This window comes from Synchiropus splendidus, chromosome 19, assembly GCF_027744825.2.
Source record: "Synchiropus splendidus isolate RoL2022-P1 chromosome 19, RoL_Sspl_1.0, whole genome shotgun sequence".
Taxonomy (NCBI): Eukaryota; Metazoa; Chordata; class Actinopteri; order Syngnathiformes; family Callionymidae; genus Synchiropus; species Synchiropus splendidus.
In genome coordinates, this window is record NC_071352.1 from 14345964 (window position 1) to 14598938 (window position 252975).

General features: G+C 48.3%; 22 protein-coding genes across 43 annotated transcripts; 15 read left to right on the forward strand and 7 right to left on the reverse strand.

The window, feature by feature from the left end:
* The first annotated feature begins 825 nt into the window (after positions 1–825).
* On the forward strand, positions 826–3233 carry LOC128751334 (small integral membrane protein 44-like). 2 transcript variants are annotated; one of them, XM_053852296.1, is made up of 2 exons: positions 826–1356; positions 1958–3233. In XM_053852296.1, exons 1-2 carry the CDS (start codon positions 1128–1130, stop codon positions 2335–2337), a joined length of 609 nt encoding a protein of 202 aa, XP_053708271.1. In that variant the 5' UTR covers positions 826–1127; the 3' UTR covers positions 2338–3233. The 2 variants fall into 2 exon arrangements, with proteins under 2 accessions (XP_053708271.1, XP_053708272.1); XM_053852297.1 differs by having other exon boundaries at positions 983–1356; positions 2024–3233.
* An 846-nt stretch (positions 3234–4079) lies between these two features.
* Positions 4080–8196, reverse strand: farsa (phenylalanyl-tRNA synthetase subunit alpha). Its single transcript, XM_053851844.1, has 13 exons — positions 8032–8196; positions 7367–7504; positions 7200–7298; positions 7022–7137; positions 6727–6819; positions 6357–6485; positions 6115–6230; positions 5961–6045; positions 5735–5834; positions 5504–5672; positions 5350–5427; positions 5161–5275; positions 4080–4965 (listed from the first exon to the last, which is right to left on the reverse strand). The coding sequence occupies exons 1-13, from the start codon at positions 8176–8178 to the stop codon at positions 4860–4862; spliced, it is 1491 nt and encodes a 496-aa protein (XP_053707819.1). The 5' UTR covers positions 8179–8196; the 3' UTR covers positions 4080–4859.
* A 267-nt stretch (positions 8197–8463) lies between these two features.
* Positions 8464–19355, reverse strand: ilf3b (interleukin enhancer binding factor 3b). 2 transcript variants are annotated; one of them, XM_053851842.1, is made up of 17 exons: positions 19273–19355; positions 18031–18143; positions 16419–16639; positions 16174–16348; positions 15958–16105; positions 14788–14879; positions 13546–13641; positions 12046–12157; positions 11878–11975; positions 11692–11803; positions 11506–11619; positions 11227–11432; positions 10992–11159; positions 10643–10924; positions 10401–10572; positions 9119–9529; positions 8464–9056 (listed from the first exon to the last, which is right to left on the reverse strand). In XM_053851842.1, exons 2-17 carry the CDS (start codon positions 18031–18033, stop codon positions 8932–8934), a joined length of 2535 nt encoding a protein of 844 aa, XP_053707817.1. In that variant the 5' UTR covers positions 18034–18143; positions 19273–19355; the 3' UTR covers positions 8464–8931. The 2 variants fall into 2 exon arrangements, with proteins under 2 accessions (XP_053707817.1, XP_053707818.1); XM_053851843.1 differs by lacking the exons at positions 8464–9056; positions 9119–9529 and adding an exon at positions 9557–10127.
* A 464-nt stretch (positions 19356–19819) lies between these two features.
* LOC128751239 (prostaglandin E2 receptor EP1 subtype-like) lies at positions 19820–24228 on the reverse strand. Of its 2 annotated transcripts, XM_053852135.1 has the most exons (4): positions 24017–24228; positions 23701–23807; positions 21860–22718; positions 19820–21103 (listed from the first exon to the last, which is right to left on the reverse strand). In XM_053852135.1, exons 3-4 carry the CDS (start codon positions 22697–22699, stop codon positions 20819–20821), a joined length of 1125 nt encoding a protein of 374 aa, XP_053708110.1. In that variant the 5' UTR covers positions 22700–22718; positions 23701–23807; positions 24017–24228; the 3' UTR covers positions 19820–20818. The 2 variants fall into 2 exon arrangements, with proteins under 2 accessions (XP_053708110.1, XP_053708109.1); XM_053852134.1 differs by lacking the exon at positions 23701–23807.
* Positions 24229–37076: 12848 nt separating this feature from the next.
* Positions 37077–60860, reverse strand: wizb (WIZ zinc finger b). Of its 5 annotated transcripts, none has more exons than XM_053851493.1 (17): positions 60549–60858; positions 57195–57362; positions 56971–57118; positions 56762–56837; positions 55649–55767; positions 54262–55581; positions 53782–54177; positions 53142–53546; positions 47521–47598; positions 46032–46535; positions 45493–45954; positions 44899–45405; positions 43921–44451; positions 43648–43859; positions 40810–41032; positions 40536–40701; positions 37077–40399 (listed from the first exon to the last, which is right to left on the reverse strand). In XM_053851493.1, exons 2-17 carry the CDS (start codon positions 57285–57287, stop codon positions 40120–40122), a joined length of 5520 nt encoding a protein of 1839 aa, XP_053707468.1. In that variant the 5' UTR covers positions 57288–57362; positions 60549–60858; the 3' UTR covers positions 37077–40119. The 5 variants fall into 5 exon arrangements, with proteins under 5 accessions (XP_053707468.1, XP_053707471.1, XP_053707469.1 ...); XM_053851494.1 differs by having other exon boundaries at positions 37078–40399; positions 53788–54177; positions 60549–60857; XM_053851495.1 differs by having other exon boundaries at positions 37079–40399; positions 45493–45930; positions 60549–60854.
* Positions 60861–62086: 1226 nt separating this feature from the next.
* On the reverse strand, positions 62087–65100 carry pglyrp6 (peptidoglycan recognition protein 6). The gene is made up of 4 exons (XM_053852689.1): positions 64940–65100; positions 63928–64731; positions 63091–63301; positions 62087–62778 (listed from the first exon to the last, which is right to left on the reverse strand). The coding sequence occupies exons 1-4, from the start codon at positions 65004–65006 to the stop codon at positions 62478–62480; spliced, it is 1383 nt and encodes a 460-aa protein (XP_053708664.1). The 5' UTR covers positions 65007–65100; the 3' UTR covers positions 62087–62477.
* Positions 65101–66570: 1470 nt separating this feature from the next.
* Positions 66571–68623, reverse strand: LOC128751578 (uncharacterized). The gene is made up of 3 exons (XM_053852690.1): positions 68492–68623; positions 67310–67712; positions 66571–67156 (listed from the first exon to the last, which is right to left on the reverse strand). The coding sequence occupies exons 1-3, from the start codon at positions 68556–68558 to the stop codon at positions 66778–66780; spliced, it is 849 nt and encodes a 282-aa protein (XP_053708665.1). The 5' UTR covers positions 68559–68623; the 3' UTR covers positions 66571–66777.
* Positions 68624–69376: 753 nt separating this feature from the next.
* trappc5 (trafficking protein particle complex subunit 5) lies at positions 69377–71072 on the forward strand. 2 transcript variants are annotated; one of them, XM_053852691.1, is made up of 3 exons: positions 69377–69492; positions 70057–70363; positions 70429–71072. In XM_053852691.1, the coding sequence occupies exons 2-3, from the start codon at positions 70094–70096 to the stop codon at positions 70723–70725; spliced, it is 567 nt and encodes a 188-aa protein (XP_053708666.1). In that variant the 5' UTR covers positions 69377–69492; positions 70057–70093; the 3' UTR covers positions 70726–71072. The 2 variants fall into 2 exon arrangements, with proteins under 2 accessions (XP_053708666.1, XP_053708667.1); XM_053852692.1 differs by having other exon boundaries at positions 69425–69492; positions 70087–70363.
* A 577-nt stretch (positions 71073–71649) lies between these two features.
* On the forward strand, positions 71650–80192 carry LOC128751515 (mucolipin-1-like). Of its 2 annotated transcripts, XM_053852582.1 has the most exons (13): positions 71650–71844; positions 72181–72422; positions 72491–72652; positions 73826–73982; positions 74201–74282; positions 74363–74459; positions 75561–75660; positions 75730–75836; positions 76292–76441; positions 76494–76595; positions 76658–76780; positions 76877–77083; positions 78667–80192. In XM_053852582.1, exons 1-13 carry the CDS (start codon positions 71808–71810, stop codon positions 78796–78798), a joined length of 1698 nt encoding a protein of 565 aa, XP_053708557.1. In that variant the 5' UTR covers positions 71650–71807; the 3' UTR covers positions 78799–80192. The 2 variants fall into 2 exon arrangements, with proteins under 2 accessions (XP_053708557.1, XP_053708556.1); XM_053852581.1 differs by having other exon boundaries at positions 75561–75836.
* Positions 80193–86417: 6225 nt separating this feature from the next.
* prr36b (proline rich 36b) lies at positions 86418–115697 on the forward strand. Of its 2 annotated transcripts, none has more exons than XM_053851551.1 (6): positions 86418–86706; positions 98438–99085; positions 100301–100388; positions 105061–105278; positions 105402–108809; positions 111673–115697. In XM_053851551.1, the coding sequence occupies exons 2-6, from the start codon at positions 98506–98508 to the stop codon at positions 112632–112634; spliced, it is 5256 nt and encodes a 1751-aa protein (XP_053707526.1). In that variant the 5' UTR covers positions 86418–86706; positions 98438–98505; the 3' UTR covers positions 112635–115697. The 2 variants fall into 2 exon arrangements, with proteins under 2 accessions (XP_053707526.1, XP_053707527.1); XM_053851552.1 differs by lacking the exon at positions 86418–86706 and adding an exon at positions 91623–91833.
* Positions 115698–116609: 912 nt separating this feature from the next.
* On the forward strand, positions 116610–134054 carry LOC128751264 (serine/threonine-protein kinase N1-like). 3 transcript variants are annotated; one of them, XM_053852169.1, is made up of 22 exons: positions 116610–116934; positions 127099–127399; positions 127474–127619; positions 127941–128061; positions 128513–128661; positions 128729–128942; positions 129024–129218; positions 129751–129860; positions 129926–130069; positions 130136–130211; positions 130274–130409; positions 130468–130555; positions 131339–131427; positions 131513–131579; positions 131646–131737; positions 131808–131984; positions 132076–132138; positions 132714–132790; positions 132857–132999; positions 133062–133169; positions 133234–133314; positions 133377–134054. In XM_053852169.1, the coding sequence occupies exons 1-22, from the start codon at positions 116908–116910 to the stop codon at positions 133578–133580; spliced, it is 2808 nt and encodes a 935-aa protein (XP_053708144.1). In that variant the 5' UTR covers positions 116610–116907; the 3' UTR covers positions 133581–134054. The 3 variants fall into 3 exon arrangements, with proteins under 3 accessions (XP_053708144.1, XP_053708145.1, XP_053708143.1); XM_053852170.1 differs by lacking the exon at positions 116610–116934 and adding an exon at positions 117195–117330; XM_053852168.1 differs by lacking the exon at positions 116610–116934 and adding an exon at positions 124602–125100.
* A 137-nt stretch (positions 134055–134191) lies between these two features.
* engl (endoglin, like) lies at positions 134192–140847 on the forward strand. The gene is made up of 13 exons (XM_053852171.1): positions 134192–135715; positions 135802–135971; positions 136418–136546; positions 136605–136779; positions 136903–137071; positions 137125–137269; positions 137336–137737; positions 138375–138530; positions 138707–138766; positions 138823–139077; positions 139147–139548; positions 139987–140116; positions 140175–140847. Exons 1-13 carry the CDS (start codon positions 135649–135651, stop codon positions 140462–140464), a joined length of 2550 nt encoding a protein of 849 aa, XP_053708146.1. The 5' UTR covers positions 134192–135648; the 3' UTR covers positions 140465–140847.
* A 4984-nt stretch (positions 140848–145831) lies between these two features.
* Positions 145832–149511, forward strand: si:ch211-106h11.1 (volume-regulated anion channel subunit LRRC8D). The gene is made up of 5 exons (XM_053850690.1): positions 145832–146119; positions 146193–146594; positions 146672–146922; positions 146988–147347; positions 148203–149511. Exons 1-5 carry the CDS (start codon positions 145832–145834, stop codon positions 149308–149310), a joined length of 2409 nt encoding a protein of 802 aa, XP_053706665.1. The 3' UTR covers positions 149311–149511.
* Positions 149512–149896: 385 nt separating this feature from the next.
* On the forward strand, positions 149897–153605 carry ddx39ab (DEAD (Asp-Glu-Ala-Asp) box polypeptide 39Ab). The gene is made up of 10 exons (XM_053852418.1): positions 149897–150030; positions 150843–151059; positions 151177–151304; positions 151380–151656; positions 151734–151852; positions 151935–152066; positions 152167–152276; positions 152561–152705; positions 152865–153012; positions 153190–153605. Exons 2-10 carry the CDS (start codon positions 150852–150854, stop codon positions 153204–153206), a joined length of 1284 nt encoding a protein of 427 aa, XP_053708393.1. The 5' UTR covers positions 149897–150030; positions 150843–150851; the 3' UTR covers positions 153207–153605.
* si:ch211-106h11.3 (CCN family member 1) lies at positions 153506–158395 on the reverse strand. The gene is made up of 5 exons (XM_053852419.1): positions 158204–158395; positions 157320–157533; positions 156443–156883; positions 155941–156119; positions 153506–155230 (listed from the first exon to the last, which is right to left on the reverse strand). The coding sequence occupies exons 1-5, from the start codon at positions 158252–158254 to the stop codon at positions 154925–154927; spliced, it is 1191 nt and encodes a 396-aa protein (XP_053708394.1). The 5' UTR covers positions 158255–158395; the 3' UTR covers positions 153506–154924.
* Positions 158396–164042: 5647 nt separating this feature from the next.
* On the forward strand, positions 164043–167034 carry txn2 (thioredoxin 2). 4 transcript variants are annotated; one of them, XM_053851858.1, is made up of 4 exons: positions 164043–164107; positions 165031–165293; positions 165456–165579; positions 165641–167033. In XM_053851858.1, exons 2-4 carry the CDS (start codon positions 165031–165033, stop codon positions 165755–165757), a joined length of 504 nt encoding a protein of 167 aa, XP_053707833.1. In that variant the 5' UTR covers positions 164043–164107; the 3' UTR covers positions 165758–167033. The 4 variants fall into 4 exon arrangements, with proteins under 4 accessions (XP_053707833.1, XP_053707834.1, XP_053707832.1 ...); XM_053851859.1 differs by having other exon boundaries at positions 164057–164107; positions 164950–165293; XM_053851857.1 differs by lacking the exon at positions 164043–164107 and adding an exon at positions 164132–164956 and having other exon boundaries at positions 165641–167034.
* A 5855-nt stretch (positions 167035–172889) lies between these two features.
* LOC128751338 (myosin-9-like) lies at positions 172890–196079 on the forward strand. 2 transcript variants are annotated; one of them, XM_053852304.1, is made up of 41 exons: positions 172890–173118; positions 182918–183255; positions 184194–184350; positions 184723–184750; positions 184837–184930; positions 185220–185240; positions 186099–186191; positions 186258–186321; positions 186449–186547; positions 186621–186764; positions 186839–186934; positions 187008–187279; positions 187358–187531; positions 187632–187805; positions 187883–187997; positions 188853–189040; positions 189101–189222; positions 189295–189364; positions 189565–189725; positions 189804–189912; positions 189986–190117; positions 190180–190386; positions 190458–190595; positions 190674–190797; positions 190871–191042; positions 191146–191358; positions 191419–191563; positions 191638–191844; positions 191956–192060; positions 192146–192298; positions 192360–192608; positions 192680–192892; positions 192951–193163; positions 193246–193407; positions 193479–193607; positions 193909–193997; positions 194055–194178; positions 194244–194452; positions 194527–194635; positions 194705–194877; positions 194987–196079. In XM_053852304.1, exons 2-41 carry the CDS (start codon positions 182929–182931, stop codon positions 195093–195095), a joined length of 5883 nt encoding a protein of 1960 aa, XP_053708279.1. In that variant the 5' UTR covers positions 172890–173118; positions 182918–182928; the 3' UTR covers positions 195096–196079. The 2 variants fall into 2 exon arrangements, with proteins under 2 accessions (XP_053708279.1, XP_053708280.1); XM_053852305.1 differs by lacking the exon at positions 185220–185240.
* A 38-nt stretch (positions 196080–196117) lies between these two features.
* Positions 196118–200138, forward strand: LOC128751339 (mitochondrial glycine transporter A-like). Of its 2 annotated transcripts, none has more exons than XM_053852306.1 (8): positions 196118–196327; positions 197833–197860; positions 198253–198377; positions 198456–198540; positions 198618–198797; positions 198893–199061; positions 199136–199296; positions 199478–200138. In XM_053852306.1, the coding sequence occupies exons 1-8, from the start codon at positions 196275–196277 to the stop codon at positions 199598–199600; spliced, it is 924 nt and encodes a 307-aa protein (XP_053708281.1). In that variant the 5' UTR covers positions 196118–196274; the 3' UTR covers positions 199601–200138. The 2 variants fall into 2 exon arrangements, with proteins under 2 accessions (XP_053708281.1, XP_053708282.1); XM_053852307.1 differs by lacking the exon at positions 196118–196327 and adding an exon at positions 196354–197097.
* Positions 200139–201069: 931 nt separating this feature from the next.
* On the forward strand, positions 201070–203300 carry rpsa (ribosomal protein SA). Its single transcript, XM_053852308.1, has 7 exons — positions 201070–201184; positions 201652–201942; positions 202178–202423; positions 202644–202772; positions 202834–202993; positions 203056–203091; positions 203164–203300. The coding sequence occupies exons 2-7, from the start codon at positions 201691–201693 to the stop codon at positions 203256–203258; spliced, it is 918 nt and encodes a 305-aa protein (XP_053708283.1). The 5' UTR covers positions 201070–201184; positions 201652–201690; the 3' UTR covers positions 203259–203300.
* An 859-nt stretch (positions 203301–204159) lies between these two features.
* Positions 204160–211247, forward strand: ubn2b (ubinuclein 2b). Of its 2 annotated transcripts, XM_053851449.1 has the most exons (17): positions 204160–204747; positions 205355–205483; positions 205562–205663; positions 206015–206146; positions 206227–206333; positions 206579–207056; positions 207125–207195; positions 207268–207397; positions 207505–207611; positions 207681–207791; positions 207875–208018; positions 208090–208140; positions 208210–208252; positions 208369–209631; positions 209703–209910; positions 210488–210556; positions 210745–211247. In XM_053851449.1, exons 1-17 carry the CDS (start codon positions 204436–204438, stop codon positions 210789–210791), a joined length of 3504 nt encoding a protein of 1167 aa, XP_053707424.1. In that variant the 5' UTR covers positions 204160–204435; the 3' UTR covers positions 210792–211247. The 2 variants fall into 2 exon arrangements, with proteins under 2 accessions (XP_053707424.1, XP_053707425.1); XM_053851450.1 differs by lacking the exon at positions 210488–210556.
* Positions 211248–212113: 866 nt separating this feature from the next.
* LOC128751530 (protein Hook homolog 2-like) lies at positions 212114–222571 on the forward strand. 4 transcript variants are annotated; one of them, XM_053852611.1, is made up of 22 exons: positions 212114–212301; positions 213000–213082; positions 214118–214190; positions 214307–214357; positions 214471–214603; positions 215335–215402; positions 215462–215527; positions 215600–215680; positions 216937–217097; positions 217817–217957; positions 218466–218667; positions 218808–218918; positions 218996–219269; positions 219364–219427; positions 219576–219713; positions 220128–220215; positions 220497–220531; positions 220593–220675; positions 220753–220856; positions 220953–221057; positions 221389–221460; positions 221531–222571. In XM_053852611.1, exons 1-22 carry the CDS (start codon positions 212257–212259, stop codon positions 221657–221659), a joined length of 2307 nt encoding a protein of 768 aa, XP_053708586.1. In that variant the 5' UTR covers positions 212114–212256; the 3' UTR covers positions 221660–222571. The 4 variants fall into 4 exon arrangements, 3 of the variants coding, with proteins under 3 accessions (XP_053708586.1, XP_053708587.1, XP_053708588.1); XM_053852612.1 differs by having other exon boundaries at positions 219182–219269; XM_053852613.1 differs by lacking the exon at positions 214118–214190 and having other exon boundaries at positions 212251–212301.
* A 145-nt stretch (positions 222572–222716) lies between these two features.
* Positions 222717–224154, forward strand: trir (telomerase RNA component interacting RNase). Its single transcript, XM_053852118.1, has 3 exons — positions 222717–223428; positions 223668–223739; positions 223809–224154. The coding sequence occupies exons 1-3, from the start codon at positions 223189–223191 to the stop codon at positions 223914–223916; spliced, it is 420 nt and encodes a 139-aa protein (XP_053708093.1). The 5' UTR covers positions 222717–223188; the 3' UTR covers positions 223917–224154.
* Positions 224155–252975: the final 28821 nt, after the last annotated feature.

A 252975-nucleotide genomic window follows, 5' to 3' on the forward strand; every position in this document is an offset into this window, starting at 1 on the left:
CTGATCCTGTCATGGAGTCAGGTGGGACCTCTGGTGGGCATGACGAATCAGGGGTTCTTCAATGGTTCCTCTCACGATCTGATGCTCAATACTTTCAGCTTTGGTGAAGACCGGACAAAGGCTTGTGCTCCCTGAGTGTCTTTGGATTTATCAGGTCACTGCAAAACATTCAAACTCTTATATCATAATCACTTTGTTTATTTGAACCTAAATGAGACCCAAAACATTCACTTTGAAACGATTCTTTCAGGGCCGATCCAGGCCGACAGTAGAGATGAACTTCTGAACCGCTTCTAAGATTTCTGACCAAAACATTTGGAAGTGAATATATGAGCTACATCATTCATCATCACTTGTTTTTCTGAGGTCTAGGTTTCTTACACCCACGATAGCTTAGTTTAGACTTAGACTGTCTTTATTGTCATTGCACAAAAACATAACACTGTATTATGGCAACGAAATTTCGGTCTGAGGCCTCCGGTTTTTCAAAAACTATATGTCCAAAATAAATGAATATCAGATAAATAATAATATATATATATATATATATATATATATATATATATATATATATATATATATATATATATATATATATATATATATATATATATATATATATATATATATATGGTCATAATGTGATCAGCTGAATCGTATCAGCCCTTGTTTTATTTGATGTCATGACTAAAATTCCTGAAGTCTGAATGGCGTTACAGATCTCACCTTTACCTTGTTCACGCCATGGTGTCCCACGTGATTTAACCCACTTAACAGAAATGAAAATGATTCCAAACGTCGGAAAGTGCAGATGAATTGGTACTTGAAGAGGAGAAATCCTCGCCGATTCGCTTATTACTAGACGCCACTTAAAGCCAGTTTCCACTGTCCCGGGACGATTTAGAGATTAAAAAATACAGATAGACGCACGCGATTAGCTTTTCTCCGCAGCGCAGCTTCTCAGTAAAAGTGGCGCCTGCGCACAGAGGGTCCGGCGTCACTTATCTGAGCGCGCCGCTCTTCAGCACCGAGGAGAGAGCCGCGCGTCACACGCCAGCTGGACCGCCGGAACCCGAGTCCCGCCACCGGTTCTGACAGAGGCGGAGCCGCGCGATGCTCTGGTCGCCATGAACGGAGTCAACTTCTCCAGCTACAGTCTGTCCGGGGAAGCGCAGGCTGACGCCTACTCCGTGGACGCGGACGAGTCCCTGTACCGGCAGTTCAGGCCGGAGGTGAAGGAGCTGATCCAGCTGCCCAAGGCCGTCGTCTACCTGCTGATGGCCGCGATGGTGGTGGTGGGAGTCGCCTACGCCATCATCGGACACCTGATCAAGGACCTGGCCATCGACATCACAGGTACGCGCGCCGCTGCCTCGGCTTCCATTTCAGACGCAGCTGACGCACATCCAGAACACGCGGCTCCCCACACCATCAACACGGTTGAGTACTGAACCAAACAGCCACACGCCCGAGAGAGACAGTTCAAACTTAGGCTCGGCCCGTGCACGACCAAAAATGTGACGAAGAATCAGACAAACAAACAATAACTTTGGAGTGTGTGTTCAACGAACACACAGGTTTGTTTTCCCGGCCGAGTGAGGACCATCGCCCTTTCCCCAGCCTCTCCCCCTGAACCTAACCACCCGAAACACATGGCTCACCTGAGTCCCACTTACAATCATCCTGTTATTTTGAAACTCTGAGCCTCAAATTGAGGCTTAAACTGGTGGGGTTCAGCACAAGCACAGCTATACAAGGTACACACAGACACAGAATGGTGGCTCCCCGAAATACAATCGAATTGAATGGCTTGATTCACTTAAAAACACATCCATTCAGGGGCCAAACACTCCATACACACAGCAATTCAAGCAGAACCAAAGTCATAGAATGTAACCAACACACTGAAGCTGAGTTAACTGGCTTTTACAACCCACCGACTGTCTCACACACACAGCAAAACACAGTTGGGCTCCACCGGTGCTCCTGGTGATGACTCATCTTCCACCTTCTCTGGGTTCAGAGTGCGTTCTGGGTCCCACCGGGGACGAGGAAAATGAGAAGACCAACCCCCAGCGCCTGTGCTCCAGCTACCCTCCGCCTCTGCACCCCTTCGCTCACAACGCCTTCCACGTGTGGGACCAGGACGACGTGGTCATCCCACTGCCGCCGGCGGACGAGAGCCCCCAGACCAGCCCCCTGCTGCTGGCCGCCCTGCCCTACATCCCCGCCTTCTTCCCTCACTCTTACAGCTCCCCCACGTGTCACGGCTCCCCGGCCCTCTTCAGCAGCAGCCCGGGTCAGAACCCGGAGACCAGCATCCCCAGGGACGTGTGACTGGAGGTGGAGTAAATCTCAGCATGTGGACTGACGGAGTGTGGAGGAGCCTGGTCAGATTATTCTGGAACTGGCATGGAAAGCAGAGGTAGTTGCTTGACTCTGGATTCCTGGTCCTCCTTGTATACTTTGACCCGTAGCAGGCGTAATGTAGCATTTATACGTTGTGTGGTTGGTGCAAACACCAATGCACAAGTTATAGCCAGAGCTAGCAACAGGAGGGTCTTTGCCAGTTTGGCTCGATGACATTGAAAATCCGCAATGTTCAACGTTGTCCACCAAAAAACCTCGACCCCCCGAGTAGAATTAAGTGAGAGATTTGGGTAGGAAACTGGTTTGCGACATCAAAGCAAACTGAGAAACACAAACTGGTACCAACTGGACATGGCAGATGATAAGAGGCGGGGGCAGTGTTCACACACTAGTCTATCCTAGTCACCGATTCCAAGTCAGCGTGTGCGTCTGCCTAAATTTGGATGACTCAGACGTCTGCCTCTTGGGCGTCACAATTGGATTTGCCTCGATACGGAAAAGAATCTCAGGTGTTGCCAAGTGTGGTTTTCGTGGAGCGTAGCAACACGGCGCTTAATCTGCGCTGGCCGTCTCTCAACCATCTGTGCAGTCGGCGAAAGTGTGTCTCGAGAGCTTTGAGGGACGAGGAACTTTTGAACTACGGGAAGTTCCTTTTGCTCCTGGTGTCGCAGCCCGTGGAACACGGCAGAGCTCAAGCAAGTCCTGTGCCTTGGTTCAGCCGCCCCCACCCTCCACCCCCCGCCTCCCGTGAAGAGGATTACAGCAGAGGATCATTGTCTCAGTGTGCCTGAGCTTCAGTGAGAAGACACAGATCTAAACTTCACACCGCCACCTCCGTGGCTCTTCCTCTTGTGTAAATAAACTTTTTCAATGAAGAGGCCCTGTTTGAGTTTCTCCATATATCGGCCATTTTATCGGCCGGTTTATTTCAAGCAGGAGCAGAAAACCCTCCTGCTGGCCGCCGCGCACGCACCTGAGTAAAACGTTATTTCAAGACGCAGAGCGATTAAGTGGAAGACTTAGGGAGTTCCATGGATCCGAGCTGTACGAGATAATCCAGGAGCAGTCAGGGCAGGTGTCACGCTCGCGGCTTTCCCCATCGGCTGCATAACACAGCTTAGACATTCACAATTCTGCCGCATGCCTGAGGGCCACGAGGTCAGCCAGGACCACGACCTCTGTCCTAATCATGTTACCAGCACTTATGAAGCGGTGAGGGACGCTCTTTCGGATCAAGTGCTGACCTTTCCAGGCTGAAGGGCCCTGGAATATTTGAGCTTCATCCACAGTAAACCCTGACTCCTGCAGCCTGGTCGGAGGGTGTGAACCAGGCATCAGCCAATGGCTGCTGGGGGTCAATAGTTAAAGAGAAAGTCAGGACACAGTTGTGAGGAGCCTCCACCTTTTCACTTCTCTTGAACCACAAGGGGGGGGGACACCCTGGACAGCACCACAGTCCATCACCGGACACACAATTAAATTCATCTATTAATCTCAGTTTAAGCACAGTGGGAGGAAACCAGAGTTCCTTCAGGACTTGTGCGCAGTTAAAAACACAAAGAGCTGCCTGTTGAGTGGAGTCGAGCTGGAATCGAACCCGCGACCCTCGGGAGAGCCACGGTGCTGCCATCGTTCAGCATCAACATATTATTTATTCACTAAAATAATGTATACGCAATATTACAGTATAGGATACAGTAGAAATGAGATTAAAAATATAGAAAAGAAAACCAAAATGCGTAAACAAACTAATCTCTTTTCGCTGATAAACAACAGGTGGTTTGATCTGTTGGGGGAAAATAGTTTAACTCTGAAAACTTAATCCTAAATCCAAGGAAGCAGCCAAACACACAGACACCGGGCGGATTTATCCGACAACAAAATAACCAGGCGCGAGTCTGTCGGGAGCTGAAGCTACGGCGCTTAGCTTAGCAAACATAACAAGCTTACAATATTAAGCCTCTTGGCAAAATTGTCATCTTCAACCCCAACAACAACAGACAGTGCGGTCACCTTTCAGCTGTTCACTTGAAAACACGACTTATTGAGCCGCGAGAAGTCACTGAAAAACAAAACTAATATTTAGCATCAGTGTTTTAGCGCCGTTAGCATGTTTTTGCCTTATAATGACTGGGCTAAGCATAAAAAAGTGAAGCCACATTCAGTCATAAAAGTGGAACCAATGCTTTATAAGGCATCAGAGGCACATTGATCCGATCTTCTCAGAGATTTAGCGACCCACCTCAAGCCTTCAGGACGCAGCAGTTGCAGAAGTTGAAGTCACATTAATGGAGCGAGCAAACACCTGCTCCAGTTCTGCTGGGAAGCTCAACCCCGCCACACACGGTCTTTGGGAAAAGGTTTATTCTCATGATCCAGAATTCAATATTCATTAGAGTTATGGTTCTCGCCGCTTTCCTCGGCTCTGGTTCTGGGGCCGCTCACATGATCCATTTGGGTTTGTCTCTGACAGGAGTTGCGCGTGTCACTCAGGAGTCCAGTCGACACACGGGGCTGTCGTAGACCATCTGGAGGTTGACCTTGTGTCCCACCAGCTCTCGGATGTTGTTGATGCCATACTTGATCATGGTGGGCCTGCAGGGGGCGACAAAGATCAGGTCATCAAAGGAAGGAAAGTCAAACGCACAAGAAATCAATTCATTTAGAAAGGTGCCTTTTAAGCCAAATGTAACCACAAAATATGAAAGAAATACTGAGTTTCAATGAGACTAGGATGCGACACACGATGTTCCACATTCCTTATGCCACACAACACGACATGAGACTCGCCTCTCCAGAGAGAGACCCCAGGCGATCACCGACACGTCCTCAGGGAGACCCATGGGCAGCAGCATTTCAGGTCTGAAGACTCCAGAGTTGCCCACCTCCACCCACTTTTTAAGTCCTGTGAGCGAGGAAAGTGTCGTCGCAGTGAGTGAGTGGCACCTTGACAGTGTCCAGACACTCTCCGGGACGTACCTTCATGGTAGCTGAACACCTCCATGCTGGGTTCTGTGTACGGGTTGTAGGCCGGCTTGAAGCGCAGCTTGGTGATCCCTGTCCAGAGATGAGAACGTCAGAGGGAGCAGAACATTGAGAGGAGGAGGAGGCCTTCAGAGTGTCAAATCCAGACCCAGTTTGGTAAAGAACTGGTGCAGGACCCCCATGAGGTCGCCCAGGGTCAGCCCGTAGTCCGCCACCAAACCCTCGATCTGGTGGAACTCGGCCAGGTGGGTGGCGTCCAGGGTCTCGTTCCGGAAGACGCGGTCGATGGAGAAGTACTTGACGGGGGTGAACTTCTCCTGGTGGATTGGGGGAGGTGGGGGGTCAGCGTTGGGAGTGCTGAGTCGGCAGAAAGTCTCACCTGCTGAGCCAGTTTGTACAGCATCCTGGCGCTGACCGCTGTGGTGTGAGTGCGCAGCAGGTTCTTCTGAGCTTCCTCCAACTTCCACTCACACTTGTACCTGCAGCACCAGAAGCTCAGACACCGGTTCTGATGGAACCACCGACGGCAGCTTTAGCTCCATCCATGTTCTGGACCTCACGGGGACCGACCAGAACCAGACGTGGAAACGAGCGTCCACACTCACCCCTGAGACCCGTAGCCCCCCTCGGAGTGGACCCGTCTCACCCTCTCCAGGTACTCCTGAGGGAAGTGCCGCGCCTGCGCCGGGTCTGGAGACCACACTTTGGGTCACTGACAGGTCTGGCCGTGCGAGTGAGGGGAGGGGCCGATGCACTCACCGGACAGAAAGAAGGTGTCGTGCTGGTCCCGGGCCGGGTGCTGCTGAGGCTGGAAGAGCGAGTCGAAGTTCCAGAAGGAGCTTTCGATGAAGCTGTTGGTCGGCATCTCCGTGAACCTTCAGGAGGAACCAGCGTTTAGTCCACATCAGAGACTCATGCGGACTGTTGCAGTGCATGATGCGACTCAGTCAGAGAGCTTCTCTGCAGACAGCGCCGTGATGTGACTGTGCCTGGCAACGCACCCCATCTCCAGGAAGATCTGCCGGAACTGCGTCCGCACCTTCATCAGCGGGTGAAGATGCCCGCAGTCCGGGGCCACGCCCATGGCCTCGAAGTTGTACGGCTTGAATTTCTTGTCCTTCCAGCTGCCACTGCGACAGCAAACATGAATTAGCATCAATGAAACGCCTCGTCCAATAGATCAGAAGCTCTTGAGGTCAGACTTTGTTCCACCCTGCCTTTAGGACAGAGCCCCCCTCTGTGGACTCGTCCCCTGAAATGGGCGGAGCTTCCTCTACGTCTCACGTCGGAGCTCGTCCGCCGTCACCGTCAGACGGAGACGAGCCGACCAGACGGTTCCTGTGAGAAGTGCTGGGAGGCAGGTGGACTCACGAGGAGATCATCTCTGGGGTGAGCTCGGTCTCCTGCTTGGTGACGGAGGTGCTGAAGGACGGGCCCTTGGTGAGCCAGTAGGTCTTCACCGTCCTGAAGCAGAGCAGACCAAGTTACCTCAGTGTGAAGAACCTGACCGACTTTAGGAGGCATCAGACCTTCACTTCCGTGAGCTGATATTTCCAAAAAAAAGAACCTACATTTGGAGCCAGTTTGTGGAATAAAGGTCACTGACTTCTGCAGCTCAAGCGCATCAAACCCGCTGCTGCCCCCTGGTGGTATAACCGCCACTCACACTTCAGACAGAAGTTTCCTTTTCTTCAGCTCGTTCTTCTCCTTCTCGTCCAGGGATGTGCTTCCACTCTGAACCAGGAGGAGTTTCTCTCTGACCTGGTCGTCGATGTTCTCCACCTGAACACAAATACTTATAAGATCAAGGGCAGACGAAGACAAGAGATGTCCAGTTCACCTACGGCTCTGAATATCCTGGGGCCGCCCTCGTGACCTTTGTCCAGGCGGATCCATCTGTTGGACATGGCCTTGCTGAAGCCGATCTTCCCAAAGGACAGTTTCTGCATCGAGGAGGGAAGTCAGAACGGCTCCACATACAGGGCACAGTACACCCTCCACTGTCACTCACCATGAGGTCAGCCTGAGCAAGCCCCTCCGGCAGGACGGCGCTGAAGACCCTGGCTTCATGGCTGCCCTGCTCTGCGATCTCCGTCCCTTCCACCGTCAGTTCCCAGTGTTTGGAGGAGCGCAGGTCGGCTGAGATCACCTGGACACCAGCAACGAAATGTCAAGCAAGAAGAGGGCAATACATTTTAGTTTATTAACGAATTATTATTTTTTATTTTATTAATAACTTTGAGTTCTAACTAATGTTTTAACATGTTTAATCACTTTGTAAATGTACACAACGTTATCACAATAACACAATTATATCAGTGTCTTGAAGATCAATAAATATTTCATGAAATACCAGGTAAAAAACAGGTTTACAACTCCGACAGAAGACAAACCAACTTGACAAATCGGTCGGAGGAAAAGCAAAATGAATGATCAACAATAGCACGATGTAGCAAAACATTAGCTCAGGATTCGCTCATTTTTTCATCCATTATTTTTTTTCAGTATGCTTTGTGAAAGTGGGGGACATGTTTTTATACACCGGGGCACTGCCTTTGCGGGAAAAAAAAAGAAAAAACAAAGACGCGAGTCTGTCTGACAGCCGAGCTCCTGGAAACTAGTTGCATCAGTCGGAGAACCGGGAGCGAGTGCTGGACTTCCGACGGCCAAACTTACGTCACCGAGCGCCTGCAAACTCTTCACGGCACCGACGACAACCTGGTGGTCCACCCCGAGGCTGGTGGCCAGTTGGAGGCTGTCCACGCCGTCGTCCGCCTTCTCAACCTGCCGCAGAAGCGACTCTGCCACACCGGTGTCCGCCATGCTGGATCCCGGTGGACCTCCAACGGAAGCGGATGTGACGTCATATAACGCGACACTCGTCAGCTTTTTACGTTTGCGAAAAACAAATGAGCATTTTGGAAAAGACGTAGTAGAATTTATGATACAAGAATCTATGCAAGCTATTAATTGTATTAAATTATTGTATAAATACACAAATCGCCATACTGTGCAGCAGCATCTTAGATAAATCGTATCTATATAAATACATTTTTCTGCTGAATTTGACAGAATCATTCTGAAACACATCAGAAGCAAAATAGACTTTCTCCAAAATAAAAATCATTTATTCATACAAACAGCTGATGAGAAACAAATCCATCTGAGGCCATGTTCAGCAGTAACATTTCATAATTGCATTGTTTCCAGCAACCTCAAAAAAGTTCCTTCAAACAATCCGATCACAAACACGCCATAATTACAAGGTCAGCTTAAACGTATCTACACAACCCAACGAGTTTGTGTATGTCTATACCAGACGACGACGAAATAAAATGTCAAACTCTTGAGAGTTGAAGGTCTCCTCTGTCAGTGAGACAGGAGTCAAATGTTTATAAAAGAATGACCTGGAGTTCAGCACAGGACGGGGGGCCAGTGGCAGCCACAACATCACTTGCTACACAACAATGGGGAAACGGCGAGGATGTAGGAAGGCGGCGGCGGCGGCAGCAGCAGCAACGGACGTGTCCGACTGCGGGACGACTGGAGCCGATGGACCTCTCAGAGTCGTGCAGTCTATCTGTACTGGTAGCTCATGCTGCCGTCCGATTTCCCGTAACCTCCAGTGTGGTACGGAGAGTTCCCGAACCCTTGGTTGTTCCCTGCTCCTTGGGAGCTGTAGTTTGGCAGGCTTCCGAATCCTGCAGAGGAAAAAGCACCCGACGTCAGTAACAAAGCCTGAGACGACACGAGGCGGACTCACCATCATAGTTGTAGTTCTGGCTGCTTCCGGCTCCTCCCGTCACCTGACTTGGGTAGGCGGTGCTGTAGGCATACCCACCAGACCCCACCTGGCTCTGGTTGAAGCTCTTCTTCCCTTGCCCATAGCCGTACGGGCCGTAGGAGGCCGGTCCCGGTGAGCCTCCTGGCTGGAAGCCACCTGCGGGGACGCCGCTCACGCCCTGCGGTCCTGGGAAAGGCTTCACTCCTTTGTGCATGGGGGGCTTCTTTTTGGGCTTCACCGCGGGCGAGGGACTGTAGGCACCGTTGTTCTGGTAGAACGAACCGTAGGAGCTCTGTGAGGATCCAGAGACGGGGGACGCTGGGGGGCCGGCGGACGGACTGCTCGTGGTGCAAGCTCCTCCGTTTTGTCCAGCGTTGTTGTAGCTGTAACCTGTTAAACAGCAGCACATGCTTGAAGCATTCTTCCTAAGGAAACAGTTTCCGAAAAAAGACTTTATTACTCCACTCTTCACAACATGACATTGCTGTCAACTGTCAGTCAGCTAAAAACATGCATTCTCTTCAGCTTCACTCCAACCATGAACCAGAGTCTTTACTTATTACATTGAACAGAAGCAAAAAAATAAATCCATTTATTGTAGCTGCGACTCAGTGCAGTCGGTGGGATACAAGCATCTTCGTCCAAGTATAAAAACATACTTCAGAGTTAAATCTGAACAACAAAACAGGGAGTGGGGTCAAGAGTTCACAGGATGTGTGCGACAGGAGGCCCTGCAGAAAACTAGATGCAGCCAGGGCAGGTCCAGATGCTGGTCCTCAGCGAGTGGGAACAGACGGTGAGACTGAACATGCACCAGGCGTCTCCCCGAGGCTGCTGTCGCTTTAACTCCGTGGTTTGGACGTTGAAGAGAGTTCGTGACTCAGTGTGTGTGTTTCTTTTCTAGCAGAGCCTTTCTAGCTTTCTAAGAGTGGGGGGAGGGTCTATGTCGCAAACTCGTGGTAGCCATAGGAGTCTGACACAAAGTCACCTAAAGAGTGAGACAGGGCAGAGAAGAGAAAGATATATCAAAACCAGGTGGATTAGGATTGGTTCGCCATCAAAGTGGCAGCAAGGTGATTTGAATTGGTCAGATAGTTTCCATTTCTCTGCTCCTGTCACACTCTGAGCTAACAAGGGGGAGGGGTGGGAGGCAACCTTGTGTCCTAAAGCAGAGATATACATTTTCGCATCATCCTTTGTTTGAATTGTGCGACCCAGTGACCAGGTGGAATCTGACTCGGAGCAAGGACAAGACACTTACTGTATCCTGGGTTGGCGTTGTTCCCGTAACCGAAGGATCCAAAGCCTCCCTGGCCGTATCCTCCACTGTTGTTGAAGCCTCTGCCCCTGCCGCGCCCGCGGCCCCTCCCCCTGCCTCTAGGTGGCGCTCCGTTCCCGGGGGGTCCCATCATGCCGTAGCCTCCGGGGTTGTGCTGCAGAGACAATAATGAGGCCTGACACCAGGTGCTGCAGGGACAGGTGTGAGTTGTGAGTGGAGTCTACCATGGGCAGGCCCTTCTTCTTGGCCGGCGCCTCTGGCGCGCTGCCCTCAGGGAAGAGCTGCTCCAGGGCAGCCAGGGCGGCGTGAGCCTTGGCCACCTTCTTATTGGAGCCGGTCCCTTGGAACTTTTGGCCGTCGATGTCCACCTCCATGACGAAGCGCTTGTCGTGGCTGCCGCCCGTCTCGGAGATGAGCTCGTACTTGAGGCAGCGCCGCTTCTCGTTCAGCTCCATCACTGGGTTCTTGCCGTTCTTGGTGAGGATGGGCCCCTGCTGGCGGGGGGGCTGCGGAGAGCAGGCGGAGGGTGAGACCCACAGGTCGCTGCTGCAGCAGCCACGTGCTTCCACTCACCTCCGCTGCTTCAGCGGTTTCTGTGTTGGGCACGGCGTCGAGCGTCGGCTCTGCAGGTTCCACCTTCACTTTGGCAAGTTCTGCTGGGGCGGCTGCCACGGTGACTTCTGGTTTTGCGGGCTCAGTCTTCACCTCTACTCCAGTGGGGAGACCCATGTCCTGCAGGACCTGCATGGATCCACACCAACCGTCTTTACTCACCAGTCCCAGAGCCGGAGCCTTGAACCCGTCTCACCTTCACAGCCACATGCAGCTTGGCCGTCCTCTTCGATGGACCCGAGGCGTCAAACGTCTTCCCATCCACCTCCACCGACATGGTGAAGACTGGGACGTGCACCGGGCCGGTCTTGGAGATCAGCTTGTACTGAAGGCCGGGCCTCAGCTGGTTGAGTCGCATCAGAGCGTTCATGGCCTGAGGAGGCTCAGCTTTGTCGTCGGCAGCTGGAAGATTGAACCCACTTCAACCACAAACCTTCTCACCGGCAAACATCAGCCGCCTTCGGGATCCACTCACATTTCTTCTGCACCTTTTTCTTCTTCTTGTTGGGACTTTTGTCATCCGTGCCCTCCTCCTCCTCGATGGGCCTCTTCATCGGCGGCGCATACGCGGTGCTCGGAGGGATTTGGACTGGAACACAAGAGACAAACCTCAACACAACACCATCTAAAACGGATTTATACTTTTTCCATTTTTATGTACCGATGTAGTCAATAGGCGTCTCAGTACGAGTCTTTTTGGGAATCTTCGTGGGAAGTGGATCCATACCCAGCACTTTGTGAAGCTGCCCGAAAGCGGCCAGCCTTAAGGCATACTGGAAAATCAGAAACACACTGTCAAACTCGAACTTTTATGAGAAAGTGTGGGTTCTATTCCATCCATCTCCACCTGGGCACTGGATGTGATGTCCTCCCTCTGCTGGCGGTTCAGGTGACCGATGGCATCGGTGGGCTCCTTCTCACAGGGATCAGAGATCCCCGCAGATTCTACAAATCACAGGCTCGACTTCAGAACCAAGGAGGACAACTTTGAGCAGGAAATCAGATCCTCGACTACCTGGCATGAGGATCCCGGACGCCAGACACTCCAGAACCCTGCGCAGGGCTTCTCCAGCTCCCATCGGTCTGTTTGTGGTGCCAATGGCTTTTTCACAGATGAGCTCCAGAGGCTGCACAGCAGAAGACACTGGTCAGATCAGCGCCTCCATCTCAGGCCAACACACCTTCCAAGGCTGAAAGCTACTATCAACCCACTCAAACAGTTGATCAAAATATTCATAGCATTCATGTGACGGGCCTCCGTCCCACACAAATATCAAAATCAGAAGAGAAAAACCATCAAATCTGAGGACGGTTTCCAGCAGAAGAGGAATGGAACCGTGTTTGTCAGGGAAAGATGGTGGGCTGGAAGAAAACATTTTGAAGGAAGGAGGCACTGCTGAACGTTTGACAGACTTCAATGTTTCAACGACACATTGAATACGTTTTCTTAAAAAAAAAAAAAAAAAGAAAACCGAGGGGCGAGCCACTACAGTCTCCACCCGCTGGGTTCAGCTGAGCAAGAAAACATGGTTGATGTGAGCTTGCACCGACAGTGGCAACCTCAGCTACCATGACAATATCCGCTGCCATGACCTACATCCCTCATCTCTTAAACACACATATATACATACATTCCCTGCCTGAGGCAAAAGCCGCTCAGAGCTGATGAGGCGTAAGAGCCAAGCAGGTCACAGAGCGACCCAGTAGCTGTGAGCGGCCATTCATGTGTCGCCTGAGTCATACATTTCTTGTGATTGTCAAGTTACTGACGACACAGAAATGAAGTTTGCAGTTCACATTTTTCACATACCATCCCTTATGCCAGTGATTCTCAACCACAGGGCTGGGGCCCATGGTTGGGCCGCTAGAGGGTCACTAGAAGTTTTGTGTTTTACACCGTGAGACGCTCAGTTTTAAGACGCTTGCCACATATGGAGGCAGGAGTGAGTCATTGACTTGACAGCTGCACATTTGTGATGGTCACCAACTATGGAGAAGTTCTTGAAAAGAAAAAAGATAAAGAAAAAGATGGCGCCCCCAACAGTAAACACTTTGGATCTTTTGGAGCAGTTGTTAAATTAATTAGAACAGTTAATGGTGATACTTTACTTCACTTACACTTGTCTTCTTTAGAGTGTATGAAAAAGACAATGTAGACGTTTTATGACATTTATTTCATTCAGACTTTTCATATTCATGACGTATAGTTTTTCCAATTTTCTCAAAAGTCTGCATCAAGGGTATTTTTTTCTTCTCGTTTTCTTTTGCAAATTTGACGAACATGACTTGCACCTTTTGCTGCTGACAAATACCTTTGCGCTGATCACATGGTTTCATGCCATTTCACAAGGTTTTGGTTTATTGACATGTCTGGTTACTTGAATCAGTCCTATTGATTGGGCCCCAAGATCAAATAGGTTAAGAACCCCTGCTGTATGCCACATCTTCGCTCATTATTCATGGTTAAAAATGACCCCACCCGACCACAGGTCGCAGGTGAAGCGCCGTCTCTTACCCAGCCATGGAGTGGAGTCCACGTGGGGATGCGGGCGCAGAGGTCTCTCAGGATCCGGATGACGATGACGCAGGAGCGCAGCCCGTTGGCTCTGGCCTGGAGACACAAGCAGGGCGGGGAGGAGGGGCACGGGGAGGGCCAGCCACGTTCAGTCAACGGGATGCAACTCTGTGGCTCTTCTTCACCAACACATGAACCATCAACAGAAAGTAAAGCCACACGACTAGAACAGTCAAGCCTTATCATTAAGGAAGCATTCAGACAAAAAAGGGAGGAGTCGTATTGCTAAACCGTTGGACGTGAAAACAAGCATCATTGGCTGTAATATTGGGGTCTCATTAGTGGTGTGTCACGTCGAGACAGGGGCCTCCCAGCCAGGTGGGCCGTCTAAAGCAGTGTGGTTATCCAAAGCTATCAAACAGAAGGTGCAATATTCCTGATGATTTGTCGACACAGGCCGATGAGCAGCAGAAGCAGGAGAAAGTCAGGCTGCATGCTCCACAAAACAAACTGAAACATCTGCTGGGAGGGACGAGAGAGGATGTGGGGTGGGGGGTGATGTGAATAGAGCCAAGACACACTGGTTGGCAATGACGGAGCTCAGGTGGATGTGACGACAAAGGTGAAGCCTCGCGACACGGTTCCACTGACTAGATCAGAATACAAGCGCTTGCGAGCTGCGCTGACCACACGTGGACCACACTAGTGCTAAACAAGCCTGTCATGTATTTAACTGAGGCTCCGAACCAGAAAGAACCAAGCGATCACTTTAGCTCCATGCAAGACCCGAAGCGATCCGGGTCAGGGTTCAGCTGTAGTTCAACGTTTACTCATCATTAGCAGGGTGCTGGAGGAGCAATAGCTATGACGCACGCTTCCCCCGGCCCACGCTTCCCTTCAGGACCTGCTGCATACGCTCAGATTTGGACAATGGAAAGCACACAAGACTGGAGCTACCACACTGAGAAATATTGCACCTGTAGCTGCAGTTTAATTTAGCTCATTTTGAAATCAAAAACAACACATGGCCTGTTAGGTGAGCAAAGCCAATCTAAAAAGCGGTGTTAATTCAGAACATTTTCTGATCCAGACATCAAAGGACTTGCTACGGTAGGACGGTTTTCGAGTCGTAAATTAAAGGGTGGAGAAAAAGCACATGGTACTTAGGACAAAAAAGAACACAGCATAAAAACAAACTTAAAACTACTTTGTTTGAGAGACAAATAAAGACAAGATCCAAACCTGAAACCACTTAGCGTGGCGGAGAGACGCCAAGGCAGTTAGGCATTTCTGCCTGTCCAGAGCATCCGGAGGATCGTTGACTGAAAGCGATTCTATTGGCAGGTGGAATAAGAAGACAAGGTACAGTTTGACCAAGGGGAGTTCTGTCAGCCGGCCAGGGGGAACACAGGCAGCTTTCCCAAACCACAGGCTGGAGGGGGAAGGGAAGGGGGACCCCTCCCCTGCAGAACCACCAAAATACTCTCAACCTCCCCATTAATGCGGCTCTACTCCGAGGCGGCGGGGCTTTTGTGAGGGGAACAGTACCAAACGGGAGGTTTCTTTTTGACATTCAATGTTCATTTTTAATGGCGTAAACAGGAGGTAGAGCCCCTCCCCTTTCCCCCATATTCTGGGTACACTGCACTTTGCCCCTTCCGAGACAGAGAGCGGCCAGTTGGTCAAAGGTCCAGCGTCCCTAAAAATTGACAAACTAGAAGGCTTGACAGAGAGAATCAGAATTGGAACCACAGGTAGAAGTTATCAGATGCACAATAGTGGATATTCAAACAGGTCCACGCTGCAGCAAAACTGATGGCTTGAAGTCAAAAATCAGCACTGGGCTACAGATGAGGTCAAGGTCCTGTCCCTCTCCCGCCTGCTGGTCGTTCACCACAAGGCGACGGAGCACAATGTTTCGGTCGCTGGAGAGAACAGACCCAGGTGTCTTTGTCCTTATCTGCAGCCCAGAACACTCTCGGCTGAAGGACATGTCCGACAGCGTCTGGCTAGGAGCGTCCACCAAGACAGCTCTGCGATTTGTTGTGCTACTCATTTTTGCTGCAATGCAAACCGTTCATCATCATTGATAAAAACACATGCAACAAAGTGGTCTTTTTTTGGTTAACTTCTCAGTAAGCCTTCATTCCACTGTTCCTTATCGCTGCTTCGGCAGAGAAAGCCTCCAACAGCCTGCCCTCTACTGTATATTGGGCCATCAAAAATGTACAACAACATCACATGGAACTATGAGTGTGTCTGATAAGCTATAAACATAGCACAGCTTTGTTATCTGACAGTGTGTTCTCGCCCTCTAGCTCCATTGAAGGCCCAATAAACAATAAGTGTCTGACTTTCTGCCTGGTCCCCCTGCAGGAGGACAGATGCCTCTGAGCCAGTGTGTGCGCTCACCCCCAGCCGCCGCCTTCTCTATTTCCTCCCGGACCTGAGGCGAGGTCAGGTGAATGGTGAGGGACAGAGGAGGCTCCTTGGTGTTCTTGATGGTAATACTGGCATCCGGGATCTGCTGGCTCACCACATACTGCTCTTCCGTGATCGCCTACGAGCAAAGCAAGGCAGAGAACAGCTTAGAGTCACGGCACCTCTCAGCACCGCGGCGGCGCTCACCTTGAGCTGCGTGGTCAGATTCTCCGACACGGTGTTCAGCAGCGTTCCGGTCGGCTTTTCCTTACAGAGCAGCACCAGGTCAAGGTCCAGGTCGCCCTTCAAAAGCAGCCCCTTTGCCACGAGCCCCACCCTCATGACCCCCCGAAGAGTGCGGTGGGCTTGCTCTTTGTGTTCGCTGCAGAACAAGAAGAGAAGCAGGCTCTTGACTAGACTCCAGGAGGACTGGCGAGTCTTTCTAACTGTACCTGTCTTTTTCACTCTCTGCGGCGTCAACTTCAGTCTTTGTGCCTCCCTTCTCTTGCCTGTCCAGCCAGTCAGAGACTGCCTTCAGCCCCCGCTCTGTGTGGGACACCATGTTCTGGACATTTTCAAGCTCCTCTTGCGTTGGATAGATGGCAGAGTGCTTGGCCATGGCATGGCGGTCGTCATGCAAGAAGACACGCATTGATCTGTGGCGCATTGGAGGCTTGAAGAAAACAGGAGGAATTGAGTATGGTGGCTTCACAACTCCAAATACTGCAGTTGTTTACGACAAAATAAAACCCCTGAAACTGACTGGGAAATGTGAGTGAGATAAAAATGACCTTTCTGTGAAACAAGACACAGACATGAAACAAAATCCCTGCTCAGAGCAACTCCTGTATCATCTTTCCAGCTCCCGCCACAGGACGTGTCATAAACGACATCCCAGAAGCTTTACATCTACATCCATTTTGGGACTCCATCCACCATGACAAACAAGTCGGACGTCACAATTCGTTCAGGGTCAATGGTTACACAAGCAGGGTGTCCGCACAAGCAGAAAAAGTCAAATTAGAGGATGGCAGTGATGTGGAAGCCACAGCGTGTGTTGCTCAGGCCTGGAGCCTCGCAGGGTGAATAAACACAGCCACCAGCTGTGATCCGAGTGACTCCAATGAGACGTGACTTGCAGGGACGGCTGATATGGGCAACAAAACGATCACGATTTACAGATAAAAATCACAATAAATACATTTCCATTCTATTAATGCATGTTTCCAACGGTTTTGTGAAGAAACTCAGCAGTTACGGACTGATCAGCTATGTTCAATGCAGTTCTGGAGTTTGTCTCCAACAGTATCATTTGTTTACATTCAAATATGACAGAAGTATAGAGGTTCAATGTTTCGCGTGTGTGATGGAAAAACTATTGTTATTGTTCAGACCAATGGAAAGTTACTGGTGAAGGCTGTCTCGCTGTTTTTGGTCGTACCAGTCCTCCTTGTTTTCAGAACTCTGAGTGCAGATTGAGCGTCTCACAGATGCTCAAGGTTGTTGCTCCGTTCTTGTTTGTTATCGTCAATGCTGTTGTCCACAACCTTCAGTGAGAGTGTCAACTTCATACTGTGAACTTGTGTTCTCACTGTTCTTCAATACATATTTATAAAATACAATTCTCTTTTCACTGACGTCAGGAAACATGTGTCTCATAGAACCCTGTTGTCTTCAGAACCCAACTGTGTTCTGGTGGTTTTACATGGGGGTTAAATCATGGCTCGGTGAGACAGATTTTTGCGTTAATATTTCCATATCTGTTGAGACATGAAAACTTTTTGGGGGGTGAAGTCGAGGCATGGAGTGGCTTTAGCCTAGTTGCATGTGTTAATCCCCGATCACACTCATCTCATATCATATCTGTGAATGCCAATTGGAAAACATTGCACGTACAATGCTGCGAGTGTGTGTTCATCACATTTATCTTGAGCAGGTATCTAGTGTACGACAGGTTATTGTCCATCCCTAGTGACTCGTTTGTGTCATGAACAGAATAACTGAAATAAAAGACCAGCCTGTCACAGCTCAAAACAATTCAGGGGAAAAAAAACTTTGCCTTACCATGATGTTATATTTGCTCGCCAAAGAGTGTAGAATTGTTTATTTTGTGAACGGCAGACTTCACTACACCCCGTCTCTGCAGCCTTTGAAATGGATGGTAAATGTGCAGTCTTCTAAAGAAGAGAAGAGAGAGGTTCATGAATCACAGAGGTTCACGCATCGCACCTTCAAATCTGTGATAAGAGTTTAGGTCTGGCAGAGTTGAAAACAAAAGCACAACGCAAGAGTCAGAGCGGTGAATCGATGAGACTGACTGTAATTAGAAACGGTGTAAAACAACGTCAGACACATCGAGCTGCAATTTGACCTCAAGTGTAATTTCCAGCAAATACAATGGTTAATATTGATTTCCATTCACGCAGTCAAAACTGGGATGTTATTTCACCTCACATTTTAAATGGCCATAAATTAATATAGGGCATGCAGAACTACTAGCACGAGACACAAAATGATAGGTTGAAGTCAAACATAGAGGATGCAGACTGAATCATCACAATCCCAGCTACTCAGTAACATACAGATGGATGTCGAGACTGAGACTCTTGTGTGGATATGAAACGTTACACCCATTGGACCAGACAGTTATTGCTGTTTTTCAAAAGCAACTGTAACCCGTTCTCATTCCTTGACCCATGTGCGGATGCCACACAAGTTCTGACCCAGTTCCAGCCCACGGGCATCGATCTGCTCATTGCTTTCAATCGGAAACTGAAACCATTTCGATACAGCTGATTACAATATGTTGGTTAAGCGAAGGACGCCATGAATTGTGACGTACAAATCAACAGCAACAACCGTCGCACATCATATTTGGAGGGTTGCGTGTGGATAAAGGAACAATGAAAGCAAGGCTGCAAATAAATACTTTTAAAAGACGCCATTTTTATTGGCTGAAGCTGGAGAGCCGAACAAAAGCAGGCCACCCGTACGTGACGCAAGACAGAATCCCAGAATCCCAGCCTGGAATGCTGCCCCGACTGTTGCGATGAAAAGACGTGTATTTCATGAGTGTTTTTTTTAAATAAATGAATCCTGCGCATCAAACGCCAAAATGGTCGCGAGCCCATTGGACGCTCATCAGCAGTTAGCACGTTAGCTTAGCCGAACAAAGCCGAACGCATTTCTGAAACAAACCGACGTGAATTGGGAAATACCGAGGACTGTGATAAAATACATTTCTGTCCGAGTACAATTTGTCTCGCTTGTTTGGTTCAGACCCCTCGTTTTATTCGGGTAACTTACCGTCCGGTCTCCGAGCGATGTTGCACGCCTGAGTCCCGAGCCTCGGCAGGCAGCAACAGCACCGCGAGCCACGCCTACGGACGACGACACTGGATGAGAGCTGCGAGTGGCAGCCTCTTGGCCAATCAGATCAAAGAGCCACACTGATTCCGGGCGTGGTCATAAATGTGTTCCTTTCAATGGTCACAGACGGATTAGTTCAATGGATCAATCAGAATGAGTTTCATGAATCGAGTCAATATTTATTAACCCCTGAAGAACATAGGAAATAATAAATAAAAAGAAACAGCCATCGAAGTTACTTGATATAATATCTGGTATAGTTCTTAATATATATATATATATATATATATATATATATATATATATATATATATATATATATATATATATATATATATATATATATATATATATATATAGTGAGAGTTCACAAGGGCCACATGAAATACAGGCAAAGGGTGGCATGTGGTATATAAGGGCACTGAATGAAAAGGAAATACAGGCACTGGTTGAGTCAAATATATTTTATTTAGTATTTCACGTGTTTACAGCTTGGGGAACAAAGGACAGGCAATAAAATGAGAGGGTAAACAAGCCATTCTGCAGAACCCGTCATGTATTCTCACTGAGCCTTAGTCTGGTGTCGATGACATTACATCCCCTCAGAGGTTTTTAGCGGTAAAACCTAGTCAACCTGTTTCCTCTTTACCTTTTGCCTTCCACTTGACTGAATACAATTAGAAAAGTTTCCAGCAAACACATCCAAGAGTGTGCCTTGAAGATTGACACTTCAAATATTGACTATTGACGCTCATGCAGACGAAATTCACGTCAGAGACTCAATGTCAACAGCCGTGCTCGGTACCTCAACAAGAGGATGTTTGGTCAATCTTGTGTCACCAACACTGTTGAGTTCTTCCACTGAACTCAAGCGAGTAGAGAGACCGCGTCCATGATGAGATAAGATTAAAGGAACAGTGAATGGTCTCCCTGAGGCCTCCTTCATCCCACATCAGTAAACACTCTCCTCTCATTGTTCAGCTAACAGGAACATCCTCCAGGCCCTCTGGTTGGGACGGAGATGTTGAGGACATTTAAACCAGCCCTGCTTCACCACTACAAACAGTTCCTCGCAGCTGTGACTGCAAGTGATTCTGCAGCTTCCACAGAGGTCAAGGCGAGCGCTGCCACGCAGCTCTGCAGCTTCACCACCAGGGGGAGGACGGCTTGCTGTCCTCCTTCTTCCCACCAACACCTCCTTCACCTTCCTGTCCTCCTGATCTTCTCCTTCCTCCCAACAACCACCTTTTTCAGTTGGACTGCTCCATTTCTGTAGACAAAAGACTGCACTGTGTTGCACTCTTTATTTACACAACAGTATCTGGCCTTCCATCCACAGTCAGACCTCAGGATCAGCATCTGAACTCTGGATTTTCATTTTTTAAAACAAACTTAGAATCACTTGAGCTGCCTTGAAATACTTCATGGGTTCAGTTGAATTCTCACTTTCCGGTCCCAGAGTTCATCCAACCGCTGCTCGTGTTCAGGGGCTTTGATGAGCGATTTTGTTGCTCTTGTCTGAGCCCTGCAGGGAGCTGAGGTCCAGGCGCAGCGAGCGGAGGGTGCTCCTCTTGAAACTGGCCTGCTTCTTGGTGATGCGGTAGATCTTCTGCAGGACGGCTCGGCGCAGCAGGATGTAGACCCAGGGGTCCAGGATCTGGTTGCACGACGCCATCCTGACAAAGGTTAACATCAGGGTTTTGTAGTTCTCTCTGTTGTTGCCCAGGGTCCCTCTGTAGGACGAGGTGGCCAACATCAGCCCCAGGACCTGACGGACAGAAGAGTCAGAGATCAGTCCACTGCAAGTAGTTTTTAGCATTGCCATGCATATCGACTCAAAAAACGGAGACACGTGCATCAGGAAAAATCCAGATGAAACACAAGAACAGATTGAAAGATATTAAAAAAACAATGAAGGAAAGACACTGGAGCCTCTGACCTCTGACTGCATCTCAAGGCTATTATATGTATATATATACTTTATATATATATATTTTTTAATTTAATACTTCTTGCTCTTTCAGTTTAAGAACAGTTCAAAAGTGGATCGCAGTACTTTTGTTTAGAGCTCCTGTCTGAGTCTCTCCATGAGATGAGAACTGCGCTGCTCTTCATCTCAGCATCATCATCCTCACATCTGGCCAAACATCGTCACAGCGGGACGGCTCCGGGCCTCGGGCTGCCGCGCGCCCAACTTCAATAACAGCGCACATCTGAAGCACTTGGTGTTGGCCGTCCTCACTGAAGCCACCCCATGACGCCATGATCCACGCAGAGCATGAACGCTTGGGTCTCCTCTATTCGCTTCCTTGTATGATGAGCAATGGTTTGCTCATGACTCACTATAGCTGGGATTCAAGTGAGAAACGCAGCTGCGAGGCGTGAGGATGAGCAGGACAAACACAGTGTGTACATTCCAGAGATGTTCTCCAGGCATTTGGAATGTTTGTGGAACACGTGAAGAGATACATTGGAAAAACGTCGACTGAGGTTTGGACTCAGACGTGTGCAGAGGCAGACTCACCAGCAGGGGTCCCCAGCAGATGCAGCAGGCCACCATGATCCCCAGCAGCTGCACCACCATCTCCGTGTCATGTGACCTGGCCGAGCAGCGCTGGGCGGTCTTCGTGAGCCGGGCTTTGACCAGGGTGATCCCGCTGATGGTGTTGCAGACCAGCGCCATGGCCATGGAGCTGAAGGCCAGTGAGGAGAACAAGACCACAAAGATGAGGTCCATGCCCCGGGTGCCCTCCGTCACCCGGATGAAGCACCAGGTCCCCGGGTGCTGGTAGGTGTACGCTCCCAGGCTGAAGAAGGGAAGGACGGAGACGCCGAGGGCCAGCAGCCAGATGAAGGCCAGCGCCATCTTAGTCCGGGCGGTGGACACAAGGCGGGCGTGCAGCAGAGGCCTGGTCACGCCCATGCAGCGCTCGGTCGCCATGGCGCAGCCCAGGAAGAGAGGGCACAGCCCGAAAAACACCATGCAGCCGCCCATGAACATGCAAGAGGCGTCCGTCTCCCCCCAAGGACTGGGGTCTCCAGTGCCCGACGTGTATCTCCGCAGCACCAGCGCTCCCGCGATCAAGTGACCCGCCAGGTCGGTGGCCACCAGCGAGCTGGCGAAGAGCAAGAACGTGGCTTTGGAGCGTCGGCGGAAACGCTTGTAGGCCTTGGCCAGGATGATGAGGGCGGTGACGTTGAAGACCATGCCCAGAGTCATGGAGAGCACGGCGCCTGTGGCCGAGCTGGGGGGATGCGTGCCATTGGAAGACACGGCCTCCAGCAGCAGCAGCCTCTGGTCGGAGTGGTTCAGCGCGGGAGCGGGGAGACCGGCGGAGGCGTTGTGGCGCTGCATCGCCAGCATTACGGCCCGGCTCCTGAGGCTGAGGATCAAGCAGATGGGTTGAACGTTAGAGGAACCCTGCACAGCTCAACACAGAAGCAAGAGTCTGTCAGGAATGGTCAGTGAGAGACAGTCCACATGCTTCAGGGATCCATCTGATTTAAAGTGTGAGATTCTGAGAGCCGTTCACGTCTGTTCCGCCCACAGCAGAATCCGACATTCATTTTTTTCAACTCATCTGAGGGGTTGTGAGGAGGTCGTTCATGTTGTATTTTCGCATTTGCATGAGGTTTTTATGAGGAACGTGATGAAAAATAGTGGTTTTTAAAGCCGAGAAAAGGGGAGTGCAGCCCGCCCAAGTGACTCCTCAAACACAGGGATGAGGCAGGAATCAGGGAACGGTTTCATCATGCTCCAAACACACATTTGTTCTTGGACCAAAATGATTAATGAGGTGCATTCCAGACACCTTTGATGAGGTTTTTCCATGGAAGTCTCCAACAACCACAATAAACAGATAAAATCAGAATATGAAAGATTCCTTCAGAGTGCAAATCAAACTGACATTAAATCTCATGCAAATGCAAATAAATACATTTAAAGAATATTGCAAACAGAATGAAAACACATTGCAGATACAGAGAACCTCATGTAGATAAAGAGGAAAACTACAGATGTGGACATAAGACCTTAGATTTAAGGACTTACATGGACTTGAATTCATCGAAATAACGATCAATAAGTGAATATACATGGCACTGAAAATGGGAAATACATACTCAGAAGTAAAAGGAGAAACAACAACGATATTGCACAAGACTGAAGTGTGAAAGTCACAGGAGGTTCCCTGTTTTCTGAACTTGTAAAGGAAGAGTGGAAGTCTGGACACGCTCTGGCAGTTGCTGTTTGTTCCCAGCACATTCCATCAAATACGTGGATTTATAGCAGCGCAGGAGACTGTTGAGGCTTCGGTTTGACACATCGGTTGAGTTTATTCGCACCCTTTAATCATGCCAACTCACCGGAGCTAAACCCAGTAAATTAAGGGAGGTTTCTGAGCAGCACCGGAGTCCTCAGAAGTCCTCAGCAGACTCCACACACCGACCCAGGAGTGTGGCTTGAACGTGCCCTGGCAAGATTGACACTTCAAATATTGACTATTGACGCTCCGGCAGACGAAATTCACGTTCAATGTCAACAGTCGTACTCGGTTCCTCAGAAAGAGGATGTTTGGTGGAGCTCGTCTGGGATCACTCACTCACAGATTCTGCGTCTTCAAACATGGATTATTTGAAACACAGCAAATACTTGACTAAAACAGGACATCCTCGCTCTTACCTTCAACTGTAGAAATCCACAGGCTGAAGTCAGACAAGTCCCAGCGACTCATGGTATTTGATGCTGGCTGAAACACGGCAGCTATGAGACTGAACGACGGAGGGAGGGAAGCAGCTGGGCTCCCGGTCCCATCGCCCCAGCCGCTGCTGCCTCTCACGCTGACCCTGGCTGCTGCACACACCGAACTGCAGCCAGCTGACTTCACCTCTGAGTGTCTCTGTCCAATCAAAGCAGCCAGGGAGAGAGAGCGAGGAAGTCCTGTTATGAGAGCAGCACCAGCCGAAAAAAACAAACAGATTCTTCCAATGAGCAGCCAGCAGAGGAACTGGTTCCATGCTAAGTAGATGCACATAACTCCCTGAAGTCTTCTCCTAGACTTGATCGTCCCACATCAGTAAACACTCTCCTCTCATTGTTCAGCTCACAGGAACATCCTCCAGGCCCTGTGGTCGGGACGGAGATGTTGAGGACATTTAAACCAGCCCTGCTTCACCACTACAAACACTTCCTCGCTGTAAATGCAGCTGTGACTGCAAGTGATTCTGCAGCTTCCACTGAGGTCAGGGCGAGCGCTGCCACGCAGCTCTGCAGCTTCACCACCAGGGGGAGGATGGCATGAGGTCGTCCTTCTTCCCACCAACACCTCAATGTTCTCCTTCATCATGAACCTCACGGTCTTTCTCTCCTTCATCTCCAACACTGTTTCTCCTCCTAACTTTCTCCAGGCATGATTTGTCCCTCTGATGTACTCATATCCTCATGGCCTTCTCCTTCCTCCCCATACCCAGCTCAGTTTATCCTCCAGTGCTACGGTCATTTCCTTCCTTTCCTGAATATTGGATTTTTTATTCATTACTTCGAAAAGGTTTGATGTCAGTTCACAATAGCTGGCATCCCTGTAATTTTTTGAGTCACTGTGTCCCATGCATTTCCTCATTTCCAGGTATACATATGATTTAATTCCATATTTTTGCACTATTTATATCTTTATATATATCTTTATATATCTTCAGACATGACGCTCCCCTGATTTAGTCCACATTTATTTTTGCTGTAAACAGACTTGAGTCTTTGTAGAATGTCCAAATAAATAAAGAATTGACATTTTTTTAGTTTCCTTTCCCCTCCTCTGCATCCATGTTGAATAGGTCCTTTGTGCTGTGCTCGGCTGTTTGGAATGTGTTCACGTGTGCTCATGATATACACGAGCGCCTGGTGCGGGCGTCTGTCATCTAAAAGTCTATTTAAATGCCAACACCGGTCGGTAAAATGTGTTCCGAACGGGCGAGTCAGTCAGAATAATGGCCGCTGGTGACAGGTGCCGCCGCAATTATCAGCACTTCATGCATCTTTGTCCTGGAGCTGCAGTTCAAACTGACAGCTGAGCGACTCCACACCAGCAATTCTGCGTCGTGTGCCGCATACAAGCACTCTAACTCACAGAGAGAGGCTTTTACAGGCTCTTTTGGTATCGAAGGTTACAGGGAAAAACCTTTAATGCCATGAATTTGTAGAAATTCAGATCAAACTTCAAGGTTGTGAATCATGGAATGATTTCAGGAACAAAGAAGAATCCCATTATCAATGTATTGTTCTTTCACCATAATAAGGATTGTCACTCATAGAAATAGCGAGTTATACTTCAAGTTTAGAGCAGCAGTTCTCACATAATACAAGGAAATGGCGTGGTGGAAGGAGCCATAAACAGTTATTTAAACGCCATCACCGGCAGCTGACACTCTGCTTGAGTGTGCAGTCGCACTCTGTAAACAGAAACACAAGCATGATGTTGATGTTTTGAGCGCCGCGCTTCATTACTCACCAATTGGTGTGGTGGAGCTCAAAATACCTTTCACCCAGGTTTCTGGCATCTGCAGTTTGGGACGTATGAGCAGAGTTAGCACTCACTTAAGAGTCTCGCTCGGCATCGAATCAACTGCACGGATTACAGAGACGTGTTGATGCCTGGAAGTTGAGCAGAGATCAGCAGTTAGTGGTGGAGTGGCTTTTTTGGGACGTGAATGAAGAATGTTCAAAGTCAGTCGTTCGGGAGAAAAACACGGCTGGGAATGAAGGTCGGCTTTATACCGTCTGAGAACTCACCAGGTCACTTCAGTTCAGTACAGTTAAAAGTAAGACATACCACCAAGATGGAGTGGATTACAGCTTGGGTGTTTCTCACCCAAACACTGGGATGTGCGCGTCACGTGTCAGTGTAGTGTGTCCCAATACTCACGTTGTTCACCACTTGAAATGATCCCTTCAAACCGAGGACGCTCCGGAGCTGACTTGAAACCAAGTGTGGAGAGATGTCCAGGATGTTGGACAGGACAACAGGGATATTCTAGAAGCCAGGACTACTCTTCCATTTGTTGACTTTCTCCGGTGTCACACGTAGCATCCTCATACCTCGAACAGATCTATCACCGCAACATTCTCCGGTGGTTCACCAAACCAAGTGAGACGATCAGCGCCGATGCAAGAGGTTGCAAAAACGTTGGAGCTGGCATTTCCAAAACTTCGCCAACACTGGATATGCAGGAAACAAAACATAGCCAGTGACATTCAGTTTTGTTTCCCATTTAAAAGCACAACTTGTAAACAACACATCAACACCTGCGGGTTATTCAAGCCAGACAGGTGAACGACTGCGATGGCTTCAGGCACGGAAGATACTTCTGCTCTTGGTCCGAGCCCAGGAAGCTCCCGCCACCATGTGTTCCACAGCATCATTACACTCTCACTCGACTGGCTGGTCATTTCAGGACCTTGGAGTCAACAGCGACTCACATTGTCGGGTACCACTTGAAGGCAATTTTTGGCCGCAGTGTTTTGGGTAGCAGCCACCGCAAATACAACTGGCTCCCAAAAATCGCTAGACTGGCTGGATGAAGCTCAGTGTGGTGATGATGTTGGCTGTGGACGGATGTGTTTCAGCGTGGAAGAATAGCTCGAATTTCAGCTGCGAACATCTCGCACATGCTGACACAGTTGGGGTCTGCAGCATCCTACTGCTTCAGTGTAGAGTTTCTCCAGAAACAAGATCAACCCTCAAACATCTGTCTGACCTTCGTTCTCCAGGACCTTGCTACTGTCGTAAACAGCTGAAAGTGCTTGTCATTCTCAGAGTTACGTCTAGCAGTTTGGTGTCACATGGTTGCATGACTTCTCAGTGACCTTGCTCAGTGCCACCTCGGCGTCTCCACCCTGCTTATCACAGCGTTCAAGTCAGAGTCATGGACATCCGTCAGCCTTCCATCAGTTGGGCCTGTCCTTCATCACCCAGAGTAATGAGGCATAATTCCTGCGCTCGGCCAAGTGTGAAGCAGCCACTGCAGATGGAGACACGTCGGGGAGCGTGACTGTAGCCAAAGGCCAGTGTGGCTCGGATGGAGCTGTCTGGTTTCAGCCGTGCACTGCAGCACGAGCGAGTGACGTGGCCGGTGACCAACGCTGCTTATGTAACAGGGCATGTTCAGCCAGAGGTGCTTGGATGTTGCTGCCATGACTCCTGATGTCGCCTGCGCTAAAAATGGCCGACCATCTTCAAGTTTCCGAGATCCTTCCATCAACCTGTGGTCACCATCTACACGCTTTGTTCACTCACATGAAGGTAGATATTATCTGAGCTACTAAACACAAAGCACTTCACTGCTTTCCTCTCAACTGTCAACTCCCTCTTTCACACCCAGCACACGTCAGTCCTGGCCTCCATCGTGCTTCCTTCCATGTTTTCTGGAAAACTACTTAAGCGACGAATTGAACCTCACCCAGTCGCCGCCTCTTTTGAAAGCACTTCACTGTTTATTTACTGTAAACGGCCTCTCTGGCACAAACATGGGCTCAGTTGAGGTCCCACCAAGTAATGAGCGCCTCTTTTTGAATTCATTTTATCACGTCTACGTCCATATGCGGGGGAGCACTAGATTTCTGCTTGGAAGCTTCATGTTTCCTATTGAAGGTGGGGCACTACCTGGAAATCCTTGCCCTCTGCCCATGCTACTACAAGCCCCGTGCTCTGTCTTTGGTCACTCGCTTTCAACAAGTCAACCCCACCAGATCCTCCTCCTGTGTCCTGACTTGGTTAAACACGGGTGAGGAAAACCACAGGTCGAACTGAGAGGGGCAAACTAGACGAATATCAATGGTACAGACAAGATTACTGAGACGTACACTGTAAAAGGGAACTCAAAAAATATGGAGGTAATTCAAAACAAAGTGTTGTTTAGTGGATGAACTGCAAAATTTGATCGATAAATAAGGTTATATATCAGCTTTAAAAAACACAACTGGTGATACTAAGTTATGAAGAATGATGTTGTGTAATAACGTAACCCATATTAACTATTGATACTCTCATTCTTTACTGTTGATAATCAGTTTTTAGACTGTTTTTTCCAGGAAAAATACACTCAGAATTTGTTGCTAATACCCATATGAATATGTAGTTAGTAAAGGTGAATTTTTATGTTTGTGCAACTATAAAAACAATTATATGTAGTTAAGTACAATCCACACAAAAGTCATGACACTAAATTCATAATTTTAATCTTGAATTAAAAATCAGAACATGAAATAAATGATCATGTTGGACGAGGATGTTCGGGCCTTTAAATCGGGTGACCTTAAATCAGACTACTTATTTGTTTGCTTATTTATCGACTGTTTCAGAGGCAGACGACGCCCTTGACAGGCCACAGGACAGTGGCACGACGGGAAGAAAGCCGAGCGCTGGAGCAGAAGCACACGCAAACATGATCAACTGTACCTCACATGCTTCATAATGCCAGCCACACTGGGACTGAAACCAAAATCTAAATACTAAGGACGATCAACGGGAATCACAAGACGCGAGAAAGAAAGTAATCCTTGATGATAACTGCATAAAAAGCAAACATTTGTGGGGGAGTGAAACATGTGGTAAGCAGTTAGGTAAACCAGGAATGTGTTTGTCTTAGTGTCTGACACTTGGAGGGTTATTTGGCGAGCACCTTTAGAGGCATAAAACCACCAGATCCAGCGCCTCCCTCCCCGCGCCCCTCAGTCACACAGCGACTCACATGAGGGCATGTTTGCGGCACAGGACTCATTTAAGTGTCCGGGAGAGTTTGACCGGGTTGTTCTGGCGCACGCGCTCCGTCCAAGCCGCTCATAAAGGCCTCATTCACGGGTGCCAGTGTGAAAGTAAAAAGAAAGTACCCCCTGCATGTGGGCTCGATTGAGACCAGATGCTGCAGACACTTTCTTCTCCAGACCCACTTCTGTGAGATGCTGCTTCAATCTGAAATATTTTACAGCTGAATCTGGTTCGATTATGAGCTCATGGCGAACCACATGCATCGCAGTTGGTCACCTTGGCACCCAAGATGAGCCTTCTACCTCCAACAATCTTGGTCCAACATCTTCACCTCAAGTCCCTCATATATACTCACTGTCCTTTCCAGCCTCTCCCACAGACAACGTGAGGATCCAGCAACCTCATACAGACCCCAGTCCACGGCTGCCACCAGCTGGACAAGAACCTGAGGTTTGAAGCGACACTTTGGAGGGAGCATAGTGTCGCTCCCAAGTTGCACTTTTCATGGACGATAACTCAAAAATGTGACGGCAGAGTGACAAGGTCGTCTGAAGAACACAAGCTGCTCGTAATGTCAGCTCAAATCGGCTTCAAATCTGACACCCTGTCGGCACCAAATAAAACAATGACACGGCTTAAGATTCTATCTCACGGTTTCCTTCGCTGGCTTGGAAACTGTTTGCCTTCAGGACTGTTCACCGACCAGCAGCAGCTTCCCCTTCAAACAAAAGCCAAATGGATCTGTATCCTTATCTGCTCTGGCAAGAATAACACAGAGAGCTTGCCACGATTGTAAAACTCTCTCCGCCTCTGTGTTTGTCAGCACCGATAAGACAAATTAGGGGCAGTCATTTCTCCCACCGTGCTCGACTGGCCTCAAGAAAACAGGGCGGCGTGGGTCCTGCTCCCTCATTCTGGACGTTGGGATCCAGGGGCGGCTCGGAGCCTGGTTCTGGATGATGATAAAAGGCCTGTTGCTCACCATGCAGCGTCTTGTGAGTCCGCTTGTAAAGTCACCAAGGTCTATAAACAAAGTGCAGGGGAATCTTTGGGCCCTACACTGTGACTCAGTCCAGTCCCTGTGATGAACTGAGATTCTTCCGAATTTAGGCAGAATTCACTGTCATTTCTCCTACCACGGAACCGGGAACCATTTAGACAAAGTGGAGCTCTGGAAATTGTCCAACTGCAACATTTGGAAATTCTGGCAGCGATTCATGTCCTGAAGTACGGAGCCCTGGAAGTGACATGCTTGAGTTTATTTATTTATTTTTTTATCCCGAGATAACAATTATCACAAGATCATTTTTATCTTGTGATAATTCATATCGCGAGTTCATTTTTACCTCAAGATACAATCGTAAATGTCAGCAACTGCCTCTCCGGCAAAGCACTGTAGACATCCTCCTGTAACCACTATTGGCCAACACTCTCACTGTCTGCAAGTCAGAATGTAGAAGGAGTCGCTGCGCTTCAAGCATCTGATCAAGTGCCTCCTGCTCAAAATAACAGCGTATGTGACGAAGCCATAAAGACAATGACGAGATAAAAATGATCTCGAGATAACTGTTTGCTCAGGATGAAAAAACAAAGTCATGCATGACACATCCAGGGCTCCATAGACAAGACTCTCCATAGCGTGTTTCATGGCACCACATTCATATGAGCTTCCATCTTGAATACTTGTCATTTTTTCGCCTTATAAAGATCACTGAATCGCGCAGAAGGCACCCAGACATATATAGAAGTCAACATGTCAGCGACTGTTAACAAAAAATGATTGATTCAAAACACACAGTAGAACAGGACCAGCTCATGACAAGAGACAAGCAAATCACAGGTCAGGACACACGTTTCTAAACTTGTTTCTAAACTTGTTTCTAAACTGCGACTACAGTTTCTAAACTTCAGTCACCTTCCACGACCAACCTCAGGCCAGTGCCTGGACTTACAGCAGGAACAGTCAGAAATAAAGTAACAGTTGCGCCCCCCTGGTGGCGTCATCTGATCTCGGATTTACAACACAGAAAAGTCTACAAATCCACATCACCCCGAAGTACGCAATCCAAGATGGCCTCCCCGAAACAAGGACCGGAAATAGATGTTTCAAATCAAAGTATGGCAAAAGAAATAAGCACATTCTCCAAATGTGTGTTTCCTGGCGTAACCGTCTAGAAGTCCGTCCAGCCTTTGTGGACGTGGCCATTTTGCCTTCCGAAAGCTCTGAACTGGACTGTGACATCACTCCGGCAGCTTCCCACTGCCAAGACAAGAGCAAGGCAGCTTTAAAAACATGTTTTGATCGTTTTAATCCACCAACGGAGCCGCCCAGACTTCATCCGTGTTCTCACTGAAACGGGCCATGACAACTGAGACGGATCCAGGTGAGTATGATCCGTCGGAGCCTCCGTCTGTGTCTGGAGGACATTTCAACAAGACTCCTTCCAACTGGAGGGAAAACGCAGAGAGACTCCAGAGGACTCACAAGTTCCTGCTCAACCTCCTGGAATCCAAACACAGATTTTGTTCCCCAGGAGAGAAAAATGTATTTGTTTTCTGGCTCCTCTGATTCCAGACTCCTGAGCAGCGTGTTACTTCACTCTCTATTTTAAGTGGACGAGACCAAGATAAAAGAGCGTTCTCACAGCATGGGCCAGCGGGAGCAGACGACATCAACAATAGTCATTATGTGGAGACAATACGTACTTGGACAGTCCACTTGCAGGTCCAGCCAGACCTTGGGAGCTCACAATACCTGGGCGTCTCTTAGGAAGCGCAGCTCCCAGAGATGACCGCGGATAAATAAAGGAGCGCTCAGGGATTTGGATTTCACTCAGCACATCTTTGTTCAGCTGGAGGTGATGAGGGAGGAAGAGACGCTCCAGATTAGGCTTGGACCAAGTCAGAAAAAAAGAGTGGACTGAACTGCGAGAGGCAGATACCTGGTCGGATACACACCATTACTTGGTGAAAAGTTCTATTGAGTGGAACCTTCATCAGATCAATATTGGTGTCAACAGACGGGAGTTTGGTCAGGTACGGTGGGCTCGATCCCAGCGACCCGGGGTGACATCGTGAGAGCATCACTCTCAACTACCACTGGCCGGACCCCAGCTGGTTAGGGTCCTTTCGATTATCAAACACAATTCTCATTCATATATTCAATGGTCTACTTTTTATTCAATTTTTCCACTATATGAGACATTTTTCATTTTGTGACTTCATTGACATTTTTTTTAATTGTTTGGAATATTTTGTCCTCACTCGATTATAACAATTATATTTTATTATATCTTTTTTATATGTATTTTATTAAGCATATTAAAAATATTGCATATTACTTCATTTTTTTTCCCGTAAATACTTGCCATCACTTAAATTAATCTTTAAACTATAGATAAAATAACATAAAAAAATAAAAATAAAATAAAATTTAGTACAGTGACTATTCCCTGTAATAATCATAATAATAATAATAATAATAATATATTAATAATAACAGTTGATTGAGTAGCTCATATTTCCTGTCGTGCAGATTACTATATTTTCCCCCATAAATACTAGCTATATCTATCGATAAAATAAAACACAATATCAATTTAGTACAGTGATTATTAAGCAAGCTTTTTTGTTCATTTATTATTATTATTATTAATGCTAATAATAATAATAAGAGGTGATTGAATTGTCCACCATTATGAGTCATCAGGGAGGAAATCTGAGTGCAAAAGAGTGGGGGTGTAAAAGCGCACACGGAGGAAGGGATTCAATAAAAGCATGAGGTGGTGAACGTGTATTTGCTCTGAGGTGTTACCTTCATGTAACTGTTGATCACCTTTATAAATATTTGCTCTGCTTTAAGTCGACTTTAATTGGTGGACATTTTCTGCTTCCTCGGTTTGTTTTACTCAGCGTCTCCTCAGCGGCAGACACTGTGGAGCTGTTTTGATTGATGTGAAAAATCAATAAACTCAAGGAGATAATCGAGCAAAAGGTTATCTTCTTCAGTTCAGTTCAGTATAGATTTGCTTGGGTCCTGTAGGGACATTGGTGAGATGTTGGTATTTTGGATGGTTAGGTTTAGGGGGGGAGGCTGGAGAAAGGGTGATGGCCATGAGAGGTCCCCACAAGGATAGTGCGACAAGTGTGTGTGTGTGGGTGTGTGTGTGTGTGCTACCATAAATCCAGCTGGTGTCTTGCCTTTTGTGGAGTGTTCAGTCTCCCCATGTTCTTCCACACATCGGCAGAGTGAGCTCTCCTCCTCGTCCTCTCCTCAACATAAAACCTGTCACGTGGCAAAAGATAAATGGATCAACGTCAGATGGCAGATAGGAGCCTATTACTGGATCTGAGCGTCTCATATTTCCTGTCCTGCATATTTGTGGGAGCATCTTGTCATCGCTTCGAGATCATAATCGGGAAATCATTTGAAGCCCCCACAGTGAGGCGCACGAAGAGACCAGCAGACATCTGAGAAGATGTGGATTTGTTTTGGAGGAAAAAGGAACCAAAAGTACAAAGAGGTGAAATGAAGCAAACAAACTTCAATGACAGGAAGAACACATATTTAATGGTATAAATCAAAGGACTTGGAAGAAAGCGAGTCGCACCGACAAAAAAACAGGAAATAAAAATTATAATAAAAATCGAATCTTATTTATTATTCGAGGAGATTAGCTTTCTTCCTATGAATTTAATTTATATCAGTAAATATTTGTCATTCTTGTTATTGAAGAATGACAAATATTAAGTCAAGAATAACAAGCCAGGTTAAATAATGGTCATAGTTCAAGGAGATTGAAATAAACATTCACTCACTCATTCAGGTCAGACTTTCAAATATTAATACATAAACATGTATGTGAAATAAGGTCATTTAAAGATTGAAAAGTAGGACAAAACATAGACATCATAACAAAAAAACAACATTATGATTAATATTATTATTCAACTGAATGTGAAGTGAAATTTGAAAACAAGCTGCCAGACTTTGCTCCGGCCTCTGTGACCTTTCATCACCTCAGCTTCTGAACTGGAACCTGTCTGGGTCACACTGGCGTTTCTGGTGGCGGCGCCATGACAGAGCAATTTGCTTCTGCAATCGTGTCATTGTTGCATTCATCTTCCTCGTCTGACCACAGCCCCGCCTCTTCCTCGGACTCCAGGTCAAGTGAGGACAGCCGAGAAGCCCAGGAGGAGGCTGACTGATGCACCTGCTGGAGCGGCTCCTGCGACTGGGCCAGCCACCAACTTTCACACCTTTGATAAATTAGAAACAAGTCCGGCCAACGTTTGAGCAGACCTGGCGAGATTCAGTGAGGATGACGCGCAGCTGACTCAACACACCAATAAACATCTGAGGAGGGTGAAGTATTCACCCAGACATGAGGTCGGCTGCTTTCACAGCTGACGTTTGCACGGCCTGTTAATGTTACATGAAACACAGCGATCACAATTACGCCTTGCACTACTAAAAAGCTATTTCCCTCCCATTTGTTTCACTGATCCAAACAGCCAAACCAATGCATCCACGCAGAGTCACAGAATCATGGTGGCTCAGACTGCACCTGTGAGCTCCACAAAAACACCACCTCTCTGTCAAAGCACAGCTGCATAACACATGCAAAAACATTTATCTCTTTATTTACCTCTTTCAAAAGTTCAAAAGGATCCAGACTGACACGGTGAACGCCAGCGCCCCCCCTGACAAGCCTGGAAAAGTTCCTCATGTCAACCTGCGGGAACATATAGACTGTCATACGAACACATAAATAAACATATAAATAAATTATGATAAAAGTTTTCGAACTGGGGGCAAAAATTCACATTTATCAATATCAGTTGAAAAGCTTTTATTTTGTTTGAATTTTCAGACTGAGCTACAGTCCAGTCTTGTCATCGATGAGAGACTCAAAATAGAAGGCGGTGGCAGAGTGGTGGTTGTTTTTCAAGCGATGAGGATGAAATATGAGCCACACTTTTCATCGCCACAGCCCATAAACCCCCGGGCTGAGAGAACAACTTCGTCGTCCGCTCCTGGAAACGTGGCTTCCGAAATCGATCAGCTCTGTAAAGTGAAGTGAAATAGTCGCCGCAAACCACCACAAAATTCTGTTCATATTTGGGTGAGAGTGTTTTATATCTGCCTGCTGACTTCCTGAAACCTTCATCTCCACGGGTGTTTATTTCCCCACATGTGTCACGTGTGTGTCATCTTGTGGGTGACAGAATGGTTTTCCAACTCTGTGTTGTTCCTTGTTTTGCCTGTTAAATATCAAGCACATGAGATTGAAGGCGGAGCCTCTGTCCATGTACAACAGAATCACTAAAATCTTCTCAGCAGGAAGTTGTTGTATTTGAGGAGCGTGTGATGAACCCACGGCTTCCTGAGCCTCCGAGAGTGTGTTTGTTTGTGGCCCGGTTCTGCAGGACTTCAGGGGTCCAAAGATCAGAAACACAGAACATAAACTGGCTTCTTCCTCCGAAACCTTCCTGCTCTCCAGGATGTCTCGGAGATAAAGTTCAGAGAGAACAAGAGGATGTTTACACTTTAAGCTGCATAGCACTGGTGCGCTAAAGGCTACAGGGAAAAAACACATTTATAGATAATGACTCATTACATTTGATTATACTTATAAACAATGCTGTCAGGTGTCTGCACCAAGTGGTGTCAGAAGCGGGATGGTTGGATGACACATGCTGCTCAGTCAGGAAGCGCCTGTTATGACTTTTCTCTGACCTATGACCCAGAATTCCCAAGATATTCCAAGACTTGTCCCTAAATTTCCCCTGATGAAATGATCAGATTTTGCCATTCTTTCAGCAGTTTACAGTGCCTCCATATTTCCACCTAGAAACACCATTCAAAGCTTCAAACGTAGCTACACTCCTCCTCTGTAAGCGAGAAATCAAAAACCTGTGTAGTATTTCATCAAATCGTCTTCAAACAACAAGATATTAGGAGGAAAAGTCTGATTTAGAGCGTGTTATAGAACTCATCAGAGTGCGGAGGGGGAGGAAATTTTGGGGCAAACCTGGGTTTTTTTTCGTGTGCAATGAAAAAAAGATGCGTCACAAATGATTTTCTCCACTTTTCTTCACACACTCGTCCTGTTAGTCAGGATGTGATCAGAGAATCTGTAACTCATGCAGAGTTCTCGTGAGACTCAGCCAAACCCCATTGACTCCCATATAAAAATAGTGAGCTGGCTCTCGAAAAAAAGTTGAAACTGTTCCTCATTTTCAACTGGCTGCCAGTCGCAAACCTTAAACAGCGGAAATGTGAAAAGCGGCTCAGGCACAGAAGAAGCCCTCAGGATGCTCCCCACGTGTCATTTTTGCTCTATCTAGGACAGTTTTTGAGATATCGTGATTTGTTCAAGAGGTAGGACTTTGCTGCTCCCGGGCTGAGCAGGTGCGAAGGTGCTTTGCTATGACAGGTCAGACGGATAACAGACACTTTTTGATCTCCACAAAGAATTGAAGATGATGGAGAACCTTGAATTCAGGCTCAATCTTAAGCACAGGTTCTGTTCAGCCGATAAAATTTTTTTGTATGAATCACTACAAATGGTATGAGAAGGAGTTTGTTTGGAAGTAGAGTTGGACCAGCTGGTACCTGGACTTGTCCCCCACTTGGACATCAAGCCTGGATCTGTCAGTGAAGCACAAAACCAGATCAGGAGTCGCAGGGTTTAGGAGGACCGACGGAGCGCCTGGCCTTGTTACCGAGCTGGACTCCAGGAAACTGGGTCACACTCATCTGAACTGGCTTCATTTCCAACTCTCCTTCACCACAGGAGAATCCGCGACCCTGCTGGTCTCTCACCAAGATGGAGACTGTTCAGACGGATGTTTTTCTCTCCTCAACTTGGACACAAAGTGAATTCCCGCCGTGATCATCAACAGTGTTTTGGTGGAACACACAGCTGTCCAAAAAAAACTCACGTTGGGAGACTCTGGGTCCAGGAGCTCATCCATCATGCATCAGAGCGGCCCAAAACATGACTCATCATCCCCGCCATCGATCCTGAAGGATCCAATTCCGGGCAATAAGAATCGATTCTGCGGAGTCATCAAAGAGGAGAGAGACGACAACGTGGAGCCGTGAAAACCAGGACTTTGTAATATTTATCATATCTGATTATGGTCACTCGGGCTTCCTCCCACGGTCTACACCTGTAGACAGTATATCGAATTTAGCTTTTGAATATCTAAAAAGTGATTCCCATCATAAGTAACTTAAAAAAAATACAGCCCAGTCTCGTCACAAAACGTCGCTCTGGCTCCCTCTAGCGGTCAGGGGGGGAAACAGCCCCACAGTTTTCAAAATCAAGACAGGTGAATGTCTGAAACTCAAATCACATTTATTGTTTGTTCTGGATTGATTCACTTAACCCTTTTTGTGTACAGTACAGTATTTTTTTCTCAGTCTGTCCTCGTCTCTCGACACACTCACGCACGCACACGAACCGGCTCAGGCTTCCACTGGAGGGAAACCGGAGCCACAGGTGAAACAGCCAGGAGCCAGTGAGGGCCTGAACTCAGGGCTGAAATGACTCCTGGATCCAACAATCATTGGTCGACCGTGACTCCCAGGTGAAGTCGGGAGTCGGGGTAATGGTCAGCCATTCTGGATCTTACTCTGGAGGTTCAGGCCCGTCCCCTGTGAACGCGTCGGTTCCCCTCTCTCTCTCTCACACACCACACGCCAGTCACTCCCGCTCTCACCAGCACCAGAAGTTTCAGCTTTAAAAGTCTAAAAAAAATATCCTAGGATTCACTTTGCCGAACTGCAGTTACAGAAATGCACAGAGCAATAAAAAATACAAAGCATGGAAATCAAATCACGATAGAGAAATTAAGATCACTTATTTTCTTTTATCTACGTTTGCTAATAGAAGCGCTGAGCGCTCTCTACCAAGTGTCTTCAGCTCGTACATGTAGGTATATAGTAGTGTGTTTATACTCCATAAAAGGGCAACAGTCATGTTTCAACACTGCAACATCAGCATACATGGACACTTTAGAGGTCGATTATGAAGCGGCGTAGAAAGATCCGGCGTTTGGACTGGCAGTTCTTAAAAATCAAGTTTGGTTATTAGTCGGAATCATCTACGCGTGAAGCTACTCCAGTAGTCTTTAGGACTTGAAGGAACCAGGCGTTGCTTGTTGTTGGTTAAAACCCCTGCTAGCTGTCGGGTCCCCGTGTAAACAGCTCGAACAGGAGACCAGGAAGTAAACAGACTCTTTGGCACGTCCCGTCACCACGACGACGGGGTCCTGGTCCGCAGCTTCTCTGGTACTACTCGCACTAAGTGCTCGCTTGACCTACTTTTACACAAACTTACCACATTCAGGTGCGTAACAATAAATAAATATCTGCATTGCATTAAAAAAAAATAAAAAGGCGAGAAGAAGATGGCAACAGAGAAATGAAACATTAAAACGTGAAGCCGAGAACGTCGGAAGAAAACACGACAAAGTTGATGAAATGCGTTTGGAGTAGTTTCAGGGCTGGGAATATACTTGCACGTGACCTCGGGATTGACCTTAGTTTTCTGCTACAACTGGTGTCAGAAGTAGTGCGGCGTTTTGCCCAAAAGATGGCAACTTGAAAGGCTGCTACAAAGGAGTTCCATGAGGGGGAATAGGAGGGACATGATGGGATTCCACCGTGAGATGAGTGAGACTCCCATTCACCCCCTGGACTCCTCAAAATGTAGGTTTGAGTCTGCGGGGCATGTTGGCGTCCACCAGGGGGCTCCAACGTGCAAAGAACGGTGATGCTACAAGCTACTTTACAACTAGTGGAGTTTACATTTCTTAAAGTGAATGAAGCACAGAATAGGTTGAACCTCAAGTGAAATTAAAACCACAATGACGATACGGGGAGAGGATTCCCTCCCCTGAAGGGGGTCGACCATTTCACCACATTTAGCTCGGGGACGCGCTACTTTCCAGCCACGTGCACCACCAATCTGTCAGCAAGTATTTTCCCAGCCCGCGGCTACATTCATCTCTATTGAGGGGATGACATCACTTTTTAAAGTTGTCGAGTGTGCTTTTCTACATTTCTCCTACAACAATTTGGAGTAAGCAAAACTAGGCGAAGCCCAAGCTACACGCACACGACCAGGCGAGCGTTTGAGGAAGACGTGCGTCCACAAGACAAAACCTCCGATACACTAGGGGTTGGTTTGAATGGCAGGGAGGCAGGCTAGGCCCAGGGGTGGCGACCCATGAGGTGGGGAGCCGAGCGTGAGCCGGAGGGAGTCGGTTCAGAGGAAGCTCTTTGGTTAAAAAGGCCCTGTGTGTGCGCAGCCAACACCGCTGCAGCATCACCATCCATCCATGACACGCCTCCTCAGCAGTGAGGTAGGCGACCGGATCTTTCTCAGGTGCCCACATCCAAACCCTGGGAACAGTGAGGAGCCTCGCCCTCTTCACCACGCCGCTGTTTGACCTGGAAACTGGCTTGGTCGTGTGGACGCACGCCGCGCCTGACTCGTGTGGATGTGGTGGAGCGCTCGCCTCTAAAGTGCCGTTTCAAGTGTTTAAAGTCTCAACAGCCGACTTTTCAGACACATTAATCTCTTAAAGGACCCTAGAGCTACGAGCCCCGGCCTGTCAGGCCCATGATAATCCGGCTAAATGTTTGGCTAGAAAGAGTTGGACTGATGCAACATAAATAAAAAACGGGAAGTGCAGCGATGGTCCACGTCAACTCCAGGACATTCAATATAAAAGAAGGCAAACAGTCCATCTCTGCTCGTGACCTTGGACAGCTCCCACCATCGCCCGTCTCAGATAAGCCAGGAGAGTTGGGTTCCCATAGCAACGGGACCTAGTAACAGTCTCGAAAGCTGCTTCAAAGGTGCTTGGGGGCTGCAAGGGCTTTTTGGAGGGGACGCGCTCCTCCTCGAAAACACTTTGCAAAGGCCAAATAAAGACATGGATGGAAATTGGAAAAGGCAGAAGAAAAGTGGTGGAAAAAACGGGGGGGGAGTGGTGGACGAGGCTGAGCTCACGCCGTCTGAGGAGGGAGAGGTTTGAGGGCGGGCTGCCCCCCAGACACTTTGACGATCTCGATGGGGGGTGTGGGGGAGGGGCTGTCGGGAGCCGTGGAGCGGGTCTGGGTGGAGGTGGAGGGCGGGGCCTCGGGCTGCACCGCGTCCTCGCCGTCCGTCGCCGTCTCTTTAGGCTCCGCGGGCTTGTTGGAGTTCATCTTGAGGATGTGCTGCTGCAGGTGTCGGATCCAGTCCTCCTGCACCGACAGCGGACCGTGAAACTCCACCTCGCAGAAGCTGGTGGAGCAAAGAGGTGGACACATGACTGTCAGTGAAATCCCCACACGGGTCCAGATCTGGAGCAGCGAAGCAGAGAGGATGGGACCTGCTGGGGGATAGAACTGGACCCCTCTGAAGGGCTCCAGACACTCACCGGCACTTGAGGGTGTAGAACTTGCCCACCAGTTTGACCAGCGGATAGGAGGGAGGCTTGGGCACCAGGGCCGGGACCGTGCTGGAGCGCGGGGGCTTCGGCGGGCCACAGTCCCTTTCTGCTCCATCAGCGCAGGACGGGTGCTTCAGGGGTCGCCGCTCAAAACCTGCGGCAGCAGACGGCACACTGGGGTCAGACACACCGGTCCAGTCCAAACACACAGAGTCTGCAGTCTGACACCACCACCACCCTGGAGGGCGGCAGCTGCACGCACCTCTGGGCAGACGGACGTTCAGCTCGCTGCGGGCCACCTGTGCTTGAGGAGGGAGTCCGTCGGCAAGCCGGGAGGGGCTCCTGCTGCCAGCCGCCAACTGGGCAGCAGGGCTGGCGTCGGCGCCATCTTCAGCCGCGCTCGAGGTGCTGCGGGTGACTTCGCGGCTCAGCGGCCGCACCAGGCTGACCGGCAGGGAGGACGCCCAGTGGGAGGCCGAGGACTTCTGTCAGTAGAGGACCACCAGACTGTGAGAGCCGACTCTGCACATTGTGTTCTGTCGTGGTGTAGTTGCACACAAGTGTGTTCAAGTGTTGCATGTGTTTCGTTCTTACTGCATCAGTGTGAGCTTTAAGGGCTCCAGGTGTGACTAAAGTTGTCATTTTGTTGTGTTGGTTTGTAAGTATGTTGCATGTTTGTCAGTCTCTTCACCAGTGTTGTCTCTTGGTGATGAAGTACCAGTGTATTTTTTTAGTTTTTGATGGGGTGTTATGCCACACGCTTGATTCTCTGTAGCCGCGTATTTTTATTCTTTAGTATTCAAGTTTTTGTGCGTGTGTTTTCTGTGTTTCTTGTGAGCTCTCAGTGTTTTCATGCGTTTTGTTTTGCAGCTGTACTTTTGTGTGTCGTGTGTATATGAATGTGCGTTGTCTTTTCATCATAGTGTTGGAGCAGTTGTGTATGAAGGGTGTGGGTTTGTCTTGTCTTTTGCTGGGGTGATTTGAGGCACAAGTTTGGATTCTTTTTTTTATTAGTCTTTTTTTTAGCCACATTGTACAAGCATGACTTTTTCATTACTGTGTTTTCCGCACTGTCAATGTTTTTGGCGTATTTTGCTTTCTTTATTTATTCAGTTTGTCACCTTTGGAATTGAAATACTCTTTTTTTTAGGCTAAAAACTGACACTAGTTTTTTACTAACCCATTTGAAAAGGTCCATATTTCCCGTCATGTTGTGCCAGAACCATGAATGACTGCAACTTTCACCTCAATTTTTTTTTAAATCTGCCACAAAATAAGATATTTTTGGCTGCAACAATTAAAAAAAAATCGAAGAAATCCTGGAGGGATTGACTGGTGCCCCAAATTGCAGCTTTCATTTGGGGACAGGTGGATGTGCTTGGATGAAGGAAACACGCTGCAGAGGCCACTCTCTCTTCTCTCCCTTCCTCGCAACAATAAAAGCATTTCAGAGTAATTTACAAGGACGTTGAAGACAAATGTCTGTTCTGTATGTGTGTCACATCGCGGCTCGGGAAAAAAAGGTGCGACTGTGACGCAAATGCACCAGAAAACTAATTCTGCAGGGAAGAGATGAAAAAAAGAAGTACATTTTCTTCCATCAACAGCATGCCATAATTTATCTGGAGATGAAACATAAGCTGCCAGGCTCTCTGGTTACCATGGCAACTATCAAGTCAATAGCCGACTTCTGCTGGCATCTGTCCCCAGTCACTCTCTTTTTTTTACTGGGTGTAAAGACACAAGATCTACAGTTCAACTAAAAGCTGTGAGGCAGAACGTCAGACTCTTTCCAAGACATGAAATGTCTGCAGAGCTGCCAGCTGAGGGGCTTCAGATCTGCACCAGCGACGGCTTCTCTCTCACGCTGAGACAAAAGTGAGCGCGAGGGAAGCAAAGTGGGTTATCATTCTGGACTCCAGAACACAAGCAGCGCCGCAAGGGGCTAAGAAGGGGGCTCAGATGTATTTCTGCCCCAGTTAGAGACTTGAGAGGCCTTGAGAGGAAACGCACAGCCCCGGAATATTAACAACAACAGACACATCGCAAAACAACAACCAGGAACAGCAGCAGCCAACAGTTTCCTGTTGTCTGAAAGCTGGAGAGGTTGTCTGACGCAACTGTTTCTGGCTGGGCTGTCTGGAGTGCAGGAGTCACAACTGTAGCCATTAGCGCAGCAATGCTAGCAGGCCCAGAGCAGGGTTAGCTGTTCGCACACGGACGAAACATTGCTTCAGCTGCAGGATGGCGCACACTCCAGCCACTAATGCACTAATGCCACAAGTCCCGTGATGCACTGCCACAGTTCATAGTTTCCAATTTTAGCTATGTCCCGTTTTCCTGTTATAAAGACGAGTAAAAAAGTAATACCTGTTTGCATGCCTTTACCTTGTGTGGCAATATTGCATCAATTCATGTGTTTAACTAAAGCTTGCAAAGAAAAGGTATTGGCTCGGTTCTGGATCGGTATCAGAAAGACTTATCACCCCAAAAATCGGATCGGATCAGAGGCAGTAAGATTTGGATCGGGACATCCCGAGTTCCAATCTACATTGAACTGACAATAAAAATTAACTTCCTTCGTGTAGAAACTAGGGATGTACTGAATAGTCTGGCAACCCGCTGCACGGTAATTCACTTATATTGAAAGTTGTTCATGCTGCGATCTCGCTGTCATCACCGGCTTCAGCGAGACATTCCGCTCCATCCTTGCAGAACTGGAAAGTCAATAAATCATCCTTGAATCTGAAAGTTTGTTTTTGTTTAAGTGTGATCACAAGAAACAAGAAATTCTGCCTGTTTACAGATTTAGTTAAAAGGTCTATCCTAGTTTGACGTCATCCTCAGGGCTCCAGCCGAGCGGACCAGCTGAGGAGCACATTTGAGTATTTGTAACACGTTCTGTTGTCGGTTCAAAGCTAAATAATCATGACTGAGTCACACCTGGCCAGCTGAAGTCATGGTTCATGGCCAAATTCCTAGTAGAAACTCTTGACCTTCTTCCACTCTTGAGTGTAGAAGCAGAATTTGTGGTGCTGAAACGTTTCCAGCCCCGGGAGCTCATGCCCATCAGCTCACCACTTCCCAGGTGTGGCCTCACCTTCTTGACAGGGGTCCTGTTTCCCTGCATGTAGCTGCGGTGCATCTCCAGCACCTTCTGCGGCCTGCTGCGTATCCAGGCGCTGAGCGTCTCGATGGGGGATCCATTCACACACCACTCTGTCACGCCAAACTGCCGCAGGTGCGCTCGCGCGTGGCTGGCCAGAGCTTTCCGATTCTCAAAGTAGAACCCACACAGCTCGCAGCTGGGATCTGGAGCAGAGAGCAGAAGGATTAGAGACTGAGAGGAATGGCACGGCGTCATCAGGCTGACCTTGGCGGGTGTGCTTGTCAGGAGAGGGCTTCTTCTTCACCGAGAAATCCTGGGGCAGAGGTGAGAAGGTCTTGAGCTGATGCGGTGGGGACTGGGTGCTCTCCGCTTCCTCGGACTGAGGCCGTTTGCCCAGTGGGGACGTCCGGAAAAACTTCCCCGAAGGTGAAGCACCAGACAACACCCCCTGTTTGTGCAGCCTGGAGCCCAGTGGCACCAAACTGAGAGGAGATTTACGGAACTTGGAGGCCGGATACGCTGAGAAAGATAAGCCCTCCACGCTGCCGCTGTTCTCCCAGCGTGGGCTTTTGGCCAGCTCCGTCTTCACTCCCTTGTCAGTCTGAGGGGAGAGGCCTCTCTTGTGCATGACCTCCCTCAGGGTGTCGATGGGCGAGCCGTTGACAGACCACTCGGTGATGCCCATTTGGCGTAAGTGCGAGCGAGCGTGGCTGGAAAGGCCTTTGCGGTTCTCGAAATACTCCCCACAGAAGTCGCAGCGGATGTCCCGCGTGGGCTCTATCTCATGAGTCTTGGCTGCGGAGGCACGAAAGTAAACATTGAGAAAGGGCAGGCGCCAGATCCAGAACTTACTACACACTCCTGGAGATTGGAATATTTGGTCTCTGATTTCGACAGATCACAGACATTTTGTCTCGTTTATCTACTGTAGTCGGAGGTGGGCGGAGCTACGGAATCAAGCGATAACTCCTGTTTTGTTTGGCTGAAAGGGTATTTTATGCAGATAAAAACCTGTAGCCCCGCCCACTTCTGGCTCCATAACATGTAAGCAGACACTGCTTTTATAAGGGACCAGATCTATATATGGAACAGAACGACACTTCCTTCACTTTCACACGTTCAGACAGATGTGTGCACTGGTAAAGGACGAGCTCCAGGGAGCAAACAAATTCACAACTTGTACACACAAAGGACAGCAGTATCATTTAGGAGTAGAAACACAAACAGCAACAGAATCCTCACCAAGGTTGAGAGGGAAAGCGCTGTTGGTGCTGTTCCAGCTACAGTTGAGGGGCTCGGCCGAGAAGTTTGCAGCCCTGCCCACGGCCCCGGGCGAGGTGACCTCCACCTGCTCCGGCTCTGGCTTCACCTTCAGGATCAGCCCGGCGGAGGAGGTTGGCGTTGCTGAGCTGGACTTGGAAGCGGCAGACTTGGCAGGACTGGAGGGACGGGCGAAGGCGAAGGGGAGGCGGCTGAGCAGCGTCCCTGAAGGAGACGAGGAGGTGGACAGAGGGGAGCGCGGGGGCCCGGGGGAGGATGGCGGCGGCGTTTTGTGGGTTTTGAGAGGGAGGACGCAGGGCAGGCCGCGCCTCGTGATGGTCTCTCTCAGGGTGTCGATGGGCGAGCCGTTGACGGACCACTCGGTGATGCCCATCTGCCGCAGGTGGGAGCGCGCGTGGCTGGACAGGCCCTTTCGGTTCTCAAAGTACTCGCCGCAGAACTCACAAGCTATTTCCTTGGGCGGGTCACCTGAGCGGAGGAGGGGCAAAGATGTGACTGCGGTAAGCACCTTTTGAAGTGAGAATGAGGTCAGTGAATGCACCACCAGTTACTCACTGTGAGGAACAGCCATGAGCTCTCCACTACTCAAGCGGAAGACCTGCATGGAAGAGGTTTTGAGCCGCTTGGCAGGTGGAACGTAGGATGAGGAAGAGGTAGACCTGGACGAGGACCCGCTACCGGCTGTCGTCACCTTGTAGAGGAGGGAGGAGGACGAAGAGGAGGCGGAGGAGAGGCTGAGCAGCGGCTGCTTTGGCGAGGAGATCGTGGTGGCGGCCTGCTCCGAGTCCAACTGCAGCGCACTGGCTTTGTGCTTAAAGTCCTCAGAGTCCATGAGCTGGCTGAGGAGGGTGATAGGAGAACCCTTGGACTCGGAGTACTCCACGCCGAAATGCCGCAGGTGAGCTCGCGCGTGGCTGGAGAGGCCTTTCCGAGTCTCGAACCAGGCGCCACACAGCTGACAGACGATGTCACCGTTGGAGTCGTCTTCAAGAGCTGCAGAGAAAGAACGTTTTCTCACTGAACTCCACATTAGGATAGAAACGAGCTCATTTAATGGATAAATATTGGCGGGAAAATGGATGCACTTTTCTCACCCAGATTGAGTGGGGCATCGTTCTCCTGGGGGGCCCAGAGGGGTTTGGTGGCGGTCATGTTGGAGGTCAAGCTCTTCATCCCACCGACCTTGTGCTCTGCGGTGCGCAGAGGGGAAGACACAGGCAGTAAGGAGGAAATGGGGGCTTTCCTCACTATCGATGACGGCGAGCTGGAGTGAGTCGGCGCTGGAGAGGCACCGGGGGATGGCGAGGAGGAGGAGGCGGGCACTGCTTTGGCTAGGATTGGGAGGGAAATTGGTTTCACATCCTCGTCCATGTCGTCCAAGTCCTCGTCCTTCCCAGGGGATTTGCCGGCGGGATCCAGGAGCGACGAGCTCAGCTTGCTGCTCAGGTTATGCTCCTTTGCGATCTGGTAGAGCAGCTCGATTGGGGCCCCCCTCCCGTCCGAGACGCCCAGCTGGCGGAGGTGAGAGCGGGCGTGGATGGACATCCCCCGTCTGCTGGAAAAACGCGAGCCGCAAACCTCACACTTCCAGCCGTTCACTGAAACAGAGTGGAGGAAACAGCAATGAGAACTGAGGCCAGATGCTCATCCGTCCCAGAACCGTTAAATATTGCAATTTATGCTTCCATTAAGCGTTTTTCAGACGATTCAATGTTGTCATTTGTGGCAGCAGCTCCTGACGGACAGCGCAATCGAGCGTTCCTGGTGTGGCATTGAAGCAGATCAGTCTAAACACCTGGTTGGGAGACGCATTCCTCACCGCCTTTTACAAACAGAACTCGCACTGCACCTGCACTCACCGCCACACGCTTCAATTTTTATAAAATGTGTTGCAGTCGAAACTTGTAACTGTACTTCTGATGCTTTTGTTTTGTGAAAAAAGCCAGCTAATGCTAACAAACACATACAACTGACTGGAGCTGAAGTGAGTTTTGGGGGCGGGACTCATCAGGTGTCCGCAATTCATAAAACCGTGCTCGATTGTGTAAAACAAAACATCAGTGGCATCTTATTAAATAATCCCAACTGTACGACGGGGTGTGACATGCATGGCTCCGAAACCGCGCCCTGCTCACGCGTCTTTCCGGCTCCATTTCAAATCCCTTCCAGTCTCTGTCCCTGCTGCAGGATTTCTCTCTGCCCTCCTTCCTCTTAAGAACGTGAATTAGACCTGCACATTTTCATAAATCGGCGCTATAAATAGCATAAATTGAAATTGAGAAAGGAGCGAGAGCCGCCGTGTTTTGAAGCCGGCGCGCACAACAAAAGAAGCGCCATCTCCCCTGCTCCTGCGAGCAGCACTGTGAAAGATACTTTCCACTCTAAATACATGTGTCTGCCTCCTTGGCGACAATCCTCTCGGATGCACTGTTGCTATGCTTCAGTGCTGACCTCAGGTCTTTCATACAATTTCCCTCCCTGACAAGCTATCACAAGGCTCGGCTCGGAGCAAATCCAGTCCCCTGTCGGCGAGTGGGTGGGTGGGGGGGGGGGGTTAGCGTTCCCAGATTTCACGTGTCTCACCCTTGATGTCTGCTTCATCCCCGCTGTAGCCACAGACTTTGATCCCATCCTCTTCCTCAGCTGCATCTTGGTCCTCACCTACAATATCACACATTAATAACCTTCATTAACGACCGTGGCGGGATGGGTAATTACATCACAAATCAATTGGCCATTATAATGAAGTCCTTCATTACAAACACCAGATTAGAGGGGCATCTCCTCCACTGACGGAGGCAGACGCGAGAAACAAAGGGTTACAGCCCAAAAACTCCCTGAACAGACAAAGCCATCTCAATAAATCTGGTGGACGGGAGGAAGGATCATGGCAGGACAGAGGTGATTTGGCTGACACGGGCTGATGAAAGCTCAGGCAGCAAGATAGCACCTTCGTCTCCCCGCATCACACGCTCCCTGCAGGCTAATCCAGTTACGCATCCATGTTATTACCAGTCCATTATGATCCGGACTCTGGCATCCGCGGCAGATCCCTCACAGACCAGGTCATGGAGAAATTCTCTTTGTTCTTTCACAGACTGCACTTCAGTGTCTTGGTGGGCTTGTCTCACAACGTCCGGACAAGCGTGAGCCTCACAAACACAGCATCCAACGATTTCAGCTATCTTGTCAAGCATGCGCTCGCTCATCAATTATTCACCTCTCCTCTCTTTCCTTGAAGAGTTCCTCAAGTTCACATTTCTGAGGTTTAATATTTAGATCCGTTCTGGCTCGCCACGCAGTAACAAGTGTGTTATTATCTGGAATTCAGGACGCACCAGGCGTCACTTAACTGCAACGGAAACGTCTTTACAGAGAAGGTTTGGTTGAGACTCAGGGAGCTGGGCCCAGATCCACTGGTCCCACTCTATTTATTACCCTACATAAACTCCTTATTCATGTGTGCATTCACTGCATATAAGCCAGTAGTTCATCATAATAAAGTACTCACTACTGCCTAGTTGACTAGTCAGTCTAAACAACACCATAATTACCAGCTATTAAAATAAACACGTCCACTTCTGCTATATTCTGTATACATTAGTTACTCAAACATAATAATTAGCTCAGCGTTTGCACCAAATATCCTGTCATTTTAAATAATCTCAAGCGTATTGAGGATACAAATCTGGCGAGACATCACTGCCTCATGTAGTGGATGACGGATGTGACCTTATAAGGTGGTCCATCCTTGTCACGTATCTTAAAGACCCACAGCTCACACATGTACGGTGAGGGACGCTGGTCATTCTTGTAAAATATTGTTAATATATAGGGGTCGCGATCCTGAATCCTAAATGTCCAAATTAAAAAAAGAACTGACTAGTGCAGTGTCACCCGAACACTGTACGGGGCGAATGGAAACCGTCGCCAGGCTCCGCCCTTGTGAGGAGCTCCAGAAAAAAACAACCCTGTGAGCTACTCACGGAACATCATCCCGAAAAAGGGACTTATTTTAGCATCCATTTTTATTTCCCATCTATATTTATTCATTGATTTATGAGAGCATATTGTGTTAAAATCATTTCAGACTGGAGCTTTTTTGAGGCTAAAAACTTTTTTACTAGCTCATTTGCAAAGGTCCTTGTTCCAGAACCGTAAATGATCGCAACTCCACAGCTTTAAATCTGCCACAAAACCAGGCATTTTTGGATGCAACAAACCATCAAAAGAAATCCTGGAGTTGTGGGTGAAGGCTGTGACCATATAAGGAAGCCCACCCTCCTTGAGCATGTTGAAGACCCACCGCTGATCCAATCAAGTGTTCCTGGGGGAGAACAACTGCCTTCTTGTCTTGACACCGACATGCTGCCTTCTGCTTCAACCAGACTGCACATCATCTTCAAAACACTGAGGAGCGGAGTTTATGAACGGCTTCATAAGGTGTCGATTAAACACGTTTTCCCATGAAGAACACACCAGTTTCCAGACTCCCAAAGTGCTCAGGGGCCGTTCATCACCTGTGTCCATCACAGCCGCTCGCCAGCCAGACACAAACATGGTCGCCTGCAGTCAGACATGCCTGAGACCAAAGTGCCATTTTCTGCGACAAATCACTAAATCAGAGGAGACAATAGTGCGAGCGCGGTGGGCGTCTCTGCGCCTGTCAGCGGGCGCCTCTGTGACACCAGTGTCATTACACCGTCTATTAGAACGAGCACGAATACACGTCTGCGAGACGCCATCGAGTCAAACAAGTTGCGACGATCATCACAATAAAAGGAGCGAAAGTTGTGGCGTGAACACCGCGTTCCTTCTCCCCCCCCCCCAAAAAAAATGAAAGGAAAGTAAAATGGCGAGGATTTCAGCAACTGTAGGTAAATTTTCATGCCGCGTGAAAACAGTGGACGTCTGCCAAACAACAGCCGCCATTTACGCGAGAAATAAGAAATAATCAACGGCAAAACGGACGGTATGATCATTCCTAAACGCCACGGCGGGTATTCGTCTTCTGAGAGTTTGAATCGCTCCAGTCGGCGGCGGCTCCAGACGCCGCGGTGTGAGCCGAGGACAAGCCGGTTCTCGGGACCTCCCCCGCGGCGGTACTCACCGCTCCGCAGCCGCGCTGCATCCGAGTCCCGGCAGCTGAAGCCAGAGCGTTTCTCCGCTATTGTTTGGGTCTGCGGGGAGGTGGAAGCAGCCATTTTGCCCCCATATGCACCGTGGAGCTAAGGCGTGACCAATCGAGTGGAGGCAGAGGTTTGGGATAAAGCCACGAGTGGGTGCCAACATCCACCAGCAGCATCAGACAAACACGCCATCTCGCATCGTCTGCTCACTTGAACCGGATTTATTCCCACCCCCGGGCTCTGCTGCTTTTTATCAATCAAACTCTAGGAGCTGGGAACAGCGCATTCCAAACACTCACCGGGTCACTGTGTCACATAAGAAGAGCAGAAGATCCAGGTCAAATATTTCAGAGCCCTTTTGGACTGGACCCAGAACCGGAGTCTGAGCTCCACTGAGGCTGGCCTCATCGGACCAGGACCTTGCACTAGGGCGGTTAGCAGCCGAGTGTGAAGCGGCCGGGATGAGGATCAGCACCTCCAAGTCGGAGGCCATGGTTCTCGACCGGAATAAGGTGGTTTGCTCTCTCCAGGTCGGTGGAGAGTTCTTGCGTGGTGCCAAACAACAGCCGCCATTACAAGTTGAGGTAATCGAAGAAATACAAGAAATACAATCCCCACCCAAAAATAAATAAAACTAAAATAAACAAACCAACCCACCACCCACGCAAGCAGCCTAAAAACTATGCAAGATCACCGCAATATGGAGCACTTTCAGATGTTATCAAGTTGAGCTGGAGCGCAGGCTTTGTCATAGAAATATTATGTAGGAATATTGACCAAATTATAATAATAACAACTGTAAAAATAAAACTCAGAAAAACCAAATCAGAGATAAACAAAAGTAAAATCATGGAAGACTGAATTTCAGAGACTGAAAGAATGAAATGAAAGGACCAACCATCTTTTTTGATTTAACTGTGAGCTAAAATTCGGGTTACAAGCTTCAGAGACTTCATATCTCACACGTTAAACAGTGTGTCAGAATGAGTCGAACCCTGAGCAACCAGAGTGGTCAAGAACCTGACAGCTGCCTCTGTCTGTATCTGGCCTGGATGTACTCCGGGATCCGTCCCAGATCCGGCCACATGTCGTTTGAGCAGCGGGCCACATCTGGTACAGATCAGTTTGCCTGATCCGAAATGGATGTGGAGTAGAAAAGTCAAGTTACGAGACGGGCAAAATATACGGCGTCCGTGTGTGTGAGAGGGAGCCAAGTGGACAGGTGAAGTTACAGGATGCAGAGATAAAGAAGGTGGAGGATTTGAACTACTGAGGCTCAACTGTCCAGGGTGATAGAGAGTGCGAGAAAGAGGTGAAGAAGCGGGTGCAGGCAGGATGGAATCATTGGAGAAAAGTGTCAGGTGTGATGTGTGACAAAAGGCTGTCGGCAAGGATGAAAGGGAAAGTGTCCAAAAGGGTGGTGAGGCCAGCAATGTTGTATGGTTTGGAAACAGTGGCTCTGAGGAAAAGACAGGAGGCAGAGCTGGAGGTAGCAGAGATGAAGATGCTGAGCTTCTCTCTGGGAGTGAGCAGGATGATGATAGGATCAGAGGGACAGCACATGTGCTCAGGTGTTTAGGAGGCAAAGTCAGAGAGGCTGGATGGAGATGGTTTGGACATGTACAGAGGAGAGAGAGAGAGCCAGTACATTGGTAGATAAAGATGTTGAGGTTGGAACTGTAGAAGGTGGAGAGGAAGGCCACAGAGGAGATTGATGGAGGTGGTGAAGGAGGACGTGAGGTTTGTAGGTTTGAGAAAAGAGGAAGCAGAGGACAGGGAGAGATGGAGGAGGATGATCCGCTGTGGCCACCCCTGAAAGAAGGAGCCGGAAGGAAAAGAAGATTCCTTGGCATTAAAAAAAAAAATTAGATGAATATGTATGTTTTTTAAAGTGAGAAAAAAACATGCCAACACTGGCACGGTTTTGCATCCAAGGGCGACTGGGGGCAGCAAGTGAGCACGACCTGAGCCAAGGTCAGTCAAGAGGAAGAGAGCGACACAACAACCCAGACAACCCATTACGATCGGCGCCACACCTCCAGTCATTGAAGCTCAACCAAGCACTGAGCGCAAAGAACCGATCACACAGCCGTCAGCTGTGAGTCACCATGACCAAAACTGCATGAGAGAAAGAAATATTCAGCATTAGGATTCGGTGGCAAAGACAAATATTCAGTTCCTGGATCACAGCGTCTCAACAAGAGGGACACGACAGCAAAAGTGAGAGGGACGGACGCTGGCAGCCAAACGCCTTAGGTCTTATCACAGGCGACGTCATCACTCTATTATTTATGTTGTGAAACCACTGATTTAATAACCCGCTGCAGCCTGGGCCGAAGCTCTTTTGGAGGGAAATGTCACAACATTTGGTTACGTGAGCCGACGCCACCAACAGAGCAGGTTCAGAATCCAACATTCAGCAGGACACCAAAGATCATTGGTAGAGAGGAGTCGGAATCCATGAATTTTGATATTTTAACAAAGTAGCTTCAACAGCCACATGATTATTCTGGATTCATTCTGGAGCCTGTCCCAGCTACACAGGGTGCCAGGCAGGTCATCAAGGCACACATCCCAGACACAACTTCACTTCATCACTTCATCTGCAGGTTCTAGGCCAGTGGGAGGAATCCGGAGTGGCTAGAGGTTCCAGCTGGACCCAGCCCATAGATTATGCTCTGAAGAGGGGGTTCTGAACCTTTTTGGCCCCACCTTTCCCAGAACCAATGGATAATAACCATATTTAACCGACTTACAAGTAAACAAACATGTCAAAAATGACATGAAACCATGTGACCATTGCAAAGATATGTCAAGTCGAACCAGCAGCAGAACCAGGTGCAAGTCATGTTCATCAAATTTACTAAAGAAAAAAAGAAAAAAAAATAGTTGATGCAAACTGCTGAGAAATTTTGAAAAACTGAATAAAATGCTGAATGAAAATATTGGCCCCTTGCCCTCGGGTTAAGAATCATTGCTCTAAAGAGTCGGTTTCATATTTGACAAGGCTCTTGCCTCCACTTCACATCACAGGCATCGCTGGCACAAAAGGCAGAGAGAAGACTGAAACCTTACCTTCGAAACTGGTGACATCATCAGTCCAAGGCAGCTCAGCGTCCTCGTCTTCGCCGTCCTCGCTGAGCGTCCTCTCGTTCATCTCCAGCTTGATCTCGGTAACTCCATCATCTTCCTCCTCCTCCTCGTCCTCCTCCTCCTCTTCCTCCAGCCCGTTCTCCTCATCGCTCACCTCCTGGACCGAGGCGGAGCTGCGCGGGGGGGCGGTGGGGAGCACGAGGTCGGGTCTCCTGGAGAACAGCTCTCTCAGGATGTGGATGGGCGAGATGGAAACGTCCCAGTTGGTGATGCCGAAGTCCCGAAGGTGGGCCCGGGCGTGGCTGGACAGTCCGGCGCGGGTGTCGAACCCGGCACTGCAGAACTCGCAGTGCATCACGCTGAACGTGTCTGGGTCGAAGTTCGCCACTGTGGAGGCACAGCACAATATGGAGCACAGGTTAGAACCACAAATCTCAGCCTTTATTACAAACTGGGATGAGAGGACGAACTTTGGACTTAAATTGAAATGCAAATCAGTGGCTAACAGTCGCGATGACAAAAGGATGTGACCATATAAGGAGCTCTTCATGGTGCTACCCCGGGACCCCTCTATGACACAATAAAGCCAGCCATGCTTGAAAGAATACAGAACATTCTTCACCTTTACCTTTCTTCTTCTTCTTCTGATAGGAGAACTTCCTCTCGATGGCCTTGACCTCCTCGGGCGAGATGAAGTGGCGAACGTTGTAACTCACACCGACCCGGTTCAGGTGTCCTCTCACGTGATTGGCCAGCCCGATGCCGTTGTGAAACCTCTCGGGGCAGTAAGGGCACTTCCTCTCCACGCTCTTCAGCGCCTCCAAGTCCTCGTCGTCGGAGATGCCCTGCTCGGACAGGAACTGCCTGACGCGCTGCTGAGTGGCTTCGTCGTCATCGTCCTCGTCATCTTCATCGCTGTCCACCTCGATGGGCGCGGTGATGACTCGGTTTCGACTCCTCAGGAAGAAAACCTTCTCCACTTTGCCCTGCTTGTTGTCGCTGACTCCAGAACAGCCACCTGCAGGCGGAAACGTGGTACTGCGTTTAATGTTTGCCGCTGCTGAAGCCATTATTGTGGTGAAGTGTGACCAGTCCAGCTCACCTGAGTTGGATCGGGCTCTGGTGAGCCGAGCTGCTCTGCCGGGGGATTTATCGCCTTGCTGTGACAGGTCGACCTCTTCGTCCCGCAGCTCTCCGTCCACCTCCCTGGTCATCGGTGTCCAGCCCTTCCCCCTCCGACTGAACCTCCCACCAGCCAGGTCAGTCGCTGAGCCCCCCTCAGAGACCGGGTCCTCGCTGCGGTCTCGAGGCGACTCAGAGATCCGGTCGGACTCCGGATCCCGGGCGGCGGACGGCCGGCCCAGCTCCGGGTGAACTCGCTTCTGGTGCTCCCTCAGCACCATCCGACTGTAGGTCATGAAGGCACAGTGAGCACACGCCAGCGACGCCAAACTCGATCGGGAATTCGGAACCTTCTTCCGGTTGTGGGTTTTGGCGTGATTGGACAAGGCCTGTGGGGTCCTTACGCTGAAGTTGCATACGGGGCAGATGAAGCGGCGGCGATAGGCAGGCTGCGCTCGGGTGGGAGCCGGCGCCGGCTCAGACTCTGCTGCGTCCAACTCCACTGGTGCTTGTTCTCTGTCGGGTGCTATGAAGGCGACTGGCTCCGGCTCTTTGCTTTGAAGCAGGACTGGACTCACGCTTGAGGCCGCCTCCCCCTCCCCCTTGTCTTTCACCTTCCCCTTCTCGTTGAGCTTCTCTATCTCCTCCAGGATCTTGACACGAGACTCCTGGTGCCTTTTATGGTGGGCCGCTAAAGACAGCTGATCCGGCAGGCTCCAGCCACACTCCAAACATCGGAAGTCTTTGTCCTTTTCCGCGTCGGCGGCTCGCTCCGAGCAATGCTCCGCCATGTGCTCCTGCAGGTGGATCTGCTTATTGAAATAAATGCTACATTCCACGCAGGTGTATATTTCCTGGCCGGCCGCTACGTCCTCCTCCTCCTCTTTCCCTTCAGTACCTTTGTAATAAATCTGTTCCTCCTCCAAGTCCAGCGCGGCTCCATCTTGACTCTGAGGCTGGGATTTTGTGGGGCTGCCTTTTGGCTGCTTGCTAAACTCTGGCGAGGAGTCGGTCAGTGAGCCAAGTCCAGAGAAAGGCCGGAGCAAGACGCTCTTCTTTCTGCTCCGCTGAACGAATGTGCAATGAGCCCAGGGGGCCGGAGGGGGACTCTCAGGGTCGGAGTCTCCAGGGAAGGTGTAGACATCCCTGTCCTGATCCTTGCTTTCTGTTCCCTTGGGGCTTTTCTCGCCCTCATTGTCTGCTTCTTCCTCCTCCTCCATTTGGCTGCCTTCCTTTGGTTTCGTGTCAGACAGAAGCAGCTCATCCTCTTCAGATACATTCCCAGTCCCGCGGTCAGACACTGCTCAGGAATCACAGAAGAACAATCAGGAGGAGCACGGAAAATAAAAGGATCCTCTTTCACTCACATTCGGTTTGGCCAAGCTGCGAGGAGGTCAAGGCTTCCGTCTTTGTGCTCGGGCAGTCGTCCTGCAGCTTGGACTCGGACTCCTCATCAAGCTCAGGTGCAGCATCTCCCCCGTTCATTCTGGGAACACACACACGCTTAACTTTAGCACCTCAAACTGCGTGTTTGAAATGATAGACACGAACAGAGTCAAAAAATATATTTTTGCCTGCACCAATAGGAGGGTCCGAAAATATCGATACGCTCAAATATCACGATACTCGGGGCACAATATTGTGTCCATATTTTTGCTGAAATATTGGCGACATTGTGATATAGATGTGTCATATGATGCTTTTGTGCATTGCATTTGTGACGTGTGTTTAGAACTTTATATACACAAGATATTCAGTTAATTAATGTAACTCTTTATTCCTCTGCTGGACTGCAAAATTTGAGTCTAACTGGCTTGAGTTCATAGCAATAAACTTGTTTTCACACACGTAATATTGTACTTCTTCATCTCATTTCGCCCCTTTACAATGATGGCTCTTGTTTACAAGACAAAGCATCGCAATGTATCGCATCCTATATACCAAACCTTTTTTCACAAAGCTAGAAAATCAAAAGCTATGTTGTCACAACAAACAAAAGAGGATTACTACTGTCAGGAACATGTATTGTGAGTTCATTTCAAAGAAGGAAAAAAAATCTGAATGAAAGTATCCCTCTTATCTGATAACAGAAAGAGGTATGAAATCATTTTCTTTAGTTTTTCGCCCAAAAACGTCATGTTTGGCTAAGAAGTTAGCTCAACAAATTGGATCGCAGCACTACTTTTGCACAAATAAAGTCACAGTTTCCTCAATATGACCTGATACTGTATTTCCAAACATTAGCGTTGAGCTTGTTTATTATATATTCTATTTGTAGTTTATAAACCTCTTCATGAGACCAAATACGATAAAAAAGACTAGTCGCTCTTATCGTGTACCAAGGGGTTACAGTGGCATGTGGCTAATAATAACAACAAAAATGTAGCAATATCTAGAACTACATTGTGTTGTTTGGGCAACACACGCATGTCCTGGATTGTTCATTGAGCCTCACAAACCCCACAAACCCTGTGACACACCTGAGTCCTGAAGAAGGCGAGCCGGGACTGTGAGCCGCCAGACCGTGAGGGTTTGACAAGTGCTGCAGCTCTTCCTCTGACACACAAACACATGAAACAGCACTTCAAATTGTTGCAGTATTCGGTGAATATACTTGTTTTTTCAGAGGTGCAATGAATGTTGTTTTGATTATGTTTCAGTGGTTTTCAGGAAGATAAAGCAAAAGTACCGTCCGGCGTCTCCTTCTCAGAGTCAGAGTCCCAGTTCAGGGAGGAAGGGAAGGCTGAAGACTTGAATTTGGTCGGCAGGCATGGGTTTGAGTCCACGTCTTCAGCGTGGAGACCAGACGTCGAGGGGCCGTCTCGCTCATCTGAGGACTGGAGGCAGAGAGACAAAACAAGCGGCGCTTGAACAAATCTGTCCGATTCAAAATCAAACCCAGACGGAACTGACCTCTAAAGTGCAGCTCGGCGCGGTCGGGCTCTGCGCTGCGTTCAAGGGTAGGGGTGCAGAGCCGACCCCGGGGCTGAACGTTTCCGACTCCATCCGGTGACCCCGGCCTCCGCCCACAGAAACAGTATGGAGTCGCAGCGATGGCCAGCCCGGCTACATTGTGTTCTTCTGAGCAAACACAGAAGCACAGAGGCGCCGTTACTGGAGAAGCAGAGGCAGACAGCCATCTTTGATGTCAGGATTTTGAGCTAAAAACACAGCCAGTCTACGAGGATTTCTTTATCACAGCTGCTCATGCGATCGCTGTTGTTAACACAGAAACACATGGACAGATTTCAGCAAGAAAAGACATGGAAGGGCGGGAGTTCTGGATTTCCCTGGCGGCCATTTTGCAAACTGTGATCACTGTTAGAGCCAACAAGCCAAAAATCAGGTAGCATTACAAACATGAAAAAACAAATAGTGAAGATGAAATGAAAAATTAAATTGTCAAACACCGCATGACACAATTACTCCAAGAAAAAAAACATGGTTTTGAATTAATGTAATAATGTATGAGTCAATAATTCTTATTTTAGTTTTTTCTTTAATAGATTTTAGTGGACAACAGAAATATTTTTCCGTATCACAGCATCAGTGTGACTTTATGAGGACCACAAAGATCCAGGCCAAGGGCCGCATGTGGCCCCCAGGGCGCTCTCTGCCCAGGTCTAATCCAGAGTCACAGATCTCTGCCACTATGTCACTTCCTGTTGGAGCAGCAGCCACATTAGCTCCAACAATCTTCTCTCCTTGTGAGTTTGTTGTGTTTCCGAGGCTTTGCTGCCACCTGCTGTCCCAGTGAGCTCACTGCTATCAACGATATTTCAAACCCTAGAAGTATGGAGTAGTAAAAGATAATAAAGTGTAGGTAGTGGGCCTAAAATGTGGGGGCGAGGTGGAAGTGGAGTGCCACATCACATCCCACTAGAATCATCCATGCCTTGCTCAAGGGAGCTGCAACACTGCATGTAAATATGTTATATTCTCTAAGTTCTATCGTAGTTACCAGCCATCACCATTGCAGCCTTCCACGGTCTGAAACTATGTCCTGGAAATGACCCCGTGACCCTTTGGTCGGTCAACATTTCCAGGGAGAGATGAGATTTCACCCCGCACCAGTTCCAAGTCCTGTTCAAGGAGTGGAGCAAGAGCTACTTGAATCGGTGCTTAAAACTATTTGAGGTGGGTCAGAAGCCAAGATGAAGTGGCAAAGCTTTCCACCTCAGGTGGAGCCGCTGGTGGAGCGCCATCTACCTGTTCAGCCTGAAGATAACCCCGGACTTCTGGATTCTTTAGCGGAGCACTGCTGTCGAGAGATTGCTTCAGCGCTGCAGTAATACACCTGCAACTTCTCAGCTCCTGCCATCGCACATGTTGGTGGAAAATTCCACTCCCCCAGGCCGTGTTTACACCAGTTTCACTGGAAGGATGAAAAGAAGGCAACCAAAAGGGTGCTGAGTGATGCTTCCTCCTGGAACCAGGAGGGTGAAACTTGTCCTGATTTGACTGTGAATGGCTGAACAAATGATTGAGGCTTTCACTTGGCAACTCTGCAACCAAGCCGGTCGCTCTGCCAAGAAATAATTCCTCTGTCAGACATTACATTGGAATGACTGAGCGAGAACCGCGTCCGTCCATTTCGGAGCCATTCAGCTTTAAAAACAAGATGTTCATGACGTCTGTCCAAGAGTGAGGACAAGCAAACGCAGCACAGTGCTGCGTCCCACTCGGGAGCAAGAGTGACGTCACACGGTTTCCATCAACAAAGACGTGACACGTGACCCACTTTAGTTTCTGTGAACACGGGTCATTTAAGCTGCTCTAAATCCAAGCTCCGATGACCACAAACTGGAACGGAGTCACAGGAAGGGAGCACCTGCCATTTTTGTAGTCCCAATTTCAATGTAAAACAGAGCGGCCATTTTGTTAACTCAATATAACTTGGTAAATACAGACATTATACACTTGATTTTGGCGTGTAGCTGCTCTTCGGGTACCCGACATTCAATGACCGAGGAAAACAAAACACAACATGGACTCTGTCATTATCGTGTGAACTGTAAACTATGATCAACAGATTTCTCATCAGGACACTTTTTCTAGAGGTTTTTCAGTCATATTTCACCACCCCAGTCTAAACGCGGTGTAAATGCTCCACAGTGGCCCTGCAGTTTGGAGGTCGTGTGAAGAAGGAGGGTTAAAGTGGTGAGCTGCAACATTGTATCTGACTTTTGAAATTGTATCTGACTTTTGAAACAAGCTATCAGGATGTCAAGCCAGAACAACTACACGAAACCATTATCCAAGTCCAGCAAAAGTAGCAACATGTATCTTCTGAGCCTTCCTCAGATAGCTTCTGGATCTGGGTCGGATCGAGTTGTCAGATCCGCCAGATGGATGTGTGGCGTGGGAATCTGACATCAAATTTTGTCTGGATCTGGGCCGGATCCGGGCTGGATCTGGGCCGGATCCGGGCCGTATATGACCTTGGTTTTGCGACTCCTGGTCACACCTGGTCCACAAAGGTTTTGGATCCAGCAAACGGATCCGTTACCATTCATGACCCGCTACTCAGCCGCCATGCCGCGACCTGGAACGGCCCATATATATTCGGCCATCCGAGTCTAGTCAAGGTGTCTCCCATCAAGAAGATAAATGTAGCTCAGTTCGGTCACATGATGTGAAGAATCAGGTCGTCTCAAAACTTTGTGGGACTGTGGACAGTTAACTCATCTTCGTCTCTGTAACTATGAATGACACGATAACTGTGGCTGGATCCTGATAAAAAAAAGTGCATCAAAGTTGTGTTGCTGATTCATGAGCATCAGTTACTTCCATTATTCAGGAGCCCCGAGACACTCACTTGAATGCAACTGTTCAGTTGCATTATAACAGTGAGGTTTCTGTTATTACACAGCTATTACACTCACCACGGCGTTATTTTGGAACGAGAGTAAACACATCCACTAAGGACGGTGCGTGGATCGTGGACAGGTGGTGAATCGATATGTGGCTTCCATGTTTTCTGTCGTCATGTGTGTTGTGGCGCTGTGAGCCCGGGAACATGAATAGCAGCAGAAAAGGTGGCCTCGGTCTCCAGGCCCAGGTCCTCCTCCTGTCTGCCCCTCTCTCCGAGCAGCTACATGCCCGCGTACCTGACGCCGTCTGCGGGCTTTCCCCTCCACCCCAACCCCGCTGCTCAGCACCGCCAATCCCGCCAGACTCGCTGTCGCAGCTCCGCCCGCACGTCCGCGAGCGTTTCCACCTCAGACGAGATCGATTTGGGGTCTGTTTTGAGGCGGAAATACTCACCGATGTGGGCCTGGTCTGCGGGTCTCAGGGAGAGGCTGCTCTGCTCAGGCGCCGCTCGTCATAGTTGTGCCCCGAGCCGACGCTCTCGACGCCCGGACGCGACGCACTTCTGGCCGGATGAGCAGCTCCAGTCTCCCGCCGCTTACACGGAGGAACTCGCGGGCGAAATGGTGCTTGGTTGAGAGGTTCCAGCCCGGATCCCAGGAAGATGCCAGGCACCGGACTCCATGTTAGTTGGCTTGCAGGCACGCCACGGCGGCGTACGTAACGTGGTGACGAGGAGCTTCACCAAGTTGAAGAAGTTTCCCCTCGTTCACTGGGAGCTCAGATTCAAACAAAACCATCGTTCTCAAGCGTCTTCCTCGCGTTTCTGCGGCTTCGTTTCTCCGCAAACCCCCCCACACTGTCGTCTCTTTTGACTGAAATATCATCTGGAGCTGAAGTTCAAAACACGTTAGGAATAAACACAACTACAGAAAGAGATGCCATCGTTGACATCAGCTCACGGCGTCCCTGCTGTGGGTTACACGACGCGTTCCCAATGCGCCGTGACCACAGAGATATAAACTTCTCAATAGGTGTCTGTCGATCGCACTTTTTACGCGTGAAATCAATAATTAGTATGAACATCATGAGCTGGTCTGAGAGCGCCCTCTAGTGCTCGTGTGTGGTACTATTGCACAACCCTCCTGCGTGTCGTCAGAAAAACTATCGCAATATTAAAGACAAGTTCAACACCAGGCACGAATACGGTTTTGGACAGAACTTGTTTATTATGCGGCGCTCATGAGACCAGAGCAAGACAGCAAACGACGCACTTCTTCTCCCATCATTACTCGTCGAATTCTAGATATTTTTAATTTATTTTATTACCGGTTTTGATAGTATCCCCCCTTTAAGTGTCTGTTTTTCTTTTCCCAGTTAAATCCGATTTTTTTTCTCAATGAGTGACGCTCATTTTAGCATCTTACCCCTCAAAAATAATTAAATTGGCTATACAGAAAAAAATGCCTTGTAATAAAGTGCATTTAACCCTCAGTTGTGCTACCACTTATAAAAGATCTTCCAAAATGTATGATATATACTGAGATTCTTCAGTGAAAATAAAACAATGTATGGTCAAGCAGCATGTTTAAAGCATTTAATATCGTAGTGTATTGACATGTTTCTGCTTGTTTTACGCTGTTGGTAACTCTGTTTTGCTTCTGTTTTTTGGGCTTGACAGATCCTCGCAACAGTTCCAGTTTATAAATAATTTTGTATAAATATAATATCCTGCCCCTGGTTCAGAATAAAAGAGAACAAACACGTATGACTGGTTCCAGGTGAGGCAGGGCCTGATCACCCTCCTGAGACACCTGGTGGAAGTGTCTCTCAATTGGAAGGGACAAAAACCTGCACCCACTGTGGCCCTTTGTGGAACATCGTGGACAACCCAGGGGTCAGGTGGCCCTTCCAGGTGCCCAATCACATCACAGTTGGCGTGGCCAAGGAAGTAGGGCAAAAAAAATGTGTTAAAAAAGACAACTTTGCACCGTTCAGAAGTGTTTTATGAAGGAGACAGATTTAAAACCATTTGGAAGCATAGAAAAGTTTGACTCGTTCAGCTGGAGGTGAAAGGGTGGCGTTATATCAAGACCTATTGTGTCGGCTGAGATTTGGCTGCTGCTGGAACACGTCACAGAGTTGCACTGCGGCTCAACCACATTCCAAATGTTCAGGGAGAGTGGACAGAGGTCACCTGAGCCTCCAGTTTCATGTTCAAGAGAGTTGATTTCCTCGACTGATGTGGCAACACATAAACAGTTTTGGCTGCTTCTGGCTTCATGACGAACAAGAGGAGGTCAACACAAACTTCATTTTGAAAATACAGGATGAAAGCGCATGATTGAGCAGGGCTCCCCGTCATCTGTTCCCAGAGACAACGCTCTACTCCCCGAAATGCTCCCAGCTTTTGATTTCATTGAAGAGAGCGTCTCCAGGACAGTCCGTGTCCACCACCTGTCTGTGGCCCTGCAGGATGAAGTTGTCCACCAGTCGCCGGGAGCCCGTGGCGCAGGAGGCCAGCTTGTATCGAACCAGCCCCATGGCATTCTGGGTGGGCAGCACGTCGGTGTAGTTTCCAATGAAGGCGACGCCGTAGCCCACTGAGTTGTGCAGTCGAGTGTGAGCTCCTCTCCACAACCAACCCCGGCCTTCGTAGATGTAGCCGTCGGAGCCAGCCAGGAAGCTGCAGGTCAGAGGTCAGGGTCAGACGAACAAGCTCCTCGCTCGTAATTCGACTTTCTAGATAATTGGATGTCAGAGGGTTTAGTTCTGACAAGTGCATTTCCCAAAACACAACTCACTTTTCCCGCCTGTATCAACAGAATCTGAATCAACCCTGAGAAGGCTGTCGTTCTTTGGGGTCTTGCTCAGGAGTGCAGCTTTGGGCATTGACCAGAAATATGAATTATGCTTGGGATAAGAGCTCAGTCACCCTGGAGAGACTCAGACTGCAGCTCCTCCACACTGAGTGAAATGTCGGCCTCGGCAGACTGACCTGTAGCCGATGTCCGCCCAGCCCCTCTCGTCCTGGTGGTACCGCTGAATGGACCTCATGTCAGCCGAGCACTGCTCGAAGCTCAGGCAGGGTTTGCTGGGTGAGTCGGTGTGGTGGATGTACAGGTAGTGCAGGGGCAGCGTCAGGTTGGTGGGGGTTCCTTTGTAGGGCCGAGCCCCCCACATGCAGCGCGATATCATCGGCGGGCAGTCTGGAGAGGAGCATCAAGCTTTTTGTTGTTTTTGTTATGAGCTGCTGGGGGTCATTCAGCATAGTCATGTTTTCTTTTGCTTTCTTTGTAATTCTGTCTCTTTAAAAGTGTCATTTTCTGACTTCACCTTAGATATTTTCTCATTTTTGTTTGCTTTTGTTCAGGCATGTTTTTCGCTACACAATGGCCAGGGTTTCCACTTCTCTGAATTATAAGAATTGAAATTCTTATAAAATTGAAATTCTCATACAAATATTTTCAAGACATTAAAAGGGCTTTAGTTTAAATAAGGTGATATAAAAACTTGAATATAGCCACTGTTGTGATTTATTGTGCCATTGTCAAACTGATGCAAAATAAACAATATTTTGTTCTTTAAATATATGTATCTGTCCATCATTTGATTCAGTAATATACCAAATTCCTTTTTTATATATATATATATATATATATATATATATATATATATATATATATATATATATATATATATATATATATATATATATAGGAAATTAACAGAAAAAAATAGAAAATATCTGAAGGTGAAGTCAGGAAAAAAAAATATATATAATACAAATAATTCTGCACTGAGGTCAAAATACTTTCAAAATAAAAGAACTCACCAACAAACTTGACAACCAACTCCTTCACCCCTCTTTCCATCAGGAAGTGCAGCTGCCTCTTCTGCTTCAGCCCCAGCTCTGGATGTCCCCCCAGCTTCCTCTGCAGCTCCACGGCCTTCACCGCCTCCCTGACCACAACTGGAGGCGGAGCCAAAGTTCTGAAGTTCTCACGCCGCCGCCGGCTGATGAGCAGAGGAGCAGCGTCCAGTCCGTCGGCGTCCAGCTGGTGGCAGTAGTAGGACTTGAGCAGGCTGCTGAGCTTCAGAGGACGTCGGTTTGACGCCTCCAATCCCAGGATGAAGCCGTCCATGCCTCCGTTGATGGCTGCAGTGGTCAGCGCGGGGGAGTCGTCGGTGAGGGTGAAGACTCGAGGGCTGTCCAGGTCGTCCCAGCAGCCGTCAGCGCCCAGGAGGTCAACCTCTCCCTCGATCGCCATTCCCAGGTCTCCTGCCAGCGTGAGCTGGTGAACTTGACTCACGTTCCCGGTACTCAGACCGGCTTCCAGGCCCAAGACCACCGGCCTGAGGGCCACGGTGGTGCCGTCCGACGTCAGGACCACGCCTCCTTCTCGGGAATCCTCCGTCACCTGGTGATGCAGCACCTCCCTCAGGTAACGGGAGGCGCTGGCGACCATCTCCGAGCTGTCAGATTTGGGGGAGGCGAGGAAGTGTTGGAGGAAGACGTCGTCGAGCGCGGCCGCCTGCCGCAGGGCCCGCAGAACCGTCACCGGGTCTGACACTTGAACCCGGTCCTCCAGCCACTGCACGGCTCGGATGAAGTCGTTCATGTGGTTGGAAATCGAAGCTGCAAACACAACATGAATCAATGACTCAAAACTCCAACTTCATGAAAGGCTCTAAAACAGCTTAAAGAAGATGCCCAAAATAGCTCTGCTTCTTCAACTACCTAATGCCCCCTGTCAAGTACAGAAAGAAAGTCCCACCTGGTTCTGTGTGAATCTCTGAAGCATCTTTTCACTCGCCACCACAGACAGCACTAAAAACCTCCTCACCTTCTGTCTTCATGCTGAAGACGAGCACCAGAGCGAGCAGAGTCTTCTTCCAGGCTCCTTCGTCCATCGTATGGGGCTGTTTGTCGGGTTTTGTACAAGTGAAGTGCGCTGGCTGCTGCGTGCTCTGGTTAAAAGTCAGAACTATGAGGAAGTCCCCATCTGGTATGACATGTTCTACCGGCTGTCATTCAAGAATAAAAAGTGAACCGCATGATTTAATCCTGGCTCAACTTGACTTCCACGGGAAGTTAAAGTTGACATGAGGTATTTCCAGGTTCCGCACGACAGAATGAACAGACGAATCCACCCACTTTTACTGAAATCCCGCGGCTCAGCGAATGAGCCCAGAGACCTCTTACCCCCCACTGAACCCCCTCAGCTGGACACAGAGGCGACAGTGAGTCATGGTGTCCTGGAGACGCCTGCCAGGTGGACACACCAAAGACAAGCTGCCTGAACCACCTGGACTGGTTTCTCTCTGTTCCCTCGTGTGCTGCGGAGTCGCTCCTACAAGAAGAATTTCAAAAACTTTCCTTGTTATTCTCATTGTTCTTATCATCTGCAAATGTCATAATCACGGTGATGATCTGAATAGTTTGCGTATGAAGTCAATACTTAACAGCTCATATTCATATAATTGTCCATTTTTGTCATAAAACCCATGAAATATTTTTGGAATCTATGCCGAAAATTTAGTCTAAATCTAATCTTTATGTTGTTAAAGTGTTATTACTGTGCTGCACGGTCAAATCCAGTCTTAGAGTTACACTTTCAAGTATTAATTTCATCTCTACACAACATCGGTCTATGATGTTTCCTTCATGCCACGCCTGCTTTTGATACGTTTCTCCGCCCGAGGCAGGGACAAAGCTGAGGATCAGGTAGCAGATTCAGATCGACACAAAGGCGTGGTTTGTTGATGAAACTTCACCTCCTGTGATCTTTTGGAAATGATGAATTCATGACAGATTGCATTGTGTTCACCACTAAACAGATACCGAGAGTTCGTATGGAGGTTGGCAGTTTCCAGTCCAGGTTGGATGCGAGGTCCTCGGTGGAGGAAAATTTCTGGGGTCTTGGTCGCACAGCTGATGAAGAAAGAGCTGCGCCAAAAGACAAACCTCCAGCGCCGTCCCAGTGGACATGAACGCTGCTGCAGGGGCTTGGATGTTCACACCTGCACCTCCACCATGCCTGCTGAAGATGTTGAGAAAATAATTCTTCTCTACAGCTTCTCACAAAAATGAGTTTGTTTTGAAAAGTGAGGCGGGGGGGGGTGATTACACTGGGGTTTACTTCAGATTTGGAATAAAAGCATCTGCGACTCGCTTTAGTGAGACTTTAGTGAGACTTTCTGTCCACTTCAGGCCACTGTAGATCTACTTTCCCGACCTGTTTTAGTTAAATGGTTGATCAGGCTGAAATAAACAAGAAATATGAATCTTTTACACATAGCTTGCTTTGCTTTTGTTGCTCTTCTTCATCTCTTTCTTTCTCGGGTGATACACGCTGGTGCTGCCTTCATGAGTGCCGGCATTTCCCAAGCTACTGTTACTAAACTATGGCTGACAGCATTTGTTTGTGGTGGGGACGTGTCCCACTCATATCAAGAATAGAATAAGTGGCACAGACAATATTTCCGTCTTTATTCATTCATTCATTTAGATGGTACACACATTTGTGTTTTCAGCAGCATGTTTGGTTACATGGGAAAATGAAGCCCTTCACCCATAAAGGCCTTAGTGGAAAGATTTCATCATCGGGCCAATCACACGGCCTCGCTGAGGATCGGCTTACATGCGAGCGACCGACGTGGCGGCCGCTCATTTCTCCTGCCATCAAGCGAACAGGTAAAAGATGCAGGCAGAGAGCAGGCTGAGGGTGGAGCCGTGGAGCGCGCCAGAGCCGTTTTTGAACCAGGAATCATCATCATCATCATCATCGTCATCGTCATCATGAGACCTGATCATGTCCAGGACATGCATGATGTGCCTGTCTGCGTCCACGGGACATTTGTCCATGATCATGTGATGACGGATGCCGCACTCGATCACCTCTTCTTGAACCACCTTCAGCACCCCCCACCAGTGATGATCGGTCATCAACTTCCCGACGAGGCAGATGGTGAAGGTGGGGTTGTGCTCGACCGCACGGTCATGGCTTGTGTTGGACACTCGCTGGCTTTTGTACATGCGTGCGCAGGGAGTGACGAACAGGCTGCGGGTCAGAACAGACAGAGATATTTGGAATGCAACAATTCATTCCAGCGTTTTTGCCTTCGCTGGTCTGATACAGTGGGAGGAAACAAGCGTGAGCAGAACACACACGCTTTTTTTCCCCACACCAAAGCTTGTCCAAAAAGGTACTTACTCGCAATCCATCCATTTTTTACACGGCTTGCTGAGGACTTTTTGACACTCTTTATCGGTCACACAATCCTTTGTCTCACGGACCTGAATTTTGACTCCATGGAATTTCATTGATGGCCAAGCTGTCATTGGTGGCCAAGCTGTCATTGGTGGCCAAGCTGTCATTGGTGGCCTTGTTGAATTACCTCCCGACATGCCCCCATGGCCTGACATGTTCCCGTGGCCCGACATGTTCCCGTGGCCCGACATGCCCCCATGGCCCGACATGTTCCCGTGGCCCGACATGCCTCCGTGACCCCCTCTGTTCCCTGATCCGTGGCCCCACATGTCTCCGTGCTCCCCTCTGTGGCCTGGCATCCAGAGGTCGCGGGCATACATCAGGCATGGTCCCAGTGGTCCTCGTGCTGAGAGAGAAGAACAGGAAGAGACCAACGCTTGGATTGTGTTGCTCCTTATCAAGGTGAGCCACATTTACAAACTTGGCCCGGTCACCTTAGAGCGACTGCCGCACCTAGGTTGCTCGACATTGTTCGGCACATACAACTGGATACACTTTATTCCGATTAAAGGGTGTCTTTGTTTTGAGAAGTGTGGGGGGGAGCATCTCTGACTCAGGCTTATTTACAGAAGAGGATGAGGGCCACTGAAGAAAAAAAGGCAATAATTCTGACTTTAGTTTTAACTTTAAAGTCAGAATTCTGAGATTTTTTTTCTTCACTGGTCCTCATCCTCTTCCATACTTTTTACATGTAATCCTGCTTTGGTGAGACTTTCTTCAGGCCACCATAGATCAAGCTGCCAGCCACCTGCTCCCTCTCTAAACAGACACCTATGTCCCCACTCTAATAACCTTAATCTTTTTTTCCATCACTTTTGTTTTACAACTCCATTAACATACTACAGTTATGCAATTTAATATTCCATTCATCATCTCCTCTCTTGCGTTGTTGCTTGCATTTTTTTTTTGCTTTTGTGTCTTTCAAAAATTCAGAAATTGCATTTTGAATTTGATGTTTTATTTGTTTAACGAGAAAGTTAAAAAAAATGTTGTTTTTCTTTAAATATGAACAGAAAAACCCAAACAATTTTGCAATAAAGTTGTGATAACAAAGCGCTCTTTTTCTGCAACCCAGAAATCATTCTAGAGATGATGCTAAGGCATGAGAAATAAAAGATTTGTCACCTGCTGCATTCACGCTGATAAAAACCAGCAGGAGGGTCAGAGTCTGCATCCAGCGTCCTGCGTCCATCTTCTCTGGAGGCTGCAGCGTCTGACGGTCCACACTTTCTCATCCGTATTTATACGTCTGGACAGAGTGGGCAGGTGTCGAATAGAAGCTGTTATGAGCAGGATGTCAAAACATTTTGATTGAATCCGATCCAAGAAGCGTGAATGCAACCCGACCGGTTAAACATGAGCAGAGGTCGAGAATGATAAAGTTCAGGTATGACATCTTTTGTTCTCTGCTGCTTCTCACAGCTGCGGATGGAAATATAATAGAAATCTGAGTTCATGTAATCATGAGTCAGCAAATTTGAATCACAATTGATGTCTGCGTGATACATTGCATAAGTGTCATTAAACATGCTCCTCAAGCGGTTGTTTAAAATGTCATCTCTTCTTGCTATGCATTTCATCATATCATTTTCTTTAAGATATTTGTGGTCTGAATCACGTCTATATTACAGCTGGTACTTCCACATACTTTCCTTTCAACTTCATTCTTTTCATTTCAAAGTTGAAGATGCAATGCAATATTATCCATCAATAGATAATTTGAGATATATTGACATTTTCACAAAGTTTTCATGATTTAAATTTAGATGAAATCATGTCAAATAGCTTTATGATTAATATTCTTGCTGGGGTTTTCAGTATGTCAGTTATTATTACTGCGTATGAGGTTGAAAAACAAAGTGATCTGTGGTCAAATACTGTTTTTGTCATTGAAAAGTAGCGCTGAGAAAGACGTGCTACCTATCAACAGATAGATGTTTGGCTCGTCGCGCATTATTACATGGTTTGACGCCGGATCTGAATGTTGAGTTTGTACTTCACCACAGTCGTTACTTTTGTGATCGTTCGCTTGAGCTCCTCTAGAAGTCGCCGTCCACTCAAGTGATCGAGTGCAGTAGAAGAAGTAACTGAAGCGGAAGCCAGGCTGTTGACTTATTTCGGCAAAGGTAGGTATTATTCTGCACGATTCACACATTCATGCTGAATTGATTTACGCATATAATAGATATTTAACCCTCCAAACTCTGTTTAAACCTCCAAAATGACATACAGTGGAGGCGCTCCAGAGCTGCTAGCTGTTAGCCTTCCTGCTAACACCAGCAGCCTACTGAGGAAATGACAGATAAACGCTAAAATCGCTTGCATGTGTGCACATCAGACAGTATTAAGTTAGCGAAGATACAGGGTCACCTTGGTCTTTCATTGATTTACTTGTTCGTCGTCATTATTGTATTTGTTGTCTTCAAACTTGTGCATATTTTATTGTCGTTTTAATGTAAACGATCATTGAAGCCTTGAACCTTCCGCGTGTTTTGTATCTGTGTGTGGAATTATTTACTTTGCTGTCGTGCGTATATCGTGCAACATATTCAAGTGATATTATCATCTAAAATCTAAATGAAATCGTCATTTATTTAGTAGCTGTTTCCATTGTTTTTATCGTAATTTTGTGTGAAAAACGTTTTCATATCAATTGTTTTGACCATAAAAACCGGTTGGCACGATGCCAGGTGGGTTCTGTCGTCTTTGTCTCCCGCTAGGATCAAAATGGACACACGATTCACCCGAGGGAAGTCCAACATCTTGGAGCGACCTCTGACCCGGCCCAAGACTGAAGTGAGCCTGAGCGCCTTCGCCCTCCTGTTTTCCGAGATGGTCCAGTACTGCCAAAGCCGAGTTTACTCGGTGACCGAGCTCCAGACCCGACTGGCCGACATGGGTCAGAGTGTTGGCGCCAGCATGCTGGACGTGCTGGTGCTGAGAGAGAAAAACGGGAAGAGAGAGACCAAAGTGCTGAATATGTTGCTTTTTATCAAGGTGCGTTTACATTTCCAAGGATTATTTCACAAGCGCTGACGCTCCTGGCTCTTTTGCTCTCGCAGGTGAATGTGTGGAAGTCCTTGTTTGGCAAAGAGGCAGATAAGCTGGAGCAGGCCAATGACGACGACAAGACCTATTACATCATTGAGAAGGAGCCGCTCATTAATGCCTACATTTCCGTCCCCAGAGAGAACAGCAGCTTAAACTGCGCCGCATTCACGGCCGGCATCGTGGAGGCCATCCTCACTCACAGCGGCTTCCCTGCCAAAGTCACAGCCCACTGGCACAAAGGCACCACGCTGATGATCAAGTTCAACGAGTCGGTTATCGCCCGCGACAAAGCCCTGGATGGAAGATGAGAGAGATAAAGTGACTTTCACATGATTCCTTCATTCAGATGTTAAGTTTGTTTGTTTCTGTCTGCGGTTTTGTGTCTCTTCACTGGTTGAAATGTCTTCGCTTCATGTCACAGGTCAAAAGTCATCAACTTAACTGATTCAAAACAGTTATATTTACTTTATAGGAAATAGAAATCTATTATCAATTTTGTTTGGGTGGACCTGTTTCTCCCACAATTTTTGAAGTGTGACTTTAAATGACACATGAGTCAGAAACTTTCAAGGCTGCTGCTTGAAGATGAGGACCAAGTCTCTGCCAGTGTTTTGTGTGTTTTTCATGTCAAATAAATGCACGTTCTTACTGTTAAGCTTCTTTCATCCGGAGTTTCAGTCATTCTGGTTCCACTAAGGTAAACAAACAGCAGAGATATCTTCTTCTTTTACCTCGCGAATTGAACCTGCAGTTCTGGTTTCACAGTGACCGTGTCCTCATGAACATCATTCAATCCTACTGAAAGATTCCACATTTTGTTTACGAAAATATTTAGATTTTTAATGTGCAATCATGATTGATAAATATAGGCATCAAAATGTAAAAGAAAGGGGAGTGAAAAATAAAAATGTTAACATAACTCATGGTTTCAAAGCTCTTTAGTATAGCTTTGGTTTTGCACTTTTTATTATTTTAATTTATTGTTGAATACAGAGCATGTGACGAGCATAATTTCTCTTGGGATGAATAAAGTTTTCTGATTTTGATTCTGATAACTACATTTTTCGATTTTTTTTTCAACATAAACATCAACATAAATATTTAATATTAATATATTATTTCAAACAAATGTTCCATGGATTTTCGGTTGTTTTCAAAACAAGAAACGAGTGCGATGAACGCGCTGAACCGAACAAGTCCTGCGCCTCGGTCACATGACACAGTCACATGATCATGCGGAAGCAGCGTCGTGTTTACCCGCTTCAGCCGCTGTGCTAATCGGCGCCTCCTCCTCGATGATGGGGGTCTTTTAACCGAGTTCGCGTCACCTTTTGTTGGGCATTGAGTTCACCATGTTCATTGTTGTGTGATTTATTTTTTTTCCTTCACCATGACGTCACCGCTTTCCTTCGACAACAGCAGCGCAGGTTTGTAAACACAATGAATCGTGTGTTTTAGCGATTAATAATGAACGTTTGACTCGAAGCATCTTCAATGAAGCAACAAAACCATGTCTGGGAATAACCTTGAAATATTTCCATCGTCTATTCATGGTTCAACTAGCGAAGTTTTTTTTTTTCCTTTATCTCACATTTCAGTAATATTCTGATTTAATTGTTGGAAGATGGACACGTTTGTATGAACTGCTTTTATTATGTAACGTAGGATCTGCTGCTCTTCATAGGTATCATAATCCCAAATTGGTTACACAATTGTTTAAGGGCTTGGAAGTATATTGCACGTTTTCTGATCTTATTTTTCAGAGAAAGACCGGCTCCTTTCGCCCAGGACCGGCTACGGCTCGCAGGACCATGTTGGGAACCGAGACGCTCGCCCGGCCGTGCTGGTGGGTTCCTCTGTCCACCAGCACGAGGAAGAGGAGGAGGCCCTGAGGAGGAAGCTCAAGTACTTCTTCATGAGCCCCTGCGACAAGTACCACGCTAAAGGACGCAAGCCTTTCAAGCTGGGTCTGCAGCTGCTGAAAATCGTCATCGTCACAGTGCAGGTCGGCCAAATTCCAGCCCCTGAAATGCCAAGAGAAATAGGCATCTAAGCTTCCCTCTTTGCTCCTAGTTGGTGATGTTCGGCCTCAGCAACCAGATGGTTGTGACATTTAAGGACGAAAACACCGCAGCATTCAAGCACCTTTTCCTCAAGGGTTACCGTGACAACAACCCCCACGCTGTTTACACGCAGCAAGAGCTGTACAGCCTCATCAACTTCACCATTTCACAGGTGCGTTCATCACATTGAGGGCAGTTCGACGCCTCTGACAAACAGGTTTGGGGCCTGCAGCTGGGATTTCTGGCCCTATTTTGGTTTGAAATCATTTGAAACTGACTGGTGCCTTTTGAGAAGTGGGGGGTGGGGTGGGCAGAAACTATTAGCAGAAGTGACTTTGGAGAAGTGGTGGAGACAATGATCTCACATGTAGCCCTCTAGTTGCATTTGCATGGCCCCTTACTTTACTTGCTTACTTTACATTTTGTTTGTTAAATTTCCCATTAAATGTCTGTTTCTTTCCCTGTATTTTGGCTGGATGGCCGGTTCATCATGGCTGCTTGTTAAATTGAACTGATTGGGAATTAGTGGACTCATAACAGACTGCTGATCCAAACGTAGAGACGACGGGACGCTGCATTCGATGACGAATTCTCACTCTGGCATCCGTCATTGAAACCCTACAGGAAGTGGACAGTCAGATAAGACGCTGCTGGCAAATCGTTTTCAAGGAATATTAAGGCTCAAACCAACAAGTTCACATGTTTAACTTTAATAAGTATTAAATAACAATAATAACAATAACAATATAGCTGAGTTGAGTGAAGTTTGAGGATTCCTGTTCTGTGGTGCCTTTAATGATGTGTCTCAACACCTGTTGAGGATCAGGAGATGCTTCACAATGCAGCGTCTGTTGTTGTAGGCGTGTTCAAGTCTCTTGCACATTTCACCTGGGATCCTGCTTTTGTATATTGATAGCGCATTTAAACAAAGACAGCCAAATGTCAACATGCCAGTGAGCCTGGTGGAATCTAATTTCTATTGAAAGCTCTGCCACATTCTTTTTTCACGCATTGTCTCCTGCGGTCACGTGACAACATATTTTCCAGTGAAGTAACTTTAGGGCGTGATGACATCTCACGCACCGGTGAAGGGGAGCAGCCAAAATTCCTTCCCCTCTCCCTGCCCACACTCTGACTACGGTCTGACTCACTGCACGTGTTTCAGATGAAGCAGCTCTGTTGCTGTTCAACCATGTAATTTAGTGAATTAAAGAAGCGAACCTCGGTCTTCAGGACTGACAACTATGGTCGTAATGTCATTGCCACTTCATTGGTTCATGCACCCAGCTGGTATTCGACGTTATTTGTAGGCCTGTTTTAGCTTCTAACAAAGTCTTTGTTCCAGTACATGGCCCTCCCTGAGATCTCGCTGGCCCAGTACGCCTACGTGACCAACGCCGGCGTGAATGGGAGCTCGCTTTCGCTGTGCCAGCGCTACTACAGGAGGGGCTCCATCGTCCCCGTCAACGACACCTTCGACATCGACCCTCACGTGGTCACTGGTAACTGTTGCCTGCACACTCTTCAGAGCCATAATGCACTGCAGCAGCTCCACAAACGGAGAGTAGATTCCTCCATCGCGCCCTGTTCCGCTCTGTTCGCTCCGTGGAAAGTCCTTGTTCTGGCATCATTGAGGAAGTTTGAATTCTGCTTATCGAGGTGGAAATTTGAGGTTTCCCTTCCTGTGATGCATATTTTCTCTCCCCCTCTTCCCCTCAAGACTGTATCGGACTGAACCCCCTGACTAAAGCTTCTGCTCTGGACGACGGCGACTTCAAGAACTTCACGCTCAAATTCTACAAGTAACAAACTGCTGAGGACTTGATGAACAGATGAAAGATGACGTGGGAATGGAGCTCATCCAGATTCCTGTCTCCTTCAGGTTGATCAATGTGACCATGGACTTCCAGCTGAAGGCCATCAACATCCAGACCATCATCAACAACGAGATCCCCGACTGCTACACCTTTGCGATCACGGTACATGGACCCGCTAAGTTCCTTGAGTTTTGTTGTGACCAGTCGTCCTAGCAGTGACTTGCTTGGTGTCAAGCTGAAGCTGCTTGGCAAACCTCCACCAAGCAGCTTAAGTTCACCCAACACGATCTCCCCATGAGTTAGTTATCTTGAACACAAACAGCCAAACTGACTATTGTATAACTGTATCATGATGTCTGTTCATGGATGTTTTCGTTGCAAGCATGGAGTGAATGAGTGCAGGTAAGAACTGGGTATGGAAGTGAATGAATTATGTCATGATGTGAGAGCGAGGGAGGTGCTGGAGAGGGGTTGGAAAAAACTGGTCACAAGGTGCGATGCAAAAAGTGAAGCAATCGGAGAAGTAAAGGAAGCGAAAACAACAACCAGGGGAAGGAATAAAGAAGGGCGTGGTAGATTCGAAGTGGACAGGATGGTAGAGGAATAAAAGAGTGAAGGACCAAAGAGAGGTTTGAAAGGATGAGATGGGAGTGAAAATGAGAATAAAGGTTTGGTCACGATTGCCCCACCCTCCCCCCCGAGATCACACGATGCAGGGCTGAATATGCGAAGGAGAAAATACAGTGTGTAATAGGAAGAGAAAAAGGGAATAAGATCCCGGAAGAATAGTGGAAGAGCCAGCAAATGAGGGGATGGAATGAGAATGGAGGTTGAGAAATGGGGAAAATGGGAATGAATGGAAGGATGAGTGTGTGTGGGAGATGTGTGTGAAGAAAGGTGAAGGTCTATTCATGTGCTCTCAAAGAAAAGGAGGGAAGGAATGAAGAGTAAGTTATTGAAAATGCTCTGCTGAGGTGAGCTGGTGTGAATGTGCCTCTCTTATGTCTGTAGACCTAAGCTGCAGAGTCGGGCCGCAGCAGAAGAACCGGGAGCAGGAAGCTAGTGATGAGCTGAGTCTCCTTCTCTAGGTGCATGCGAGCACGGCAGCACAGATGCTGTTTGAAATCCTCTGTTCGCACTGAAGCAGCAACCTTGCCCATGACCTGGATTAACCTCCACACGCTTCGCTGCACTCTGGACCCACTAACTGCTCCAACACACCCCGAGTTGAGACGCTAACACCGTCCGTTCTAACTCCTTCAGATCGTCATGGACAACCAGGCTCACAGTGGCAAGGTGAAGGTGCGTCTGAACAATCAACCCTCGATAAAGGAGTGCAAAGACCCCAACGTGTCGGGACACGGTGAGTCGCCGGGGGGCAGGGTTTACGAACTTTCTCACTTTCTCACTCCCACTGTGAAATGTGCTGCAGCTGAGAACTATGCGCGCGAGTTCTTCGACGTCCTGGTGGCGCTGGTGTGCCTGCTGTCTCTGCTGCTGTGCGGCCGCTCCGTCGTCCGAGGCATCCTGCTGCAGCACGTGAGTAAAGAGAGAGTTGAGCGTGCGGCTCCATATGAACCTGGCGGTGGGAACACATGTGGGGTGGGAAGCTAAGAGCTAACATGGAGGAGTTGCCATAGCAATGTTCCTGCCTATATTAGGGGTCTTGTTCTCTAGTGAGGGGCCAAGTAAGTTGGAGACTGGTCGACCAGTCTGGGCAGAAGGGGGCGGTATTGCAGTCGCTCTACTGCACTGAGAGCTGAGCTAAAAGGCAAGGCTCTCCATCTACTGATCAGTTGTGTTCCTCACATATGGTCAGGGGTTCTGGGTCATGATGGGAAGAACGAAGTCTCCCAGAGGCCTTAGAGACAGGGTTAGGAGTTCAGTCCCTCGGGAGAGACTCAGAGTAGAGACCCCCCAGGCGCCTCCCATTGGAGGCACCAGGGACGCTGGTCTTTGCTAGGTCAACTGACTTGTGTCCGACGCCTGCGCAGGAGTTCGCCCAGTTCTTCAGAAGCAGACTTTGTCGAGGCGTCAGCTGGAGCGACCGGATGGAGTTCATCAACGGCTGGTACATTCTGCTCATCATCAGCGACGTCTTCACCGTCATCGGCAGCTTCATCAAGATCGGAATCGAGTCCAAGGTGAGTGGGAAGGGACGCCGGGATTGGAGCTTCTCTAACAATGCCTCCTCAGAACATTGCGTCGTACGACGTGTGCGGGATCCTGCTGGGGACCTCCACCCTCCTGGTCTGGGTGGGAGTCATCCGCTACCTCAGCTTCTTCCAGAAATATAACGTAGGTAAAGCAGCAGCAGGAGGGTCGCGGAGTCTGGTTCCTGAGGAGTCTCCTTTGTTCAGATCCTGATTGTGACGCTGAGAGCCGCCTTCCCGAACGTGATCCGCTTCTGCTGCTGCGCCGCCGCCATCTACATGGGCTACTGCTTCTGCGGCTGGATCGTGCTCGGGCCGTACCACGTTAAGGTGGGTCCGAGTCCCCTCAAAGTCCCGCACGACACCGACCGCAGTTCCGCCCCTCACCGCTGTTGAACTGCTGCGTGGTGTTTGTCCCGCCCACAGTTCCGCACGCTGTCCCTGGCGTCCGAGTGCCTCTTCTCCCTGATCAACGGCGACGACATGTTTGTCACGTTCGCCCAGATGGAGCACAGCGGCACCATGGTGTGGATCTTCAGCCAGGTCTACCTCTACTCCTTCATCTCGCTCTTCATCTACATGGTGCTGTCGCTCTTCATCGCCCTCATCACCGGAGCCTACGACACCATCATGGTAGGAGTCAGGTGGAGCATGACACACACAAACATACACACCTCTGACCTCTGACCCCCAGCAGTTGGCACGTCTGTCGCAAACATCTCGGATCTCACTCAGATGTGGCTGAGTTGTGGCTCTGTACCGAACCCCTCCCTGTGAAAGATCTGGGTCACCTCATGACCCTTGTCTTTTGGCTCAGCTCACTCTGAAACTGATCGCTCCAACTGTGTGCTCCACTCTGATAAGACTCTGGGAAAGAAAGCAGCGTGTTGCAGATCCAGTCAAGCTCACAAGGTGGCGCTGCGTCATAAGAAATGCTGAAATAAGATGTGCTGTTGGAGCCTCCTCCTGAGTCATTAGGTCCGAAAACGTATCATAGAAAAAAGTGATTACTGGGTAGATTTTTGTTTGTTTGTTTTGTGCTATCTACCATTTTCTGAGTCATAGATTTGGCAGTTTGTTGGGGGTTTTCATGCTTTTTCCCCCCTCCCTGTTTCCTGGACGAATGCTCTTCTTGAAATATCAAGATATTTTTTTAAATGATTAATTTTTTTTAAGTGCCAGTCTTGTTGATCGAGCTCTGGAATTTATGGAATCTTATGAAGTAGTTTGCATAATTCAGGAAAAATATTAGTCCATAAAACGGTGGGGGAAAAAAAGCTGGGAAAACAGAAGAAAAAAATGTGCAATAATTGTGGGAAATAATTCACACAAAGAACAAACAGTGAATGGAATATGCCTCTGTCATAAGGCTCAGTTGTGTTCTTCAAAATTGCTGGAGTAATTGGCAGTGTTTAGCCTGCAGATACTGTCTGGATCCGCCTCCCTGAAGTGTTGCTGCTCCACACCCGAGAAAGGCTTTTCTTTGAGGTGTAGCTGCTCTGCAGAGAGCTCAAGGGCACCTGCCTCATGAGACTCCGTGACCTTGCTGGGGTCGACACGCCTCCAAGCCAAGAGCCGCAATATCCAAAACAACGTGAAGGCTAGGGTTCTTTATGGTTATTCACCTGAGAAATTCGTATTTTTCTTCACTTTAATTCACCCATCTTCAGTGGATTCATTTCTCTGTGTTGTAGAACCACAGATAAGGGTTGCTTTAAATGTAGGCATTAGCACAGTGGTGATGAAAAATGAAGAAAAAAGGCCTTGCATTTAACTTGTATTTTGTGACTAAAATATGAAACAAAGAGATAAAGTCTAATTCCTGCACGACATGATGTGCTTCAAATATGATGATGGATTTTATTGTTTTATTTTCGATATAAATCACAATTATAGGAAGATCTTTTCTCAAGTGGTTTATGAATTTATTTTGAGGGACAATAACGCATTTCAAATGATCTATTTTCAAAAATGACTAGATCTGTAATTAATTCTGACGGGGTTTCAGTTTGGTTCAGAGTCCCGGTTCAGGTGAGCCATGAGTTTTGGAGGGTTAGATTTAGACTGGGGAAATGGTGATGGCCATGAGTGGTCCTCACAAAGATAGAGCTACAAGTGTGCGAGACTCTTCCTGGCACTTTTCCTCCCACAACCCAGAAACATGCAGAATAGAGGGCAGTTTTCCCTCAGTCATGAGCTCTGTATTCGTCCTGCAGGCCCAAACCCAGGAGCAGGTCCGCATCACTGACCTTCACGCTTTCATCGCAGAGTGCACGGACACACCCAGCTCCGGCAAGTTCCGAGTCCCGGAAGGTTCACCTTGTTCTTTTCTCTGCTGCTGCAAGTGAGGAGGACGGGTTTGTCTTTCCACTCCACCGAGTGGCCAGAACCCACAGACCTCACGGCACATTTATTTAAATTTCCCCTCCCGACTGCAGCGGGAACATGTGGACACTTTGTCAGCGACCCCATTACCTGCTGGGGAGTTTGTCCTCCATGAATAATGCATCGCCTCTGAAGCGGCGGTTGTGAGGTTTCTGACATGCGGTAATGATGATTGCAGAAGATTGGACACTTTAGCTGGAAACAAAGTGGTGGTGTGCCGAACCCAGAAACCAGACGGGTCCATTTCAAGTGCCAGTTTATGGAGACGTGCGGCCGGTTCTGAGGGTGGAAACACAGAACTATCAGGTTTGACTGAGCGGAGCTTGGAGCTCAGGAGGAGAAGTCATTCAACAGAAGGGAACAGAAGCGGCAGCTGGTTTACTGACTGCTTTTTATTGTTATGTTAACCACCTTGCACTTTTTATTTTTGCTAGAACGGGTGTTGTTTTATTTTGCACTATTGAGTCAAGAATTCTGTTTGGAAATATTTTTAAATTAATATTATGAGGTGAAATCTTGCTGCTCCAGTCAAAGCACTGACCCCTGAATTCCGCACATTTGTTTATATATTGTATGATATTTCAACATTTATTTTCAAACATTTTATGACGTGTTCTCTACTCCATGGTCAGACTTGCAATTCTGACTCCGTAGAACCTAATAATTCTGTGTTTAAATCCCAAAAGTGTTGCTCTTGTTTGATGTTTTTAAATATAGCGCTGATTTTTACGATGGATTGTTGCTTTATTGTAAGGTTTGTTTGCTGCCAAGACGACTGCCGTGCCTCATGCTCATGTCAATGTCCCAACAGCGCACAGGTACGCAGACAGGGAAAGCTCATAGCGTACGCTCGCATGCATTAGCTCGCGCTGCAGCTCCTGCAGTCGCCTCCAGTGCTTTCGTCTCTTTGTTCCCTGGACTGCCGCGGGACGCCTGCAGCCAACACGTCGCTCATCAATATGGATGAACTCCATCACCAGTGAAGAGCTTGTTGGCGGCTCGGGAATGTGTCGTGTAGCCGTAGCACCTCATGATTTTAGCTGCATGTTTTAAACCCGCCGTCTGCTACTGTTAATATTTATTTGATCTGTTCCAAGCCGAGGCGTTGGGCTTGACCTCTGCGCTGGATCACCACGTTGTGCACTGAAGACACATGGACAGCTCCACTTGATTTCAAATGTCTCACTAGGGAACACACGCTGGTGATGCATTCATGTTTACAGTCTGATTTATAGCCACTCGGGATCAACATGTGGTTTGTTTGGGTGATGCTGTTGTTTTTCTCACCAACAAGGGACACATTCTTTTTGTTTTTTTATGACGGTTAATGTATATATACTGTGACAATGTTCAAAATAAAAACACTACTTGTGTTCATTCAGCTGCCTGTGTCCAACTAGCAATGCTCCGTTACACCCATGTCTTGTTTATTTTGCCTTTAGCTATATATATATATATATATATATATATATATATGATTTGACAAAGAAAATGTAGTTCATTGGAGCATTTGTGATTAATTAATCTCAGTTAATCGCAGTTTAATGGTATCAGAATATTTGCAACAAGAAGCCACATTTTTCAACTTCAATGAATTCGGTATATGAATCAAATGATGAACAGATACATATATTTAAAGAACAAAATATTGTTTGACAATGGCACAATAAATCACGATGCTGGCTATATTTAAGTTTTTATATCATGTTCTTTAAACTAAAGCTCTTTTAAGGTTTTGAAAATATTTGTATAATAATTTCAATTTTCTAAGAATTTCAAGTACATTCAGAGTAGTGTAAACTCTAGCCATTGTGTAGCAAAAAAAACTGACGTATGGAGAATACAGAAGCGTAAGTGAATATTGGTCGTATTGAGACACACATTACATTTCTTACTGCAGAGGAAACGGTAGTTATCTTGTCAAATGAACAATGTGAGGGCGTTTCAGTAGTTCTGTGTCCCATTTGCTCTTGGTCTCGACCCAGTGCCCCTCCTCTCCTTCGTCCCCTGCAGCTCAAACTGAGTCAAACGATTCTACTGTACATTCCGCAGCGACAGCTTGACGCGTCACGTTGTAATGACAGCTTGACACCGCCAGAGGGATCAAAGAGCTTCTTTGACAGCCATTGGAAATCAATAGCTCCAGAGGCCCGGCAGAACCGTCTGAAAGCTGCGGCGCAGCTCCTTCAAAGAAGGAGCGCGGGGTGCACTTTAAGAAATTAAGACGGTTTTGTTGCCTTCATCAATTATAAATAACTCCAAGATCATAAGTACAAAAGAAAACCATTACATGGATGGTGAGTCGCTGCAGAAGTTGGAAGACAAGTGCTTAAAACGCCAAGTGACCAGTCCAGTGTGTGTGAGAGAGACAGGTAGATATCAAGTGCGCGTGCGCGTGCTCGCGTGCGTGTGCGCGTGCTCGGTCTTCTTAGTGCACCGGATCGGTATTGCTGTCCAATATCCTCTGAAGCTGCATCTATTATTTACTGAAGGATGCTAACGGGGCACTCAGACTGACAGGAACTGGACAACCTGCCCTGGACATCATCAGGTTTCAGTCTGAAAGCTGATTAAACAGTCTTACAGGGAGCGCAGCTCCGATCGCCGGCGGACGACTCTCCTCTGACTGATGCGTTCCGCGCTGAGCGGTCGGAATTCTCCTGGGCTGACATGAAACATGCCGCCAAAACGCAGAAAAATAAGGTAGAAAGCAAAGTACAGTAGAGGTACACCACAACATTTCCATATTTTTATCTGTCATTTGCCAGAATTGGCGGTTTCTGAAACCTGACAGGAAAAAAAAAGCTAGCATTAGCATCTGCATGCTAACAAGCGCGTTAAATTGCTGAGCATGAACAGCAACAACAAGACAGACAAACCAGAGGACACATTTTTAAACTCACGCAGCAAGCTAGGCAACATAGCTTTCAAGTGAGTGTGTCTTTCTCATGCTAAGCTAAGCTGCGTGGGTGTAGCTTTACTGCGAAGCCAGACCTGCCAGTTTACAGGGCTTCTCAACATATTCCAATACTAACTAACTTATAACTAACTCAGGGTTTCCGCTACACATAAACAATAATGCCGCCATGCATTTGGCGCATTTTTTAAACATAAAATCTCATGTGATCAAATGTACTAGAACTAAGTGAAAACATTGACACAACAACATATAAAGCATCATGGAGGTGGACATGATTATGGTAGTTTTCAACACAAAAATCCTGAAAAAACATCGTAATAACTAAATGACAAAGACGTTTAGTGTCGCGCAAATGAAGAGACGGCCCTCGCAGACTTATTTGTCCGCTCATCTGCATCGAATTGTACATCAACAAGCCACAGATTCTTGCTCACAGGGTGAATATTTTTATTGATAACAATGATTCATATGTTGAGACTGTGTTTAGAACATTAATTTTAAGCATCATTTAATTAAAAATGGAAGAATATTCCTAGCTACACACAATGCATGGTGGATGCTCAACACATTGGTAGCCCTGAATTTAATTTCATTCAATAGAAGAAGAAGTGTGGATGGATAGTAACACAAGGTACACAAACAAGACAGTAGCGCTGATCCTGACGAACAAAGGTCAAAGGTCATCAGTGCTTCTTCGCACCTGCTCGGCCAGTGGTTCTGGACTGCTCTGGCTTTCAGACCCACTGTCACTGCTAAAAATTAGATAGAACTTGATTTATTCAAATAAATATTGAAGGAAGAAAAACAGCTTAACTGTACTACAGAACTGCTGTATTCCCAAACAATGTGGTGTATTTATTATAAATATTGTGGTGGTTTGGGTTCACTTGTGACCTTGAACGGGTCGTCAGGTGAGTGGATCTGAAGCCCGAGCAACAAACAGAGAGGCCAGATGATCCGGCACCTCTGAAGGAAGCGGTGAGTCAATGAAATCCAATCTTGTTATGATAATGTGAGAGTCTCATGCGAGCTCTAGACTGCAGGTTAGCGTGCGTCGGAGCGTCTTCACGTGTTGCCAGTCAGTGGAATCCTCCCGCATGATAATGGTTTGCTGTGTCGGCACGTTCGCCTCTTCAGGGAGCCACGCTGCAGCTGCGCTGGCGAGTTCTAACCTGCATCTGCCCTTCACTCGCCCATTAGTACAGTGTTAATATGCATCACTCAGGGAGTGAGAAGATGTTGTGAGTCTTCAGCACAAACCCAGGGGCGAGAGGATAAAAGAGACTCGTGATGATGAAATAGCCGGTGCTGTACACAAGCGCCTGTCAAAGGTGGCAGACCTCAGGCTGGAGGCCTGGTTGGAGGGGCTTGACTGAGTGCCAGTGCTTTTGTGTCGCCCAGTCCCAGCTGGACTGTCGGCCGGAGGGAAAAAACAATGAGGTAAATAACTCAGGAAGTGAGCGGTAGGGTGCTGGGCCCCGCCTCTTCCTGTCGCTGCTGCGGCTGCTGCGCACAACTGTCGCGCTGCCTTCCTCTCTTTGTTGCCAGCAGGCCCATGCCAGGGTGTCCACCGGCTTCCGACCCGCAGCCTCCTGGAGTTCCTTCCCTCTTCAGTCTGATTTTGATTCTGTTGCGCCGCACGTGACACGTACATTAGGGTGTGGAGCGGCGAGGTGAAACCCCAGGGGCTGATGGGAAATCTCCACGGCAAAGTCCCTGTGGGCACCTGGGCGAGAGAGATAGAGAAAGAGTTCCTGGCTGTGTGTCTGAGTGTGTGTGTACGTGTATTAATCTTCTTGTGTGGACCAATCTTTGACTGGACACCGATCTTATGAGGACATTTAGCTTTGTGGCAAGTTCCACATTGTGTTTTGAGGGTGAGAACGTCAAAATACCTCGGTCAGTATAATTGTTATTATATTTAAAGTTTGGTTCAGCGACCTGGTTCAGGTGAGCCATGTGTTTTGGATGGTTAGGTTTTGGAGGGGAGTCGCTGGGGAAAGGGCGATGGTGATGGCAATGAGAGGTCCTCATAAGTGTGTGAGTGTTTATCCTACTTTGTCGGGACTAACTATTGACAAAACACTGTCCTTGTGAGTAGCATATGTCTTTGTGGGGACCATTTGGCTGGACCTCACAAGGTTGAGGATGAAGACTGGATCATTATAACTGGGTTTCACTTTGGTTCAGAGCCCTGGTCCAGGTTAGTGTTTCGGTTAGGTTTAAGGGGAGAGGCTGGGGAAAGGGCGAGGGCCATGAGGAACCCCACAGTGTCCCCACAAGGATATAAATACAAGTGTGTATGCGTACATGCTCCTTGCATAGCTCTACTTGTGGGGACCTTTTCCCACCTTGCCCGGAAGCGTGGTGAGTGCACAGTCTGATACTGGAAGTACAACAACAGGGTCATTGAGTGCAGGTATCCCATCACCATGGAGACAGAAGGGTTGAGAATATTGATGTGTAAGTCTGTATGTCTTGTGCTCTGTTCTTGAGGTATTCCTGTTTACGTCATGTGTTATAACAATCAGAGGAGACCCTGAAATGAGCCTTGGATTTTGACACAGGCCAGCGACCATGATGCTGGTTTTACACTGTTGTCAGCTTCAGTCGCTGGTGGCGGGAAAAGTGTGGAGTAAAGAGACTCTCTGCATTGAGGGTGGTAAAAGACTACAGCTTGTGTGTGTTGCGAGAGCCGGTTATCGTCACCATCTTGTCTGTCAGACAGGTATCACGGCACCGGCCGTCCCCTCTCCAGATCCTGGCTGGAGATGAGAGCCCCGCAGGCTCCACAGAGCCAGACAAAAGGCTGGCTCATGAAGGCCGGGCCGCGGCTGCAGGGAGCTGAGCAACAGTGCAGCAGACAGACAAGTAGACAGACAGGCGGCGTGCCCACCCAGACAGCCTCAAAAGAGGAGCCCCTTCCTTAAGAAGGGCACAGCAAACAAACAAAAGCTTGTAAGCTGCGAAACAACGCCCTTCAGTGTGCAGGGAAAACACACTTTATCGCTAAAAGCTGACTATTCTTATTCCTCCAGCTCTGTTGACTTAAGCGAGCAGGCCGGCAGGTGTCCAATTAAGCTGCACCAGAATGAAGCAGGCCCCGCTCCTGGAGAGCCATTTACTTTTCAGCGCCGGGGTTGTTGAAATGCCTCCAGATCTGTGCTGTTCAAGCCTCTGCGTTGTGTGACTTACTAGGATTAATATGCCATTTCGCGATCAACAGGTCGGAGTTTGTGATGCAATGGCAGCGCAACGTTAAACAGGACAAAGAAGGCGACCAAAAGCATGTGACAGCAGTGTGGAAGGGTGTGTGTGTGTGTGTGTGTGTGTGCAGTGGAGCATGGAGAAAGGAAGAAAAGGTTTTCAAGAGGGCAGAAAAGGGGGTGCAGCGTAAGGGTAGCAGACAGTCAGGGGAAACTCTGGCAACACAGAAGGGTGACTTGCAAGAGGTGACATCATCTTTCATTTGAATAATCCTCCTGCTGAATGGTGATTGGCTACGCCGAGAGAAAGAAGAAGAATCCCCCTGCTATTTGCTATTCAGCCCTTTCAATTTCAGTGTGGCGCGCTGTCCTGGTGAATGCTGCCTTCAAGGACGGCTGGAATTCCCCCTCCCTTGAAAATCTACCCATCAGGATTCATAAATGAGCAGCTAATACTTTGATCCACAGTTTGCACGACTCATTTTTCGGCTCGTACACTGGAGCCAGGAGCACTCCCTGTTCGGTCAGGCCTGCCCTGACGCAGAGGATCGTAGAAGAGAAAGTCGTGATCAGATTTATCCACTTTAACTACATTAGAACTGAACCGGCAGTTTGTTTTAATTCCCGTTGTTTTATAATGGTAATAGATAACGCAACCACTTTGTTGTAAAACTGCGATTGTATACATCCGTCTGACCTGAGTACATAACCACCACTACTACTAATACTTCTGTTACAACTTTTTCTGTTCCCATTTCTCCCACTACGTCTATCACTACTACCACTGCTGCTATTACTACGATGTCTTCTACTAATCCTAGTACTACTATTTATTGTACTACTACCAGTGATGCTTCTAATACACCTACTGTGACTAGTACCGCTGCATTAACTACTACTATTACTACAATTGCAACAACATATAATGCCATTTTTTTCTGCTGTTCCTTCTGCTTGATTTGCTTATATTATTCCTACCATCTAACAGAGTAACACCACCAGTTACTCCACCATCCCTACTACTACTAAAACTACAAGCCCGCTTCTTCTTCTACAGCTAATCCATACAGTAACATCACTATAATTACAATTCCAACCATACTTACGTTGAATAATATTGTCAAACATTATTTGTATTGATATGAAAAGATTTTCAACTTTGTGATGGACACCACGCAAATGAAAGTGTTTTTTTTTCAATGAGAATATTCATTGAATTACAAAAGAAAATCGGGTGCATTTATTTACCTTTTTGTGGAATTAATTTTATTCCACGAAAGGGTGTAGCAGCATGATAAATCTTATAATGGTAAATTAGCTTTTTTTTATTATTATTATCGTCGGTCAAATAAAGCCTAATAATCGCTGAAGTTCCTTTTTCCGACACTCTCCCGGGGACCTGAAGGCAGCAGCAGCCTCCTCTCCTCCGCCTGTCCATCCTTCCGTTCGCCGGTTCGGTGCGCGTGCGTGCGCGTCATTCTCCTCCTTTCTTTCCGACAGTGAGCGCGCATCACTCGTGAACAAACGGAGCTCGTGAGCGGCTGAAGTTTCTGTGTCTGGCGGTTCGATTCCCCTCTCAACGCCTCCGCTCGTTCTTCGTCTTCCGTCCCTTCTCCCGGCTCCATCCTCATCCCCACTTCTCTTCTTCTTCCTCACCCGGACTCGCGGACTCAGTCGGGCTGAGCCGGCCGACACTGGGCGTAGCTGACGGGGAGGATTCCTCTGCTCCGCCGCTGCACTGACTGGTAAGATTTAGCTCCAGCTAGCATGCTAACCTCACTTTCACTAGCTTTCCCCATGAAACAAAATGATAAACCTCGCTGCAAGCTAAGCTAATTAGAAGCGAATCTGTGGCCAGTTGCTCCTTAATTTGCGTATCATTGCTTGCATTTCCTTGGTTGCCTGAATGGGTATTCACGTGAAACGAGTTGTTTGGAAGAAACGAACAGTTGTATTTGGCTGTCACCGTATATTTCTGTCCTGTCCTGGTAGTCAGACCGTAAGGGTGGAGCGGGGCTGAGAGGACTGGGCGGTGGCAGGCTGAGCACAAGACGTGAAACACCGTACAAATACAGGCTTAACAATACCCATCAAGATCACCTACATGCTCGCAGAAGGTTTTGTGGCCGTTTTTCTAAGTCTTTCCCTCTCAAACTTTCTCCTCCCTCCTCTCCACGGTTCACCGTGGATGGCTATTGTTCAGTGATGGACCAAGTGGGGTGAAAAATGTTCCATTCATCGCTCCCAGTGGGGAATTCCGCCTATTTTAACGCAGATCATTCAATATTTTTAAGATAGATGTAAAGCATGCGCAGTGCTCCTGACCTGTCGTGGTGATGTTTTCCTTATAATGAAGTGGTAAGAACGTCTGTCACCTCCAAAAAGTGACCTCATTGTGGTGAGTTTGTGAGGGGGCCTGGAGCTGCTGCTTCTCTCAGCCGTTGAGATGGATGAGTTCAACAAGATAGATTGCAGCCGGCAAACAATGGCGCGGAGGAAAGAGGTGCCAGCTCCCCAGTCGAGGCCTTTTAATCAACTGAAAAACACGCAGGCATAGAAAATCTTTACGCTCATCCCACAAACTCTACGCAGCTCCCTTGGGATGTTGGAGGCGGCAGCGAAATTGACTCTGGCTCTGTGGCCAGAGTGGGCATGGCGCGGTCAATAATGAGAAGGGATCGCCCATGAGCTATTGATGTCATCTGAAGCAAATGACATCCCTTGGCGACTAATAAAAGCACTTTAAGGCTCTGTCGCGCCACCACTGGAGATGGTCCAAGACTCTCCCAAGCCAAGGTGAGCTTAGCCATCATGCTAGTTTGTGCAGCGATGAGAGAATGGCTGACTCACTGTTGGTGGCAGGGAAATGGAGGACAGGCAGGCAGGCAGGCCGACTTCATACAATCACGTGAAACTGAATTTAGTCACCATTAAAAACCACATTCAATACATTTGAAAGAGGATGTGGATGTAAGCCCCGGGCGCTCAATGCAATGAATATATTCCATTTTTTGTGTCCAAAAATAGGCTTCTGCCCCGATCATCCCTTGTCACAAACAGATGCTCACTTTGTTGAGCGAGCCACAATGAAGGGTGTGAGTGACTCCAGTGGCTGTGCAGCAGTCGATTGCGGGTACAATTAAATCATTTTTCTTTTGTCTCTGACTGCTGACACACTCTTCTGAGAACAGTCGGTTTGATTGTACACAGTACTGAACACAGCATACGACTGGCACATACGGTAAACCCTCGATTATGGTGGGGGTTATAAACCTTTAGAAAGTCTCCCCATGCTCTTAAAAACCTTCCCCACTCGCTTGTTTCAGACTTCGTTTGTTATGAGGCGTCGTTCAACAATCGTAAGCGTCGTCATCTGGCTCTTCAGTGCCGCTCGGTACCCCAAGAATCTTCACTGTCATGACGGGTTTGGAAATGGTTTTGAGTCACATCCATCTCGTATTAGTCTTTAAAACATCACAACGCCTGGAATGGTTCACAAACTAATATGCAGTGGAGCCGAATGTTGCCATAGAAACTGGAAACAGAGATGATAAGACAGCTCATTTGACTTAATCTTTATTGAAACAAAAGTATTCAAGGATACCATTATTTCCTGCTTTATAGTCTAGATGCCATGAAACTAAATCCTGAATTATTGTTTGAAATATTCTGAAGGATAAAATTCCATTGCTCAGTGATGTGAAGTTAACACCCCTGCTTTAGAATGAGCCAGTTAAGGGGCATAAATCTCCACAATATAAATATGTATGACAACATTAGTGCAGCATGGGTCAAACACCGCAGTGATAAAAAATTCCATAAACATTGCAAACCAAAAAGCATCTTCTGTGTTTTGCCTTCATCTCATAGCATTTCTAATAAGGAGTAAAGTTGAGATTATCCTTTAAAAAAAGTCAGCTCAGTTGTCAGAACCATCAGAAGTATCTTTCCTTCGCTTGGACTTTGGGCTAGTTTAAATTTTAATGACCTATTTTGCCGGCAGCTGGCCTCTCGACCTAAGTCGTGGTTCTGAGAGGAGAGATGAATGTTGCATTAATAGACTTGTGTGTCAGCCTGCCCCTGAGCCTCAGGACTGCTATGGGATGTGTGAGTCAGAGTGAAATCCCTCCAGCTCTGCGGTTGTGACAAGGGCAAGCCTGTGCCTCCGGTCATCAAGCTCGCGTTTGATTTGAAAAAGGTGACCCTTGCTCCCCTCAGCGTCATTAACAATCACCACAAGCATCTCCAGCTCTGAATTTAAGAGGCAAACAAAACAATAGCTGCTTGTTTAGAGATTATCAAAACCGAAAGTGAACAATTGGATGAATTTCCTTTGTTTTAGAGATTAGAAAAAGTGCTGCCGGCACTTGGGAAGCTTTGGGGGATTCAGATAAAGCATAAATCAACTGTGCAAGTTGTCAGCAGAATTGGCCAGTTGTGTCAGAGCTGTCAGTACATGCATTCGTTTTTGAACCTGCAGCTGCACTAACTTGATACGTTGGGACACTTCTTCCAGTGTGCTCATTGGAGTCTAACACAATTATTCTGTGAATCTTTGTTGTCTGACGGAAAGGTTTGTGGTAAACTGGAAGTTTTCTTGTAAATGAATCGATTGAAAATAATTCGAAAAGATCACAAGTAGAATAAGAATTAAAGTATGGTTTGATAAGAAGCTCTCCCGAGTTTTACATCTATTTACACACTTCTCTTGTCTGCTTTGGCTGTAAAAATTGACTTCTCAACCCTTTGTTTAGGAAAGAGGCTTAGCTATATACGGACAGATGTGGTGGGGCCTTTGTTCCTAGAAAGCGGGGGTCACTGGACCATCCAAAAAGTCTACAGAGAATCACATTCCTTCTGAAACGTGTCGCGTTCCACTTCAAACGGGGCATAATCCTCTTACGTCCACTGTCGTTCCACTTGTGCTTTGTGTGCGCGTGTCTGTCCAGAGAGGTGGCCGCAGCATCCCGACCGTGCGTTATGCCATCCGGTCCAGAACCCTCGGGCCCACCCTCCTCCTACTTCCATGTATTGGCTCTATCTGGTGTCATTGATCCAAGCCACCAGCTGGTCTTGGGTAGGCCTGATCTCATTTACCCCCAGAGAGGAGCCTGTTTGTGGGCAGACGTCCCATTATGGAGATGATCCAGCAGCTCTTCGAGTTACAAATTAGCTTTAGCTTGTCGGGCTGCTTTGTCTGTTGCTTCCACGTGTGCTCCTCTGTTGCTTCCTTTCTTGTCGTTGTGGCATACCTACTTTCTCTTTCTCTCGGCCCCCTTTCCCCCCACCTTCGCTCTTTGTTCCCCTCCAGCATGTCACTTCTATCTCTCCTATCTCACTGGGGAATTGGTTAACAGCATCAGAGGTAGGCCTGCCTGACTAATGCACTTCCTCTTTCTCTTTTTCTGGCCTGTCCATCTGTGAAGCTGGTCCTCACTTTCCCCCTTGCGATCAATATCTACACAGTTGAACTCCCGGCAGCCCCAAAAGACCCTGCGGGTGGTGGAGCTCCAGAGGGGAGAGGCAGAGTCGACGCTGCTGGGGTCTTTTTATAGCCACTTTCTGTCTCTGCTTGTATTGTTTTGGGGTTGATGCCTGCCTCCCCACAGCATTGTCTAGTTTCTGGGACAAACTGAGGCCACTGCTCTGTCCCTCCCTTATTCTCGCCTGCCACTCTTGGGCTCCTCTCTGTCACCGTCAGTCTCTCTCTCCCTGGAGCTCTGGTTTGAGGACTGTCGAGGGTCGACTGTACAAGATTAGCATCTCGCTTTGTCCAGGGTTAACGAGCTCTGTCATGTGTTAATATGCCGGTCCTCGGGGGGCCGTGTCTCTCAGAGCCTGAACACACCATGGGAAGGATCGGGTCCCAGCGTGTGCATGAATATGTTGGGTATAAATTGTTCAAAAGAAGGGTGGGTGATGTGAACCTATGAAGGGGAGATGATGTTGAAACTGTTTTGAAACTATGAAAAAGTATTTAAAATAGGGCTGGGCATTGAGAACCTCACGATTCCATTTCCAGTTTTGCATTGCAGTATTGCATCAATTTGATATTAAATCAAAGGCTTTGCTGTCATCATGAATTTCTGAATTTCATGATGTTTTCTTTCCTTTTGGAAATTTGGATGAACCTCACCCAACGTCAGATAGACTCAGCTCCACTGAATAAATATGACTTCACAGCAACAGTTGTAGTTTGGACCGTGTCAAACCTTCAGGTAGCTTCGCTTGTGATCATGTGATCACTGACAAGATCAGAGTCAGATGATTACACCAGCAATTTCATCTCCAAGGCTTGATCTAACAAACCAACTGTGGCTCAGTGCCTCAGCAACCCCCAACGTAATTATTTAGTTTTGCGTTTTCGTCACCCACCCCAAATATAAAATAACCATACATGGTTTGGACATTCACTGCAGGCCTAAGGACAGTAGTTCTCAGTTGGAAACAGGATGAAAACATGATCTGCTGTAAATGCTTGTAAACGTTTATGAAAGAGTTGGCGGCACATAGTCGGCTCAGGGAGCTGGATCATTGTTTTTTCCCGTATTAGACCACCTCTTCATTGCATCATAGAATCTAAGTAACACTAGAGTCTTTAGGATTAGCACCAGCCGATCTGATCACATGTTGCTGTGATCCAGGTGTCGGTCACACAAGCTGTCGCTTCTTCTACACATGAGACGTAAACAAGGACACAGAGCTAGTTGTTGCTTCCTCTCAGCGGGGTCTTTGTCCAGTCTTAGTTGGGGTGAGCTTCTTAAGAACTCTTAAATGTCAGTGGGTGGTAATGACCACAGTATACATCATGATGGAGTTAACGTGTGGGGAGACTAGCGCGTTTGTTTGTTGCTGTGTTGTCGACTTAAGAGGTAAGGATCACCTGAGGAACTGACTTCCACCTCCTGCCAGGTGCTCAGAGCCTCACTCAGCATTCATTCCACATTATAACCAGTTGTCCACATATATTGAAAGTTCTTGTTTTATCATCTGGAACATAGTCCCTCATGTGAGCTATGTGTTTAATGCTTCAGTGGTCTCTTCCTTGAACCCAATGTCCAGATGCTATAAAGGAATCGCAAGCATGGCTTACATCATGCTTGTCCCTCAGTCACAGGAAGAATGGGACAGAAGAAGAAAGTGCATTCATCTTAACTACTGTGGTGTTTGTGAATTATGGGACGAGCAACAAATTCCATTATGTCCCAGCTTGGCGGGCTGCCGAAATCCAGCCGATGTGTGGGAAATCCTGAATGTTGACATCATTCAGATAATGTGAATGTCTCCCTCCCCCTCTCTGTTGTCTCTTCACTCCTCATCCCGCTCCGAGTTCTCTCAGCCCTCCCACCGGCTGCCAGGAATCCAATGGGCAGCAGCGAGCTTTGTTTGGAGTTTATTTGTTTGCGGCAGAGAGGCGGTTTCCTGACCTCAGGTCGGGGGTGTTTGGGGGAATGTGAGAGCGGCGATTGGCATCGCGCTAATGGAGGCAGATGGGTGTTCACCTTCAACCTTCAAGTCGTCTCTTGAGTTGGATTGAAGGGAAAGCCGACTTTGCACATGTGATTTTTTTTGTGATTTTGCTTACTCATCTTTCCAACTCTTCATCCCATTGTCATTTCAGATGATTTATGAGAGTGGATGACCAGGCATGCCAGACTCTTATTCACCAGCCCTGCATTTTGTTGTCATCTAGGTTTGGCAGTTGTCAACACTTTCTTCTCAGAAAACAGTATTTTTTAGAGAAGCAAGGAAGCACGGAAACATGGAGTCAGTCGCTTCACTTTGTGCATTTTCTGAAGGTCCCAGTCTTGTTCGTGATGTCACTGGCCCCGTCATGTCCACCAGGAATGTTTGATGCTTACTAATAAGTGAGTTCAAGTGTGCGTTCATGGGATGGAGAGGAGACTGAGACAGCCGTTGTGATGAAGAGTCAGTTGAATAGACAATCTTGGGCCAAATGCCAGGATGAGCCTTCTTGATTCCTTTCACCGCCTCCAACTACGGGGTGAATCTGACATGAGGAGTGACACACAAGCACTAAACAGCATGCAATGATTAATGTGTCATTCACGGCTCAAGCTAATTGGGGACAGGACCATCTGCCTGAATTCAGAAAAGTAAACTATTGAATCACTAACAAAACAGTTTTTTTTTTGTTTTTTTTTTACGATCCTCTGTCTTCTGCGTTTGTAGAATCTCTTCAAATCCACACCCAAAAAGTGTATGAGCGGAGTCAACAAGAGCGCTCAGCCTTGTGTTTGCTGTTTGTCGAGATACAGCTTGTCAATTACGAGGTCAGAGGGCAGCCGTGCTTGTTAAATATGCCTTTAAAAAACAGGGATGTCCATCCTCTAATGAACAGCCGGCGTCATCTCTCCACCCTTTTTATCCTCTTATGGCTCTATTAGTTATGTTCGTCGTAATTCTATCAAGCCTGTTCAGGTCCACATTAGCCGAGCGGGAGATCAGCCTCAAATGCGCACTTTCTTTTTGCATCTCCTCTCCCCTTCCCCACCCCCTCCACCACTGCGGCCGCCTTCCCCCACAATCCCTCTCTTTGACTATTTAGAGTAGGCCCGGGGGACAGAGGGAGGCTCGCAGAATGCATATGTGTGTGTGCAATGACAGCAGTTCTGACTTTTAACCACCACAATTCTGGCGTGCCCTTGGACGGTTGGTTGACCAACAAGAGTGATGGAGCATTTTGGTTTTGAGCTGCGTGAAGGCAAATCGACTTCAAGGGGTGTCATACAAACAAACCTGCTGAACTCTCATTGTTACTCACCACAGTTCATACAGTAAAACACGACAAAATGGGGTCAAAGAACGACTTCATTGTTCAAATATGCAGATGACCTGATTATCCAAAAGCATCATGTTTGTGTCTAGACGGTGAGAAAAGCTTAGATCCCTCACAGGGCTGGAAGCTCGCCAGATATTGATGGCATTGACATAAGCACTGTATTGTGTCATAGATGCCGGCAGTGCACGCACACACACACACACACACACACACACATTTGTTTTATGGGCCTGGATAGGTTTAAGAAGGAGATGATGCCTGGGAGGATGATCTCACCCTGCTAAGCTGCTCTGCTAATTATTAGCTTATTACCTTAGTTCTAACAGGGTCACGACAACAAACACAAAATGTAGGCAGCTATTTATATATTGTCTTGTAAAGCATTTAATCGCATCGAGAAATCCCTCCATGTACTAGCATAGCAAGTTCAGCATCTTGTGTCTCTGCATTGCCAGTCTGCTCACTAGTATTACTCGTACAAGCAGAACGTTCTGTGTTTGGGCAGATATAGATAAGCTAATCAAAGGATCCCCCAATTAAAATGAATGAGTTCAATACAAAACGTTTGTTAAATATCTGTAGCTTGCGTCAGAAAAGTGTATTGTCAAGAAGACACCTTGTGTTACGCTTGAAAAAGAAGCTGAGCTATCATTGTTCGTGACATTTGAATGTTTACTACTGACTTCCCAAGTCAATACTCCATGACCTGGAATCTTCCCAACAAGGATCAGTGTGTTGTGTCATTATATTTGAGTGTTTTCTGTGTTCTCAGCAAATTTTAGGGCAACATGGGGCCGTCTCTCAACAGCTAGCCACACAGTAAATAGGAAACAGACACATCTTTTTTAAGGTCAACAGCATTGGCAAAGTCAAGATGGTTTAAACTAGAAATGGCTTCTCCACCGCGTCTTATTCACTCTGAATATGTAGAACACTAGCCACAGCTGGCAGGACTCAGGAAGCAGTTGTCGGATATGGATCCTGTGTTTTGGTGTGTTTGCGGATGATGGAAGCAGCGTGGCTGTTCTGCCTTTGAACCTCTGCTTGTATATGGGTTAAAAGGCTTTTATTGTATTCTATTTCTCACTGTCCATAGTGTATTAAGCAAAGGCTGTTTTGAAACGGATGAGATGAAGCTCACATGACCATCTGTCTGGGATTGTGTGCTATAAATGCTAAATACGCTCTTGTCATTGAATATGTTCCCTCTCATTGTTGATGAAATCTTCTAGTTGAGCCAACTATTGTCTTCTTGTCAAGTGTCTGATGCTCTGTGGTTCTCTGTTGGATGTTTATATCTCAAGAATCAATAATAACTTTTGAAAGAATGAGTCCAAACCACACTTCCTTCAGCAGTGCAGCCATTTAATCAACTGCCGTCCACAGTGTCCTGTCCGTTCTGTGTTGCAGGGTTGATGGGTTCATCTGGAAGCCACAGACTTCCCTTTTAACAACACATTTCCCAGCCAGCAGGGGAATAAAAATCCTTCGACTGATGCTTAGTGAGCAGAACTGTCTGCTCGGCGATGTATTTCACAAGATTGTATTCAAAGTCACCTGAAATTGACCGCTTGAATGCAATAGCTCTTCATGTACCTGTGGGAATAAGAATCCAGTTAATATGAGGTGCTGCGGCTGTATTCCTTGCTCCAGTATGTTCAGCGGATGTCAAAATGGACAGAAGCCCACGCACAGACCTTGACAGATAAGAACTTGTTTGTTGGCACGGCTGTACAGTGCTCATGTTTCTGCTGGTTTTTCTGGGGGATTTTCTGTGAGAATGTAAATCTTGCCTGACTTTCCTCACCAAGGCTTTGCAACTGAAATGGTTTACTAGGCTTCAGAGAGTCAGCTTAAAAAGTCGAATCATCATCATTGCATCATTTCTCATTTGTGACCAATGATTCCATTGATAATGTGAGAGAGTTTTACAACTTTCTTAAAACAGAACCCCGTGCATGTTTCAGTAAATGGGTCACAAAACGCTTTTGGCAGCTAAATGGCCTGATCTCGGATTTTGGTGGCAAACAAAGCACTGTGTTATCATTCCTGCAAATTTGCTGATCATCTCGCTAATGTGGACTTTACACTATGAGGGTAAATGAAAACAAAAAAAAAAACCCTGCCCTGATTTGTAGCATGTTTATGCTCACGGCTGACTGGCGGCCCTAATGACGCAGGACCCGGGTGAGTGAGCAATAAAGACAGAGAGACAAGTGCAATACCACAGCTGTCTGCAGACTCGTGAGGGAAACAGATAGACTGCTCTTGCTGTGACTCTCGAAACACTGTCCCTGCAAGTCTATTCTCAGATCAATGCTTTGTGGAAATGTCTGCTTCATAAGGCCACTGTTTGCAAACACTGTATTTGACCTGTATTTGCTTTGAGGCACGTCTGAAATGAACAGAAAGGTTACAGTTTCTTACTCTTGTGATAGAGGGGAAGCAATTCTAGCTGGTATTAACACGGATTGGTGTTTAACCGTGCAGGATTAGAAAACATAACCCTCTAAGCTAAGATATGGAAACAAACACCAGAGTTCAGAGAAAGATTTATTTTGTTTAGGCTGCTGAGCAGAATAAAATATGCCCTGGAAAGATTAACAGAACAACATCATTCATTTACAAAAGCTTAAAAGAGTTGCTGTTTCACCAAGTAGTTTGCTCGAAGTTATACAGGCTCAGCCCACGGATACCTGGCGGTTAACGCCATGTCATTTCTTCGGCTAACACGTGGCGCACCAAGGAGAACTGAGGCTGGCTAGAATCCCGGTTTCTGCTCTGTGTCTGAGCCTGTTCAGGCTTCTTAGGCTGTTTTCTAATGCATTTTGCACTCAAGTGCTACGCGGCTGCCAAGTATACACCCATTGTTGAGTCTACTTTTCCTGTAAGCAAAACATTGAATTGATGATCCAGGTTTAGGGACATGAACCATATATGGGATTGTGTCTCATTCTTGGGTATTTAGATCCTTCTGTCCGGAGTGACAAGATTAATTTAATGGGCAGTTTTAATTTCAATTGCTCAGCCAGGTAATGGATTCATGAGTTTAAAAACCAGGGCTTGTGAATGGCTGAAACTTACATTTCTCATTTGTCATCAATACATTTTCCCTCTTGTCTGCCCGTCTCACACCAGTCCTGGCCCTGCCTTCCCGAACCACTGGTCCTGATTAGCCACATATTTTAACCAACTGCTCAGCTTATGTTGCTCCAATGGCATTTAAAACTCTTATGACCGTAGGGAGTGGCACAAGCAGCTTCCTAGAGCTACCCACTCTGTGTTGTTTTTGGTGGCAGCCTGTTGAGCTAGCATCTATTTGTATGTGTTGAGATCGGTCTTCTTCTCCCCCTCCAGCCTCGCTCAGCTGCTCCGGCCATCTGCGCAAAAGAAAACAGCGAAGAGAGAGCAGTAGCGTTCGGGGGGGAAAGGAAATTTGGGAGGGGAAATGGCCATGAAGAATTCATTTTAAATACAGATTTGTCGCAAACAAAGCCAGAGAGGGAAGGATTGTGCATGGAAACTGTATCGCAGAATCACTTCGATGATGTCTTGTCCCATTCCCAAAATAGGACAGTGAGTGTGCGCAATAGGTCAGTGGAAACTGGGATGACGAGCGATGTCTGGATTTTAGAGTTGGACCAGCAAACATCAGCTTAGAATGATCTCATTTCTCTCAACCGTCTCACTCGTCCAAATTCTCCCTTGGTTTCCCATGCTCCGCAGGCCAAACCTCTTCCTCTGGGCCGACCTCGAAGTTGCCTTAGAGGTTATATCATCACTTTGCCTCCTGCGCATCCGGATCCGTGCTGTTTGTAAACTTTCACAAGCCTGTTTCCTGCCAACCGTCCCTCCGCCCCTTGCTTCCCTTCCAAACATGTAGCAGTTGTACAGCTCACCGTCTTCCTCCAGAAAGTATCTCAGGAAACAAAAACCAAAATCAGATGAAGGAAATACATTAAATTCTTTCAGGCAGACCATTAAAGAGGCATTGTTTTCTCTGTCAAAGAGAAAGTTCAACTCAAACAAACTCAGAGTGGGACATTATAGATTGTTTCTCACCCAAATTTGAGTGGAACTTCCTCGTTCCAGTCTGAGGAGAATGAGTGGACACATATTCTGCACATCTCTCAGCTGTTTTAATTTTCAGGGTTTAATGAAGCCAAGCAGAACTGCAGAGGTCATCATGTGCAAGCTGTGTTTCTCATTCAGTCCGTGCTTTGGATTCAGACATCATTTCGTATCAAAGAAGAAAGGAGGTCAGACTTCTGCAGCTCCACTGGCCAAGTGTGTCGCTGAGCTTTTGAATGTCACAGAGGAGAGCGGTTTGTACTTCACAGCATCAGTCATTGACAGCAGCTTAGTCTATTTGTAGAATGTGTGGCTTCTGTAGTCAGTAAGATGACCTCGACTGAGCGCGGCTTTGAACTCATTGCATTATTGATACAACAGAATGGGAGTCATTGGAATCGTGATTTCTTGTCTTTAAAAGAACATGTAGATGTTTTTAATAAAAACTTGCGTCAACTGTTTGCACTTGGTCGGTATGCATACTGAGGAAAGCCGTTGTTTTATCTGATCTACAGAGCTAAAACACTCCTCGAGCTGATATGAGAACGTTCTGTTCATGTCTCGTCTTGCTCTTCACCATCTTTCTTCTCATTTCTCTGCAGACCCGACCGCTGCCTACTGAGTGTCGAAGACTGTCCTGCTAAAGTGAGCGCTAGCAAATCAAGGGGAGATGAAACCGGACGGGGTTGTCGTGGCAGGAGAGCCAATGGAAACATTGGACTCCATTCCCGTGAACGAGGCTGCCCCAGGTCAGGGAGAGGAGCCTCACCAGGCAGCCAATGAGGATGCGGCTCAGCAGCCTGAAGGTGAGACAGGAAAAGTGGATCAGCCAGAACACCCCAAGGAAACGCCACCCGCCAAGACTGCTGTCGACCCAAAAGCCAAAACCACGAACAAGGGTACGGCGAAGGCGAAACCAAGTGCTACGACCAAGACGACCACCAACTCTCGGCCTAACACAGCCCAGAGCCGCCTCTCGAATGGCGTCTCCAAACCTCAGACCAATGGAGTGGCCAAGAAGCCCACGGCAGCTTTGGACAAAAAGAACACCACCACATCTGCACCTTCCAAAAAGCCCCTCGGTACCACAGCAACTACAAAGAGCATCACTAAAGTAGGAGAGAAGAAGCCCACGGCAGCATCTCCTGCCACCACTGCCACAAAGTCAACTACTGCGACCAAGAAGACGCCGACTGCAACAGCTAACGGTGTCAAGACCAGCACGCCAGCCTCCGCAAAGAAGCCCGCAGGTTAGTTAAAATGTCACTACACTGGACTTCATACACCCATGCACACACAGTGTTGCATGAAATAGCACTTTGGTTCAAGGTCTTTTGCTAAGAATCTTTGGCACAACTGAGGTGACGTGTATGTGAAAAGAGGGGACGTTTATTGTCTAGCTTCAAGTATGACGAAGCTACACAGCCACACTCGTTCATTTGTCTTTGCAACCAAAATAATGGTCTTAGATGACACATAATTATAACATATTTAAACAATGAATCAAGAAAAGCAGCGGTTCCCAAGATGGAGGCGGTGTGAACTACTGTAAATTGTTTGTTAAGTGGCGACCTACATTTCGCAAACGCTTTCACAAACGTCTCCAAACCATTGCTGGAAGCCAGTCACTGAATCTCACATAAATAAACATCACTCTTCAAACGTATAACTAAGATTAGCAGACCAAACAAACAAATCATTCAGTAACACACAGATACTCTGCAAATTAGACATGTTTCTGGTGGTGCGGAAAAAATCGTTTTTGTTCACAGTACATGAAGCTGGAACACATGATGGAACACATGCAATGGTGTCTCAACAGGAAGTCTTTTGTTTACTCTTTCTGCTCTGCTGTGGAGAAATAGTATATGTCGCAGTTCGGCTACCGCATATAGTGTGTACACTCTTGTAGTGTATTGACAGTGTATTATAGTCTATTTCACAACCATTGAAATACATTAATATTGTTCTTTGGTCATTTCCCATCAGGAGCTCCTCCTCATTCTCAACCTCCCCAGTCAAACTTATCTGCCTTTACGTCGCCATTCACATCATCCGTGAACCTCATCAGCTGTAGTCCTCTTTTTCTTTCCTGAGTTTGGCCGTGGTCGTGAAGTCGGTGCTGAAGAAGGACCTTCATACCTTATTTGTCTCCGTCATGGGCTTTAAAATGTTCAATTCCCAAAAGTCACGAGGGGCATGCCACCATTGTTCAATATCAACAAGCATCTTAAAAGTGTAATGTAGTCATCAGACTCTAGACTGCGGCTGTTTTCTTAGCGGATGATGTGATTCATGTGAACCCAGTCTTGTATTAGACATGCAAGAATGACTGCTGCTAATGTAGAAACTCATTTGCCCTACATTCTCACAACATCCAGTGTGAAAAATAAATGTGCCTGACCTATATATTTACAGTACATTTTGACCACATGTGTTGTCTTCTTTTCTCTGTCCTGTTGCAGCGCCCAAATCTGCCTCTTCTACCCCAGCAAAACCCAGCCCTGCTTCCACACCCAGGGCAGACAAGACACCCGTTTCTAAGACAACAAGGTAAGCTGTGCTGCAAGACGAACGCACACTTGTCTGAACCAGATTCTCTGGGTCTATATATAGATGGACGACACAGCTTCTATTATTATCTGTTTCTCAGACATTCTATCAGCAGAATTGTCTCAAGCGGATTCTTTTTTAGTAAAAATGGTTTATGAGACCACATCAGCCATACAAAGAGCCTTTTTGTGACGCTGCAGCTTGCAGTGTGTCTCCTGGGCTGTGAGTCTGCAGACCCAACTTACGGAGAAGATCACAAAGTTACAATGATACCCCACGTGGAGCCCTGCCCGGGGTGGGCTGAACTGGGCCATCCAGTGTCAGAACACGCCGGAGAGAAAAGCCTTGCCGTGGCTCACTGGAGCAAAGATTATGAAACAATATAAATGATGCAAAGATTCAGGAAGAAATGTTCGTAACCGAAACTGAGTCCGTCTTTTCATTTAAACTGCAGTTGAATGACGCTTTGTTTTTGTAGCTGCCTGGGTGTAATCAGATCAACATGAGCTCACCCCAGTCACACTGCCTCAGTGCTATCTGATTCTGAGCTAACTGAATGTTTGAAGTCGGAAACTAGACCCAGCTAAATGACTCCTTTGTCGTGTTTTTTATTGCAGCTTATCTCGTTGACTCTTCTTCTTGTTTGTTGAGCAAACACATGCTATCTCTTTTGCTGCCATTCCACCATGAGGTCACTCTCCCCAGCTTGTGCTGAAGATGTAGTCTCTACCGATGATCATAACACCAAAGAAAATTATGAGTCAGCTCACATTCAGTTCCTTCTTCTTATGTGACAACCCAATGAGAGTTCGCAGTGAGTCCACAACACACCTCCTCGGGTCTCTTGATTTTCTCATTGACAATTTAAATTCGCTTTTTTTACTTGCACCTCAAACAGTGGCGCAACAGCACAGTCTGCACATTTATTCTACAGTCCACAAGAAACGTGTCGTCAGGCAATCGACTCCTGTTTGCGCTCACAATAGGGCTGAACTTTTGTGAACGTATTTACTTCCAAGGGTAGAGGAAGTCAGCTACGTGACAGATGACTTGTTTAACTTGTGTCACCTGATATCTCCTGCATGCGTAGCTGTGTTTGAGTCTGTCTTGCCATCTGCACAGCAAAGGCTCGTGTCGCGGTGAGAATCTCATAACTCATCTTTTGACCCACTGGTCGGTAAATATTGCTAAAAATATAGATTGAATTGGGAAATGATTCAAGCACATACAGCGTAATTGAATCCTCTTGTTTATTTTAAGTCAAACTTGTCGTCTAATAATTCTGCTGCGCAGCACCTGTTCATGAATTCCCATGATAGCCTGAGTGACAATGGGCCTCCTCTGACAGCGCGTCGCCCCTGTGGGCACACTTTGTTCAGCATGTGTGCGTGCACGTCAGCGTTTGTGTTTGTGATGTGCTCTGACAAGACCATACATTGGCTTTAATGACGTTTTCCCGGTCCCCACCCTCAGTGATTCCTTCACGTGGGCCGGTTATGTGCGGGCCGACGGAGCTCAACCGACACATTAATTGGCACGTTCACGCCGCCGGCTTCCCCACGCCACTCTCCGTCAGCAATTTGGCCCATGCATTTAATATGGCTGTGATTTATTTGTGTCCAACTGTAGCAGGTCCCACTTCTCAAACCAGCCCAGTAGAGTGAAATCAATCTCATTTATAGCTTCTCAGGAGTGTTTTCCTCCCAGATTCACTTAGCCAAATGAAATCAGGGCTCTCCCACTTGCTTTGTATTATTCATTCTGGGTTTTTGTGCTTCACTACGGAGCCAAAAAGCCCTTTTGAAAACCGACTTATTCTCTTATGAATGCTTACGTTGGACAATAAAAGCATACTTTGTTTGCATTCACCAATTTAAAAACACTCTGGAGTTTACTCTCAGTTCAGTGTGCAATTAATCTGCAGTTTTACCTCGCGGAGTAAATAGAAATCCGTATGGGCTACTTCAGCATCACGCCACAGCTCGACCTCATGGGCATCTGTTAACACGATTCATGTTGAGTCGTGCATGACTAATTGAAGGCAGGACAATCAAACATCCAAATGAGTCATTGGAGTCTTGTTCATGGCAAGACTGTGTTGCATGCTCCCAATTAAAGTGCACGACAAGCTTGCTGGTGTTTCCCTCTATGATGAGGAGGTGATGGAGGCGTTGACTTGCAGGGCTGCCTGTCGGTGCAGCGGAGGAGAGCAAAACAGAAATGGTGGCAGTGGAGCGAAACTCCACGGCTGAATAAGTCATGTGTCCCTACAGAGCTCCCGTCACTCTTGCCAGAGGAAAGATTCACTTTTTGCTTAGATCAGATTCTTTTGTTTTGTCTCAGCCTCTTTTACAAGAAGAACAGTTGTTATTTCCGGCTGTCTTAACTCACATCACATATAAAAGTGAAGTGAAGATGCATGAATAAAGGTTCCTAAAAACCAGGTCATTTATTTGAACTCTAATTCAAGAGCGAAGCCATGAACTCGATTGTCTCATGAATATGTCAATTTACAGCCAATTATTTTTAGCTTTTAATAGGATTTTTATCTGCATTTTAGAAGATAATGAAGACCTCAAGGACCCTTGAAGGTTGTCCTGAAGTGCCGAAAAGAAAAGAGGTTTTGGACTATTTTGCTGCTAATCTGTGCCACCATCTCAGCCACTCGTGTTCCCATATTAGTCACGCTGCTCCCTTCATCCACGGTCCCCCAGGGGTGATAAACGTTTATTGGGCAGGATTGGACTCAAGCGCTCTCATGATTTAGCTGCGCTCCTCAGGGTCCGTGTCATCGAACCTGAGGGACAAAGGAGCAGACATGTTGCGCAGACTGTAAATCTCCTGTCAGGCTGTGGGTGTGGCCCGTGGTGCAGTGTTCCGTTGGCACCGTTTCATTGCACCCAATTACCAAATGGACATGAGCGGTAATAAGTGGGAGGGTCAGTTTGGATGTGTGACAGTGGAGGCGTGCGTGTTTAGACTGGGGGATTTATTCATGGCAGATGTCATGGCTGGTCGTAATCTTAAATCGCACATCAATCTGTATCTTTCTCCAATTACCGACTGCTTCTTAATTATCGTCCTTAATAGCTTACAATGACTTCATCTCCCACGGATGCTGCAGGGAGGCTGCGGGTTCATTCAGCCCTCTGGAGGCGCATCTCATTGTTGAGTGACAAAGCAGCCGTGTTTGAGCATCCTCGCTCGACAAGCGGCTGCACCCTCACAGAACCGCTGGTGAAGATCCGCGAGACAAAGCTGAATTATCTGTCTGTTTCTGTTCTCTGCCTTAAGCTGTGGACGGTCATCTGATTTCTCAGCTCCAGTGTCGATCTGACCTCGCTCCACGCTTGAGCTTCAATGTGTTGATTCTTTCAACATGGCCCGTGGTGAAACGCACACAATGAACGCCGCAGTTCTCTCCACACAAGCAGCCCATTGAGTTTTGTTTGGCGCCAAGCTGCATGGTCGGGAGACAAGTCTAAGCCTTGTGGTCTCCTCAGCCTTACTGCTGATACCGATCCTAATTGGAAGACAAACGAAAGACCCAAATAATTGTGGCCAAAGATTGTGAGGCAAATCCTCATTACAACTGTCTCCTAAATACTGCAGCGATTAGTCAGCGCTGCCGACTGTCTTCTCTCCGAAGCAGAACAAGGCAGTGAGATTAGATTTGATTTAATCGGATGAATATTATTCCCTCATTGCTCCTTCCTCTCATTGTCTTACACTTGGACCTCAGCTCCTCAGGGGCCGCTTCATGTGCTCTGAGAGTAGCTGGTTTTGGATTATCAATGAAACACATTCTGGTTTCGTGCTGCACACGTCTTCCAGCTCATTTTCTCTTTGAAGTTCCAGCCATCGAGCTGTAATTTAATGACCGCCACTCATTAAAAAACAAAGCCAATGACACTGAACTAATGTTGACTCACGGCAATTGTGTATTAAACTCTAAAGTGACCACGCCCTCATTTGTGTTTACCACCTGCTGATCCCGAGGTGTAATAAGATTTTGTCTTACCTAACGCTGGTGGGTGGGACGAAGAGCTCAAGTGCCTTCGCTGCTTTGGTTACATCTAGTTGGAGCGGAGAAGTTATTTCAGTCCTCTCAACATTAAAGATTAACTGCCACCTCCTCCGAGGCTCTGCCTCCCTCCGTGCCGCTCTCGCCCCATGCCTACTCTTTATTTAGTAACAGCCAGTTAGGGACGTCAACCCTTGTCAAGACTAGTCGATGTAGGTTGCTCTACAAGGACTTGACATGTAAGTCCAGCTTCAGAGGGGAGCAGGGCACCGGAGCAGGCTGTCTGATGCTCTGATGCCAAAAGTCTCATCCAGCCTCATCAAGGACAAAGATGTGAAGCAGCACGCTCACAAACAGCGTCGTGTTTGTTGAGCAAAACTCAGAATCAAAGGACAACAGCTCTAAAATGACCGTTTGTCGTGCAGAGGAAGAGAAAAGCCTATATATATAAAAACTGTGGGAGAGAAACGTCATTTTATTTTGAAAGACAGACCTCTATTTCCTATTATGATTATCTGTGCTACTTACTGAGCAAGTATATCAGCTACAGGACGTTGAGAAGTTCTTCTAAAATCATCTGATTTGTCCATGTGTCTTTGTGCGCTCCAGATCTCTAATTTATGACTTCTCCTTGTCCTCCCTGTTTAGGCCCACAACTGGAACACCCTCAGCATCTCGGCCGACAACAGGCTCCACCCGGCCTCTGACCTCCAGCACCACCAAGACCACGGCGTCACCCAAACCTGCCACCCCTAAAACACCGTCCACCGCTGCCAAGTCAGCCGCCTCCAAACCAGCTTCTACAACTCCCTCTGCTGGCAAACCGCTGTCATCGACACCCAAAACCACAACTCCCGCGAAAAAAGGTATCCTCATTTGAGACGATCCAGACTTAAAATCACAACGTCCTTTTCCAAAATAAATGTACAAGGCCATTACACTTGAGTGAGTGACACCTGTGTTAACCTGCTGATTCCATTTTTGTGCAGATGCAGCCAAACCAGCCACACCTGCAACCAGAAAAGCTGCACCTGCGTCGTCCGCCGTGAAGTCAACAACAACAAAATCAGCTACTAAACCAGCTGCAAAAACAGATGTTGCTGCCAAAAAGCCCACAGCAACTAAAGCAGCTGAGTCAAAAACACCAACTCGTCCCAAAACACAAGAGACCAAGACCCCGTCCAAGGACGCCTCCAAGACCACAGCTGCAAAAAAGACTCCCACCGCCAAGAAGATGGTGGGCAGTAGCACCCCCACTCCAGTCAAACGCACCCCTAAACCTGCAGCAGCTGCTGAAGCCGATAAGACCAATAAATCAGAAGCTGCTGCTTCTGCTGCTGCCGTGGCAACAGCTGCGGCTATTGCCACTGCCGCTGCTACTGTTGTTGTGAGTGACGAGTTACATGAGGCGGCAGAGGCTCCCAGAGCACCCCAGGAAGTAACGTTAGAGCCGACTGCAGAACCCCTTTCTGTAGCAGAAGAGCCAGTGCCAGAAAGTATACGAGAACCAACACCAGAGATCTTGAGAGAGCAAACTCCAGAACCCCCACGAGAACCCACACCAGAACCCCCACGAGAACCAACTCCAGAGCCTGTACGAGAACCAACTCCAGAACCCCCACGAGAACCAACTCCAGAGCCTGTACGAGAACCAACTCCAGAACCCCCACGTGAACCAACACCACAACCCCCACGAGAACCAACTCCAGAACCCCCACGTGAACCAACACCACAACCCCCACGTGAACCAACACCACAACCCCCACGAGAACCAACTCCAGAACCCCCACGAGAACCAACTCCAGAACCCCCACGTGAACCAACTCCAGAGCCCGTACGTGAACCAACTCCAGAGCCCGTATGTGAACCAACTCCAGAGCCCGTACGAGAGCCAACTCCAGAACCCCCACGAGAACTAACTCCAGAGCCTTTGAGAAAACTGACACCCGAGCTAAGAGAACCCACACCAGAACCAACACAAGAACTAACACCGGAACCAATGAGACAACCCACACCAGAGCCCCAAAGAGAATTCACGCCTGAACCCGTAAGGGAACCTACTCCAGAACCGATGAGGGAAGCAACACCAGAGCCTCAACGAGAACCATCCCCTGAGCCCCTTAGAGAACTAGCCCCTGAGTTCTTGAGAGAGCCTTCACCGCAGCACACGAGAGAGCTGACCCCAGAGCCTGTCAGAGAAGCAACACCAGAACCTCTCCAGATGCCAGCACAGCCAGAACCATTCCACTTCCACGATCCTGTCAGCAGTGCGGTTCCTTCCCTCGGTACAACGGTCATGTCTCCTCCATGTTCCCCACCAAGGTCCTTTTCTCCAGCCCAGCAGGAGCAACACCCCTCTGCTCTGCTGGACCTGCACAGCCAGCCTGACCAGTGGGACAGGGACCAGTCTCCTGAACCTGAGAGGCCCCCTGTGAACGTGATGGACTTTGTGGCGCAAGATGATTATGGCAAAAATGAAGAACATGAGGGACATGATACAAGTGAGGAAGAAGAGGAAGATGAAGAGGACAGGGGGATGATGTCCCACTCCACAGCTCCTTCCATGGAACATCCGCCCTCCTTCGTAGGTGACTTCAACTCTGAGGATCTCTCTCCACGTGAAAAGGAGGTTGCCGTGGAAAAGGCTGATGAGGAGATAAACGAGGACGATGAAGAGGAAGATGATGACGAGGAAGATGAGGAGCAAAGAAGGCTTGGCCATCAGCTGTCGTCCATGGTCACTGACATGAGCTCATCTCAGCCCTCAGAGGAGTTCCAAATCAGATCCTCAGCCTTTGGCGGCTCTGCTGGTTGGCATGCCGATGACCTTATGTCTGGAATGGACTCGGAGGACGTGAGCAGCTGCACCAGCAGTCGGCAGCAGGGGGTGTCAGACCTAAGCAGCACCCAGCACACGGCAATTCTCGAAGGCACGCAAAGCTCCGATGCCCTGATCGACTCCAGTCTGAGAGGGTCTGAATGTGACGGCAATCTCATGGGTTCCCCAAATGTCGAGACGCTGGCAAACGAGGAGGAGGATGATGAAGATGAGCAGGTGGATCACATGGATTTGAGTTCAGAAAGAGTGGAAGAGCACCATAAAGCCTTTCAGCAGCACGATGAGGAGGAGGATGAAGATGTAGAGATGCACAGTGAGGGAGTGACCGAGAGCTGTGAGCAGGCAGAAGATGAAGATGATTTCAATGAGGAGGATAACCGTTTGGACAACCTGAATCACTCCCTTCCCCCGGCCGCCGTCCCGCCAGCCGCCTCCTGGGGCCAGAGCAGCCCTTTCTCTGATGCTTGGGCTCAGCCAGCCTCTCTTCTCGCGGTCTCTTCTCCAAGCCCCATCTCCGACCACGGCGAGTCCGAAACGCCCACTCAGTCTCCGGCCCAGGCGTGTTTGGACCTCAGCGCCCCCTCCTTAGCTCCTGAGTCCGAACAGGAGCATCAGTCCTTCTTCCAGCCCAAAGATGTCCAGCTGGATGCTCCCGCTCTGGAGGTGACCCAGGGTGGCACAGCTCTGGCTGCCCACAGCGGCAGTGAAACTAGCACTCCAGAGGACCTCCGTGACTACGACAGCAGTTCTGGGGTCGAATCCCGCTCTGACAAACAGCAGACCCCCGTCCCCTCATCGGTCCACCCTGACCTGGACCAGGATCTGGGTATTCACTTAGAGAAGGGTGATGGAGAAGAAGAGGAGGCGGAGACGCTCCCTGCTGACGAAGTCCTGGGGACCGGACCTTCAACGGCCCCGGCGTCTGCACCATCGTCTCCTTCCACGTCAGGAGACGAGGCCAGTGACACAGAGGGTGAGATGCAGATCAACGATCCGGACGCTCCACTGGTGATGGAGGGCACCGCTGGCTTCGAGAGCCCCACCGCTGCACACAGCCTGTCGGCCCTGGAGGAGGATGAGGAGGCGCCAGCAGGTGAGGGGGAGGAGGACGGAGGCGGGGCCACGCCACAGTCGGCCAACTCCGTCGCATCTTACGGCTTCGACTGCACCACGTCCAACTCCAACGCGCACTCCATGGCGGAGAGCTGTGGGAAGAGTCCTGGAATCTTCTCACTGGAGAACGAAGAACAGTTGCCGGAGGAGGCCAAAGATCCCTCCCTGATCAAGGAGCTGACCTTCCCATCGGCCGCCGCTGCTGCTCAGGCCGAGGACTTCCTGGGTCGACCAGTTGACCTCCTGCCTCTGGGCTTCCCTGAAGACAAGCAGCCCAGTCTGGATAGCCAACACTTCATGCTGGAGGGGAAGATGGCGGCGGAACACCTGGAGGGTCTGGATCCTTTGGAACCCCATCACTTGGTGGCGGGACCCGTAGATGCGGGCGACAGCCAGCAGCCCTACTACTCTACCATATGTGATAAGACTGATAGTTTTCTGGCAGGTAATGTATAAGTCCCTACTCTCCCCTCAGTATGCACCTTTTCCTGCAACCTTTCCCCTCTACCTGTCGTCTGTTTCAAGTCGGTTGGGAAGGCTCACAAAAAGAAGAAAAAAAAAAGATAGTAGTACAAAGATTCTAATGAAAGGTGAAGAAAGACTAGCGGGTTTTAAACGAAGCCTTCCTCTTGATATCCAACTACCGTATTTTCCGGACTATAGAGCGCACCGGAATATTAGCCGCACCCACGAAATCGAAGAAGTAAACAACATATTTTTCGTATATAAGTTGCTGTTTTCACCCTCCAGTAGATTGTCTCTGTTGGCAGAGCTGCGGACACGCGGGAGAAAACAGTGCCATTTGAGCGCTTTATAGGTAAATAAAATGCCTGTGATGTCATGGGTTTCAATATTTTTGCCAGCATGACGCTCTTCACACTGTAAAAACTAGGGATGTTCCGAGAGACAGAGAGAGCACTCAGCTGCAGCAGCTGTCTTCAGCCTTTTTTTATCAAAGTTCCCACTCTGCTTTGCAAAAGTTTCAGATTCTGGTGACCAAAGAACGCTGCAACTGACACATACAAAACAGACCATCCCTCGTAAAAATCCATACATTAGCGGCATCGCTGTATTAGCCGCAGGGTTCAGACCGCAAGAAAACTGTTGCGGCTTATAGTCCGGAAAATACGGTGCTCTGCGTGCGATAGCGACTACCATTTTCCAGTAGGATCTCCTTTGAAGTAACACTGCGCCCTCCCCAGTCGGGGTGACGGCCGATTCGTACAATGTGACTTTTTAACCGGAAAGAACAAGGAAAAAAAAAAGACAACTGAAGAGGAAATAATTCACTGTGTATTTATCCTACTGTTTTTACCGATGGAATGTTGATGGTTCCTTTGTTTTGTATTTGCTTCTTTGTTGTTGCTTAATTTTATTTGACTGTTTTCCTTTCTGTTCCTGTCACACCCGGTCCTCCCTCGTGTGCGCACACTCCAGACTCACTATAGTCATAGCAAGACGGTTTTTGTTCTTCTAGCGATTCAAACAAGGGCTAGGTATTTACACGCTGGTTCGCCCTGACATGTTGCGGTAGGTATCAAGTCTTAGATTGCTGTTGGTCATGTGTGCCGTGAGAGGTAGGTTGTTAAGGTGCAGTCACGTACAGTGTGTTTCAGATACTTGGTCGACGCTTCAAGCCTCATATAGCCGATGGTTTATGTTACAGGAAGAGACTAACACGAGCCGATTGTTCCGCCTCAGTTCTCATACTCAGCCTTTGGTTTACCGTTGCAGCAGTATATTGCATGTTTATCTAACATAAAGACTGTGTACTACCTGACCGACTTCTTCTCTAGACATGTTCATAAGTGAATGAATGGTTCACGCTAGGTTACCTTTCAAAATTCCATTAAAACATCATTGCAAGGCATTTTGTTCCCGTTTCTTATTTTCCTTACCAGTCCAGCATGCCTGAATCAACTGTCCTTGTCTTGGTGTGTTTCTGTGTTGACACTAGGTTCCCATGGCGACGCGCTTCTCGTGCCATGGGAACCTCTAGTGGACAAGGAGTGGTGCAACATTGTACAATGGTGTTGTGTCCAGAAATGGCAGGCTCCCGAGCCCTGTTCTCTCCAGCATGCGCCTGTGCGACCATTCGATCCAACACCAGCTGAACAACATCACGCTCTTTTCTTCCTCCTGAAACAAACACGTGTTCGTTCGTGCCTCAGTCAGACAAACGACACAAATGTCTGCTCCTTCCAACTCTCTGTTCTCAGTGAATGTAGCTTTGACCCAAACATTTTGGGTTTTTTGTAGCCTTTATTCTGAAAATCTTTGTGCTGAGACTAAAAATACACAAATGTTTGGATCAGTTTTGATTCTGTCTCATGACTAGCACGCGTCTCCAGTGTTCAAGATGTCGAGGTCTTTGTCCTGAATGTGTTCCCTCGTGTCTACCTGTTTGTACTGTGTAAAAATATGACTGCTGTCCTGCATGGTTACCATGGAAACGATGATGTTGGACCTATTACCAAGCGATGCAGTCATGTTTGCTGGAATGTTGTCATTTGCAACAAAAAAATGCCCTGCTGAAAGCAAAATATTGTTCTAAAATATTCTTATTTGAATGACACTGTCTTGAGTGTTTTAGTGAATATGTTGATGAAACAATGTGGAATAATACAAGCAATGGTGTGTGCAACGGAGCCAGAGACATGTGCGACCAAGTCTGGAATGGGAACTGTAGTAAGTCAAAGGATGTGCGACCGAAGTTGATAAAGGAACAAAAATGGGTCAAACTCATGGAAACAAAGCTGCTATAGGAACTAAAATCCGTCAAACGTGCGACCAAAGTTGGTATAGGACTAAAATGGGTCAAACACGTGCGAAAGTCGACTTGAGTCACAAGGCAGGGTGTTGAAAGAACTTTGGTTTCGGTTCCTGATGGAGCTAATATATGAGATTCTCTGTATTGACTGAACAAGACAACACTGAGGTAGCAGAGGCCATAACTGCTCTCCACTGGTTCAACTTCCTCTGTGAAAGCTACAGTTTGCCTTCAATACGCCGCGTTGCTTTGCGAAGTCACAACGAGGACGTGTGCGCTTCAAGCTAGCCTGTAGTCATGTTGTTGCTAACTGGGCACTGAGTCGTCCACTGTGTGTCACTCAGTTTGTACTGGTTTTAAGTTGAATTTGTCGATGGAACATGTGCGTTCCCGTCCGTTTATTTTGGAAGTTCTCCTTTTGAGTTCAACCTCCACCCTCGTGTTGAATCTGAACCCCTGTGGTCCTGGTCCCTGTCACCCGCCCTGTTTGATGCATGCGTCTCTAACGGAGGCCCCAAGTGATCTTGACTGTCCACAGGAGACGAGAAGAGTGAGGGCCTGGACGAAGATCACATGCGGGAGACAGACTCTGAGGAGGACAGCCAGGCCTCCACAGCAGCCGCTCAGATAGCTAACGGCCATTACTTAGCCTTGGTCCCCGGCAACAGGAGGCCCATAGACCCGGCTGTCGCCGAGCATTTCACCAAGATGACGGCCCCGTACTTAGATGTGGAGTTTGAGGGAGGGATTGCCGGGGAGCAGCTGAGGCGGCTGGAGCAACACCAGGAGAAGCTGAGGGAGATGCAGCAGCGGCAGGAGCAGGAGAAGCAGAAGAGGCAGTGGCTGGAGGAGGAGCGTCTGCGGCTGGAGCAGCAGAAGCAGCTGGAGAAGCAGCGCAGGGAGCTCCTGCAGCTGCAGCTCCAGCAGCAGCAGCAGGAGCACCGGCATCGCAGGCAGGTGCTGCAGTGGCAGCTGGAGCTGGAGCACCAGTATCGCATGCAGCAGAAGCAAATCCAGCAGCAGCAGCAGCAGATGAGGCGCGGCCAGACGGGCGTGATGCTCTCGCCCTCCTCGGGACTCTGCACCATCTACGAGGCCATGGAGACCAGCGACGAAGAGGAGGAGGCCGGCGCCCAGCACAACAGGAACAGCCACGGGCGGAGGAGACGGCCGCCGTCCTACCAGAGCGCCACGCAGGACTTCCAGCGGCAGCTGCGGCCGCAGGAGCTGGAGTGGAACAAGAAGGTGGACATGGTGCAGCAGCTCATCAACCAGACCCTGATGCTGTCTGGGGAGAGGGGCTGCCCCCCTCTGCTGCTGCTGCCGGTGGGGCCGGGCGGCACCTTGAGCCGGCTGGAGAGCAGCGTGTGGCCGCACATGCTGCCTCAGTTCCGGCCCCCGGCTGCAACGGTCACCGCCGTCAGCAGCTACTCGCCCGACAGCCAGAGCAGCTCTCCACCAGGCGACTGGACCGTGGTGGAGGTGGAGACCCAGCACTGAAGCAAGCTGACCTCCGCTCCCTCGGCACGCCAGCTCATCCATGAGTAGAGGAGCGCGAGTCTGGCAAGGCTAAGCTACAAGCTAGCTGCCACCCCAAGAGAAAAGCACATCTACAGTGACAGAAAGCTTTCACTTCCTCACGTAGCAATACCTAGAAACACGCTAGTATTTATTAGCTTCATTTAGTTCCACGCCAATGTAGATAGCACTGGGCTTCCTCCACCAGAGTGTGTCATTCTCAAGTCTATTGTTGAAGATCAGCAACTCTGAAGCCCTTTATTCTCCAGTCGCATCAGCTGATGCAGTCAGTCCGTTGAATATCTGCGTCTGTAATGTCACGAGGTCGGTCGAGGTTGAGGAGCCAGGAGCAGCAGCTGGACCAAACACTTAACAACACCAGAGGAGGACGAGGACAGAACTAGACGCAGAAAAGACTCGACCGTGACGAGACAAGACTTGGCTTAAATTGGTGAGACGATGACTTGAGGTGGAGACTTGACTGGGCAAGACGTGACAATGGCTTGACTAGGCGAGATGGGACTCCACCAGACTGTCACTTGACTTAACGCAGAGACTTGTCCTTCCTTGACGGGACACAGCAAGATGATGACAGGAGGATGACTAGACAAGATGTGATGAGACAAAACTTGGCTTAACTTGGTGAGACAATGACTTAACTGGGCAAGAGGAGACAAGGTCTAGACAAGACCAGACTGTTTTTTTGACTTGACTTGGAGACTTATACTATACTTCACTTCACTTCAAGAAGACGTGACTTGTCGAGGACTTGACAAAAACGTGTGCACCAACACTGGAAGACAGGACCAGAGGGGCAGATCAAGAGGCATGGAAGCAAAACACCAGGTGGCATCAAGGAAACAAACAACTGGACGTGCAAATTAACAGAGGAACAAAACACATCTGTTTTTACTTTATTGACTTTATTTAAACGCTGGCCACTCCTCTTGCTTCCGATACAAAGGCGCCACACCTCACCCTAACACTCCATGGTCACATGACGTTGGAGTGCGAAGGCTCACGTGTACTGCTGAGACATACCATGGACACATTCAGTGGGCTGCTAACATCCATGTCAGCTGGTCTGACAGACCAAGAAGAGGCGGTTTCATGGCCTCCTGATGTCACATGTCTCACTATCTTTCATCCAGTTCTTCTGTAAAGCCTGTGACGAGGCCTGTGTCATGGATCATGACGCTCTACTGTGGGAACCTCTCGTCATGTGGTGTCAGTGTGTGGTTGTTTATCGTCAGAGACCGAACGCTGTCGAGCTACGGCACAGGTAAGTATCAGAGTGGGACCCCTGTGTCCGACTCTGGTCTCGTCCAGACTCTCTGTGGACTACCCAGCTGGGTTGCCAGGTTCCTTGGGCGCCAGGTCCCTGTAGCACCAGGTTCCTCTGGCACCAGGTTCCTGTGGCACCAGGTTCCTCTGGCACCAGGTTCCTGCGGCGCCAGGTTCCTGCTGCACCAGGTTTGTGGGGCCCCAGATTCTGTTCTAATAATGAAGACGTTTTGTTTGCATGTCGTGGTGTGTGCTGTTATACAGAGTGAATATCAGTCTCCGACAAATAACCTTTAATTAACCTTTAAATGTGGATTGTCGCCGGGTACATTGACATCATTAGGTTTTTGCTGCAATTATTTTGACCTTTAAAAGCCAAGAGGCTCTTCACAACGGGTGGCATCACAAAATGAGGGGATCTGGGGATCACCTGAGGAAGGGAATGAAATGGCCAGTCTCTTTACTGGAGGTTTATTTTTGTTGTAGTTAGTTTTGACCCTCAGACTGGTGGAGGTTTGCTGACTTCAGCATTTCTCCCATGGGGCTCGGCTTGGCAGGGATGGGTTCTGATCTCTTTCTCACCCGAACACTATACAGGGTGGACGCAAACAAACATGGCCGACCTCCAGCTCTATCTCTCTCCAGACTGATTCGAGCTGCTCCCACACACCTTTACCTCTCAGACTCCGCCCCCATCCAAACCTCCGTCAGGCTCCGCCCTTGTGAGGAGCTCCGGAACAAAACAACGAGCATGTACATCTGTATATTATGTGTGTGTGTACTTTGTCCTTGAAAATACTCATACTTTCCCTGCAGTTTTTCAAACATCTGCCTCAAAACAGGCATTTTTTGGCCTCAACAATCCATTAAAAAGTCAGACATCCTGGAGGGACTAGGTTATTGTTTTCCAACATTATTCAGGCCAGTCATAAGTCAAGTCGAAGACCATGGTGGTCATGAAATGCTGGCATCATATGCGTTTCTATTGGATTCAAAGGGCAGAAGGGAACAGAAGGCCACCTCTTCCCAGTACAAGTCAAACTCTCCTGTTAAATGTGAATGTTGCCACTCGTGTCAACCTCTTCCTGCAGCGATAGAGAAAATAAAAGCCAGTCACCCGATGTTGTGCCACGAGATTGATCCGCTCATTACTGTGTTTTGTATCTCCACCTTTGCTGTTCTGCTCTTTGTACGCTGCTTTATATCCAAATCACTTTCGCACAAATATATTTTCTATATGGATTTATACTATATGCATGCAATATCGGAGTATATTTGTGTACCAAGTTGTGATAAATCATCTATATATTCTTGTATTACGAAACAAAAGAGATTTTGAAAGCACAAGAGCAATAACAGTATTATTATAAATCCATGCATGTACGACCTACATGTGCACCTTTTCTAGTCTGCAGTGCCTCGAGTTCCCTTCATATGTGCAACTTTTATACTCTATTTGTACGTGCTCAGTGTTTATATCGTGTTTGTTTGAGATAGTTTATTGCAGAAATATTTTCTTTTTGACATATTAATGTTGCAGTCAGTGTCAAGATGAAACGAGAGGGACTTTTTTATCCCGACACCTAGAACAGCCAGAAAATTACAATGTAAACAGAGCAGATAACAGTATTTTCAGCACTTTTATCTAAACATGTAACGTTTGTTAATGTGTTTGTGTTCTTTTATTGCTAACTGTTGTCATACATTGTTCAGTTTTAATGTTGTTTTGTACTTAAATACGTTACGTTTAGCATTTGTTTGACAGTCAATAAAATGTTTTTTGCACTTTCTCCCTGTATGAGATTTTTTCCTCTCACTTTCTGCAAATGCTTTTTTTTTATTATTTATACTAACCGATATGTAGAATATATATAAGAATATAACTAGTCTACTTCAACATTAACTTTGATATATATATATATACACACATATATGTATATATATATACATATATATATATATATATATATATATATATATATATATATATATATATATATATATATATATATATATATATATATATATATATATATATATATATATATATATATAAAAAGGAAAACTGATGGATCCGTTTGTTAAATTACATTTGGAAAAGGAGGAATAATTCACATCATAGTCTGCAGGTGACAAGGACTCAACACGGCTACTAGGGGGCGCTGAAGTCAAAGCTGATCGGTCCGGGAAACCCAAGTTTCCTTCAAAATAAACGTGATCACACTCAATATATTCGCTGGTGTCACCTTCGTACATTCTTTTATATTTCCACTCATACACTTGTTATTTTGCCACAATATGAAGAAGCTGCGTTTTGATGCTACTGAAGACAGTACCGGAAGTACTCGTTGTCAACAGAAGTTTAATGCGACTTCATTTAAAGTACTTGTTCATACTATGCCTGACTTTAATGCGATACTATTTCTAATAGCACGATGCAATTATGAGCAATGTAACGCTAGTTTATGCCAGCTATGTTATGCGGTGTCTTGTTGATGGGGTTTGTTTTCACTCTAACTACAATTGTCGATTGTAATGGGATTATAACGGTTGAAGCATTTTCATTTGAAACGTGCCCCTCGTTTCAAACGGTGGTGGGATGGGTTTTATTTTGAAGGCAGCCGCCGGATGTTTCCCGCTTTTGAACTCTCATCCGAACTTCACACTGGTGTCGACCTCGGCGGCATCACTCGGCGTCTCGCGGGCGCTCTGGCCGTGGAGGAGGGCGCAGCCGCGGGGAACATGGCTCCAGTCTCCTGCCTCCTGCGCAGCGGCTGAGCGCCGCCTGGCTTCTCCTCTCTGGGATGAGAGCGGCGCCTCCCCCCCTCTGGTGTGGTCCCGGGGTCCGTCAGCTCCTCATGCTAGCAGCCGCCGACCTACCGAGCGCGGAGTGACCGGGACTTGAGGGACTCTCGGTCCTGCGATGTTGTGAGCGGCAGCAGCTGAACTCGACCTGGGCGACTGACGGCTGATGATGGCCAACAACAACGAGCTACAGGTGAGTCGACAAACTTGTCAATCCATCCAGAAACTACGTCAAGTTTCATCTGACTCTACAGGATGTTTCTATGGCCGGTTGTTTTGACTCATGCGCTATGGAAACTTTCTGTAGTTCAGAGGAGCAATTGCATTTTTAGTTTAGTTTTTGTTTATGTATAATAATAATAATACTAATAATTATTATGTTTTGTTCATTATTGCACGTTGTTCCGAAGTGCTTCCCTAGTTGGTGGGTCCTCGCTGACCTTGGCAATAAAGCTGTTTCTGACCGACTGGACTCAGAGCCACTTGTTCTGTGAGTGTTAAACCCAAGGCCCAGGGGCCAAATAGAGCCTGGCCAGTCATTTCAAATGGCCCCGGAGAGCTTCGAATAGTAGGGATGCTCCACAAAAATGTAAGTTTAATGCCAAATATCAATTATTCTGTTGCGGATATTTGGTTCTCTTAAATCACTCGTCCTTTAAAGTGCAACAAATCCAGTCCCTGCAGGAAACTTCTGCAAAGAGAATTTGATAAAAGCAGATTGATGGTGGCGATGGATTTGAATTTTCAAGCTGGTTTTGGAGATGTTTGAACATTTGCCTCAGTCAATTGAAGAGAGACTCCTACTTCCTGTTTTGGGGTGTTTTGTTTTTGTTCACCCTGAAAAACCTCAGAGGGAAGACGTTGTTTTGGAAAAAACTATTGTTAGCTTGGTTGTTCAATTGCTGGCGTCAGAGTCGGGAGGTTAGCAGGCTTCAGTCGGAAACTTGCGTTGTGTATTTGGCCGCCTGACGCCGAGGCCTCAGCGGAAATGAGATGTCAGTGACTGGGTTTTCGTCCCGGGGTGAGTCTGAGGTGAGTCATGGAAGCTGAACTCGGGGAGGTCGGGTTGCACCTGCCTTCACACAGCACCATTAAACATTTAAAGCTGAGTGCTGCTTTGACTCATTCCAGCAGTGGAACTGAGCTGCGGTGGTTCCCTCAGTCGTGCTGTTTATTCACCAAGTGTCACGGAGGAGTCGAAGTGTGTCGGGAGAGACGACGGGTGACGCTTGTTTCGTCTCACAGACAGGAAGAGTGATTTGGTCGAAACACGTGATGCTCTGCCATTCAATTCTTCCTGCTTTCACATGAACAATTCATCTGCTTCACTTTCAACCTCCTGACAGTCATTGCTTGATCTATTGGGGTGGTCCTGAAGAACACCTCTCATGTGCTCATCGTGTCTGTATCACTGTCTTCAGAAGATGCTCCTGCAGTGTCACTTCTCAGAAATGAATCCAGTCTTCATGATTCCTGCAGCCACACCATAAACATTAGCTCAGCCTGATTGTGAGCGCGCGCGGTGCTGAAGCTCTGTTCAGAATACAGACCGATACGGTGGCCTTTGCTCGGTGTTACTCCTCTGATGTGTTCTGAGTCATCGCTGCATAAGATGAAGGGAAGGTGGTGGCTTCATTCATACTTCACCTGGCTGCATTTAGACATGGATCCAGCTTTTGTTCTCTGTTGGTGTTGAAGTGGCGGCGCCTTTGAATCCAGCTCCTGGTGAACACAAGTCAGGCCTGCGCTGCTGCTCGGTCATGAATTATTCCTGCTGGTTTCCTGTCATTATCTCCAGTGTCCTGCCCGAGAGTGGAGGTGCTGCCTGTTCCCTCAAGTTTTTTATACCCCACCAAATTACCTTGTTATTGATCGCGCGGGAGTGGAATCCATTCCTTTAATGGCGGATGCCCCAGACCGGGCTGTGTAATGCAGCATCACCGTCGGGTGTTTTCAGCCTTATTTACTCAGAATTACATCAGAACCAGAAACAGGCCGGTGCCAAGAACACAGTACTGAAGTTTGCTGTGTCGATGAAGCGAATATAAACAGGTGGAAGCAAAGTCAAGTTGGAAAAAATGTCACTGTGGTCTGTCTTGGTTAGCAGGTCCATGACTCTCTGGATCTGGACCCAAAAGTGGGTCAAAGAAGCTGGTTTCAGTGGTTGGAAAAAAAAACAACTGCCTTTAAACTTTTAGGAATATTTGCTGAAATGAAGTTCAATTTATTCCATGATCTTTAGTGGCCTTGGTGGGTTTTATGTCATTGCATCGATCATTTGCCAGTTAGATGTGTTGCCATTCTATCCTTCATGGTGCAGCTCACAAGTTTTGACTAGTCCTCTATAAGTTAGCGCCATAAATCCGATTAATTTCACCCCCATCTTTACTTTGGTGGGTCACAAGTCAAAGAAAAATCAGCTTTCCTTATGCATCTTTATGGATTTGTTAACCTTTTCAAAAGGTGGAGTGAGGACCTCAGTCAGTAGGGCAGCAGCTGTTGGAGGGGACTTTGCCATTTGAAATAGCCCAGGAGAGCCCAAAGTCCCTGGAAGCGCTGTTGCTAACTCACCACAGCCTATTTAGTGGTCCACATCCAAGTGGTCCAAGTGTGTGGTGGGGCAGCTGCTGAGAATGTGCAGCATGGGGATGCTCGTGAATGACCGCCTTTCATTCTAGAAACCGAAGACGACAGAAACCTGTGCCGTGTGACCTGGTTGTGGCTCCTCCTGAGGCGGTTCAGGCGAGCCGACCCTCCGTGTTGTGAGGATCAAGTGATGGTTGTCTCCAGAGTGGTGTTGTGTTGACGGGGAGCTGTGACTGGAGGCGGCGTGTAGCACAGAAGCTGGACTGTGTTGCTCCGGAGAAACCTGTTTGTTAGCTTCTCTTTCCCATTTGATGAAGCCACGACAGTCGTGTTTTTACTCGCCATCTTTGTCCGGTTCTGCTGTGATCATTTGCTTTTTGTCATGCGGCCTTTGATCTGGGCAAGCTTGTGTCGGAAATGACGGCAGCTGTAACCAGAGGAGAATAAATAGCTGCTGCACGGATGGGATGCAACGGCTGCACAGGGGAAGTCCAGACCAGGGAAAGTTCTGGAGAAGCCCGTCGCTTTTCTTAGAACCCAGTTCCCGAATCAGGAATGAGACGAGTGGCAGAGCAACTTTCTCACTCGCTCATCCATGTACCGTGGCTTTGATCCGACATCGATGTCTCGGGGGACTGAGGCTTTCATTCCCGAAGAAATTCTCTGTGAAATACGCTAAGATTTTCTAGAGTTTATCCAGTGAGTGACTTGTTCCGTTCGCTAATGGACCTCTGTTTTCATTAGCCACAGCATGTACTTGTCGCATGTGTAACCCCCCACCCCCTCCACCCCCTCACTCCGATAATCAACAGCATTAAAAAAAAGAACCTCTTATCCCCCTCCGCCCTTCAACCATAATCATTTTTAATCTGCTTTCCACGTCCATTACCATCATGCTCACTAAACTGGCGCTGACACGACGGCGCTCTCGCCGCGGCCCCTGCTGCCCTCTGTACAGTAGGTGACGTGAGAACACGCCGAAGTGCCGGGATGTCCAGGGCCACCTGTTTCTTTTTGGGACCAGATTTAAACCTTTGTTTCATATCTGCCGTCAACGCTCCCTCGTGATTTATGTAACGTTGGAGTTTGGATCCGTCCCACGGAAGTAATCCGCCGGCTCATTCATGCCGCCTGATGTGACATTTTGAGTGTAAGATAGTGAATTATGAAACAGCCGAGGGGCGACTTGTGGAGCTGTCGTCTGCATCTGCGTCTTCCAGCCTGAGGTGTGTGTCCTCCATCGCCTCATGGAAGAGCTGCCAATCAGGCTTTTAGCTCGGACTTTGAAACAGGACGTCCAAAACCCCGCCCTTAACCCATAACCCCGCCCGACACACCTTGTCCACGACTGACAGCTAGCAACTTGCTTTGTCAAAAACACAGCTGTAAACGTCTGTTTGTACCAAGATAACTTGATAAACAACAAATATAAAAGCATGGTGAGTCAAAAAACAAACGTGAACTGACATGAACTCTTTTTGATGCAGGGCTCCCCTGCGCAGTTGTTTGACTTGGCTGGCCCTGATTAATTAAAAATGATAATAATAATAATAATAATAGCATTTTTATCATGATTCTACGATTCTACTACAAGCCATGGTGTGTACAGCCTTGTGTCGCCATCTTTTTTTCCATATATTGATGCAAGATAAGCAGCTGTATCAGCTGTGATGGTTTTCTAAACTGTCACAATCACAACATCCATCCATTCAAACAACACATATAGAAAGGCTTGTCAATAGAACTACTGGAATTTTGATCCCTGTTCAGCTATTTTGATCTCATTCTGAAAGGACTGCTCAGCATCAGACATCCCATTAATGGCAGCACGCTTCCGTGCCGCGAGTGTCGCGACCGTGAGGAACAAATATGGCGACCGCGATGGCCAAAATACGGTTGCGAAAGGTTAGAGAATCTGCAAATTTGGATGATATTCGGCGAAATTACCGGGCGGAAACACAATTTAATATAAACCAGTGAGATGGGCGTCCTGCTGAGGAAACAGGGCGTCCGGTTTGGAGTGCTGGAGGGCCTCCAGTTTTTCATGTTTTGCAGTTTAAAGACGCCCTCTAGCTAAAAGCCTGCTGTCAATCGTCCACTCGTATGTAGTGCGTGAGGAACAATAGCAGGTGTATGGTTGTGATGCGATAACAAGTAAAGCCAACACACACAAGTAGATCCTTGGTTCATTCTCCCAGTGTATGAGCTTTTATAGTGGCCATGTTGTCGTTCATGTCAGACCGTTTTAATAAACTTACACGTAAGATTGAAGCCAGACACCTGCTTCTCAGCCGGTGCTTTGGTTCCTTCATACTTTCATGTTCCTGCGAGCTAACCGCGTCATCAGCGCTTTCCTCTCCATCTGTGTGTGTTTGCCGTCACAAGAGGTTGAAGTATGTGGAGATTTTCTGGACAAGGGTTTAAAACTCCCTCATTCCTGCGCTGCATAAACACAGTGACTGTTTGTTGAACTCCAGCTCCACAATGGACAAAGACGGCAGCATAAACACACGCCAGCATTTACTAAAGTCGGATGATGAAGACCGAGGTTCTCACAAAGATGTCATTGAGGACGGGCCGCTCCTCTCCTGTTGTGGCGGGCTGGCGTCCAGACAGATGTGGACTCAGACGTGTCCTCATGCAGCTGCTGCCACACTCCCGCTCCTGTTGTCCGGAGCCTCCTGGCATGGATGGGAGCAGATGTATGTTTCGCTGCTCTTTAAAACGACAAAGAAGATTTTGTAACAGAATGCGAGGGATTTTAGGGATTAGCCAACAACACATACAGTCCAAGGTACGTTGAGTAAGAGGTTAACCCACTTCCATCCGGAGTAGGAATGAGTGTGACGTCAGGTCAAGACTCTTGGTGTGAAGTTACGCCACGTGCACCCACTTCCTTGGAACCTGTTGGTCGCCATGATGCCGCACTTCTTGTGTGTTTCTGTAGCGGCCAGAAAAGTGTTGATGTCTGATATGAATCTACAGAGGTCATGTTTGTGATGCAGCTGAGGTGCAGTGACGTTTCCTCATGAGCTGACCAGCCTGAACGCACCACCGCCCCTCTGTGTGTGACGTCGAGAATGTGCGTGTGTGTTGAGACGGATTAATTGATAGACGCTGTACATCGCCCCCCCACAAGGCCACAAGAAACCCCTGTCCCCCCACCCCGCTCTTAACCCAAATCCTCTGTGCAGCCAGCTGAACTCAGACGCCAGAGTGTGAGCAGAATTTACACGGGTGTTTCTTTGATAATGCGCCGCCGCACGCATGGTTTTGACTTGTGCCAGAGTTTTGTCTCAGGACTGACATAACTAGAGTTGTCTGGTCTGCCTCCTGGTGGAGGGAACATGGATTTCAGCCCAGGAAATCTGAGCTCGTGGTTGTTTATGTAGGCTGATCACATCAACACATGCAGGTCTCCCGCTGCGCTAGCGCCTCAGCCAAACACCCTGGTAAAAACAGTTGGATATTGGACGGAGCTCCACTCCAGTATTGGCGGCGGCGTCCTCTTCTGCATCCCCATTAGGGTTCACTGACGGCGGACACACTCTCACAGGCAGCGCGAATGCTACGAGGCGCCATCAGTTAGGGACCATCAACAAATTCTAAAGCCTCAAAGTAGTCGTGAAATCTTCAATAGGGCCATGGAAAACAAGCATTTTAGGAGAGAAATGATCATTTCTTCACATTATTTCTAATATTCATTCAATAGCATCTAGGAAATGTGTCCAGACTGCTCCATAGTTCAAGCCAACTGTTCAGAGACATGAGATACAGCAGAAAGACGGCTCCATTTAACCCCTAAATAAAGCTGGCAGAGCAGTCTGTCAGACACCAGCGGCTTCTACCAGAGACCTGAAACACTGAATTTCTCATCTCTACACTTGGTTCACTATTCTATTTAAACATAAACAAATCATGATGTTGGAGACAAACTCCACTAATAAGTTTCATCATAAAACAGTTTCAAGACACACTGTAGTGTCCAACACATGGAATAGAATGAACATGGATTTATGGCTGAAATTTCTACATTATTGTGATAACTTTTTTTGTCCATACCTGCCATCCCTAACTTCAGCCAGAGGTAACAGGGTGAGAGGCGAGGGACACCCTGGACAGCTTTCCACTACACAGGGACAACCTCCCCTGCAGTGCAGTGAGTCCAGTGAAATCTGGACCGGAGCCAACTCCATGGACGGCGATTGTGTGACGCCACTAATGAATGACTGAATCAATGAGGTTGTGAAATAAAGCGTTTCCTCTCACAGCTTCTCTCCCGACACCACTGTCCGGTCTGCGTCTATTTATAAACACCACGAGGCGAGGTGATGGTGCCGGACCTCTCAAATCAAATCAAGAGGATGACAGCTTCAGCCGGGGCTTCACTCAGGAGTGAACGTCGCATGTGTGGCCGGATGAAGGGCTCATGATGCTGCGGGTTGCTGGGTCGACAGCAGGCTTCACCAGAAGCCACCGAGTCACTGGTGGTTTTCTCTGCTGTTGAATTGAATGGTTTTCGTCCTTTTAAGGCGCAGATATTTGTTGTGTTTACCTCACAAGATTCTGTGACTCACGGTTGAATTTGCCCTGTTGCTATGGCGAGTCCCAGCATGAGTCCGTTCAGGCCGTCGATCCCCGCCAGGTGAGCGGGTCGAGGCTGTCGCTTTAAGGAACTGAAATAGTCGCTGATGCGACCTTAGTTCCTAAAACTGTGGCCAACACTTGTTTCACACTGGTGAAGAAGTTGTGCTTCCTCAGCTGCCGCTCCATGGTGGCGCTGCTACCACTGTGAGTGTGAAGGGAGCGGTGGTATGGATGCATGGGGGCAGCCATTTCAGCAGCCACCTGCCTCCAGCCAACGGGAAACAGCACGATCTGCGCGGTAAGACTGTGAACTGAGCGTGTCAAGTGAGTTTGGTGTGTGATGGTTTGAGGAACTGCGGTCTTCTCTGTGTCTGCTGGTGTTCTAGAGGCCGGGACGACCATCTGACTGATTCAGAGGGCCAGAGGGTCAGTGACCCTCCCCACCCCCACCCCCTCACATTGCTCAGTGTCTGACTCAGATAATCCCATGACCTGTCTCTCGCGGACAGAAGAGGCTGTCAGACAAAAACCTGAACAGTCGGACTCGGTTTGACCATCAATAAGTGCTGAGTCAGCTGTTCATTCATTCAGAACGACGCACGTTTAGAGTTTAAAAAAAATAGCTATTGAAGCTTGACCTCATTTCATAGCAACTTTCTCAGCGAGCGGTTTCCAGAAGTCGTGGTCAGAAATACTTTTGTGTTGTGATATTGTTGCGTAATGGCAGCGCCACATATCACAACAGAGCTGTCTCTCACTTGTGGATCACCAGCAGCAGGAAGCTGAGTGGCCGTCAGCACTCGCACTTACAAAACCACCGGTGGTGTGTGTGTGTGTGCGCGCGTGTGTGTGTGTCTATACAAAGTGCATGACGCCTGCTCTCTATCTGGTGAACAACAGAACAGGAAGTAGCAAGGTCTCGACTGTTCTGCCTTCCTCTCGGTTGCTTCTCTCGTTCTGGATTCAGACCTGGCCTTATTGAGTCCCAGCGGGAAGGACGTCCTGGACCTTAGAGGCTGCTGGAGTGGTGCCGTGTGTGTGCTGTTGGAGGCGTGGGTGTGGCAGGGCGGCACAGGGCCCGGAGTGAAGGCCGAACATGGCCTGTGAGGAACCGCTGGAGGACTGGACGGGCGAAGCTGCCGTCGGCACTCTGCTCGAACTTGATCATTGCGATCCGGAAACTTTGGTAGGCAACTGTGCGGGGTGACGGGTTCACGCCGCTGTAAACTCTATTCTCTCTGCTTCCTGGTTGACTTCCTGTAACAACATCTCCTGCCTCAATCACTTTTTCAATCCGCACTGCGTGATTTGGCCGCACACATCAGGCCTTTGTTGTAAAACTCCGGGGATTAAGTTGAATTGTGTTGAGCAGCAGTGCGTCAGAGGACCAGCTCTCCCTTCCTGCTTCTCTGCGTCTCACTACCTTGTCATTCTCTTCTGCTATGGCTGCGGACGCCGCTGCGTCGACCTGCCAGTCACAAGATCAGGACTCACCGAGATCTCTGACTCTGACGTTCCCCTGACCCCGTGATGTGGTGTGGCTGCTGGGCCGGCTGGACTGCACTGTGTTGCAGATGCATTATAGTTTTAATGAAGTGTAGCTAGACAGACTCGGCCATCTGAGAAGGTGTAGCCAGGTCTGCTCGGCTCCCTCCACAAGTGCCCAGGACGCAGGCTAGGGGGGGGATGGGCTACATTTGGGATGCTAGTTCAGTGAGTCAGCCTGGCTGTGATCATATCCTCGTTTTAGAAATGTTTTTTTCCTGTGGCTAGAGACGATCCGACAGCGTGGAATGGGAAGCTGGCCGGTGACACAGCTTCATCTTTACTCGTGGTGCACACTTCTCGGCACCACGGATGGCCCTGTGTTGGAAGCTAAAGTTCACTTGAGTATACCATTTTTTCCGGACTATAGAGCACACCCACAAAATGTAAGAAGGAAAATAGATCTATTTCGTCGATAAGCTGCACCAGTCTGTAAGCTGCGGATGCACTGTTGCTGTCTGCGCTGCAGAAAATGCATGAGGCTCACGTCTAGTCATCTAGTTCTAGTTTTGAAAACGGGGTGCAGCGTCGAGACTGACTCATCAAACAATCTCGGCAATGTTCTGAACTTGAATCATGAACTCCTCACATCTTATTTGCATTTAAAGCGTTCAAAAAGCGCTGTTATCACCCCCCAGTAGATCGTCTCTGTTGGCAGAGCTGTGGACTCGAGGGCGAAAACAGCGCAATTTGAGCGCTTTAAAGGTAAATAAATGCCCGTGATGTCATGGGTTTGATGTGACAAGGCTCAATATTGTTGCCAGCATGACGCTCTTTAGACTGTAAAAACAAGGGATGCTCATGATGCTGCGGGTTGCTGGGTCAACAGCAGGAAATGGGCTTCACCAGCGGTGGTTTTTTCTGCTGTTGAATTGAATGTCGAAGGTTTTCGTCTTTTTGAGGCGCAGATATTTGTTATGTGTCAAGATACAAGATACTCTGACTCGCGGTTGAATTTGCAAGGGACAAGGGATGCTCTGAGAGACAGGAAGCAGCTGTCTTCCACCTCTTTTATGAAAGTTCCAACTCTGGATGTTTGCAAAAGTTTCAGATTCTGGTGGCCAAAGAACACTGCATCTGACACACACAAAACAGCAGCGCATTTGGTCGATTCTGTCTTAAAACGACACCTGAGAAAGGCTGCTCATCTGGCTCGGTGAAATGAAGGATTTGTTCTTGGGCAATATGCTTCGCGTTCCGAATGTCACACTCAGACCGCCGAGTGTCCGCGAGTGACCGCTGGTTCCTGCACCTTCATGAGCACGGAAAACTCGACACCAAATATCGACCTTTGGTGTCGTTTGACATCTTTTGACTAAAACTTATGAGACAATAATGAGAGAAAATGTGTCAATGTACTGTGTATGTGGAATATTACTTTCTCATATTTTAAGGTGTTAACATGTTATTCAGTCACATATTCCAGTTTTTAAACTGCTGGTGTACTGTGAAAAACAACATAATATTCAGAAGTCGGAGTCAGGGGTGGGTTTTTTAAACATTTCTACGGTTCTAACTACAAAATAAACACAGAAATAGTTACAGTTGAGATGAGTCGGAGGCTCACGTGACCTTCTCCAGAGAGCAGAGCACAAGCACTGATTCATATGGAACCTGTCCTTCCTGGTCTGTTCCCCAGAGCGATCCGGGCGGGCTGTCGGTGCTGGAGCAGCTCGGCCTGGACCAGAACACCGACTTCTCGGACTCCAGCGTGCAGCAGCGGCTGGACGAGCACCGCGAGAGGATCCGCCGGGAGATCCGCAAGGAGCTGAAGATCAAGGAGGGCGCAGAGAACCTGCGGCGTGCCACCACAGACAAGAGAAATGCCCAGCAGGTGGACACGCAGCTCCGCAGCTCCAAGCGCAAGCTGGAGTCCCTGCAGGCTCAGCTGCAGGAGCTGGACGCTCACATCGTGGTCAAGGGCCACAACGACAACAAAGGTGCTGCTCGCAAAGTGGATTCTGGGTCTCTGGGTCTGTCCTCACTCACTGGTGACTCTGGCACTCTGGTCCAGATTCTCCCAAATCTCCAGGCTCGGTGAGCCGTGCATCCACCAACCAGCACCGCATCGCCGCGCTGGAGCGGCAGCTCAACATCGAGCTGAAGGTCAAACAGGGCGCCGAGAACATGATTCCCATCTATGCCAATGGAGCTACCAAGGTCAGTGTGGATCACCACAGTTGTATCGGAGAATAATGTGAAGAGAGACGATAAAAGAAGAATGAAGATGTGCTCATGAATATTGCAGTGTTGTGTTGCTGAACACCACTGCCACCTGCTGTCCAAATCAGCTCATTCATTATTTCACTTTGATAGCAACGATATTTCAAGTGCTAGCAATGGCATCTAACCCTACACATATGGAGTGATAAGACGGGGTGGGATTGAGCTGCTGGGTGGAGGTCTGCGCTCTCCGGGTGCCAGAATCCTTTCAAACTTATGGAGGCCCCTCCGTGACTGACCCTCTCTGTGCCACCGCAGGACAAGAAGCTGCTGCAGACGGCGCAGCAGATGCTGCAGGACAGCAAGACCAAGATCGACATCATCCGGATGCAGATCCGCAAGGCCATGCAGGCCAGCGAGCAGTCCGAGGACAACCAGGGTACCTGACCGTGGAACCTCTTTCACCCACCTGTCCCTCTCCCACACACACACACTGCATATTTCATGATGCCGCCGGTGGTAATGGATCAATTGTGGCTTCAGAACTTCACTGTGGATGAGTTTCCGGTCACACACACACACACAGATGATCCATTACAAGTGGCTCTCTCGCTCAGGTCAGAGCTGTATTGATGTTGCTGCATCCTCTTGATGTTATGGCTCATTTATCTGAAGTTAGAGACGGGGAGACTGAAGGGCGGAGGTTTGATCCAGCTTAGTTTAGCAGAGCATCATAACCTTTACTCAAGTGCGCCATGTCCAAGCACCTCTCCTGGAAGTTCAGGCAAATATGATTCGGTGAAGCGCAGAAAACTAGGCCCAGATATGTGTGAGTGAGTGGAGTAAAACTGTCTCAGAGGGGAGAGTCACTGAGCCTGTCGGGCCCTCAGGTAAACCCACGGACCTGTGTGGCGCCGAGCTGCGCATGGAGGAGCTGTGGCACCACTACCGGGTGGAGCACGCCATGGCGGAGGGGGCCAAGAACATGCTGAGGCTCATGGGAACCGGAAAGGTCCAGGACAAGAAGGCCATGGCAGAGGTCAGCCACCCTGATCCTCTCGAGCCCTTTGTGGAACCCAGCCGGCAACACCTCCGTCTCTCCGCAGGCCCAGTGCGGTCTGAGCGAGTCGTCCCAGCGTCTGGACCTGCTCAAGTCCTCTCTGGAACACAGACTGCAGGAGCTGCCGGAGGATCACCCCAAAGCCTGCCTCATCAAGGAGGAGCTGGTGCTGGCTTCCTCCTCTGCCTTCAGCTCGCGCCACAGCACCCCCTATGTTCATAACCAGTACAGCACCCTGTGCAAGCCCTCGCCGCTGACAGGTACCTGGCCACACGCTGCAGTGAACCTTTGAACCCTGACCTGGTTATTGTGATGGAGTGGGCTCATCTTGGCTCCGGCAGGTACTCTTCAGGTGCGTCTTGTGGGCTGCGTCGGGCTGCCTGAGGTGGTTCCGGGTCGCAGCCGAGGAACCCCAGTGGTCCTCCCCTCCTACTCTCCGGGAGACGGGCGCTCGTCCTTCAAGCTGAGCGGTCTGTACAGTCGCAGCACCAGCAGCATGAGCCTCAGGATCCCCGGCAAGAACGATGAGCTTTCCTGTAAATACATCTGGTTTCCTCGTTTTTTTTTTTCAGAATTTCAATTTTATAAGAATTTCAAGTCCATTCAGAGTAGTGGAAAACCTGGCCATTGTGTAGTGAAAAACCTCCCGGAACCAAAGCAAACAGATGCTTCTGTTTGCTTTGGTTCAGGGAGGATTCCTCCATGTTTGTTGTTGTTGTTCTCATCCTAGCTGCCACGTGTCTTGTGCATCAGTGGGATCAGTGGAGCAGGAACTCCTGCACTGACAAAGGTTCCCAGTTGTCTGGAGTGCACACTGTTAAATTACATTAAATTAAATTACATTTTTGTTGTGATTAATGTAAAAGTCCCACCTCTATTTTAAATATATAAATATATATTTACTTTAAAATTATAAATAAAAAAAAAATCTGACCTTGATGATGGTAACCTTGAAATGTAAACACAATTTTTATGTCTATTTTTAATCTGAAAATATAGACTTGTCAGTTAAATAGGAAAAGTGTTGACCTCACTGCTCCAGTTTCTCAAGTCTGATGTTGTCGACAGCCGAGGTCAGTGCCGTTCTGAAGCTGGAAAACGCCGTCGTCGGTCAAACCGCGTGGAAGACAGTGGGAGAGAAATGCTGGGACCAGACCTTCACCGTGGAGCTGGAGCGGGTCAGAGCTTGTGCTGTAGAAAGGTACAAAAGGTGCAGGAGGTTTAATCTGGTGGTGGTTTCTAGTCGAGGGAGATGGAGATCGCAGTGTACTGGAGAGATTACCGCTCCCTGTGCGCGCTCAAGTACCTGAAGCTGGAGGACTTCCTGGACAACCAGCGGCACCAGGTCCAGCTGGAACTGGAACCTCAGGGGCTGCTGCTGGCTGAGGTGCGCTCACCACACCCTCGCGTCTGTGGGACGTTTGGTTCGATCATGAATGCAACTGAATTTCAGGTGACGTTTTTCAACCCGGTCATCGAGCGGGGCAAGCGCCTGCAGCGGCAGAAGAAGGTCTTCTCCAAGCAGCACGGTAGCTCAGCGGCAGACCTGCGGCCCTCTGCGCAGAGGCTGATTCCTCCGCTGTGATTTCAGGGAAAGCCTTCCTGCGCGCTCGGCAGATGAACGTGGACATCGCCACCTGGGTCCGGCTCCTGAGGAACGCCATCCCCAGCGGTGGCACGGCCTCCACCTTCGCCCCCAGCTTCTCAGGCAACACGCACGGCAGCAGGTGGACACCACCGCCTCTTTAGCACTGGAGCCGTGAGCTCACTCTGCTGTGTCTGCAGTGACATCTCAGTGGAAAAGCTGAGTCTGGACAGCGACTCTCCGTCCAAGGTGGAGGTCAGGAGGGAGGCGGTGGATTCCCCCGGTCCGGTGAGTCACCGTCTCCGACGTCTTCGCACGGCCGTGTTACTCTCCTGCTCTCCTTGGCTGAGGAACAGTGCTGCAGTCAGTTCAGACCCGCTGCGCTGCGGCTCCATGACCGCACACCCGGGAGAGTCAGACTCCAGGCGACTTTAATGAGACTTCATTGGATGAGAGAAGCTTGAGCGAGGACCACAGATCCCTGTTTGTTCTGGGCTCTGCCTGAGGGAAGCGATAACGTCCGTCCACAGATGCAGCAGAGAGAGGCTTGGATTAGCTGAAGGAACAGGGACCTTGTGCTCCATTCTCAAGTGATTTGCAAGACGTGTTTTATACTCGTCACATCACTGCAAGGTCGCACCAAGTCTGCAAATCAGCACCTCACACGTCATGTGTTTGGTGCTGCAACTTTGTTGTTTGATAAACGTCATATTTCATGAGGAACAAATTGTGGCAGAGAATCGTGATGAAAAATTGTGATTCACACTTCCCCCTGAATGGTGCAGGCCCAGTCTCCGGCCCTCTTGGACTGGAAGCGTCTGACTGCTGTTTTTTATTTCTTACATTATTGAAGTGGCTTCACTGGTTTCAGACTCACCACCTCTGACTGAAGTGCTTGTCTGTTGTGACCTGATTTGTTTTATCGGAGACAGACAGGTGTGTGTATGAGCCGGATCAGTTGGTGAACAGTGAGAGGAGCGGACTGGGCTGTAGGTCCAGCAGACAGCCAGCAGGGGGTGTCGAGAGTAACCCTGCTGGTGTCAGGCTGACGGGACTTCTGTTGTGCCTCAGGAGCAGACGCCGGTCATCGAGCCTCCGTCTGAGCCAGACGCCTCGGATCAGGACCAGCCGACCCGATCGATCCGCAGCTCTTTACGCAGGTGCGCGTCTGAATCATTCAAGATGGCCGACCCGGGGTGAGACTGAGAGACATTGGCGATTCTCTCTCTCTGTCGCACTCCTCAGAGCCAGCAAGGTGTGTCTGCAGGACTTCAGGCTGATCGCGGTGCTCGGCAGGGGCCACTTCGGCAAGGTAAGCTTGGCCTCAACCAGCGTGCCACTGTGGCAGGTCTGAACCTCTGATCCGTTGCCTGGTCAGGTCCTGCTCTCCGAGTACAAGAGGAGCGGCCGCATGTACGCCATCAAAGCGCTGAAGAAGGGAGACATCGTGGCTCGAGATGAAGTGGAGAGGTAGCGTATCCCCGACGGCTCTTCCTTCCCTCTATCCCCGCGCTGTAACCATCTGTCCCTCTGCCTCCAGTCTCATGTGTGAGAAGCGGATCTTTGAGACCGTCAACAGCTGCCGCCACCCGTTCCTGGTCAACCTGTTCGCGTGTTTCCAGACGCCAGAACACGTGTGTTTCGTCATGGAGTACACGGCCGGAGGAGACCTCATGATGCACATACATGCCGACGTCTTCTCCGAGTCCCGCGCTGTGTGAGTTCCGCCTCAGCTCCATGTTCCTCTGTCCTCTGTGACGCCCGATGATGCGGCTGTGAGGTTAAACCACATTGGTCTGCTCCTCCAGGTTCTATTCTGCCTGTGTGGTTTTGGGTCTGCAGTTCCTTCACGATCACAAGATCGTGTATCGGTGAGTGTTCACCATTTCTTCCTCTTAACCTTTGCTCTGTTTCTAAAATAAACAGAAAAATAAAGTGTTTTTTTTTATTTTTAGAAAAAAAATCATACAATTTTCCAATTTAATTTTAGGTCTTAAGATTTTGAATTTTCCTTCAAAAATGTTTCTGTCGTTTCTTGTTCTCAGTGCAGTTTTTATTCTTTTTTTGTTTTGGTCAAAAACCCACTTTTAATGTGTATTTTGGCTGTTAGAAATACTATTGTTCCTGACAAGCTTTTCCAACTATATTTTTTAAATTTCCAGAAGCGGCATAAAATCTTTCCAGCATTATTATTGTTATTATTCTTCTTTCCATACTGTTTTTATTCTGTAATTTTCCACTTCTGAAAAGCATTTGTTTAAGTTTGTTTTGCTGACATGTTTTTGTTTATTTACTTTTTAAGTAATATTTTTTGTACATTTTGGAAAACCAGCTCAAATTATCTTTGTAATTTGATTTCATTTCCTCATATGTACTCTCATCAATATGATGGATTTTGACCTTGCTCATGACCTTGCTCCTGCCCGGTCGCACCTGTGCGTGTCAGGGATCTGAAACTGGACAACCTGCTGCTGGACACGGACGGTTTTGTGAAGATAGCGGACTTCGGGCTCTGCAAAGAAGGTGGGGTTTGTAGACTGGATTCATGTCTTCATCGCCCGCCTGCACTCATGGACGCCTTCCTTTCAGGGATGGGCTTCGGGGACAGGACCAGCACATTCTGCGGGACCCCAGAATTCTTGGCTCCAGAGGTGCTGACAGACACGTCCTACACCAGGGCGGTGGACTGGTGGGGTCTCGGGGTCCTGGTCTATGAGATGCTGGTGGGAGAGGTGAGAGCTCTCTGTGACTCGCCTGTTTATGTCAAGCTAAAGCGCGGCGTCCTTCCCGCCAGTCTCCGTTCCCAGGTGACGATGAGGAGGAGGTGTTCGACAGCATCGTCAATGACGAAGTGCGATACCCGCGCTTCCTCTCCACCGAGGCCATCGGCCTCATGCGGCGGGTGAGGCGCTCGCCGACACCTTGTCGGAGACTCAGACATGCTCTTGAACCTGCTCTCTCTCCAGCTGCTGAGGAGGAATCCGGACAGACGCCTTGGATCTGGGGAGCGCGACGCGGACGATGTGAAGAAGCAGCCCTTCTTCAGAGTAAGTTTCATGGTTTCACCCGTGGGTCACGGTGGTGTGTTCACTGTCATGCCTGACTGAAGGGCGTGGACTGGGAGGCGCTGCTCCAGAGGAAAGTCCCGCCTCCATTCGTGCCGTCCATCCGCGGGAAAGAGGACGTGAGTAACTTCGACGTGGAGTTCACCGCCGAGGCTCCCACGCTGACGCCGCCCCGAGAGCGTCGCACTCTCTCCCACAAAGAGCAGGACTTCTTCAAGGACTTCGATTACACCTCGGACCTCTGCTAGACTTCCGGGTCCACGTGTCTGGGAAGCGGCGCCGTCCTGGCGTGTGATGTCACAGCAGCGGTGCGGAGTGGCGTTTTGCTGAGATGATAAACAAAGCTCTAATCCAGATTATGTAACGGGTGTAAACCGAGATGATGTGTGGCGACCTGAGATTAGAGGTCGCACACACACTGCAGTTGGTGTCTCATGTTTGTCGTCTTTGCCGTCTGTCGCTGCTCAGAGTGTTTCACTGTTTTAAGCCTGTCTGGCCAACGTGCACCGCCTCCTACTGACCGCTGGAGGGCGCCAGAGTGCAACTCCACCCTGGTCCAACAGCGGTTCCACATTAACCTTCATGATTTCAGGTACAGCGCTCTGGACTTGATCAGGTTCTGTTGGGGTCTTCTTCTACTTTGCGATGTTTTGTTGTCCCGTCTGTGTTGCGTGTCGTTTTTTTGCTGTTGAAACTGTGACTCAGTAAAGATGTGAACCTCACGGCGACGCGTTCATGTGGCTCTCTGGTGTCCTGGAAGAACAATGCCAAGTCTGCGTTTGGTGGATCCAAGAGGGGCCGGGACTGAAGAGGACGGAGGTGAGGAGCTGTCCATCCATCTGTGAGAAATGTAGGTGACACGTGCAATGATTCATCACTGGAACATAGTGACAGTATACAAGGAAGGACAAGTAAGTCCACGTTCTTTTGTTATTGTGACTATATTTGATGCAGCTGAACGTGGAAACACAGGCTAAGCTCTCCATCTGCGAGGCTTCCATCACAGCACTTGGCCGCAGTAGAACAGCATCTGAAGTCCACACATCATAGGACAACTAGAAACGTGGGATCTTCTATCTAAGAACACATCATGAAACCGTTTATTTCACTTGAGCTTCTGAACCTCTCGCTGCTTCTGCGACTGGCCTCCACCGTGCCTGCGCTCTCTTCTTCACCTCTGTCCATCACTCTCCTTCCTCTGGTTCACACCACTTTCTGCAGCTTCTCAACAGTGTCCTCTCGTTTTTAACGCCAGACATAACGTGTAAAAGAAAAGACGGTCTCTGACTCAGGCCCAAAAATGCGTGCTGCATTCCTGATTTACAGCCGGGATGGATGAGGCGGGTCTCCCCTCCTCTATTGAAACCCCCCGGTTCCTCCTCCTCCTCTCCTCGGTCCTCCCTTCTGGGACCATCTAAGTTTTCCGTCTTTTATTCCGCTCCTCGCCATCTCTCTCTCCTCACTGTCACACCATGCCGCGGCCCCTCCCACTTCCATTCACGCGGACTCGCTGCTCCGCGGCGCCACCTGAACGTCAGGATGAGGGAGTAAACGGCTGCGACTGTCGCGTTCTTTCGTGCGTTCAACTTTCCCGACTGTGAGGGGACACGGAGCGAACTGGGACGAACATCTGCAGGTGAGTTTACTTTCACTTCAAATTGAACAGCAACTCGGGCTTCAGACTCAACAAGCTTGACGGGCCAATTCCTCTTTTTTTTTCAAATATAAATAAGAACTACACTGGTGTGAACAGTGTGGCTTTCCTGAAATTAATACTTACCTTCCGTCTAATATTTAAAGAGTGATCGCTCGCATGCTAAGACCCGCGTGTCATACTGAAAAACAGCTCAAAATAAATTCTAAAATTATTTTAGAAATCTCCAGACACTAGCATTATGACCTAGTTAGATCCGTGTACAAGTTAGAAATGTCAAGAGGGTTTTTTCCGTATCATTTTGCCAGTTATTAAAATCTTTCAATTCTTTTTCAATTTGATTGGTCTCAAACTCGCGGCCTGTGGGCCATTCGCGGCCCGCCGGGTGCAGATCCGCAGCCTGCCACTTGGTGTCTGACTGCAGCATGTCTGCGGCACCAACAAGGGCAGTCCCTTTATGTTCAATAAGAGATTCAGAGAGATAGTGTCACCACTGTCTCTTCACTGAGGGACAGTGTATGCTCCTGAGCCAGAGTGGAGTGACAGTGTCTCTGGTGAGAAATGAGCTCTCCAGGTGAACAACGCCGTGTCATGTGCTTCGCTCGTGTCTGATGACCTTCTTCTCCCGTCCCAGGATGTAAGACTCCTCACCCCAAATCACGATGACCCCCATGTCAGGATTCAGGTGGACTATTTTCTGTCTTCTGCTTCTCAGGAGAAGAATCTCAGGTGAAATGTTCTGTGGACGAAGAACGTCCCCCAACCTATAGGGGGCCCTGCTGAGCAACTGCCTCAAACTTGTTGTGTTTTCTTAGCACTAGGTGACGGCATGCAGTGCTCTGTGGTGCCAGCAGGGGCGCTGCACCCTGTTCAGGCACTCCTGGAGCAGTTCGAGGCCGGACTCGGGTGCGCTGCCCGAGAGAGCGGGGACAAGGAGACCCGCGTTATTACAGTGGGGGAGATGAAGAACGTGTCTGACAACAAGGTGATGTGATTTCAGAGACTGAGAGGTGAACTCAGGATGGATGAGTGACATGAGACATGAGATGTGGTTCCACCTGGGCCATGAGATGTCAACGCACCTGAAGAGAAATAGAAAAATAATTGTCATACAAAATATATTTTGTTGTTATGATGATGAATAAAACCTAAATAAACCCCAATATATAAGTTAAAAAAAAAAGAAAAATCAAATAATACTAAGACAAAATGTCAAAAATTGTTGACCATTTGAACAAAAATGGAAAATAAAAGTAAATAAATACCGAAAGCAGCTTTGAATGGTGATGAAATATGAAATGTGAGATTCTCAGTTTGACCTGTAGGGGGCCAGATCTGAAATGAGCAGAGGTGAAGTTTGGGAGGCCAGGTGGAGGGGATGACAACAGTCTTGGAGCCGAACAGTTGGTCACATGAGACACGTGTCTGCAGGTGGTGCTGGTGTTAAAAGGGTCACTGTCGCCGCTCAGGTCTGTCCACCTGCTGCTCAGCTCCAGAAGCCCGGTCCGCTGGGTTCTGGAGTCCGACGGGCTGCCCTCCGACCTCCCGCTGCTGGTGCAGGTGACCGCCCTCTTCAGTCCGGCACAGTGGCACCAACACTCACCCTGATGCTCCTCAGGTGTCCACCAACTCCAGCGTGGAGTCCAGCCGTCTGCGGCTGGAGGTCCGACCGGCACCTTGGCTCCCGTCCCGCCCGCGGGCGCTGTACCGCTGGGCACTGAAGCGCCACGGAGGCCTGTCGTCGCTGACGCACCTGGCACGTGGAAACAGGGTGTACATCCGGCTGGGAGAGGGTGAGTCACGGAGCCAGGTCTTCAACAGCAGCTCAGAGTGACTCCAAATGTGCCGCCAGACTCAACAGTCCTTCAGTCACAACAAGCCTCTGCTCCAGTGAAGACATGTGTTTGATATTTCAGATCCCAAGCTGCCCGCGGCCTGTCGGCTGCAGCCCACCTTCCTGTCTGAGAGTTATGTGACGTCCCACCTGCGGCCGCAGCAAGTCCTGGGCTGCCGTCCTGGCCAGGCGCAGGACTCCGCTGAGGTCCATGTGGTCAAGCTGCACTCGGCCGGGTCCAGTCTGTGCGGGTGAGCGCCGCCCCACCTCAGTGCTTCGCTCTGGAGCTCACACTCTTCATCAGTTCCCTTCAGGTGGAGGTCATCGTGTCTCTGCTGCCTCCGCTGGCCACATTGCTGCCGCAACAGATCGTTCTGATCCTCGGCAGCTCGGCGCCGGTCAACTGGGCCGTCGTTGCTCGTGGGCTCCAGGGTCACGTCGTGGTCCATGTAAGGGGCTCAAACCACTTCACCCCTTCCTCTTGCGCTTGCTGTTGACCCGCCTTCCGTGTCCAGTCCTCCAACAGCGTGTCTCCACCGTACCCGCCTGAGCCAGACCTGCTTCTCTCCACCACGCTGGTGCCCGACCTGGCCAGCGTTCCAGACCTTCTCCTCTGGGCCCGAAACCAGGGCTACAGCCAGGTGACCTCTTACACCGAGGCGGGCCTGGCCAACCGCTTCCTGATCCAGCTGGCCGGGGCCGGCACAGGTCTGAATGCTGGCTCTGTCTCGCCCGACCTTCCCACCACAGCGTCGGATGTCTTCTCAGATGTGCTTCCAGTCCTGAATCCTCGGGGCGGGGCGGAGGAGCGGCGTCTCCGAGAGCTGCTGAGCGTCGGACCCGGGTCGGAGGATCGTTTGGCGGTGCAGTGCGAGGGCGGACGCCTCAGCGTGAGCGTGGACCAGGTCGCCCTGCAGGTCCTCGCACCTCACTGCTCTGTACATTCCTCAGAGTTTGGGCAGGAAGTGGGAGCAGGATTTTTGATGAGAGGAAAAGCATCATGGGATTTATAGTTTCTACTTTCACCTTTGACTTATCCGGGAGTTTGAGACCGAGACGTGGGGTTCGAATGGGAAAAAGTCTATTTAGAAAAAGAAAATTGTTTATAGTTTATAGTTATAAATTGTTTGCTCTTGTGATAATTCAAATAATAATTTAATATTTTTATATTATAATTCTACATATTATAAATATAATATATAATAACAGCAAATAATCATACACACAAAATTGTGCCACATTTAATAAATTTTTATGACTTGATTTTATAAAATAGATTAACAGAAAATTGTTTTTAAAACAATTAACAAAATGGAATTCTAAATAAAATACACACAAAAAAATCAAAATTAAAAGAGAATAAACGGAGAATAAATCAGGAAAAAAATTAAATTATGATGAATTACATTTTAAAAAATAAAATATTTGAAATGAATAAATATGAAGGATAAAATATAGATAAAGTATCTCGGGTCACCTAGAGGCCGCTCCGTCATCCATCAGAGGCGTGGAGCAGAGCAGATTCAGAGCAGTAAAACATGGTGTGGTCTTCAGAGTCTGTCGGTGCCAGTGTCTGCCGTGACGCTGCAGGACCCCACCTGCCAGGCCCAGTCCAACGGCAGCCATTTCCTGTTGGTGTTTCCAGTCATTTCCTGTGGGACCGAGGGATTTCTGCAGCAGCAGCCGGGGGCGGTCCAGTACAGGAACATGGTGAGACGTGAAGCCGACACTCCAGTTCTGGTCCGGTCCAGTTTATTACTGGAGGTGTCAGTTCCAGAGCCCATGGATCTGTTGGGGTCGGTCCAGCCGGGTGGAGGCCCTGGGGCAGACCCACCCATGTGCTGCTTCAGTCCGGAGAGATGTTTGAATTCCTCCGTGTCTCGCAGGTCTTGCTCTGGAGGGACAAACCCAAAGCCTCCACCAAAAGACGTCCTCTGGCCATCGATGTGAGTGACAGGTCTCAGCCCTCTGCTGCGGTCGTCTAACCTCGCTGTCTCTCTAGTTCACCTGCTGGACTCCTGACCCCAGCACACTGCACCCAGGTCCTCCTGACGGCGGCGGCGGCGAAGATTCACGGCGTGAGGGTCTGACCCCCGGGTCAGCTGTGGACCCGCTGCCTGAACCAGGGAAGAGTCCCCCCTCGACAACAGCACGCCACGGACCTCTTCTTCAGCTGGAGCTTTTCGTCTCTGAGAGTTATGAGAGGACACACAGCGCCCCCTGTGTCGTCGCTGCAGACCACAGGGTCTACGCCAAGGTCCTCAGCCAGTCATCCTCCAGACTCGCTCAACAGTGACTGATGCAAAGGTGTTTCTATTGAGCGCAGATATCAGCGGAGGGTCTGGATTCGGCTGAGGTCAACTCCTGCTTCGTCTCGGCTCATCCCGACCCCAAAACCTCCCCCGTCTGGGACGTCATTCGCCAGGGCTGCGCCGCGGAACCTTCTCTGATGCTAGTGGAAGCAGAGGAGGAGGAGGAGGGGGGCGATGAAGACAAGAGCCTTCCCCGCAAAACGAAAGCGAAAGCATCGCTGAGAGAAACCGGCGGGTCGCTGAGGTTCAGCTTCATCGTGAGGCCCATCCACAGCCAACTCATGCAGTTCCTGCACTGCAGTGTCTGGCTGTGTGTCTCAGACTCCGGCCGGGAGGAGGACCGCGCCCGGGCGGGCGTGAGGGGGGGCTGTCCGAGCGGGACACCCATCCCCCCGCTGGTGCCACCCACACACAAGGTGCGAAACACTCCACTCACACAGCCGGAACCTGAAGGTACACCAGTGGGTCTTGCTGGGGTGACCTTTGACCCCATGGTAGTGAGGTCAGAACCCTGGATTTGGCTCTAATATTCGGTTGATACGTGAAGTATTAAAGAAAGATCAATTCAAAAGTGGCGCAACAGGTGAAACGGTTGCTTTCGCGTCTGATGTGCTTCGGTAGTGGCCAATGAAACCTCAGGTTTCTCCTCATGGCTTCCCTCAGCATTCAGCTGTGAACTTCAGAAGCTTGTAGGCAACACATGCAGCGAGGCCTCAGGCTCGCTGACGGACTTCCTGGAACACGTTTCTTCAAGAGCTGTTTCACACCTTATGTGACTTCACACCCTGCTCTCCGTTGCCATGGTGACTGTGGTCCTGCTGACGGCTAATATCCGATCACCTCTTCGTTCCCAGTCGCGCTGTGAAACCAGGAACCTGTCCCGAACCATGGTGGTCACCCGGGCGCCCGGGTCCAAGCCGGCGTTCGGCCAACGCACGAAGAGATTGTCTCCGCTGTCGGCTCCGGACCAGGAGGAGGAGCATCGTGAGTCCTCTTCCTGTTTCCGTTTCCCTGCTTCCGCTGACCGCACCCTTGTTTACAGACCCGGTGATGCGAACCGGGCCGGTGATGGGGATCATCTCCGCTGCTTTCCTGCTGGGCGTGGGCCTGATGGTGGCGCTGTGGTGCCTCTGCGCTCACGCGGGTGAACAGGCAGTCAGAGTCGGAGGTGGCGAGGAGCTTCTAAACTGTGGTGTGTTTCAGGAGGACGGCCGGCGGCTCCTGAAGGAGGTTCCCCCAGAGATCAGCCATGAACGTACGGAGCGCACCTTTGAAGCGCGGCGGTTGAGCCGCACTGCGCTCGCCGAGGCGCCGACAGTTTACCCCAAATGAGGGCAGAGGAAGAAAGCCGTGCTCTGAATCCCATGTGGTTGAGCAGAGCGAGTGGAGCAGCTGTGAGTCTGCTCATCTCTGCTCCTCAGACTGTTGGTTCCACAGCATCTGTTAGCGTGAGGCTCCTTCGTGTTCTCATACAAGTCGAACTGTCATCTTGATGGCAACTTTTACAGACTCTGTTGACCCCTCGGGTCACCTGACCTCGGCCTTTTGTTTTGCATTCATTTTGTTTCCTTTTGTGTCAATAATATTTCATGTCAGCCATTTTCTCTGAATTTTTCACATATGATATGAATCTGACTCAAAATATGAATGCATCCCATATTTTACATAAACATTTCCCTTTGATAATTTTACTCTTTCAAACCATGATAAATTACATTTTTAGACGAATAAACAGTATTTTAAAATTACTATTTAAAGTAATTATTGTCAATTAAAATAATCTTTTCAAAGAAATATTGCCTTTTGTTCTTACTTTATTTTTAGTTGCCATTAAATATGTATTTCATAATCAGTTTTTAGATCCTTGTTTACCTAATATTAATTGTATTCTTCTTTTCCTTTTATTTCTAGTTTTCCTATTATTGGATCATCTATTTTTTTCTTGTCATTTACCTGCTTTTCATAAATTCATATTTAGTTTTTTCATGACATCTGGTTTAGCTGAAAATTCAAATGTCATTCATCTTTCATCATATTTTATTGCAAAAATCCAATATCAGAAAAGCATATTTACATGTTCCATAGCTGGTGTTTTCATCTGCTGCTGGCAGCGCAGCCATCCTTGTAGCAGCAGTAGGCCTCCAGGTGGCGCTGCAGGTCGATCCTGCGCTGGAAGCTGAGCTGGCAGCGGGCGCAGGGGAAGGGCCTGTAGCTGCTGTGCTTCCTGCAGTGGGTGATGAGGTTGGAGCTCTGGCTGAATCCTTTGCCGCACACCTGACACACGTGCGGCTTCTCACCTGAGAACCAGGGCGCCAGAGTCAGGACCCCAGGATCACTTGTGCTCCTCACTCACCTGTGTGGATGAAGGTGTGCTTCTTCATGTCGGACTTCTGGTGGAACCTCTTGCCGCAGTACTGACAGGGGTACGGCCTGGTGTCCGAGTGGATGAGCAGATGCGTGGATAGGGTGGAGGAGCGCTTGAAGGCCTTCCCGCACACCTGACAGCAGAAGTTCTGCGCACACACGAGCGGTTCTGTCGCAGCCGCAGCAGAGGACCAGAGGGCGATGGTGCAAACGTTTACCTTGGAGGAGCCGTAGCTGTGAGCCGCCGCCTGCAGGAGGCCTCCTGTGCTCTCCAGCTGAAGTGACAGGAACATGAGACTCTGGTGTTGACCTGCCACCTGCCTCCCTCATGAGCTTCTGTCGTGTGTTCTGTACCTTCTCTGAGCAGTGGCCCAACCCCGATTTAAGGTTGACCATGTTCACCAGGAGGACGACCAGTTGCTCCAGCTCCCTTTCTCTGTCGGACATTGGCTTCCTGTCGGTGCTCGCAGAAGACTCCAGTTCATTCTTATGATCTATCGTCACGAAACAGAAACATTTTCAGATTCAAACACAACAAAGTACCGACACAGGTTTTAGAGTAAAACTGATGACGTCCGAATTTTATTCAATGCATGTTTTGCTTCATTCACTTGACTGTTTTTAGTGGAATTTCTTGTCCCTTAAAATACATTAATGCACGAGACTAGATTGAATAGATTGAATATTGATCTAGTGCTTTTATCTTGAAGGTTGCAAACACCTTCCTGGCAGGTTTCATATGGAGCAGCACTTTCGGAGGGAAAACAAATATCAAACAATTCAACTTGCGTGCGTTTGTGTCCACTGCAAATGGAGATCATGGCAGATATGGGAACACGGTTTGTAAACGCTGTTTTCACATTTATTTGAAATGCACTCAAGATTTAGAGATGCTTGAAAAATATTTGAAACATTTCTAAATAGAAAAACCCATATTGTTTTTTATTATTACTGATAATATGACTTCATAAAATACTCATTTTTCTGTTATTGGCCTAGATTTTAAAAAATCCCCGTATGAATAATGAATGTTTTGTTTTTAGATATATTGTATGAGAGGTTGTTGGTAATGGAAGAGCCATTCCCCTGAGTGTGAGTGGATATCAGACTGACTTGTTTGTTCCAGGGCTGATGTGAGGCCTCCAGGCTGCGACTCTCCATCCCTCCCGTGAGTCTCCTCTCCCTTGTCCTCCTCTCTGATCGACCTGATTCTCGATCCACTTCTGTGTTTCTGATGGAAGCGTTTGCTCCTGACCAGGAAGGATCGCGGCATGGCAGCGCCCAGAGAAGCCTTCAGTGAGAGGTTTGGAAGTCAGACCTTTGATGCAGCTCAGAAGCAGAACACCTGTGAGAACGTCTTCCGTTGGAATCCAGAATTTGAGGTTTCCTCCTCTGATAAAGCACCTGCTCTCCGTGTCACAGCAGAAAAGTGCTGCCTTCAGATTTCTGCCATCTCAGCTGCATTTCAGTTGAAATATTCTCATTTGGTTTTGGTACATTCAACATCTGCCTTCATCTAATGATCTCTGTTTTATTTTCATTTATTAGAATCATTATTTAAAAAATAATTTTAGGTATTATTCTAAGCACAGTAAGCGCAGTACAATTATTAGAATAATTTTGACTGCTGTTTGGTGTTTTACAGTATTTCTGAGACATCTTCTGGGAGTTTTTTAGGCAAATTCCAATATTTTCTGTCATTGTCATTGTTAAAGTCTGCTGTTATTTTTATATTTAAGGACCATTTAGTTGATGTTAGAAAAGCACACATGTTCGCGCAAGTGTCGCTGTTGTATATTTTATTTTTTAGTTCATTATTTTTACATGAAAACAGCAAAAGTCGAACGTCTGTGTAGTACCTCTATTGGCCGCAGGGTTGCACTGTTATGTGTCAGCAGACGGCGCCTGGAGCGGGTTCAGCAGCTAAACTGGTTAAACACACACACACACACACACACACACACACACATATACATATATATATATATGAAAACAGTAAATAAAAAAAGAATTCCAGAAAATAATAATCGAAACATACAAACCCACAATTATTTCTAACTTTTGTGTAACTCTTGTGTAAATAAATATTTCTAGGATGAATAAACCATGATCAGGAAATTATTAAACATTAGATCTGTTGGCCTTTAAAAAAAAAAAAAAAGAGCTCATCGATCGAATAGTGTAGTTTATTATTTATTTAGTTGTTAGTTATAGCTCAGGTTACTCTTCATCCATAGTATAAAAAAGTAATCGTAAATAATTCTTCTGCCTCACACACTAGCATTCGATGACCATTTTAGGAGCCTCTGCTCAAACTATTCCAGTCCACAACCCTGGTTTAATGAGCCGTGATGTAAAAGCCTGTAAAAGAGTCAAAGCAGCTGTTGTTCTTACCTGCCAAAGCTGTCTGCAACAACTGCGCTCGGCGTCCTCTGATCTTTTGAGACCCGTCAGCCGAAGACATTTGGTTTAAAAACAGCTTCCTGCGGATGATGAGGATGAAGGCTTGGCATCTGAGTCGCGCAGGTCCTGAGCTGGGCTGGCCCACACACGGCCTGATGACAAGCCTCTGACATGCTCATTGATGACATTTATCAGCCATTTCAAATAAACCCCGATATGAGTGGCCGCCATACAGAAGTGAAAAGCACGTAGAATCACTTCATTCACAGTTCAGTAAAACACAGGCTCAATTCGGGAGAAAATGTAGCATAAAAATACAGCACAATACTGTTAATATAAGTCAATATAACTATATTCTTCAACCAATTTATTGTGTGTTTCCAAACATCTGATTGTTTAAGAGTCAAAGCATCGCCTTTGTTTGTAGACTGACAGGCTCGTGAGAAGTCTTTGAAGCGGGAGAAATGAATGCTCTGCACTACAGTGGGTTTTCACGTGAGCAGAGGGGAGTCAGGCGACTAGTGAGGCAAGAACATTGGTGGCCGTCCACATATGTTCTGCAGGGCAACGCTGCTCCTAACCCGGGTCATGTTACCTGCCTCTGACAGCGAGAAACGAGTGAAATGAAAGTCCAAATCTGCTGGATGTGAAGCTCTGACCTCAGATTTGAATTCCCATCTGAGTTTGCCGGGGAGGTGAACAGACTCGCTGGAGCTCTGTGGTGGCTGCGGTGGGGGCCAGGAACCTCCTCGCAGGGGAGCAGGCGAGAGGAGCGCGGTGGGTTCGGTGGGTTCCAGCTCGAGCGTGGCAGCTTTCCCTGAACCACCTTTCGAGGAACCCAGAGCCGACAGTGAGGGGGCTGAGTCGGACTGAAAAGAACGAAACAGAATGGTGTGGGCACCTTCACTAAACCAGGGTCACGGGGGCAGCAGCCAGAGAGAATATGGCCAGACCCCCCTCCCCCGTTGCTCACAGACAATGATGGCTGCGTCTCATCATTCTCCTCCGGCTGGCGGCCACGAACCCACACCGACAAGAGCAACACCAGCTAGTGGGCTCAGCCAGAACGGAAGTACTTCCTGTCGATACCGGCTTCCATCTGATCGACACCTAGAGCTGATTTCTGTGTGAGAGCAATCATCAGCAAAATTGTCCCATTGCTGTGGTGGAAGTTTCTCACGTCGGCGTGGGAAACTCGACTCCACCCAACGGCCACAATCGCCACATGTGTGCTGCCATTGCAAAGGTGTGAAGGGGGAGGGGGGCTGCCCCTCTTTATCTTGCGGAGAATCACAAACGTGTGAAAGTGTTTACCTCCCAGCCGCTCCGCTTCATTTCATGCAGTTTCACTCTCCGCCTGGGAGAAATGCTTAACTAACAAAAGCGCTTTCAAATGTCAATATTACTGTGCTTCTGACTCACAAGCAACCCTGGTGAAATGCCACAAACTAAAATTATAAATCACCAAAAGGTTGGCGTTTTAGGACGCCCCCTGTTGCGCATTATGAGGTACTGCAGTCGGGGGGGGGGTTTAGACGCTTAACAGCGCTTAAAAAGGTGTCACGTAGCCGGGTTTTTATTGGGGCACAACTAAATTGTCCACGTTTATATTTTTAAATAAAGTTGTTGCCTGACCCTCCCCTCCAAGACTGAGAACTCAAGGAGTGAAGTGGTGCAGCGGGGGGCCCTCCAGCGCCCCCTGAACAATCGCTGGTTGGATGTTTCTGCCTGGCCTCCCTTGGCGCCATGGCAACTGTTGAAAAGTGGCTGCTGTCGAGTCGAGTTCAGATGAAAGTTGCAGCGCTAGTTTGCTCCACGGATCCGCACCGGAAGACATGACGTTGCCGCGCTCCAGGATTGTTTTGGGTCCATTTCTCTGAGGAATCTTTGCTCTCAGCATCGTCCCTCTGATGTCTCCGTCCTCCGCAGGCCATGTTCACCCTGTCTGAGCTGGCGCCTCTGAATCAGCACCACAGCAGGTCCAAACTGCTGAAGCCGTGGTGGGAGGTCTTCATGGACCACCTGCTGGTTCTGATGCTCCTCACCTCCATCCTGGCCTGCACCGAGCAGCTGTCCAGAGACAGGGTGGTGTGTGTTCCCACTGGTGACGACAGGGAGCGCTCCCCACCTCCCACTCAACCTTCGGACTCTGATTTCCTCCTCGCTGGGCCCGGGCGACAAACGGACCTAGTGTTCCAGCAGTACGTCTTCATCAGCCAGGTATCCCTGCGGCCAGGACTCAGCTTGATCTGGATTTTAAGTCTGACTTCCTGCTCTTTCAAATGGTCTCCAGGTGTGTTACCATGAAGCTCTGCCCTTCTGCTCCCGCTTCCTCCCCCAACTGGCCCTGTTGCAGACCCTCCTCCTGGTGGCCGGCGGCTCCTTCTGGCTCCACTTCCCCAAAACCTCCTCCTGTGTGGAACAGTTCCTGGGCATCTTAGCCAAGTGCTGTGAGTCTCGCTGGACGTCTCAGGCCTTGTCCCTGGCTGCACGGCAGGAAACCCCCCTGAGGAGCAGTCAGCCGGTCTCTCCTCCCTGCTCCACCAGCCAGTCCAGGCCCGCCCCGCCTCCTGAGTCCGAGACCTCCAGGCCACGAGTGAGTCTCGACAGAAGCGACGGGGAACAAGCTCGAGCTCTTTTCGAAAGAGTCCGGAAATTTCGGTCTCACTGTGAGCGTTCAAGCGTCATCTACAAGGTGAGGCACTGAAAGCAGGTGTGTGTGGTGAGGCGCCGTGTCTCATGTCTCATGTCTCATGTCTCGCCTCTGCGCAGGTCTACTTGGCACAGACTGTGTTTAAGACGGTGCTGGTGACCACCACCCTGTGTTACACCGTCCCGCTGCTCCGCTCGCTCTCCTTCACGCACAGCTGTGTGACTGAAGAGGGAGCCCTGGTGGGCTACCGCTCCTTCAGCTGCATCCACGTCCTGTCCTCCCTGCTGCACACGCTCATGCTGGCCTACCTGCTGCTTCTGGGCCTCTACGGCCTGCTCAGCCTGTACGCCCTCTTCTGGATGCTCCACAGGTCAGCGTCTGCGTCAGAGCTGGGCTCTGAGTGTCTTCACGCATCTGTGCCGTCCTCTTCCTCAGCTCCCTGCTGCAGTTCTCCTCCCAGCTCCCCGGGGACGTGGCCGCTCCGAGGCGTGACCTGGCCTTCCTCCTTCACATGCTGGAGCAGTACGACCCTCTGCTGGTGCAACACCTGTCTGTCTTCCTGTCGCCGGCTCACGAGGGTCAGCTGATGGACGAGAGCTTGGAGAGACGCTGGAGCGAAGGCAAGCTGCAGGCCATGGTTCACATGGACACCGGGGGGCGCTCTCAGCTGGAACTGCTGGCCCTGCCCAGACTCCCTGCAGCTCTGTTCAGCCTCAACAAGCTGGAAGTTCTCAAAGTGGAGCATGTGACTGAGGTCAGGTTCACTGCTCAGGTGTCCAACATGACCTCACTCAGGTGAGTCCCTCTGCCACATCTTCTATTGCTATCACCAGTATTAGTATTGCTACCACAGCTGCTATTCTGACAAGCATGACTTCTACTACTACCACTACTGCTGCTGCTACCACTGCCACTGATACTCATACTCACATACTCATACAATTTCTACTTACTACATCTGCAAATACTACGACGACTAACTACTCCTAGTTCTACTACTACTTTTCCTGTATTTTCCCTTCGGGTGGTATTGGTGCTATGAGATCTACCTCTACTTTTACGAGTACAGCAATAACCACGTTGACTGTTGTTACCTCTTGTACATGTACTTTTCCTCATACTGCTTCAACCTTTCACCTCCGACTGCTGTGTTTCCTTGAAGCTCATCATGTGATCACCACTACTGCAAACCTGGCAACTAGTACTTGTGCCTGTACTACTGCAACTTGCTCTGTTACGACGACAGCTACTACTATCAGTGCCTCTAGTAATACTTAAAGTGTTGCTGCTGTTTTTACCCGCACTACGACTACTACTCTCCTGTTAGGGCTTCAGGTTCAACTGCAAATGCAACGACTGCCATAACTGCAACTTCTGCTGATACTGCTTTTGCTCCGGCCTCTAATACATAAAACTTCTAGTACAGCGTCACGTCTACAGCTAGTAGTGCTTGTTCAAATCTGACTTCTTCTACTCACTCTACTACGTCTCTTCCTGCTCTTTCTTCTTGTTCCACTGCTGAGAGCTCTGCTGCTTTTGCTACTGCTTCAAGTTCTACTCTGCGCCAACTCCTCTGTCACGGCTACTGTTGCTACCTTTATGGTATTACTGCCACAAGTTTTCAATTCCAACCTTTCTCTTCCTGCACAGGGAGCTGCACCTGCACCACTGTGAGGCCTCTGTGGATTCAGCTGCTCTCGCTGTCCTTCAGGAACGTCTAGAAGTCCTTCACTTGACCTTCACTCAAGCGTCAGAGATGCCAAACTGGGTTCTGTCGCTGCACAGTCTGCAGGAGCTGCGCTTGCGTGGCCGTCTGGGCAGCGAAGGTCGCGGCTGGGTGCTGGGCAGCGTCCGGCAGCTGCGGCACCTGCGTGTGCTGGCGCTGGAGGGGAAGCTGCAGAGGATTCCTGCCGAGCTGTGCGATGTGGCCGACAGTCTCCTGAAGCTGGAGATCCACAACGGCGGCGCGAAGATCCTCTCCCTCACCGCCCTGAAGCGCCTGGTCAACCTGAGCGACCTCCTCCTGCAGGACTGCCAGCTGGAGCGCTTGCCCTCTTCTCTGACGAGTCTGGCGAAGCTGCGAGTGCTCAAACTGCAGCGCAACAACTTGTCTAGCCTGGAGGGACTTGTTGTTCTCTCCCATCTTCAGCGGCTCTCGTCCCTCAGGCTCGCCTTCAATAATATTCAAGCCATCCCGCCGTGTGTCGCAGCTCTGCAGGCCCTGGAGCTCCTGGATCTGTCCAGCAACCGGCTGGAGAACCTCCCCTCTTCTCTCTTCAAGCTGTGTGGTCTTCGGCGGCTTTTTCTCTCCAACAACATGTTGAGGAGGCTCCCTGCTGATGTGACGGCACTGACGCTGCTCTCAGAGCTGGACCTCAGTGGAAACCTGCTGGAGAGCCTTCCCCCTCAGATGTTCCGGAGCTGCCCGGAGCTGTGCACTCTGAATGTCGCCCACAACTCTTTGAAATCCTTACCTGGAGAAATAGCCTCTTCAGGCCAGCTGTGCAAGCTGGACCTGCGCTTCAACAGCCTGCAAGAGCTGCCTGCGGGCTTGGGCTGCTGCCCTGGACTCCGTGGTGGTGGTGGACTCCTCGTCGAACACCGGTTGTTTGTGTCCCTCCCTCTGCATGTCAGGAATATTCTGAGCACCCCCCGTGCCAGCTTTGACACCGAGACAGTCCCAGAAGAAGCAGACAAGTTCCCGCTCTTCTCGCCCTCACAGTGGCGCTTCTCCTCCGCTCCAGAATCACAAATTTAAAAAGAACTGCTGATGACAAATGACTGTGTTAGCAACTTGTTTCTCACAGCTATGAACCATGAAGTCTCATTTTAAAGATTTAGATTTATGAGATCATTCAATAAGAACACACACAACATTCATATAGGATAGTTATGCCTTGTTTTTGTCGACATCATATCTTTATAAAAAACATTTAAGTCTTTTGTGTAGTTTTCAGTCCTATTATTTCCTAACAAACTGTTTTCTTTGCAATTATATTTTGAAATAATCGGTAATATTTTTGTCTGGATGTGCCATTGTAGAGCAATAAATCTGACTTGCTTTGTTTTGTGAAATATTTGAAATGATTTTATCTGATTTCTTTTACTGGCTGCACTTACAATAAATTGACTCGTATTCTATCCGACTTAATACAATAAACACTATGCGTTAAGGATGTTTTAATTTATTTACGAATGTGATGCTTTCTGACGTTAAATTCTAGTTTAAATGACCTTTGCTGTGACGTCATCCACAACAGCCAGCAAAGACATCTCGAGCCCGCTTTTTTTTCTCGACGACGGACTGCGGCACATGCTCTGACCAATCACGGCGTTGGGTTATCAATGAACAGCCGTATCAACGAATGACGAGGTGGCCGGATAAAGAGGGCGGGACTTCCGGTAGAGCGTATAAACGAACAGTCTTGGCCTGTCCATGCGGTTGTGATCAATTGGAGCCTGCGTTAGCACCGTCAAGGTAAGAAACTACGGTCGATTACTCTGTTAAAATTGAATTAGTTTACACACGCCAACTTAGTCTAGATAGATAACAACGTGTTCTTAGCTGGCTGTAAAAAGAATGTGGTTTTATCTAAACTAGGACGAGTTTTTCTTTCATTGTTTCCTCAGTGCGGCTTTTAAGCTAGTTAGCTTCTAGGAGCTTCGGAGAGCCAGTGTGGCTAAGCGGCAACTTTTTGCGATATTATTTGTTTCTACTTCTGTCTTAAAACGGTTGGACGTTTTCCTCTATTGGAATTGGCTCTTGCAGGGGCAACTCTTTGATACATTTGGTTTACACGACTTTTGTTTTCGGTGCGTTAGCTTACCACGTTAGCATTGCTTATGCAACACAATAGCCGCGAGACCGGCTGTTGGAAGTTAGCTGCTTTGGTTTTCTCGTTGTCGCCCAGTTTCTCACAGCTTTTACTTGATATTGCGGCGCACTTGAATAACCCTAGGAAGTAAAACGCAATGCCACAATGCTGCCCCACACTTTGATTATCGACCGTTGAAGAATGAATGGCTGCGCTCGGGCCTTCTTACGCGTAGCTTCCGGCGTTTGAACTCCAATTTATTGGACTTCAGATTGGACAATTCTACTCAAATTTACTACGCTACAGACGTTTCGTGAAGATTTACTATATCGCTAGAAATGATAAGTCCAGTAAAGCTGTTAACGCCATGTGTGGCAACAGGTGTGCTCGTCTCTGAATGTAGTGAATGAACGACGTCGTAGGATCCACGTTTTGACTGTTGATGTACCTAATCTGGGGGTTTCATTTTTTTTAGACGAACACAATGGCCGAAACCGATGTTGACCAGGAGCTGCTCGACTACGAAGAGGATGAAGATACGCAAGGAGCACCGGAGAGTGCCACCCCGGCCGTAAAGAAGGACGTGAAGGGATCCTATGTCTCAATCCACAGCTCTGGATTCAGAGACTTTCTCCTCCGACCCGAGCTGCTTCGTGCCATTATTGACTGCGGTTTTGAGCATCCATCTGAAGGTCAGTAGTTCACGGTCGAGTTTAAGAGACGTTGTCAGCTGTACTGGACCGAAGCAGCATCAGGAATGTCTCTGGATGTTTCTGGAAAGTCTCTGATATGTTTTCTTTTGTTTACAGTCCAGCACGAGTGCATTCCACAAGCCATCTTGAGCATGGACATCCTCTGCCAGGCCAAATCCGGCATGGGGAAGACTGCCGTGTTTGTGCTGGCCACATTGCAGCAGATCGAACCTGTCGACGGGCAGGTGGGTTCCTCTTCCGCAGTGTTTCAGTTCGTCTCCACTGAGCCGACTTTGATCCTCCTGGTCTGTCTCTGACAGGTCTCTGTGTTGGTCATGTGCCACATACGAGAGCTCGCCTTTCAGATCAGCAAAGAGTACGAGCGCTTCTCCAAGTACATGCCCAACGTGAAGGCAGCCGTCTTCTTTGGCGGCATGTCCATCCAGAAGGACCAGGAGGTGTTGAAGAAAAACTGCCCCCACATTGTTGTCGGGACGCCAGGTCGACTGCTCGCCCTCATCCACAGCAAAGCTCTGAGCCTGAAGAACGTCAAGCACTTCGTCCTGGACGAGTGCGACAAGATGTTGGAGCAGCTAGGTTTGTTTCCGTGCTGCTGTCTAACTGAACACAGGGTGCTGCGTTTTACTACAGAGACTCTTGTGGTTTCCCCGCAGACATGAGACGCGATGTGCAGGAGATCTTCAGGATCACACCTCATGAGAAGCAAGTCATGATGTTCAGTGCCACTTTGAGTAAGGAGATCCGGCCGGTCTGCCGCAAGTTCATGCAGGATGTGAGTCCATCTTCGTTCCCCGTGCTTTTGGAAAGTGGAAGCGGCTCCACGTTAACAATCCCTGTCCTGTGCCTTTGCGCAGCCCATGGAAGTCTTCGTCGATGACGAGACCAAACTGACGCTGCACGGCCTGCAACAGTACTACTGCAAGCTGAAGGACAGCGAGAAGAACCGCAAGCTCTTCGATCTGCTTGATGTGTTGGAGTTCAACCAGGTGGGTTTAAGTCCCTTTCTCATCCTCATCTGATGGTGTGGAGAAAGGTGTGAACAGATATCGACATAATCGACGTGTCATTCCCTGCCTTGTCCTCTAGGTGGTGATCTTTGTCAAGTCAATCCAGCGCTGCATCGCTCTCTCCCAGCTCCTGGTGGAACAGAACTTCCCTGCCATCGCTATCCACGGGGGCATGGCCCAGGAGGAGAGGTGAGAGGAGGCACAGTTGCTGTGCTCTCTGCTTTGCTCTGACCTTGTTTAGGGACTTGACCCTGATGCCCAGCCCTGCTGGTGGCTATCTAAATGTATTCGCTTCAATATCCACTCCATACTAAACAGTGTGTAGCATGTAGCAGCTCCTCGCTGCACTCTCTTTGCTCAGTTGTGACACTGGTGTGTGTAACTCTGCGGCAGAGGGCGTGAAAGGGGCGCGCGGCCTGATCACCGTGTCCAGCAGCTGTGCTCATAAGCTCCTCTGGCTCCTTCTCCCACAGACTGTCACGCTATCAGCAGTTCAAGGACTTCCAGAGGCGGATCTTGGTGGCCACCAATCTGTTCGGCCGAGGAATGGACATCGAGCGAGTCAACATCGTCTTCAACTATGACATGCCGATAGATTCTGACACCTATTTGCACAGGGTGAGAACTTCTGCAGGGTATTGCCAACATTCTTTCTGCTACATTCTGGTATCGCGGCCGCGTCGGTGACCTCTGGCAGTGGAGTCAGCTGATTTATGGCCCTGCTTTAGTCGTCTGTCATGAGTTGGCGGCTCAACTGAACGGCTTCTCCTGGTCTAGGTGGCCCGTGCTGGCAGGTTTGGCACCAAGGGTCTGGCCATCACCTTCGTGTCCGACGAGACTGACGCCAAGACCCTGAACGATGTGCAGGACCGCTTCGAGGTCAACGTGGCCGAGCTTCCCGACGAAATCGACATCTCCACCTACAGTGAGTAGCAGACATAACTGTGGTTTTCCTTGTCGGTGTGGAAACTAGGCCACACTGATCAGCTGATGAGTGAGTGTTGGTGATGGCGGACAGCTGTTGTCGGCGTGTCTAACCTGTTGGTGAAAAGCTTGACGCCCAGCTGTTGCTCATTCTCTGCTCTCCTCTGTCCCACTTCAGTCGATCAGTCCAGATGAACTCCAGCAAGGCGGACGTCTCCTCCAGGATCTTGTCTCATACTTGGAATTAGATGTTCCTTCTTTCTTGGTTAAAGTTCTACTAGTACCCTTTTGGTCACCCATTTAATTTGTCTGTTTGGGGCACTGTTGTACGATTGATTTTAATTGTCTTTTACTTTTTTTTTTGCTTTATCCGATTGAAACTTTTTATAAAAGGCCCTCCACGTTTGTGTTCTGTTGTGAGACCTCCTCCTGCTCCTCCACTGTCCTAGCAGCCTTTTTTATATTGTCACGCTTGTAGAAGGTGCGTCTCTGTCTTTGCTCGCTCGATGTTTAGCAACAGCTGATGAGAATTGTGTCGCGGCAGTTGTTCCCAACTGAAAGCCTCTAATAAAGTCACCATGTGAATTTGGAGCACCATGCCTTCTGAGTGGACATTTCACGAGTTCAGACTTCTGTTTTGACTACTCCAGCAGTTTTAGTTGTTGAAATGTTTGAACTTTGTATGAAGGACTGGACTGTGATTCAATGGCAGCCCTTTTCTATCCCCTCTCACGTGAGTGTGACTTCATCTTTTAGTTTTTATTGCAGGTGATGCTAAAGTACTCTCATTTGCTCTTGAAAAACAATACATTTAGACAAGTAAAATCCAACACAAAAGCCACTGTTGTGGAGCAGGAAAGCTTCAGATCAAGCTTTAAAACACTCCCACACAGAGCTGAGTATTGTCAGAAGTATAATCCTTCGGCCGTACTTGCGTCCTAAAGTAAGCTTGTTGCCCATGTATTTTCCATTGAAAACTGAACTTATTGAAGCAGGAATTCTCTTTTTAATTCACCAAAAGATGCGAAATGCCCATCTGTTGCTCAATAGAAAAAAAACACCAGTAAAACCGCTATAAATCAAGCTTGGTGTGTTGATGCTTACAAAATGATACAAAACCATGGCGCTAAGGTGCATGAACGTTTGCATGAGTGAGGTATCATGTTGACCTCTGGCAGCGCTGCCCCTGGTGGTCATCAGCGGTGGCACACAAGCGTTGGTTGGTTGCAGAAATGACACTTCAGAGCATGCCGTTTATGAATGATCTCTTGCGACGAGGCTCTGACGTTTCTGGGCTGGTCGCCCTCGCTGCGCAGAGGCAGTGTCCCGGGCTTGTTCCTCCGGTGCTTGCAGAATGCCTCAGCCTCTGGTGAAGACAAGCAATCGGCTGTGTACACAACCTCTGACATGAAACCCACTAATGCAGAAGGAGACAACAGGAGTCATCGCTTCCCTCGGCGACCCTGCGGTCAAGCCCTGGCTCTGCAGGAGTCCACGACTCTCAGCTGTTTTCAACATAGCAGCGCTGCCTTCCCTGGTGGCGGCCCGCTGCGTCGTGTCAGTCTCAACAATAAATACCATAGAATAAATACCATAAAAGGGCTGAAGCCTCGCGCCTGCCAAGCCGCCTGACACGCTTCCCTCGCCCATCAATGTCTTTCATTCTTGTCCAGTCCTCTTCCAAATTCCACTTCCTTCATTTGCGCGAGGCCTTGGCACATCACCCCCAACAAAAGTCTGAGAGAGTTCATGGGATTTGGGTGATGCGGACGACGTGAAGAATCCACGCAGATCTCTAGGGAACTTGGCTGGCAGGACCTAAACTACAGCTCGCTCTGTTTGGTCTCCATCCAGACACGCTACAGGAGCACTATTCTAGACGGGGCTGGCTGGAGGCCGACAGAAGAGCAGCTCTAGTCCATGAACTTGTGCGTGTCTCCATAGAGCCATCTCTGCGGCGGCAGCGCCGCCTCGTTGAGGTGGTTGCAGTCGTCGCTGCACTTGCAGGACTGGATGAACATCACCGAGCGGTTGAAGTGCTCGCCGTCCAGGCAGGCGAAGGTCACGCTGGCCGTGCGCGTGCGGCGAGGTGAGCAGCAGCGGCCATCCCGGCACACGCCGCAGTAGTTGGGCCTGTAGAGGCGGGTGCTCCGGCAGCCGGCGTAGGACAGGCGGTGGGGCTCCGGAGCTTTGTGGGTGCGAGAGCACTTCCTTCCTTTCTGCAGAGGGAACATCCAGATCAGGACAGTTACGGAGCGAACCGTGGCAGATGCTGTCACCAACTATCTTCTGCCTCTTGGCAACAGTTATCACCGTGACTTGCAGATGGAGGTCGGAGTTAAGTGCCGGCCAATAATAGCTGAGGGTCGACGCTGATGTACATTAAAGCCCGGAGCAGTTACATAAACAGAGGGACAGGTGCTCTCCTGTTTACCAGCGTGTTTGGAGGGCTCTCCACAGCCCCCGCACACGTCACAGGGAAAACTTCCATCAGAAGCTTTTCACCTGGATGGTACACCTGCCAGGGCGTGAGCCTCAGGGGCAGCAAAGAGCCCCAGACTTCCCTCTCCCCGCCTTGTCCGGAGGAATACCGAGGTGTTTGAATTTCGGAGCTGGAAACACCTGGATTCAGAGACACCACCCGCGAAAAAGTTTCGATGCTTTCATGAAGTTTGTTGGGGTGTTTTGAAATGCATATTGCCAATGCCTTTTCTGTAACTCTCCCAAGGGCACCCGAAATGGCGCCAGCTAGAGATGACTGAACTCCTCACTTGTGCGCAACATTGCCACAACATATGGCGTCACAAGCAGGGTGGAGAATGTGGGATGCCGTGCTAACCTGACCCCCCCCCCAGACGCATTTATCCTGACAGCATGAGGAAGCTCAGCCATCCTGGGAATCTTAAAAGTGTAAAAACAAATTCCTCACCTTGACTGGGACCGACATGGAGCTGCAGGGGCGGACGTTGCAGAGACGAGTCTCCTTGATCAGCTTGCAGCGGGTATTGTCATTGGTGACGCGAGAGGAAACACCCATACCGCAGCTCCTGGAACACTGAGACCAGGAAGTGGTCTGCACCACACACGGGTCCCCCAGCTGCCTCAGTGCTGGAGCAGAAGAATGAGGGGGAGACAGTGAGAAAGGACCGCTCGCTGGAGACACAGGCGCAGAAAGTGACGGGCTGGAGGAGGGAGAAGCCCTGCACACAGACCTCATTCACTGCACCGTGATTACAGCGAGGTGGGCGACAGAGGTATGTGCTGTGTGTGCAGGGGAGAGGGAGCACCGCCGGGGTGCAAGGAGCCAGTGGAAAACAAGCTTCACACATCAATACTGACACACACAGATGCTCACAGTGACGCGTTTGTGGGGCGAAAATGGCGGAAACATAAAGGTCATGCACGGAGGAAAGTGCGGCACGCGCTCTTACCCGCCAGGTGCTTGTGCCCACGTGGCTTGTCCCACTTGCGCCCCACCTCCACCAGCTCGTTCCCCAGGGGGTCCTTGTCTTTTTTGGGCTTGAAAGGGTGCAGCTTCCGATAGGGTTTGGGGTAAGGCTTTGGGTAAGGGTAGGCCGGGTACGGAATGAAGGGGTATGGCGAGTAAACTGGGGGCTGAGGGCGCCGGAACACTGGGGGGACCACACTGGTTCCCTTGTGGCAGTCGATACTGAGGCAGCACTGCCCCGGCACTTTGACCAGCTGCGGCGCCGGGCACGCTGGCGATGCCAGGGGGAGGTGGCTGGGGCACAGGGGAATACAGCCCACGGCGCCGTCAATGCAGGTGCACTGGTGCTTACACCCCGCGCTGAAATTCTCACCGTTCTGGTACATCCGTCCGTTGTACTCGCAGGAGCGCCCCTCAGCTTTGGCTGGGAAGGAGACGGATATCATCAACCCCCACGGCACAGCCAAGAGTGACACGATAAGACAGACATTTTCACTTGTTTACAATGTCCTCCCCTTGGCTCTCCCAGTGGGTCCCCCCCACTCAGGCCCCCGGTCGCCTTTATATAGAAAGACCCCCAAATAAACACGCGTATAAAAATACCTCTGTGCCAGAGTAGGTGTTTGTGTGTTTCACAGGGCCTGTTTGTGTACACACTGAACTACTTATATAAATCCTGGACTTGGCTGCCGCTCACTTGCAGCTCATGAACGTTGACTATTTTTCAAAGGTGGCACAGGCTTTAGACCTCAAACCCCTATCAAAGAGGAACTCCAGCCATTTGGCTGCCAGTCCAGACCCCCACCCTGAAGCCACACATTCACTCCACACACTTTGATAGGAAGTGGAGCGCCCCCTACCGCGGCAGATGCCGTGCGTGCGTCCGACATCATTTCCATAGTTGCACTCCAGGCCTTTGTGGTGGTCGCATGGCCGTCCGTCGTGGCAGTCCTGGTTGAGCTGGGCGGCGCAGACCTTGCAGCAGCCGCAGCCGTCCGGGACGGAGCTGACCCCTGGGGGGCAGGAGGGAGGTCCCGCGGGACACTCGCAAACCGCGGGACACTCGGAAGCCACCTACAGGACGAGACACACCTCCAATCAGATCCTTGAATCCTTCCATTCATGAGGCCTCATGGGAATCCACCACATCTGAAGGACAATATTTTGTTTCACGGATCACTCAGGCTCCTAAAATGTGGGCTGCTTAAACCTCAGCTGAATACACGGCACTGTCCCGGGCCCCGCCGGGGTGACCCTCTGTTGCCTTCCTCTTGGCACTTGCACATCAGCCTGGGATGACAGGGATGTGCTCAGGTCCCGCCTCCTCACCCTCACACACCCTGGTCTTCACAGGAGGTGCTGAGGTCATGATGATCAGTCGGGGTCTCAGGTTCATCCAGGTGTAATCGATGACATCATTCACCAGCTCGCTCTCGAGACCCACCATCACATTCAAAAGCAAAAACCTTCACAGATATTTCTGTCAAACAGAGTTGGATTTAACCCTGAATTGAACAACAATAAATCAATGTTGGTTATTTAACACAGTGGAATGGTGAGTGAAAACATGAAAAAGACGTCAGTTCCGTCATATTTATCCGTCTCGGAACAGTGTAATTCCCCTGTAATGCACTGTCAATAACGGAGTTATTAAACCGCTCAACCCCACAGAGCTGAACTCAAGTCAACCACGTGTCAGTTTCCTCAAGGTTTCCACGCCAATACCGAGGCTCCCCGCACTCACCAGACCCGCAGCCACTACCTGCACCACTGCAAGTAACACCAGCGTCCCCATGGCGCCCGGTTCACATAGAAGACGGAGGGGGCCGAGGAAACGCCTGAACAAAAGGTAAATAGATCCGGCTCCCGGTGGGAAAGTCCACAGAGGTTAAATCCGACTTCACATGGATCCTGCGCTGCTCGGACCTGTTCAAGCTCATCGATCAAACTCCGTGTTCGTGCATCAGCGCAGCGCCTTTTATAGTGGCCACGCCCACTCCGCAGTTCCGCCGGCCAATCAGGAGACAGGCGCGCAGCTCGACCGCCAGATGGGCGTGGCTTAGTGCCAGTAGCTCCCCGCGAGGGGCGTGGCCAAGCATGAATGCACTCATTCATAAAAACTCTAAATTACTACATTCCTCAGAAGAGCAGGCTTTTAGGTGTTTATTTATTTTTCTTTGAGCGATGATAATATTTTTGATGCTTTTAAGTTCTATTCACACATCTGTCGAGCTCGCGCGGATAAATATGCCCAGCTGCTCCTCCGGTAATAAACGCTGACTCTCAGCAGTTTGAACTAAAAATGGAGGCGAGGAAAATACCCAAACCAGTGAGGCGGTTCTGAAAACATATTTTTTATGATCCCTATCCAAACAAATGAAGTTTCTCCGTTCCTTCCTGTCACTCGTGTCGACATCACTTTCACCGACTCACAGGTTCCCAGGCTTCCTTCCCCTGGCTCTCTCAGACAGACACACAAGCCCCCACGAGTGTAAACAGACTTTATTTCATTTGGGTTTTCAATGAAAAGCTGCGAGCGGAGGTGAGGTCCGCCTGGATAATCTCCCTGTCATCTGCACAGACACGCACACAGGAAGCCGGCGGGACCTGTGCGGCTAATCCTGCCCTGATGCAGCACACTGATACAGTGTTGGAGCCTTTCATTCATATTCCAGATCGTGCATGTTTTATTGGACACACGCTTGTGTTTCCATCAGGACGGCCAATAGAGCACAATGTTTCATCTCAATGAATCGCACTGAAGCTGAGTTAACTTATGATTCATGGCATATTATCACACACTGTATCTTAAAGGAGTTTAAGTATCTCAGGGTCTTGTTCGCGAGTGAGGGAAAAGGGGACCGTCGTGGTGAAGAGGGAGCTGAGTCACAAGACGAAGCTCTGGATTTACCGATCGATCTACGTTCCCACCCTCACCTATGGTCATGAGCTTTGGGTCATGACCGAAAGGATGAGATCGTGGATACAAGCGGCTGAGATGAGTTTCCTCCGCAGGGTGGCTGGGCGCACCCTTAGAGATAGGGTGAGGAGTTCGGTCATCCGGGAGGAGCTCGGGGTGGAGCCGCTGCTCCTCCACATGGAGAGGAACCAGCTGAGGTGGCTCGGGCATCTGACCCGGATGCCCCCTGGACGCCTCCCTGGGGAGGTGTTCTACCGGGAGGAGACCCCGGGGAAGACCCAGGACTCGCAGGAGAGATTATGTCTCTTCAGAATGTTCTGGAAAGTGTCTGTGGGTTGTTGGAGTAAACAAACCTTTTCCTGAGGGAAGCATTATTGCTGTTGATAACAGCTTCCTTAAGGTACATTTAGAACAGATACAGCATGTGGGATTCATTTGTAATAATCGCGAGTTAGCTCAGCTTCGGCACGATTCATTGAGATCAAAACTTCTAATCCATTGACAGCCACAGTGTATCTTAATCCATTGGTGTTTCGAGAGAGGATGTGCCACACAAGCTCACAGCTGACCCGGTGTTGAAGCTGAATTGCCCTCCGTCACCACTGACTCATCCAGCGGGAGACTCTGTCCTGGAGTTCCTGCTTGTTTCCAGATCAGTTATTGACATTTCTAATCTCTGCTTGTGAGGAAAACAACCATGTGATCTTCATGGGTCAGAAGGTCTGATTTTTGTGCTCCTTACATAAGTACTTTACAGTGATGGTGAGTTTATTTCAATGGGATAATGATGTATCTGATCGAGTCCCGATGGCAGACCATGCCACCTTTGTTACGATTGGTCGGCTGGGAATAAAAAGAAAAATGGTGTCACAAACCCAGGTTCAAATAAGAATAAAAAAGTGATACATTGTGTTGTATTATTTTGCTGCAGTTTTCAAGAAACCAATAATATTTGAGTCAAGACTGGAAAGGTACAGAATTCTGATTCAGTTACTGATAACTTTATTGACAAGCCGTCACGTGGAGAAGCTGGAAAAGCACGAGAGAGAACCCCCAACACAATCTCCTAATATTAGAGAATTCTTTAAAAAATCCCTGGCTCCAGACAGTGATCCGGCTGATTCCCAAAACTGAATGGTGTCTTCCCAACTCATATATTTCCTGAAAATGTCATCCTTTTCCGTCTAGTTATTTTGAAAACAGACAGACAAAAGAAAACCTTGTTGGCAGTGAAGGTAAATACATGAAGGACCACTTGCTTGGAGAGTGGGAAATGTTCATTTCCTGCTCAAACTAGTCTTGTGTAAAATAAACAACCAATCAGAAGCACCGGATGAAATGCCTCATTTGCTCACCAAACACATGTCAATTCTGCCTCTCTGGCGACAGGTGGCTCCCCCAAAATATCACTGTGTTTTGCTTGGATTTGTCTTCTCTAACTGTTAAAAATAGAATGACCCAAAATAACAACACAAAAACCTGCTGGGCTGTGCATGATGTTGGTCCATAAGCAGGACTTGGCAGGCCAGGTTTGGCCCCCGGACCTCGAGCTCAGAACCATTTGGAAGTGCTCGTTCACATACAGAGAAGTTTTTTTTATATTTTGACTGGTGTTTCCTTCATAAGATTGAACATTAATGCGCAGCTAAAGGTGGTGAAGATGTGACACAACAATCTAAGGAGGTTGTGGTGATGATGGTATCTGAGGTTTCGCACTCACAACTCAACTGTACTGATGCAGTCTGTGCCAAAACAACCGCAATCTTTGGCACACAGACTCACACACAGAATCGCACACGATCCGTCTCTCTCTGTCAGAGGACGGAGGTGATGTAACAGGTCCGTGTAAACAGGCCCGACACGTCAAGAGCAAATCAAGGCGGTGAAAACTGCACTTGTTTATGTAACTGACCTCCCGACACTTGAAACTACAGGGGTATTTTGTTTTTGTTGCTTGATCGAGTTTGTTTCCCTCCATCACAGACATAAACAAAAGTTTCCACACGAGACGCTGGCCTGACCTTTCCACGCCAGTCACGGACGGCGTGACGGCCAGTCTGCCGCTGGACCTGGCTGGAAAATGAGTGCATGAGAGGAAGGAAGAGTGTCATGGCAGGTGAGAAGTCAAAGTCTGTGGCAGCGGAGGGAAGCGTGTGATGAGGTCAGTGAGACAAACAAGTGTGTTTGCTTGTGTGATTCTTTGAAGCTAATGACTCAACATCAGCAAAGTCCTGCCTTCACTGTCGGTCAACCAGAGCGTGGCCAGAGAGGGAGACAGGTGTCGAGTGTCTGTGCTGCAGCAAGTATTTTTAACGGCGATCCAAGAATCACCTGCGGTTTTTATGTGATCAGCAAGAGACAGGGTTGGACCTTCTGACCGAGGATGAGACCTTGAAGGTCTTAATCTCACTGTTCTGAAGGCTCTGTCATGAAGTAAAAAGACACAAGTCGAAGGGCATCACCCTGCGCTGTAGCCCTACTCTCAACTAGTCCCTGTAGAGAGAGTTATCTGGGAGAGACTCAAACTAGACATTATTGGGGATTATAGCCACAGATTCATTGGGTCTGTTTGTTGTCCTCAGGAAGCCCAGGTTCTCCACCATATGGGCCAGAGACAGGGCTTCAGGAGTGCAAGGACATGGATGGAGGATCATCATCATCAAGTCAGTTAAGTTGAGAAGCCAACCAAGTGGTGAGATGTTCTCCTCATCAGGCAGGGAAACAGATGGTCCTGAGACAGCCTCCTGCCTCGAGACTCACGATGGTGTTGTCGTCAAGACCACTGCACCGAAGACCGACTCCAGCATCCATGAAGCTTTTATTGCTGCAGAAATGAACGTGCTTCCCCGTCCGTTTCAACACACGTGTCACTGAGGATCTGAGTCCAGCTCAGACCAAAGAAAAGTTCTGCCTGTACGTCAACACAAGACAAGGGAAAGACCAACAAGCCGAGAGCGGGAGGTTCAGAGAGTGCCGGTAAGAAAGGATGAGTGAGGGAGGTGGCGGGGGGGCGAGGAATTTTAGTCGCAAAGTTATTTTTAAACCCAGAACAGGAACTCTACTGTTGACTCCCCAAACACTGAAACACATATGAGCTGATCAGGTGGAACACGTGTCTGGAGCAAGAAATATAAACATGACGGGTTTATGACAGAATTCAAAAATCTGCTGACACGTGACGGTTTGCATGTTTATCCTCAGAAACACGTGCTAGGATTTTTGCTCTTCTGGAGGATTACAGTCAAATAAATAGGAGGTGAGGAGACAGGTGGGAGCTCTCAGGGTCTGTGATGATTCCTGTTGGGAAGTTCCAGCCGGGCAGGTGCGGCCGTCACAACCATCCGCAGACACGGGGATCTGTCAGGGGTCATACTGTCCAGTTTGTTCTGCGTCACGGAGTATCACTTCCTCCTGACCTCCAGCTGGGGTCAGCTCCTTGGGTGATGTGTGAGGTCAGACTTAGCACGCACTCGGGGCCTGCTGCTCCTGACGGGGTCAGAGGAAAGTGGGTCACCTGTACCTGTTAGTCACTGGGAGCACATCCCACCGATGCTGGGCTGGATGGGCCCCTCCCTCCATCTTCGCCCACCCCTCACCTACAAGGTGTCACACTGAGCACCCTTGTTCTGGCCCACTCCTGCTTTCCACCGGGACCCCTCAAAAATCCCAGATATCCCTGCAATTTCCGGTGCAATGTTTATTTGGCGGAAAGAGGCCCGGAGGGTGAGTTTCCCTGAAAAAAGACCTTCACTCACAAACAGTTTGGGCTGCGTTCAAGGGTAAACATGTGCAGGAGGTGTACGCGAGGCGAGCGGTAAGAGAGACTGAGACCCGAGTGTTCTGGTACTGACACGCCGAACCCACCTCAGCTCGCACAGTACACGGCTCTGTTCTGGCCCCAACGGCCACAGTCGAATAACAACCCCCCCCTCAAAAAACACACACGCAAACACACAACAGAGGAACACACGCCTCCAGTCAATGGACAGCACCCTCTGCTGGAAAATGACTTCCAGAAGTTCTGCTTGATTGTGAGGGCGATCAAAGCAGGACCCATCAGCCACACCAGCCCCAGATGTCTGGAACCTTCTCACACAGAGGAGAATCTGTCCTGGGGCTCGCACGCACGTCACTCGGGCCTTTAACACAGCCCACAAGTTTCCAAACCTGCAAGCTCACCACCAAAACAGGAAGCAGTCTTGTTGGTGTGACATTGGGAGCTTATGTAAAGCCACTGGTTTTACGAGTCACGGCACCTTTGCTTGGCAAAGTGGGTCAGAAGGGTCCCATGGGGGACGTTGCACTTGCTTTTGTAAGCCTTCAGGTATTCACTGATTCAACCGAACACGATCATCAAACCCTGAAGTGATCAGGCGGACAGAACATCACAACTATCTTCCTGCTGAACGTAAACAAGCCCAAGTGTCTTCTCCAGTCCTCCACCTCGCCTGGTCAACTACGTCCAAATTTCCACACCGTCTTCTCCCTTTGCCTGGCATCTGCATCATCAACATTACCAGTCAAGCTTTTACAGCTCAAATCAAGTGTTTCCCCTTGTTTTTTTTTTACTTAGACGAGCGTAAGACCATTGTTGTGAATTTACACGTTGCATTTCCACGTCTGACCATAGGGCGGCGGTGTTGCCGTTAAAGGGCCAGATCGAGCTGTCTGCGCCGGAAGTACGTAACTGGTCCGCGAGGCCAAGTTTGGCGATCGCTTCGCTGCAAGGTAAATGCATGGAATATTCTTTACTTTTTTGGAATTCTGTTAAGTCGACGAGGTATTCAACTGTTAGCAGTATTCGTCCTTAAAAAGCAGAGGGTTTTGGTTTTGTTGAGATCCGGCGAGGCTGGTTCTAGAGAGGGAGGGAGGGAGAGGAGGACGAAGAGGGCAAAGTCACTCGACAACAACCATGGAGGAACCGCCGGTGCGGAGACCGAAACGGCCCGTGTAAAACGCCTCATGCGCTAGGAGCAACTGTTCAATACTAAACCAAGTTAGTTGGAAACAGTTTGGATGTGGATTTTTAACAGAGCTTTTATCAGAGCATCGTGACTGGACCACTTTAGCTCTGTGCTACTGACACTTCTTTCCTCCGTTCAAACATTACGTGGTGAAAAAGGCTTCATAAAGGAGTCATTTGAATCCAAGGTCATGACGGTTCTAGCTGTCCTGGTTAACAAATAGCTGAAGTATATGGCCCCAGCTCGTACTGAAATTTGTTCACTGGTGAGCTGCGATCGTGACACTGTAATATCAGATAACGATATGAACAGTAGCTGTGTGAGGAGCTCGCAGAGGCTCCTGAGCCTGAGTGTAGTTGTTATTTCTCTCCTGGCGAGACAGTGCAGGGAGGCCTCCAGGAGGTTAATGCACTTTTCTAAATCGCTTTGGATCAAGCGTCTTCTAAATGACCTGGCGATGTCTTGTTGTGCTCCCTCAGTTCACGTGTTTCTGAACTGTTCTGTGCGGCCGCTGCAAGAACTCATCTCAACTTAAACCCTCTTGTGAACTGCCATGTCTCCAAGTCTACATGACCTTCATAGACGAACTGTGCTCTGCATTTTCAGCGTTCTAGTTGGTGTCTCAGTATTAAAGAGAGGTGATTGCTGTCCAGTAGAAGCTCAACGATTCCCCTCTCTGACTCTCAGATGGCTCACAGACTCCTCATGCGCAGACTCTGGAGGCTCTCCGCCAGCGATATCTGTTGCCTTCAGACGTGTTCGGCCTCGGCACATTTTTCCACGTCGCTGCAGTGCGCTCGGGTCTCATTCCTCTCGCCCTCACGCTCGCTGCCTCGCACCCTGCTACACGCATCACGCAGGGACATCTCCTTTAACGTTCAGGACCAGGAGGATTTCACTGAGAGGGTGATCAACAGTGACTTGCCTGTACTAGTCGACTTTCATGCGCAGTGAGTATCGGAGTCGACAGCTTGTCGTCAATCATAATCTATAAGCCAGTTAATTTTTTTGGACCTGCTCTAGCCACTAACCTTTTCCTTTTCATATGAATAATGGAATAGTTTCACATGAAGACACAAGGCTGACTGGTGCATCATCACACTTGTGTTTAGATGGTGTGGCCCCTGTAAGATCCTTGGACCACGGTTGGAGAAGGCCATCGCCAAACAGAAGGGGCGTGTTGCCATGGCGAAGGTGGACATTGACGACCACACAGACCTAGCGATCGAATATGGGGTAGGTCTGGTTGGAGCTCTCGATGGTTTCCCCCCGTAACTCTGGCTGATCGTGTCCCCAGGTTTCTGCCGTCCCGACAGTCATCGCCATGCGAGGCGGAGACGTTGTCGACCAGTTTGTAGGGATCAAAGATGATGATGAGCTGGACTCATTTGTGAGCAAAATCATCGGACAGTAAACCAAAGGCTGCGTCTCCCGGCCGGTCAGAACATCTGTTTAGCATCAGCCAGCTATTAAAGAATCTTGCCTGAAACCTGGGCCTGTGGAAACCGCTCACCTGTCACTGTTTATCTCTCTGCTCCTCACGGTTCTTCCGTCTAGTTCTGGGCTCGTCCTGTGACTTCTTCAGGACTTGTTTCTTCAGACATACAACGCCGATGGTACCTCTGAAGATGTTAAAGCTGTGTAATATGAGGGAGTGACTTGTAGAGCTTTAGTGGCGATTCAACGAGGAAACTGTAGTTCTACCTTTTGTCCACTTGGTGGTGATGTTTCTGCAAACATCGGAAGAAGCGATTTTACACCGGAATGCCTATTACTCTGTGGAAGTAGGTGTGTCTCTGAACGACTTTGAATCCTGACTGTGAAACTTTAATTTCTCTCCGCTCCGGAATCGTGATGTTGTCAAGTAATAAAGGAGTCAAAGTGAGTGTTTCAACGTCCAATGAGTATTGGATCAGATGTGTGGTTTTAAGGAAGAAATCCTGACTTTCTAACTTTTTGTTCGAGGGTCAAAGGTCAACGTCAGGTTTCACTGTGGTCGTTGTTTGCTCCTGAAAAAACTGCTGCACTGAGCACATCCCTAACTTCAGTGGCACATTAACTTGGGGGTCTCAGTTTTGCACGGTGTTTTACACTGGCCTCAGTCGCACACGCTGTGCAGCGGCTCTTTATCATTAATCCTGTGTGTGAGAGAGCAGAGGGATTAAGACGTTTCTGTGTCACTGACTGGACTCGAGTAAAGGAGGTCAAACAAGGCTGAGATGAGGAGCAGCCACAGGCACCTGCAGTCGTGTCGACGTCTTCCTCCGACTAGCCCAAAACCACCGGCCCATCATGTGATTACTGCACCACATCCACTGCTCTCAGTCTCCCTCACTGCTTATTAGACGTCCATCATTTCACATGGCCCGGCTGCTGTTTCCCGGCTGCTCTGGTGAGCCATGGAAGCAGGAAGCACAGGGGGAATTCCAGGAGTGTTGCATCATCAGGTGAGAGGGGACTGGCCGAATGGTTAACACATCAGTCTATGGTCGCGCCATTGTTGTCAGAAGAAAGACAGTCCTGTGATGTTTGGGAATGTTGACCCCCGTGGTGACCCACCTGAGACGGCTGCTCTGTCACACACATCTCATCATGCTTGGATGAGAAGGAGCTGCTCCACAGAGCTGCAGCTCTCCATCTCTTTACAGCCGTGGAACACCTCCGCTCTGGCTTGGGAACACCATGAACCCCCAATAAGATTTATTCATCCTTTCAAGTAGGGATGGTCTGGATTTTTCCACCAATACCGATCACATGGATTGACGATAAATTTGTTATCACCATGTTTCATGATTCAGTCTGGTCTCGGTCTTGACTTGGTCTCAGTTTGGCTGTTCTCCACTACGACACCAGGAAGTGGTTCAAGTGGATCAGTCTGCAGAAGACAGACTGTTCCACTTGTCATATACAGCACCACCTAGTCCAGAGGCTGGCTCCGCATTGAAACCTCCAAAGGAAGGTGATGAGTTCCACCCCAAGTCTCTTCCTTTCCTGAAGCAGCATCAATGTTTTAGCGTTTCCTCAGCGAAGTGCTTGTGCTTCAGACCCCAGTTCCTCCTCTGCTTTGTCTCTATGGTTTCTATGATCCAAGGAGCTTGGGGGACGTTCATTGTGGCACTCTGATTTCCTCCCACCATCCCAAAACTGGCAGCTTCCCTGCTGACTCTGGGCGTCTCAGTGTGTCCTGTGCTGTGCCCAGATTTGACCTGAGGACTTGTTCATTCCACCAAAGCCTTCCTCCGTTTGCACCTTCTTGGAGACCACACTCAGTGCTGAGGTTCTCCCAGGACACTGTTGGTGTCCTATCAGGTGAGAGACTGAGGAGCAAGGAGGGTTTTGGGGGAGCTGAACTGGCCTCTGTGATGTGAGAGGTGATCGACCTGGTGCAGCCAAGGAAGAGCAGCGCTTTGTTCAGTGACTTTCTCCTCTGTGGCGACCCCCCTGCCACACACACACACACACACGCTCCAAAGGTTGAAGAGCAGCTGGTAACTCTACACCTCTTCCGCCACACAACACAACAATAGACCACACCTCCATCCTCGCTCGCCATTACTCCACCAGTCTTGTGACCATATAAGGCAAAAAAGTCAGGCAGGCAGGGGAAGCCGGCAGCTGCTGAGCAAACCACCGAGAGCGAGAGCTGCAGATTCTTTCTCAAGCGCCTCAAACTTTTCATGTTTGATGGGAATGTCACTGGTCATCACTTGGCCCTGACTCTGCCTCTGTTTACTGCCAACACGTGTCTATTTATGCTCCAAACAGTGCTCAGTCGTAATCTATGTCGTAAACGTGCACCAACATTTGCATCCTCTTCTGGTCCCCATTCTTCATGGTGAGTCAACATGGTCCTCATCACGTCTTCTTCCTGTTGCTACACAGAAAAGAGGGATTTTTTTTACCAAATTCTTCAAGCATGAACTCAACTGACCTTATTTGTTTTCTTTATTCGGCACAGTTTGTTCAGTTGCTCTGTTCGTGATGCTAATGAACTGCCTGTATGGGGCACTCTGGTTTCCTCCCACTGTGCGACAACTTTTATTTATTTATAGTTAAATCAGTCATTTTTATTAATTTTACTTGTGATTATTATTTTTAAATGTTATATTATGTAAATTTATATTTTTTCTTTCACTATTTTCCTCTTTTTTTTTTTACCTGTCATTCATGTGAGTTGTGGGCAGACGTCTGTTTCTGACAGAAGCGTCGGAGTGTGTGGTCAGAGTCAACGGGTGTGTTTGCACTGACATTCAGGCGAGTGTGTGTTGAATTTGGCTCATTGTATCCTGCTGGACCTGGGTGGATCAAGAGCAGTCCATGGCAAAAGGAAGACAAACCTGACTGGAAGAGACGACAGCTAGTCACCAGACACCTCATTTGTTTTGTGCAGCAAAACTTTCTCCAACATGTCAGCAGTTAAACAACATGGACTGGATGGAGATCAGTTTTGCAGCTGTAATTCCATATAGATATATTTATTGGAAGTATTTTTTTTATTTTTAGATGTACATTTACAAGTATTTCATTTACAGAATTCTTCAGTTTTGTCCCATTAAAACTTGTTTTTAAAATACATTATTCTGCCATAATACATTTGAAATGTCAGTTTTTCCCTTTCATCATTATTATTATTATTTTATTTTATTAATCATTTTGTGTCACAGTTGGAGTTATTTGAACCAGTGGATGATTCCCAGAAGGAATTCTATATTTGATTTTAAGCTACGTATTTGATGATGATGGCCAAACATTTTTATCGTGAGACGGTGGGTTTGTCTCCTTAAGAACAGTTGGTGAGAAAGTCCATCATCTCAGAGTCTCTTAACTGCGATTCCCTGCTGGAAACTGATGGAAATGTTCTGTCTTTTCTGTCCTCCAGTTACATGCGCTGCTCACGTCTGAGCTGTTCTGATACTTCAGAAATGGAACGCTCTCTTCAGGCCTCATTTGAAAATATCCAAATAGAAAATTGAGCACATTGAAGCAACAAAGTTAAGTGGTAGAACTAGGACTCTCACTACAACTCCAGTTCAGAGCGATGGACTGGTTCAGTGGTCCATCTGGGACTGGAGCGGTTGGAGTCTGATGGACCTGGAGGGCTTTCTATCTGCCTGAAATCCCAAAATAAGGCAAATGTTTTTGTTGCTCTCCCACAAAGGAGTGTGTGTGTGTGTGTGTCCACCGAAGCAGAGTGGTCTGTGAGCGAACATGCTCCTGACATGGTGACACTGAATGGTCTCTTTCTTTCTGCCGGCACCACACAACAGCTTCACACACCCTGAATTACAGACACACCCTGCTGCTCTCAAGTGAAGGAAAGAAAGTCTGGCTCCTGCAGTTGGAGGGGAGGGAGATAGTGACTTGTCCATATTTGGTCATTCATGCCTTCATTTTAATCCTGCAGAGGTCCTTCTGGTGTTGACATGTGTTTGTTGTTGAGATTCCAGAACACATAAACATCAGAAACACTGCCACATGCTCTGCTGTGTATTTTTTTTAAATCCAGAAATTGGACTCTGGTCGAGTAACACAATGTGGTGACCTTTGATCCAGCTGTGGACATTCCAGATATTTCCCATTGATCCTTCCCGACACGATGAAGGAGATTTATAGATCTTTCCAGGCCGGGGCTCCACACATGTGACATCCAGCTGTGAAAGGTGTGCGGAGACACACACGCAATCCTCTGGGTCATGGCGTGTAGCGAACGTAAATCACACATTGTCCTGAAAATGTGAATTTCCAGTGTTTGTCTGCGCATTCCAGAGACGGCGAATCAGACGGCAATTGCATGAGTAGGTGTTCAATAATACTGTACTGCATTTGTTATATATATATTTATATATATATATATATATACCTTTACTTTGTGCATTTGTATATATTTCTAGTTTTAGTAAGTAAAAAATCTTATTTTTTCATTTATTGTTAATTCAAATGCAAGTGCAATTTTAAAATGCAATGTAAATTTTATTTCACGTTGTTTACATTGATTTCTGTATTTTTTGCAGCTATAATAATTTGTTTATTTGCATTTATACTGGCAATTTTATGAAAAAAATACAATTCTAAATATAATTTTGAATGTTCTGGTTTATTATTGTTTTTCTTTGTATATGATATGGATGAAGATTCTTATGAAATAAAATAATAAAAAAATAAAGTGATGAAATATGCTGTGGTATATTTTTTAATGTTAATCATTAATTAATTAATTTAAAATGTGCAAATGCTCAATTTTAATGAGCCATTTTTTTCAACATTTTTTAACAAATTTTTGGGCCAAATTAAACTTCAGTTTGCCATTTAATTGCCTCCTTTTCTCAGGGTTTAGACTCAAAATAATTCAGTCTTTCTCCTTCACTTCTAAACTGTAATATATATTTTTACGCCTAAATTTTCTTCCCCATTAATCTCTCATTTTGGTGGAAGTGTAATCGATCGCTCTGATCTTGTTGGACCCAGATATCCACATGAACTATAAATGAAATCAATTTGAATTTACTATGAGCCGATGCTTTGCATTTAAAGCGCTTGCCGGCCTCAGGACAGAACTGGATGGGCCGGATTTGGCCCCCCAGCCCTGAGTTTGACACATGATTTAGAGTATTTAATTCTGCATTGAGTAACTTTCTGTTTTATTTCTGTCGACCCCATTATGTTATGCCGGTTCAAGTGTATGTCTTAAGTGGTGTCCAGCTAAAATAGTTGGAGACCAAGGTCCATAACCAGATGCCTCTTTGCTTCACCTGGTTTATGGAGGTTATTAAAGCGACACAGACAGCAAATGAAACCAGACCCTGGTGTTACGCTGACAGGAAATCATGTTTGACTTGTGATTGGGTTGTTTTTAGAAAGTGTAGCACAGAAGCTTGAGTTGCTGTTTCAGAAGCCAAAACACACATGTACTTGGGGCTCTAAAAGAGGGAGTGGTGAGGCCAAGCTGGAGTCTGCAAGGGCACTGCGAGATGTCACTGGATTTAAAACCCCGACTGAAGAATGATTTGCCGTCCCTTAAGTCCAGCGCTGGAACTCCACCTCCTTCACGGCCGTCATGTTTGACAGCCTTGCTTAGTGAAAGTCGGTGTGAGAGACATTCCTGGGCCAGAGTGGAGTCAGAACCTGGCTGCATGCAGGATGAGACGCAGTTGCATCGCATCACTTCCTCTTGTCAGATCATCTGCAGCAGCTACAGTTGTCTTAAAGAGACAACCATCTGCAGAACCTTGATGGAAAAGTTAATGTGTGTTTCACCAGCTTTTATCACGCCGACCGCTCCCTGCTGGTTGCGGCATGCAACTGGCTCACTGCCCTGGTTCCACTTGGCACCGAACTTGTGTTTGGTTTCACTCTCTGGAGTACTGTGAGCTTCAGGTCCAGTCCAAAAAACAAGTTTATCTCTTTGTCCCCGCCTTGATTGTATCTCACTCACCACCTCTGTTGCCACCTAAAACACCTTTTTCCTGAGCAACTTTGACCCCTTTCACATGCGTTTTCATTGAATTCACTGTTCTGTACAATGGATTTCTTCCATTCTCCTGACGCGGTAAACCGTTACCTGAGCCAAAACAAACGTCAGAAGTGATTTAAGGACTCAAACAAGTGCTTCCCACTCTCGACTGTGACCCGCGGCAGTTCCCATGTCTTGTCGGCGTGTCTGTTCCTGCATCCACACTTTAACTGACAGGGCCCCGGAGAGGTGCTCACGCCGCACCGTGGGAAATCCAACCTGCACCTGTTTGCACCTGCTCATTTATATGAACCAGAAAATTGTTGTAGTTCAAAGGTTCATTGGTTTAACTTCAGCAAATGGAGCAGGTCTGAGACTGCACTAGTTTAGTTCTGTTCCTCGTGCTTGCTTGCGTACTGGCACTGGTCGTGCAGGTTGGTGAGGAGCTTTATTTGTAAGGCTTTTGTTTGGCTTTTGAAGTTAGCTCATGGTTTAGTCAGATCTCCGTGGCTATGGCTCAACATTTTTCAGTGCAGATTTTCTTTGAGAAGAGGACTGGGAAGTCTTAGAAGGTGCAGTGTGGCGATCGCTCGCACTTTATCACTCCATCTGTCCAGAAGCAGGAATGTCAGAATCAGCTTTAATGCCAGCTCAGTGAGGATCAATAATAATAATAATAATAAATAAACAAAAACCAAAACAAAAATGAATAGAAATAAACAATAATAATAATAGGAGTAACTCAGAAATAGCCCACAGGCATAATTTTGACTGGTTTTCCGAGAGAGGACCGTGTTGACACATAGCGAGGGGAAGAGCCGTGATGATGCAGTCCATCCTGGGAAAGCCTGGGACATATATGGACATAAAAATCCTTAGTATGCACATACCTCCGTCATTAAACACAGCTTGGTCCCAGAGCCCCTCGCTCGGAGTCAACTTTGACGTCCCGCCCCCTTCACTGCCCAGACGCTACCTGATTGGCCAGCACTCGGAGGGATTACGAACCGCGCAGCTGCGATTGGTCGAGGGGGCGGATACAAGCGCGCCTCGCTTCATGGACCACACCCCGGCCCCGCGTCTGGCCGCCGACGTGCTGACTGACACAAGTTGGACGAACCAGTGAGCTGCAGCAAGTGGACCAGAGGGAGGGCAGGCGGAAGAAGAGGAGCGAAAAAAAAGCACAGAAATAGTGAGGGAAGCGAAGAAAGAGAGGGAGGTTGTAAAGTCCAAACTCCCTGCCGTCGACTGGAAGAGAAGTTTGACTGACGGAGCCTCCTGGTTGCTGCTCGCCATCTTTTGACCTGCTGCTCTTCACAAAGCAGGTAACGTTTCCGCCTGCGGTGACTGAGGCTGTTTCGCCAATGTGTGAGCAAGTGGCCCAGCGAGCGTTGCTAGGTCGCAACTCCAGCCACTTTTTTTATGACTCCACTTCTCCAACTTCGACTCAGCCAATCCACCGTTACACCATTGAAAACTTTATAATATTCACGCGCACTCAACGAAGTGACTCCATGTGCGGCGCGTAAGTCGTAGCTCGCCAGATTTAGCGTCAGATTTATGGCAGCTGCCCAGAAGCTAAACGTCGTAACGGCGGAGACAGGAAGTGATTCGCCTGAATGAGTTGCAGAATCCGCCGGTGAGGAGTTTCGCTCCCCATAAATGGAAGTCCAGTTGCTAGAAATGACACCTGTTGTTGTTCGAAGTGATACCTGGAAGTCGATATTGTGCGGTTGATAGAACTTTTTTGACGTGAAATCTGACTGTGTGTGGCCAGTAATGTCTGCCTGGCGCAATGACGTCATCTGCTCACCGGCGCCCATCTAAACCCTCGCCAAGCGTGTCAACATGTCTGCCGCACTTCTGTCGCTCTTTACTCGATTATCTCTTCGTTTTGGTGACTCGATATTGAATAGAAAGTCTGCTGCTGCACTCAATTTGTTGCGAACGTGTTTTTTTTTTTTTTTTTTTTTAACATGTAGTCCAAGTCCATTACTTTCCCAGGCTCATATGAAGCCCATATTTTATCCATGATTAATATTATTTGTAGCTTAATAATACTGTAATTTATAATATATGTAGATTGATTATTGTTGTCACAGCCTGGTTTAATTTTAAAAGTCTCACACCAAGGGTTGCATAAGACTCAAACACATTCCTTAAACTTCGTTTTCACTTCCTGATTATTGGTTTGGAAATACTTTTTAAATTATGGTTTTAGAAACAGCTTTTTTCTTGTCATGTACCACCAGCTGGAGCAGAACTGATAACCCAATACAGAAATTTGTGTTGAATTTGATTTTTTTTTGTTACAACAGCAATGATTATACACCTAATAAGTTAAACTAATGTGTTAGGCACGAATAATGGTATATGAGTATTCTTAAGTTTTCCTTTTTTCCACAAGATCGTCATTCAAGAAATACATGTAAATATATATATTTTTAAATCAACTCCAATATAACACTAAATGTTATTGTTTATAAAAAAAATGGTTACATAGTAAATTGATAACATTTGGAGCCCACAAGTTAATGTTAAATAATTTGGAATAAACCTGGTCAAGGGCTCCGACTACAACTTCTTGACCAATTCTGGAAAACTCAAACCAATTCGCTATGTATCAGACGAGTGTCTGGCCAAATGTCACTCCTCAAATTAGCATAATATCAAACAAACACTCATATTAGTCAACAGCAAACATCCCTGCAGTCTATTTACACACAGGCTCCTCCGAGAGAAGTCAATATCATTAAAAAGCATCCCATCCCATAAAACACATAATAGGTTTTGAGCCCGAACCCCTCGTTTTCTCTTTGTCTAAAGGTTGTCCATCTCAGTGTTTGTTTTTCGGCCGTGGCCCATATTTTTGCTAGTGCCGTGGTCTCTTGATAATTCCAGTTTAATACTTGATGGCAGCGTCATTCTATTCATGTTTTTATGCTGTAATGTGATACCTTTCCTGCAGATTGTTTTTGACTCTAAATGCTGTGTGTGTATTTTCCACATAAATATCTCCCCTGTGATCAGGCTCATACAACCCAGTATTGTGCTTTGTCAGTAGGTCCTATGTTTGCTCACTTACATGGCACATCATTGTGTTTGCACATTGGGGGAGCAAACAGTCTCTGGTATGCTCGCTGGCCATCTCAACCTTTAACACTTCAGTCTGGACAGAGCAGTATTCACGTATATTCACCAGTGCTGTCCAACTGCTGTGCAGTTGTTGCTACCTCGCCATCCCAACCTTCATCTTTTGTGGGTGTCTTCTGAAAATGTTCTCATTTACAGACTTACTGTTCATGTTAGTACGGAATGAGATCACCACATCTGGCAAACAAAAAGGAATATCACAGATTATTTCTGGCACGATAATAACTACAGTAGCAGAGCAATTCAGCTTGTAATTGTTTGCATCTGTTTTCCGCATGTTTCAGGAAGAAGTACTAAAGAACATCAGATGAGGGATGCATGGGGTGACATGTCTTTCATATCCTGCGTTTGTCTGACTCAGTCGTGAGCTAATCTATTGTGCAATGGCCTCCTCTCTTGAGGCCGGTTTCTCTCAGTTATTGCCAGTGCCGGTGCTGTTTCACAGCGAGCCCCCCTGCCGAGATTGTTAAATTCCATCATCTGTGTGTCAGCAATGTCCAAACTCGAGGCCCCAGGAGTGACTCGTATACCGTTGGGAAGACCAAATTAAATGCAGGCCTCTGAAAAAGTACAAGAACAAGGCCACTCTGTGTGTCGGAGGCGGTTCAGTGATCCAGTCAAAGCAAAAGAGGATGTTTTAACTTGGGTTGCCTTGACCACAGAGCTTTATTTTGTCTGTCGTAGAAAGTGTAGATGTGACTCCTCTCTGTGTCATTATCAGGTTTGTGACCTTTGGGGCTCTTGTTTAGTGTTGTAACCATGATGAGATGTGATTGATAGGGACGTCTCGCCATGCTTCTGTAGCAAGGGGCAACTTTTGGCTGCAGAAACACTGACAATATCACTGAAAACATAGAAGAGAAAAAGAGACTGCAACACCGGACTTATACACTGCTTTGAACTAAGAATGCACTTAAGGACACGGGGGTGAAAATTGAAATTAAAATTCCAATAACCGCGTCCCGACTGCACATCTTAGAATGGCGCTCATTCGATCCGGTAAGAGGAGTTTGTCAAGTTCTTTTGAAATGAGTTGAACTGTAATGATGGTTGTCTCTTGTGAGTTAAAGGCAAAATGGTGACCTGAACTTGTCTGGTTGTCTTTGTCATTACCCGCTGCCTTATTACTGTAATCTGTTGTGTAATGCAGTCAGTCGGCATGTGCTGTATTGATTCCTGGTGTGTTGACTAGTCCCCTTCAGTGTTTGTTCATCCTGCTCACACGGTGGAGGCTTGTTCGCTCTCATTGTTGCCACTGAGATGGGGATGATTAACAAGACATTCATCTAATTCTCAGAATATCTCCATCGGTGTGCTGCATCAGACATTTTTAGGTGTTTTCTGCCCTTTCAGCTTAAATAAAAAAAAGGTAAAAGATCGAATCAATTGCATGTGTTTTGAGGTTTTTTCGTGCCCGTGTATGGGATTCATGAGCTCTTCTGTTTCAGAAAATCCTAAAGAATTTGGCTCTCTCCTCAACATTAAATAATCACAGGTGGAAAACAAGTTAGTGAAAACACCTCTTATGCTGATATGAATATAAATATAGAAAGCTGGAATTTTTCCTGTTTCAGTCTCAACTTTTTCTGTAGTTTAGAGTGGATTAAAATGCAGCCCAACTGCTTCTGTCTCTGAATTGTTAAGCTCTAGTTGGTCCCTCCCAACGTCAATGTGTTGCTCTGAACGGAAATTAGAACTTTTGTGAAATGCATTTCCGAAAGCATTTTTGTTTGTTCTCCATGCGTTTCTCAATATCCACCACCACTCGTTTATTTTTCTTTCCAACTTTGGTTTCAGTCCTCTTGGTTTATTTGCCGTTCTTTCTTAGACTTCCCATTGTGGTAAGCACCTGAACATGCTTCATGGAGCTCAACAATACCAGGAAATGCCTATAAAGAAACAAAATACAGGAGGGGTGTAGAAGCAAGAGGTTGTGGGCGATGTTGTTGTGTGTGACATAAGATCAGGACGCAGTTCTTTAGGGGCATGTGGTTCTGTGGCAAGACATGTTTCGTTTTCACTCTCTTGTTACAGTTAATGGATAAAAAAAGTTAAAGTACTATGATTATTGCTGTGGTCTAGATGACACGATCCAAGGTTCAGTTGCCTTTCGTTCTGATTCGCATGCATGCAACACCCAGTCAGTGCTGCCAGTGCGGTAGCTAAACAAAAGGCAGGTTATTTCCAGTTTGCACACCCTTCTAATTTGCAACACGAATTACAAGGTTAATGGTCAAGGCTGGCTATAATGCACAAGTGATGAACTGATGCCTGATGAAATATTTGTTCTACAGTTATGTTCATGTCTGTTAGACAGGTTTGCGTGAGATATATTGGAACTTATCTGAGGAATGATTGGGCTCCAGATATGACAGTCGACCCCAATTGAGAAATGGGATGAGTTTGGGATGCTGGTGATCTGAACTGAATGGAGTTGCTTTGTTCTCTTCCTAGATTGTGTCAGAAGAGTCGTGTTTTTGTCCAATGTTAGCGTCTCGTCTTTTCACGGGGCCACTGTTCAGTGCCTGAGCTGAAAAGCTCGAGCGCCGATAAGGAATGATAAACCAGTGGAGCCATAAAGGAATAAAGAGTGGGAGTAGGTTGCAAGTCGTAAAAGCAGGCCTCCTTTCTCAGAGTCAGTCGGTGAAGAAATTAATTCTGGCTGACATTTTGCCTCTGCTTTCTTGGGTTCTAGGCTTACGTCATGTTTTTTATCCGCGGTGTCATCAACAGTCACTGAGTGCTTAAATGCGTTCACGTGTGCTGCTCCTCAAACAGCCTAGCAGCTGTGTGTTCATCATTCAGGCGGGTGTTTGGTTGATAAATATGGAATTTGTTCTATGCCCCAGTAGACGGTGCGACCAACGCCCTCAGTGCTCAAAGGTTTGATGGTGTGTGTGTGTGAAGCTGGCCTATAAATGCTTGTATTGCATCTGCCTTTTGGGTTTCTCTGAAGGTTTGACTTTTGAGAGCTAGGCTTCTTCTTGCTAGCTGTTAGAAAGTGATGTAATAATAAGGTGGGAGGTGCCCGGCCTAGGTCATTAGCAGTTTTATGGTTCTTGCATGTGCTCATTTCGCACCGTTGAACTGTAAAGTAGGGAGTGAAATCTACCTTCAGGGTCTGCGAGGTGCAGTCGTTCCGCAGCCAACAGCTGCCTGTAAATGTAATGTTGGTATAGTAGCTGAAATGAAATCGGATCTGTCTTGGGCAGGAATGTGAAAAGTAATGTGGAAAGGGATGTAGATTTGTGGTGCAGTCATTTTCCAACCATTGCTTAATTTACTTCAGCAGCTCAGCGTGGGCCTACAAAAACGTCACCTTCCCTCCTCCTCCTCCTCCTCCTCCTCACAATACGTTCCGCAAATGGCAAAATACTTTTCTCACTTGGTCATTTCCTTCCCCCTACTTCTTTTTTTTTTGCCACACCCTTCTCAGGTCGGGCAAAGAGGAAATGGTGCGTTTGGTTGTGCCCATAATGGTTTTCACTGACTCTGCCCTTTTATAGATAAACTCACTGACAGAAGCTGTTACTGAGCACATTCTGCTGTGAAAGAAGTGGCGATGGATTTTTTTCACTCGATTTGCTGAGCTAGCAGTGTATGTTTATGATATTTGAGCCATTTGTGAAAGCGTAGGAATGAATTTTGGATTCATTAAACTCAATGATGTTTTTGTGGAACATGTTTAATCTGTGAATTGTTTTTATCATGTCACAACTTGAGAAAGCCCATGAACACATGTTGCTTACTGCTTAGAGCTCGGTCGCAACTGAAAAGGGAATCTGTGATATAATGGTTTTTTTGATAAAGAGGATAAATTCTTTCAGATTTATGCAGTTTTTTGGCAGACAAAGCTTGTGATAAAGACCCTCTGTGATCAACTATTGCTTTAAATGAACGGGATTGGGCCCCATGAACATTTTTCATGCATGTGAGCACAGTATTTGTCACATTTTGACCCGATCCTTATGTTCAGCTTCAGAATGCGGTTTGCTCTTTGGAGAGTTGTTTTTTTTTTTTTTTTTGCTTTGATGAAATCTAGCGTGGTCAAATCCTTCCTTGTTTGCTGTGGCTGTAAAATGCAGCATGAGGTCACGTCGTCGAGTCAGCAAGCTTGACCTTTGAGGTTTAATGAAGTCGATAAACAGCGCGGTCACGCTTTTAATTCAAGCAACTCCTGATCGTTTGCTTTTAAATAACACTCCCGTCAACATTGTCTGAAGCTTCTTTTTGATCACGTACATGATATTTGTCCCTGGGCTGAGGGTGCCACCCATAAACAAGACTTTCAAGTCTCCTGTGATTGAAAAGCCCTGATTAGATTGACTGGCTGTGTTGTTACGAGGGGCGTCATGACCCGAGATCTTTACTGTAACTCTGGGAGCGTCATCGAGGCGGAAAGGAATGAGAGGGAGGCTGATGTATGGATGTGAATGGAACCTAGCTTAATAGAGAACAAGGTTGACCTGCTTTCTAAAAGGGAGGAGTTTTAGAAAGGACATTCCATTTCCCTTTTTCCCCGCGCCTCCTCCATCTCATTCTCTAGGTTCGGTGTTACTTCCTCCCTTTGTGGATGCCATGTAAAACGGCTCCCATATCTCTTCCTCATGTTTGGTTCCTCTTTGAGGAACACAGTGCTACTTTACATGTCATCATTTAGAAGTGTCCGGACTGAGCTCTTTACACGCTTTTCAGATCTTAGCCGGACGGCAGAAACAAGTTGGGTTTCTGGGCCGTCATGTAACCGTAGTCATTGGTGCTGTAAAGGGCAGAATCCCCAGAGATGCTACTATGTAGACAGTTGAACTGATGGCAAGATTTGGGTCTAATTTGCGGTCAATAATACTGTCTGTCCCAACATTGTGATTCATTTCAGGATCACGGCCAAGACAGTCTCACTTAATCTTTAGTGGCTTCCTAGAATGTGTGGTGAATGACTCACAGGTCATTGGCTTGATGAGACAACGGGGATTCTGGGGAATCTTGCCTCTTTCAGGATTACAGAGGTCTGGCCGTCAAACAGAGGGATTGTGAGCTCGAGGAGGGAGGTCTGTGAGATGAGTGTTCCAGCGCTCTGCTCTCACTCCATGTTTAATAAACACAAGGTAAAGTCTAGATCAGCACCGGTCTGATGTGGGAGTCTGGATTTCCTTCGTTCAGCTTCGATATAGAACGGCTCCTGACTGAGAATAGCCACCGGTGTTATTTTGGTCTTCATGGTTCCTTCTCTGGAGGGTTTGTTCAAACTGTGCCACTCCGTTTTCTGTGTCACGCTGGGATGCATAAGCAGCCTCGAAAGCAGTTGTCTTTTCTCGGGCGAGTAACTAAACATGACAGAAGTTTGTATACTTGGGTTGTTTTCTTCCAACACAACCTCTTCAGTAAGTACTTCAGCAGAATCTCAGAGGGTTTGAACTGGCTGAATTTATTTCTGTGTTTATTTCACTCGTGAAAAGTATAATTTCGCAACAGTGTGAAGTCATAGTTTGCTAGAATGATTATGGGTGTGCCCATCTCACTTGCTTATTTTGGCAATACATACAAAATTTTATTAAAATCAGTGTCAAATTATTCACACGTGGTTTAAAGGCCATTGAACTGATTCTCTTTTAGAAATGATCCTTTTATTAAGTGCCAATAGAGTGTATTAGCTTTCCCACAAGACAAAATGGAAAATATGTGAAAATGAGATTCAAAAATGTTGGAGCACTGAAAATTCCCCGAGGGGAAAGTCCACTGTGAATAGATGTATGTGTTACAGTTGCTGGAGAAAAACAACCCAGTTGATGATTTTGAAATTTTTTAAAGCCATGAACCTTGATCATAGAATGGACTGCAGTATCACCTTGACCCAGACTGCCAGTATTGCTGGAACCACTTGGTGCTGCAGGTACATGCTGCACATCAACAACTCATTCTAACTCTGGTGTCCTCCATTTTGGCGACCAAACTTCCTCCTGCTGGTTCTGTACTGTCAATACAGAATTCACTATCTCTCAGGCTCTCTTAATTTTTAATAACTTCAAAACTATAGAATGACAGGACAGAAGTATATTAGATTATGTTCTGCAGTGCAGCTCAAGAGCCACTGTAGGGATGTCCATTGGGATGTTGAGGAGGTGGACTGCAAGAAAGTCCAGGGCTAAAGGGTTCTGAGAAGGGTTTAAGGAGGGAGGCAAAGTGGATGGAGAGCAGAAATTTGTGGAATGCCCGTCTCTGCCTGATAAAGATGGGAGGAATGCGACCCTGAAAAGACTGGATAAACAGAGGAGGGGGTTGTGTGTGGGGCTTCTGCAGCGTGACAGGAGAGGGAGTTAAAAGCCAGCTGAGAGGTCTGATGCTGCTAATTTTCCCCACGAACCTTGGCAGGATGGGGTCGCTCCACTCAAGACACGGCAGTGTGATCAGTGATTGATGTCAGCTGGAGCCAGACGTTGTTGAAAGATGACCGAGGGAGGCAGGAGACATGAGAAGAATAGCACCCGCCTTTCCTTTCGCCCCCCCCCCCCAGATTAGAGTTAATGTACTGGAACAGACAACCCTGTTCCTCCTGGTCCCTTACGGGTCTGTGACCCTTGACCTCTATAAAATGTACCACTTCCATAGCCCTGTCATTTCATGAGTTACAAAAGCTTGTGTGCTATCCAGCCAATGTGTTGGGTGGCAATTTTGTCAGCGTTAGACGCTCCGTTTCCAGAGGTGGGAATCACAGGGTGCCTCACAGTACTGCACTTTATTGTGAGATCATTGCATAATGATATGTCACAAAATACTATAAGGAAAAAATGGTAAAACAGTCAAATGCAGGATTTACTTGCGACAGCTCAGTGTCAGACTGAGCTACAACACCACAGACTAACTTTAATCTCAGATGAAGGAATAAATCTGTACGACAACTTGCAGCTCATCTTGTGAAACTGCCTTTATCTGCTCGCTGCAGTTGCCTTATTTCTTTTTTTAAAGTTGAGCATGAGAATTTGGCAGAGACATCCTGTCCCACTGGTCCTTATTACCGAGCGAACTTGCGTAGTTGAACATGTCCTGTTTAATGTGCAACAGTCTACAGCTGGATAGCATTTCTTGTCAATTGAGATATCATGTGCTCCAAACTGATACAAAATACCTCAACATGTTGACAACAGCCCATGACCGACGAGGCTTTTTGCTTATTTGTGCACAAGAAGCAGAGCACATGTGTTTCTGGACAATACATGTCGTCTCAGCTTTGACCCGACACTGAGTCAGGCGAGTGACCCTGGCACTGCTGGGAAAACGGTGTCATGCTCCTGCTGCGTCGGAATGATAATTGAGACGGTGAAGTCTGGGGCAACACTGCTGGGGCAAAAGTGCTCCCGCTTTAGTTATCAAAGCGCATCTTTCTCTCCCTCAGTACAGGTTTTACTGGTCCAGTCACTATGGGTTTTTACTGCAGCACACCCTATTGACAAGTGCCTGATGATGTCGAAGACTTGTTTTTGCTTGTTCCCCTTTATGAGGTCTGTTTGTCAGACATTAGCTTGATTCTTTGCTTGTGATTTCTGGATGCTGCTCTGTACTTTCTTCTTCACCTACTCTCCACGTCCATATCTCTTTCATAACTTATGGCTGTTGAGGATTATGACGCAAGATGTGTTCAAAATAAGTTATTGGATGCAGATCTGTGGAATTAACATCATTCCTGAGCGGCTCGTTCTTAACTGGTCTCCAGATGGTCCACACTTTTCATAAATTACCATTGCAGCAGAGGTCGTTGTGCGGTTGCGCTTCATGTCAGCTCAAACTTAACTTGAGCAGACATTTCCGGTCGTGTGTCTCACCAGTGGTGAACTTTGCATTCCTCCGTCATGGCGTGGGACGAAACCCAAGGTCTAGTTCAGATATAAATCCCTGGATCAAGATGAGTGAAGGGGAACGGGTGAGATTTTATTAGGGATCTTGTTGTGACTAAAAACTTTATTTTTTTTGTTCCAGAAACTGCCAACATGTCAGCTGCAGACAAATTTCTATACGTGGACCGTAATCTGGTCAACAACCCGCTGGCGCAGGCCGATTGGGCTACCAAGAAGCTGGTATGGGTTCCATCAGATCGCCTGGGTTTCGAGGCCGGCACCGTGAAAGAGGAGCGAGGAGAGGAGTGTGTGGTCGAGTTGGCAGACTCTGGCAAGAAGGTCAGAGTGAACAAGGATGACATCCAGAAGATGAATCCCCCAAAGTTCAGCAAGGTGGAGGACATGGCGGAGCTCACCTGCCTGAACGAGGCCTCAGTGCTGCACAACCTGAAGGAGAGATACTACTCTGGACTCATCTATGTGAGTATGGCACCACAGTAGCACACTTCCTCAGCACAAAGAGTCAATGAAAGTTAAGATACCTTCCATCCACTGCTGCTGAGCGTGGCTTACGTGTGTACAAGGTAAATTTCAATGACATTGTTGACTTCACTTTTTGTTTGCTTTCTTTAATCATGTTTACTGCCAATGAATATTTAACCAACAGTATTTTTAAGTCTTAAAATACACTTGTTTTTGCTGACAGATATGATACAGTAGGACAAAAGAGAAGACTTTTCAACAAAAGCTTAACTTTTCCTCTGGTCTGTTAAGTTTACTCTTAATTTATGACGATGAAGAGGCTCCAGGGTAGGATCCAGACTCTTTTGTAACTTCTGCTATAAATATTGGTGTTTATCTTTTTGTCCTCGACCAATCATATTTTGGTCTCTCTGACCTCGGTCGTATTGGAACAGCTTGTTGTTTTCCTCCCGCGCTGCCTCTATCGAATGAGGCTGTGCCTGGTTTGAGAGCCAGGCAGATTTAGACCAACCATCTCGGGGGAGTTCGGGCCCCGCACAAGAGAGATGGATGGTACAGATATCTCCGGGCTGCAGGAATTGGGCCTGGATTCCAATGTTGAAGTATGTTGGCTTACAAAGCTGTTTTGGAGACTTGCATCTATCTTGATCTCTGGTTACCTGTCAAGTCAAAGTGTCGTTCTGCTAGCAGGGTGTGGTTGAATTGCATAACGTTTGAAGGAACTAAAGCTATGAGCCGTGATCAAGGGTTTTGCTCTGACTGTGAATTAGGTCGACGGTTACTGCTGGATCACGTGAAAACAGTGCCCCCACCCTTCGACCCCATTAAGGAAATAAGCTGCCGATAATGAAATCATGAATTTGGTTTCTGTGTAGGAAAGCCCACCTTGTACTTAAAGGTTGTGACTACATGTTAACTGAGCCTGTGTTCTGCAGACATACTCTGGCCTCTTCTGCGTCGTCATCAACCCCTACAAGAACCTGCCCATCTACTCAGAGGAGATAGTTGAAATGTACAAGGGCAAGAAAAGACACGAGATGCCTCCTCACATCTACGCCATCACTGACACATCGTACAGAAGCATGATGCAAGGTGAGTCCTGCCCCCAAACGGACCGCATGTGGGTGAGGAAATGATGCGTCGAAAAGCAGGACACACAAGATCAGATGAACTTTTTATCATAAAGCCCCAATAACTAACCTCCAAGTGGTGCTTAAGTTTATGTTGATGCTGGTTTTCGCTTCAGAGCTGTTGCGCTTGCCTCCCACCCAGTCTTCAGTAATTAGCTGGCTGCTTCAGCCTAAGCATTGGACAGGATTTGCTACAGACAGGAAATTGATTTCCTGTCTGTAGCAAATGTACTTCCTGTTCCAGTGACAATGCTGTGTGCACTAGAGTGATAAAAGTTAATTTAGAAAACATGCTCTACCAATCTTACATAATCCTTGTGTATCTCTGTTGCAGATCGTGAAGACCAGTCCATCCTGTGCACGTGAGTGTCACACTCGCTGATGTTTCTCGGTGTCACACTCGGGGGTCAGACTCTCATGATGATTTTTTTTTTTTCCCTCCTTAAAGAGGTGAGTCTGGTGCTGGAAAGACAGAGAACACCAAGAAGGTGATCCAGTATCTGGCTCATGTTGCCTCCTCTCACAAGACCAAGAAGGATCAGGTTAGACCTCTCCTTTTATCGTGCGTTCTGACTCTGTATTTCAGTTTCACAAGTCCATTCAAAATGACATCTAATCCCAAGTACCTTGTTGACCAAAAATACATTGTATGGATGCTGCCTGAACACATAAATGGATGGTACCAACTTGTTGTGGAGGTCCATGCCAAAGCTGATGAGGAGTTAAACTTGTCATAACTGACCTCACACCCCACCTCATGTGGTGTGCCAGTCTTTTCCCAAGTACCCAACATCCCTTTTTGAGGTTGTATTTCTCTTCTCCTACCAACAGAACAGCTCGGTCCTGTCACATGTGAGTTAATTCTCTCCCACCGTCCACTCTTCTTGCCCCACCTGCTTCTGTTATCACCTCCTTCCCCCTCCCCTCCATGTCCCCCCTCGCTGAGGTGCCCTGACCCAAGTGGGGATTCGCGGCTTGTCTTGGGAGCCAGTGGGGAGTCAGGAGGAAGTTTGTTTGCAGATCGGTGGCATCCAGCGTTTTCCTGTGAAAAATTCAGCCAGACAATAGAAGGCTAAAAGGGGAAGGGTCTTCACATCCTAAAAGCAAAACACACTGCCGCACTTGGCTGCAGCAACAACTGGCTGAATTATTCACATTTTCTGTTGCTATTTTTTGCTGCTAAAAATGTATCTTGTTGCTTTTTTATGAGATGTCTGATGCAGAAGAAAGAAATTGTTAGCATATTAAGCAAGAACTCATAATTCAGTCAGTTTTCAGATACAGTTTACCGATCTAGGAATCAAAGTCACTGGAACTGGTAGCTCTGCCTTGTTGAAGTCATGCATATTTTTGTTATATTATCATTATTTAGTTATGATATCTAATTTTGCTCAGCATGTGTGAGGTGAAAAGAGAGTGGTGTGGTTTGTCTCGTGGTGGTGATGGGTTACTTGTGAGGCTCACTGGGTCTGTGTTTGCTTGGACACTAACTTGAGGTTTGGTGTGGGGAAATTGCTTGGGTCCGTGTTTGTGTGTCTATTAATGGTGTGTGTGCATCAATATGGCCTCTTTTTTCTGTAAATGTCCTCGTTTTGGCCCTTTTCTTCAGGTGTAAGTACATCGGGTTCATCCCACGTGGGTCCTTCATTTCAGAATAAAGTAACTCCTGAATAAAATTTTGTGTTCTGTTGGTATGTTTCTGTCCCCCAGGGGGAGCTGGAGAAGCAGCTGCTGCAGGCCAACCCCATCCTTGAGGCTTTTGGAAATGCCAAAACAGTCAAGAATGACAACTCGTCTCGATTTGTAAGATGAAACTCGGGTTTGTTGGTTTTTGCTGTTTGTGCTTTCAACACGCTTCTTTTCCTTCAGGGCAAATTCATCAGGATCAACTTCGATGTCAACGGTTACATTGTCGGTGCAAATATTGAAACTTGTATCCTTGTTTTGAATGCCAGTGGAGGATTGCTGCAGAGATGTGTTTGTCTCCACTTTACTACGAGTACTATGTTGACACTGATTAGAATATAGATGGCTGCTTTGCTTAACAGAACTGTTGCTAGACTTGTTGGAGAAATCCAGAGCCATCCGCCAGGCCAAAGATGAACGCACCTTCCACATCTTCTACTACCTGCTCACAGGAGCTGGAGACAAGCTGCGCTGTAAGTTTCTCCACACCCGGGTTGTTTTCAACACCTCAATATACAACTAAAGTGACCAACCTGATTCCTACAGCTGACCTTCTGCTTGAAAACTACAACAACTACCGTTTCCTCTCCAACGGGAACCTCACCATCCCTGGACAGCAGGACAAAGACTTGTTTGCAGAGACTATCGATGCCTTTCGAATCATGAGCATCCCAGAGGATGAGCAGATTGGTGAGCATTTGACATGTTGCAACCAAGATCTTATCAGCTTCATTCACTGACCATATGATGTGATGTTCATGCAGGAATGCTGAAAGTTGTGGCCTCAGTACTGCAGCTGGGGAACATGAACTTCAAGAAGGAGCGCCACACTGACCAAGCCTCCATGCCTGACAACACCGGTAACTCAACGACACCTCTGCCTTTGTCGCTCTCGTCACGAATAAACAATTAACGTTGTTTTTGCTCTCACAGCGGCGCAGAAGGTGTGCCACCTCATGGGCATGAATGTCACCGACTTCACCAGGGCCATCCTCTCTCCCAGGATCAAGGTCGGCCGGGACTATGTCCAAAAAGCCCAGACTCAGGAGCAGGCCGAATTTGCCGTGGAAGCCCTGGCCAAGGCCACTTACGAGAGGATGTTCCGCTGGCTTGTCATGAGGATCAACAAAGCTCTGGACAAGACCAAGAGACAGGGCGCCTCCTTCATCGGCATCCTTGACATCGCTGGCTTTGAGATCTTTGAGGTAGGTAACTGGCCCGTCTGTTAATTTCTTCAGAATGTTCTCTCTTGTTGACGTCTTGTTCACCTCTTCTGCTCTCAGCTGAACTCTTTCGAACAACTGTGCATCAACTATACCAACGAGAAGCTGCAGCAGCTGTTCAACCACACCATGTTCATCCTGGAGCAAGAGGAATACCAGAGGGAGGGGATCGAGTGGAGCTTCATTGACTTTGGGCTGGACCTGCAGCCCTGCATCGACCTCATCGAGAAGCCGGTGAGTGTGAAGCTTGCAGATCACTTGTTTTCTGTATGCCATAAGTGCAGACACTTGCAGTCTAATTCGGTTCTCAAGTGACGGTGATCTCCCCCATCAGGCCAGTCCTCCTGGTATTCTGGCTCTTCTGGACGAGGAGTGCTGGTTTCCCAAGGCCACCGACAAGAGCTTTGTGGAGAAGGTTCTCCAGGAGCAGGGCACGCACCCCAAGTTTTTCAAGCCCAAGAAACTGAAGGATGAGGCCGACTTCTGCATCATTCACTACGCTGGCAAGGTAAGCTGACCAGCTATGTTTTGATTACCAAGCCATGAAGTATTCTGAAATCAAACTTGCCATTTTGTTCTCACCAGGTGGACTACAAAGCAGATGAGTGGCTGATGAAGAACATGGACCCCTTGAACGACAACGTGGCCTCTCTGCTCAACCAGTCCACTGATAAGTTTGTCTCCGAGCTGTGGAAGGATGGTGAGTTGTGAATTCTTCTCCCGGGAAGCGTCAAGTACTTCTGTAAAGTTTAATTTCTGTCTCTCATCCTCTGGTGCTTGGTCCTCTGTTCTGTACCTTGTTTCCATTCCATTTCTTCCTCTGTACGACCCCATTTTGTCCGTCATTCTTGTTTCCATTTTAACTGGCTCTCAGAGGTACAGAGTTGCCAGAGAGCCTATTTTTATCAGCGTTTTCCTATTCTACACTCTGACTCAGGTGACATGGTTTCTTTTTCTGTTCTTTGGTCTTTTCCTTTTCCCCTTCAGAGCGGTACGTCGTGTTAAATGTGTGCATATCTTCATCTGGTCGACACTATGGATCACTAAAACCAGATTGTGTTGTGGAACATTCTTGTTTTCCACCCTCTTGTTGCTCTTTCATGAAACTGTCCTTGTCTCCCTCTGTGTAATAGTGTTGTTTTGGACTCCTGGTGGTGGTCATGGGTACTACATCATTGGGTATATATACTGCATGGGTTTGGTGTGGTTTATGATACAGACTGCCACAAAATTACATCAAGCGTTAATGGGCACCAAGTTCCTCCCTGAACCTAAAAACTTGAGATGATTTTTTTTTTTTCACTGAATGCACTTGATGATACTGATGAATAATGTTTCGCACGTCACTGGCTTTTTGTGACCTTTGTATGCTCTCCTCATCGCTCACCATTTGTGGTTCACCTGCTTTGAGACCATGAGGGTTTCTCTACTGTCCCCTTGCCTGTGATACAAGCGATGGTAGAGAAAGGGATGAAAGGCATTTGTGCTGGTGTTGTTGCATGGCTCTTCATTCACAGCTGCAGTTGTTTAATGACACTCCGCCCCCTTCTTTTAGTGGACCGCATCGTGGGCCTGGATAAGGTGTCTGGCATGTCTGAGATGCCTGGTGCTTTCAAGACCCGCAAAGGCATGTTCCGCACCGTTGGCCAGCTGTACAAGGAGCAGCTGTCCAAACTCATGGCCACTCTGAGGAACACCAACCCCAACTTTGTGCGCTGCATCATCCCCAACCACGAGAAAAAGGTAGGACTGACCGAGCATGTAGGGAAAATGTGATGCTGATGGAGCGGTGTCCTCTTGCAGGCCGGCAAACTTGACCCACACCTGGTTTTGGAACAGTTGCGATGCAACGGTGTCCTCGAGGGCATCCGTATCTGCAGGCAGGGCTTCCCCAACCGCATCGTGTTCCAGGAGTTCAGACAGAGGTAGGTGATGCACTGCAGAGGTGAGCTGTTTGCTGCGCGCTCCAGGTTGATGATGCTCGTTCATCACCGCAGATATGAAATCCTGACTCCGAATGCCATCCCCAAGGGTTTCATGGACGGGAAGCAGGCCTGCGTGCGCATGGTAAGGTTGCTCTTGGCTGCTGCTGACACCCTGAAGGTCCATCCTTCGTGCACACAAAAATGCTAAGAACAGGTCCACTGCCATTCTGCCACCTCTCTGTGATGCTTATGTTCTTGTGGAGCTGCTGTACATGTTCATCATATTTATCAACGGCTTCAAATTAAGGTCATTCATCATGCACATGCATGTGTTCCTGACAGATCGAAAGCCTGGAGCTGGATCCCAACCTGTACCGTATTGGCCAGAGCAAGGTCTTCTTCCGAGCTGGAGTCCTGGCTCATCTGGAAGAAGAGCGTGACATGAAGATCACCGACATCATCATCAGCTTCCAGGCCTGGTGCCGCGGCTACGTGGCCCGCAGGTATAGACCGATGTGTCCTGAGCTCCACAGCAGAAGTAAGTCATCATGAGGCTCTAAACATGACTGATCAATCTTCAGGTCTTTTGCCAAGAAGCAACAGCAGCTCACTGCCATGAAAGTCATTCAGAGGAACTGTGCCGCGTATCTGAAGCTGAGGAACTGGCAATGGTGGAGACTGTTCACTAAGGTGAGATCGATTTTCTTCTTAACTGTATATTTATGAATCTACCAGAGCTCAACGTCTGTCTTGATGCTACCAGGTCAAGCCTCTTCTACAAGTCAGCAGACAAGAAGAAGAGATGCAGGCCAAGGATGAGGAGCTCACCAAGGTGAAGGAGAGGCACCTGTATGCTGAGAAGCAGCTTCAAGAGTTTGAGGAAAAGCATCAACAGGTACTCTTGAGTTGTGCTGTGGTGCGTCTCCTGTGTTCTGAACCTCATTTGTTTTCCTGCAGCTGAATGCGGAGAAGATGGCCCTTCAGGAACAGCTTCAGGCAGAGACGGAGCTCTGCGCTGAAGCTGAGGAGATGAGAGCTCGCCTTGCCGCCAGGAAGCAGGAGCTGGAGGAAATCCTTCACGACCTTGAAGCTAGGGTGGAGGAGGAAGAGGAGCGAGCCTCTCACCTAATTTCAGAGAAGAAGAAGATGCAGCAGAACATCACCGTAAGTCATGCATGTGTACAAACACTGATGATCATGAGGAACATTTTCATTCACCGCGGGTCTGGAACTAGGACCTGGAGCAGCAACTGGACGAGGAGGAGGCAGCCAGGCAGAAGCTTCAGTTGGAGAAGGTCACAATGGAGGCCAAGATGAAGAAGGTTGAAGAGGATGTCATGGTCCTTGATGACCAGAACAACAAACTGAACAAGGTGGCTGTGAAATGTAATCATTCTCAAGTAAAGATATGTCCCTCTAGCTAATGCTAACCACTCTTTCTGTGAGTTCAGGAGAAGAAGCTGCTGGAGGAGAGGATCTCTGAGTTCACCACCAACTTGGCTGAGGAGGAGGAGAAATCCAAGAGCTTGCAGAAGCTGAAGACCAAACATGAGGCCATGATCACCGACCTGGAGGGTAGGACGCCCTCTCCAGTCCATCCCAACTGCAGATCATTGTATCGAAATCATTGGTCTGTCTGTGTCACTAGACCGCCTGCGCAGAGAAGAGAAGCAACGTCAGGAGCTGGAGAAGAACCGACGCAAGCTGGAGGGTGACTTCACTGAGATCCACGACCAGATCGCTGAGCTCCAGGCTCAGATTGCAGAGCTTCGCGCCCAACTGGCCAAGAAGGAGGAGGAACTCCAGGCAGCTCTCGCCAGGTCTGCACACGTCGATGTTACTCGGCATATTTTTAGTTACTATGCATATTGTCAGCTCCCTAGATGTGAACCTGTGAGTCCATGCTGCATTGCTTGTGTGTAGGATCGAGGAGGAGGCTGCTCAGAAGAATCATGCCCAGAAAAAAATCCGTGAGCTGGAAGCTCAGCTTTCTGAGCTGCAGGAGGACCTGGAGCTGGAGAGGCAGGCTCGCACCAAGGCTGAGAAGCACCGCAGGGACCTGGGAGAGGAGCTGGAGGCCCTGAAGACTGAGCTGGAGGACACGCTGGACTCCACAGCTGCTCAGCAGGAACTCAGGTAGCCTCAAGAACAGGATGGTGTAGGTCACACCAGGTCCTCAACACTTGTGTTCCGAAGGACTAAACGTGAAACCGAAGTGGCTCATCTTAAGAAGACTCTGGATGATGAAGCGAAACTGCACGAACACCAGCTGGCGGAGATGAGACAGAAGCACGGCCAGGCCTTCGATGAGCTGAACGAGCAGCTGGAGCAGGCCAAGCGGGTGAGTGGCACGTTACCGTGTCCTTCCCCGGCGTCCCTGCTGTCAGAGACGCTCATGTCGCCGTCTTCTTTCAGAACAAAGTCTCGATGGAGAAGGCCAAGCAGGCGCTGGAGTCGGAGAGGAACGAGCTCACCATTGAACTCCAGACGCTGATGCAGGGCAAAAGTGACTCTGAGCACCGGCGGAAGAAGGCGGAGTCAACGGTGCAGGAGCTGCAGCTCAAGCACTCTGAGAGCGAGCGTCAGCGAGTGGAGCTGGCGGAGAAAGTCGCCAAAATGCAGGTGCAGTTGCTGTCATCACACTGAGCTCTTCAACACCAGGTGTAGCAGGCCTCTGGGGGCCAGAGGGGTCATGGGACTATAAGGGCTCAAGGGTTTGTGTTTTGTTGACAGGCGGAGCTGGAAAATGTCACTGGTCTGCTGAGTGAGGTCGAAGGCAAATCCATCAAGGCGACAAAAGACTTCTCAGCTGTGGAGTCTCAGCTGCAAGATGTTCAGGTACCAAACCCGCCCACTGAAGCTTTCGTCCCTCGCCGCTTCTACTCTGACCACATGGGTTGGTTGGTTGGTGCGTCTCCAACAGGAAGTACTTCAGGAGGAGACACGGCAGAAGCTGTCGATGGGCACCCGCGTTCGCCAGCTTGAGGATGAACAAAACAGTCTGAGAGAACAACTGGAGGAAGAAGAAGAGGCCAAGAAGAACGTGGAGAGGCAGCTCCAGAATGCACAAGCTCAAGTATGTGCCAGTGCTGTCTGTCGTCTGCTGCTTCCACCGATGCTGACCCTTATCTGTTCAGCTGGTGGAGATGAAAAAGAAGCTGGAGCAGGACGCCGGCAACCTGGAGAGCGCAGAGGAAGGCAAGAAGAGGATCCTGAGAGACCTGGAGGGGGTCAACCAGCGCCTGGATGAGAAATGTTCTGCTTTTGATAAGCTGGACAAGACCAAGACCCGTCTGCAGCAGGAGCTGGACGACCTGCTGGTGGATCAGGACCACCTGCGACAGATCGTCTCCAACCTGGAGAAGAAGCAAAAGAAGTTTGACCAGGTCAGGACTGGATCGCGGAAGGTCACGTGACCTTTCGGACTTTTAGACTTCAATTCTCTTGTGATTCTCAGATGCTGGCTGAGGAGAAGAACATCTCTGCTCGCTATGCGGAGGAGCGGGACCGAGCTGAAGCTGAGGCCCGCGAGAAGGAGACCAGAGCTTTGGCGCTGACCCGAGAGCTGGAGTCTCTGACTGACATGAAGGATGAAATGGAGCGCAACAACAAACTGCTGCGCGCTGAAATGGAGGACCTGGTGTCGTCCAAGGATGACGTCGGGAAGAATGTAAGAAACTGATGTCTTTAGTCTGTTTGCTCTTAAACTCACCGTCTCCACCGTCCAGGTCCACGAGCTGGAGAAGTCCAAGAGGTCCATGGAGCAACAGCTGGAGGAGATGAAGACTCAACTGGAGGAGCTGGAGGACGAGCTCCAGGCCACCGAAGATGCCAAACTGCGCCTGGAGGTCAACATGCAGGCCATGAAGGCTCAATATGAAAGGGACCTGGCTGGTCGGGACGAGATGGGCGAGGAGAAGAAGAGGGCGCTGGTCAAACAGGTTCAGACTTGCCATGACTTTTCTGGACTCGGATTGTTCAGTAAGAACTGGGCATCATTGACTCGCAACGCTGTCTCTGCAGGTGCGCGAGATGGAAATGGAACTGGAGGACGAGAGGAAGCAGAGGTCTGCTGCCGTGGCTGCACGCAAGAAGTTTGAGCTGGACCTGAAGGAGCTGGAGAACGGCATCGACATGGCCAACAAGAACCGGGATGAAGCCCTCAAACAGCTGAAGAAACTCCAGGTGAGTGAGGCACCAGAAAGTCTCATCACATTGCCGAGACCACATTCACATTGGCTGTGTGAAATGTTCAGGGTCAGATGAAGGACCTGATCAGGGAGCTGGACGACACACGCATTTCCCGGGAGGAGATCCTGGCCCAGGGCAAGGAGACGGAGAAGAAGTTGAAGGGAATGGAGGCGGACATGCTCCAAATGCAGGAGGTCAGCACTGTCTCTCAGTAGAAGCCCAAGTTCTGAACCTGTTTGGTCGGGACTTTGGAAACCCGTCACTTGGCTGTGCCAACAACAACAGTAGTGGCTTCATGAAATCCTTTCATATCAGATTCAAACAGACTTCCTGGAGTCTAATTTGACAAATGAGATTTGGATAAGTGGAAATGTTGGTGAACGCCCGGATCAGAGAGGCGCGTGTGTTTTAGTCAGGCACAGCAGTGTCGGAAAATCAAAAGAAGAGGAATGGAACAGAGTTTTCAGCTTCCACTGTTTGCTTCTGCCTTTGTAGGAGTTGGCTGCTGCAGAAAGAGCCAAGCGACAGGCCCAACAGGAGAGAGACGAGCTCCAGGATGAGATCAGCAACTCAGCCTCCAAGAGGTAAAGACCAACTTGAAAGATCTGGTGGAGTTGTGATGACCTCCGTCTCCGTCTCAGTGCTCTGGTGGCAGAAGAGAGGAGGCGGCTGGAGGCTCGCATCGCTCAGCTGGAGGAGGAGCTGGAGGAGGAGCAGTGCAACACCGAGCTGATCAACGACCGGCTGAAGAAGTCCATGCTGCAGGTCCCAGCCCCAGGCTGCTCCTGGTCGTGAAGCAGGAGGCCGTAACTTCGCTGTGCCTTCCACAGACTGACCAGATGAACGTGGAGCTGACGGCTGAGCGCAGCACCTCGCAGCGCGTGGAAGGCGCCCGCTGTCAGCTGGAGCGCCAGAACAAGGAGCTGAAACTGAAGCTGCAGGAGCTGGAGGGCACCGTCAAGTCCAAGTACAAGGCCAACATGGCCGCCCTGGAGGCCAAGATCGCTCAGCTGGAGGAGCAGCTGGACCTGGAGACCAGGTGCAGTGATGAGAAGCTTATGATGGTGAGAAGGGCCCAACACTTGGCTAACTGAGTGCTTTTTGGACCTGAAGGGAGCGACAGGGAGCCTCCAAGCTGGTGAGACGCACCGAGAAGAAGCTGAAGGAGGTCATTCTGCAGGTGGACGACGAGAGGCGCAACGCTGAGCAGTACAAAGATCAGGTCAGAAGCTGGAGCGCAGCATCTGGGGATCACGGGTGGGTCTGTCTAAACGTGTCCTGATCGCTGCAGGTGGACAAGCTCAACTCTCGCATGAAGCAGCTGAAGCGCCAGCTGGAGGAGGCTGAAGAGGAGGCGCAGAGGGCCAACGCCGTCCGCAGGAAGCTGCAGAGGGAGCTGGAGGACGCCACCGAGTCGGCCGACGCCATGAACCGCGAGGTGTCCAGCCTCAAGAGCAAGCTCAGGTAGGCGTGTGGAGCGCGTCAGCGTTGATCTGCCCTGTTGGCGCCTTCTTCAGGTGGCGAGTCCAACTCTTCATTGGTTCGCCTGCTCTTAACTGGTGTCTCTCTGCAGACGTGGTGACTTGCCCTTCACCGTGCGCCGCATCGTCCCCCGCGCCGGGGTGGAGAGCGACGAGGAGGCGGAGCCTAAGAGCGAGACCCCCGAGCCCAAGCCTGAGTAAAGTGCCACTCTGTTGTCCTCAGCTCCGTCACCACGCCATGGGGCCGAGGACCCGCGACCATTGACAATCTATGCATCTGAACACAACACACCTGGACGATCACCACGCTGAGCAATTCTGGGGCCAAATTCTTCTGTCGCTTCGTTTTTCACTCTGGGGGACTTAAAAATACTATTTTTGTAAGGATGCATTCCACTTGTACTCGTCCTGGTGTCGGATCTATTTTTCTAATTGAAGACATGAGTGAGGACAGATTTACTGGAAGGGGACCAAAGTAATATCTTGATCTATATATTTGTATTTTATGCAGAAGTTTTTATCATGGTTAAAATGGAACGTGTTTATTACAGCTCTTGCTTGTGCTCACGCCTTTATAGAGAAGGTTCATACGCTTTCGTGTATTTGCTCCGTTAGCTGCAGCGAGGAATCCACATTCTTCTGGTGCGACTTTAGTCAGCGACTCGTCGGGAGACTGAAGGATTTGATTTTTGATCTTTGCACTGAAAAGGCAAATTTGAAAAAAACATAAAAACAAAGAAACGAAACATGCATCTAAACCACTTGATTCGCCGAAACATTGAAGCTCCGACTATTTGGATGGAGTACTAGTTCACTTGCGCCATTGATTTCTTCAGGTTTATCTCAGTGGTTTTGTTCACAACGAGGCTAAAGTTTGCGGGGGGAGGGGTCCTCACAGCTCATTGAGGGAAAAGTTTAGCGCCTGAATCTGTAGTAAACATACGAGCTTCTTCAGGTCGGGTTGAACATTCCCCCCCAAAAAAACTGCTCTTGCGACGCTTTTGGCTCACACTGCTGGGAAGTGAGAGGAATGTATTGAAAACAATAAATAATTGCTCTCGATTTGAAAGACATTCCAAAAGGAAACATCTCAATTATTGTTTTTCTAGGCTGCACTTATGGAATGGAAACCAGGTTGTGACCATGTTGGTATCTGGTAATGCAATTAAAAGCTTTGGAAACGTATTGATCGGCTCCTCGTCTTTTTGTGCTTCCAAGAGAAGACTCAGGATTCAAAGTTTGGTTGTGATGGGGGCAAACGAATCCTCTATACTCACTGGAGCGCTGTGAAAACAATAGTGCCACCAAGTCAGTCGCAGTTCTCCAGTTGACTGGACCCTCTGATCACCACCAGAGGGCAGGCGAGGCTATTAAACTGGGATGCAGAACGTAAACAAGTCTGAAGCAACGTCCCCGTTAACGACTCGCTTTCGGTAAGCGCTGCTTTTTTCCCCCCTCTCGTCTTGCATCTAGACCTATTTAATGATTTAGCCATCACGTGTGTTTACCAAGCCTGTTCCCATCTGACCCCACACGTTTGTCACCCACAGAGAGTCAAAGACGAAGTATCACGCGATTAATCCACGTGGAAAAAGTGTGTTACTTCACTGCCGGCCAAACTCTGATACATCTTGTATTTTTAGCAATATACAGTCGTCTTATTTATGAAAAGACAAATCTGACAAAATAATTAAGCTTTTTTGTCGCTTGATGGACGATAATATAATCATGGTTTTGCCAACATGCGCTCTCTCTCTCGACTTACTGGGACATCTGCATGTCTAAATGACGATCTTCGTTTCTATGTATGTTTCGGAACAAACTCTTGTGACTGTAAACATCTCAAAACTCCACATGAAGGCATCAGCGAGGGTCAAATCTTGATGACCAATCAGATGCGTGATTCTGGAGGGGTCCTCCGATGAGCCAATCAGAAGGCAGCTTCTGTTTGCTGGGCGGGGTTAATGTTTTGTAAACCTCCTCCTCGCCCTCCTCGTCTCAAACAGGAACCGGCCGGTTTAGAAGCGAAGCGGCTGCCGCTTTAAATTCGTCTGTGAATCTGTTTTCGTCATTCTTTTATCATCTTATTGTTCGTTCCTGTCTATTTTTTCGACTCCAAGATATAAGATACGGTGCATTTAAATCGCGCCAACTCAGTCGTGCAGTTGCATCAGACAAGTGATTTGTTGAGCAGTAAAACAAGGTAAGAAACCTCATGAAATGTTGCACTCTGCATTGATGCTTAAAAAACAATCACTCTTGAATGTATTGCAGGTGATATACAAGCGTTTCATAAATGTCTAGCCGTGATTTGCATGCTAGCTTGGACGTCGTTTTCAAGTCTAATAAATGACACATTTCAGTGAAACATATTTTAATAGTCTCTTTTGCGGTGATATTAACGACTTAATTTCACCCATTTGCATCTTATTTTATCGCTAAACCGGCATGTTAAGTCTGGAATAAAAGTTTGCTGTATGTGGGTGTGAGCTTCAACTGCAACTACGGAATCTCACGCGTTCATTTTGCGACTCATCGATTCATTTTATCTGCATCGATACGGTCTGACGTTCGCGTTAGTTGGTTACGCAGAGCAATTCAAGTCATCGATATTATCCGCTGTGTTGCGTTCTTTCTGCTCTGGTGGGTTCACGTCTGTGGGGTCTCACAGCAGCTGCACTGAGAACGAAGTAACTATGGATTGTGAGTTGTTTATTCTCAATAGAAGGTTTTATGATTTCCAGAAAGGTGGCGTAGCTGGTGACGTCGCACGCCACACACCTACTGTAGTTCCATAACCCGCATGTGAAAAACTGATGATCTGCTCCAGTTAGTTAATCAGTAGCAGTGTGTGTGTGTCAGGTGGTTGCAAATGGGAAACGGTGTGTGCATGTCTGACGTGGCCCATCACATGACTGACTGTCGCTCTGCTCTGCAGCTCGGACACAACGATGGAACTGTCACTGGTGAGTGTTTCAAGTGCTTCAGATTTCTGATACAGGGAAGGGGCGTCACTGTGTTCATGTCGAAAGGCTGAATGTCAATGTGTCGCTCCTCTCCTCTGTCATCACGTGGTTCTTCTTTTCATCTCCAACATCTTGGTCCAACACTTCCTCCCCTCCAGAAACCCTCTATCCTCCCACACTTTGTCTCCAAACTTCTCACTTGCAGATCTTGACCTCGTCCTCTTCTTCTGATCCATGCATCCATGATTGACCTCTCTGCATCTCTGTCTCTCACTTTCATCCCAGTTTAAATCAAGTCTGATGTCATGGAGCGAACGGCCCTGCAGTGGTCAGCTGCAGGTTTAACCTTGTTAGAGTCAGGTGAACTCAGATAGGACATGTGGCTCTTCCAGGCGCACCCCGTGATCAAAGCCTTTATGTGCGGCTCGCTCAGCGGCACCTGCTCCACGCTGCTGTTCCAGCCTCTGGACCTGGTCAAGACCCGCCTCCAGACGTCGCAGACTGGCACGCAGCCGGGGTCAGTCTGAGGAATAAGTCTTACCCCCCACACACACACACACACACACGTTATTGATCCCTGCCTTTGATCTTCCAGGTCGAGCAGGCTTGGCATGATGACGGTGTTTCTCCACGTGGTGAAGACCGAGCGGCTGCTGGGACTCTGGAAAGGAGTGTCGCCGGTGAGAACCTGCTCCTGTCCGTCCTCACAGGTCTGCCGAACTGTCATGTGACCGCGGCGGCTCTTCCGCTCTCTCAGTCGTTTGTGAGGACCATCCCTGGAGTGGGCCTCTACTTCAGCACCTACTACACGCTGACGCAGCACTTTATCCCGGAGGGGAGTCCTGGGGCGCTGGAGGCGGTGCTGCTGGGGGGCGGAGCCAGGACCGTGGCCGGGGTCTTCATGCTGCCTGTCACTGTCATCAAGACCCGATTTGAGGTGAGTCTAGATGTGGGTGATTGGGGCCGAAACATTATGACGCCCTCTTCTGTGTCGACTGGCGCGTGAGCTAGTTCTCCTCTTCTGTCCGCCAGTGTGGCCGCTACAGCTACGGCAGTGTGACCGGAGCCCTGCGCAGCGTCTGCAGCAGCGAGGGTCCCGCCGCCCTCTTCTCCGGGCTCATGCCCACGCTGCTCCGGGACGTCCCCTTCTCTGGGATCTACGTCATGTTCTACAGTCAGACCAAAACCTCGCTGCCGCAGGGTGAGCTGGAGCGCCAAGCAGCTCCTGGCCGCTGCGTCCAGACTTGAGAGTGACGTGTGATGAGTGTCTTCCAGAGATCCGCGAGTCACACTACGCGCCTCTGGCCAACTTCGCCTGCGGGGTCCTGGCTGGCGTCTTGGCCTCTCTGGTCACGCAACCTGCCGACGTGGTCAAAACACAAGTCCAGGTCAATCCTCAGCTGAGGACCAGCGAGGCTGTGAGGATCATCTACATGGTGAGTCTTGCTCCTCCTGTTTCAGTGAACAGAGGCTTCCTTCATCTGAGTCAGCCATTCAACCAGACCTGCTGCATGGAGCTCCAGGACTCACACCTTTCTCTGAAAAGTTATTGCTCTCACTGTATATCGGTTTATTCTGAGACTCTTTCATCACCGGCTTCCTCTCTGGTCTCCGCAGGAACATGGGCTCCAGGGCTTCCTCAGAGGGGCCGTCCCGCGCTCCCTCAGGAGGACCCTGATGGCTGCCATGGCATGGACCATCTATGAGCAGATGATGGCTCGCATCGGGCTCAAGTCCTGAAAACACGCGTGGAACAGGAGGACCAACATGAACTGAGGCAAAGAGAAACCTGTGACTTGTCCTCTGTCAGCTGAAGAAGAGACAGGGCTGCTGAGACGTGAAGTTGGAGTCGCCACTTATCAGCCCGACAGTTGCAGGAACCCGGGCCGACCGTAATCACGCGGTTACCTAAGACGCTGTGCTAGATAACGCTGGTGCACTTTAGCCTCCTTGACACAGTTCCGACCAGACGCCTGAAGAGAGCCTTCGAGTTTTAATGTGACCTTACTAAACTGCTGTTCTTCATCCAGTTGCCTTGCTGCCTTCACACATCATGTCGAAGGTGTTACCACCGTCACCTTCTTCAGGCTTGTTCCAAGCTGTCAATGATTGTGTGGGAGTTCACGTTAACTTGGTGCGACCTGTGTGTGCCGCCGTGACATTACAGTTGGGACCATGGTTATGTAACGCCCTGCTCCTGCTCTTATCTTTATTTATGGATCACAAGCTATAACTTATACATGTTTGTTTTTTTTTTATAACAAAATAAAAGTGCTCTTGTCACACATCTCTGTCTCCTCACGTTCTTCAACCATGTGACACGACATGACTGGAGAGCTTGAATGACTGATGCTGTTCATTTTTTATAGCTTTATTAACTTGCCTGATCGACTCTTGCGTAACAGCAGTAGATTTATTTGAACCACACCAGCAGTTTTCTCACTGACTGTGTGAGCTTTTCTAAAATGATGACCACTCGCTGGGTGTTTTTTTTCATCATAATATGGCAATGTTTGTGTCTTTCTGTCCACCGGCCTGGAATTCAAAAACTAAAACAGCCTTCCACACCTTTTAATAGCTGAAAATTCAATTCATAAAGGGCTATATAGCAGGATGCTCTTCACACTAACCCCTTAAAGTCACTTTAGAATTTAAGTTCTCAAAAATTGACTTTTTTTTTTTAATTTCTGCTCACTGTCGAACATGTAGGACATGTAAATACAGCTGGGGACATTTCAAGGTAGAGTCAGGCTCAGATGCCTCAGAACTGTGCTTTTGATTATTAAATAAATGTAGAAAAGAGTCGACTCAGCCTCGCCTGCACATGTCAATGTTTGTCTGGGGTCATGACCTATTTTGACTAGGTGTCCTTGGCATCTATTAAACCACATGATTCTGTTCCTCATCTCTGTTTTTCTACTTTACCCGTCAATATTATTATTTCCTGTCAATCCAAGGTTTTATGTTAAATGGGGTCATATTTGCCCAACTTCGTGAACATTTGGTTCGGAGAACTGTTTATCCCTGGCAAACACACTTGCGAAACAAAGTCGGTCTTTCACCGCTCAGTCAGCGTCTCGACTCGGTCTTAATATGGTCTTTCCATCTCCACTGTCTTAATATGGAAGTGACCAGCAGTGACCCTCCGGATGACCCCGGCACATTAGCACCACCTCATGGTCACACTTAAGAATTACAGGAAAAAAGGGCGCTCAGTTCGGGAACCAATCAGACGCTTGGATTTGGGGTATATAAATTACGTCACTTCCTCCTCTCGTCCTCTTTTCACCGTGTGCGCAGGTTTCCATACGGCGTTGTTTCGTGGTGAGTTTAAAACGTTGACTATATGGCGAATAGTCGTCAGAAAGATCTGGTGCTTGCGTGTGTGTATGTATAAGGACTTAAAACACATTCTGGACCCTGCGCACGCTACTTTTGATTTCGTTATCCATGAAATTGGTCCATCTGAAGCGCATGCTAACGAAGCTAGCAGTAGCGCTAGCTGCTGACACGCGGTTCGCTTTAGCGAGGACGTGCCCGGAACACTTAATGTGAAGCGTTTAATAAACGAAGCTGGGTTTAGTACTTCCATCTTTCAAACCTTGACATTCAAGGACGGGCTGGATGTGTATGTCGTCTTGTCATGCGATCACTGTTTATGCCCAATGCCGGTACATGTTATCGCAGCTTTAAATGAAATATGTCAGAGACAGTTGCACAGGAAATGATTGAAAAATTGTGTTGCATGTCCGATCATTCATGACTAAAACTTTTGCACCCTTTCCCTTCAGCTCTCCCGTCTCACTCGTAACGCAGGGAAAGTGGTCACGATGTCCGGAAATCTGGATGTCCTTCAAATGAAGGAGGAGGATGTGTTGAAGTTCTTGGCTGCGTCAACTCACCTGGGAGGGACCAACTTGGACTTCCAGATGGAGAATTATGTCTACAAGAGGAAAAGTGACGGTGTGTACATCATCAACCTGAAGAAGACCTGGGAGAAGCTGCTGCTGGCAGCCAGAGCCATCGTTGCCATCGAGAACCCAGCTGATGTCTGCGTCATCTCCTCCAGAAACACTGGGCAGGTACGTCATGATTCTGAGGAGGAACATTGCCACGCACTCCTTTAAAGCCGGGCACTGCTGTCGGTGTTCTGGTGTCGGAAGTGTGCAAGAGAAATTGGGCCGGGTTTTCGCTAACACCATGAGGGCTGATGTCCCATGACTGGGGTTTGATAGTGACCTGAGCCACAGTATTTTGTCTCATTGATGTCCAAGCTGAGCAAATGGAATTCCTTCTCATGGAACATGTCCTCTTCAGAGAGCCGTGTTGAAGTTCGCCTCTGCTACCGGCTCCACCACCTTCCATGGCCGTTTCACCCCTGGCACCTTCACCAACCAGATCCAGGCTGCCTTCAGGGAGCCCCGCCTCCTGATCGTGACAGATCCCCGTGCCGACCACCAGCCACTGACTGAGGCTTCCTACGTGAACATCCCCACCATTGCTCTGTGCAACACCGACTCTCCCCTGAGATACGTGGACATCGCCATCCCCTGTAACAACAAGGTAAACGGGGGCAGCTTACGAGCGCTTGTGTGCACACTGTTAGAGCCCGGTGCTATCCTGGCTGTGGGGTACGGGGTGTAGGACGTGTGCTACAGTAATGCTTGACCTTTACCCTCAGCCTCTGTACCACTCAGGGGATGGAGGGCAATGGTCTCGCAACAATTCCATCATGTTTGACGTCATTAACTGCATCCATAACAGCTTCTGGTCTGCGTGACAGGGTCACCACTCTGTGGGTCTGATGTGGTGGATGCTGGCCAGGGAGGTCCTGAGGATGAGGGGCACCATCTCCAGGGAGCACCCCTGGGAGGTCATGCCCGATCTGTACTTCTACAGGGATCCTGAAGAGGTAAACTCCTGCTCCTACTGTCGTGTTGTTGAAAGTGCACTGACACTGGTTGGATGAACAGATCGAAAAGGAGGAGCAGGCGGCTGCTGAGAAGGCGGTTGGAAAGGAGGAGTTCCAGGGTGAATGGACCGCTCCTGCTGCCGACTTTGCTCAGCCCGAGGTGGCCGACTGGTCTGAGGGTGTCGCTGTGCCATCTGTGCCCATCCAGCAGTTCCCCGCAGGTAGTTATCCTGTTCATTTGATTTCATTTGACGTTTTCACTAAAATTATGTTCTGTCCTCAGCTGCTCCAGCTGTGAAGACCGGGGAAGTCTATTCCGGTAGGTTCATTGTGAGAACACGCTTTGATGATGATTGTCATGAGTTGGTACTGAACCATCCTTCCTCTACAGAGGACTGGAGCAACCAGGCGCCCACTGAGGACTGGTCCACTGCTCCCACTGCCCAGGCCTCTGACTGGGGTGGTGCAGCCTCTGACTGGAACTAAGTCTCATGTGGAAGGCAACAATAAAAGTGTTTTGTACACAGATGTGTTTGGTGTCTGAAGTCTTCACTGGAATGAGGCTCCGCCTGCGAGCACAGTTTCTGTTGCACCAAAGCACCTGAGAACACATGGCTCAGATACTGACATTAAAGTGAATCCACAATGGTATAAGCCACAACACATTTGCACAAAATATTTTTCAGAGTAGGATTCCAAGGTAAATCTTGGGTAGAATGGGCAGTATTTGTCTCATGGATATTGTGCAGTTGAGTCTACCATATATACAGTGTATATATATATATACATGATTTGTTAAGCTTTGTTATGTGTTGACCTCATGAAAAGTTACTGAGGTACTGACTTAACGTTATGTTCACCTCTGTTTTGGCCAACTTGGCATTTGGCACTTCAGTCTTTCATGGCCTGATTTGTCAATATTGTTTTTCTTATGAGTCATGTTAACTGGAAGTAGGTCACAGTTGAAATGTCTGATGAAAACAATCGTTGAGGGGGGAAATGAAACATTTAAATATCAAGAAAACGTGGAATGGCTCCAAGTTCTATTGTTTCTTGTAAGGAAGAGACGTCCAAAGAACCCCGTTTGACCTGGCTATAATTGAGTCATAAAGAAAAATATGAATTTATATTTGCAGACTTATTGGCGTTAAAATACCCCCCACATACACACACACATATCACTCAAAAAGAATGTTTTCATGATCGTTTACGTGTGCGCGAGGACAATCCCGCCTGTTCAGAACAATCGTCCCTCCTTGTTCGCGCTCGTTGGTCGAGTGGGCGTGCCGATGAACAGGTTCTGCTCTCTCATTGGCTGCGGCCGGTTTCACTTCCGGCCCGGCTTCCGCTTTCTTTTCATATGCACGCCCCAGCAGAATAATGATAATAATGATCAAGATGGCTACTACTGAATCCTCCTTGCGGTAGCTGCTCGACACTTTCATGGAAGCGCTCAAAACTGCCCATTTAAACTCTTTAAGTCCCTCGCTGGTGACGGGGTCGCCTCGGGGACAGTCCCTTATGGATTAACACGGCGGCGAGGACGTAAAAGTCACTGTGTTGCCTATTTTGAAGCTAGCTAGCGGAGCTAGTCGCTAGCTGTGTGGTCGGCTATCTCCAGGCTTCGGACTCCGCACACGGCCGGTGGACGGAGGAGCATCAAATGGCAGAGCCGAGGAAAGTGCCGTTCGTCACCATCTCTTCGTTCAACACCGCGCCGCCGACTTCGGAGTCCAGCAAGAAGCGCCGCCGTGAAGACGAGGCCGCCGACATCACTTTTGGGAAAGATGGAGGTGGAAGTGCGGTCGGGTCAGGCGGAGGTTGCGGGGGTCTGTTTGGGAACTCTAAAGGTGGTGACGGCGAAGGCGTGGAGGCGAAGCCCACGGTCCGGCTCAGCCTGTCCCTCAGCGAGCCCAGTGACCGAGGGTCTTCTGAGTTCAACTACACCGAGCTGGTGCATCCGCCGGCTTCTCAGGTGAGCACTGACCTGGCCACCTGCGGGCCAAACCTGGCTTCACTTCAGTCGAGCGGTCATTGTTTAGTCGGAAAGATTCTCACCCCGCACAGAGTCAAGTTTTTTGTAAACCGCTATGATAGATGCAGTTATACATGCATTGGTGTGAAACGACCCTCACAGAAGTCAACAACCTCGGACAAACACAAACAATGAGCATTTACTCAGTTTCAACGGTCCTTCGCGTCAGAACTGTACACTCTTCATCTACCATCTTAAAGAAGGTCCTAGTTCAGTCTATTGCTAAAAACGGCATTTAACTGGTGTATATTGCAGATGTGTATGTCAACACACCCACTGTCTTGTGCTCCAACAGCAGTGTTTCATGAAAGGAGCCTAGAGACCAGCAGCAGCGTTCATTTCAGCCTGGTCACCAGGGTAACAGTTTCACCAGGGACTCTTATTCCCTGACTGACTCCAAGAGACTCCTTAGCAGCTTGAGCAGCAGTTTTACTGTCCTCCGGAAAACAGTTTATACACTCGTAGTAAACTTCTGAATCAAAGTAACTTGTTTGTGTAACATGGGTTTATGTGTTTTCTCAGTTGTTTTCTCTCTGATGACGCACAGGTAACACCAGCCGCCTCATCAGTCCCCAAGGGACTCGCACCCCCTCTGGACCCGAACGACCCCTTTGCAGATGATGAGAAAGAGAGACGCGAGGTGGAGGAAATGGCCAGAAAGTTTGAAAGCAAATATGTGAGTCAGGTTTTGTCACAGCTGTGGTGGATGAGGATCTATGGTTTACATTGATCTGTTATTGTTATCTGTTCACAGGGCGGAGCTGTAAAGAAAAAGAAGAAAGACAGGATGCAGGACCTCATCGATATTGGCTACGGCTACGACGAGACTGACCCTTTCATTGACAACTCAGAGGCTGTAAGTTCATCTCAAGTCACCTTCCAGTTTGTTTGTTGGATTTAGTTTTTTATAAGTATTGATCCTGAACCCTAAAATAGAATCACATCCACAGATGAAGAATGTTTCATTCGTGTTAGTCTGTGGTGGAGCAGGTCCTGAGGCTCAGAATAAGTTCAAAAAATGTTTGTCTATTTTTTTACACAGCACAGAAGTAACTGATGCCTCAACCGATTTGTCTCCAGTAAAATGTATGGTGTCTAAATCTAAAGCCCATTTACTTGTTCATAATTTCCACTCGCACACTGACGGTTCTGGTCTGGCTTCACCCGTGTGCATGTCAACAGCAGTCACTCTCTTCTGTCGTTGCAGTACGACGAGCTAGTTCCTGCATCTCTCACCACGAAACATGGGGGTTTCTACATCAACACTGGGACTCTGCAGTTCCGAGCGGCGTCCGACTCTGAAGGAGAAGGAGCCAGTGGAGAGAATAATCACTTCAAGGTAGACGCACGTCTCTCTGACCTCCAGGAGTGGCAGCAGAGGAGAGTTGGCTCCCGCTCACTTTCTGTTCCCGGTTGCAGAAGATGAAAGACGGCGAGGAGCGGGCGATAAAAAAGCGAAGGAAAAAGCAAGATGGTGGTGTTTTGGAAGAGAAGAAACCTAGGAAGAACAAAGTACCAAAGCCAGGGTGAGTCTCTGCTGGTGTACGACCTGGACCCGTCTGCTCCGTTGCCACATGTACATGGAATCACATAGCCAACACTGAACATCAGGAGACCTCATGTGAATGTGGACACACACACAGTGTCTTTAGTTTAACTCGGTGTCCCCCTCACTTTCAAAGCCCTGTTTCTTGTTGTCCTTGCACCTGGATGTCACTGAGGGATCGTGTCTGTGGTTCTGCCCTGGTTAAACTTGCTCTGCGTCCTGCAGAGTTTCGGCCCTGAACAGGCCGGAGAAGAAGAAGAGGAAGAAGCTGATGAAGGACTCGCTCCACTTGGCCAACATGCTGCGTCGCTTCACCAGGGAGAAGGAAGAGATGCGCAAGAGAAACATGGCGCCTGCTGGGCCGCCACGTCCCAACACCAAAGTGCCCGGTGCCAACAGTGCACTCCTCAACACTCAGTCCAAGGCCGGCGGAGCCAACGACTGCAGCATCACGGACTTGACCTCTGACCCCGCCGTCATGTCGCTGCTCGGGTCAGCGAACAACGACATCCTGCAGGACATGATGGGCGATTTGGACTTTGGAATGCTGGACTCCCCTCAGCCGGCCAGCCCGGGTCACGGGGAGAACGGATCATTCGGGCATAAATCGGGTCGTGCGTCGCAGGGTGGCGTCATTACTCCTCCCCCGCTGCCAAGTGGACTTCCTGGACCACTCCTGAAGAGGATAGAGGACTTGAGAGCGGTACGGGTCACTTTGTACCGCCTGTCTGCTTCAGCTGGACTTTTGAACTGTGTCATGTTTTACCTCAGGCTTCCCGACTGTTCGACGAAGAGGGACGGAAGAAATTCTTCACCTTGGACATGAACAACATCCTGCTGGAGTGAGTCGGCTTCCGGTTTTGATGTGTCGTGTCCTAAATTGCAAATTTATTGTGTGCATGTGTGTGTGTCAGTATCGAGCTGCAAGTGCAGGAGCAGCCGGCGGCGGTGCGGGCGGCGGTCTACTCTCACCTGGAGGCTTTTGTTCCCTGCAACAAAGAGGCTTTGCTGAAGAGACTCAAGAAACTCAGCCTGAATATTCAGGTGTGTGAGTGTGGGCTGTATCTGCGTGTGGAGGAAATGAGCCTGTTATTCAGGTGCGGTTTCTGTGAGACTGTCTCAAAGCTGACCGTTGTTCTGGTGTCGATCAGGACGACCGGCTCCGCACGCCGCTGCTGAAGCTGAAGCTGGCTGTGTGCAGTGTGATGCCCGAGCAAGTAGCGCGATACAACATGGACTGTCTCGCTAAAGTAGCTAAGTGAGTCCTCCCCCCACCTCCGGTCTCTCACCCGCTGCGCCTGGATGTAAAAGTCTCTCCTGCACACAGGCAGCAGTCCGAGGAGGGAGAGAAGAATGGATCAGAGGAGGACGACGAGGAGAAGCCAGGGAAGAGAGTGATGGGGCCTCGAAAGAAGTTTGTGTGGGATGATAAAATCAGGTGAGTCGCGCGGTGTGAGCCGTGGAATCATCATCATCATCATCTGATGAAAGCAGACTCATGACACCCGAGTCGGTCCTCAGGTCTCTGTTGTGTAACCTGGTGCGGGTCAAGCTGAGCTGCTACGAGCTGGAGGGCAAGAACTCCATGTCTGTTGAAGACTACCTGAAGGCTTTCATGGAGGCGGAAGTGAAGACTCTGTGGCCGAAGGGTTGGATGCAGGCGCGGTGAGTTCCCCTCTGACGGCGGCATGTGGTGTGCGTCGGCGTTCCAAGTCTAACGTTGGTGTGGGTCGCAGGATTCTGTTCAAGGAGAGCACCATGGCTCACGGTCACCTCACGGGCTACATGTGAGTCCTCCTCCTGAGACGCAGACACACGCGCCGCTTTCCTTCACTCATGTTGGGTTTTCATTCCAGGGCCAAGAAGAAGATTGTGGCCACACCCAAGACCAAGCCCAAGGTCAGTCTTTCCTCTGGAGCTCACCTCGCTCGACCCGCACAGCAGCTTGAAAATCAAACCAATGGTGAGGACCTCTCTGGGCTCATCCAAGTCTCCTGATCTGTGTCTTGTCTCAGGAGACCATGTGGGTTCAACGGACCCCCGCCTCCACTGGAGCAGCCCCTCCCTGCGTGACTCCGGTTGCCAAGCGACTGCCACCGCCACCGTCTGAGCCCATCTGTGTGGACTCTCTGGACGACGACCTGACGGCTCCCTCGCTGGACTCCATCTCTCAGGCCCTGGCCATCCTTGGCAACGCCGCCAAGGGTCTGGCTCAGGGTGACAGCCCCCCGTCCCCGGACCGACCCAAGGCCATCTCCAGCACCCCCTCCCATCTTCCCTCGCCTCTCATTCAACAGCAACAAAAAAAGAACTCTGTCAGCTCGCCGGCTTCCGCTGCAGCTCACTACATCTCTACCTCTTCGTCGCCCTCCACCCCTCTGTCCAGACCCCTCTCCATCACCTCCACCCCCCAGACCTCTGTCAGGGTGGATGCCATGGGGGTCGTCAAAGGCACAGCGCAGGTCCACAGACATTCAGTGTTGAACACTCAGAGACCTGTCGGGGTGGTCAAAGTCAACGCCCCCCCTCCGTCACCGTTGTCCACTAAGCCCCGCCCACCTCCCACTGCCTCCCCTCTCATGGCCCCTGGGTCAAAGATGGGGGTCTCCACATCCCACTCTGGCCTCATCAAACTCAACAGCAAGAGCAGCGGTGGCGACACGCTGATCATCGCGTCCCCGCAGTCGCGGCCGCACACCCTCCCCTCCTCCTCCCCCCACATGACCCCCAAAGCCTTCCAGGCCTCACGTCAGCCTCTGCCGCTGCAGACCAAATCCTCGGCGCCACCCTCCTCGCCCCTGTCTGGAGTCCAGCAGTCCAACTTCATCACGCCAATGCATGCCACTCTCACCAAGTCCACCCACAGCAACGTCCCTCCCATCATCAAGCTCACCCCCCGCGCCCCCAGCTCTGTCATCACCACCTCCGCTCCAACCATGGCGGTTTCTCAAAGCCCGCGCTCTCAGGCTACTCCCCCCCTGCACCAGTACTCTGCCAAGAGTCCAGGCGCGTTCAGGCCACCGTTCTCAGGTGCGACAGCAGGAACAGCCAAGCCAGGTCCTGGCAGCTACAACTCCCCGGGCAGCCAGAAGACCCCCAGCAACAGCAGTGCCACAAACACCAGCCTTTTAAACGCCTCACCCATCAGCAAGCATTCAGGACCCAGTGCCTCGCCCATCACCTCGCCCACCAACCCGAGCCAACGGCAGAGACTGGCGGGGGCCGGGACGCCTCAGGGGGCCAAGCCGGTGGTGTCGGTTTCCTCTCAGTTACCGCAGGTTCGTGTGCGATTTTATTTATTTTCATGATGACTTTCTGTAAAACTATGTTGGTGTGACGGCTCTCACAGGCTTCCAGCTCGGGCAGCAGCGGGCTCCTCAGCTCCTCCCCCTCGCTCCCCATGGGTTTCGGGATGCTGGGAGGCCTGGTCCCAGTATCGCTTCCGTTCCAGTTCCCCCCCCTGCTGAACCTCCCTCCTCTGGGAACAGCCGGGTCCGGTCCAGCAGCCGGTGGCTCCACAGCCAGTAGCAACACGTCGTTCTCCACCCTGACACAGAGTGAGTCTTGCGCTGCAACATTTCAATGCATTCTGAAATTTCAAATGTTGGAAAGCAGATAGTGGCGATTTATGTTCAGTTTTATTAAACGAATGTCCATTTTGTTAATTTAAAAATTAAATGGCTGCCTACTTAATTAAGTGTGAACAAAAAAGTCAATTTATATCAAGGAGAAATAAATTGAAGGTGATTCTGTTGAGAGGAAAAAAACACTGAAAACACACAAAATATCAGTATTATGAAAGACTTAATTAAAAATACACATTTTTTCAATTTTTAATATTCTTGATAAAAATCATTTTTTTCTATGTATCACTATATGGATATCCTGTGTGTGTCGCTGCTGTTGAGTGTGTGTAGTATTTGTTTAGACGCTGTTCAGAGTGTGTGTGCTTTATCGATTGTATCATCACGTTTGTAATTTTCCTGTTTGACATTTTGTTTGCTTCATTTCTAAACCTCTCCTGGTCATCCTGATGTTTCATGGCTTCATTCCTCCTCCTCCTCTTGTCCTTCACCTCCTTGTTGTGTTGGCATCGCCCCCCTTCTCCCATGTCCCCCTGTCCTGTCTCCTCAGATCTGTATAAGAGTCTCCAGTCAGGGTCTCAAGTTGCTCTGCCTCCTCACTTGCAGCTCGCTTTCTCAGGTAAACTCTGAACCCTCATCCCCCCGTCCCCCTCTCCTCCCCAACAGATGTTTCGGTCCCCTGTTGTGCTTTTGTTCTGTCCGGTGCTGTTCTCTGCTCGTCTGTCCGTGTGGCATGTTTGTTCTTCACCTCCTCTCGGTGACATTGCTGGTCAACATACCTTCTGAAGCTTTATCGTTCCTCGATAGATGTCGGTCAAAGCCAAGGAGGAGATGCCAAGAGAAAGACGTTATGATGACTCAAGATCAACACCCCTCCCCAAGCCCCCCACCCCTCGACTCATCAACATTTTGACAAGATATTAGAACTTTCGCTCATGACTCAGATGATCATCCAGCTGTTCTTCTGAGACGACAAATTCAGCTCCTCGATGTTTACAGGAAACGACCCGAATCACTGTGGACGGGGGAGACGAGTGTGTGTGTGTTTGTGTGTGTGTGCGGGCGAGAGTGACTGGAGGAGTGTGTATATGATTTTTATCTGTTGAATTAAATGACTGTGGGCTTCAGCCCCTCCCCATCTGATGCATGGTCAGCAAGTCTGGTGCTGTTTTTATCTCAATGTAATTATATCTGATACTTGTAAGAAATGTAAACAGCGAATAGTTAAATTTGAGGATTTTCCTGGCAACTTTTTCACTGTACTTGAATGAAACTCTGTATAGAACCCAGTTTTAATTAAAAGCTTTGAATCTGTGTCCCACGTTCCTTCATGGAGAATAAGAATATTTCTGCCTTTGCTTACGTGTAGAAGTTTAACAAGATGCTATGCACCTTTCAGTGTTTTTATTTCTTTAGTTTCAAATATTTTTTATTGATTTTAGAAAACAGACACATTCAAGTAAATGAAAACATATATATATATATATATATATATATATATATACATACATACCCATTCATATATATACATATACATACAAGTCAAGTGTGTCAAAAAAATAAAAATAAAAAGCAACAACAAAAATGTTTTTATTTATTTTTAATGACAATAAGTCATTTAACTTGTAAAATTGATTATCTAATTTTATAGATATGCATTCTGACCTTGAATAAAAATTACATCAAATTAGAAAAACGTACAGTAATTCTAACTGAAATATTCCTGGTCCTTACGCAGTAATCTTATCATTTGTCCCACATCGAAAAGTGAGTCTTGGAATGTTTTGTATTTCAATAAACCTTTTCATTTGAAAAAGACAGGTCAAATCTGACTGAAATTGTGGTTTAAACGTGAATTTAAAAGGCCTGCGTGTGTTGCCTCTGTTGAAATGTGGATTTTGTCACTTCATTCTAAAATTGTGCGTGCATATATATTATCGTTTTAAAACGTTGTATTTCTACATTCAAATTCCATATCTAGCAAACGTACTCGAATTATTTAATAATGTGACAATTAACTCGTAGCGGTCAGGGGCTTAAATCGCATTGTTTTGAGGTAAACATAAGCATTATTTGCTCGGTGGATGAGGCAGACGAGCTGACCTGGAATGTCATCCGTCACCATGACGACGCTCTTTATACGGAAGCCGGTGCGGCCAACCGCCGGCGCGCGGGGGGGAGGAGGCCGTGGCTGAACTGTGACACTGACGTGGAGGAGTCGGGAGTGAGCGACTAACTTCAGGACAAACTCCGTTCCTGACTGAAATACAACTTCGCTCCTTCGGAAAGGGCTGCAGACCCTCGGTGGCGTCAAGCAGGATGAGTCTGGACAAAGCGGAGCTGTGCGACTCGCTGCTAACCTGGGTGAGCTTGGCTGTAGCTTGTAGCAACGTTAGCCGCGAGAACAGGTGACATCGCACGGTGGATAAAGTCGATTAAACAGACGTGTCTTTCCCTGGTTACATCACCACGTCGTCGAGATATGCCGCTTTTACGCATGAAAGTGCGAAATGAAACAGTGTTGTTGTCTAAGCTGCCGCTCACTGAAGCTAGGTGGCGAAGTTGCAAAGTTAGTTTGGGTGGTTCGGCTTTATTTACAAGTCAGTCGCAAGTGTTAAGTGACTTAAACTGAAGATTTAAGAAAGTGCTTGGACATATATGAAGTTAAGTTAATCCCAGAAGCGGGACAAAGAGGCTAATTTGGGTAATTAGCTTGCTAAGGAAGCCTTTCATTTTAACCCCGGTAGATAAACACAGAATGAAAATAGCTCTCCAGCTGGAAAAAAACTCCTACTTAAACGCTCATCAAACATTTCAAAAAATGACAAATATTAACCAATGGGTCTTCATCAATGCTACAAAGCATCTGGAAGCGACTTTTGTATAGTTTGAAATGAGTTGTTTTACAGTGTTTACTTTGGTTCAAAAGCCATGGGTTCAATACGATGAACCACTTGAAGTGACTAAGATGCTTTATATCAGTGACTAACGATATTTTTCATTACACATCTAAACAAAAACGGAGCAGAATATTGAATATTATACCTCAATCTGTTTTTCAGCTGCAGACGTTCCAGGTGCCGTCCTGCAGCAGCAAGAGTGACCTCACCAGTGGAGTCGCCATCGGACACGTCCTGAACAGAATGTGAGTGTCATTTGCCTGCACTTCTCAAGTTAAACCTTCCAAAATATGTAATGCTTGTGTACTCATTCGATTTATATCCCGATTCTGATTATTAATAAATAATCATAGTTTAAAAAAAAATCACACCACAGTTTCCCGCAGACACTTGACTGTGTGTGACTTTGTGCATTCATAAAGAGTATTATTCACTTGTTATAAGTGTACAAAGCAGTTTAACACCTTCTGACAGCAACACTTTGGGGCTAAATTGTTTCAGTGATTGAGAGCCTGTGTTATCACTGACCTCTGCTCAGATGCAGCAGGAGAGGAGACGAGAGGGGGGTAGCCAACTGCGACCGTCGATCACATAGATGCTGTTATTCCAGTGTCTCCAACCCTCCAGGAGCTGTACTGAGCAGCAGTTAGCAGAAAGTGCTAACGTGTTAGCGCAGGGCCGCCAGCTCTACTCATGCAAATGAGGCTTATGTCACGTCGCACATTTGTCTCGCATTTCAAGCCTAGTGACTTAATATGTTTGCATATGATGAAGGCACTTCGCGATGAACTCAACAAAACTGCACTGTGGAGTGACACTTATCAGCTGGGTGTTAGCATCAGCTACATAAATCCAGCAGCGAGTCTGAGGCCTTTAATCACAAAACAATATTGACTTCAAACTTCGTAAATATGTATCATAATTACCATTATTAAAAGCAGTGAATGCAGCACATGAAAAGAAAGTGTATGAAGCCAATTTTGGGGACATTTTTTTGTCTTGCGTTACTTGACTATTTAAAAACCAAATGCTCTTTGCGTCTGGCATGTCACCATGTGGAGGTGGGATGGGAGGGGAGGGGCTTCCGCCGGGCGTCACCTGCACACGAGAATTTAAATGTGGACATGCAGGATAGGGCCTCTTTAATTTAGTCGTGAAACTCATGTGAGATTACTTTGTCCTCGGCTGGATGGATCCAGATGAAAGGACCTTGTGTCTCGGTGAATATTGGTGCTCAGAGATGTGCTGTAACTCCAGTCCTCCATTGACCTCATTAACAGAGACCCCTCATGGTTTAATGAGACGTGGCTGAACAGGATCAAGGAGGAGAGCGGGGCGAACTGGCGCCTGAAGGTAAGGATGGAGCCCCTCAGACCGGGCATCATCTGGAAATGAACCAGCTTCTTCCTCTGATTTCACAACAGAGCATTTTTGACCTCCTCCATCTTTGACCTCCTTTGTTCTTTCAGGTCAGCAACTTGAAAAAGATTCTGAAGAGCATGCTGGAGTATTACCATGACGTAAGGGGACATGAAACTCTGTCCTTTCATTCGTGTTTCATTTCCTGTGGTGGGATGTTTGTTCTGCTCCTGGCCCTCTCTGAATGACATCTCATTATGCTCCACCAAAACAGGTCCTGGGTCACCAGGTAGCCGAGGAGCACTTGCCAGATGTGAATCTCATTGGAGAAATGGGTGACGTCACCGAGCTGGGCAAACTGCTGCAGCTGGTGCTCGGCTGTGCCGTCAGCTGCGACAAGAAGGAAGGTGAGCGCCACTGGAAGTTTGTAATGAAGTACGAAATGATGTTTTCAGTTTCCGCGAGCTTGTTTTGAGGATTCCAAAGTCCAAGTAGCTGGGCCGAGCTTGGAGAGATGTGATGTTTGTGTGATGATTGCATTCACTTGTGTAACAGAATGGGGGGGGCAATGTACATTGATGGTCATGTAAAAATCATGTCGCGTGACTCGCACCCCAGTAGTTTCTGGTTTGCAGCCACGGAAGCGACATCACGCCACTTCTGTATTCGTTTTAAAAAAGTGTTTTCAACTTTTTTCAACTTCAGTGTTTGGTGGGAGAAAAGCTGAAATGTGTCGTCCCTGTCGCCCCAAATGGGCCACTTCCCTTTCTTCCATGTTGCAGATCAATGTTTTGTCACAGTTTGTCTTTGACTTTAATGCTGTTGCTGTGTCTGAACCTTCAAAATAGCCCAGTATTTTGCTTTTCTTCTGGGACGTTCAGCAAATGTGTCTTCGGTTTGAAATTCTCTGGACAGACTTGTACTCTGATGTAAATTGATGAAAAGCAGAAACTCTGAACCTGCTTTCGTGTCTTTGTGCTTCAACCCTGGGAAATGTTTCCCTCTCGGTCCAGACAGTTCCAGCCATCCGGAAAATGGCAGTCACATGACGCTTGGTCCAGGACCCCACACCGTGGTCTTGAAGAAATGATCTGCCTTGTTTCTAACCTGGATTTTCCCCTCTTTTCCTGCCATGAAGAACAAATCCAGCAGATCATGACCCTTGAGGAGTCGGTCCAGCACGTTGTCATGACAGCCATTCAAGAGGTGAGCCCAGTCACACCCTGCTGTGTTTTGGTTTCCAACTCTTCCATTGTGTTCTTAAGATCCTGGCAAAAGAGCCGACATCTGAACCAGGAAGTCCAGAGACCTACGGGGACTTTGACTACCAGGTGAAACCTTAAGCACAGTCGACTCTTTCTGTTTGGTTTGGTACTCTATTGTCTCCTGGTTTTTGTTTTCAGTCCAGGAAGTACTACTTTCTGAGTGAGGAGGCAGATGAGAAAAATGACCTGAGCCAGCGCTGCAGGGACCTGGAACATCAGGTTAGTCAGAAGAACAGTGCTGCTCTTAGATGGAGTTTTGATTCATTGAGTTCATGAGCATCAGTTCAGTGTGGAGAGAAGGTGAGAAGTCACTGCTCCAGTGGCCTCATTCTCCACACTTTATCTCCAAAAATGTTCCGCACTTTGAGCAAGAATTCTTTTCAACCTCTTGGGTAGTACAACAACATTGCAGCCATTTCACAGAGAAATGGATGCAATGGGAAGACTAGCAGGGACTCACATACACACACACTGTCTGTGTTCTGATGTTTTGTGGGGACCCGTTATTTTGAAGTTGTCATCCTCAAATTGAAAAAATGGGACAAAATGTCCCCACAAAAGCACACAGTCCCCACATGTTTTTTTTCATACTTTATCATTAAAGATACATTTAAAAAATGGTCAATGAACATGGTGAGGATTTGGACAAACGCACAGCAATGAAGTGAATGAAGGTGTCGCACTGGATCCCTGCCTTGTGGCGTGTTCGTGTTCCATCACTGTCCCGGTGTTTGGCTCCACCAACTGAACCGAGACAAACACCCTGCCTTGTTTTTAAGCTGCTCTTTAATCAGCTGTTGTGTAACATTGAGATAAAATTGACACGTTGTCTTCAGACGGAGCAGCAGCCAGCCATCATTTGTACTGCTCTCAGCCCGTGTGTTTGTTTACTTTGCGAGCGCACACATGAGTCATCAGTGCTGCCTCGATGGCTGTTCCTCGTCCCTGCTCCGGTGCTAAAGCATGCAATCTGTTCTTAAAGTTTGGGCTTTTGCTGTGTTGACACTGAAAAGATGACTGGTAGGTAAGTCCACTCCCCCTTTTTGTACCGAGAGGTAGGCTAACTGTGAGCGCCGACTGACACGGACACACGCACGTGTCTTTAACGCACCACCTCTCCTCTGTCAGTCCCACTGTTCAAGCCTCCTCACTTCATACGGCATAACCAATTTCATCATTGCATATGACTCTATTTATGTCCTGGACTTTCGGGCTCGGCCCTCCAGGCTATTGCTAACAACTTGTCCATTCAGAACATTCCATCCGCCTGTAGCTGCTGCTGCTGCACACCAGCTGACTAACAAGAGTTTGATGACTGAGCATGTGAAATGAGAACCGAGCATGTGTTCAAAGTGTACGCAACCAAAGCGGTGAGCTTTCTTGTCTCTGTGCTTCGCAGCTGATCCCCTCCACCGTCGGAGGTTCGATGTTGGTGAGTGCCTTCGTCTAACCTTTCCTCTTCTGTCTGACCTCAGTTATCGGTGGCTCTGGAGGAGAAGTCGTCCCTGCAGGCGGAGACCAGATCCCTGAAAGAGAAGCTGAGCCGCCGGGATTCTTTGGACTTGTCCACCATCACGGGCAAGAAGCTGCTGCTGCTGCAGAGTCAGATGGAGCAGCTGCAGGAGGAGAACTACAGGTACTGCCGCCTTCATTTCAGTGAATAAAAACCTGAGCGTTTCAGCTTCAACTCTTCATACACAGAAAATTTCTTCTAAAAATTTGAGCCTCCAAGTCTGTCATTCTTCTGTGTTCACCTGGAACACCAGCAGGTTCAGGCCTGGAGCTTAGGATGTGCTGCATAGACTTTGTAGCAGATATTTTGTTGATAAACAAGTCAAGTGTCAGCTGCACTGTGACAGAAAAGCTGGAGCAAGTGACGCAGTGACCCCTGAAGGCCGATATATGTGCTTCATATAAGTAGCACATATAGCTGAGGTCGATCTCATAGATAAAGATTTAACTATGCGTTCTTTTGTTCTTTTGGGATCTGTCTTGTTACAGAAGAGTCTTTCTCCCAGTAGACTTTGTACATTGTACAAAACATGTTTGATATCTTGGTCCTACGTTTCAGAAGTAGGATTGTTTTGATTGTGAGCTGGTTACATACCGGAGCCCTACACGTGACTGAGTATTATTTCTATCTCTACGTATAAAGCCTTTTTTAAAAGCCTCTCCAATCTCTTATGAACCACTCAGCCGTCCTTTAACTCTCTCCACGATGGTCACTGTCGCCCCCTGGAGGTGAGCATCATGGACAGAACCCGTCAAAGCCAGCACGTCTCACAGTCGCCGTTATTAAATGTTATTGATCTGCTGTTGTTTACTGTCCTGTTCATGAACGGTTTCTTGTGACAGGCTGGAGAACAGTCGGGACGACATGCGCGTACGGTCGGACATTCTTGAACGTGAGGTCACTGACCTGCAGATACGAAATGAGGAGCTGACCAGTCTGGCTCAGGAAGCTCAGGCGCTCAAAGATGAGATGGATATTCTCAGGTGAGTGCTGTTTTCCTGCACAGAAAAAACGAAATGCACAACAAAATAAATGTTGTTTAAATGTTCCTTGCCCCATTTGACATGTTTTCTGAAACTTTCATCCAAATCCGTCCATTACTTTTGGAACACAGACAGGCAAACAAAGCCTGGGTGGAGTTTTAAGTGGAGTCATAAAATCTCAACGACTTGGAACTTGATTTGTTCAAAAGACACCAAAATAGGTTTGTCTTCCGTCGTCATCCATTTGGACGGCTGAGTTAGATTTTGATTGAAGGCCCATATTAAGCATCCATTATCATTTGACACTCACAAAAACAAGTCAAACACCGCCCACGCGCAGACGTCCATTCACACTGACATCTGTGTTGATGATATAAATCGCATGCATCGCTGCCGACTTACGTCAGAGGCCTGTCGTAGCCGCCGACGCTGAGAACGCCAGCTCCAGCGCTGATCCTAACAGATGTATGTTTGTGTTTTCACACTCCCCGTGTGCGTCTCCCCGCAGACACTCGTCCGACCGGGTGAACCAGCTGGAGGCTCTGGTGGAGACCTACAAGAGGAAGCTGGAAGATCTGGGAGACCTGCGCAGGCAGGTGCGCCTCCTGGAGGAGCGCAACAACGTGTACATGCAGCGCACATGCGAGCTGGAGGAGGAGCTTCGGCGGGCCAACGCCGTCCGCAATCAGCTGGACACCTACAAGAGACAGGCAAGCTGTGGGCTGGAAGGAGGAGGCGGGTGATGCGTGTTCCCGTGTTGACATCCAAGCGATGTGCAACACAGTCTGGCTGCAGCACGTGCTTGGAAAACAGAGCTTTACCCACTGTTGCTATGCCTCCCAACTGGCAGGCGCACGAGCTTCACACCAAGCACTCGGCCGAGGCCATGAAGGCGGAGAAGTGGCAGTTCGAGTTCAGGAACCTTCATGACAAGTATGACGCGCTGGTGAAGGAGAAAGAAGTGAGTCCATCATGCTTTGTACTCCCACGTTTGAGGATGTTAAAAAAACGCCACCATCCCTGTCTGTGTGGGATCAGAGCTGCAGTGGACAGTGGTCCTCTGTCTTCCCACACATTGGTATCAGGAACCTCTCCCACCTGGAACATACCACGAGAGTCATGACCCATCTGGCCTGTGGTCATAATGTTTTGGTTGATCAGGGATATAACCGTGAGTTAGAGCCGCTTCTGTCGTCTGAAAATATGAGCGTGTTTTTATTCCAGCGGCTGATTTCTGAGAGAGACACGCTGCGGGAGACCAACGACGAGCTGAGGTGTGCTCAGGTTCAGCAGAGGGGTTTAGGTGAAACGGGTGAGTTCCGTGACTTTTTCTCTGTGTGACTTGGCCGGGCCTCCACTACAGCCTTGACTTGTGTTCATCAAATGTATTGACTCTATGCCTGCAGGAGGCTTGTGTGACGGTGCTGCTGTGGGGAACCTGGCGGCTGAGATCATGCCCACCGAGCTCAGGTGGGTCACCTCTTTCCTGAGGCCTCCACTCATCTGGGTTAGCTTCCGATGGGCTAAAATGTTAGCCGACTGCTGAAAGTGTCGCCGCAGCGTGTCCCCGGCTCACTGCCTTTCCGTCTTCTCTCTTCCGGGTCACTGACTCCTCCAGAGAGACGGTGGTGCGCTTGCAGAGCGAGAACAAGATGCTGTGCGTCCAGGAGGAGAAGTACAGGCAGAACCTGGTGGAGGCGGCGGCCGAGTTGGAAGAGGCCCAGCGCAGCAAGAACGCCCTGGAGACCCAGAACAGGTACCCTGCTGCTGCTGCTGCGACACCCAGAGCCATCCAGGCCGCCATCTTGTGTGTTCCTTGACATTCAGATGGTTGGTTGGCACGTGAAGGCAGCGATATCTGCCTAAATGTCAACTCACCCTCTGGACTGTGCGCTCGCCTGAGCTGTGTGGGCTGGACCGGACGACAGACGGCAGTGAGCCAGCTTGTCCCTCGGCTCTGTGTGTGTGTGTGTGTGAGGCGTGTGGGTGGGCTGTGTGTTGCTGTCCACGCCACACCAGGTCCAAGGTGTGGGAAGCAACACTGACAAGAGAGGAGTGGACATGCTCTGTGGTGTCCTGCGTCACATGGCCTGGCAGCAGGCTTGCTCCAACTGAGTTGTGTTGGAGCTGCAAACTCTGGGTGCTCCTCACCTCCTCGTCCCTCCCCCAGGTTGAATGAGCAGCAGATCTCTGAGCTGCGTGCTCAGGTGGAGGAGCTCCAGAAGGCTCTGCAGGAGCAGGACAGCAAGACGGAGAACGTGAGTGGAGACGTGGTGGTTGAGTGGAGACGTGTCTGATTTGACTGTGGTCGCCTCTGATGTGTGGGATCTTAACCGGTGTTTGCTGTGGTGACCGTTAACGCCTGCCCCTCTGTCTGTCTCTCTGCCTGCACCCGTCCATCGACTGCCAAAATCAGGCCATAGTAAGTACGGGCCCCCCTTCTGATTACACATCCCAACAGCATGACCTTTCACCCCTGAGACTCCCCTCCTCCTCCATTCCTATTCTAACCCTGTGTCTCTTCCCTCTTGTGTTCTAGTCCTCACTGCTGAAGAAGAAGCTTGAGGAGCACTTGTGAGTATGACGACTGCTGTGGCTCCTGTTCCAGTGGATGACAACTGTCCCACTGTTGCAGGGAGAAGCTTCATGAGGCGCACTCGGACCTCCAGAAGAAGAGAGAGGTCATCGATGATCTGGAGCCCAGAGTGGACGACAACAGTAAGACTCAGTTTCCAGCGGACGGATGTGTTTAACGGTTAAATGTGGACTGGACTTTGCTTTCCTCTGGTTCCAAGTGGCTCGGAAGATCGATGAACTGCAGGAGATCCTGCGGAAGAAGGACGAGGACATGAGGCAGATGGAGGCTCGGTACAAGCGCTACGTGGAGAAGGCCAGAACGGTGGGCATCAGAGCTCATGTTGCAAAGATTCTCCCCAAAGCAACTTTCCTCCTCCACTTGGAGTAAATCCCGATGGTTCCTGCTGCTTGTGTGCAGGTGATCACCACTCTGGATCATAAGCAGCCGGTGACTTCCGCTCCAGAAGTTCAGGCCCTGAAGAACCAGCTGTCGGAGAAGGAAAGAAGGATCCAGCACTTGGAGGTGAGTGGAGGCTGAAAGCTCCTTCTTCTGTCACTTCTTCTGACTTGGACCCGCAGCCAGAACCGGCCTCTTGTTTTCATGCTTCCATGATTGTATTCACGTAAACAACGCATCCTCCTCACCGTCTGAGATCTGCTCGGCGCCTGGGCATTGAAGTGGTCACTAGATAGAAATTCCACCCACTCCCGAAATCTGAATACAAATTTGAGACATCGCACTCGGAACACAAAGAAAGTGAGAAGGAACGTGCTGGACTGTTGAATAATCTCCGAGGTTTCAGGAGTCGCTGACCCGCCGAACATGAAAAGATGCTTGTTTGTCTGACTCGCAGAGCGACTACGAGAAGAGCAGGACGAGGCACGACCAGGAGGAGAAGCTCATCATCAGCGCCTGGTACAACATGGTGAGTGGGGAATGGGCCCAGATGAAGTTGGTTCCAGGTGAGAGTAGCAACTGCTGTGTGTGTGTCTCAGGGAATGGCGCTGCACCAGAGGGTGTCCAGCGAGCGACTGACGCCCTCCAGCCAGAGCATGTCCTTCCTGGCCCAGCAGAGGCAGTACACCAACGCCCGGCGAGGCCTGACCCGACAGCAGCCGCGATAGATGACGCCTTCGCTGGTCGCTGCACCTCCAACCTCACACGCTGCTGACACTGGACTCCTGCCTGCTGGAAAGTGTCTCCCCTTTTTTAACTTTTTAAAACAAACTTTTATGTTACGCTAGACTTCAGTTTTTAGATGGACCAGAACTCCTGGTTGATTTCTGTCTGTGGAAGATGGAATCATCGGGTGGGAGACACGAAGGACTCTGAGCCATGAAGGTGTGCGGTGGCTTTCTCCTCTTGTGTGTGTGTGTGCCTGTTCACTTTATGGAAGAGTTTTACACCAAAGCACTTTCCCCTGACCTGTGAAGTGCTTCAACACTAGCTAGCTCCAGAGAGCAGAGCTGCCAGTCTCTCTCTCCGTCGCCTTCGGAATGAAGTTATTTTTTATTTGGCATGTCTTTTTTTTGCCAGGGGGATCTTCACCTTTTTCTTTTGTTTTGACACTCGTTTTTCTGCCCAAAAATGTAAAAAAATGTCGGTAACAAGGTGGGACCGAGAAGCACACACACCGCTGTACGGAACGTGCGCCAGTGAATCCACACCGAAGCCTTTAACTTAATGACGGAGAACCTTAGCTGCGTGACTTCCTTTATAACTGAGCCAGACGTTTAGGGTTCACTGTGAGGTGCCGGGTTTGAAGCCGCTACCTGCTGTCAGACTTCACTACTGACCTCTTCGAAATACGTCCCATATCTGCTGCTGAGTGGCGACCACCCGGGGAATGTTGTGCTATAATCTGCGACTCTTTTGTTCTCAGTTCGTGGGTGTTTTTGCACATGTTTTCATGAGTTTACTTTGAGCGTGTTGTGGGTTCTCATCATGGGCTCGTAGGTTATAGCATCACACCGGGGTTTCAAGCCACGAAACATCTCAAGTCTGAGACTTTTGCACAAATAAATGGGAATTTTACAAAGCCACTGTGTGTTGTTCATTGTTTTTTATATATATATATTTATTATATATAAGTTAATACATCTGAAAACTGAAGTGTTTGTTAAACCCGAAGCGACAGAAATTTAGTCAGAAACAGTTTCTTTATCCCGACAGTGAACGGCTCGCTGGTAGTGACGTCATTCCGGGAGCCAAACATGGCCGACAGCTAGCAAGAGCCGACGAGAGTGAGAACAGTCCGTGGTAAAGCGTTGAAAATACACTGTTTAGTTCGAGTTTAATTTCGCGTTTCGGAGTTTTTACATTTTGTTTTGAAGATCGAAGTCCGATTTGGTCGCAATTTGTGTTGGTTTCGTCGGTTTGGCCGGAAGAAGCAAGCAGAGCCCTGTTAGCATCGTTAGCTGCGCTTGTTTTCGTTTTTTTTGGACGTGTTTTGTTGCTCCTGGTCTACGAATACTTGTCTTTTTTTCCATCAAGAGCGACTCTTCCGGTGTGTATTTTTGGTGTCTCTTTTCCTCATTCGTCGGTGCGTCCCGAAGCTCGCTTCACAACAAAGACTTGAGTGGAGTTTTCGTTGTGTCACCATCTTGAGCCACCGAACGAACTTCCTGGTGTATGAACCCATCTGCCGGAGATCATGGACCCGAAACGCTCTGAGAGTAAACCCAAACCCAGCAGCAGCAGCAGCAGCAGCGGGGGTTCGGAGGATGGCAGCCCGGCCTCGGGCTCCACGGCGAACGCCTTCGCCAACGACGGGAGCTTCATGGAGATGTTCAAGAAGAAGATGGAGGAGGCGGAGATGAAGAAAAGTGAGGATGCCAGTGGCACAGAGCACGGACAGAGCCCCCAGGACAGGAAGCCTGCACTGACGAGCTTTGTAAGGGGTTTGTCAGTTGTAAGATGAGCTAGATCTGCCTCCAAATTCAGCCCGCAGTCCTTTAGCAATTGGCCTCTTTGTTGTGCACCAGTGCGCGTGTTACACTTGCATTATTACACGAGTAGGGAAGCTGCTCGGAGACAGTGGAGCTGCTGCAGGAGACCACACGGGTCGAGTCTCCGTCATTGAGTCGCCCTCCGAGATCCCCTTTAACGGTGTCAGTCTCTCCCCTCACCCAGGTGGGGAAGCGCAGAGGCGGGGTGTTCCTAAAGACCGGCATGGTTGCCAAGAAGCAGAAGCCGGACACAGAGGTGAGTCCCCAGCAGAGCGACCGCCCCGGCGCCGGCGCCTCAGACTGACCGACTCTCCTCCTCCCACAGGTGGTCCCCGGCAAGAGCGATGCCTGGTCAAAGTACATGGCCGAAGTGAAAAAGTACAAAGCTCATCAGTGCAGCGACGACGATAAAACCCGGCCGTTGGTGAAGTAAAATAAGGACAAAACTCCCAGCCGCCGGCTCAAGCTCTCTCTCCTCCTTTTTCTTCCTCCGTTTTGTATTTTTTTTTGCTCATGTTTCTCTCATTAATTGGTTTTGTTTGTGGCTCGATTAAAGATGGTTGAAACCTGTTTTGATTCAGTGCTAAACCAGGGACGCGGATGGTCACATTGTCGAAAATAAAAAAGTCAGAAAAATAAACCTTTTCAACATTGAAATGTGGAGATTTTGCTTCAGTGTAGTGTCATAATAAAAAACACATTTTCTGATCATGAAATCCAGGAGATGAAACATGGATGTTCTTCATTTGCTTCTGCCAAGCGTGAACTCCTCCTCCGACCCCTTTAGTGCCAGTGGGGTCCTCACGCCGAGGATGACAGGAGGCTCCTTAAACACTGACCCCATTACTTCAATTATGGTGCATTGCATTTGTAATGCTACGTCCTTCTCCTACTCATCACCTGCCGTTTAAAAGAACCAGAGCTGAGGACGTTTTCCACAGTTTGTCACAGGCAGCTGGAACACGACTGAAAGAGGTTTTGAACGCCACATATTTTCGTTGGCAATAAAAAAAAAATAATAATAAATAAATTTTATTTGTCCACATCAAATATCAGGGTATATTGGCGCGAACTGCTTATTTTAAAAATGATTACTGACCCACTCAACTTCATATATAACGTGCAGGTATGACGTGAGGGTTTTGTTGTTCAGTTTCCGGCAAGTTCCTGAACGCACCACTGGATGGCTGTCGCTGACTCACGGAGCGTCTTCCTCGCAGGTACCTGGCCTTCGACTGTAATCCGCCTCCGACGCTCGTTGCACTGAACCGATGACGCCGATTCAGGGCTCGGTTACTATTTCCGAAAGTAAAATCTGCGCCTCCAACTGTGAGTCAGCAGATTTCGCTTCGGACGGACATGTCTTCACTCACGTACAAAGCCAAACCACGTGTTTGTCCTGCCGTTTGAATGGAAGTCCGTCTGACTTTGAACATTTATCTATTTACTGTAGAACGACACATACTTTTCTTGTTGTAATAAATCTTACGTGGCAAACGACTAGTTATTTTATCGCCAATTAAAATTCTAAAATTCTCTGGAAATTCAAGGTATATATTTATTTATTAGTATTTTATTTATTTTTTTTACATTTTTTCCAATCTCCTATTTCAAGCGCTAATAAAAGAAAATAATAAAAATAGTTTTAATAACTAGACAACACTAATTAATTCATTTAAAAGGCGTGATATTGTGTGCAGTGTTTGTGAGCAGATTGATTCAGAGAGAGAATGTGTCGTAAGACTCCAGCAACATGGCGCGACTTCCTTCTTCTTCCGGTCAAACGGACGATGGTCCGACCTCTGGCCACAGTCACCTTCCAAGTGTGTCAGCTCTCCTGAAATCTTCCTGGAAGTGGACGCAGCAGTTGCTGTAATTGTGAGCAGACCTGGAGCTGGGAGAAGGTCCGGGAGACGCAGCTTCTGCCGGACACCTGGCTCCAGCTGTGAGAGATTTAGCTGAAATGCCGGGATGCTTCTGCTCCTTCTGGACCTGTGCAGGTCCATGAAGCTTTGCTTGAACAACAGTGGACGGAGTGGCTCAGCAAAATTCAAGCTTTTCAAACATTGCCTCATAAATCTGCCGACCTGATGTAGCGAAGGCAGACGGGAATTCCCCCCAAATTCTGGTGAACACGAGTGAAATGGCTTTGTGATGGAAGGAGAGCTGCTGCATCTCCACACACCTGAATCGTGTGAACCTTGCTGAGATGCAGGATGAAGCAGCAGATCCAGGACCAGCTGCTTTGACTCTGAGATCCTCAGAAGCTGTCCAGGCTGGAGGTGGGGTCCTTGCCCTGGAGGAGGCTTGGTCTCAGGTTCTGGTGAAGCTTAAGATGAGGAGGTCAGTGGGCCTCTGAACTCCTGGGGCCTGAGCTCAGACTCCACCCTCTTGCTGGTGAGTTTAAGAGCAAGAAGGTCTTGGAAGTGAGCGACAGGACTTGGGGGATCAGGAGAAGTTAGTCACCTCTCGGGGGACGGGTCCGTGGGTCCGGCTGAGTCAGGCATGAGCGGGGGCTCTGGCATGAACAGGCTTCTTGCACATACACACACACACACACACACTATTCTTGGCCAGAACATCTTCCTCCACGCTAATTCCTCTTTTCACCCGTCTCTTTCTCCTTATTCCCCAGATGTGTTTCCTTCCTGAAAGTCAAAAGGCTGTACTTCTCCTCTCTTCCGACCCCACGCTGACGCACTCGCCTCCCTGCAGGCGGAGGCTCGGGGGGGAGGACGGGGGAGGGAGTTGCAGAAATTGAGTAATCCGTTCTTTTTTTAAGTTGTGGTTTGGGCTTGGAAAACATCTTGGTTCCTGTTTCGATGGGCTTTTTTGTCACCTCCGTCCTCCATCTGTCACTCAACCCTAGAAACCGGGATCAATATGGCGGACAATCATAGCTAATGCTAACGGTGTCGAGCCAAAACCGTGTCTCCACACGTCTTCAGTTGAGCAACCTAGAGGTCCAGAGTCCTGGGATCTGGGAGCTTCCTCCTGGATTTGAGGAACTATCCTGGCGTTTGGCTCCAGGACGGAAGGGGGAGGAGTCTTGGTTGATGGCGAAGAGATGCCGCTTCAAATGGCCGAGGACTCTGGTCCCGAAGACCCCTGGACGCCCCGCAACTGAGGTGTTCTCCTGCCCTCAAACAGAACAGATATCAAGGCGGTTCCTCTGAGAGAAGTTGGCCTTCTTGCTTGGGTTGCTGCCCCTGCGATCCCACCTCGGTGAAAGGGATTTTTTAGGTCAACAGGCGGCAGACTGTGTAAACATGGTGTCCTGTTTTCACGGTGACCAGACCCTCTCTTTATCCTGAATATATCGAAACTGATCTCCAATTCTTCTTCCTCATAGTTTGACTTCTGGCGGATGTACTTTTAATCACTGCACCTTCGACTTGTTCGTTTATCGTCGGCCCAGTGGTCGAAGCCCAAAATGAGTTTTCCCGGCAAGAGAAGAAGTGGAGCATGCCCAGTGAGTGCCCCCTTACGGTGCCATACCGGGCCCCTCTCGGAGCTTCTGAGGGCCGACCCAAGATGGACTCCTGCACCAGAGCGAAGCCGCCGCCTGCGAGTCCTCAGCCTAAATAAACGCTGCTGGCACAGGCCTGTTCTGGCTGCACCTTTAACTGAAGGAATGCCAGCAATGCCCGCGCACTCTGCGCCGGAATGTGCAGGAATTCTGGCAGCGGTTTGTTTCCCCTGCAGCTTCCCCAGGTGTCGGAGGAAAACAACAGAACCGCAGAGACGGACGGGACGCAAATAGAGGTGGAAAAACACAGACGTCTGAGAAGAAAGCCCCTTTTTCTTCCTCCTCCAGACATGAGATCACTGGCTGTGTCCGGACTTGCGAAGGCATGAGCTTATCAGCTGCCGCAGAGTGACGTCCTTGTTACGGGCCAGCCTTCACGTCTGGTTCGGGCCGGTGACTCGCTGACCGTCCGTCTTCTTGGGGGTCTTATATAACCTGCTACCGCGAGGGTTTGAGGGGCCAGAGTCGCAACCCATGCCAATAACAACCAGTTCTGGATGCCCATCCTGGGGCCCGTGTGTGTTTACACCAACTGCAACACGACGCAGCTCTCGTCGACATTATGATGGTCTTTGGCTCCGTCAAGTCCATGTTGTGGTCACACCTTCATGAGCCTCACTGGTCCTCTCCAGACTCTGAGTGGTGCCGGCTTCCCCTGGCCTCCAGTGGACGGGCTCCTGGGCCCCGCTCCTCTCCCAGCCTGAGTCGCAGGGAGAGTCCCTCCATGTGCCCTGGAGAGCTTCAGGTGCGCTGGCCCCGCGGCGGCCTGAGGTCCGGCGTGGTGCCCAGCCTGCCTCACCGACTCTATAAATAGCTGTGAGGTGGGAGATGTGCAGTCCAGCTGACAGGGAGTTCGCGGGCAGGCAGGGTCAGCTGGTACCAAGGTGTCGCCTCCACTCCACATTATGAGCCGACACTTTGAGGCCAGAAATAAAAATAGCTGCATGAATATGGTAAAAGCCACACAAGATGGAGCCTCAGCTTATAATGAGGCGAGGACACTATTCCTTCCCAGCATCATGTGGAATAATAATTTACTGTGATAATATATAAGATGACTGCAAAAAATACTAAAAATAATGTATAGAATGTTTTTAATAACATTTTATGTTGTAGTTATGTTGTGTTTTTTTTTAATGTGATGAACATTTTATATTGTGGAAAAGGAAATGCATTTATTTAAAATATGACGTAGCCATTGAAAAAACAACTGGAAAGTAGGTTTTTTATTGGAACTGTCGGAGCATATATTGATGACATATTTGTTCTGCTTTTATTTTGGTTGTGTACTTCCTGTCTACTTCCCTCATGGCACGCACCTGGAACTGATCGGTTGATCTGCGCACCTGCTCTTCTCCACCAACGGGGCGCGGCCCTCAGGTGTCCAAGTGTCTCCTGTTCTGATTTTGTAGCACTGCTGTTGTGTGTTCTGACTCTTGTTTCCTCTAACACGACGGTTTTCCTTCCTGTCTGTTTCTGATGGTGGTTCTGTCAACCGCAGGCCACCAGCTCAGTTTCTTCCAGAGAATGTTTCCCCTTCTTTTCTTAAAATTGCGTAATTTTGACAAATGTGTGTGCTGTATTTTAGTTTGTTTTGATCTTCATTTTTGGAAGAATATATCGTACACGTCAACTGAATGATAGAGATGCCTCCGTGTGGGTGAAGTTCTGACCTTATGACAGGGTCAAAGGTCAGAGTATTTGGTTGAGCAGGCAGGTAAAGGGTCAAATAGTGTAAAGTAGAAGGTAAACAGTGACAAACAGCGGCATGGATTTCACTCAAGCAGACAAATATGATTGAAAAAACAGAGGAACAGTGGAGGAGAGCAAGTGGAGCTCTGTCCCGTTCCTCATCCTCGGGCCTCTGACCACTTGCAGCAGCGAACCATATGGTGATGGATGACGTCCTGGTGCTTGGTGTGAAGCGACTCAGGATGGGCTTTTTTTAAGTCTGACATGAGTGGAGACTCAAAATGGCTGAGGAAAGGGGCCAGATTTGTATCCGGACTCTGGTCCCATCACGTCCTTCAGGGGAGTCTTTTCCGGCTCAGGCCTTCCACCTGGTTTGGACACCACAGATCAATGTATTTGACCCACGATTGAGCAGGTTTACTCCCCAAACTCCTCCACAGGAAGTTTGTTTTTCCCCTCTGTCACGCACCTTATAGAGCATCAAGTATTAGCCTGCGAGCTGCGGCGGAGCGCGGCGCTAGTTAGTGGTTAGCCTGCGATGATTATGGAGCAGACTGATGACAGGTTACAGGCCGCTCCGCCCAGCACGTGTTAGCAAACCAGTCAGCACGCCTGGTGTCCACCTGCCACCGGCGCACACGCCCAGGAGCCGGGGCCCGTCCACGCTGGAGCCACGGCTCTGAGTGGCAGTTGTTTTACGACTCTAGGTGTGAGACCAACCGCTGCCAAGGAGCGAGAGAGACGCGCCGCACCTTCAGTCTTGCACAACTCCCCTGTTCTCGGGCTCAGCTCGCACACACCCAGCAACCTTCAGCCTGCAGCAGCGCTCAGACCTGCTTCATTGTTGCCCTTCACCAGCAGCTTAGAGGACTTGTCAACAAGCGAGGCCGGAACGAAGCCGCGCGTGGTCACCTCTGCTGACGGTCCTGCTGACTCAGCAACTCTGGTGTTTACTGGACCTGTCGCCCGCAATCAACACGGCCACATGTGGCCCGGCACTGATGCCACTGTGTCTCCCCTGCTTCCCATCACAGCACACACACGTCTGAGGGTCGACAGGACAGGACGGCTTCTGAGGGCCAAACTGCAGCTTCGGATGCTCAGGATCGAGAGGTTTTCGCATGTGTGTCGGAGAGGTTTTCACGCGTGTCGGAAAGGTTTTCACATATGTGTCCGAGAGGTTTTCACATGTGTGTCCGAGAGGTTTTCACATGTGTGTCCGAGAGGCTTTCATATCAGTGTCTGAGGGGTTTTCAGCTGTGTGGGAGAGGTTGTCCCATGTGTCGGAGAGGCTTTCATGTTGGCGTTTGAGAGGTCTTTCACATGTGTGTTGGAAAGGTTTTCACGTGTGTTGCAGAGGTTTTTGTGTGTGTGTCGGGGAGGTTTTCACATGTGTCAGAGAAGTTTTCGTCTCAGTGTCTCAGAGGTTTTCATTGTGTGGGAGAGGTTTTCCCATGTGTTGGAGAGGATTTCATGTTTGCATTGAAGAGGTTTTCACATGTGTGTCGGAGAGGTTTTCATATCAGTGTCTCAGGGGCTTTCACCTTTGTGGGAGAAGCTGTCCCATGTGTTGGAGAGGTTTTCATGTTTGCATTTGAGAGGTTTTCACATGTGTGTTGGTCCGAGAGGTTTTCTTATGGGTGGGAGAGGTTCTTACTTGTCAGAGAGGTCCTTATGTGTCGGAGGGGTTTGTGCCTGAAAAGCTTTCCACTTTTGTCACAGAAGTTTTCACTTCTGTCGAAAAGCTTTTCCTGTTCATCCGAGAGGTTCTCACTTGTTAAAACCTTGTTCACGACAGGTTTTCAGTTTTGCCTGTGCTTGACTTGTGCGACCAAGTCCTCGTGTGTTTACTGCAGGTCATTGGTCCATGTCCTCATTAGCTTGAGTTCACAGTGAATCTGTGCAGTCAGCACAAACGTCCACTTGAGCCTGATGCCTGCAGTCAGATGAGTGAGGTGCAGATCAGCTGACTCGTGTCCTCTCATGATGGACAGGCCTCCGCTCAGCGCTGGCCTCCCTCGCCGCGCGCAGCGAAAGCCGCTGACCCCACGTGTCGTCTGCAGCGCCCGTCAGCTGCTGCGCTGTCGTGTCTCTGATCCAGTGGCACCCGGGTCTTTGAACAGGACAACAAAGCGCAGCGCAGCACCTGCGGTCGCAGGAGATAATGACAGGAGGGAGAATAGAGGGCTGCTGTGAGAGGTGCTCACGCTGTCAGGGAAGATTAGAGACTCAAGCACCAACATGAACTCTCAACTCTCGGGGTCAGTCGGAGCTTCAGGGGCTGAAGATCTGATCCGTCTAACCACAGAGTGCAGAGGAATCTCACTCCCTCACCGCAATCTGATGTGAGTCACGCTGCAGCTGTGATCCTGGACTTCACTGAAGCGGGTCAGAACCACAGCGGCGCGTTGCCGTCCCTCCACGCTCTTCACGTACAGATGCTTCATTGTCAGGGCGGCGTCATCGGCGAGGTCGCCACACAGCCCACTGTCCAAAGAGCTTGAGCTGTTGCAGTGCATTATGGAGTTATTAGAACTATGGGTCAGTTGGTGAGCAGTTCTGGAGCAGAAAGTTTGGCTGCTCTTGGAGGGAAGCCAGTTGAGGCGACTCTTTTCGCGTTCGACTGGTAGGACGCCCGGGGACTGACCTGGACACTGGACACTGGACACTAGAGTTTTGGCAAGCCAAAGACGTGACATCCATCTGCCGCCATCTTGCTTTTTCTTGCTGACTCGACTCATTTTCAACACCAAGAGCGTGATGTGGACCTCAGGAAGCGGCTCCCATCACTCAGTTCTCCCCACCTGACGGCCCACCTGCGCTGCCTGCAGGGTTCTGACCGTCGCCAGTGTGGTTCTGACCCGGAGAGAGGGAAACAAGGACCCAGTTCAGATGAGCCTCTGAGCCTGGAGAGACAGAATGAGAGAGAAAAACAGCATTCCGCTTCCCGTAAACCAGGAAGGAGGAGGGAGGGGGATTTTGGGAAGTTTGGTGACTCATCACTTTTCTTTTCTTCAGCCCCCCTCCCGCTTCTCTTCGCCTGCTCGGGATTGAATGCCTCCGCGAAGAGTGCGGCGTCACCATGTGAATAGAGCCGTGGAGCCGAGACAAACGTCCCTCAGTGTCGCAGCTGTTGCTATCAGGAGCGCTGGGTCGCACACATGCTTTTACTCTGAAACCTGAGCCGCTTTCTTCTGGGCGCAGAGCGGGCGCAGTCTTCTCACGACACAAGCGAGATGGTGGAAGTGCTCCAGGACTGCAAGGCGAGTCGGCTCCTCAGCTCATCCTCAGTGCAGCGCTACTTTCCTTCACAAAGACAAACGTCTGCTGAAGTCTGATCTTAGCTTAGCGCCGCCGCTTAAGACCTCAGGATCAGTGTTTCATTTTTAAACTCAAACTCCAGCAAAGTCTCGGTGAGAGTGGGCCCCAGGCCAGCGGAGGGTCTCCAGCTCAGAAGATAAAAGTCAGATTGTGTTTGATTTCCATTGTCCCCGGGCTCAAAACGTACGGCAACCATCAATGGAAAAGACACATTGGAGTCAAGAGTAAAAATGCAACTCAATTCCAAGAAGATTTGTGGGGTATGTGCACCACGAATGTAAGGCCACATCTATGGTCAAACCCAGGGCCGGGCCACAAAACGGCATCCCGAGGGCCGCAAATGGCCCACATGCTGCAAGTTTGAGACTCTGTTAGTGCAGTTCTGTGATGGCCGATGTAACACGTGGTTTTAACTTAGCAATATAATAATTTGCTCCAAGTTTGAGGACAACAAAATGTGACACAAAGTTTTACAGTCATGGTGAACTCTGGAATTGCTGTGCTTTATGGGTCCCAGGTTCACCTTTGCCTCATCACTGTCCGGTGTTCTACTGCAGCAGACGTCTGTCGCTCGAAAGCTCTTCTCTACGGTCCATCTGAGGCCTCACGCAGCGCCTCGCTCCGCCACCGGGGGCGACCTCAGGTTCATGTCTGGAGGTGGGCGAGGTCATGCACAGCAGCTGACATGAGTCAGTGACTTTTTAACCACTTCATCTTGACTGACAATAACACGCTGACTGACACATGTGAGCGGATGACGGCGCTCGCAACAGGAGCTTTATTAAGACGGCGTAAAGGAAAGCGATGCATGAGCTCTGTGTTCCGTCCCGCTGCGGTGGGGACTCTCCCCAGCACAACACCCTCCAACCTGCTGTTAGCCCCTGAACTGGCGTGTTTTCCACGCTTAAATGACAGACTCCACAGAGGATGATGTCAGGGGCCGACAAAAGGGGCCCCACTGCTCCACCACCACCGTGACCTCAGGGGGCTCTGTCTTACTGGGCTCTTTGTGTGGCAGCAGTGGCTGGAGCGCGGCGCGTGAGGCCGGACGCAGCCGCTGCAGCGGGTGACTCAGACTGAGTCATGAAAACAGTTGTAGAAACGGGGCCTGTTTCAGCGACCGGCCCCGGGAATGTCATGTAAGGCAGTTCGCTGGTTGTAGCCCGAGTCTCTCGCCTGCTGCCGTCTGTCTGCCTTCCAACGCCCCAGGCCGCTGGCGAGGAGGCCGGGGCGCTGACGCGGCATGTTTGTGACGCGCAGCCACGAAACCTGTGTCTGTTCCTGAGTTATGAAACCAGAGAAAAGTCATTTACGGTCAAAGAGCACAGCAGCGTTCCTTTTGTTTTCATTACTTGTTTATTTCATTCTTGATTTCGCGACTTTCAGTGACCTTGGACGCCGCTGTGTGTCAAACCAGTGGCCCGTCCTGCACCTCACCAGGAGGAAGCCAAGTGTGGAGATCTCCACTAGTTCACCTGCTGTGCCAACGACTTTCAAATCCTTCATTTCCAATGATTCACAGCTCAGAAATTCACTCACTGTTTCCACTCGAATATCTGGAATTTTTCACTCAATACTGATCTTTTATATTCTTCATTTCTTTGATTTATATTTTCCATTATTTCCTCTTAGTTATCATAATTCCCTTTTTCCCTATATGCATACACTGCTACTACATGTATTTTCAAACACTTCATTTCCAATGATTTGTTCCTTAAAAAAAAACACTCACTTTTCAACTAAAATATCTGGAATTTTAAACAAAATTCCAGATATTTTATATTTGAGTTTTTATTTTCTTAGTTTCTATTATATTTTCCATTATTTGTTCTTAGTTATCATAAATGTTATTTATTTATTTCCCTTTTGCCTATATACATACACTACAACATCTACCTTCAAATCCTTCAAATCCAGTGATTTATAGCTCAAAAAATCACTCACTTTTCAACTTAGTTTCTTTGATTTATATTTTCCATAATATTTCCACATTTTTATTCAGTTGTTTCCTCCTTTCCATGTATGTTTATTTGACTGTTCCACATTTTCCCATTTACAATGTTCATTAATGTCCTAATTGATATCATTTTTTAAAAGGTACTTCCTTGTTTCCACCTTTAAATATATATTTGTTCCTTATGTCCAGATTTCCACTGAATATATTCCCATTTATTTCCTCTCTAGTGCTCACACATGATCTCAGTAGAAATTCATTTCCACCACATTTAAGAAACAAAGTTGATTTATTGAAAAAAACCTGGCAAGTGAGAGTGTTGGCTGCGGCAGCGGCAGCTTGAGCGCGGCTCTGCAGAAGACATGATGGTAAAAGCTCCTTCTCCTCCTCAGTTTCCAGGAAAGGCCAGCAGCTCTCTGAAGGCCTGTCTCAGGCATTAACGCACATGTTGAGCGGACACACTCATCAGATCGCTTCCATTCCAGACATTCATGAAAACAGCACATCTACCTTTCAGAACTCGTGTTTGCGGTTTCCGGCCTTGAGTCAGCGGGTGCAGCCGTAGTATTTGGCTGAGGCTGAGATGGGAAGAGAGACGCGGCAGATCTGGAAGTGGTTAAACGCTGGCAGCTGCAGAGTCTGATTCAGGGGGAAGAGCACGTGACCAGGAGTGCTCAGAAGTGACCTCAGTCCTCGGCCTCTTCGCGCCTCCTGAAGTGAAGCTTCAATATTTCAGGACGTTTTTCAGGTCTCGGTGAAGCGTGGCTCCACCTGAGCGGGCAGCGCCCTCAGCACCTCTCTCCGCACGCACCCTCTGATCCTCTCTAATGCCGCCCTTTGTCCTCCACTCCGACACACGTCCAGCGCACGTTTGTGATCAAGACACCCAAACCATTGCTCATCCATCGCCCGTGTGTCATTCTCACCTGACTCGGAGGAGCCACGCCTCCGGACTTGCCTAGCAACCGTCATCACAAGGAGCTTCATGTTGTCTGTGTCGGTGTCTGTGGAGGGACAAGATGGCGCCTGACAAACACACGCGCTCGAACCTAGCTGTGCTTCACCAGGTGATGTCATCCTCTTGCTTGACTTCTGCCTCCTAAAAAAGCACATCAAGCTCATCATCTTCTGTGTGTGAGTCACTGGAGGGGAAAGGGAACTGGACTCTAAGTTGAAGCCTGCAGGGGCCCACAGACGGTGTTTGGAGGTTCCTCCTTGCCTGAAATGCTCTGGCTGTGTGGTCAGACTGAGGTCTGAGGTTTGGGACCTCAGCACCCTTTGTGCAGGAAAACCTGTGAGAGACATTTTCCTCCACCTGTCATTCCTTCATTTCCCAACCTTCTGACCTCCAAACCATGCTTCCTGGCAGTGTTCCACCTTGGCTGCACTCTCTGCATCACCTCCCGTCTGGCCCCCAACCCCCTGCCCCTCCTCCTTCTACCGCATCCTCTCCATCTCCTCCACAACAATCCCTACATCTTTCACCCAACAGAACGTTTGGGTGGTTCACCTGAAGGTCAAAAATAAGAACCTTCACAGCACGACACATTTGGAGGACCGTTTTCCCAGCTCAATCACGACCGAAGATCAGACTTCAAAGTCTTTCCCGATGAACAAAAACAGAGCCGTCTTTCAGCGGTGACTCAGTCGCTGTCGGCTTGTTAACACGTCAAACCCAACGCTTCACCCTGATCTTCACTTTGTTTGCCCTTTTGTGCAGCCCCTTTCTCTTTTCAACATCTCTGGTGGTCCGACTCGATCGGCCCGAAGGTGGTCCCACACCCGTGTGGTCCCAGGTCAAACAGAGGAGCTCCACACTCAGAACAATCCTGAGTGAGAAGGTGACTCGAGAGCTCAGGCTTCATTCACCTGGCAGCTGAGTTACCGATCAGACCCCACTGTTTCTGCATTTTAAGTGTGAATCTAAAACACAAATAAGTGGAAGCTCGGCGAGCCGGTTCTGCCGCTCACTCAACCAATCACGTAGGTGGAACCCGGACGACCAGAGCGGAGAGCAAACACTGCAGGGAGACTGAAGCAATGATGTTTGTATCGAGTGGAAAGTTTCTGTTGTGTAACTAGTCAAACACCGTCCTGAACAGCGTGTGCTTATAGGTCAGGTTAATAGCTCCAGAAAAAAGGAAGCCAAACATCTTGCTGTTGTGGCTCAGCCCTGGTGATCCAGCTTTAAATAGACGGTTCCTGCTTCTGTATTATTAGAAACCCGTCACAGGATTCGGCCTGAAATACATCCTTCAGATGTCAAACGGTCGAATGATGCCTCGCATCAGAGCTCCACTCACGTCTCCTCAGGAGGACGCCCAGGACAGATACAGAGATGAGGATCTCTTCAGCCCCATCCATAACTAAGGTTCCATGCAGATAGACAAACTTCTGTCCGTGCCTTCATTTCCGCTGTATTTCTACATGTTTCCACAAAATGTACGGATACGGGTCTAACGTAGCAGTACCACTGGAAACCATAGGTGGCTGAGGGCCTGTCAGAGCTGAGCCAAAAGACTCTGCTGTCTATCTCTCCTCTCATCTGTCACGACTGATACGAGCAATAATGAGAGCTGGGTCGTGCAGGAGAGACTCACTGCTCCTCTTCATGAGTCAAGAGTGTCCATCTGGGGGAGTCCACGGCTCAGACCCAGGACAGAGCTGCCATGCCTGTCCACAAAGAACCAAGGAGTTCAAATATGCCAAAGAAACAAAGAGCTCAACCTGTGAGCTGTTGAACGGTGCGTCACACTCATGTGCTTCTGCTTTGTGAATGGCAGCAAGTGAAGGACCAGCTTTCATCATTCAGAAGTGTCATTCCATGCAGAAGGAGCTGAGCGGTTGATAATGTGACTGACGCGAGGATTTGAACTTCTCCTTTGCTTGGCTTGTCAACGGAAAATATTGCAGCGTTCTAAATTTGGGTCAGTATCTCTCCAATCTGGCTTCTCGCGAATCTGGTCACAACGAATTGGCGGTAAGGTCACAGCCTCCGAGGTTTGCGGTTTCTTCAAGACGGTTGAGCAACTTCATTGACGTAGAAGCCAACGCTGATGACTCGACACACTTGTTTGTGTGTGTCAGAATAACGGAGCCGTTGCATCAGACGGGAAGGAAGATATGAACAGTTAAAACCAGCCATGAGAACGTCCAGGTAGCGTGGGAGTCTGTGGTTGACTCTTGCCAAGAGAGGTGCCCGAAGTTCAGTTGGAAAATTGAGGTTTCATTTTCTCTAAATGTCACCCTTAAAAGTGCCTCAAAAGCGCACCAAAGGAGGGCTGTTCCAAGGACGCCTGGCCCTTCTGATAGCACCCGTCCAGATCACCTTTTTCCCAGGCGTCCGTGTCTTGTTCTAGATAAACTCTTTGTTTTGTTTGGCAGTCAAGAGGCCTTAAAGCACAATCGAATGAGTTTACATTGGCTGTCACCAGTGAGTAAAGATTCAATGGAGCTAGGGAGTTTCCCCTCATGTTTACTTAAAAACCAGACCGTCCACTTTGTAGCGCTTCACGGCTCCAGTCCAGGCAGAAGCGACTTCCGCGGCTGGCTCGCCGGAATCATCACAGCACAACACACGCTCGCGCTATTCTGGGCCGCAGAATGGGATTATGTGACGATCCATATGCACTGACATTCGGCCAAATGGGAAGAGAGGGAAGAGGCAGGTGTCGCAGCAGCCAGAGCAGGGAGAGAAAAATAGCTGGGTTGCTAGGACTCGGCAGCTCTTCTGTCACGCCGTGCGTCAGTCAACCTATTCCCAGCTTCAGACGCACTATTTACGCAAACCGAGAGTAAATACACGCTCAGAAACACACATGGATGCGTGGAACTACAAGCGTCCCTTTTCTGAGTTTCTCTTAGCCATCGCAGCACTGACCCCCGTTTCCCTGGCAACAGCTGTTTGACAGCGTGGAGGAGAAATACGGCCCACTAATGACAGCGGAGCTGCCGAGAATCGCCTTTTGCTTGAACTGGAAATCCACGTATTGAGATGCCGCAACAAGTCCTCTGGGTTCAAAGTCATTTCATGATCTGTGGCGTTCCTCTTATGGTCGTGTCATGTGACCATTGTAATGACTGACACATTCATCGTGGCGATACAGAACATTGAAATTGGGTTCCCGAAACCTACTTCCGTATAAGGTCATGTGTCCCTGTTGTTGATGCAGCGATCAAACAAACGTTCCAGACTTGAAGCTCCGTAAGATGTTCAAAAAAATGTTCTCATTGCTCTTTGACGATCCTTATATGGTCACATCCTCCACTCAGGTTCATGCAGGGGGCGCCATTTTGTCCACTGCCCTCAGTGCTATTGTCAAACTTACCTTGTTTTCAGTTCTCCGATAACTTCAGCCATCTTGTCCGCTTGACGTTTTGGAGTTAGCATACGGCTAGTTTTGGGACGTGACACCAGAGAAGGACGAGGTCATCAAACATATCCAGGTCATGAAAGCTACTTCTTTGGGTTATAATAGACAAACAATGAACTATTAAAGGTGAGAACAGCTTTGACAGAATGCGCCACCACGCGAGCAGTTGCTAATCGAAGCGAGCGCCTGAGAATGTTTTGTTTGGACAGTTGTTCATGCAGACACATGTTCGAGGTGAAGACGACCGTACAAGTTTTATACTGCCTTGTTCTTCATTGGTTGCCTGGGAAATGAGTGTTTTTCCGAATTTCAAGAAGCTGCGCTGACATTTCCGTCTGAGAAGAAGGTCAAGTGCGAAGCATTGTTCGTTCCTGCATGTTTTCTGCGCCTCGCTTGCGAGCGACTCAAGTCACCTTCAGGACTCCTCTCAGCTGCTTTGAAGCGATTGTCTTCCTCCAGTCCCAGACCTGATACCCACTCCAGTCCGGCAGGCTTGCGTTCAAAGAGGAGCACGCTGGCGGGAGTACACCCGTGTCTCCGTGTAAACAATGGCTTTTTATGGACGTCTCAAGTTTGCAGGTGAGCCTGGCTGTAAATGGAGCATGTGGGGCGAGGATCTGGTTCCATGTTGGCCGCGCGCCCTCCCAACTGTCAGGAGATAAAAGAGGGAAGAGAGACTTCAAAGCTGCAGAAGAATTTCTTTAAACATGGTTCCCTCAGGACCACATCAAACACCAGAGGAGGCGAGTGAGATGTGCTCACGTGCAAATAAAAGCATGTAAGTGGTTGAGAGAGTATTAAAACAGGCCGCACGAATGAAGCCCACAACACAAATGACAAGCGCCGCTGCTTCGACTCAAATACCTGGGTTCTCTGTGCACGATATTGCATCTTCTTCTGCGTCTCCTCCTTGTTCTTAGGCCCTTGTTCTTCCTCTCATTCCTGTCCTCCTTCTTCTTGCCCGTGTTGTTCTTCTTCCCTTCTTGTGTACGTTCTTCTTGTCCTTTGTGTTGTCTTGTTGTCTTTCTCCTGTGTGTTCTTCTTGTCCTAGTTGTTCTTCCCCTTCTTGTTCTCATTCTTCTAGACCTTCTTCCTCTTCTTGTCCTTCTTCATTTTGCTCTTGTTGTTGTCCTTCTTCTCCTTCTTCTTATTCTTCTTCTTGTGCTTCTTCTTCTCATTCTGGCTGTTCTTCTTTCCCTTCTTGTTCTCATTCTTCTAGACCTTCTTCCTCTTCTTGTCCTTCTTCATCTTGCTCTTGTTGTTGTGCTTCTTCTCCTTCTTCTTATTCTTCTTCTTGTGCTTCTTCTTCTCATTCTGGCTGTTCTTCTTTCCCTTCTTGTTCTCATTCTTCTAGACCTTCTTCCTCTTCTTGTCCTTCTTTGTCTTGCTCTTGTTGTTGTCCTTCTTCCCCTTCTTGTTGACGTTCTTCTTGTCCTTCTTTTTCTCCTTCTTGTTGTTTTCCTTCTTCGTCTAATCTCCAGAACTCCCTGATGAACCATCTGGTGTCTGTCCCCCCTTCGTCTCACCTGATGCACTTGCATCTCCATCACTCCATCACACAAAACAAGAGATGCCGATTGTCGAACTCTGCTCGGAACGAAAACAAACCTGAAGTCAGGTGAAACACTCGACGGCAGGCACCGCGTGAGTGTGTTCCTGAAGGCCTCTTCAGAGGAGCAGCTGCCAGGGAGATGTTCAGAGGACGGCCCGGCTGCCCACACACACGCTCACGCACCCTCACCCTGCCGCATCAGGCCTCGCATGGCGCTCACAAACACACACCAGCCACTTCTACCGTGCTCCCAAAGATGATATTGATCGTTTTAAACTCAGCATTTACGGCACCCATGCTATTCCGAGCGCTTGAAAGTGCGCCCACACAGCGGCCGTTCCCCCTCGTCCCGCTCGCACAACAGACTTCATCTGCAGGCAGAAGTCACCTGTGACTCAGCGGCCGCTCCAGAAGCTGACCGTCTGCTGCGGTGCTGGGCTCCGGCCTCCGTGGGGAACAGTGGCTCCGGTGGAAAATAGCGGCTGCTTCTGTGGAAACAGTGCTGTGTTCCCGTCTGTCTGACCTAGTGGCTCCACTTCTTCCTTTCTCCTCTCCCTTCTTTTATGTTATTCTGGCTCGCCCTGTTTAAATTCCTTCCTGTCTGATATCCAGCTACCTGGTTACCAGCTGGTCTGTTTGTTTCCCCAGCCTTGGTGTGGAATTCCCAGTGAAGCTGGGGGAAATCATTTGTAAATCGACGGACTTCCACCTCTCCTGACCCTGCTCCATGGGCCTGGTTGCTTTCTCCTCCTATCAGCTGCCTGTTTGTCTCACTCTGACTTTCCTGTCTGACGTCCAGTCCTCGCGACTCATCTGGCTTCGCTTGATTCTTTTGACCCGTTGTGGCTTCCTGGCCTTCCTGCTCCCTCCCTCCAAGTTCTCCTCACGAGCTGCAGCCAGAAGAAACTCCAGCCAGCCTGACTGCGAGTGTGGTCTCCCAGTGTTTGCACTGATTCCTCCGGGCACTCTGGTTTCCTCCCGTATCAAAGATTGAGTGGTGACTCTAAAATGTGTGTCACGGCCCAAAATGGTCTTTGAATGTGGCTCTTGGCGAGTTGAAGCTGGCTCATGAACAACACATGTCAATGTCATGACCTACAAAGGTCAAAGGTCGGTTGGGCCTAAGACAAACTCATAAGTGGAGCTCTTCAAGGTCAGTAATTGATTCTTGTAGAATGAGCTTAAGGAAAGATGTCCAGAAGGCTACATGTGTGAGGCAGGCTGGAGACCCCCACACAGGTCCCCTGAGCCCCAAACCGCCGTTCTCACAGTGTTGAAGTGGTTCTGGACCCAGGATCCAGTGGGTTGATATCTCAGAAAATGCAAAAGTGCATTCAAATGAAAAGCCACAGGATGTGATCGACATCCTCTCTGCCTCCTCAACATCCTGTGTGAGAAACCTCTCGACCACAGCAGCGCAGGAAGTCTCGTCTGCGAGGAAGGACGCGACGCACCTCAGCGAGCTGCGCTGAGCGGCGTCAACAAACTCAATAGGACTTTCTCCTCCGCGCCATATGGAAGGTGGGAGTTGAAAAGTTGCATCCTTTAATAAGCCGAGGAGCGGCTGAGCCAGCTGAGCCATGAAAGAGCCGGCGCCGCCGTGATTAGGTTTGACGCTGCAGATGATTGGCCCCGGGACTTTTGTTGTGCTCTCTGATCCGGCTTCATTGACGCGCGGATGTGGGTGGATGGCTGAGGAAGATGGAAACGTAAAGCAGAGGGAAGCGAACGCAAAGAAGAGGGCTGAGCTGGCACCTGCTGGGTCCACGTGGTTCTGAATGGCCCGCTTTAAGTGGCTGTACTCACGCATGCATCAATGTGAAGCGCCGCCTGCTGAGAGGAGCCACGGCTGCGGGGCCCTGGGGCCTCGGATCCAGCCGATTGGCAAGGTGGTTTCTGTTAGGCTGGGCTTGTTTTGTAAGGGGGTTCAGGTGTGGGCTGAGGGGTTACACAGGGACAGGCCGGGCAGATGTTGACACATGGACAGGAGGAAGTCAGAGTAGGCTGGTGCCGACCTAGTAACATGGAGCTGGCGAGTAAAGAGATGATTCACTTACTGGTTTTCAAAAGTTTCAATTGACATGGTAACAGTCCTGGAAAACCTGCGGCCCGGGGGCCATAGACAGCCCTTCTCCTGCACTTATCTGGCCCTCATGAAACTATGAAATGACACTGCAGTTTCTTCAGCATTCATATTATTATTTTCAGGTTTGAGGTCATTTTGAAAATATCTGTTTTTAAAACAATTCCTGTACTTCATCTCTTCATTTTGATTCCGGGATTCTTTACAAGTAAGTGTAAAAAAATGTATATGAAATTTAAGGCTCCTTCCCCGTCTTTTGGCCTGGTGGCCCCTCCCATCAGTCAGTGCATATATTGTCGCCCCTTAAGAAATGGAATGGCCCAAATATACACCTGCCTAGATGGTCATTACACGAGAATGTACCTTAGAAATGCATAAATATGTTGGAAGGTTTAAACTGGCCAAAAACATTTCATTTTTTTTGCACATTCTAGAATATTATTGTGGAAATATTTGGCATAAATTAGATGATATAGTGACAAATTATTCTCAATAGCTACGTGGAAAATAAAAATAAAGAGGAAAATAAAAGAGAATAATAGAAATTACTTCATAATAATTCAAATAATAAATAAATATTTAAAAAATGGCGTCACACGAGAAAGTAGCTCCTCTTCCTGAGGGCCAAATAAAGACAGGCCAAGGGCCACGCAGCGTCATCAGTGTGGCAGAAAAGCCAGCCCCAGCTCTCTCTGCGGAGACGCAGCCTTCTCCAACGTGACCATGAGCAGCTTCTGGCTGGGAGTGGAGTCCACCACGGGAGCCGTGAGCACCTGCGCTGGCTCGCCCTGCAGATCTGGATATTGACAGTCTGGGCTATTTTTCCTCCACTGACGCCCACGCGGCCCTGCAGCCGTCGGAATTTGGCAAAAGCCGCACATTCTGCTTCACACTGATCAAGATAAACATTGCGTTTTACATGATGACTCACTCAGTATGTTTGTCTGATGAGCATAAATTAAATTGTTATTGGTGATTTATGGCCGTGACATTAGGACGAATTTTAGAGCAAGAAAGTCCAGCGGGTTTTTCAGAAGGTGCACTGAGACTCAAGAAAATCTCACGGCAAACCATGTGGACGGAACGTTGTATCTTCTTTCAAATCTGCATCGTCCAGCAGTGTCCTTCTCTTGGATGAAAAATCTGGTCCAATTTCCTCCTTTTTGTGTGAGATAAAAACACGTTTCTCTCGCTGCTCCCTTCACATTCTGTTCTCTGAGTGATGTTCTCAGCATTTGCTGCCTTAAATCTGAGCTTTGTTTTGCTCCCGCCTGGATTCTTTTGCCAGCATCTGTCCAGCACTTACGGACTCTTCAGACCTTGAGTCTCTGAACCGCCCTGTCTGTGCCTCACCGGACTGGTCTTTGTGTATCGCCCACAGACTGGATTAAATCGCTGACTTTGATCCTTTGCGTGAGAATCTGAGCTTTTAATTTTAATCGGAGCTAAAGAACCTGTTTGGCTGGCACTCTCAGTGCAACACTGAACAGGTTGGTGACAAAAGCCAGTGATTTAAATGCGTGCGAGTGTCGCGATACAATATGGGACCAGAGGATGCTTATTGTTTGGGGCGACCGGGACGCAGCTCTGTTTTGACGGAAGGAGAAGATACTAGTTGAAAAGCAGAGGACCAAGCCTTGAACCTTGCGGAACCCCATGAGTTGAGGAGGTCCAGTTGTGAGTCCGGTTTGAGCTGTGATGTCCTGACTGCACTCACTAAATCTCCTCTCAGAGTCAGCATATTAGCACGTTTGCAGTCTCTCCATAAGATGGCAATGTTGTGATCGCAACCATTAACACAATTCCAACCATTCCCTGCGAATTCTGCGAGGTGCTGCACTTTTGTTCGATCACCTCGACTTCACTGCCAATTCCACTTCCAATCCAATCACTTGAGTCTCCTTTGGCCCCGCCCTCTACGTGGCATGTACGGCATCACAATCCCTCCCTCCTTGTTGAGATGATGCCATGTGCCAAACGCTCACATTTGCCCACAAATATTAATGCCAAGGGTCGAGATCCGGGTGTGAAGGATCCTGAATCCATTCCTAAATGTCCAAATTCCCATGACTGAAATATAGAATCGAGGGAAGTTAAAAGAAGAACTGACTAGTGTAGCGTCACCCGAACACTACACACGGCGTACGTAAACAAACATGGCCGACCAACAGATCCTTCTCTCTTCAGGCAATTTCTGACCCTCCACATGCCGACCCCGTGTGAGCAGCTACTGTTTGAATGAGCCACTCACACACACCTTTACCTCTCAGACTCCGCCCCCATCCAAACCTCCGTCAGGCTCCGCCCTTGTGAGGAGCTCTGAAACAAAACAACACTGTATCAGCCCGAAATTACTCACGGACCATCATCGCACAAAAGACTTATTTCAGCATCAGTTTTTTATTTTATGTCTACATATATTTATTGTTTTTTTCTGTGTGTGACACTAGCTTTTTTAATAAAAATGGTCCATATTTCCCACATGTTCATCCAGAAACATAAAAGATCACAAATTTCACTGCAGTTTTTTTAATGGCCACATCAACCCATAAAAACATCCCTGTGATCCTGGACTGGTCTTTGATACACACACGTGTTGCCGCGGCAGATCACTTGGTGCAACAGTTGACGTGTGTGCGTGGCCACCTGCTTCTATTAAACCCAACAGACATCTGTGCATTTCGTGACAACAAAGTCTGTAACACAGACAACAACACACTTAAATGCCAAAATCACTTTTTCCATCTGCACGCTCACAGATTGAGGATGAAATGTCAAAGAGTGTTGGTGAGTCACGGTCTGCGCCGGCTCGAGGTCTCCAAGTTCAGAGAACATTTCCATTATTAATCGGGGGAGATCCAGACCCAACTGCGTCTGAGCCAGAGTGATCAATCGATCAGACGGTCTGCTTCTCCTTGATTGAAAACATGTATTTAAGTAATGGTGGGACTTTGTCTCGAGAAACTCTCCTTTGGGGGAAGAGCTTCTCGTCTCAGGTGACTCTGCGCTAGATGCCGGAAACTCCTTGTACAGCGCGACTCCACAAAGATGCCGGGCAGTAAAGGGTCTGATCGCTGTCTGGCTGGACAATATCGTTCAAAAACAACTTCCTAAACTCCCAGAACACTGAGGTGTGCAGCTGGGAGCTGCAGGAAAATGGTGCTCGGGAACAGGAGCGCAGCGCTGCAGTCCAGCACTCGCGATGTGTGCGGATGAGTGCCGGAGTTCCTGGTCCACTGATCCCACTGATGCACGAGACACGTGGCAGCTAGGATGACAACAACAACAACAAACATGGAGGAATCCCTGAACAAAAGCAAACAGAAGCATCTGTTTGCTTTTGTTCAGGGAGGTTTTTCACTACACAATGACCAGGGTTTCCACCACTCTGAATGGACTTGAAATTCTTATAAAATTGAAATTGTTATACAAATATTTTCAAGACATTAAAAGAGCTTCAGTTTAAATAAGGTGATATAAAACTTTAATATAGCCACCGTGGTGATTTATTGTCAAACTGATGCAAAATAAACAATATTTTGTTGTTTAAATGGATGTATGGCTCCATCATTTGATTCATATACCAAATTCATTCAAGTTGAAAAATGTGGCTTATTGTGGTCAATATTTATATACCATTAAACTGCGATTAATCACAAATTCTTGAATTAATTACATATATATTTTAATCGAATCCCACCCCTACTCAAGAGAAGAAGAAGAGCAGTGTAGAACCCTGTATTAACACCTGCAGATCAGTTTATTTTAGCCAGAGAAAAGAGGATTGAAAGGAAAGTGGGTCTGTCAGAGACGAACGCTCCTGCGCTCTATATGAGTGAGCGGCTGAGGGGCGCCCGTGTGTACATCTGCGGTGAGTGAGCGCCGGAGGGGAGACCACCTACACTTCCACCTGCTCTGAGTGGCCTCTTCAATCACACGGCTGGGGTCATTATGGATGTGAGCCGCTGGCCCGCGGGCATCTTTCAGCTATTCTCAGCACCGGCGTTACTGTAAAAGCCCCATTAAAGCCCGGCTTCAAACAACACGCAGCCGGGTCAAACACTCGAGACGTTCTTGTCTCCTTCTTCTTCATAAGCATCTGCGCAGCTCTTTTGAGCGGCGAGGAACCGCTGAAACTTTGTGACACGTGGAGGCACCTCTGACTCGCTGATGAGGAATGACAAAGTGTTTGACAGTGGAGATGACTAATTCCAAACTTTCACAGTCAGATATGAAAAGCAGGGCGCTTCACTCTCCCTCCGCGAGGTTACAAAACTGCAAAGGCATGGAAGCAAGTGCTGCTGCTGGCGAGCGAGCGGTGTTTAAAGGTGTGTACACAGTTAAATGTGAGCCGACTCCACCTGGGAACAGGAGAGTTGTGACACCAGGTGAAGGCATATTCCAGTGAAAGGAATATGGAGGAGGCGAGGTCAATGAACTCCGTCTTCAGTGTGTCAGCCCAATGAGTCTGAAGGTCACCTGCTGACTGTAATTATTGCAGTACATTATGGGACTGAGCTGGAGATTTTCAACACCAGAGATCGTTGAACTTGAATGTATTTAAAAATGAATTTCGATATGATGCATTGCTCTCTGTAGGTTGGGTCATTGCCTCCAGTGGAGAGGTTTAAGTATCTTGGGGTCTGGTTCTCACGTGAGGGGAGTTAGGATAGGAACTGCGGGGTGTGAAAGAGAGCTGAGCCAGTCTTTAGGTCACGATGAAAAGAAGTAGACTTCGGATACAAGTGTATCATTAGTGGGGGGGTGAGGGAGTTTTAACTGTTGTGTGTAAGAGAGCAAAGCTCTCTATTTACCGATCAGTTTTCATCCCGTCCCTCACCGATGGTCATGACCGACGGAATGAGATCTGGATACAAGCGGCAGAAATGACTTTTCTCAGACAGGTGGCAGGCGTCGCCCTGAGAGATAGGGTGAGGAGTTCTGTCACTCGGGAGAGACTGGGAGCAGAGCCGTCGCTGCTTGAGAGGTGTTTCAGGCACGGCCAGCTGGGAGGAGACAGAGGCGTCGACCCAGGATCAGGTGGAGGGATTATCGCTCTGCACTGGCCGGGGAACGTCTGGAGCTGGTGGATGTTGCCCTGGAGAAGGGCCTTCTGAAGCTGCTGCCCCGTGTTCGGAGCGTCAGCTAAACCCAATGAAATGTGTGATAATTAGTTTGCCACACCGCTTGTGGTCGACCACTTGTGGTGGCCGTCTTCTCCTCCACCCAGCCAAACCTGCAGAGCGGTGCTGAAGCTTAAGCTCCCGGCAGCAGAGTAAACAGTCATTGTCAGCGGAGTGGAAGGCGCTGCAGCGACGCTGGCGTGAGGAGGCGTGCGGGTGACTCCGGTAGTGAGGCCTGATGTTTACAGGAAGTGATTCACTGTGGGGCTTCCATGTTGGAGCGCGACTGGAGCTCTGCGACACCATCGCGCCCGGGCCTCCTCGGGCCAAACCAGAGATGCAGACGCAGACTGAAAAGCAGGGAGGTTTCTTTAAGGAATGTTGACGGGGAACCTGCATGTGAGGGTTCGACCCCGGCAACCACTCTTTCTCCCACTTGAGAAACAGATTTGGGACAAACTAGAACCAGCAGGGCCGTTCGCTATCTGTCCGTCTGTCTGTCCATCATCAGCTATGACAGTTATCACGGTTTTACTAGCGGTTTACTGTGGTTTAAAATAAAAATATATACAAAAAATATGCATATGAACTCAACTTATCATACTAGTCAAGTTTAGTACTAGTCTTGTTCAGTTGAAATCCTTTGTAACTGAACAAAATTCTGACTTTTTTTTTGTTCAGGAAATGATGTTTAAAAATGAAAAAAAAAACAATAAAAAGGACTGCATTTGCAATAAACAATACTTAGATTTAAAATGAAAAATAATCGTCAATTTAAGTTCATCCATCCAAAATATATTTAAAATAATATGAATATATTTGATCAATATAATATATTAATGAAATGTACATTATATGAAAGGTATTTCATAACTAATTCTCACAATTTTTCATGTGTCTTAATATATTGTTATATAATAGGAACATATTATAATGCAATACATATGCATACATATTTTATCACATTGACATACATTTATATTAATGTTATATGTAGTCATTAATTTAAAATATAATTCAAAAAAGAGATTACATTTATTTCAAATACATTATGAAACATATGTTCCAGATGAAGAATGGGACGACCAATGAGGTTGGAGAGGAACGATGGCTTGAGGGAGTGGCTTGAGGACAGGTGAAGGTGGTGGGTGATGGGAGAAGAAGCAGCTCCATATAATGTTTATATATGGTGAAAATCGATTTCATTTTCAGAGCTTATAAAATCCGGCCACAGGAAGTCGGCTGACGCATCAGGATTGAGGTCACTGTTGATATGTTGAAATGATGTCTGTACAACGGAAGAAATTCCATCTTTTCTTTAGTCATGTTCTCCTCAGTCCCCGCGGGGAGCCGTTTCTCAAAAGTTTAATTAAAGTGGCGCAAACGGCACACGAGACAGAACAAGTGCTGACAGGAGAGAAAAGAAAACATCTCAGTTGTAACAGATGAGACATGGTGGTTAATTCGCTGGAAGCTCGAGCGTGCTCCCGTGAGACATGGAGCCAGATGTGGAGAGGAATCTGGAGGCGACCGACGTGTCTCCGACAAGTGAGGGCAGAGGAAGACTTGAGCGAGCTCAGCAGAGAAAGGAAGCGTCAGCACTCCCGAAATCCTGGCCTGTCAGCAGCAGACGCACGCCACAGATGATCTGGATTCAGTTGTTGTGCTGTGCAGCAGCGTCGTGATGAGAACTCTGTGGAGCTGCGGGCACTTTGACTTTTAGCTTTGAATTAATCATCCGCTGCTTTGATGGCCAGTGGCCACGTGGAGGAGGGGCAGGACCTCCGGCACCGTTCCTGCCCTCTCACTGTCCAGCTCATCCTCTATCTTTCTCTGTAAGCACAGACTTGGCTGGCAAGGAGGCTGTTTCATAGTGACCTTCCATGGTTGCTGCAATTCAGCTCTCAGCCACTTGTTTTTGTCACCATAGACTCTTGATCATTCAAGATCATCCTTTTATTCACCTCCAGTATCTTCATATTTTACCTCCCAAGTTATATTGTTGTCAGCTTGACACGAATATAAATTTTTATTTTTTTTTCTGGTAAATGACTCATCCAAGTCCGACTTATTGAGAGACAATTTGTGGCTTAATCCAAGTCTGATTTCACTTCATCTCTTGGATATGATTGACCTTCGAAAAGAGAAAATAGAAAAGTTTATTTTCTTGTTTACTTAGAAAAAGAATCTCTCATGAAGCATGCAAAAATGACATACTGGATGTAGTCATCGAGAATTATTTGTAAGTTAAAAATGGGCAATATCAATGGTAAAACGGAATAATAAAGACCATTTGAAATTAAAATAAATAAATAAATAAATAGTTCCCCTCTCACCCTCCAAAAATTAAGAGTAGGTGAACAGGAATGCATTGTCCACAAAAACAATATAAAAAAATATTAACAACAACAACAATAATAATAATAATATGGAATCAGTGCATTCATAATAAAATGTACAGGTGGTATTCATGTGAAAAACATTACTTAAAAATGTTTTTAAAAAATTACATTATTTGAAAATATTGAATCAATAAATGAAATTCATCAAAAAATATCTACATTAGGAAGAGTACTATGATAAAAATTTTAATTCCAAATAACTAATTTAAAATTCTGTGAAAATGTAGACTTGACTGATAAAAAACTGAAACATAAAGAAAACACAGAACAAAAAAATCTGTCGTGCTGAAAAGGAAAACTGTGTCTGGAGCAAACCGACTCAATAATATGGCAGATGCAATGAATTCAGTCAGCATTTTAAGAGACATCAAACTGGAGTCAGGACTCAAAATGCTGAGTGATCAGAATATACACATGTCCGATTTATGGTGGTGTTTGTGTCGCCAGCTGAAGGAGAGTCTATAGTTCTGGGTTGTAAACAGTTGGGTGGAAGAGAATCGCCGGCTGTCATGTGGTGTTGACGAGGATGAGGATGATGATGATGTATACCATGATGGATCAGTCTATTAATAGAAGCGACAGTGAAGCGGCAGCAGTCACAAACAGGCAGAGCAGATGAGAGGACTGACTATGTCTAGATGAAGGAGTCAGCTGCCACAAACAAACCTCTCTGCTCTTTTCTGCTGAGTAGGCGTTTGTAGTTGTGAAGGTCACGGAGGCTGCAGTGAGGCGAGCTCGGAGCTTTGACCTCTGAGTGACCCCGGCCGCCCTGAGTCACCGAGCCGGGCCCTGAATGATGGAGCCAACGACTGGCGGTGTGGAAGACGGCGGCCCGGGACAATGGTGGAGTTGTGAGGAGGTGGCGACACACAATGGGACGATTTGAGATGCGAAGGTGAGACAAGCGCTGCAGCGACCGCGCTGTGAAAGACTGCTCTGTTCAGGCCCGGTCCATAGGGTGACGAGGTTTCAGGGGTTTTCCCTGGAGCAGCAATTACTGCCAGCATGAGAATGTGATGGGAAACAATTGTCTGTTGCACAGGTCACCCACTCTTTTAACTGAGTCAAACCACAGCCCAAAATACCAGGGGCTGTCGGCTGTCATTTCTCCCAGCTAGCCAGGGAGATATATATATATAAACTCAAAAATGTATATATTTATAGTTTTTGAAATAATAGTTTTAAACATAATAATTATTGTTTCACATTATTTAAAAAGGGACAACATGAACTATGAGAAACTATTAATGAATGTAGTTCAATATTAATATTTAGAGTGGAAGATTATAATAAAAAACGTGATGAAATATGTTAATATTTAATAACAATAATTTATTTTATTTTTGGTCATACATCATATCTATGGGGAGAATAAACATGAGAAAATATAATCTTAAAAATTGGAACATTAAGTTCAAATAGAGTAATGACAAACAAAACAATGAATAGCCTGAAAATATTCTTTTTTTTTCTAATTTTATAAAACAACATTTTAATGTACACAAGATGTAAGAAAGAGTCTTGTGTGGTGCAGTGTTTTCATGTGAGGTAGAAAGGTGTGTCATAACATAATGCTGTAGTAGTAGTCGCCCTGCTTTTTTCGGCTGGTAATGCTGTGTTATTACCCAGGGCTTCCTGCGGGCAGAGTTTGATATCACACTCCACCCCGGTGCTGTGCGTGTCTGATCACACACTCACTTTGACTAATCTTGAGATAAACTTCTGTCTTCCAGCCCGAGGCCTTCTCTTTTTTTCTGAACTCACCGAGGAACAAAGGCAGGTAGCACTGGCACGGCTCCATTTCATCCCGACCGATGCCAAGCTGCTGCCCCGAAGCCTTGCCCCGAAATATGTACATATCACAGCGAAGTGAGAACACGGCTTAAAGGCCGTTTGTGAGAGTTTGAAGAGAGAAAAAGATCTGAGCCGAAGCAGACTAAACAAACATGAGTAATGAAGCCATGACTAAGGTGCTAGACTTTCTAAAGATGGAACCTGATCGTGGACATCAAGACCTTTTCGCACTTGGATCCTTTGAAGCTGAATTTCCAAAATGATGAGGATACGTGGCGTAAATAAACAAAACAGCTTTAGCAGAACTGCTGATAGAATTTCAGCCTCCCACTGAAGGGTTTTCTCCCTCCAATGCTTCCACTTGAAATAGCTGAGGAAACTTGTAAATATAGCTGCTGAATAAAATACATCTTCTCTGCGCCACGCTTTGGTTAATGATCGACGTCTGATCGCATGGCAGGCGTCCACATCTCAAGTGTTCCAGTAAACACTCTGGCCCTGCTGCCAAAATGGCACTGTGGACTGTGGTCAACCTCCACCGCACCGCAGAATTAAACTTAAAGCAGCAGGAACATGCAGCTGCACAGAGAATAGAATTTATAAGGGTGGTGGAGAAGTTGAGACATAACACTTCCAGGAAATGTTGTTTATCTCTGTGTATCCCGATAACCATGGGAACTGGCATAAAGGAATCTGATGTGGACGCTGCCTCGGAATGCCAAAGCAAATCCAATGAGGACGTTAGCTTAGGAGTCACTTTAGGGGGGTACGTGTTCCTCCCCACAAATCCGGCCCTTTAACTGTATTTATGTGGCCCTCCAGGAGTCAGAATAATGTCTTGTGCATTACGATGCAACTGAAACATAACTTTCTCGTTTCATCACTTTATTTTTCTCAGTTGTTCGTCTTTCCGTTGGCTATTTTAGGAGTATTTCTTGTCCCTAAAAGTACATCAGAATTGAAAGTAGATTTTGAAACGTACGAGACACATCGAGAATCTTGAAGTGGAATGTGGTTTAAATTAAATAAAACACAACATTTTCTGTGCATTTTTGAAGTGTAATTTCATAATCCCTCATGATGCCGTCACTTGATTCTTATTTTCCCCTGAGGAAATTGAATTGCCCACCTCTAAATGTAAGCCATCGTAACTTTATTTTCATTTTCAGTCGTTTAGAAAATTCCAATCCAGATCCAGAAATACGTAGATCAGTGCTTCACCCGAGAGAGAACAAAATTTAGGAAAGCAGTGCAAGCAAACTATGACGTGTGCACCGATGCGGAGGAGCATATTCTTTGTTTATATCAGGCTGACCAGAGAGTGCAAGTAGATCTACAGTGGCCTGAAGTGCACAAAAAGGAAGTGTCACTGAAGCGCGATTGATGAGAAGCAGAAGCTAAATTAATAAAAATAAAAGAATTATCTTCACACATTTGAGTAGCCGCTCCAGGTCAGCAAAGTAAATACCCCACAGCTCGTGTGTTTAGAACAACAGTGTCATCGGGGGATGTTTATTTAAAAGAAGAGTGAAATTACTCAAGACACATGGCTAATTTGTCTTTGGACATGTCTTCTTTGGATATCAAGAACATCTGCCAGGAGCTACTTACACTGTTGTCAAAGACAACAGCAGAAAATGTTCAGAACGTCTGTCCCTTTAATGTCTTA

What these genes read in the sequence shown, in the direction of transcription:
- LOC128751334 (XM_053852296.1), top strand. Translation starts at nt 1,128, where the DNA reads ATGAACGGAGTCAACTTCTCCAGCTACAGTCTGTCCGGGGAAGCGCAG. An exon ending in CCTGGCCATCGACATCACAG is followed by an intron (nt 1,357 to 1,957) that starts GTACGCGCGCCG and finishes TCACACACACAG; the next exon opens with CAAAACACAGTTGGGCTCCA.
- farsa (XM_053851844.1), bottom strand. Translation starts at nt 8,178, where the DNA reads ATGGCGGACACCGGTGTGGCAGAGTCGCTTCTGCGGCAGGTTGAGAAG. An exon ending in GTTTGCAGGCGCTCGGTGAC is followed by an intron (nt 7,505 to 8,031) that starts GTAAGTTTGGCC and finishes GCTGGTGTCCAG; the next exon opens with GTGATCTCAGCCGACCTGCG. An exon ending in CAGATCTTCCTGGAGATGGG is followed by an intron (nt 6,231 to 6,356) that starts GTGCGTTGCCAG and finishes TTCCTCCTGAAG; the next exon opens with GTTCACGGAGATGCCGACCA.
- ilf3b (XM_053851842.1), bottom strand. An exon ending in GCAGAGAGTGAAAAAGACAG is followed by an intron (nt 16,349 to 16,418) that starts GTACAGTTAGAA and finishes CTTGTTCTGCAG; the next exon opens with CGAACACAAAGAGCAAGCCC. An exon ending in ATCTGACCACGCAGCTCAAG is followed by an intron (nt 16,106 to 16,173) that starts GTGAGCGCCGCC and finishes CTTTGCTCGTAG; the next exon opens with GCGATCACGGAAGAGCAGTA.
- LOC128751239 (XM_053852134.1), bottom strand. Translation starts at nt 22,699, where the DNA reads ATGCTGGCGATGCAGCGCCACAACGCCTCCGCCGGTCTCCCCGCTCCC. An exon ending in TCTGCTGGGGACCCCTGCTG is followed by an intron (nt 21,104 to 21,859) that starts GTGAGTCTGCCT and finishes TCTGTCCGTCAG; the next exon opens with GTCCTGGGGCTGATGTTGGC.
- wizb (XM_053851493.1), bottom strand. Translation starts at nt 57,287, where the DNA reads ATGGAGTCGGAAACGTTCAGCCCCGGGGTCGGCTCTGCACCCCTACCC. An exon ending in GCTCATGGCTGTTCCTCACA is followed by an intron (nt 45,406 to 45,492) that starts GTGAGTAACTGG and finishes TCCTCCGCTCAG; the next exon opens with GTGACCCGCCCAAGGAAATA. An exon ending in TTCTACACCCTCAAGTGCCG is followed by an intron (nt 40,400 to 40,535) that starts GTGAGTGTCTGG and finishes TTGCTCCACCAG; the next exon opens with CTTCTGCGAGGTGGAGTTTC.
- pglyrp6 (XM_053852689.1), bottom strand. Translation starts at nt 65,006, where the DNA reads ATGGACGAAGGAGCCTGGAAGAAGACTCTGCTCGCTCTGGTGCTCGTC. An exon ending in GTTGGTTGTCAAGTTTGTTG is followed by an intron (nt 63,302 to 63,927) that starts GTGAGTTCTTTT and finishes GCTCCTCTCCAG; the next exon opens with ACTGCCCGCCGATGATATCG. An exon ending in TGGGCGGACATCGGCTACAG is followed by an intron (nt 62,779 to 63,090) that starts GTCAGTCTGCCG and finishes TCTGACCTGCAG; the next exon opens with CTTCCTGGCTGGCTCCGACG.
- LOC128751578 (XM_053852690.1), bottom strand. Translation starts at nt 68,558, where the DNA reads ATGGACGCAGGACGCTGGATGCAGACTCTGACCCTCCTGCTGGTTTTT. An exon ending in TATCAGCGTGAATGCAGCAG is followed by an intron (nt 67,713 to 68,491) that starts GTGACAAATCTT and finishes CTTCTCTCTCAG; the next exon opens with CACGAGGACCACTGGGACCA. An exon ending in AAAAAATGGATGGATTGCGA is followed by an intron (nt 67,157 to 67,309) that starts GTAAGTACCTTT and finishes TCTGACCCGCAG; the next exon opens with CCTGTTCGTCACTCCCTGCG.
- trappc5 (XM_053852691.1), top strand. Translation starts at nt 70,094, where the DNA reads ATGGACACACGATTCACCCGAGGGAAGTCCAACATCTTGGAGCGACCT. An exon ending in ATATGTTGCTTTTTATCAAG is followed by an intron (nt 70,364 to 70,428) that starts GTGCGTTTACAT and finishes TTGCTCTCGCAG; the next exon opens with GTGAATGTGTGGAAGTCCTT.
- LOC128751515 (XM_053852581.1), top strand. Translation starts at nt 71,808, where the DNA reads ATGACGTCACCGCTTTCCTTCGACAACAGCAGCGCAG. An exon ending in CGACCCTCACGTGGTCACTG is followed by an intron (nt 73,983 to 74,200) that starts GTAACTGTTGCC and finishes CTTCCCCTCAAG; the next exon opens with ACTGTATCGGACTGAACCCC. An exon ending in GCTTCTTCCAGAAATATAAC is followed by an intron (nt 76,596 to 76,657) that starts GTAGGTAAAGCA and finishes TCCTTTGTTCAG; the next exon opens with ATCCTGATTGTGACGCTGAG.
- prr36b (XM_053851551.1), top strand. Translation starts at nt 98,506, where the DNA reads ATGAAACCGGACGGGGTTGTCGTGGCAGGAGAGCCAATGGAAACATTG. An exon ending in CTCCGCAAAGAAGCCCGCAG is followed by an intron (nt 99,086 to 100,300) that starts GTTAGTTAAAAT and finishes GTCCTGTTGCAG; the next exon opens with CGCCCAAATCTGCCTCTTCT. An exon ending in CCCGTTTCTAAGACAACAAG is followed by an intron (nt 100,389 to 105,060) that starts GTAAGCTGTGCT and finishes CTCCCTGTTTAG; the next exon opens with GCCCACAACTGGAACACCCT.
- LOC128751264 (XM_053852168.1), top strand. Translation starts at nt 125,011, where the DNA reads ATGGCCTGTGAGGAACCGCTGGAGGACTGGACGGGCGAAGCTGCCGTC. An exon ending in ATGCCAATGGAGCTACCAAG is followed by an intron (nt 127,620 to 127,940) that starts GTCAGTGTGGAT and finishes GTGCCACCGCAG; the next exon opens with GACAAGAAGCTGCTGCAGAC. An exon ending in TCACCGTGGAGCTGGAGCGG is followed by an intron (nt 129,861 to 129,925) that starts GTCAGAGCTTGT and finishes GGTGGTTTCTAG; the next exon opens with TCGAGGGAGATGGAGATCGC.
- engl (XM_053852171.1), top strand. Translation starts at nt 135,649, where the DNA reads ATGACCCCCATGTCAGGATTCAGGTGGACTATTTTCTGTCTTCTGCTT. An exon ending in ACCACAGGGTCTACGCCAAG is followed by an intron (nt 139,078 to 139,146) that starts GTCCTCAGCCAG and finishes TATTGAGCGCAG; the next exon opens with ATATCAGCGGAGGGTCTGGA. An exon ending in TGGTGCCACCCACACACAAG is followed by an intron (nt 139,549 to 139,986) that starts GTGCGAAACACT and finishes CTTCGTTCCCAG; the next exon opens with TCGCGCTGTGAAACCAGGAA.
- si:ch211-106h11.1 (XM_053850690.1), top strand. Translation starts at nt 145,832, where the DNA reads ATGTTCACCCTGTCTGAGCTGGCGCCTCTGAATCAGCACCACAGCAGG. An exon ending in CTCTTCTGGATGCTCCACAG is followed by an intron (nt 146,923 to 146,987) that starts GTCAGCGTCTGC and finishes CCTCTTCCTCAG; the next exon opens with CTCCCTGCTGCAGTTCTCCT. An exon ending in TCCAACATGACCTCACTCAG is followed by an intron (nt 147,348 to 148,202) that starts GTGAGTCCCTCT and finishes CTTCCTGCACAG; the next exon opens with GGAGCTGCACCTGCACCACT.
- ddx39ab (XM_053852418.1), top strand. Translation starts at nt 150,852, where the DNA reads ATGGCCGAAACCGATGTTGACCAGGAGCTGCTCGACTACGAAGAGGAT. An exon ending in TTTTGAGCATCCATCTGAAG is followed by an intron (nt 151,060 to 151,176) that starts GTCAGTAGTTCA and finishes TTTTGTTTACAG; the next exon opens with TCCAGCACGAGTGCATTCCA. An exon ending in CTGACACCTATTTGCACAGG is followed by an intron (nt 152,706 to 152,864) that starts GTGAGAACTTCT and finishes CTCCTGGTCTAG; the next exon opens with GTGGCCCGTGCTGGCAGGTT.
- si:ch211-106h11.3 (XM_053852419.1), bottom strand. Translation starts at nt 158,254, where the DNA reads ATGGGGACGCTGGTGTTACTTGCAGTGGTGCAGGTAGTGGCTGCGGGT. An exon ending in CACGCACGGCATCTGCCGCG is followed by an intron (nt 156,884 to 157,319) that starts GTAGGGGGCGCT and finishes TCTCCTTCCCAG; the next exon opens with CCAAAGCTGAGGGGCGCTCC. An exon ending in TGGGCACAAGCACCTGGCGG is followed by an intron (nt 156,120 to 156,442) that starts GTAAGAGCGCGT and finishes CTTCTGCTCCAG; the next exon opens with CACTGAGGCAGCTGGGGGAC.
- txn2 (XM_053851857.1), top strand. Translation starts at nt 164,897, where the DNA reads ATGTCTCCAAGTCTACATGACCTTCATAGACGAACTGTGCTCTGCATT. An exon ending in CTAGTCGACTTTCATGCGCA is followed by an intron (nt 165,294 to 165,455) that starts GTGAGTATCGGA and finishes ACTTGTGTTTAG; the next exon opens with ATGGTGTGGCCCCTGTAAGA. An exon ending in ACCTAGCGATCGAATATGGG is followed by an intron (nt 165,580 to 165,640) that starts GTAGGTCTGGTT and finishes TCGTGTCCCCAG; the next exon opens with GTTTCTGCCGTCCCGACAGT.
- LOC128751338 (XM_053852304.1), top strand. Translation starts at nt 182,929, where the DNA reads ATGTCAGCTGCAGACAAATTTCTATACGTGGACCGTAATCTGGTCAAC. An exon ending in AGCAAAAGAAGTTTGACCAG is followed by an intron (nt 192,609 to 192,679) that starts GTCAGGACTGGA and finishes TGTGATTCTCAG; the next exon opens with ATGCTGGCTGAGGAGAAGAA. An exon ending in AGCCTCAAGAGCAAGCTCAG is followed by an intron (nt 194,878 to 194,986) that starts GTAGGCGTGTGG and finishes GTCTCTCTGCAG; the next exon opens with ACGTGGTGACTTGCCCTTCA.
- LOC128751339 (XM_053852306.1), top strand. Translation starts at nt 196,275, where the DNA reads ATGCAGAACGTAAACAAGTCTGAAGCAACGTCCCCGTTAACGACTCGC. An exon ending in CCGTTAACGACTCGCTTTCG is followed by an intron (nt 196,328 to 197,832) that starts GTAAGCGCTGCT and finishes TCTGCTCTGCAG; the next exon opens with CTCGGACACAACGATGGAAC. An exon ending in CAACGATGGAACTGTCACTG is followed by an intron (nt 197,861 to 198,252) that starts GTGAGTGTTTCA and finishes TGGCTCTTCCAG; the next exon opens with GCGCACCCCGTGATCAAAGC.
- rpsa (XM_053852308.1), top strand. Translation starts at nt 201,691, where the DNA reads ATGTCCGGAAATCTGGATGTCCTTCAAATGAAGGAGGAGGATGTGTTG. An exon ending in CATCCAGCAGTTCCCCGCAG is followed by an intron (nt 202,994 to 203,055) that starts GTAGTTATCCTG and finishes TTCTGTCCTCAG; the next exon opens with CTGCTCCAGCTGTGAAGACC. An exon ending in GACCGGGGAAGTCTATTCCG is followed by an intron (nt 203,092 to 203,163) that starts GTAGGTTCATTG and finishes CTTCCTCTACAG; the next exon opens with AGGACTGGAGCAACCAGGCG.
- ubn2b (XM_053851449.1), top strand. Translation starts at nt 204,436, where the DNA reads ATGGCAGAGCCGAGGAAAGTGCCGTTCGTCACCATCTCTTCGTTCAAC. An exon ending in GGATAGAGGACTTGAGAGCG is followed by an intron (nt 207,057 to 207,124) that starts GTACGGGTCACT and finishes GTTTTACCTCAG; the next exon opens with GCTTCCCGACTGTTCGACGA. An exon ending in ATGAACAACATCCTGCTGGA is followed by an intron (nt 207,196 to 207,267) that starts GTGAGTCGGCTT and finishes TGTGTGTGTCAG; the next exon opens with TATCGAGCTGCAAGTGCAGG.
- LOC128751530 (XM_053852611.1), top strand. Translation starts at nt 212,257, where the DNA reads ATGAGTCTGGACAAAGCGGAGCTGTGCGACTCGCTGCTAACCTGG. An exon ending in CTGCAGGAGGAGAACTACAG is followed by an intron (nt 217,098 to 217,816) that starts GTACTGCCGCCT and finishes TTCTTGTGACAG; the next exon opens with GCTGGAGAACAGTCGGGACG. An exon ending in GAGGGGTTTAGGTGAAACGG is followed by an intron (nt 219,270 to 219,363) that starts GTGAGTTCCGTG and finishes CTATGCCTGCAG; the next exon opens with GAGGCTTGTGTGACGGTGCT.
- trir (XM_053852118.1), top strand. Translation starts at nt 223,189, where the DNA reads ATGGACCCGAAACGCTCTGAGAGTAAACCCAAACCCAGCAGCAGCAGC. An exon ending in AGCCTGCACTGACGAGCTTT is followed by an intron (nt 223,429 to 223,667) that starts GTAAGGGGTTTG and finishes CCCCTCACCCAG; the next exon opens with GTGGGGAAGCGCAGAGGCGG. An exon ending in AGCAGAAGCCGGACACAGAG is followed by an intron (nt 223,740 to 223,808) that starts GTGAGTCCCCAG and finishes CTCCTCCCACAG; the next exon opens with GTGGTCCCCGGCAAGAGCGA.